Here is a 288,358-nt window from a genome sequence, read left to right on the forward strand (position 1 = left end):
CAGAATGTTGCCTGCATGTGTGCCACCATGTGTAACAACCATAATTTTTTCCTCTAATAATTCCACAGATTCCATCTTGACAAACCAGAAAGAGCTAGAAATTGGTGACAAGTCTGCATTTTGCACAGCTGGAGAAGAAGATTCACAGCCACTCCATTTCCTGCTGGCAACAACTCAAAACTACATGAAAAAGAAAAAGAAAAAGAAAAGAAAAAGAAAAAGAGAAAGAAAAAGAGAAAGAAAAAGAAAAAGAAAAAGAAAAAGAAAAAGAAAAAAAAAAAGAAAAAGAAAAAGAAAAAGAAAAAGAAAAAGAAAAAGAAAAAGAAAAAGAAAAAGAAAAAGAAAAAGAAAAAGAAAAAGAAAAAGAAAAAGAAAAAGAAAAAGAAAAAGAAAAAGAAAAAGAAAAAGAAAAAGAAAAAGAAAAAGAAAAAGAAAAGTAAGAGAAATTGAATATATTTCTTTTTTGGCCTATGTTGGAAATGCAGACTCTTCTTAGCTATCATTTCTTGTGTTGTATTATATTATATCATTTCTCTAGCAGCATTACAGCAGTGATAGTGCAAGAGAGAAAAGTCAAAACCTAGAAAAAGGAGTTTTAGTTAAAAATGGAGGTTTGTATCTGATTTGCATTTCTGAAATATCTTTTCAAAAAGCACACAGGCAAATGGTGCTGAATAAGGGATTTCTATGTCAGAAACACAGTTCTCTTATCTCCCACTGAAGTGTTAAGGGTTCAAAAAAATTACCCCTTCTTTTTCCCCAGTGTTCCTGAAAAAAAAAAAAAAAAGCCATATTTGGAAACCCAAACAGGTTTTCTGAAAGAGGGATAATCATATGAGATTTCATAATATTCCTGCAAGGGCTGTCACATGGAGATTAATAGATTTCTATGCAGTTTCACTTCCAGTGTTTGCAATACACGCACTGAAGCTGTACATTTGGGATAGATATAAGAATGGCTAAATCCGACACTGCAAGATTCTCAACAAAAGGCCAGGCCCCGAATTATTTCTGCGATCTCACACATCCATTTACGTCCATTTTCCCTATGGGCAACTTATGTCTGTGTAGAGGAAGAACAGAAGACACTGGTCTGCCTGAAAACAACACGGACGGCACCAAAACATTTTCTGACGTTTTAGTTTCTCAGGTTAGGGGCTGCCTTGCCTCCGATAGGCAGCATGCTGTGATGGGGCATGCAGCAGCACGCCACTACAGGAGCCGATCCTGAAGCAGATGTTGCTGCCTGGAAAACCTCCTCGTCTGCGTTTTTTTCTTTTCTTTTTTTTTTTTTTTATGGAACCAGATCACTAAACTTGCAAAGAAATTTGCAAGAGATAATTCATGGGATAATAGAGGTAATTGATGGCTGTTCTGGGACCATTAAACCCTTTTCATTTACTACACTATAGGCAAGATTTTTAACTCCTCTTCAGATGTGCAAAGCCAATTCAATGACATACTGAGTCACTAATTGCCTTTAAAGTTTCATTAAAAACAGATGCCTTGCTAAAGAGCAAATATTAGTCACAGTCTGATCAAGGTGCAGCTAGAGTTCTGAGCACGGGCCGATAACACAGCTAATGATGTGGAAAACAGCTGCTAATGCCGGCATGGCATTCTCCTCTGCGCAGCTACAATTAATATTGATAAACGCAAAGTGCCTCGTGGAAATGCATCCTGTTGGCTGCGTAATCAGAATACTGATGAAGAAAAAAAAAAAAACAAAAAAAAACCGTGAACCATTGATACAGTGTTCATTTTCTTCTTTCCTGCTTCTAATATGCAGTGATGAAACTGGTGTAGTGTCTGCCAGGGGCACAGTCTCATGTGCTTGCTTTTTAAAATTTGTAAGGTATTTTAATTTAAGCAATATTCTACAAAACTAATAATGAAAAGTAATAAGATGCCAGACCTGTCATAATCAAAACTTCCCTTGTTATGCTATCGTGTGTTTTTGCGTTTTGCTTTTTCTCTCTTTATGCTCACTCTGTATAATGAAGTACTTCAGGTAATACATTTCCAGCAGTTTAATTGCTTCCACAGAACACAGGCTTTCTAGAATGATTTTATGCAAGAAAGCTCATGGCCTTACCTGTTTGACAGGGGCTTATTTCAGCCTAGTGTGTTCTGGTGCAGCTAGGTAGCACATTCACAAGTTATGTGCAAGTGAGAATATCATCACATCAGATAATGCAAAGTACTGAAAATGTTTTTTTTTGTTTGTTTGTTTGGTTTTTAGGAGGGCTGGGATGGGGAGCCCATGACACGTGCCACAGGGCAGGTGAATTTGAAGTACTTGTATATTCTTGGAAAATGATGCAACTGCTAACTCCAGGTACCTTAATCTACATGGTGCTGGTGTTAGGGGAATGGTTGGACCAGATGATCTTGGAGGTCTTGGTTGGACCAGATGATCTTGGAGGTCTTTTACAGCCTTAATGACTCCATGACTCTATGATTCTGCCATATTCCCATTTTATTCAATCTGCTTTGCAACGGGTTTAGACTAAATCCAGTCTTCTGGAATGAAAGGCAGTGCAAACTAACTAATAAAACACAGTATAAACTGTAACTTCCCAGTATAATAGCTCTCCTGCAGTCACTACCTGTGTTTTCCATCTCAGAGAAACACAGGGAAACTTTCCCCTCCATATTACATTTAGTGAGTACTGAAAGCACACTCACAGCTGATTTTGGAGAAGAGGAGATGTGCTGGATAGTCTCTCTCTGGTATATCAGAGGACAGTTTGTGTGCAGACATATCTGAAGAACACTGCAGAGCAATAATTTAGTAGTAAATTTTGTATATTGTTCAGAGACAAATTGCTGGGAAGGGACCATGTAAGTGTAAGCATCTTCTTTATCCCATCAATCTTTTTTTAATTTATTTATTATTTTTTAATAACATAGAGGATGAATGGCTTGTAAAGAGTTTTGGCGAACTGCAGAGGCAGAATGTGTGATGCATCACTGCTGTCTGCTGCCAAGTGTTGTGCAATGCTACGGTCTGCGGGAAAACCCCTATTTGGTTTCTAAATAAAAATTGTTTTAGTGCAAATTCTAGGCCTGTGAACACACACAGGTTGCTCAAATGTTGCCCGACTCTTTTATGACAGTCTGTAAATAAAATTCAGAAGAACGGATTAGGAGATGCTCTTACAGGAACTCTTCACATGAGTTGAGCTCTCTACACCCAGTATGAGCTACTAGAAGCCAGTGGTTTCTTTAGATCTGCTCTCCATACCTTTTCATGACAGAAATACTTTATGTTCCATGAAAAACTGTTAATTTTTCTGTATCTCTGCATTCCACCACTCTCCTCATAGAGTGAAAACAGAGCCTTTTTTACCCTGAGTGTTGCAATGCTGTAAGTGCTCTGGTGGCTTTCTTGCACGTTTTTCCTCATTTTGTGATTAATCTTCTGAAATAATTTGGGTTTTTATTTTAAGATAGTAAGAACATTTAAAATGTCAATATTTTTAAATTTTTATCTTGCTTTGGGAATTTGACCATGTTATGGTTTACTGAAGACTGATACGTGACAGTCTTTAGTAACAAGTGTTGATGCTATTTGCTGATCATGGAAAACGTGTTGCAACATACAATATTTTGCTTACGCAGCAGTTTGATTTAACTCCCAGATCCTTAGTAAACTTATTTATGGCATTTAGATTTAAGTCAGCAGTATTTATTTCCAAGAATATTTAAAAAAATTATATATTTTTTTTTTTTTTTTTTTTTTTTTTCATTTGGGAAGTTTGCCACAGTCTTTCCCTTTCATTTCCTGTAAGCACTGCTGACACTCACATTGGAGTTTCATGGTGTGCATTCCACTGTGAGACCGACCTGGCTGATGAGACTCATGTCTTTTCAAAGGGTAGCTATTTCTCTTGCTCATGACTGACAAGGTAAAAGTAAAAAAGAAGAAAGAAATATCCTTTTTTTGTGTGTAGCATAAGCATATCCCTGTAAAATTCATAAGGCAATGCACACCATTTTTATATCTTGCGGTCAAAATGTTATTAGCAACTTATGTGTTGTTTTAATAGGCATTCATTTTCTGTGTATCAATATATTCCTTTTTTAGTATAAGGAAACTGCCAGATAATATATATTGTTTATCAACATGAACAGCAATAAAACCCACTTATCCTCAAGAAGCTAATCTTTATTTGAATTTTTGACAATGCAAACCAAACACAAACTCTACAGCTACTGCCTTATGGCCCTTTGTGGTTCACTATTTTTTGTGCAAGTGACTTGTAAGAGAATGTGCACAGAAGAAAAATTACATCTGCTAGAAATCAATTCATAAGCTCGTGGATACTAGCATTTATGTTGGATAGTATAGATATGGGGGAAAAAAAAAAAAAAAAAAAGTTCTTCATCCTGTGCATTTCCACTGAAGTCAAAACCAGGTCAAGGCCAGTCATGAGCTTTCTGCCTTGGAAGCAAAGTGCTTTGAACTTACTGCTTTGGTGGAAAAAAATATCTAACTTTACATGTAGTTTGCTACTTGGAAAATCCCCATCTGCTTTTTCTTTACATCACTGTTCTACACAAATCAGAACTCAGCAATTCAATACAGAAGTTGGTGCAATTTGGATTCAAAAACTTCACACCATTTCGAAATCAGACCGCATCACTGTGCAATGTTACAGGGTTTTCCAAGCAGCATAGCTAGCAGAGGCACTGCCTCATCCCCTCTCTCACCGGAACGAACAGGATTCCCATGTCTTTCTAGGTGCCGTGAAAGAAGTAATCACCCTGGGAATTAGTTCATAGAAAGAAATGTGTGCCATGGTAACACAATACCTGTGCCGGGACTCTCAAGCAGGAAGCAGGGGGGAAGGCCATCCAATAGTGATTTGATGGAAATGAAGTATCTTAATGCAGTTGATTATGATATGAAATGAAAGTCTAAACACTGTATCTTCTCACTGAAATGAAGAGGAGATTAAAAGTTAAAATCCAGAACACATGGTGGTAGTTTAAAGTGTTGTTCAAAATCTTTCCAAACTCTATCACCAACATCTAGAAGAAAGATCAGATTACACCCAGTAATAGGTTGGTGAAAGAAATAATCAGAAATCATATTAAGAAATAATACATAGCATTTACACTTATGTGATGATAAATAAATATGTCTTTCTGTTTAAATATATATATATATATATACTGAGCGCAAGGTTAATATCTTGAAAGTTTCTTGGAGACATTATTTTGAACCTCAATTTAAGAATTTGAGCCATTTAATTTACAAGTTTTTTAAAGAAATCCTTTCTTCATCATGCTCAGTGGAGCTAAATAGATGTTGAAAATATTTCCAAAAAATAAATGAATTTAAAATATTTCTTACGTTGTTCTTTCACAATTTCTCAGCTCTCAGCATCTTCATTCTAATTGTTCTCATCACTCATTGTTCTTCAAGATAGAAAATCTAACCATCTAAATATACACAGGAAAAGGAATCCTAATTTACTCCATTTTTTTTTTTTAAGCTCCATGTCACTGAAGTTACCTTAAAAAAAAAGGAGATTTCCTTGAAAACCACTTTCTTAAAAACACCTCTCCTCGTATTTTGGGGGAGAAGAGGGAGAAAGAAAAGAAAACATCTCCAGAATAGACTATTAAATTGCCAAAATGTTTACATAAAAATGCCAACAAAAGAAAAACACGAGTAAATAAATCAGCTAATTTAATCACAAGATATTTCCTACTTTTACTGGAGAAATCTTCAGTGCCCAGAAAAATAAAATGTTAAATCCTTTCTTCTCATTCAATTTATTCAAGTAAAAAGATAGATACAATAGATCACAGTCCTTAGAAATTCTCTTATTTGCATAATGAATTGAGCAAGGTGAAAATGAAAGATTTACCATTAACTTAGGCATGTTTTATGTGCTGGAGCTGCAGGAATGCTTCTTTTCATCAAGATCTCCTTTGTAACTTGCCTTCTTCACAGAATCAGCCCAAGCTAAACTCTTTCTTCTTTCAAGGAAAATACAGTTGTTCTTTTCTTTGGTTACCAAACATCAAGAAGAAAATAAATAAATAAATAAATAATGAAATAAACCAAACCTGCAAAGCTTGCCAGAACTCCTTGTCTGAGGCACACCAGCTGAGCATTCACTTTGTATATGGATAAATAATGAGGTCTGCATTATCTCTGGGTGGTAACTGATTTTGGAAAGTCAAAAGCCCCCATTTCCAGGTGAGAGTTAAAAAACTACTGCATCATTAGGGCACTATTTCCAAATTCACAAAAACAGAAAAAGGTTCTGGAAGAAGGACTGCCCCTCACATTCCATCAAAGAGGTGGCTTCCTTGGGCATCAGGGTGGGATGTCCCTTCCTCAGTAGGTCAGGGCTTGAGAGGAAGAGTGGTTGTGTAACCAGTATAAGGGAAATTGATGCTCTGGTGTCAGCTCTGAAACACACCACATATTCAGTCTACCACCTTATTTGCTGTCTCACTGACTTAGCTTCCTTGTCTATGAATCAGGATGTTTCTTATTGTGTGCTGCATGTTGCAGAACTGGGGTGAAATTCCTTGGTATTTGTTGTGAGTTCAGATACTCTGGGAAGACGTTTGGAAAATAATTGGGCTGGGATGACCAAGCACTGCCTGGCTAACATCTTGCTGTTGTTTGTTCCTTTTTTGATTTACAGTCTAAATAGATGGGGCATGAGAAGCTTCCTCCATCATACAACCCTCTAAGAGCCTTGTTTCTGTCTCTGGTAAGTGGGGATAAGTCAGCATCCTTTTTTACCCTATAGCAGAAAAAGTATGCACTTAATATTATTTATTATTAGGGAGGTTGTAAGATATTTATTTGGCCTATTTGCAAAATACACAATTTAATAATACAGGAAGGATTGGTGACTGCATACAGGGTGAATAAATGTGAGACCCACCCACCCAGAAGCGATGTGTCCAATTTAAGTGTGTTTCTGTTCATCTTCCTGCACCAGTGTCAGGCACTGTATTGACTGAAGGCACTGCATCATCAAGGACCATGCCCAGAGCTGGAATGCTATCTGCCACTTGTGAAGGCACATACTGTGTGCTGAAAGCCCTACAGACACTTTTCGGAAAGCCCTGCCAGAAGCATACAAAGCCATTTTGTTAACCACAAAACAATTCAACCAAGTTGAATTTAAATGTATAGCATGTACATTGTTTGTTTCCATGGGCTGTATAGGCAGGCATAAGCAACCAACAATAGCTGAATTGTGCTTGGACCTCTGTCTGGGGTGTCTTTTGGTGCAGAGCTACCGCAGAGAGAGGATGTAGCTGCAGGGTGTTGGGAGAGGTGAGTGATTGCCTTAGTGCTTCGCAGTTGAGGTCCCCTCAGGAAGCAGCATTAACCTCTGCACCAAGCTTCAAGCTCTTGCCTTTTACTTCCTCCAGTGGTGAATTTGGTCCAAAGCACAGCTTTTTTTTTTTCTATTACACCAAACCACACTGACGGATCCCCAGCCACGTCTGAAGAAGTGAAGTTACACGGAGGGAACTGCTCTCTTCTCACCTCCTGACATTCCTCTTTCAGTAGACAAATAGTCATTTCACTCCAGAAAATAAAAAATCTGTGAAGATCTTTAAGGAAGAGAAATGAAAGCTTATAACCGGATCACTCTGACTGACACGTACAGGGATAGGTGTTTCAAGCATATGTAATACTGGAAGATATTTATGATGGGGTAAGAGCAAGCCAGCACAGCGTCTGTCCTACAACCATGACAAGCAAAACTGTATTTGCATGAGTGCAGTCTTTTAGGCTATCACTTTGCATGTTGGGAACAAAAAAAAATAAATTAAATCCTTTAGACACTCTTGTACACTGAAGACCAGTAGAGCTGTAGAGTATGTTACTGTAAGACAAGTGTGTGAAGACTTATTTGCAGAGCTAAGTATTTCCCCACTTTGTTCTTCTGTGGAGCCTGTCATTATAACCAGTAATTACAGTAATGAACACTTGGAAGCCAAGAGAGAGATGGTAATTATTTTTCCAGTTGGGGAAACTGAGGCACTGAGGGTCAAATGGACTGCATATTTCAGCAGGACCACATCATAAATAAGTTCAACTTAGAGTCACAATTAGGACAGCATTGTGAGCAAGTCATAGGAAGAGCAAAAAATAGCAACTGGAGTGCCACTGCCATGCTTCATGGCTCAGTGATAGCTTGGCTTCTGAAACAAGAGGGTTTGGAGAAGAAGCCCTCTTCCTAAAGGCCTTATAGGAAGAGCCACAAAAACTTAAAGCTGGTTCTGTGCAATTTGTTTCATATCCCCATGCAGTAATTCAAATCCAAGAACACACTGCATGAACAGAAAGTTGTACACAGTTACACATTTAGAGAGAGATGTTGACAAAAATAATAATAATATAACAAAATGACAATAATAATATAATAATAATAATAAAATGACACCAGTTGTTAGAACTACTCTACAAGAATTCTGTAGCTACAGCAATTGTTCTAAGATCTTAGCATAAACAAAATGCAGAAATTTACAACATAGGTCTTTCTCCCAAAATTCATCCAAAGCTTAAATGAAACCATAGTTTTGAGGTTTGGAAGATCAATTAAAACCTTTTGTTAATTCTTATAATTTTATCCTACTCCATTTTACTCCATGTTGTAAAGAACATTAAAGCCAGAAAAATAAAATCACCTGCTACAAGGCTAGTGGGTGTAAGCCAAAATATACCCAGAATCTCATAAGATCAGGCTTCTACACCACAGAAATCTGGGCAAGCACGTGTTGATTATCACTGATTGCTATCTTCCCTCTAATGAAGGTAGTAGCTGGTGATAATACAGGATGAAACATGTAGAAAAACTCACAGAAAAGCGAAGTACTGTATATGTTATCCTGTAGATCTACTCTGATCTGTAGAAAATAGAATAGAAAACCCTAATAGATTAGGATTTAGTTAAAAGGAGAAAAGTTTTTTATCTCTTCTCATCACCTTAGTGTCTGCATGGCATCATGCACACTATTTTCACCCCCTTATACAAACAAGTATTTAATATGTATGCAGCATGGGGTAGTGATTAAAATAATAATAATAATAATAAAAGTCTGTCATCAGTAAATAGTAATTGCTCCTTGAATGCACACTCTTCTTTTAGTTACTTGGAGAAAGTCTGTTTCTGCAATCTTGGTACAAGGAGACAACTGAGCCTCTTGCATGACTGCCAAGGAATTAATCCAGCTGAGGCTAATAAGTAAATAGGATAGCTTGTACATTAGCGCACATTCTTTGATTTTACTTTTTTGCATTTCCATCCAGTTTGTTGCACAAACCTGCTAATAAAGAGGCAAATACTTTTTCAATTATATCCAACTAAAGTCAGAGTTTAGTGTCACCCAGAGCATAAATTTAAGGATGAATGACTACAAGCAACTAAAAAAGTGCTTTAGTTGCCAGGATTTGGACCTGAAGTTCCTGCTTGTTATTATAAATCAAAGTTAGGGAAGGAGAAAAGGAAGCTCAAGATCAGGCTTTTAACAAGCAGCAGTACTCATTAGCTAGCATGCACACACAAATACTTGTTGCCCAGCACTTACAAGACATTCTGTGGCAGTCTGTACATTCTGTGATGACCTGCTAGTATTAATGAACATGAGCTGAGTATTTAAAGGATTAGAAGGTGTTCTCTTTTTTTTTTTTTTTTTTTTTTTTTTTTTATGAATGGTGACAGCTTAGGCACAGCAGTTCCCTATTTACTAAGGGTCACGAAAAGAATCTCTGTCAGAGATGGGAAGGGAATCCACCCATGACTCTACCTGAGGACCCTGAAAACATAAAATCTACCTAGCTATGGACACCAACTCTACTGGGATGTGCTAGGATGGGACATTATGCTTTGAGGAATGCAAAGATTTGGGGCATTTGGGGAGTTCTAGGACCATGCTGGTACTTGATATTATATCCAAGGGTTCAGCTACAGCTCTTCAGCCATCATTTGTGCAATTTTATTCCCCACCTCATGGTGTGTGATGGCTGAAGTTTTAGTTTTGGCAGCTGAACTGTGATTTTAGTTTTGTTCAACCTTTGCATTTGTGAGACTGAATTTTGAAACTGTACCTGACTCCTCTGCAATGGAAGCACTGTAACTGTCATGCACAGACTAGCTGTAGCACTGCGTTTCTGCACGGTAAGCATGTTTACACATAGCTTTTCAACTGTTCTAGCAACAAATGGTGAATCTCGTGAATCGCTATATATTACTGTTCCACAGACCACCTGGGTGGGGGAAGGCAACATAGTTACTTTGTAGTTTTGAAGCAACCTAAAATTGCTTTTGAAGGAGCCATTCAAAGCTGTGTTGACTTTTCAATCCTCTGCCTGGGGACATTTTTTTTTTTTTTTTTTTTGAGGTAGATTTAATTTCCTGCCCTTCTCTCCCTTTGCTGCACTGGGGGAGGATTGCTGGTGCCTTACAGGAGTCACCAGTAACAAAGAGAGACATGAATGCTAATTTGCCTGTTCTCAGAGTTGGCCAAAGAAGGTATTTTAAATAGGTTGAATGTCACTCTCACGCTGCTACTCAAAGGAACTAATGGTTGGATTAGGTTTGCGAATATAAATTACAGGATTTCTAGCTTCATTTCACCACCATCCCTATCAAATAGCTTTAGGTACAGACTCAATGCCAGATGGCTCCTCAGATGTGTCAGATGTCCATGCAGAAAATTCATTTCATGGTCACTTCTTTGTTTTGTTTCCTTGAAGACCCTATTGATTCCTGCTCCCCATGGAGAAGGATTTTATTGAACTCTTGGGAAAGAGAAAGCTGTTTAGATGAAACTGCTGAAAGATCAAATCCCTGAAGAGCAGGCAGCAAACAGCAAACTCAGCTAAACCAGACGTGGAACATGAGAGAATGGGGGAAAAAAAAAAAAAAAAAAAAAAAATTCCAATTTGCATTCCTTTTGATTGGTTTAATGCTAATGAAACTCAATCAAGACTTAAGAACATGGACCTCAATCTGTTTGTTTGGCATTGACAGAGATGATTAGAAGGGTCGTGAGGCTTTACTTTGATGCTTTAACAAACTAAATTTATTTAGTTAAAACAGATACATTTCAGTGTGAATACGTACGTGTTTAGGCTACAGTTGGCCATGAGAGTTCGGCTTGTTCTTGTAAACAGAAAGAAGTGGTATAAACTAAACTGATAAGGAGGGTTAAACCTCATAGAAAGTCTTCATTCTGGGGCTCTTACAGTTCAACTGAATCACACAGAATGAATGAGCTGTGTGTTTAGGTCAGATGTGATCATAAAGGAATGTCTGGCTGTTGGAAGCATTATGCTGACCCTTTTGACTGTGAGGGTCTCCACCTCGGAGCAAACAGTAAAAGTAGCTCCTGAAACCACCCGCCGCAGTGACCTGCAAACGAGCTGCCTAACTCTGTGGTGATGAAGGTGGGCAGGGATGCTGCACTTCTCCGTCCCACATTGCAGGGACATCAGCTCCTCAGCGTTACAGCAGCATCTCTGTCTGCTTGCAAGAGAGTGTCCACGTGCAAAGTCCTGTGAAAAAACACTTGCTTGTCATTAAAGGATCGTTAGATCAAGAATGCAGAATTTGGAAATTGCCTGGAGCAGACAGATTGAAACAAAAGCTACAGGAGATTAAAGGATCCTGGAGCAATGCCATGCAGTAAATCTTTTCTCTGCATGTCCTGTAGCAAGCTTGGTATTGCCTGGGAAGCACTGGAAGTGAGCTCCAGTGCCTGCTCCAGTGTTAGAGCTCAGGACGAGAGCTGGATGACAGGCTGGAAATGATCCTGATAAATTAGTTTTCATATGAAATTGCATTTACACCTACTAATTCAACTGAATCAGAAGGATCTGCAGATGAACATCATTGCTACAGTTTTGAAAGGTGCAGTCAAACAAGTTTTGTTTGCCTCCTGCTTTATTTTAAAATTACTTTTCCTGAGAAAGGAGACACAGCCCAAGTGAAAATAAGTTGTAGTTACATCTACTATGACATGTGGCTATTATTAAAAAATGTGGCACTAAATACAAATTCAGAAAATATCTGTATATCTATATATGTATACCCACATCCATATCTGTATCTATATAGATATACGGATATATTTATCTATAAGATAAGATGAAGAGATAAAACATATCACCAGTTTACTATTAATATTACCCTACAATTAACTGTATCAATGACTGCCTCAGCATTGCATTATTTTTATTCTTGGTTTACAGGTTAAAAGAAAAAGTGGCTGCATTGAAATTGCTTTACCAAGAATTTAACTATCCACTGATGTCTTTAAAAGCTAGAAATTTTGCTTAAATAAGAAACTTTAAAACAATATGTTAGGAACATAATTTATAATAGTTGAAATGATTTATCCTGATGAGATGACACCAGAATGTGTGCCATGTTAGGAATAATAACATATCCAGGTTTCGGGGGGCATGTCTACAGAAGGGATATTATAAACTAAAATCCTGCTGTCAGCAAGTTTAGGAGCCCTGATACTGGCAGGATGCTGTGACACCAATTTAAACGCCGTGTAATTAGGCTTGTCCTCAGCAGGATTCAGTCAAGGCGGCGCTTCCAGTCTGCCGGCTGTTACTCTGCCTTCTAATATTCACACTAAAAGAGACCAGCTGGTTTGAGTGATAGCAGGCGGGAGCAGGAATTAAGTCACGTCTCTGTGCTCTTCCCCCTCTCAAAGGACCTTTGCTTTGAGCAGAGCACACACGAGGATTCCTTGCAAAAGATTAATTTCCCTGCACAGAAATGGTCTCACGTGGTGCAAGGGAAGTTTTGGGTTGGGTGTTAGGAAGAATTTCTTCACGGAGTGGGTGGACACTGGAACAGGCTGCCCAGGGAAGTGGTAGCATCCCTGTCTCGGGGGGTGTTTAAGAGGAGTGTGGCTGTGGCAGTAGGAGACCTGGCTTAGTCTTGATGGTCTTTTCTAACCTAGATGGTTTTGTGATTATAATAAGGAACTGTCATACACATAGAGAGAAGCTTATTGATACTTGTGCATTATCTGTATTAATCTTTATGGGCAGTATATAGTGCACTGTCTCTTCTGGAACCAGTGTTTTGTGCAGTCAAAGTAGACTAGCAATAACACAGACTGGGCTGTAGACCTATAAAATGGATTGCAAAGCAAAAATCCTTCAGAAAAGTAGACAGAGAGCACACTGTTAACATAATAAATCACAGCGGCTTGTAATACAGATATTTTAGGTGTACAAGTGCAGTCTTTAAAAATAACACTTGCAAGGCCACAAACTTAAGTTTATTTTCTTCTTCTTGCTCCTGACATTATTTCACATGGTTTCCGCTGCTGGATATATGTGATCAAGTACTGGACACCAATGAAGTTACTATGCATTTGGTTTTCTATCTACAGATGGAAGCTGGTGTTGTGCTTACACCAAGGCGGGTAAAAGTGATACTGTCTGCATTTCCACCTAATGGAAATGGCTTACTCTCATTGCAATATTTGAAGCTGGTTAGAGTCCAACTTCTAGAGGATGCATTTTCATTTCTGTTGTTGTTTGGTTCATAACTAGTTTCAGAAAAGTTGCTGGTACAATCTGGAATGGAAGTAATTGTGTAATGTAAACTGAAGTGGAGTGGGAAACCTGAAATAAAAGATGCAGGACAGAGTGCAGAGCTTCATTGTGTTAGCATGCAGTCAGCCCTGAACCAAATGTCAAATTCCTACAGGAGCACATGCAAGTGAGACACCTGAAACGAGGTATGGACAAAAAACATGCTCCTGCCACAGTGCAGTGCCTGAAGACTGATATGAGGCATGTCATGGAGCCTGTAGGGCTGATGCTGAATGGGATGCAGATCAGTGGAGCTGGAGGAGGTCCTCAGCGGGCACAAGCCAGCCTGGCTGGTGTCAGCGTGCATTTTGCATGCACATTGCAGGGTTCAGTCAGGCCAACTCTGTGAGCCTCTGGAGAAAGCTGAAGGACTGCTTTCCATGCCAGTGCTGACACTCTGCTTTGCAGCCCACTGGACGCACCCATTTCTCTCTGTGACCATCAGGAACTCTTACTGCAATGCTCTCTGCTTCCTCGCAGATGCCCTGCAAGAAGGGGGTGTAAAGTCCAGGAAATGTCAAGCCTCATGCTGCTGCTGCCCCAGGGAACAGGAGGAGCAGAGGAGCAGGAGCATTGAGAGAGAAGGAGAAAGTGACTTGGCCCAATCTTCTTGCTACTGCAGAGGAAGCACTCATGGCAACAGCAGGTCCATATTAGCACTTTCCCTCTAAGACATTTCCTGTTAGAAGTTATTGCTCTGGTTTTAAGGACCCATGGAGACCAGACCATGTTAAAATTGAAGGATTCATGGCTGTCTTATGACATAGTTTGTAAACAGTTTATATAAAAAAAATAAATCTCAAGTTCACAGGCTACAAAGCTATTACAATGTTCAGCTTTCTATTTCCCTCTTCACAAGAAGCCAGTCACACAAAGAATAACAAAGAAGCACTTAAGTGAAGGACTTTTCTCCTGAATTAATCCATTTAAGAATAGGGTGAAGCTCTCTCAGCTCCACAGTTGCAAAATGAGGAAAACACTTACAAAATCAGTTAATGCCTATGAGATGCAATGGTGGTGGTCATCTTACTCTGAAATTGGAGAAAGTCAGATTCCAGTTGTATACAACCAAATTCAGAGTCAAGAGAGGTATTGCCGGTACTAAAGGGGGTGGTAGGAATGTAAGCTGAGTATGAAAAAGAACTGGTGGAGATAATAGGCCAAACTGTGAAAACGTGCCTAAATCAGTTTTGAAAATAAAAACTGGAGGTCCTGGAAATTTTAAGTTCAAACTCTGGCAGCTCACGGGGTTCCTTGCCCACAAAACCCTCAGAAACCTCCTCTCAGTCACTGTCAGTGCCCAGGAAGCCCTCTTCCCCTAGATTATGACCCACTGCTCTTGCCAAACCCATCTGGATTTACATCAGATCTGAAAGCTGCTCACTAATTTGACTTGTGCTTTGAGTTGTAGATGTACCTTGAATACCTGTTGACCCAAGACTTCTTCTGGGCACTTCTGCTAGAAAGACACATCTGCTCACAGGTCACTGCAGAGAACCACTCATGCACTTGGGTGAATATATTGAAGAAAATCCCTCTCTCAAAAATATTTGCTTTAAAATGTTAATTAAAAAAAAAAAACAAAAACACAAAGGAAAGCCTCAGCTCAAATTCCTTTTTCTGAAAGGGATAAGTACTTTGCTACAAGATATCCCCACCCACAGAATACATTGTGTGTTAGGTGAAATTGCTTTGCTTGAAGATAAAAACTAGTTTCATGAGCCCCAGAACCGGCATAGCCTGGCTGCCCACAGATTTGCATCTCTTGCTTGATTGACTTTGATGTCAAAAGGAAGCAAGAGCTGCATTTGAAATGTACCCTGTCATTAGAAAATTTGTCCTTTTTAGAAATGAATTCTCTGAGATATTAGAAAATAAAATGTGCTATGACTTTTTCAGTAAATGCAGCTCAGAAAGGCTTCTCTGCTTGGCTGTTCACATGCATCTTGCAGGAGCTTTGCAGCATTAACCTTCCTGTAACTGCAGCTGGCTAAAGGACATGGCAGTTGTGCTGGGATCTTGACATATGTGATCCCTCTCTGCCCATGCATGAGCTTTGTTTCCTGTTGGATAGTTCAGCACCTGCAACTTTTCTGCACTCCTATACAGATACAAACAAGATCGCTACCTTCCTGCGGAGTTCTTCATACAGCTGCCTGTTATCTGACCTATGGGGTGACTTTCCAGTATAACAGGCTCAGTGCTTCTGTGTCTTGTTCGTCAAAGCGCGGAAGAAAAAGCTGAGCTGAGTGTTACCATCCTGACTTCTGCCTGGCCAGGGTTAGGTTTCCTTTTCCTGGGGATTCTGATGTTACTTGGATTACTGCTGGATTAATGCACTCATCCAGCATAAAAGGCAAAGGAGACTGAGGATATCTGGTCCGACTTTCGTGCTGCTCTGTTGCATCCAGTTACTCCTTTGGTGAGAGGGAGAATTATATATAATTATTAAAAAAAAAAAAAAAAAAAGGGAGAGAAAGATCTCAGTTTTTGAGGACTTCAGTGGAATACCTCGTTTTCTGGACATTTTATTTCTGTGATTCTTTGCCTCATCATTTATCTGTCTAGGACATGTAGACTCATGTTATTTTTCTGTTCATCACATTAAAGAATCCTTCAGGACAGTTGTTTTCCTCCTGCATCAGTACTTTCCACTTATACTTGAGGCACCTGTTTATCTCCTCCCTGACAAGCCATTATCACACTGAGCAGAACTCAGGAATGCTGCTGAGTTTCTGGGGCAGACAAATTCTCTCTTCCACTAAGCTCTGGCCAACATGTGGGTGAGCTGTGGACACAAGTTCAGCATGCAGGCACAGACCCTCACCTGCCTGCAGCTCAGCTGACCCTCACTTCATCCATCACACACCTCCACCAGCACACAAAGCAGCTTTGGTGACTTTTGCAACTGCACACACAACCATCAGGGTCTGAGTCTAACATATGCCATATAGAGGAGCAAAACCACTTATCCACTGTATTTTTATCCTTCCTTGGTCTATACTGCTAAGGATCACAGTGCGCCTTGTCTCTACAGCAGTACGCTGTGATACTTCCACCATCACACCCTAAACTCTTCTCTGCTGTTGCTGATATGGCCAGCATCTTCCCCAGCACAGCCTTGTCTGTTCTTGTCGCTCTTCCCAGACCTGAGTATTGCTGACTTGGAATTTTGCATTTCGTATTCCCCCAGTGTCTAGGAAATTTTTAATTATTGATCATTGCTGAGCTTCTGTTCTGCTCTTCCAAGAAAAAATCAAAGTCACTTTAAAGCTTTGTCTTGCCCAGCAAATGATATGAATCCCTTCCAGCAAATTGGTTTTAAACACAACAGTGTTATGGATTCTAGCTTCACTGTATTTATAGGCACTGTTTAAACTTTAAGTGATAAGCCTTGAGATGAAACCTCTGCTTTGTGGATAAATAGTTGAACTCGCATTTGCCTGTTATTCATTTCACTGGGCTTTGCCTCCAGACCTCATCTCTTCCAGACAGTCAACAAGTGCTAGCAAATATCCAGCTGTTACCTAATTACAAGTAATAAAACCGTCTCTTAGCACAAAAATGCTAATACTCCGCTGACCTGACTGAACCTGAATTCCTTGCTGCCAGCCATGAAACACAATGGAAAGGCCGAATACAGACCTCCCGAATTATGTCCCTAGGCACTGCTCAAGCTTTCACAGGACCGAGGCCAACCAAACGTGACCTGAGCAGGGTGATGGGCACACTGCTGGGGAAGGAAGTCTGCTTGCAAGGTTGGGGCAGGAGACTGGCATTCAGGTGGACTTTGTCTCCCACCCCAGTAAAAATCCTTCTCTGGAGGTTTAGAGAGTGCTTATTTGACCTGAGTTCTTGTTAACGGGAGTTAGGCAATGACGAGTGTCGTGACAGCTCACCCAGAGCCTTGTGTGTCGTGCTCCCTGGGCCACTCTCCCTGCATGGACCACTGGGCATGAAACAAGAAACTTTCAAAGAAAAGGAACTCTATCAGAAATACAAATCTTGCCGTCAATCATCGTGGAGATGCATGAGCTTTTCTGGGACCCCGTCTTCCATCTCCTCTTTCTGTTTCTTTCCTTTGGAGTGCTTCCTTTCTCCCTAGATAGCTTTTCAATCCTGATAGCTGAGGATGAAAAATAGGTTTTCAACCTGCATCTTTTTCTGTAAAACTTGGAAGCTTTACTGTAATTTTCTGAGAGTTAAAAGCACCATCCAGTGCTCCGTTCCTCTTCCTGTTAAGAAGCTCTTACACTACAAAGTCCAATACCTCTCAAGACTCTATGAGTTTCTTCTGCTATTTGACTGACCTGGCATTACGTCTAACCAATGTACTTCTCTTCTGTTCATTATTATTTTTTCAGATGTTGCCAGAGAAAGAAATACATGTAATCTCTTCAAGGAATAAGTGAGAGGTACTGAAAAGAATATTCAGCCCAAGGTAGCCACTCCATCGCTTCAAATTGCATTGAAGACAAGGAAAGCAGCTTTTAAGGGTGTCAGAACATAGCTATGATTAACAAAGCACCAGATGAGAGTACTTAAAGAATCAATTGAAAATGGCAGCTTTACAAGTCGATGGCTCAACTATGGGCCAAATGAAAGAAAAGCATGTGGTCTCCACTAATAACCAGAGCAGTTTTCATAATATGTTTCTTTTTCAATCAATAATCCCACTCTCAAACTTTCAAATGTTCTGACTTCAGACCTATTTCTGAATAAAACTGGTTCTAGCTGGAAGTTTATTTTACTCCCTGGACATCCTGCTCCTCTGGGATTTAGAAACAAGAGAACACCTCTCCACCTCCTCATTACCTTCTGTGAGACACAGAGAGCAAAACTCACATCTGTATCAGAGAGAAACTGCACAGGCTACTTGTAATGAAATTACTTGTCTTCTTCATGATGGCACTGTACCGAAACATGTTAGTGCTTCCAGGTAGGACTAGAAGGTGGTGGACAGGGGAGGAAGGGGGGGTTGGCTAAAGAGAAGAAGGTCTGCCAAACAGTGAAGAAGCCAACATTTCATTTTTCAATCGAACTTTGATAAACCCTTGTCCTACAGAAGTCTCTGCCTTAAGGACATCATAGAAGTAAATGCTGCTAGCCTGAATTGAGGCTACTTACATGAAAAGGAACAAACAAACAGCAAAACTCCTAGAAAACTCTATTATAAGATTGTTATCAAGGTAATGTTTATATATGTTAATAATAATAATAATAATAAAAAATAATAAAAAATAACTGATTTATAGGGTACTTACACAACATGAAACTTAAGGTTTGCATACCACTTTTCCTACTTGCTTTTAGCTATACAATCAGTGCTGATATCTACTTCACTCACCCTCGTCTCCTTTTGACATAATACCAACTCCCTTCCCTGGGCCCGATCCTGATCCACATCAGCAGCCCGATGCCCTGGCCCATCTCCAGATCACCTCCATGCCCAGATAGGTGCCTGATGCCCGGGTCTGGGGCTGCCCCTGGCTGCCCCCCTGCTGCTCTGCTTCGTGGCTGGCCCTTGCAGTGTCTTGGCACACTTTGAACTAAAGCTAAATCCGCTTTAGAGATAAACATCGTAGGTGCAAACACAGTTTTTGCTGTAGTAGTTTCCGTTTAGATTGCCCATGAGGAGCTGAAATCATTGAGGAAGAAGGACTGATGCTATGTCGGCAGTGGTGAATCTCCCCACACATCGCGGATGAAGAAATGACACGTTAAATGAGGAGCCTGCCAGTCAGCCAGCTCTTACAGGCAGGAGAAATGTCACGGTACTCTAAGAGCAGGATGCCCTCTAGAGCATTTGGGCTGCAATTGGCATTTGATTCAGATCAACAGCGTCTCTTAGAGATAGATGGTAGGCATCCCTCTGACCACTCCATCATTTTCTTGCGACTTATGATGGAGAAAAGTCAGTGAGACAAAGTGACATTTGCATGCCTTTTGTGCTCTAGCACCTTGTAGCATTTTTTCTCTCTCTCTCTCTTTTTTTTTTTTTTTTTTTTTTTTTTTTTTTTTTTTTTTCCAGGAGAAAAGTTGCAGTATAGCTCTGCAGGCTTTGGAAAGTGCAGCTCAGGGCTACCAAATCTGGGGGGCATTCAGATAGATAGGGCATTTAACTGGATATTCTTGTGTCTGCTGATTGTGGAGAGCATCTTGGAAAGTGTCAAGGTGGCTTCAACTAAGGTTTTATCTAGTGCTTGGTTGGTAGAGACAAGGATTTATATGACATGGCAAAACAAGATCTTGGTTTTCAGAGAGCATGATGGCTTTTGTGTGTGAGCTTTGCTCCAGCATCTTCTCCAAAAGCTGTTGTCTGAAAGGCAGGGAACAGCACACAGAAATTGCAAGCCAGATCCGTCCTATATTCACTTGCTATGAATTCATTATCTCTTATTAAAATCTTAGCTTCTGCATCCTTGACTGTGCTCTAGGAGGAGGGTTATTTTCCTTTTTCTTTCTCTAAATATTTATTATGGTTCAGTTTAAAGGTTCTGTAAAAGCACTATGACAAGTTTAGCTTGACTGTGCCTTAACAATGAGTAGTCACCTGTCTAGAGGACTAGATGATATATTGTCGCCAGTGCAGAGTTTCTTCACTGCAGCCACAGAGCCCCAAAGTCAATATGACTCACCATTAGTTTTGTATTTCTGTCTTGAATATCTACTCAGATATTTATATTTCATTTCACCAGAAGATTCCTTATTTTCTACAGATTTCCAATGTCACACATCCCACATTTCCTGGTGCAAACACAGCACATACATGCACTCTTTTTGCAGGTGTTTTCCCCTGACCTTGAGGAGCACCAACATCATAAGCATTCTTCTTTAGCTTCCCAGACATTTCCAGTGGCAAAGCTCCCAAGTATCTCCCCAGTGCTACTTTCCAGTGGCCACCAACATTGGCTGTTAGCAAAGATGCAGACAGGCTGTGCCAGGGTTGCCACTGCTCCCCAGGACAACAGAAGATGCTTGCCGATGACCGTGTCCTCTGAAGCATGATGCAGTAGATTATACTAGCATATATTACAGCACTGTGATGTATATACTGGAGAGTATTCCATAGCTGACTTGTTAACACTGAACATATTTAAAAGACCTCGGACTGGTGAACATGCATTTTGAAGGACCTGAGAAGCACTTCTTTGTAAAGATGACAAATTCTTGGATATTAAGTGTTTTAATTAAAGAAAGCGATCATTTTAAGTCCAGTTTAAGAGCAGAAAGAATTAACAGACAAACCTTTCTGTGACAACTAAGTCAGAGAGCATGTGAAAGGAATCCTGCCTGTACTGTTGGGCTGCTCCTTTGCCTGAGGGGATTTGAGCCCTTATTCTGCCCAGGGAAGTGGTTGAGTCACCATCCCTGGAGGTCTTTAAAAGACGTTTAGATGTAGAGCTTAGGGATATGGTTTAGTGGAGGACTTGTTAGTGTTAGGTCAGAGGTTGGACTCAGTGATCTTGGAGGTCTCTTGCAATCTAGATGATGCTGTGAAGTGGGTCTACCAGTATCTCCTATGTGGATAGTTAAGACGGATTTAATAGCGTCTGCACTACATTGATCTGCTTTAAGAAACAACACTAAGATGATCAAGGAAAAGCACCCATGTCTCTGATTTACAGATGCTACAGATTTACGTGAGAGGTTTGACAGATCTCAGCATCCCAGGCCAGTGACCACTGCTGGTGGCTGACGTCCACGAGGTGGAGCTCCAAACACTGAAATGAGCCCTGCTAGGACAGTACGTCTTGCATGACGCTCGTTTTTTGGTCCTTCCAGGCACAGGACTGCTGAACTACGGCTCAGTAGTCCATTTTTCTTATGAAATGAGTGCTTATTTAAAGAGTCATCTTGTGATTTTTCTTTTCTATCTGTTTCTCTGACTTTATCTTATAGCTGTTTGCTCTCTTGTTCAATCACAGAACCTCTTAGTACGAAAGGAAAGAACAAGTTTTTTTACTAGGAAAATACAGCATGCTTATGAATAAATCGTTTTAGGTCAGCTTCACTTGACTCTCACACTGAGAGCTCCAGGTGGTAGATAATGACAGTTAATGGCAATTGACAGGGGCAGAACCATGTTTAAGAATTCTAAGTGTTTCATTGAAATTTTTGAAGTAGTTTCAACTAGCCTTTTTTCTGCAACTGTGGGAGGAATTTAAATGCCTTTCCTTCAGTTCTGGCACAAAGAGGTCATGGTAACTTTAGAAGAAAGGGAAAAAAAAATAGCAATTAGGCTAATCTTACCCACCCTTAAAAGGAACTGTTTATTCAGGAGATTTTCGCTTGTTTTTCTCATATGGTCAAAAGAAGCAGTTCTGGTGTCACCTGAGGGAAGCAAAAAAGTATCTTTCTTACTGACAATTACACAAAAATTCAAGTGTTTTCAACAGCAGTATTACGAGTGCTCTCTATCCCTGTTCAACCTTTAAGACTCAGCCCTGACTGAGTCAGATGCGCTGCTTGTGATTTGTTTTCTTACTCCCAGCCAGGCCTGGCAGAGGGGCTTTGAGAGCAGCTCAGTTTGGACAGGAGTCTGTGTCCGCACACTGAGCCCAAAATCAGGGGAGTTTCGGCTCAGATGCTCTACCCCAGCATGCTCTACCCCAAAGAGCAGCATTTTAGTTGCAACATATTTCTCAGTAAACCACCATGGAAGCAAGATCCTCAGCTCTCAGCTCATTGCTTTTTCCGCCTGGTAAGTAGAGATAGCATCAAAGTAGGAGCTAGTTTGACTGGAGCTTGTTTGCAGTGTAGTAGGACACCACTGTCCTGCACAGCACCAGCACCCAAACACACACAGACCCCACTCCTTGGCACGGGGAGAGATGGGGCTCATGCCAGGGACATGTCGAAGCAGGACCTCTGTTTGTTGCACCGACCTGCGCTCTGGCTCTCTGCACATTTAGATGTGCCTAAATTCCTCTGCTGCTGTTTGGACCGGAGTGATGATTTTCCTATTGCTTTTTGATGAGTGAGTCCTTCGGCTAAAACAGGAACTGTGTTTTCGTCATCTGGCTTTGACCTCCCATTATGAGAGCAGTGACTCACTGAAGGGAAGCAGAGCTCTAGTACATGGTGCCTCAGCGTTGTCATCAGGGTAACATCCCCATCACAGCTCATTAATTTGGGTGCTAATTTGCTTCCGTTTTCAATGGCTGAGAAGCATTAAAATTTACTGTAGCTTCTGCAGAAGGGCAGGCTTTGCCCTCTGGACAAGACCTTTCCTACCCTGGCTCCTTGTCCCACCTGATGACCTCTTCCTCTTGACCAGTGCCTCAGCTCTCACCCTGAGTCCTGCTTCATGGCCCAGACAGCCTCACTGCCCACCAGTTACCCCAAATCCAGTCATCTCTCATGGTGGACATTTGGGCTCCATCATCCCTGACCCCAGTGTCTTTGCTCTGGGGTTTGGCTCGTAGCTGCAGAATCATACCTGGCAGCTCCCGTTGAAGCCCACCAGCTGCATGGGTGCACTCCTGCATTGCTGGTCCTCACAGACCAGCTTGGTCCATTGCTGGCCCTTGGTGCACTGCATTTTGCTGGACACCCACGTGGAGCTCTTATGATTTTACTCATCAGAAGATGTTCAGGTAGCCTTGCGGAGAAAGCTTACCCAGTACAGCAGCTGTCATATCGAGTATTTCATGAAGCAAAGCACTGGAAACTTGTTTCTCTGACCTCCTGGAGTTACTGAGGACATGACCACAAAACTTACCTAAGTGCTTAAAAAACACCGCTGAAACTAAGCTCAGTCAGAAATCAAGTACAGAAGGCGAAATATAAAAGCATGAGCACAAAAGATCCCTGTATCTCTTAAACTTAAGCTTGTATCCTGCATTACATAAGGTAAGTATCTCAAGATTAAGACAGACCAAAGATTTTCTAATTAAGCAGCTACATTGTGTGTTTGTAACAGAAAAAAATCCCTTGAATGTCAGGACTAGTAAGTGATTTCTAAGCAATGCAGGTGGCCACACACAGGTGAGGTCAGGAGGCACAAAAGGTCCACCTGAGTCTACTCAGGTCCATGTCTGTGTTGCAAGCCAGAGGGTGCAGCTGACCCCCCAGCAGGGGATTGTGCTAGGCAAAGGCTCTTGCCCTCCCCTCAGAGCCTGGTCCTGGGAAGCCCTGCAGCTCCTGGCTCCCGGGACCCCCAGATGTGTTCCGCTCGGGTGACCATAAGAGCATGGTAGGAACAGCAGCAGTTCTGGGCTGTGAGCCTAATGACAGGGCAGGAGGTTGCCTGCTCTTTGTGGGGAGGGTGGGGGCTTTGCTTATTGCTTTGAAATAACTTGTGTTTTGCCAGGAGGGCTTGTACTCTGGTCTGGGAACTTCTCAGTGCCAAGTCCCGGAGTTTCTGGCCAACATCGTACACCTCCCGCTAGACCAGGATTAAGTGGCTTTGCTCCCAGATGGCAGGATTTACATATAAACCCTCCCCGTGATTTTCTGCTCAGCATGATGACTCTGAGACATCTCACCTCCCTGCCCTGATTCTCCTCCTGTGTCTCATCCAAAGCTATGATTTCTGTGTGATTTCTGCCTTGGGAACTGGCTGATTAAGAGTAAGCTGCTGAGCATGTCAACATGCAGATTCCTAGGATCCAGCCCTAATTAGTCCAATTTATAGCTACCTTGTTTTCATAAGGATTTTTCCTCCTACTTGCTAACTAGGAACAAAACCAATCACTATTTTTCCTACAGAATGTAGGCAGCACAGCCCTCTGGAAAAAGATAGTTTTTTTCTGACATGCTTTTTTTTGTTTGTTTGTTTGTTTTTCCTTGTTTTTTGAAGTATGTGGTCATTGTGATATTCATGCCATGTCATCACTGATATCCAACCTAAAGGTGAGCTGCTACAGACCCGTTAATGCCAATTCACAGACCAATGACTAGGTCTTGCTGTGGAAACAAAATCTCATACATTTTGTATAAAACAGTGGCTATCAATTTTCTGCTTGTTTGTTCCTGGTTGTTTGCAGTTGGTTTCCATAATGGTATTTTTTTTACAAAACAAAAGTTTTGATCCTATAAAAGGAAGTGTTTACTTTGTGTGTTAAGGCAACCAGGGACAAAACCTTTTGCCAATTGTAAAATCCTGCTCACAGGATGAACGTGCTGTGAATGTAACACATGGAGTAGTTCCTTCATTCCCCATTATCTGATCCAAATTTTCCTCTTTCTCATTCAAATACAGTTTTATTGTAACTGCCAGCCCAAACTGTTAAACGATCTGAAAACCCAGAACAACTATAAACTATTTGCAAGTAAGTATGGTATTGAAAAAAATTTAATTTGCTTCAATTTTTCTACAAGGTAATGCCAAAAAGAATAAATAATAATAATAAAAAAAAGCCTGCAAGTTTATGTTTTGCTATAATGTGACACGGGAACCTTAAAGAGTATGTTCTTAGAAATGGATCAGTGCCACTTGAGGAAAAGGGAAAAAAAGTTTCAGCTGTCTGGAGATTTGTTGGTCTTAGATAGTTATGGATGAATTAAACAGGTTATGACAGTCCTACACCTGTGGAAGACAGGAAGAACAGTTCATGTAGCTAATGGCAAGAAGACTGTTATCCTCATCGCAAGGTCATGCATCAATTAGGATCAAAATATCTCAAAACCTGAGGAAAAAACAAGCAATGCTACAGAGAAATCCTTTCCAAAGGTCACAAGAAGATAGGAAAATTTAAAAAGTACATATTGTAATGCTTCATGGTAATATTGCTTTTTCAGCTATTTAACTGATGACAGAATTGGCACTACTGTTGAACTTGCATGATGCAATTATTACATCAATAGATAAGATGATTTGGTAAATAAAATGAGCAAGAGGTTTTCATGTTATTGCTACTTTACCATTGACTATTTCAAGCTTTTATTGAGTAGTGATAATCAACCTTTACTTGTTTAATAAATTCTTATCCCAAAGTGTTGATTTTTATCAAAATTACCTTCTCGGTAAAGGGTGTAATTTTCTAGTGCTAAAATGAAGGATGTTCTCAATACTGGTAATTGTCCAATTATTTAGTACAATTTTTACATTTTAACAAGCTCAGTGAGTTTCAAGGCAGGCTGAACACACTGTGTGGTTTATAAGCATGCTAAATAAGAATGCACCTGCCAGCCTTTTAATTTTACTTGGTCTTCTTGTTAACTAGGAAAATAAGAGTTGGGCACATTTTATCTCGCTGGCTGTAAAAGAGACATCACTGTTTTCATGCACCACAACACAAAACAAACGTTATTCAAGTCACTTTCCACTCAGAAACCATGTGAGTTATTAAGCGCTGATTACAACGCCGGATGAAGCCCAATGAAAGAAGCCCTGCGTGGCTCAGCAGGAACAGCCACCAACAACACCACGGTCACACAAAGCTGGACAAAGCCGAGGTGGACGCACAACACACCCTGCCTGGGCAATGCTTGGCTTGTGTATATATTGTATATACTCAATATACACAATATTGTGAGTATTGTGTACTGCACAATACTCCTGTGCAGTGCAGAAGAAAAGGGACAGACCTCACCACTGGGGGGCCCTGGGAGACCCCCTCTCCTTTCAGACCCACAACCTGGTCTCACAGGTTTGATAACCAATACAATCTCTGTGGAGAGAAGGGCTCTGACCACAAGCCCAAATAGTATGAGAGCTCCGTGTTACCCAGGTTACTGAGGATTTACGGCATGCTGAGTGCAGAAGGAAAACCCTAACTAGCCTGAAAATAAAGCATGAAGTGACCCAAATCTAAATACACAAGGTGGTGGTAGAGACATCTGTGCCTGGGAAGTCTGGTGTTCTTCTGGAGAGGGAGGAGGAAGATTGGCACCCTGCCCACAGCATGGGCACTGCCACTGCATCTGCTGGTCACGGGTACAGCAGCAAAGGAGAGGGCCTGGATGGCAAGGAACATGTTTTAGGGTTTGCAGCTGAACGCGCTGAGAAATGAACAGCCGTTCAAGATGCATGCTGTCCGCTACTGCCATGCAGCTGTGAAAATATTACACCTGTGTCAGGCTGTGGTTAAGCAATAACAGGTTGCACCTGACAGCCTTTGTCACCGGAAAGGCCGGCTGAATCTCAGCACAGAAGTGAAACACAGATTTTGCTCCATGATTTGTACCACCGGTAATTCAGACAGTCAAACCCCTCTCTGAGCAGCGAGAAACAAGTGTTGCCTGACAATATTATTGATTTTCTTATTTTGTGAGAATCACAAAATAAGCACTAGAGGGCAAGGTTGGAAGAGAGCTAAAAACAACCAGATTTGGACTGCAGTAAAACTCTTGTCATACTAATGAAATTTCCTTGTGATAAATTAATGTAAATCGGGCTTGGAAGGAACACTCTCATTTTAAAGTTGGCTGAAAGACCATAAACAGAATTATAAGTGACAATATAGCAAACCGGGGGGGTTTCTTCAATACGATAGCAAAAGTGTAGGTGTCAGGACTTGTTCCGTTTAACACCCTCATTAATGATGCAGAAGAAGAATGAAATGGCGTGTAATGAGGTTTGATACCTGGGAGGATTAGTAAGCACCGGTGAGAGCTGCAAATTGATGCGGAGAAGCAGACGCTAGAATCACGGACAGAAAAGAACAAAAGCCACAACGCACGTGTGCAGGGAATAAATCTAATAAAGAGGAACGTGAGAAAACCAAAGCCAGGGGAAACGTCACTTGAGCAAGGGCAAAGCGAGGTCAGCAGCAGGTGGGCAGCACCCCAGGCACCCCACCACCACCGCCGGACCCGTCCCTCGCATCCCCGCTGCTGCTGGATGGAGGCGGGAGGGAAGGATGCACAGACTGGTCCCGGGGGAAGCCTGGCACTGCTGCAGCTGGGCTGCTGCCGCCACTTGGCACAGCCTAGGCTGCCACTGACATCAGAGCAGGCGTAGGAAGGCGAAGTGCAGCCTGGAGGGCTGAAATCACAGCCTCGGCTGCCAGCCTAGCAAAATGCAGTGTGACTCTCTCCAAATGATTTGGGCTGTACCGTGCATGGAAATTCCTGTGTTCCAGAAAGCAAGAGCAAGTTCGATGAATTCTAATTAAGGCAAAACCCTATAAAATCTCATGTAGTCAATGAGACTTACGCAGGTAAGGCTTATAAGATGTCTGAGCTCAGAAAGGTGGAGCCATATGGTATGGAAGGGGAATTTCTAAGCAATTACAGGTGCTTAGAGTCAGGCTATATAGCTCCAGTAGTGCAAAAGGCATAATAAATGCCTTCAGATGCCTCGCGAGCATTGCCTTAGCTGCTGTTATGAAACAGGGCATGTTAAATCCTTTGAGGAGCTGTGGATTTCAGCGAAGATGTATTTCCTCTCTGTGTGCTGCAGCACACCCAGCCATCCTGCAGCTCTCCATCACTGCCCTGTAAAACCCTACTGGAAGAGTGGTTTTGAAAATGCCACTGAGCAGCACCCACAAACACACGGGACTGCACTGGGAAGAGCAGACTGCAGGCACAGAGCATCTGAGACATCACGGGCAATTTGCTGGTTCAGCAGGGCCAGAATTTGAGCTGAAACAAGAATTAGGTGTTGCTATCCCATTTTATTATTATTATGCCTCTTGTAAAAAATGTAAAAAAAAAAAAAAAAAAAAATCTAGGCAAATTCAGTAATTTCTTCCAGACAGCATTATTAGATAATTAGGGTGTATCACAAGTTCATTTTTCATATGCCCACTTAAATTGACTCAGCTCTTAATTTCTGCAGCATCATAGCAGTACAGCAATGTGAAAGGAGTTTATTTATTCCTCATGCCCACTCACTTGCAAAAAGATATAAAATTCTTCAAATCTCAGAAAAGAAGACAGAAAACCCATGGGGAACTTTTTAACTCAACAAGAAACATGCAGAAATGAAACTAAAGCCTATAGAAAGTAATCCGTTGATGTTCACAGGAAAAAAATAGACAATGCAGAGAGGTAATTCCTCCATACACCCTGGCCAAGGAGGAATACCTCAGTGCGGAGGGTTATTTGCAATGCCAGAGATACACATCTAACAGCTGCCTGTCCCATGGCTCATCTCTAGGCAGGCTCACGTGTGGCACAGTGGCAATCAGGAGGTGTGGGACAAGGAGCCCAACCCTCCCCTTGGTCCCTCTGCGTGGAGCAGGCTGAGCCCCCATCATCAGGCAGAGCAGGCATGGCAGAGCTTCTCCAGCACTCCGGGTCTGGACACCAGAGTGGGCTAAATGTTCTCCTACCTGCCCTGAGCAGAAAGCAGCTGTACAGAGGAAGGTGCTGAGCAGCATCCAGGGAGCAGGAGCAGCTCCCTGCAAACCCCGCAGGCTCTCTGTTCAGGGCAGAAGATAGCAAACCATTTTGGTCAATGAGGTTCCTCAGGCTGACCGTGATTCTTCAGAAAAACATTTTCTTTGCACGTGAAGGATCATGACAAGAGCACCAAATGTGGATGCCATAATCACAGATGCAGTCTTTGCTACTCCAAATTGTAAAGAATAGCTGTTGGGTAATGGGCCAGACATGGCGAGTTGTGGTTGTTGTGATTATTGCCAGGCTGACTGGGACTTATCTGCACAGAGAAATCTACGCCAAAGCATCCCACTGATTTCTGACACCCATATCTTCCCTTCACCCTTCGGCTTGCTGCATTTTGCTTCTGACTGCAATCCATTTGATGATGGACTGTGCTGTGCTACATATCTGCTAGCTGTCTCATGCAATACAGCTTTATCTTCATCACACTGTATTTATCCTGATGAAGCCAGAGTGTTATTAAGCACAGGAAATAACTGCCATGGATTCACATATTAGCTAAACCTAAAAATATCACAGATGCATCATAATCTGGTTGAGGGGCTTCTAGGTGACCCATTTGTTGACAATAATAGTTAGAGCATGTTAAGAATAACCCAGAATCGGAAGGTTTTTGAGCAGTGGTCACACAGATGACACAGCGAGGTACTAAGCATGAGATGTGTATGAAGATGACTCAGCCTTCCCCTCTTGCAGGGTAAACAAAAGGTGATCTTGGCTCTCCTGCATTACTTTTCCAGATAGTTGAAGTGCTAGTAGTGCTCATCTTTCTCCTGGCTATCTGCAGACTTGAAAAAATTAAAACTTAAGATGTCTGGTAGAAAAGGGGAGCTGTAGCACTCTGCTCTCCGGGTGTTGTCTAAAATTAAGTGTGAAGCACTGTCCCTGAAGGAAAACCAATGCCACCCATGAGAGAAGTTAGTGATGCTTAACTTTATAAAGTTATGTATAACTTTTTATGTATAAATACATGTGTGTTTATATATGATCCAATGATTCTAGAAGAGAATGGCCACTACCACAAGTAATTATCTTCCGTGTGGGTAGTTGGGTAGTTCTGTTTCACTTCTCACAGTTCTTGGCTAATTCGTAGCCTTCCAGTTCTAAGGATGCCCTTATTTCAGGCTAGTTACCATCTGGTATCTGCTTTGGTACCCATAAGGGTCTTGTTCTGGAATCAATAAATTCCCACATGTTATGGGACCTGCAAAGCTTCCACACAATGTGTAGATCCAGTTAACAGCAATGGGAGTTACTGCATGAGATGATGATTTTTGTAATTATGTTTACTGCATCAAAAAATATACTAGTATCCAAAATACAACATTTCTGTTTAAATGCATAAGAGATGAGAAATGGTTGAGATGCTAAAATGTCTTGGTGAAAACATAGACCTGTAAATCACAGGCTTTCGTTGTATAATTTGTTCTTTTTGAGGAATCAGTATAAGCCACACTGACTGAATCGCTGTTTCATAACAATAAGTGCGCCTGGAAATGCCATACCATAAAAACACTGTCCAGCACAGGTGAAATCTCAGCTGTTTTATCATAGTGGGTTGGACGGAGAACAGCAGAAATAAATTGTTTTGTCTGGGCAGAAGGCTTTAGTCTGGACAGGGCTGGGCTGGGCCTGTGGCTGGACCCATCTAAAATACCAGCCTGATTCTGTTGACACCACAAGAATCGCTTCAGGTTTCACAGGTTATCCAAGCTTTTCCAGGTTCTTGTACTTCATGTGATTAGCGCCACAGAGGTAGCCTCTAATGAAAAATTTACCTTAAATCAGCTGCTGGGGGCTTGGGGTCAAGGGGGATTCCTCCCTGAAGTGAAAATATGGTTCTTATTTAAAGTTATGAAACCTAAAAGTTTGTTAACCCTTTTCCTTGATTTGGTTCTTTGAACAGACTGCGTGACAACAGTACTGCCTAATGAAAATGAGGAGTATGACCAGATAAGCTTCATTCGTGACTATGGACAAGCTGATCGGTCCCCATGGGGAGACAGAGAGAGCTAAACGTCAGAGTTTTTTATGTGCAAGGTGCAATGCAGTAAATTAAATCTCTTCTTCATGCACTTCCACCCACACACAGAAACTAATTGTGTGACTCTGCATGCTGCAGAAGTAGGTAAATAGAAGATGTTTGCAGGCTGAGCATCATCCTTGTGTTAAAAGAAAAATAATTATGCTCGTATTAGTGCATAATCCCCTAGCCACGCTTCACAATCTGTGCAAGGATATGTTTTTCTAGAGAGATGCAATATGGGCTGGGGTTTGAAAAAAATCCCAAGGCATTTAGGCACCCAGGTGCCATTGAAAGGTGAAGGAAGTTGGGCCCCTACTTCCCTGTGTCTGCTTTTAAAGTTTAAGCCATGACACGCTCCTCCATCAACACACTTTTGAAGAATAGTGTGTTGTGGTCATGCTTCAGATAGGTGTGTTTAGGCCTTTTGAACAGTGCAACATGTAAAGCTGACACACCTGCCATTAGCCTTGCTGAGAAAAGTAAATACCGACCATCTTTAAAGGTAAGAAAATGTTGATGAGTGTTCCTGAAAATGGGTAATGACGTAGACTCTCAGTTGATATGAAATTATAGGCATGAAATCAAGGAACTGAGATGAGTAACACAAACTGCAGAGCTGATGAACCCTGAATATCTGGAGATGCTGTCCTTTGGATTTTATAATTGGAATTCTGGGAGGAAAGGGAGTTATGAGAGATCAAAAAAGCAATGAATTTTGTTACAAAACAAACCAAATCTGACTCATCAGCATGAGCAGCAGAAAGATCTTTATAACTTGTCCTTTTAAGCCAGGGTAATGCAATTGAAAATTGCTTGAGTAAAGAAAATAGAAAAGCACAAAATTCACTCTTTTTTGTCTGGGTCTGTTTTCAATATGCCATCTCTTTCTTTTCTCTTCCTTTCCACTGCTGTGGGATAACACCTGACTCAAGTCATTTTCAGATGGCTTAATTTCTCATGTACGTGAGAACATTTGGAACAAGCCTATAAAGACAGCGGAGTCATTAAACATTTATGTCTCAGTAAGTAACAGTGTCTGTCTTCAGACAGTTCTTCAGCCCCAATGCATTTGAACTGCATCGCAATATGAAACTAATTAATTATTGTAATACGTTATGATCTAGCTTCTTCTTAAAGGGATGGAATTCTCTCAACTTCATAAGAATGCTGAGGTCACATAGGTTCTAAATTTCCAAACACTTGAAATATTTAGTAGCAACATGAAATTAATCTGCATAGAAGTAAGATGTCCAAGTAGACAGCCCTTGCCTGGGGCTTTGTCAATGCAATTTCTCTGACAAAGAAGGACCCACATGCACTTTTCTAATGGAAAGTGATTCACCGTATTAGGTTGCGACACAGTACACTGCAACGCAAGCAACTCATGCAACTCAATTGCATGCTGTATGGAAATCCAGGCATGACTCAGAACACTCAATATAGAATTGCAAGCAGACATTTGCGATAACTAAGCAGAATTTTAAAATCCCCTTGCTCCATGCAAAGGAACCCTGAAGGAGCAATCCTTCTGGATTCAGCCAAGCACTCAACCAAATTCTTAATCCTATGTATATGTTAAAACAGGACAGGCAAGTGATTTAAGGAAGTGAGCAAGATTTAGCATTTCTTCAATGGTTTTACATCACCTGCAGCAAGTATTTAAATGAGTTTCTAAACTGAAGAAACGAAAGGCCATTGTCTTCTCCCCTAAATTTTACTCAAGCCTGAGTGTCACACAGGGTATTTATAGAGAAAAACATTTGGCTGAAATCTGAGATCCTTGTAACATTTTCTGTAGCTCTCACTGGATTGGAGAGCCCTGTTGTCTGAATGGATGCTCAGTCTGGCACAGCTTCAGCCTAGCTTTTCAAAAGCGCTAAGCAGCTGCACAGCGATGTGTTCAGCATGACCCAGAACCAGACTTGGGAGCAAAAGATGGAGAGAGATGAGGACAACATTCACTATGTCTAAGTTTGGATGTGTAACTGCAGGGCCAGAATTAGGCCTGTGAATCAGAAGTGAGCTGCTTACATACTCACAAGACAGTTGGCTCCATGGTGTGATTCAGAGTAAACTCTGAATCTTACAGAAGCTCTAAAGGAGGCTATTTCTATCAGGTTTTAGAGCAAATCTAAAAGAATATTCAGAGTACTATGAATAACTTTCCCTAAACTATTTCTGTTTTAAAAGCCTTGAAGGAATTTTCACTGCAGCTTCTTCATAAGATAGATAAAATTGATAGAAAGGGAATTGAAAGGGCCAGCTGAATCTGGCAAATCAGCAGATGAGTGCCACAGGCAGGGGTTGGGTACTTAGACCATGGGACTCACTTTGAGAAACCTGGTCTGATGGGGGCTTAGGGGGTCCACCTGTCAGAGAAAGGGGAGTACCTCTCCAGCCATGGGCTTGCCAAGTTGGTGAAGAAGGCTTCAAACTGGAGTTGCTGAGGGAGGGGAACCTCAGTCCATCCCGGAGGGAAGCCCTGGAGGGAAGAAAAGCCCAAGAAAGCTGGTGGATATTCAAGGGTTGCCCCCTCCACACTCAGGAGCGATGTATCCCAACACAGAGGAAGTCAGGCAAAAACACCAGGAGGCTTCCTTAGAGGAACAAAGAACTCCTGGCCAAACTCAAGCAGAAAAAGGAGGCCTACAGAGGGTGGAATCAAGGACAGGTAGCCTGGAAGGGATACAGACACACTGTGAGCAGCTAGGAATAAGGTGGGAAAGCCAAAGCACTGACAGAATTAAATCTGGAAAGGGACATCAAGGGCAAGAAAGGCTCCTGTAGGTCCACCAGCGGGTCAGTGGTAAACGGAAAACAAGGGAAAAGCGATCCTTTTGCTAAAGTAAATGGGAGACCTGGTTACCTGGGATATGGCTAAGGCTGAGGTACTCAACGACTTTTTTCCCCTCAGTCTTCACTGACAAGAGCTCCAGCCACATAGTTCAAGTCTCAGAAGGCAAAGGTAGGGATTGGGAAAATGAAGAGCCACAACCTGTAGGAGAAGATCAGGTTCAAGACCAGCTAAAGAAAGAAATCATGTACAATTTATTTATTTATTTTATTTATTGACAAGTGCTGTGATTCTATGATCTACCTGGATTTTTGCAAGGCATTTGATGCTGTACACCATGATATCCTTGTCCCTAAATAGGAGAGACGTAGATTTGACAGATGGACCACTCACTGGCAATTTCAATCTGTATCGTCTTCTTTCTTCCTGTTTCTGCTAAGAGTTGTTATGTTCTGCCACTAATAATTGCTTACACAGAATCATGTGTATGTAAAAATTTATCATGGAAATGAAAAAGCAATGAACTGCATTGATTTCAAAGAGTCTGATGTAGTCACTGGTTAAAAGGTGTTTTCAGTATCTACAGGTATTTTCAGACAAGTTTCATTCAAGGTTGGGGCAGAGTAACTGAAATACAGGGTAAAGGAAGAAAAACTGGTAGCTACATATTTGTTCCTAGATGCCTAGTTTTTAATATGTCCCCTAGAGACTGTGAATTTTCATGCAGGTAACCTATTTGTTGAGTTACCTATTGAACCATGGTATCGAACATTGCCTTTACTTACTGGATGTTTGCGATGCTCTGCACTGCACTATAGCTATTCTTAAATGTAAGACTAATTCACTACATCTAATGGAGCTGATGTATTACTTTGCTATTTGTCTAACCTTTATAGGTACATTTCACATGAGCACTGCATGGATCAGCATATGCAGAGCTGCACGTCCTTAGCTCCAAGTTCATTTCCTTATCAGAATATATGGCACTACATTATGCTGCATGTTTTTGATTTGAAACACTGACTGATAACACAGGCATACTCAAACAAAATGGTACATATATCAGCAACCAATTCATTTGTTTTGGGGAAAGAATACGATATCAGAAAAAAATATATAGCTCAGCTAAGTTTGATTGGAGTAATCAAATAGCCAAAACTGTATAACCCGTAAGATATATTTTCCTGACAACTACCCATATTCAAATATTATCTATTTATTTTTTTTTCTGGTATCTTCATGGAACATGGAATGTATTTGACCTGTTATTTTCCACTGTGCATTTACTATGTTGGTGGAAGCAAAATTTCATGTTCTTTCTGGTTATACATGTATTATCTCCATTAATAGCAAAGAGAGAAACAATATTTTTAATGAGTGTTTGTGTCATTAACTAGAAAAATATTTACTGAGGTTATTTCTGTTAGTGCCTAACAGGGTTGGAGTTTGAACCTTTTCAGTCTGCAGTCAGCAGTGCTAGCTAGCTGAGTAACTGATTCGGAGCAAAATGCTTATTTGTAGAGTTGTCCCCTTCCAAAATGCCGTTGTGAAAGAAAAGATTTAATCAAATAGAAAGGTTTCAGGCTGTGCAGACATTGTATATATCTGCAGGAACACAAAAGTGGTGTTGCCTAATAATGACCAAAAAGGTGTTGTGTTTTTTTGTTTGTTTGTTTGTTTTGTTTTTCCTATAAGTTTTAAACTATGGCTGTTTTCAGAACTGAACTAATTGGAAGCCAACTTCCCTTGTGTTTGTAATATTTGAAAAAGTGCAGTGGTAGAGGTCAGTTTGCTTTTGCAGGTACAGCACTGATCGTTCTGCTACTGTGATGTACTGTGATGATAAACATGGCTGTCACTCCTGTGGGATTAGTTCTGTACGTAAGATGTGTATTAGCTCATCAGCAGTGTTCAGATGTTTCCCTTTCCTGTGAATATACTCTTTTCATAAATAGACTACATCCAATCCTTTCTATTATTAACATAATTCCAAAGTCAGTAATATATTTGTAAAGAAGCCTTTTCTCTTTTAAAATAGTTTTATTTACACTGAAAATGCTTTTGATTGTTTTCAAATGACTTCAGGAGAGGTAAGAAAGAGGATGCAGTCTGACTCCTTATTCTCTGAGTTTGGGGCTATGATCTACCTGCTTTGGTAACTCAAAACAGCTAACGTTGGAAAGTTCAAATGCGACATGACATTTAAAAATCATGCCAAATTAAGAGAAAATACATTGTTTAGTGTAGGAATATGTTAATATTGCATGAATATAGACTTCAGATTTCTTTGTTTTCACTGTCAGTTGGTTGGGCACTCGAAGAAGCTCCCCAGGGCAGTGGTCATGGCACCAAGCCTGCCAGAGTTTAAGAAGCATTTTGTCAACGCTCTCAGAAACATGGTCTGACTTTTTGGGTGGTGATTTGGAGACCCAGGAGTTGGACTAGATGATCCCTGTGGGTCTCTTCCAACTCAGGATATTCTATGATTCCACGATTCTTTAATGCTACCTTACAAATGTATTTTCTATTCACATTTACTAAAAATATTCCTGCTATGCGAACATAGATTATTGAAAGCACAAGTAGTACTTTGACAATCCAAACAAATCAGGTTTTGCTTGGCAAGCAGTAGTTACCCAAGACTTGAGAAGTGAACGCAGTGTGAATATAAGAATGATTCCTAAGTGCCCATGAGGGTAAGGCGTTGGGAGGCAGAGACTCATCCCTCTCTGCACAGTATTCTCCCTGGCACCACACCTAACGGAGGGAGAAGGACATTTTGCACGGGTGGCTTCATCTCTTTGGGCATCATCATCGATGAGAACAGCCCACCCAACACCGCAGGCTGTGCACAGAGGCCAGGTGGTCCCCACAGACCTGTGTGCTGAACATGGCACAGCTTGTCCCTGGACAAGCACCCACCGTGGGGTGCAGAGGGGCAGACAGAGTAAGAGGCACAATGTGGTGTAGAGCAGCTGACAGCTCCCCCTGAAATGCCATTCTCCACAGGCACTGCCAGCACGTGGTGGCTTCCTTTTTATTCTGTTCAAATTCTGTTCAGCAGTGGGGAAAAAATGGCATTTTTAATTAGCAAGACTTCGATGCAAGAAAATGAAGACCCATTTTTAACTTGGCCCCATGACTGATTCTACTCTGCTATGTCATTGTAGTGCTTCAGACATGTCTGTATGTGAAACATGCACAATTCTGTGTTTCAGACCCAGGGAGACAATGATACCACTGGTGTCAGCAGCAAACCTCACTTCAGCTGCAGCTGTGCAAGGTGCAGTGTTCCTCCTTGTGGAGAAATCCCTTGTGGTTCTTCTTATTCAATAATTACACATTTTCTTCACCCAAACCCTCATTACTTTCTCAAGCCCTTGCTTTCAATTTTCAACTGTATTTCCCTGTTGTTTTAAGGCAATGGATTGACGTTATCTTATTGTTTTCTTTACAAATGTTAAGACCACACACTCTGAGCTCTGCTAACACACTGTATTATGCTACTAGTAGACAAATTTTAACATCACATCACATACATATTGCAGTTGCTGTTGGAACATGCCTTTTAAAAAATACTTTTATTGGATGAAATTGTCTCTTCCCCAAGAAAAATCAGGTTCTTCAATATAATTTATTATACCTTTTAAAATTCTGTCTGTTCAGTAAAATCTTTGCTACATTATAAATACCTGTAAAGAAAATATAATTTAAAATTCTGAGAGAAAACATTATTTTCCTTTTACATTTTTCACAAAACCCACACAGGCACCAAGGAAAGACTAACAATAAAAATAATTTACTCCTGTACAGTCTACTCTGGGTTGGAAACATTCAAAAGAGGGACTTTAAAGTTGTCCTCTTATGAAACTTTGGCTACAACATAGGAACCGATCTTAAAACAAAGTCCTATGTATTCCACCCATCTATAGCCGAAAACTTCTTTCAAAGGCTGATTTGAGTGTTTGTAGTACTTTCCTCACTTTAACGTACTGGATTGACAACTAGCAAAAAACACTGCTATCTGGCAGAACCAGCCCCTGAATTTCACTGCACAGGACTAAGAGTGGTCCTTTCTCACCAAATGGGAATATTTATTGTAGAGATAAACTCCCAATTCTGACAATTACATTTTATTATTTAATTACAATAACATTCTGCTTGTTCACTAGTTATGTGTTGCCAGAAAGCTTGTGTGTTGAAGGGACAACATAAAAAAAAAAAGTTTTCTGATTTCAATAACTTTTTTTTTCCACTTCTTGTTCTAAGCAAATTTCTTAGCAGAGAGCAAGCAATATAAGTGTAAGAGACATTTACTCTTGCAGTTGTTATCATTGTAGTATGGAGTATAAATATGGAAGAATTCTTCAAATCAACTAAGCCATATCTATCTAAAGCTGGCAAAAAACACAGACTGATCCCCAGGTAGACATGAACCTACTAAAATCAAATGAAAATGCAAAGATTTTTAAATCTTAAGTTTGGTAAGATAATTTTCAAAGTTGCCTTCAAGCAGAAATTACAGAATTTAGTGTGAAGTTTTAAAAATCTCTATCCAAACTAATGAGTTATGAACAAAATATTCCTTTTTAAGAGAAAGTTGGTTCATTTTAAGGAATAGACACTAAAGAAGGAACATTTTTTTCTAGATAGTCTGGAAAATATTTCTAGTCTACATTTCTACATTTGAACGGTAGATGAGAAAGAGAGAAAAGTAAAACCTAGTCAGCACTTGCTTGGATTATCTTTAGCACTGCAATGAGACACTAGGAATCTTCATTTCCTTGTAGTAGATCCTCTCCTATTTCTGAGCACCCAGCCATGCATTGCTGTTTTTGTTTGTTTTCAATTATGAACAGCAAAACAATAAGTCAATCGTGACTCCAACTTTAAAGAGGTATGTGTGGAAAATCGTCATTAGATGCCATATGATGCCATTCTATTGTATATGATGCCATGTATAATTTTTTCCACTTGGGATAGGGTGATAGACCTTTCTGGCCACTCTGCTTCTCCCTTCACTACTTTTATTATATTCTGAAGGAGTCTCACCATTTTCTCACCACTTTGCATTTTCCTCTGTCATCTCACTTTTCATCTTTAGTCTCTTATGACTGCTAAAGGTAGGCAGCAACCTGCCATTCCTGCTCTCTGAAGCTACTCTGTTTCCTCCTCTTTCACTTTCCCCTTCCTTCTTTTCCTTTTCCCCCTCCACAACCCATGCAGTTTTTTCCTCCATTTCTGACTCCCTTCTCCTGGGTATTTTTTCATTCATATACCTCCTTCCTCCTCCCCTCATTCATTTTGCCTTACCTTCCTAGATATTTGGGAAATGTTGCAATTCACCACAGATACTCCAAAATGCACTCGTTAGATGTTCTGTGCTGGTATAATTTCCCTTTCTACACCTCTTTGGTCACAGTTTAAGGAACAGGCAAAATGATCCTAGCTTTGATTGCTGCGGATGTAGACATCTTAGGAGGCATTTATGTTACTCAACTTTAGAAATCTAACTGAGGCTCCAAAGGTAAGAGATTGTTTCCCCAAAGTTCATCCAGTCAATAAAAATAAATAAGTACTCCATCAGGTAATTCAGAACCAGTGCAAAAACTAGTCAAGTGCTCTTAAGTGCTATCTGTCTTCATTAGCTACATACAGCCTAGAAAAACTAAGCTCATAATTCAGGCACTTCATTTAGGCAGTTTAAGTTCGGTGGTGAGAATCCCCATGGTCTGGAATGTGTTGTTTGGAGCTCTTTTATACTAGAATATGTCTGTCTGTAGTCTAAATCATTAATAACTTCATCAGTGTTCACTGATGCTCCAATCCAATTCCAGTTTCCCAGCTGCTCCTTTGCAGGAGAACAGAAGGGTAAGAGTGCATTGTTGTTTGGAAAAGGAACAAAAAATGAAATAAAAAATAAAAACAACTGTGAGGGAAGAGGTACTCGCTGCAAGTATTAAATCTTGAATAAATGCCAAATATAAGAAAGACTACACTATTCATTACAAATCCAGGGATGAGAGTATATCCCCAAAGCTTTGGCAATGCAGTTCAAAACTGCTTAGTAATTCAGGTTTTGAATCCTACTTCATGCTAAGGGAATAGGGTGGAAGAATAAGTAACGTGAAAATTGTTTAAAATAGAGCATTAGTATTTTCAGGGGAATACTGCTGCATTTCATGCCTGAGGGGGCAAATCTACTCTGATGGTAATGAAGAAAGTCTTTGAAAAAAGCTATTACTAAAAAGCATCAGTTTACTGCCTTATCCTCCCACACCTGTTTTTTTCCTTCCTTGATATTTGTGTTAAATATGAAGCAATCAAAGCAGCAATTACACAACTAGAGCATACAATAGACTTCTGAAAAAAAATAAAAATGAAGGTGGGGTGGGGAGAATGAATATTTCCAACTCAGTGCCATACCCTACAGTTTAGTTTCCCTCATTTATGATATCAACCAAGGCTTGCAGCAGTCTATCATCTCTATGCTTGTATGGTTTGGCATTGTAAAAAAGATCAACGTAGTCACTGTACAGGCTTTCTTCTGAGTCTTTTAGCTGGGAGGGCTTGTTTAATTTTTCGAGGGCCTGATAGAAGTGTTCAAATGGAATATTTAACTTCTCACTTGCAGTCTTCTTTGGCAGTCGCTTCTCAGCCATCTGTCTGCTAAAAGCACTTTGCAGTAAGTGTAGCATAGCCTCTGATGGGATTTTATCTTCTGCTTTGTCACTGCTACTACTAGTATCTTCTGTGACTTTGTTTTTTTCACTCAGGTTCTCCTGTGTGGTGTGGTCCTAGAATGCAGATTGGCATAAGAGAGGTTAAGTGTCAAAGCAAAACTGTCTGGATTCAGATTTGCTCTGATTAGTGATTTTCATGTATGTGTGTGTAGATACAATTTTTTCACTTAGGAGCCACTAACATCTGGAAAAGAACTAGATCATTCTATTCCAAAGCAGACTGTTATTATTCGTTCAGACTGTCATTATTCATATTAAAACAGACTGCATTGCATATAGTATGAAATCTCCCTGAGAAAGATTAGGAAGTTAAGTTAGGATAAGCTAACTCAGGAAGATAACTTAGGAAGTTACAAATTCAGAACCTACAGTGGCAGGATACAACTTGTCATTTTACAGCAAGATGTGTCCCAGTCTCAGAAATACTCCTGGCTGTACTGTGGGATACAGCTCCTCAGCTGTCTGTCTGGAGCAAGTACCTGCAAGTACCTGCAACTCTGAATGTGCCACACACCCTTGTGGAAAGGACTGAACTAACGCTTCCGTATTACCTGCTCTGTAGTAATCATTTTACCTGGGAAATGACAGTATGGCTAACCCATGGATATGACATGTATCTCAGCAAACTCTGGAAGACTATTGCCAAATACAGACGTCCAGAGAAATTGCTGAGGCACAACCTCATTTCAACACTGTTTGTTATGCTTCCCATGCAGCAATATATGGCTGCGTATCATCTTCAATTACACTGGGTCTGTCTTTCTAATGGAACTTCAGCTGTTTCTTAGTATGTGTCTACCAACCTTTTCCTATAGCACCTCCTGAATCCAATTTTATTTTCTTCCGAGTTTATTTTACTGTACATAGCTGCCACAACTGTGGACACTCAATTTTATGTATGTGAAAACCATAATTATGTCTCCCTTGGTATTCTCCTCTGTAACCTTGCTGAAGAAGGTTAGTATCTCTATTATTTACAGACATCCTAATTACCTAATGGGGAGATGAATAGATGTGATGTGATTAAGTATGCTGAGTATATAACATAATAAAGCATTTTGAAAATATACAATATTATCATCATGAGCACCCAGAAAATCACTGCTATTCTCAGAAGCCTAGAATACATTTGTTTTCCATACAGCACTCTACCTTAAAGGTAAGGAAAGGATGAAAAAGGGGGTGGCAGCAACAGGTCCACGTAACTGAACTATCTCAGTAAGTGAGTTCCTGACTTTTGTGATGCTTCTTTGTTACAAACCTTCTTCCAAACTCCCTTGAAGCACTCCAGCAGGCTCCTTTGGTATTGAACACTTGTTCTTACTAGAATTACATAAATTTAGTGTGTCTGTCAGTGGTGCATTTCTCCCTCCTTGCATTAGCTGTTGAGTTCATAGCATTAGTATCAATATCTTCTTTCAATCCTAAAACTGTTAGGTGTTGGCATGTGAAAGCAGAAGCTAAGAAAAATATCAGTTGCTGACTCTGAAAAAATTAGAACACTTGCAAAACTCACAAGTGTTCAGAGGCTACAGGAAATGAATACAAAATGAGTATGTATCTTCTTATTAGGGAAAAAGACACAATTCTCCAAGAAATTTAAAAATATATATAGAAAACAATTACTGTGACGCTACCTCTACAAGGTCTGTCATCTTCTCCACTCCTCTTCTGTCATTTTGCACAGCATTGTAGGATGTGTATACACGTGGCTGCTTCATATGTTCAGGCTGGGTAGCAGTGCCATGCAAAATCAATTTCCAATTTACAATCCTTCCTTCATTTTGTATTCTTCTGGACTAAAGGACAAGCACAGCATTAGCATAGGTTCTCAGGATGTAAGAAGAAAAAACAGAGGATACTTGCTCAAAAAGCAGAGAGAATTCACTAAAATAAACAATAAAGATTTCAATATCTAAATTTAGAGCATGATTTGTAAGCACCAATAGACTAATACATTAGAGACAGAACATATCAGAAGGTGGGATTTAATCCAATGGCTTGACTACTCCAAGTATTCATCTTTTGAGTTAACGTAATTATTAATTGATCATGTAATCATCAACGGAATTTCAAAACACAACACAAAATTACTGAAGTATAAGTTTGTGTTATTGGTATTAGATCACTAAGCCACTCCTTGGCAATTTTCTCACAAGAGCAACCATTGAAACAGTAGCTCAGAATAACATTCTGTGGTAGTGTACAATAGCAGTCTGTGGAGGTGAGCTACAAATGTTTTGTCCATTCGTTTTGTCAATGGTATTTAAATAGAAGAAAGTGAAAGAGAAGGGTACATAGAACAGTGTGAAACTTTATTTTTCCAAAGCTTCTTTCAGAATTTTAACTTGGTCATTTATTGACTGAAGAGAGCTGCTGAAGCTCTTTTTTACTAAGTTTATGCCATGCAATTTATGTGGCAACTAAATTATCAGTAACTCTGCATGGCGATCTCTGATTTCAGGTGAAGACATTAATGTGAAAACTTATTTCTGGAATCACAAAACCCTATAAACTGAGGAAAAAATCCATTGTTTCTTGCAGACAAAAACTCAGCTTATTGTAAATTTCAGGAACCACTTGCTTGAAATTGAAAACAAAAAGATAGTTACATACAAAATGCCCTTCTTAGCTTCCTTCCTTCCAAAAAAAAAAAAAAAAAAAAAAAAAAAAAAGGCATTATTTTAGCTACAAAGAGCAGGATATCTGTAACCATGGGGTTATCTATAAGCCTACAGTATTAACACTACGCTGTTGATAATAATATTTACTTCTACTGCCTTGTCCATCTGCTCAGTATTCAGTATCATCCTCCTGATTACAATTCAAGGCCAGTAAGGGTTGGAGACTCAGTGTCTGCTAGGAAGCACTTGGTTTCTTGCAGGATCTGATCCTTAATGACAAGCTGATTAACAGACAACTTCAATGAAATTCTCCAGAGATGACTGAGTCTGATCACTCTCACTTCGAAGAGAATGATTTTTCAGTTGCCTATCAAACAGCCTTCTTCTGTCTCACTGTCACAATCTGTATTCCCAAGCGCTTTTAGTAAACTTATTTATTTTATATCTGTAGATTTCTTGGCTTTAATTCTTAAAGGTTGTTCAGCAGTAATTACTCTGAGAAAGAGGTTAGGGAAAGATATATATCAGCATAGCTCTCTAAGGCCACCAGAAATTCATTAATTCCAAGGGGTTTGAGTTAATGAAAATTATGCACATGTACCAAGAGGAGACTATTGTCTATCATGTGCTCTTTTCTGCATGGAAAAAAAAAAATTGCAGTTAATCATATGTAAATTTGATTACATACTTCATGAATCACAAAAAATTATATTAAGAAGTGACTTCTTCCAGTGACATATTATGTGAGAAAAACATAGGCATGAAACTCCTTTTGACAGGTACATGTCACTGGAATGAGTACAGTTCTTTGCATTTATGTTAGAAGAAAATCTGACTTTATCTTTTTTTTTAATGCTGTTTCTTCAGATGAGCCAGTCTTTAATCTTTAAGCCAGATGGATGCTCTGTTTAAATAAACTCTTGCTGTAGCTTCCTTCATGAGAAGATTCACTGTTCAACATACTTGATAGTGGCTAGTGATCACATTCAAGCTCTCAAACTTATCAGACATACTTACCACATCAGTAATTCTTAACACCCAGGTGCCTCTTGGATTCTCTCCCCATGTGTGAACAGACATGAAGTCCCAGTTCTTAAAGCCATTGGGAGATTTATCTCTCTCTCTCTCAGCCAGTAAGACAGTGCTGGTCCCTGTGTTAGTGCAAGATCAACAGTAGTGACTGTTCATGTGTGTACACTTCTGCTTGTCACTTGGCTTGGTTTGCAAACTATGTAGTGCAAAGGTACCCTGGAAAAACACCATTTAGCCATGGCTTGGGGAATGGGAAACATGCTATCTCTGGTCACTGGGTACTTTATCAAAACCAGCTCACACAGAATTGAAAATCAAAGCCTTATCCTGAATTCATTGTTGTATTTCTGGCAGGAGAGTGAATGTAAAATGTTACAGCCCAGAACTCCAACAGGGCAAAAACTATTTGTATTGTTATTATTATTACAAAAATGCTACAGTTCAAAAAGCATTTTTGCAGCAGAAGAGACTCTAATGCAGAGCAGAAAATTTTTTTTTAGTTGCATATAAGGAGAGAGCGTGGAAGCTCTATTTACGTAATATGGAGCAAGAGAAGCCCCAGGGAGACTGATCACAAGCTATAAATATGTTTAAAGGTAACACTGTAAATAAAGAAAAGGGATGACATATTTAGTAGGAATGTTTTACAGGAAAGTGAAAAAAAAAAAAAGCAGCAAGAACTAAAGGATAGTTCAGTCATAATAGCAACATGATAGTATTGTGGGGGCAGCAATACTTGACTATTGCTACCTCAACTAAACCCACAGATATACATATGCAGATGAGGAACATATTACTATCATTGGTTTTTCAAAAAGGGGTGTTTTACTGAGATGAAACCAGGCTTCCTATGTATTAGCAACACAAGGAGGAAACTATCTCTATAGAAGTAGAAAGAGCTCCACGAAGTGCCATAGTCCATCTATATGCTTACATCCCAAAACTTATCTAAGATGGAATTAAATTAGAAAATACCACCAATAATCAAGGGTGAAACAGATTACAGCAACATTGGACCCGTAAGACAAAAGCTAAACTCAGAAAATGAAGAATTAATGCTAGGGTTAAAAGGAATCCCAGACAAGGTAGGCTTTGGAAGAATACTGTGTGTACAGTATCTAAGCCTGCTTTGAAGTGAGGTCATGCAACAATCACATCAACAAGGCATTAGTAGTTTATTATATGCAAATTATTAGATCACCCTTTAATATCAGTAAATTAGATTAGACCAACGTTTAAATTCTAATCTGAAAGTTTATCTGTTTTTTGTTTTGTTTTGCTTCTTAATAATATCAGCAGATCTGACAGAAGATCTTACTCTCTACAAAGTTATTTATGCTCTTTCTCCTTTCTTTTCATTCTCCTTATTTCAGGGCACTGTCAAGATCACTTGTTATGTTGTAGCATACCTAATACAGTTGTACTATGGTGCCAAATAGAGACTTTTTTTACATTCACCAATGGGGAAACACTTGGGTAAAATCTAGGGAGTCAGACTTCTTGAGTTTTCCATTAGGTCATTAAATCACAGGAAGGCTGATAGGCATTACAATTTGATACCGCCAGGAACTCTCAGTTTTCACAGGTCCAGGTGCTAGAATGTGACACATTAGAAACAGCGCCTTCATTTCTGAAGTAAACATCTTATTACAAAAATAATCCAAAATGCAAGAAGAGTGAAAAAGGCACTCAAAGAACTAGTTCTCGTTCCCAGGATGCTTTGTCCTCACATTCACCTGTTGGTTGTGCCCAGATTTGTTATTTTTTTTTATTTGCTATTTATTTATTTTTTATTTGCTATTTTTTAATCCTCTGAGGAACATACAAGTAGTTTTAATGAAATATTACACACTACAGCAACAGAAAGTAATGTCTTAGCTTCCCATACCTGATGGAGACACCAAGGTGACATGAAGATCACCTCTACGGGAATATTCAATTGTTGCCTCAAGCTGCACATGCTCCAGAGATGCAATTGAGTTTTCTTGACCCTCACAGGCTTTTGTGGGAATTTCAATGATGACTTCCTCATTTGCTCTCAATAATCTGTCAAAATTACAGTAAATATTACTGACAGAAACTTTTGATTCTGGATCATTATGTGAAGCATAGAAACAATAACAATCATTTCAGAATGATGGGAAGAGAAGTAAAGAAAAAAAAAATTTAAATGTCCCCATGAAAACCCTGGGAGTCCTGAATGCACAGGAAATACTGAAGTGGATCAAGTTGTGTACACTGTATAAGTTACAGTTATGCAACCCGCCCTGGAAGCAAGCAAGTCTGGGTTATTTAGTTTCTGTCAGCACTTCGCTGTTCCACAGAAGCTACAAAAAAAAAAAGTCTTTGCAGTCAGCTACATCACATGACTCTATCAGACTTAGCTGCCTCGTAGAAATACGCAATAGAGCTGTTACCATAAAGTTATAACATTGCATCAGGCACAGCATTTTTTTTTTTTTTGTGGTTAATGCCATCTCTACAAAAAAAAAGGCTTACATCATCCATACGTGTTCATGCATAGCTTTCTCTGCACAATTTCCATTACTTCTAATGAGAAGGGTAAATCACCACAGAAATCATTCAGAATTCAAAACATTGGGATCTTTGTTTTTATAATGTCACACAGAAGACTGCAATAAAAATGCATAAACAGCAAGTATTGCATACACCAGAACTAGATCAACACTCTGTGGAAAGGAGAAGGCTCATAAAAACAAATCGATAGTAAAACAGCATAAATTGTAAGGTTACCAAGCAGTGACACTCCAAAACACCATAATATGTTTTTACAGACAGATTTTTAGTGCACTCACATGGTATAATTTCTATCTTTGAAATATCTGTATTTATTCTAAAGAACAAACACATAAATGAACAAGTAGAGACAAAAACATTCTAGATATCCTTACTCATTAATCAGGTTAGTGATTTGTGATTAAAGCTTGTATGCTGAGCTCAGTTTAGGCTCACTGTGCTATGAGCACTTGTGAATATGGCTTGTAACTCTTTCCAGTGAACCTCTGAAACATGCATGTTTCATAAGAGCAGTGCTATGGATGTGACTAAAGCTTAGTATATCACCCTGATTTCAACATACCCTATGCATGTCACAGGACAAGAGTTGCTAAGACTACTACAGATGTTCCTTTAAAAAAAATCTCTGAAAAAAATTGGTATCTTTTTGCTCATCTGCTGATAGCAGTCTAAACACTCTTATCTGATGAGGTTCAGTTTCACAGTATCATTCATACATGCATTGTCTGTAAAAGCAGAGATAATGATCTCATTTTTGTGAGAGTTCGTGCTAGTGATGTTCATCAGTCTTACACTAAAAAATAGCAAGCAAGCAAATGCTGCTTGCCTGTTCCTGGGGGAATATAGTAGGGCAAAACCAAATGAATCAAAAGAAATCTCTTAGTCTGCTTTTGAGTGATCCGTGCACAATACTATCCTTCAGGCATTACTAAAATAGATGTAAGCCTAGCTACTACTAACACACATTCTTACCTTGGTTCAAAGCTTTTGTCCTTCACAATACACTCTCTCTTTTCTGGTACACCTTTCCATCTTTTGGGATCAGCTAAATCCACCAGCGCATTGGCATTGAGTAGTCCAAACCCAAATCGGCTGTTTACCATCAGTCCCGCTCCATTCTTTTTCCATCCTGGATTGCCAGCCAGTGGATCATATTCTGAGGTCCATACTACCAGGTGCTGCATATCCCTCCATGTTAGATTTGGACTGTTGAGAGAATGTGCTCGGTTAATTGTTTCAAGACTACCTATAATTTTTCTCTTTAGTTTGCAACATTAGTTTGCAACAGAAAGTGTTTTCAATGTACATGGTACCCTATTATTTTAAAATATAGAGCACGTTGCATCCGTATACTTCCAATACTTCTTCAGGTAAACAAGATTGCTATGTAAATGCTATCTAGCAAGATTAGAGTCCAATAGTTTAGGCATTTAAATTTATCTATCAAAAATATCATTTCCCACCACTCTTTATGGAAACTGGTGAGAACTTTGAAAATTCACTTGGCATTTGAGTCATCTATGATCAACTCTACCCTTTAAGATATGGCCCTTGGCTTATGTCATTAAAGGAGTACGCAATAGAATAGGAAGCTGAACACACAACATTCAAGTGCTAAGCCTACACCCTGATGTCTAAGTGAAAAGGCCATTGTCTTGTCATCAATGTGCCAACATTGTCTTGTCCTACCCTGTTCTTTACCCCCACCTCTAACTCATAGTTCTGGCTACCAGCCCTGCAGGGTGTGAACCTGTCTGCTCCCTGCCTGCTCTGAAAGCTGAGCTTCGGTACCTTCCAATTTATGTCTCATCACCAACAGGAAAGGTTCCGCAAATTGACTAAGCACTTCACCTAAACTCCCGCAACCTATTGTCTTCAAATTGAGCTCTCTTGACAGAAGCGAACCCTCACTGCCTTTAAGTGCAATTGACCAGCTCAGCAAACAATTGTTGCCAGCACACTAAATGGACTAAAATTACTTGGTCATCACGTTTTACTTGCGTTGGTTCTGACTTGCTAGGACAGTGTTGAGGCAAGTAGCTGCTTATTTCTGTCATCAGGCTGAGTAAGTCTGACTGACAAGTGGAGCAGCAGCATGAGATAGTGTAACTTTCAGGAAGGCAATGCTTGAGGCAAGATAGTGGGGCATCTGAAAAACAGGAGTTTCAACAGTAATTTTGTGACATCTTACTTTGCCTCCAGAGCCAGAGCAAAAATTCCTGCTGCCAGTGGTGCAGAAGCAGAGGTCCCAGTGTGAGTCTCTGTACACTCGTTGTGAAGATCAGCACTTGTCTGACAGAAAAACAACAAAAAATTGTCTGAAAATATTCAGATTGCATGAATAAACAGTTGTAAATACAGTCAATCCATTCTCACAAACATAACTATGTATCCTTTACTTGATGCGTATTAATACATTCCTCACCAGCAAAGTGATGGATGTTTAAATCCGTTCATATTTCAATCCTCTCTTCTTACTTCAACTATAATTTTTGTATCAAAATGCTTTGTGTTGGAACAAAATACTCCCACACTGAATATCTTATTTTATTCTAAGGTTTCACAATAAGTGTTTCAGGCTTACTGGTGAATCATAAAAACAGATCATTGTGTTGGGCCTAGAACATTTAAAATTACTGCTTGCTGGAAAATTACTCATAGGATTAGTATTAGTGTTCTGCTCCCTCTTCAGCAAAAGAACTATAATTTGCAATGAAACATGCTTTATTTGGCAATTAAATACCAAACGCATCTCTAGATATGCAAAGAGGCAACACCAAGACCTTCACATCTCGGTTATGAAAACTAGTCAGTTAGGAAGTACTGACCCATGGCTAATTTGGAATGGCATTGTTTTAATCCCCATCCACGTAGTTTGCTGTAAAAATACCATCAACCAGAGCTGAACAGAAATTATAAGTCCTTCAATATTACTTTATCACAGAAAAGTTCTTTAGTACAAGTCATATCTTGCACCATTAACGAAGGCACAGACTGATCTGTCCACTTGCTGAGTACCTTTCACAGGTTTCAAAGCTCCATTGTTACTGTCACCAGTGGGAACCGAGGGGCTAAAAATCTTACAAAAGGTAAGTGTTGGAGCAACAATGTATACCAGAGGTGCTGACTGATATGGGTACACTAACTCCACAAGTTTTTTGCTTATAGTCTCAATCTCTCCTCATGAAGAATGGGACCATCTCCATTGAGAGGCCTCCATCATACACAGATACCAGAAGATTTCAAGCAAGTGGATTTAATTTCTTTGATACAACAATATTGTTTAGCCATCGCTCTACGGTAGATGTTCTGAGAATACAACCATATCCTGGAGTACAAATCCCTCACTGCTTCAAAATGAAAGCACTAAGCATGTAAAACAGGTGGTCAACACTAAGCATTTAAGACCTGTCATTTGTTATTTGCATATATAACACATTTCTATGTTTTGTTCTGAATCTGGTAAAAACAACCTACAATTCTTTGGTCAGTATAATCCCCACTGCTGTATGCTGTGGCCAGAGTTGAAGAGCACTTCTCTGCATACCAGGGAGAAAGGCCTTGCTGAGAAGCACTGCTAATGGAGATAGTGTAGATACTATCAGTATAACCATCACAGTCACAGTTGTCACCCTGACGACCTCCGTTCCCAGAAGCCCATACGAAAATGGAGCCTTTTCCATTTCGGCCCTAGAGGAAATGAAATGGGTTGTTATAAAAGAGATTTTGTAATATATTCTTAGCAACTCCTCCTGTCCCCTCCTCTCCCCCCAACATGAAAGTCCTAATATATTAGGTTATATATGTAAGTCCTAATATATTAGGTTTTCAGGTAGAAAAGGATAATTTTCCACTATAGAAGACAGAGACAGAAGAAAACAGCTACTTGTGATTTTCTACCTCAGACTCTATAGTACAATCTTTTAGCTTGTCTGTATATTTTAGCTTGACTAATCTACATTTACTGTCCATGGACAGTAAGTTTCCTTAAAATAGGTTTTAGTGTTAAAAACAGAGTCTGTGATCAGCAGGAAAGTTTTCCCACATAAGAGTGTTTCAGTCCTGAACACTTCTAGGAAAAATGCTTTTTTTATTTAAAGAAATAGCTAGTTCATCACTTGCATTTCTTGTAATCAGAGGCATGGTAAACAGTATAAATGATGTACACAATATGACTTTTGCACCAATTTATTTTTTTGTAATGAAGCCTTTCACTGTTGGCACTCGCTGAAAAACAGCAACAGTAAGCACATCTGGTTGAAAAGCCTCCCTTCTCTTACAAATCTGTGGGCCAGCACCAGCAGGCTCAGGACATAACCATTTTAATTCCCTGCTCTGGCCCCCAGAGAGTAATGAGGTAGCAGCAGCTAACAACTGATGCTGACAGCTGACAACAGAGTGCTGCAGCAGCACGTCAACCATCACAGCTATCACAGAGGAAGCATATAGCAGCTATTCAGCCTTCAGCTGTGCTCGTTCTTCAGAGAAGAAAATACGTTTCATGTGAAAAGCAAAAGTTCATTTTTTATTCTTTATTAACATATGTATATTCACTGGAAACTGCAGTTGAAATACAGGTTTTTATCACCCTCACCCCTCAGATAAGGTTTAAAGTTTTTCATGCATGGCCTAAGCAACATTTGCAGCACTTAAAGCATTAGAAATAAAGAAAACAGAAAAATAAGCTGTCCTCTTTGAGATAGAATTGCTAAAATGGGAAGGACAACCCACATGAATTACAGAAAATGAGATAATATCTTCTTTTGAAAATAAAGGCTGCAGTCCAGAAAAGCAACGGTATATGTAAACAGATGATTTGATTTCTCTTGGAGTGCTACCAATGCCTCTCAGATGCTTAAGGCTAAGCATATGCTTAAGTGTTTTACTGGGCCAGCAATAAACGAGCCAGGGATGAGACTCATTGGCAGCTCCATCTCTGACTGACTAAGGGGGATGGAGAGCATCCAGATCCATGCATGAGGAAGCCTGACAAATTAGTGAGTAAATTCATTCCCCTCAGTAAATAAAACAAGTTGTAAAAACAGGTACATTCCTCACCAAATAACCTGATTTTTCAGAGTATGACCACCAAACATTGGTTCCTAGTTAGTGCCTTTAATTATCCCTTTTCACTAACTGCCTACCTAAGGACTTAGATCCCTGTTTATCACCAACCCATCCCTTCCCAGCCTCCATTCTTTCCTCAGAGTATGCTTGTCAGTTGTCAGACTCCTCTCTTCTTCTCTCTTATCTGCTAATGTTAACTGCTCTGTTTTCAATACCCTCCCTTGATTTGCTCCTGTCCTTCAAGCTTTCTGTCTTTCTCTCCTTTCTTGTCTCTGACTAATACAGACTTCCTCTCTGTATTACTACCTGTCCTTCTTTAGATATCTTTTCACTGGCAATAGCATAAGCAGCTTTTTAATACATCTCCAGCATCTTTCTCTTTGTACACTACTGATCATCCAACCACATCAAAAGAGGATAACATAAAACAGAACTGTAAAACCACTGTTTCCAATACTCTTCATCATGCGTTTTTACTGTCTTGAATTTATTGGGATCATGACATGCACCAATTTATAAACACAATAGAAGCCCATCCACGGGGTGCTAAAATGCATAGCTATTTCACACAGCAAAATATTCACAAAGCAGAAATTTTGTATTAAATTTTTATAGGCTTTCAGTGCAGAAATCCAATTACTGTTCAGTGCAAAACAAGCAGCAGAGGAGAGTGGGGGTAGGGCAAGACAAAGGCAGCTAAAGTAGCAACAGAAAAAGAAAGCTTATCTGTAGAGAATAACAGCTAAAACCAGCTTAGAAGGCTCTGGTAGTGCTTTTTTAAAAGTCCTGTTCTAGCTAGTAATTTCTCTGATCAGTACTATTAAAATTTCTCTTTTCCTTTTTAAATATGTTTAAATGAATAGAGTGCAAACCATTTTCTTTTCCTGCCTGATATGAACCATTTTAAAATCCTGTTCTCTGCCACATTTCATTGCATTTTTTTCTATCATATCATATCTATCATATAGCATCATACCTGTTTTATCCCATACTCAAAAGCTTTCTGTGCCAGTCTCCCAGGTCCCTCAACAGTTTTACCATCATCATTAGGTCCCCAGCTTGCACTGTAAATATCCACGTGTTCTGGATTGAAACCAATTGAACTGGCTTCAATAGCATCAGTGACTATTCCATCCAGCATACGTATACCTTAACAGAGAAAAACAAGCAGACTGTATTTACTGTCTGTTTCTTCTTCGTCTTCTTCATCTTTGTTACCTGATTGTAAATTTTCCAGCAAAATTAATCTATAACTATTGTACCACAGACAACTGCTGTTCATTTAAATAATACTCAGGATAGTTAATGTCAATGTAAAATAGTACACTTACCCTTTATTTGTAGAGCTTGGTGCTCTCTACAAACGTGAAAAAAAAAATCCTAAAATTTTGTTGCACCTTATTTACCTCTTTCTCTGTTTTTGCACAAAGCCAGGAAGATGATGTTCTGTTTACTGTTCCTGCTTTCTTTTCATTACAATGAGCCCTCATTGTAATGACCTTCTTCTTCTTCTTTTAAAATAATAACAAAATTCTTTTCTCAAGTTGCTATCATATCACTAAAATTAAATAGGTTTTGTCAACATTATTTTTAAGAGTTTTAGTTCAAGGATGTAATTCTGACTGTTCTGACTAAAGCACCGTCCTCTCTGTCATTAAGCCATTTTACTGTCTTTGTGATGCTATTTCACAAGCTCTTCAGCCTTCACCACAAAAAATGTTCACTGTTGCTTTACTACCGTATTCTTCCTACTGTGAGAAATCCAGGGATGCTAGTGATATCTAGCCATTAATGTTTTATTAGTAACTGCATGATCTAATCTTCTCCAGATCAAGCCTAATCACAGTGGTACTTAAAATTCAGTGGCAGGCAGTGGCTCGCCTGCACTGGACCCCCTGCTCTGCAAGCCCCTAGCTCTGCAGTGGGATTACTACCACCATCCAGCACTAGGTGAGGACAGAAACCCCCACTACGGCATGGCTCTCCCAGCAAGAGCAGCAATCTGATGGTTAGTGCAGTCGGGATTCAGTCTGTGTTTTCAAGCGATGAAAATGTCAGGGTTCTCCCAAACTTGGCAAGTGTGTATGACAGCAGCTGCACCGTTATAGGCAGCTGGTGAATTATGATGACTGATTTTCTGGCATTTTCCACCAAATGGGGATTTTTCCAAAGCATGCCAGGAAGAATGTGACAGTGCTTAAAAATAAATAAATAAATAAATAGAAAAGAGCATAATTCCATAATTCTTTCCCCAAACGGCTGCCCTCTAAGACTCACCACCTCTGAAAGAAAACTGAGCTTTATTATTTCATATTAATTAGTGGCAAAAAAGAGACAAAGGAGTTAATCTGTTCAACCACAGCTAGTCCACTATTGCTTATGAAGCTGGGAAAAGAATCAAGGTACTTCAGGTTCTACAAATACCTCTTGCCCTGGATAGGTTTAAACTTGTAACGTGAAATTTTGAATATTCCTTTTTCAACTAGCTCAGAATTGTGAGAATCTGTTATACATGTGTGCTGTGAGCAAAGATCTGTCTGTGTGGAAATGACTGCAACACTCTGGACACTGGGTTGTAATGTATCATGAGATACTGGAAATGCAGAGAAACATTTCTCAAACAAGAAGACAAAGCCAATTCCACTGATAAATAATGTAGTAAGGAAGAAAACATGCACACTGGCAATGCATTGATTAAAAACAAACAAACAAACAAAAAAAAAGCTCAGTGGAAAAACAAACAAACAAAATAAAAATAAAAAAATAAAAAAACAATACTGTCATGTCTTTATGACCTCCAAAAATACTGCTTGTTTAAGTCAGCTTGGGATTTGATGACTGCAGTGATATTTCCCTAAGCAGATTCCAATTATCTGCTCTTGCATAAATTCTTCCACATGCTTTCTCTCACCATCAGCCCCACAAATTCAAAAGCAGACAAAGCCCAAGGTAATTTCAGACACATACATGTATCTGCATGGCAGAAGGCTATTTTTAGCAGCACATCACTATGTGGGAACTCTCAGCCCAGTCCTTTGTGAAATGAAACTTCTTAATCATTTGATTTCCATGGCAGCACCAGAGAAATATCGTAGCATAGTGCTGTGGTTAGATATGCACAAAGATATACACACTCTGCTTTACTCCAAAGGTGATAAATACACAATTTCTTAGCTCTATACCAAACAAGAGGCTAACGTTCTATGAAACTGAAAGGTGTCACTTTTAAAATTGACATTAAGAAGTATTTGTTTCACACAGCACATAAGGATGGCCTGTGGGATTCATGGCCTCAAGCTGTTTAAAAGATTTACACAGATTTCAGAACAGGGCCAGACATTAACGTACTAATAGGAATGCTTGAGGTTATTAAAGTTACTATTTTCATGGAAAATGAAAAATTTTGAATTGAATGTTTGACTTCAAGGCAAAGTTAAACCAGTCTCTAATGTTGAAGGTCAGAGAACAGCATATTCCAAAAGCCAGGGTTTCTTTCCCTTTTTCTCAAAGCATATATTGCTGACTATCAGAGACAATGCATTGGCTACGGACCACTGGATTTATCCAGCATGGCAATTGATACAAGCAAACAGCCGCTTAAAGAAGTCACCCTGAACTAATGTCAAATAGAAGTGTGTAATGCATCATTCCAAGGATTTAACGAAAAAAAAAAGAAAAAGAAAAAAAGAAAAAGAAAAAATGCCTGTGAAGGAATGAATCCTCCATAGCCTTGCACAGAAAAACAAACAAACAAACAAAAAATACCTTCCAGTGTCTACCCAGACCAAATTTAGCTAAATCTTTTGAAGAATTCTCCTATTTTTCTGTTGCTCTTTGGACATGTTTTTGTTATTCCTCTATCTCAATCACCCTGGTCATATATACTGGCTTACAATTTATTTCAACTCTTGTGTATTTTTCTTATTTGCCACCCAGTTATTAGGAGTTTTCTGGGTAATCTGAAGCACTGGATTGCTTTTCCTCCTGTCATTTTCCTTTTCTAGACAAGTCACACAGTACAGATTTCTAGTTTGCATTTGCAAATGAAATCTGTGGAAGAACCTTCTATATAGATGCAAGTGCCTTAAAATATGGGCACAGCAGGAGTTCAGACATCATTGCAGCTTCATCCACTTTGCCCTGCTTTGAAAATTTGGCATCTTCATCTCACGAGTGAGATATTTTATTTAAACAGAGCATGACAGCATAATGCATTATGGCGAAGGCAGACTGCAAAGCTGACATCTATGACAGCTGAGTAGAGTAAACGGGAACCTACAAACGTAAGACCAAAATGGTGGGAACGGCAGTTATGGGTGTCAACTGCCACTCATCATCCTTTTGTTTAAAAGGAAAAAAGAAGTAATGGAAAAACTAGACTGCAACAAGTATCTTCCTCTGAGCCAAATAACCATTTGCAGCTAATACTTTAATCATAACTATTTCATAAACTTCTAATGGATTAATTTGGATATTCTTTCTTCTAATCTGCTCAATCCCCTCTCCTCCTCCATGCCATCTCCTTCCAAGATAACCAGCTACAAATGAATCCATCATTCCTTAAAAGATCTCTGTTTACAAAATAGATCATTATTAATCCATATTATTACTTTGTTGTTACATATTACACCATCTACTTCTATTCAAGTGACAAATTCCAGAGAACACAATGGCATTTAAGAAATGGTGTCACATAGATCTATCACTCTGCCCTGTGGCCAGTCAGGATTTTGTACACTAATACTGCAAGAGTGATGATTCCTGTGAAGGAATGGTAATTTATATTTTGGATTAATGGTATCTGAAAACATTCAGCATTTCACAGAATTTTTCTAGTTTCCCTTCACATCAGACATCTAACTATTTTCATTCTCTTACCTCCAACTTTGGAATTGTAGGCTACTCCAACTCCACATTTTCTATTGTTGGCTTGCATTGCAATTTCTCCTGCACACCGTGTTCCATGCCTGAATAAATAGAGTAAGAATGATGTCTCATAACCTACACAATTCTGTGTAATGTACACAAAGACTCATCAGTGACTTTCTGGATTTGGTGGATGTCTTGAACTGAGTGTAATGCAGTTGTTGAATAATTCTGAGCTGTATCTACGTGACACAAAAATACTCATTTCCCTTAGGCTTCAGTCAATATAATTTTACCTTTTTAGTGATCAAATGATCATCAAGATGAGATGGTAAATACATAATCCAAGCCACACTGAGGTCCATAAAACTATCCGTTACCTGTATTTTAGCGGAGTGCGTCTGTATTTTACAGAGTAGTGTAAAATTTTAAGGCTAAGCTACTAAACTTCTTCAGAAAGAAATACAAACAAGTCTTTTTCTAATCGCACATTCAGTTTGTTTGTTTGTTTTTAAATGATTGCCTTTATTAGGATTTCAGATAGTTAACCTTTAAAGTATCTTCATCATTGCTTATTTTTTCTTGTAACTAGCTACTTTCTATGCAATTTTTTTTGCCATGGGTGATTCTTTACTCTTCAATAAAGAAAACCTTCAAGCAACTGTAATTGTAGACGAGTTGTATTATTTAATACTATAGATTGTTATTCAATGAAGTGTTTTAATGCTTCTGGGCTGAATTGCATTTACTTATTAATAAAGATTAGAAATAATACAGGTAAATTTAAGAGATAATGTCATCAGAACAAGAGGATAATGGACTCTTGCTCTTAAATAATGCGGTAGTAATGTAGAAATGTCATTTTTCAAATGTCTTATTCGTGGGATATTTATCTGTTGATTGACTGCTGTGTTCCCCCCCCCCCGCCCCACCGATTTATGTTGTGAATGCTGCCATATGGTTTGATAGACAATAGGGAACCAGTGCATCAATATCTTCCTGTATATTTATTGAGTAGTGACATCCTAATTGGTTTAAGAAATTGACTTCTGTGCACCAGCTTTTAAAGAGGTCCACTCTCTTCTCTCGTGCCAGACAAAATCCCTCACTGAACTACGTGAATACTGCCAGGTGTGACAGATCCATCCTGATGTTCCCCTGAGTACCTGACTGGCAGCTCTAGGGAGGGCATTGGGGAAAATTCCCCAATCTGTCCACGACACATAAGTCCACTAAGCAAACTGGCTGGTAGTCTGTGTTCAAGCCTGTTGAAACTTCCTGTGTTTCTACTTTGAAGATGTCCGGGCCAAATCTGGTCTATATAATGTTTCCAGACACCTTCTTCCTCAGAAGAGACAGAAAAGTTTTCCAGAAAAGGAATGTAACCTCCTCCAGTGTCACAGCCATATCAGAGGAAGAGGTGAGAAGCATTGCTTCACCTGTACTTACCTGTACTAGAACACATTTGTCCAAAATATTCTATTGGTCTAGAAGGTACTGCCAAAACCAGAATACAGTGTCCTTAAATACAAAAGTTGGTCTAAAGGGATGTTTTTTGCTTGCTTTTTGTTTTGCTTTGTTTTTGGTAGGTTATTAGGTTTCTCTAAAAAACAGGCTGTTTCAAAGCCCTTCACAAAAGATGCATTCTTTTAAAATTCCCAGGGCAAAGCAGAGAACTTAAAATTTGCTTAGGTAGGTATTGTTCTACAAATGCATATGGTGACATGAACAGACTGTTCCATTCAGTTTACAGAAATGTGTACACATACTAAGATATGGAGAAACTCAAGACATCAAAATTTAATTTCCCTAATATCCAGTGTCTGTGTAAGTGTTTCTGCCAAAGAAAACATAAGAGACTCTGCCTGAACATCAGGAAACACTTCTTTTACTGGGAGGCTTACCTGAACATTGGTGCAGGCTGCCCAGAGAGGCTGTGGAGTCTCCTCCTTTGAGATATTCAAAAGCCCTCTGGACATGGTCCTGTGCACCCTGCTCTGGGAGGCCCTGCTTGAGCAGGGGTTTGGGCCAGAAGAGCACCTGAGGTCCCTTCCAACCTCAACCTTTCTGTGGTTTTGTGACACAAATTTTTCCTTTCATACATAATTACCATAGGGGATATGGGTATTTCCTCATTTCCATGTTGTAACACACAAAGTAATAGAGTACAATTTTACTTTCTTCACATAATTGGGAGGCTACTCACTTGTTTTCATTTGTTGGGTCGTATCTAGGAAAGGGATCGTGATCGTTGTCATTGAAGTCATAACTTGCCTTTGGGTCCTACATTTAAAAGAACAAAAATAATTGGGACAACTAGGAAATGCATTTTAAAATGTGCAACAAAATGGGTTCTAGAGTCTGTATTTATTGATTTAGTGTGCCTCATGTTGACAGTAATCAAGTGCATAGAATTTGACAGGTATTAACAATTCCATAAATTTTTCACGGAGTGTTAATAATTCAGCATTAAACCATGGTATACAAACATGCTGTGGTACTAAATCCACTGAGATTAAAAAAAAAAAAGTTTCCTTTGCTAAGTAACATTCAACTTCCTGTGACATAGACCAGGTTCCAAATTAGGTCTGAGGCAAATATTTCAGTCTCTGCAATGTAGGAGCTGCCTTATGGAACTGACATTATATCTGTATATGAAATTTACATTTGATTAATTTATTCCACAGCAATCTAATGCACAAACTTACATAGTTAGTGTAGATGTCAGTGTGATTCCACTCCAGGCCATCATCTAATACTGTGATGACAACACCCTTGCCTGTAATCCCTTTTTGCCATACAGGAATAACATGGAGATCCAGTTTGGGAAGGGATGGAGTTATCCTTGTATCTTGCTGAGGGACAGAAAGGATTAGAAACGTGTCAGTATTTTGTATCCATTTATACCACACAGATCCAAATTCACATTTTAGAAACACTCTAAATCATCCCTGCCTGAATTAGTATATTTCTCTCAAACTTTACAAACATATAACAAAAATGAATTTGTTCAAATAGTTGTAGCACTGAAAGATTTCCCCCATCACTTGAAGCTTCCAGAAAACCACCTCTGAATAAGGACCATCTTTGATTTATTAGAGCTAGGCAACAGAAATAAATGCAAGAGGGGTAGGAACATACCAATGAACCTTGCAAAGTTGAGTTAATAACCAGACCTATTAATGTCTGTAATTATCACCTTTTGAGGAGCCAAGACGGTAAGTAGCCCACAGTACAGTAAGCTGTGTTTTCTCCAAACTTGTATTCTCCTTTGACATTCAAGTTAGCCATAACAGAATAATTAATGGCTAAAACAATTACGGTAGTTGTTTGGCTAGGAACAACTGTGCTGAATCACAACTTTCTGTTTGCTACCCTCATTACTTTTCCTGTGGTAAATCAACTGGAAGTATGAGTCATTTATAGCCTTCTCTTCCACAGCAAGTTCTTTGAAAAGTAACTTCTAAGTGGGTCATTTTTCCTCTCTAGTATTAAATATGCAGCACATACATCTATTTTAGAATCCTTGCTTACTACTCCATAAAAACCCCAGCATGTTGTTTGTGTTTCTCAGTGCATAATTACATTTGGTGATCACAGGTTTTTTATTTATTTGTTTCCAAAACAATGTCAGACAGCATATGAGGATTAGATACAGAAGTATGTTATAGGAATAACATTTATTTCACTTTTTGCTTTCTTTTCTGACAGCTGCAGATCAGGAAGGTTTTGAGGTTTCCACTTTTATTTTCTAGAATCCATTACTTTTTCTTTTTTTTTGTGATTTGTGAAGGCACACTGAACAAAAGTTAAAAACTGTTGATACTAAATCAGATAACAGGTTATTTACTACAAGGCAAGGATAACATTTTGAAAGAAACTATTTAACACATATTTAATTAACATATATATATATATAATCAATGTGCACTGGAAACAAGAGTAAGCATCATGTTTTCTGTTTCTCATGTGTGTAAACTGGAGGCAAAAGGAGTGAGAAATCACAGGAGGGGGGAAAGAGGAACAGTGTCTGCTGGAGAACATGGCATTGCTTTACACACACACACAAACAAACAAAAAAAAAACTTTTGTTTTGAACTGTGTTTATGTATTTGTCCAAAGCAAAGACCTTACATATTTTGTGCTTTCTACTGAAAGCAGGCAAACAAGTAAACACACACAGCTTCAAAGCAATGTTAATTTCTCAAAGATAACTATTTTTATGTTGATAAATAATCTGCAGGAATTTTTGTAGAAATATTTTATGCTATGTGTTTTGCAATTTAGTTTTTCTAGATGAAAGAGAAGCAAAAGCACTGTACAAACAGCCTACAATTTGGTCTGTTTTCTCTAAGCTGAACTGAAGAAAAGGAAGTATCTCTAGCCACTGGGATCGCGTTTATACTTGACCATTTTTCTTGTTACACCATTTTTAATCCCACTCCTCTTCTGATGGAAATCCATGACAGCTAGGCTGAAGGTAAACCCAGATGCATGGTGGAAATACAGATGAAACATAGGTGATGAACTGTATTTCTGACGTGTCATATTCAGACAAAAAATAGAGAGGCCAGGAAAACTTCTTTTCCTTGAGGTTTTCAACATCTGAGCTGTAAAGAATCTCTTCTACTTGCACCCTAGACCAAGACGCCAAAGGTGACTGCCTATATACGTGCATATGCTTTTGTGTTCTTCTTGAGAATGCACTCCACACAACCAATTTTAATGAAGAAACAGCCAGCTTCAGACATGTTAAAGGAATTCTTACCTGGTGACAGCAAATATTTTAAAGTTATAATGCAGGTAGGTATTATCTATTGTAGCATGTTCTACTATCACCCCCCAGCCAGAGCAGCAGCCTAGATAGGCTTTTGGAATTTCTGCATGAACAACACATCACAAAAGACAGACGGTTGCCTGGAAATATTATGCACAGAGATTTTTATAACCTATGTTAATGAGAGGGACTCCTCATTTTTTCCCTCCAGTGCAATCGCTGTGATACTGCAAGCGAAATTCATCATCACTGGTCCCACAATGAGACAAATTCTTACCAGATACCACTGCTGATTCCACATAGGATCGTTGAAAAGATTCTCTGCTGATTCTCTCATGGTAGCACGCTTAGTTCGCTTTTTCTCGTATTGCTGCTCTGCCCATGACACCTACAATTATTTGTAAAAATGTGATATGTAAGCCAGTATACATTGAGACTCTATTAGCCTAGAGGACAAGGGTTTTCCTCACCCAGCTAGACTTTCATGCTTAGGGCTAGACGAGCAACATTTGATGCAGAGAGGAGGATTATTTATTCTGTACTACAGTGTATTTTAGGAGAGAGGACTCAGTGAAATCACTATGCCATACAATTAATTCATGTAAAGTACAAGTTACCAGTGGAAATCCTGTGAATGCCACACAATGCAGACTTCTATATCAAATGTGTAGTATGGCTAGAAGGTTATTGAAGTAGTGATGTTTACTGAACCAAACAAAACTACACTTTGCTTCTTTTTCATACATTAATTTTAATGCCTATTGATTTATACTTGGAGTTACAAGAAAAGAAGAAAGACTATCTCTGGCTTTATCTCTGACTAGCAGTCATAATGATGATGTTACTCATAGCCCAGCTGGACCTTCAAGTCTCCTTCCCACTACTGTTTTGAGTGTGATCTGTTAGTAAACCAGGAATATTGGACTAAATTCCTCACTGGCATAATTCCACTTGAGGCTACTGAGAGCCAAAATGCTTCAGTGTGTTTTGATAATGCATCTGTACACTGAATTGCCTGGCATTTGTGCATAAACACAGCATTCCCTAAGTCAGAGGATTATGTTTTAACAATACTTCCCACCCTTGGTCCTTGGAATACTTTCTTAAATCCACTTTAAATCCAGTCCTGACTCTGCTGTGCGACACCCATCTGTGCTGTGTGCTCCTTTTGGAAATTGGAAAAAAATGGTACTGCAGGCACCTGGGCAGTCATTCTGACCCAGACCAAGGTGCTGCTTTTGATTCCAATTTCCAAACAGGCAATCTAGGTTAAAAAGCTTAGCTTCAGGAGGTTGCCACAGTCCTGCTTTGAGGACATTTTAAGAATCCATTTAAGAATGCCTTGGATTTAAACCTTTTGCTTTATGCATCTGAACAGACTTTAGTACTTTTCCCTACTGTCGTTTGATGACCTTATGGTCCTTGCATATATCACTATATATGAAATAATTATAAGACTGAGTTAGAAATTATTATAATGAATAAATGCACTAATTTGATTAAAATACATCTTTTCTAAGGAGAACTTAATTAATATTCACTGCAAGAACATTAACCCTGAAAGATGGAAGCTACAGCAAGCACATATACTGAGAGCTAATGCTGCTCACTTTGCTACCTATTTAGTACTGAAGCCCCTACAAAGCACAATTAGTCTCGGGAGATGAATATACCCATGAAGTACAAGTATTTTAAACTGCACTACTGAAATCCGAGGCCATATATACTTCTGCACAGGTTAGAGCAATTACCATGATTCTATTCCCTGCCCACAGCAAAGCTTGGCCTCTGCATCACCCAATGGTAATTAAGAATTGACAGTTTCCACGCTTGTTGTTTTCTGATGCGGACAACTGCTCTGAGGGAAATGAGCTGAAACTACCAAGCACATATGTCAGACAAACAAGCCAAATGTTTGTCACTCAGCAGCTGGGTAAGGTTCACGCTATCCATCTACAGCAAAAGCTAACGGCCCTATGCCAGATCTATAGAGCACTGGAAATTATTTTGATTCAGGTCCCTTGCAAGAAAGTGGACTCAGAAGCAAGTGCAAATACTGGAAGATGTTGTGGAGCCAAATATTTGTGGCCTTTCAAAACGTTCACAGGCGTTACCCATTTTACTACTAACACTTGGACAGCCACAGGAAGGAGATAAATATTCGGAGTAGAGCCAAGTTTTGCGCCAGCTTTCATGGCTAAAGTATTGTAAAATTCATCAAGGCAATACACAAACCAAGGATTCTCTTCTCTTTTTTTTTTTTTTTTATATAAGAATGAATTTAAACCCTTTTAAATAGGTTGTTGCTTAACAGAATTAGCTCGTTGGAGTAAAGGTCCATGCATAACCACACAGCCTTACATGATTGCCTCTTGTTTGTATACTTACCTAATGGCATAATTACACCTCGTTAATTCACATAGTTAATTTGCATACGAGAGGGTAAACAAAAGGGAAATTGGAGCAGATTTAGCAAATCACCTGCAGCACTTTGAAACTGGTTTGGGGGTCTAAGTACATGAATATGCAGCAATGTTTAGTGGTAATGCACGTAATGCAATGACTTCCACTCTGCTCACAACACAAGAATCTGGTATGTTAAACATGGTTGTGTTTTCCTGTGTAACAGACATTTGAGGTATTAAGTACTAAAAAAGAATCACAGAATATCGCAGGTTGGAAGGGACCTACAAGGATCAGACTCCAACTCCTGGGTCTACACAGGACCACCCAAAAACCAGACCATGTGTCTGACAGCGTTGTCCAAACTCTTCCTAAACTCCAACAGGCTCGATGCCATGACCACATCCCTGGGCAGCCTGGGTGCAGAACCCTTCCCTAACCCCCAGCCTGACCCTCCCCTGTCCCAGCTCCATGCTGTTCCCTCAGGTCCTGTCACTGTCCCCAGAGAAGAAGGGAGAGAAAAGCGAGGAACTGCAGCCAGATCTCTGCTCCTGAACGCTGTACTATGACAACACAGGTATGGGCATAAATTATAGCATTAAACCTTTATTTGTGGTGGTTTTTACACTAAAGCTGTGGCTTTGAGCAACCCCAGTTTAGAAAGGTTTCACCCAGAAGACTTGAACCACTAATCTGATGCTTGCAAGGAGACAGACGGGAATGAACAGCTTTGAAACAGAACATGCAAAACAAATACGCTGTCTCACCCCCTCCTTTAATTCTTCATAGAATGTTTCCTCCTAACTGATGTTTGCATCCAAAAACTTCACTCAGATAACCAATTACTTCTTCTCAAGTGATTCATCCTTACATGACAAAACGTTGGTTTTCACAATGAAGTTACTTGACGTTTTGGACTGCTGCTGCAATAATGCTGATTTGAAATTCAAATGTCATCATTCTGATGTGTGTCAGATGCTGTTTTTAAGAGGGGCTGACAGCATTCCGCTCTGTTCCTTAAATTTGCCACCCACCACATTTCCTCAGCATGTTTACAAATAGGGATGCTTCTCTCTTAAGTAAAGTCAAATAAATGCAGAGTCTGCCTTGCTACAGGATTGTGCCTTAGACTGTATAATCCATGGCTCTGAACACTGCCCATCCCTGATTTCTGGGGGACCCCAACATACCAAAAGACTGTAAGTCTAGGTCATGTGATGAATCCCTTAAGCTGGGGTCTTCTCTTGCCATAGAAAAAATAAATCTAGCAAAACCTCAGTCTTTTTTTTTTTTTTTTTTAAGATTGAATCACTTTAAATAGAACCTAATTTCCATGGCCATCACATACACATGGCCTGATTAAACATATTGGATCTATGGATTTTTGCTTTGAATCGAGCTCTGTTTTTCGTCATTCATGTTTTCACCAGCAGCACATCAGCATCTGAAATTCCAAACCTCTGCAATGCTGCATATTTTAAATCTTAATTTGGAAAGCTCTTGCAAGAAATAGGGTAAGAGAGGGTCAGAGTCTGCCTGTTAATGATGGAATTATAAAGTATTACTCAACACAAGTATGGATAGCTGAATACATTAGACTTGCAAAACAAGCAAAGTCTGCCTGTGACCTCGTTAGGAGGCTGGCAATCAATGAACAGTCAGAATAAACAGAGGGCATAAAAAAAAATAAAATAAAAAAATAACACTCACCCGCTCATCATCAGAAAGTCTTTTAGTGATATGAATGGCACTTCTTCGAGACCGTCTGGGATGGCTTTTATGTCTGAATAGGTAGTGATTTTTGAGTGATCCAATCTATAAGACAGAGGTGTGCTGTAAGCATGGAGAGGTATCTCCCTACCGCAAACAAATATCCACAGTCACAACCCGACAGAATGCTTTCTGCTTGAAAGAGAAGAGCAGGAAACTACGTTTAAATATGTTAATCCGAACAGGAACACTCTTCAAGTAAGAAGTGCTTGTCACAGCCTGCGTGCTGCTAAAAGGGCTGGGGGGAATAATTTCATTGAACCTCATCAAGTCGCACTCATTACTACGACAGTACTCAGCAAAGTAGCGCTACTCCTGTAGTAGCGACCGGAGCAACCAGAAGTGCCCTGGCAGAGACACGTCCCAGCGGGAGGTCAGGTTATGCATTTGGCCGCATTCCCCGATTTTGGCCCCTTGGCTGTGCCCGGGGGCTTTGTGCCTCGGGGTCGGCACCGGGGAACCCGAGGGCTTGGGGAGCCCGGACCGGGGGTCTCCCGGCGAGGGGCCACTAGTGGGTGAAGAGTGGGCGAGGACTGAGCGAAGAGGGGAGGTTGGGAGGGGGTCGCCGGCGCCCCCGGCCCCAGGACGCCGCGGTGGGAACGGAGGCTGCCTGCGGACCCCCGCCCGGCGCCGGGACGGAGCCGCCACCTCTACGCGGTTACTCATCCCTGACAACGCTGACGTCACGGCATCCCAAAAAAAAAAATACAAAAATACAAGCGATGGGGAGGAGGGGGGGGGGTGTGTGGAACAAGGAGCCCCGCGCCCGGAGCCCCCCGTGCTGGGCTGGGGCGGGGGGAGCCGCCCGCAGCCCCGCTCCGTGCGTGGGGCGGGGGTCTTCGGCGGGGCAGCTCCCTGAAATGGGGTAAAGGGGGCGTGTGTATGGGGTTAAAGGGGTATGGGGGTGCGTATGGGGTAAAAGGGTGTAGGTGTGTGTATATGGGGTAAAGGGGCGCGTGTGCATGCAAAGGGATGCGTGCGCATGGGCTGTGCGCCCCGCGCCCGCTCCGCCGCCCGTACCTGCCCCACGAGGTCGTAGCCCAGCTCCTCGGCGATGTCCCTGGCGGCGTCGGGGCCCGCGGGGACCTCGGCCGCCCACTCGTTGAGGAATTGCCGCCCGGCACCGCCGCCGCGGGGCAGGCAGCAGGCGGCCAGCAGCGCCAGGGCCGCGCAGCGCCCGCACCAGCGGAGCCCGTCCATGGCCGCAGCGGGCCGGCGTTGCTAAGCGAGCGCGGAGGGGCTTGGCACGGCTCGGCAAGGCTTGGCACGGATCAGCACAGCACGGCTCGGCTCGGCAGGGCTCGGTGCTGCGCGGCTGCCCGTCTCCGCGCGGCCGCCCAGACCCCTCGGTCTCCGGAATGGAAATGAGCGTTTTGCACGTCAAAACGACGACAGACATCCTGACGTCAAAGTCTACCTGGCCCCCGGGCCGGGAGGGTGCTTCCCCCGGGGTAGGGGAGGGAGGGATGGAGAGGGGGGCGGGCGGCTCCGTCGGGGCTCCCGCCCCCTCCCGCGGAGGGAGGCGAGGGGCGCGGGGCCGCTGCCGGCGTCGTGCCCGCGCACCGTGCCCGCGGCTCGCCCCCGCGGCTCGCCCCCGGTGCGGTGGGAGCGGAGGTCGCGCCGTCCGTCCCCCCCCGTCGGCGACACCCCTCCGCCAGGCCCTCGGGTGTCGCTGGGAGGAGCCGCGGCGCCGGTGTAATTTGGGAGGGTAAAACGTTTCTCGTCCTTTTTCTTCTTGCAATTCACTAAATTAGCCGAACCTGAGTTACCCGCACCGTCGACCGACACCTCCAGCCGGGCGCCGCCGCCCGCTGCCCTGATGTAGCAGGTGCCCTCACCCCAAAACGCTGTTGCTCGAAAATAATGATTAACCAAACTTTTTGTTGCACCCGGAGGTCTTCGTGTTGCAGTTTCTCAGCAAATTACAGGCTTTGCTAAATACTCATTTAATTCTGTAATTTCATTTTCCATGGGTGACTGCCCAGCTCCTTCTGTTTTATTTAGCTTTCCTACTGCCTTCTCTTTGCCTTTTCTCTCCTCACGTCAGAAAAGTTCTCTAAAGATTTCCTAGTATTCCCTGGACATTCTTGCTTCTACCTGTGAAACTGAACCTTTTAGCAGTTTCAGTTTATATTTAACTCAATTTAAATGCTTCCTTATTCCAGCTTTTAAACTGGACATTTAAAATGTCAGCATTGTGCTCTCTCTTTATTATAGTGTGGCCAATATGCCTGCCTACTCTTCATTCGCTTTTAAAATAGGAAGATGATGGAAAGCATAAATGCAAAACAACGAGGAGCGGAAAATATGGAAATTGTAGAAAGCCAGCATTTGAGGAAATAGATGAAAGCTCAGCCTTGGAAATCGTTGTACCAGGACAGGTACAGATCTCAGAGCATCGTGAGGACTCCTGTGTTCCCATAGGGATCAGGGGGTTGTTACCATTGCAGCTCGAGTATTGGGCATTACATTTACAGGGGCTCAAAAGAACAAGAGTTTGAATGGATCAGGGGAGGTGGGGAGGATGAATGTCTTAGGTATACCAGAAGCACCTGTAATATTTTGATAAATATCAGTATACAACCTAGCTTATCAATTAAATGAAACTACAATACTATCCTGACACTCACCAACGCTCACTTGGTGAGGACACTCCAGGGTTTGCCAAAGTCAAGCCAAGGGCTAGGATGTGTTTTCTGTTCAATTTAATTTATTGTATTCGATGCATCATTTCCTCAGTGTTTACTGGCAAAAAATGTATTTTCTTCACTTTCCTGGACAGATGCCTTAAAGATCCCTCTGTTCCATTTTTAGCACTGTGTTTCTGAGGCTTCCTTTCAATGCGGCTGTTTTGGCAAGCAGTTTCTGGGTCCAGATACAGATTTTTCCTCTGCTGGTTTTATCAGTACTGTTCTGCTCAGAACACAAAGGGCTTTTTACCTCTCAATTCATGTCATGGATATTGTACTTTGGCTTACATTTTACATTCAGTATTGAGTAACTCTGTAGAAACATCTCCATGCAGAAATGAAACAAAAGACATCTATATGTATAGTGATAGTTTATATTCCCAAGTCTTAAGAGGTGCATAGAACATTTACATCCCTAAGACTGTCTTGCACATCTCCATTCTCTTTTCTAAAGCCTTAGTTTATTCCAACGTGTTTATTTATGGGGATAACATTTTGTTCAGGACATAAGTTAGATGGCCTGTGTACAAGGTCCTGAGCTCTGATAGAAAATGATCTATGTGCTATACAGACTTGGTTATCCTATCCATTAATGAAGGATGCTGTCCAACCCACTGCATTCCTGTCTAATAATAGCACAATGGAAAAGAACAGCTTGCTCAGCAGCATCAGGTGGAGTCAATGATAATTGTTTCATGGTCCATAAGCACTTCACATTTGTTGTTTATCAGTGAAAGATTTATTTAGTGCACCTAATGGTATTCTGCCTAAGTGTAAGCTTGGAAACAAACACAAGACCAACTATAAAAAGATGATTTCTATTGTATAACTTCAGTTTAGCATGGTATTCAACACAGACTTGCTCCTAACTAGGGGAAATAGGTTCTGAGATGGATTTATATTCTTCTTGTGGAGAAACATTGGTAATGAAATGTTTGGTTTGTTTTTAGTGTGTGATATTTGAGTGGGAATCATTAAATTTCCCAACTGGAAGTGTCTTGTTATGGCCCAAGTGCAAAATGTTCACCTGAGCAAAGATATAATGTCTGTATTGGGCTAGCTCATAAAGAGTTGTATCTAATAGTTGAAGTACAAGCAATAAATCCCCCCAGTCCCAGTCCTGATTTTCATATAACATAAGTGTAAATCAGCAGTTATTCTATTTTTTTTTTTTTTTAATTATATGACAGCAGTGAAAATTAACTCAAAATCAGGACCCAAGGACAAGTGTTCTGAAGTCTTGAATTGCTTCAGCAATTATAAATACAAATCTTCATCTGTTTATGTTCTGGATTCCTTCCCTTCAGCACACTTACCTCACAGGGATATTTTGAAGAGGTATTATTGAGGTTTTATAGCTTCCTCTAGGATGTTTGGAGAAGGTGTTATTGAAAGTGTCCTCATACAGCCCACATGAAAATTTAGCCTCGTTATAGCCACAGACACTATTTCAACTCTCTTGTGCCTAGGAACTTAGCTGTTTGTTTGTTTGTTTTCTTCCTCCTTGTCAAGATGCTTGTATAGGTTTTAATTTATAGCTGTATTTTTTGTACTCAGATTTCTGATCCTTCAAATATATGTGCCCAAAAAAAAAGGGAGACAGACTGGTTTTGAAAAGCCAAACGCTTACACACAACATCCTATTCCCTTGCTCTTTAGTAGGGCTGAAATATTTAAAACTGGTAGTTCATATTCAAGCTTCAGGACTATGTTTTTGAGCCCATCTTGTTGCTTAACTGTCGTGGCATAATTCAGGATGCCCATTTGCATTTGCTGCAGCACATGCTGTGGAGAAAGGGCTAGTGCTGGAAACTGGAGGAGCAGGGGCAGGGGAGGAGGAGCAGGGGATGGGCAGGTGTGGGATTTGCTCTCTCTGCTCCAGACGGCACTGCTTGGCTTTACTATTTTCACACTGGCAACAAATCCACTCCATCAACTTTTCAGCATGAGAGATCAGTCAGAACCATGCAGACAGGCAGATTCTGCCCCATGGGGCAAGGTTGGAAAGCTCAATCACCATCTCTGAATGGCAACTAGTATCCAAATAAATATATTTATTACGAGGTAGAAAGCACAGGCATGAAGCTCTGAAACTCATGAAATGATAAAGCTGTCAATGAAACAAAAGCACTCCAGGAAACTTTAAAGACATTAAGATGTAGCCTCCATTTTTGTGCCCCTTGTAGAAGAGGGGCAATTATCTTTCTTGGTGAGACAAAGATATTGAATTGAATAGCAAAGATAAAAAGGAACAGACCATAATGAAAACTAAAGGTGGGTAGAACACCTTTAGTTTTCTGTTTTTTCTGCAGAAAAAAAAAAAATAATTACCATGAAGCTTCAGGGGAATTGCATCATTCTATAATATTAATATTTCAAAAGAATATTTTTGATGAAGAATTGTATTATGCAATCACTTTTGATTTTGAATCAGTTACATGATAAAGCCAGAAAGCAAAGTCATTTCTGATGTCACTTCACAAAGCTGACCCATTTGATTTTGTAGGATGAAGCTAAGAACTATGACATGCTGGGAGCCACCCAGCTGGAGAGCAGCCTGGCAGAAAACGACCTGGGTTCCTGGTGGACACCAAGTTGAACATGAGCCAGGGGTGGGACCAGATAGACCCAGAGGGCATTGGCAGCCTCAGCCATTCTAGTATTCTGGGAGATTTTGTCTACTTGTATAATTTTCTTTTGACATGTAAACGTAACTAGGTTAAAATATTGGTAGTAGGAAATTGTGATGAAAATGCAGAGACACTTGTTTGGAGGGAAGAGGTTAATGCACAAGGATCAAAGATCATCCCAATTTGAGTTAAAGTGTTTTGACTGCTCCATGTATTACAAGCTTTCGTCATCTAAAGGTGGCTTTTCAGGCTGCCATTGAGCAGCTCCAGGGCCAGGCTTGCTGCCAAATTTGCAGAATTCCTCTGACTTTCACCCTGACAGCTGAGGAACTGCTCTGTGATATCATCCATTAGGAACAATGCCTTCTACCTCCTTCTCTCATTCAAGTGCATTAACCTAGAAGAACAATCGCTTGTGAAATGTGTTCCATGGAAAGTGGCTGCCGGTATTTCTACCTCCATCTCATTACAAAATCCTGCCTGTTGTTAATGCAAGATCACTAGACCTCGGACAGCTATCGGGAGCTGAACAGTTCTGCAAAATAAATCTTCAGGCTGAAAAGTGTAAAAACAATCTGTCATGTGGGTGTCCATTTTATTCTATTGAATATTTGAAGGATCCAACTTGAGGAGGTTAATAACATTTAGTGGCATTTTGTGTTATATTTAGTTTTAACTTGCTAAGTCAGAGGACGACATTTGAAAATGACAATTGCTGGAAACACGGTTTGATGGCTAAAGAGGATGTAGTAGCTGGCGTAGCTTAATTATTTAAATACTAAAGAGGGCTGTGCCACTCACAGTCAATTTGGCTCTAGACCAAAGAATACTCTTGACCAAACTCTTTTTCGGTAACTATTTCTTTTTCTGCAGGAGCCAATGCTACGAAGTAATTGAAGGATAACATAAAAGAAGCCATATGTGTAGGCAATGGCAAAGAATATGGGAAACACCTGTTTTTCCTTCAATTACTGCCTGCAAACTAGTGGGGCATGTTTATTTTGGGGGCATTACATTTGCTTGGGTAATAGCGCATGACACATTTTCAGTTTTACTGCAGACGAACACTGAGAACAGCTAATCATATCTGTTCAAATGAAATGCAAACATGCCCTCCCAGCCATACGTGCAGTTAAACAGGGGACTAATGACACCACGCATTACCCGCTGCGTGCACTTCTGCAAGCAGGAAGCAGTTGGTGAACAACCGTCCATTTGTAGAAACCTGGCTAATTTTGTTTACTCTATGTCTCTAACTAATCCAAGCAAAAAGCCTGGAAAATGCACAGGCAGACCTGTAGGAGACACAGAAAAGCCCAGAAAAACAGCAATAATATGAATATTTGGAACAGACAAAGAAAACCCCCAAATTATTCTTCTGGCAATAGAAAGAAGAAGTTGCAAGTTCATACCCTGTTAGTAATCCGGATAACAGAGGTGACCAAAAATAGGGAAATATTTTAGGGAAATATTTTATTAATTTAACCTAAATGGATATAAATCCCTTCATTTTTAAATTCTACTATTTGGGGGGTTATACCTTTAACAATGTTTTACTTCCAGTAAGGGGTTTAGTTGTCCTCACTTGCAAGCTCTGCAATAAATCCCTAAGTGAAGGCCAACACATTCACACGTTGTTGACATGTTTTAGTAACAGTATAAATAATATTCAGTGTTGATAAAAACATTGCTGAGAACTCTAAATTATTATTCTCACTGCACATTTAATTTAAAGGGGCCAATTCTGTAGAGTCTTGTTGGAAGACTAACTACATTGATTAATTAATTTAAAATGTCTGTTATACAGGGTTCTTCATGTTCCGTTTCAAATGTGTTGCAAAAAGGGAAAAGACAGGAAAGAACAGAGCATGAAAGCATGAGATAAGAGAACAAATACGTAGGTAAGCTGATTAAAGCACATTCAGGATTTAGAAGCTACCTAGAGAAAAAGCCTATCAGTTTCTTCTCTTTATTTATTTATTTTGGTAATGTAATTTGTAAGCTATTTCATATATGACATTTGAGTTAAGTATCAATAAGTGACAATAAACAACGATTTTAGGTTTAAAATTCAAAAAAGTTTTCTTTCGTGAGAAAAGAACTACGTGTGAAGAACTATGGTGTGAAACGAACTATGAGAAACTATCTTACGAGTTCTTCTTGCCAAAATCAGTACCAGGCCCAGAGTGTACCCAACAAAGGGAAAAGAAGAAAAGACATCTTTTAGACACACTTCCTAGAATGTTTCGGTGGCAAGTAAGAGCTGCTGTTAGATGGCCAGCCTATTCCAGAGAGGGAGGGCAGTGCCCATCACCTACCTGCTCGTGCCTGTTTGTCATTAACATGGGGCAGGTGAACACCAGGGATGTAGGAGCAAAGACACTCTCACCACTTTCTTCTCACCATATGGCTGAGTGTCCCACCCACCCAGAACCTGATGCCAGCCCTGCTTCTTGTGGCACCTGACTGCCCTGTGGAGGCCACACCAGTGCCCGAAGTCAATTAACAGGAGAGGCACCTGGCTGTCCAGAAAACTTGTGAGGAATCAGGCTGGTTTGTTCAAACAGGGCAAATTCCTCTCTGGCCTTTCTCGTTTCCACTTAAAACACTTAACTCAGGCTTGCATTAGGTCAGTGAAGAATAAATCTCAATCTAAGCATTCTTAAAATGAAATCAAAATGCTCATGTGTTGGTTTGGCCAACTTAGCCAAAGCAGCACCAGACTGCGGACAGGCGAGGCTTGTGCCTGCCCTCTGCTCCTCCTCAGGGCAGCCTTCAGATGCCTGTGCTATCTGACCATAGTGCTGAGTGACATGGAGCCACACGGACTGCTTTGGGATGCTTTCAAAGGCTACCTGCCTAACAGGTCAAGTGCAGATTTGTATGAAAGGAATGAAATGCAGCTGGAAAGGTACTGAAGTTTGAGTTACTAGAACATCACTCGCAGCTGGAGAAGTGTTTTGGAACACGCTTTGAGCTGAGGTTCTGCTATGATAAAGCAATGGCATTTCAAAGCACATTGATCACCCGTGACCAAAGGGACAGTGGGGGCCAGCAGGATAAGGGAGGGAAGGCAGCAGCATGCACGGGGCTGTGCCTGCTCTGCTTTGAATCACACCGAGACTTTTTCTGTGCTATATTCAACCTGTTTTATTGTTCTTTATTTCACCATCCGCAGGAGCCCTGCTAGAGGTGCTGCCCATCCTGCAGAGTGGGCAGCTCGCCTTCAGCTTCTCCCAGCACTGGCCCCAGCCCCAGGGCACGTCACAGTGCCCTGGTGCCTGAGCCAGGCAGGGCCGGGGAAACGCAGGCACTGGCTGCGGGGACGGGCACCGAGAGCAGCTGCCAACGGCCCCACAGCACAGCTCCAACAAATCTCCCGAGAGATCCTTGCTCGGCACTCCAAGCCTCGCACAAACGCTCAGCGGGAGTCCAGGCACGAGCCAGGCTGGGCCAGGCTCTGACGGCGCCCCAATATAAGCAGCGAGGGCCGTGAGATCAAAACAAAACAAAAAAACACTAAAGAGGTAAAAAGCAAACAAACAAACAAACAAAAAACTATGTTGGTCAAATAAAGCAAAACTGTACATACAGGGCATATTAACAAGCATCGGGTAGGGACAGCCACCATTGCAAACACGAATAAAAAATGCTTCGTCTCTGAGATCCTCTGTATTTATCCAGCAATTAACACAGGTGATGTTTTTGGCAGATCATGCCTGATAAATCTGGTGGATAAAGCAACCCTAAAATGGGGTTACAGCACTGGTGGATAGGGAAGAGCAACTGTCATCCACCTGGAGTTTTGGAAGGCATTTGACACTGTCTTGCACTATATCCATGTCTCTAAGTTGGAGATTAGGTGAGCTAGAAAGAAGAAATTCTTTACTGTGATGGGGGGTGAGGCCCAGACCCAGGCTGCCTCACCTGGAAATATGTTAAATATATATTTAAATAATAAATTATTTCCAAAATATCATTAGGAGATATGTTTCACTTACACTTTTTTTTTTTTTTTTTTAATCAGAAATCTCACTTCACCTTTCTTGTTCTCTTCAGTAGCAATTTTATTTTTCCACACCTAACACAGTCTGAATTAGCTAGCATCTGTAATTTTCTAATGCCACCTTCATTCATAATAGAGCTTTGAAGTGACCTGTTCACCCACAGGAATCTGGAGATGAAATTCCAAACATCTGAAGACTAGTGCTTCAGTGTATGCTGAGTGCAGAGCAGCTGACATTTCCCTAAAAGTTACTTACAAGCAGCACTAATTACCATTTTTTCTGAAATTGTATGAGTGGCGTCAACGCAAAAAAAAAAAAAAAAAAAAAAAAAAAAGACGATCTGGATAAGAAGGTTTTGCTGGAAATATCAAATGGAGCTAAGAGCTGTAGAAGTTAAGGTCACAGAAAAAAAGGAGCATATAAGCTAAATTCCTTCTGACAGCCTTCCTGGTGCAACAATGCTAAGTATCATAGAAGAGAAGAGGTTTCCAACTCTAAAAATAAATTCAAAGCAGTACATGATGAGCACACAGTTCAGCAGCAGCCATGGCACTTTCCTTGATCTCCCTAAAACTTCAACTGGAAAGATTCAGGCCACTGCCTTTCATATATTGTTTAAATTGAAAGCCTCAAAACAAGCAGCCAACAAGTGTTTTGACATAAAAATCTTGCCTTAAGGGGTTCTGCTTCTTCACTTTTTTTTTTTTTTTTATCTTCTTTCCTGCTTCTGTGTTGTTTTCAAGCTCTTATAAATATAGAAGTGTTGAGTCCTCTCAGAAAGAACCAGAGTGCAATCTTGATTCTCATCCATTTCAGATCAAAGGAAAGAGAAAAAGAAGGAATAGGAGAACAGCTCAGAGAGAGCACAACGGAGAGTTTAAAATGAAAAACAAGCAGTGGGATCAAGCACCTCCTTTTGTTAGAGGAGTGCAGCAGATAAAAAACAGGCTGGCAATTATGCAACTGCCTCAAGAAGGAACTGCAGGAGACCTCTAACCTGGAATTGTCCTAGCGCCACAACACCGATGCTGGTCATGAGTAACAAATAACTCCACGGCAGCCCCTGCAGCATAGCCCAGAAAGGAGAAACAAGCACAGCTCAGCGAGGCAAAGGACCACACATCCCCCTCAAAACCTGCCCACCTCCCTGATGCACCAGAGCCAGCCATGTCCCCCAGAAGCTGTGGGGGGGTAGGGGTCTGGCTCGGGTTCTGTTCTCTCCTCTGGGGCACAGACCCATACAAGCAGCTGCTCCTGAGGCCACCTGAGAAATAAAGGAGCATGACTGCTATCAAAGTGACACAACTGCAAATTTCCCTGGTTTTAGATTACCATTTTACTTTGTTTAGGGCACATATACGTTTAGAAGAGCAAATCAAAACCACATTCATCTTTTTCCATGAAATGAAGCCTACGTGATCAAAGACAGAGATGACACTCAACCTCTGTAAAACATTTTTTCTCTTGTCTTCATTAAAGCTTAAAGAAGACTTTTAAAGGATCCTACACGTCACAATGGACATGTACTTAAATAGGATCAAAACTATTTTCTGTGGTTCTTCTGTGCATCTGTTTATTGTGACACAAGGAAGAAGGAGCTTAGTGACCTAGGTTATCATGGTCATCTCAAAAGCAAGATCTCTGACTCGCTCTCCCTTTGCAAAGAGCTGTAGCAGCAAGATGTACTAACAGATTTAGAACACGTTATCATGCCTCTTCTCCATGGCTTTGACGGCATAATCAGCAGCAGAAATTTACAGGGATCTTTGTCCATGTGCATGCAAAGTCCAGCATTTCACTGAGACACAATTTTACTGGACATTTAATCCAAGACATTCAGCCTGGCCCTGGAGCAACACACATTCCCTGGTGCCGGCTCTGTGACGGGGAGACTGGGGCAGATAGATAGCAAACCACAGTGCCTAAAACTGCAGCAGCAAGGTTTGCAAGGTCTCTGCCAATTATTTACCTCAGTCAGAAGTGAATCTCAGGGTAAATGCAATGGAGTGGTGGAATTTATGCTAATGACATGTCCATGCCTTTCTGCAAACAAAATTGTTCCTTAGCACTTTTAGCAGGTACCAATCTTTTTTTTTTTTTTTTTTTCCAAACCCCAAATGGAATTTACTGCTGCTACTTCACAGACGTATGTTCACTTTTGTTCAGTATTGGTAAAGTACACTGTGGAGAACGAAATTTAAAAGCTCTCAACAATGGTGACTGTCCTTATCAGTTTATATCTCATCCGCCTTGTCCTCCTGTTGGAGGGCAGAGATAGCTTGCTTTAAGAGGAAACAGTAAAAACCATTTAAGTAAGCTATTTCAGTGCTTGAAAGCTGACTTAAAATGGATAAGAGGAATGCAAACCACTCTTAATTTTCATTTTAACTCATTGTCTGAATAGAAGCAAGGCCCGAATTTTGGGATGCCTACACATTGTCCATCTTGCTACATGGTCTTTGGTAAGTCTCCTTGTCTTTGACAAGATCTCCTTGTCTCTCCCTGTTAAGAGTGAATAGCAATTGTGGATCTTTATTGTAAAGAGTAAGCTGATGTATCATGCTGCATATTAACGCTAGATCTTTCAACTTATCATTCTCCCTAAGGAAATCGTGTGAGAGTGTCACAGTACTTTCTTAAAATAGTTGGAATTTCTTCTCATGGTTTTCTTTGCATCTGTAAAATCAGAACATGTGTATATTTTCTTAGCATTATTTAGATCCAGGTTTTTTTTGCCTTTTTTTTTTTTTTCAAAAATTTTTTTTGAAATCTAGTTGGTGACAAACTGGTTTCGTGAATGAGGTTGGAATCTCAATTCCAACTGAATTCTGAATTCTTATTTATTTATATATATATATATTTTAACCTGTACAACACTGGAGACTTCTTATCCCCACTGGAGGGGAGGGGAGGGAAGGAGAGGGGAGGAGAGGGAGCACAAATGAGCTGCACAAGTGCCCCAAAAGCTAGAAGGGGAAGTAAGCAGCAGGAGGACAACAAGGCTGGGGAATTTCAGCAGAGACACCTCCAAGCTGCTAAAGCAGCAGTGCAGAGTGTCCCACAGAGCTCATTAGAAAATTCCAGGTGGCTGACACCCTGCTCAGTTGCCTGAATGTCTCTAACACTATAGCCTGCTGTTGGAGATAATCAGATGCTTTTTCTTTTTAGCTCAGAGAAAGGTGTCAGACCAGAATCTTTGTCTCTGAGAGATGTCTTAAAGGTTGTCTTCTGTCTCTCACCTGAATTTTGTTTTGAAATTTTATCCAAGAACTGTTCATCCTGAGAAGTGCAATAGTAAAACAAATGATACGGTCACTTTGAATTCAGCAGCATCTTGTACCCACCCCCTCACGTCTCTGAAGTCAGTTGGGTAGGTGACACACGCACTGCGACAGTGCAAACAAACATCTGTTTCACTGGGTGTGTGCTTACTCACTCCAGCATGCTCTTGAATCTAATTGGGAATTTCCAGGCATATATTGCTCAAGCTTTCTCCAAAATAACTTTTAAGTATAATGTGTATGAATTAATCATCCTTTTAATCCTGCAAAAGCTGTGCTATATCTGCTCAATCACGAGATACTTATTTCTATCCTGGGTATTCAGGATGCTGAGTAGAACAGAATATTTTTGAATTTTCCTTTTTTGTCAAGAGGAGTTTCCAGCTTTAAGAAGTAAAGCTGCAGAGTTTTGTGGAGATTTGGCAGGGAGCGCCACAGAGGAGGCTTAGCAGAATAGTTGTCCACACTATGGAGTGGGGAGAGTGGGGCTGTTTCTGTTTGGATGGCCTATTCCAGACCTTAACACAACCAGGACATGCAAGCACAACAGCATGAGTACCCCACAGTTCAGAGCCTGGATGTGCACACCAGATAGGAAGATTGCTCCATTATGGGTACCTTCTTCTTGGTACTGCTGAAGGCAACCACCACAGCCACAAAGGCACCATCCCAGGCGCCAGGATGCCTTTGACTCCTCTGGTCATGCCACTGGCCATGCTAGTCCATTAGCCATTCTACTATTAAATTTGCCAGGTCATTTAAGACAGGGTCTACAATATAGAGTATGGTGCAGAGTTCTGTGTGTAGATATGACCCATGCAAGCACACATGTTGCTGTTCAGTGCCATCTGATCATCCCATCCCTAACCACGAGTAGTTGTAGCATCCATTCTCAACAGGCTTTCTGAGCACAGTGTGAACATGCCCCTTTGGTTCCCACTCCTGAGCATCATCTGAGAGGGCTAAAGTCTGCCCAGGTCATTGCTGTGTACTTGTAAATGGGGAAACAGCACATCCCCACTTAATGGGTGAATGGAAATACATTTAAAAAGCTGAGAGACAGTGGCAAGAGAGAACACACACTCCACTCCCCTTCCATAAGCCAGCTGCACCTTGGGGCTGCCTGGGAGCAGGCACTTCTCTGTGCTGGGAAGTTCACGTGGCTTGCCTTGGTGCCAAAGAGGAGTCAGCGATGCCATCTGGATGTTAGCAGATCTCAAAAAAATAAGGTTTCATTGTTGTGATTTGAGTGGAAGAGAAAGACGCGTACATGTGCTGGCAGATAGTGAAAGGAATCTCTACATTAAATTCATCTTACTTCATTCAGAAGTGGTCACTTAATATTGGATGCTGTTTTAGTATTTTCACCACAATAGCACCTTTTATTCAAATAGCATGATATTTTATGCATTACAGTCTAGAAATATGTTGAAATACAAAATACCAGTCACAAAGTCATGTCAGAAATTAACTGAAAAAAAGCTGATAAATGAAAAGAGAAAAGTGAAAAGTGTACTGCAATTCAAAGGTGAGCTGGTGTGGCATGCTTTCTATATTGATTTTGTTTCCTGCTTAGCAACAGGCCTTCATGGCAGCTATATATAAAATAAATAAATAAATAAATAAACTGAGAAACCTCCTGCTGTTGTAAAAAGGAAAAAGAAAAAAGAAAAAAAAAAAAAAAAAAAAAAAAACAACTAAAGAGGTAAAAAAAAAAAAAAAAAAAAGGAAAATTATTTGGGATAACTGATAACTTCATTCAGAAAGAACATTAATATCAATCTTAGGTGGAAGGGGTTTTCTCAGCAGGTTTTCAGCTCCCATTGTGGCCCTGGATCAAATGCGTTTATCTTTTCTCTGTAATCATTGCATTAATGTTTATTCCATGTTTAATCCCTTGTTTCATTTGCTTAAGCAGGCAAGTTGCTTCTGGCATGCAATTTATGCCACTGGCCACTGAGGATGATAACTGATATACAAGCAGTGTATAAGCCAAAAACATCATTGGTGTAAATTGCTGGATAAGTACAGAGCCTCTCAGAGAAGAAGCATTTTTTACTTGTGTTGGCAATGGTGGCTGTGCCTACCCAACGCTTGTTATTATCCCCCGTATGTACAGTTTTGCTTTATAGTACCAACTATAGACCAACATAGTTTTTTTTTGTTGTTGTTGTTGTTCTTTTTCGTTTTCGTTTTCAGACAGAAGGGCCCGTGATTTCGTAGAATCCTCTTCTTGATGATTCTGCGATTGTTTGTTTTTCATGGCCACCCTCATTATTTTGGGACTGGGGGATCTTCCCCTGTGCCCTTATCTGTGTAACATCTACTTTTCCTGGTGCTGTCCCCATGCCATGCTGGCCCCCACTGTCCCTTTGGTCACGGGTGATCAATGTGCTTTGAAATGCCATTGCTTTATCATAGCAGAACCTCAGCTCAAAGCGTGTTCCAAAACGCTTCTCCAGCTGCGAGTGATGTTCTAGTAACTCAAACTTCAGTACCTTTCCAGCTGCATTTCAGTCATTTCATACAAATCTGTATTTGACCTGTTAGGCAGGTAGCCTTTGAAAGCATCCTGAAGCAGTCCGTGTGGCTTCATGTCACTCGGCACAATGGTCAGATAGCACAGGCATCTGAAGGCTGCCCTGAGGAGGAGCAGAGGGCAGGCACAAGCCTCGCCTGTCCGCAGTCTGGTGCTGCTTTGGCTAAGTTGGCCAAACCAACACATGGGCATTTTGATTTCATTTTAAGAATGCTTAGATTTAGATTTATTCTTCACTGACCTAATCCAAGCCAGAGTTAAGTGTTTTAAGTGGAAACGAGAAAGGCCAGAGAGGAATTTGCCCTGTTTGAACAAACCAGCCTGATTCCTCACAAGTTTTCTGGACAGCCAGGTGCCTCTGCTGTTGAGGTAACCTACAATCTAAAAATATGTTGAATTACAAAATACCAGTCACAAAGTCATATCAGAAATTAGCTGAAGAAAACTGTTAAATAAAAAGAGAAAAGTGAAAAATGTACAGCAATTCAAAGTGAGCTGGTATAGCTTGCCTTCTATATTGATTCTGTTTCCTGCTTAGCAACAGGACTTAATGGCAGTTATATAACAAAAAATGCAGAGAAACCTCTTGCTGTTGTTAAAAAACAAAACAAAACAAACAAAAAACCACTAAAGAGGTAAAAAAAAATAATTATTTGGGATAACTTCATCCAGAAAGAACACTATTATCAATCTTAGGTGGAAGTGTAACTAAATAGAAAGATGCACGTGACAGAATCCAAAACCAAAGCAATTCAGTAGGAATCTAAGTGGAAACACACTCCTTCATTTGAAAAGTCTTTGTCTATAGATTGTTTAAATAAACCTTCATACAGAGTCCAGTTCAAATACATCACAGACAACAGAAGACAGAAGAAAAAGAAGATGGGGAGATGGGAAACAGCTTAGAAAAATGGGCAATCCCTAATGGTGTATTTCAGAGAAGAGGGTTAATAAACATTCTCTAATTTTTGAGAATGAAACAAGTATTTATTTTATTTTATTTTGGTAACCTTTTTTATCTCCCTTTCCAATGATACTCTCTTGAGTGTGCTCCCCAGAAAGCATGATTTTACCTGTGGATAGACACCATCATCCTGGAAGATGCTTAATGTTTTCAGCTGTCACTGGAATTAAGTTTAGCTTGTTGGGAGTTAAATACCCTTTGAAAATATGATCAGCCTCTTTTGCCCTGCACGGCTCTCTCTCCTGTCTCAACAAAACCATCCCATCACATTCTGCTCAGCCTGAATTTTGTTTTTTTGTTGTGTTTTCTTGGGGAACAGCCTCAAACACTGCTCTTCTCTGGAATGATCAGTGGCAGCTAAGGAAATCATGTCTTTTTGAACAAAGGAGAAATAATTTAAGAAATATAGAATCACAGAGTGGTTTGGGTTGGAAGGGACCTTACAGACTGTGCAGTCCCAACCCCCTGCCATGGATAGGGATGTCTCCCCCCAGCCCAGGCTGCCTCCAGCCCCATCCAGCCTGGCCTTGGGCACTGCCAGGGATGGAGCAGCCACAGCTCCTCTGGGCAGCCTGGGCATGGGCTGCGCCTTCCATCAGAGTAGAGAAGTTCTTCTTTCTATCTCACTTAATCTCCAAATTAGAAAACTAGCATCCTGACAGTGGCTCTTCCCCTATCCACCAGCGCTGTAACCCCATTGTAGAAGGCCAGCAGGTTTGTCAGGCATTATCTGCCCTTAGTGAAGCTGTGTTATCTGTCACCACTCACATCCTTATTTTCCATGTGCCTTAGAATAGTTTCCAGGAGGATCTGCTTCATGATCTTGTTGGGTGCAGATGTGAGACGGACTGGCCTGTAGTTCTCTGGGTCTTTTTGAAAATTTGGGGCTATGCTTCTCCTCTTCCAAATGGTGGGAACTTCACCAGACTGCCACAACCTCTCAAATATGATGGACAGTGGATTACCAACTACATCTACCCGTTCCCTCAGGACCACAGATGTATCTCATGATGTCTCATGGATTTGTGAACCTTCAAATTCCTGAGCTGGTCTACAGCCTTATCTTCTCTTCCAGTGGGCATTTCTTCATTCTCCCAGTCCCAGTCTTTGCCTTCTGGAGTCTGGGCCATGTGGCTGGAGCTCTCGCCAGTGAAGACTGAGGCAAAGAAAGTCATTTAGTCATTTGCCTTGACTAAATAGTTAGTGCTTGTCCTCTTCCCCCACTACTAGCTAAGAACATGTGAGTGGTCAGATCTTTGAGCCCTTTTTCAGTTCCAAGCTTAGTGGGCTGCTATTTGAGAAGAAAGGTAGGAGCGAAGCAACCCAGCCAGTGATGGCAATCGTCTGCACCACACGGAGTCACTGCCAACTTCTGGGAGAACAGCTGGCTGAAGGACTACTAAATTTTTTGTTGCCTGGATTTTTAAGTATTGTCTCATCTTTCTCAAATATCATAGCAGTCCTGTCTTCCTCTGTGAACCCTGGAGTAAGGTTTCCTCATATAAGAGTAGTCTTATATGTTGTTCCCATGACGAGGATGAGTGTATTATTGCTAACCAAGATGCCGGATTGGTAATATTAATTTATTTTTTCAGTGAAGCACTGATTCCATTGAAATCAGTTGCAAGCGTAGAGGAGATTTTTCTCTGCTGAGTTTTCTGTTCAATTTATACAGCCAGTCTATTTCTAGCAGGCTACCTTCCCCCACCCCCTCCCCATGCCACATGTTCCCGTAGAGAGAAGCACCAGCTTGTTCTTATGAAGAAGTATTTCTCTTGATCTCTGTAGTGCCTCTCATCCTAATTGCAGCTATCTTGTTTCAAATGTCTCATTGTCTTCCTAATTAGAAATCAGCCCCAGGGTTTGATTCCTATCCTCCTTGCTCCCTGGCAGGAGCTGGAAGGCTTGCAATCATGGCTTGAATTTTGTTTCCTTTCTCCTGAGCTGGCAGGCTGGTTCAGAGGGCCTGATTAACACTGGAGATATTCTTTGTGCAAGGCTCCTATCAGCAAACCAAAGGCACAACCCGCAGACACCCACCTGCCAACATTACAGCTGACAGGCTGTGGCATAATAGCTTCTCAGTGTTACCGTTCTCTCCGACTCTCCAATTAAAAAAAAAAAAATAATAAATAAATAATAAAAAAGAAGGAGGAGAAGGGAAGCTTTCTGCATACTAAACACTCTCCATTTCTCAGCATTTCCAGCTGTTTCCCAGGAGTGGTGAGGCAGAACTGCAGCGGGATGCAGCTACGGGAGCAGAGCCTCCCCAAACTCACCAAGAGGCTGTGCTGCTAGCGCCCGCAGAGCACAGGGCTGTCCCTGCGGTGACTCCGGCACAACTGCAGGTGCAAGCGGGACAGCAAGAGGCTGTCCCCAAACAGGGATGTCAGGCTGGGGCCTTGGAGGAAGGTTGAGCCAAAGGTGTCCAGTGCAATGATACAAACCCAAGGGGGATGGTCCCAGAAGGAAGTCAGAAAGAGAATAAGCTGAAATAAAGATGAAGGCTCATATAAAAATATTATTGGCTTTTTGCTTCTAACTCTCCCATCATTCCTTAGGTTTGCTGGTGATTTATAGTAGTGGGAGTGGAAGGAGCCCTTGTATTAGTGGGAATACCACTGCTGATGGTTGACAGGGCTTGATGTCAGTGATAGCATCTTGGCACTGATGAAAATGGCTTGAATATTCGGGCTCCAAATGCTGGTGGGACAGGACACACAGACAACATTTCTTTGGGCCTTCAGGCAAGACGTAATACTATCATTTCAGTCCAGAGCTGCCTTTTTAGTCCCTCTCACATTTCCCCTTGGAGCCTGACTTGCCAGGCCAGCTGTCTCATGGCATGTCTGGCTAAATAATTTATTTATTGATTGATTTAAAAACACCAGTTTATTTGAAATGTATGCATAAGTGCAAAATTTACATATAACCCCAACTGCCAAGAGAAAAAAAAAAAAAAAAAGCAACACAACATTCACAATCAGGCATTTCCACTGATGAGAGCACAATGCTTAGTATTCAGGGCACTACATCTGAATACATTGAGAAAATTATATGTGCCAAACTGTTCATGCATTGCCTGACTACAAGATTTACTTACACAAACAGCCAGAGAAACAACATAATAAGAAATCTTCGGCCTATTTTCAGAATACAGATGTCTTAGCTGGGGAGTGAGCCTGAGGACTGGGTTTGTCTCCAGGAGAGGAGGAGCCCACTGCTTGTTTAGCTGCCAGGTGGACTCTGGCAGCTGGGGACCAGGGCAGCTCTGGAGCACTTCAGTCCTGCAGGGATGCAAATAAAAACACTCCTTGAGGTAGCTGCTAAACAGGTAAGGAAGAGCAGTGTTTTCAAGCAGCTTTCACTAAAACTAGCCACAAAAACCCCACCTGAAAAGTACATTTACATTCATGGTCAGAATTCATACCCTGTTTTCAAGTGTTTTACAAGCTCATAGGCTTGCTGAGGAGCTACAGGGTGTCTGAGGATTTGCTGTTGCTGGTCAATGTCCTGCTCAAGTGACCCAAAGCAGAGATTGGGGCTCACTTTGAAGTGGCAAGTCTCTTTAGACTGAAGTCCACCTCAGTGAGGGGGCATAATCTCCTTCCACTCTGATTCATCACAGCGGTGAACTGAGCCAGCATCAAAGTAAGCACTGCCTAGTCAGAGACGTGATGGGAAAGATGTGATTCTACCAGAAGCTCCAAAAAGCTGGAAGCTGTTTTTTTTTTATTATTATTATTATTTATTTTTTTATTTTAATTATTATATTTTTTTAATAGCCCATACTCTGATACACTTTTTATTATTTTTTTATATATTTTTTTATTTTTATTTTTTCATTTTTACCAGTTTACCAAGGCTCAAAAACCAGCACACAAGGACAAATGGAAGCAGATTGGCTAAGCAAGTCCCAGCCAACTGGAACCAGGGAGCTTGCAAGGAGCCTGCGGTCCGTCCATGAGCACCAGGTGTATGCCAGAGAGATCAAAGGAGTAGGCAGACAGGACCACAGCACATCCCAGTCTTTTATAATTCAGAAGCGAGGCCCAAGCACAGACAGATGGTAAGAGTCCAAGGTGTGAGAAACACTACAGCCTTGCCAAAAAAAGCATGACAGAGCAGCGTCAACAGGGAAGCATAGGTGAGGAGCCCATTTTGTGGTGGGGCTCAGGTGTACAGGAAACACTGTGTCACCCATAAGAAAAAGATGAGGTGGATGGTGAGAGAGAGGCGGTGAGGACGGTGTGAAAGAAGGGAATAAACACCTCTGGGGAGCACACAGTGAGGTCTGTATCACAGTGGTCAGTAAATCTGCATCTTAGGTGGGTGCTCAGGTGGGTGAAACTGCAGACCATTTAAGCCATGTCCTGTGTCAGATAATGGGACAAGAAGGATAAGAACCTTCTTTCTATGCATACATTCTACATCTGCTATGTATCATATTTTTTGCATTTATTGAAGCATGATTTTGGTGAATTTGCTACCCTGTGGGGAAGTAAGTACTAAGAGTTCAGATCATTAATCCTTAATACTGAGTAGATGCAGCTTGTTAGTTTATGCTCTACCATGTAATTATAGCTGCTGTAAAACGTTCTTAGAAGCACACCCAACCAAGAAGCCTTTGAGAAGACACCCTGGAGTGGCCATTTGTCACTGCCATGCGATGCTGGGAGCAGGACCCCCTGGTCTGCGGCGGGGACAGCTCATCCATAGAGATTTCCTTTAAAAACCTCCTACACATCTGTGTCCAGGTGGGTGAAGATACATTTTCAGCAAGTCTGACAACTGACACCAGACTTTGGCAATCAATTTGAATTTATAGATAGTATTTTCAGTATTTCACAGGTAATGTAAGATCAGAAATCTGATCTTCCCAAAAGAAATCCCAGCCAATCCCTTTCGTATCTCCAACCACAGTCTCTTTTTGCTGGGTCCCTGAATTTGGCACCTGGACCTGACTCTTGGTATTTTCCTGCAAAATCATTTGTTCCTGGACTCATCACACCGACTCTGGGAACTGTCATTGGGCATGTTATATGCAGGCTACCCTCCCTCAATTTCATCTTCCTAGTTGCTGTATTTAAAACGGTACCTTAATTTAGAGTTAACAACTTGCTTTGTGCAGATGTTTATTAAAATCTGGGTCTCAAAAGGCAGTGACAGTCTCATGCAAGAGGTCAAATTCCCCTACCGCAAGACACATATCCTTGACAACTTGTGCTGTCTGCACAGAGAAGTGTTCAGACGTGTTTACGGTGATTTGAATGTAACAGTCACCTGGTTGAGTGGATTACACAGTCCTTATGCCATTAATTAAGCAGCAACCAAACTCGTTTTTAGCAGCCAATGTCCTTGCTAAACTACCAAAGTACTCTGTAGGGGATCGGCAGAAGCTTTTGGAAAAATTAGTTGCTTGTCTCTCCGCAGTCAGAAATCAGAGAGCAGAGGCTTGTGCTGACGTGCACAGCCACACAGCCCAGAAAAACAGGACTGGGGGATGGGTGTTGCAATAATCATCGGTGGACACAGAATAGGAAGGTGTCTGAACAGAATTCTCCTAACAAAGGAGACAATTTTGTAACGAGAAAATGCATATTAGGGAAGTGTAGAGGATTCAGAGAAGAAAGTGAAGGCTGACGTGACTACTAACTCACCTTGTGGACTGGTCAGATCGTAAATGACCTAACCCCACCTTGTGGTAGCTCTGGATTAGTTTGTTTGCTTTGCACCTCCTCATTTGTTCAGACTATCCTCGTGTTTCAAAAGTTGCATTAGAGACATACATTCCATAAATTCAGGCTTGTAGATGACAGTGATTAACAGGCATCACCATGCAGGCTTCCATTTAACAGTACATTCTGTTACTGAAAAAGGACATATACAATGCTGCACTTAGTTAACAAAAAATGTAACAGAAACTGGATGGAAATGATCTCTTTTTGAGAGATATGGCTGTTTTCCCTGCATTTGTGAAATGAAAACATCAAAGGAAGAAACCCGTTGAATGACTCACGGGCAATCTATTAGCATATTTGCCTATCTCTGCAAGCCATTCTTAGACCAACACTTTCACAAAAGCTACCTACTACAGAATGGTGTCTGTTCTGGCTAGCTTGCTGGTCACCATCGTGATATAATCTCCTTCCAAAGCAATTTAATTAGCACAGTGAAAGAACTGACCTTTCTCAAGATTTTATTTTTTTTCCACTAGGCTAAAAATATCTCACTGAATATGTCAATAGTATCCTTGATGCACACAGCACTCTAATACCCTGTTGAAAGGAAAGAAGCATTTTAAAATAATAATTTTATACGCAACGAGGAAAATAAGCTTTAAATTAGGCAAAATTATTTGGCATGCAAAACTATGGAGAATGTCCTAGGTAAAAAAAAAAAAAAAAAAAAAAAAAGGACTATAGATAGCAATGCACCATGCTTCTCATAGAGCATTTTGTAGTAAGCTATTACTAGTAATGGTTATTACAATGCTTATTACAAAAGAACTCCATTTTATTTTATTTTTCTACCATTCTTGGATCAAGAGGCACAGAAAATTGAACCAATTTACCCAAGTCCATCTCACAAGCAGTCCATCTTGCAGATTTTGCCCACCGGGATGCACCTGAAATTTGCTTCTTCATCATTTATTAATTCCATCCTTGCCTGGACTGCAAAAGCATCAGTGGATTGTGCACAGCGTGCTCAGTGTCTTTGCAGAGCAGCTATAAGCACACATCTGTACCTAGCGCAGCACTCAATAGCTCCTTGCCAGAGCCCAGTGGGTGCTCTGCATTATTCCCACCCACCTATACCTCCTTTTTTAGAAAAATAAAAACTGAGGTTCTGAGAGACCCCTTACTGCTGCTGCTAGTATGGGCCAAGGATTCCTCCAACAGCTGCAAATGGCTGTCCTGTCTTCTTCTGTCTTTCCAGTCCATGTCTAACAATAGAAAGAGCACAGAGGGTAAGGCTCTCAAGAAGGAAATGAAACGGCTTGATAGGTACACAGGATGCATTTCTCTCAGTGAGAACACCCCTTCCTCAAGAGATTAAGAAATGAAAGGTTAGCAATTATTTAGGGCAATACACAGTCTAGGCACGAGCTACATACATGTGATTTGTTGGCGATCAAGCGCTGCCTCATGACCAATAATGTTTTCTTGTTGGATTGCTTAGTCTTCAAGGCTGACAAGACAAATGAAATATTCTGTTTTTCTCTGTGCAGTAAAAAATAGTTATCCTCTTCAGTTGCCTCCTTTTTTTTACTATTACCTTGTGAAAGACAGCAGCAGCTACATGTTCTGGCATGGTAAAGATACCTTTCATCTCTCAAAACAGGCAGTAGGAAAAACAACATTGGGCTCAGAAAGGTTGAATCTTCATGGAAACACTAAACATATTTTATATATGTTTAAATGCAAATATTTTTCATAGAAGTTTTTCTAAAAAGCAAGGTAAGGTGAAAAAAAAAAAAGGGGGGGAGGGGATGAAAAATATTTTTTAACTTGCACTTTGATTTGTTTGAACTGGCCATTATAAGAGAATGAGGTAGTGTTGTTTCTAAGACACAACATCCTGCTTAAAAATGTTAGCCAGCAATAGACACTGGATGGGATTCACTTTATGCATAAAGTTAGCCTGGCTTTTCTCCTCCATGCAATTTTTCAGACCTCTTAAACATCACGTCTTTCCAAACAGTCCAGACTAAAAAGGAATTTGAGCTTAAGCACAGACCAGATCCCATAACTGAAATACAATGTGCACCTAAACTAGCCCTGTTCCTTGTTGTGCCATACAATGTCTGTGTGACTGTGACCTGCTGCAATGACTCCACGGGTCTCTAATTGCCATGTACAATATGAGATAAATGCCATGAAAAATTGCCATGAAATAAAATCTATAAATCCTTTAAGCACTTAGCTACTGCAGCACTAAGGGCCAGAAAAGTACCCAGATGGAATATGTACATTGGAAAAATGGCAAAATGCCAAGCATAAAGGGACTAAATGTTAGGAAAATAAAGCGGATCCAAGCTTTCAAGAGGTAATTATAACTTTTGGTAAGTAAAAAAGAAAATATTAAATGTCAAAAGTCTGTGTCATGCCCATGTAAGTTATAGGAGTGAGTCATATTAACTTCACCTCAGCATCATAAAACTAGCATTGAACACAACAGCCTGCTCTTCTGCTTGCAGCAATTTATAATGCCTTTTTTCCCCTTTAGCATGACACAGGGAATAAAACAGCAGTATCTTGCCTTTATATTTTACTTTCTTGCTTTGGATCTTGCAGAGCTTTGAAAACTGGTATATGTGTGAGGCAGAGAAACACATAGCGTTTCTTGCAGAGAGACAATAAAAGCCACTTCAGTGCCTTGGACAGAAGCAAAGTGTGGGTGGACAAGGAGGGTGGCATGTCTTCTGTGCAAGAAAGGCTCTTTCAGGTTTCAGGCCACATGGGAGCAGAGTCACCGGTCCAACTCAACCTGCCCTCTTGGGGCTTCCATTTTACCTTACAGCACCAAGCATGAATTTCACAGATGGGATGCAGACCTCCCATCCTTCCTGGTCCTGGTGTCAGTAGCCCTCTGTGCAGAAGCTAATGCACTGATCTGCCTTCAGAGTTGCCACAAATCTGGCTAGTAAAACAGCTCAGGCAATCATGTTTTTTTGTTTTGTTTTGTTTTGTTTTGTTTTGTTTTGCCACTCAGTTTCCTTTGCCTACAGAAAAATCAAATGTTTATATTTTCTGTACATCCCAAACTGACAATGTTCTTTTGATTTCTGTGTCTATTTCATCAAGGTTACATAGCAGTATATAACAAGTCTTGGTGAAACTACAGCACTGAGCTAAATGAGGGTTTTAGTAGACATAAAACATGAAGGATTAATTCATGTCGAAGGGTTTCCACTTCTTCTTATGTACCATAGGAGTTGTTATGATAGCCTGAAGACGCATTAGTCATAAAAGTTAATGGGAGGGTCGTAACATATTTGTTACATGCATAAATCATAACACCACATCTTTAGACATGTTTTGGTGGGGAGACGAAAGCTCATTAGTGGCCTGGTGGGGCTGAAAAAAAATAAAGGGGGGAGAGGGAAAGGGCTACCAGTGAGCTTACCCCAACAGAAACACTGTAAGTGTAAAATAAGAGGCTTCCTCCTTAAAATGCTGGAGGATTTCCAGGTTAATGGTGCCATTGAAGTACAGGGCTGCATCATTACCAGAAGAGCCTGGTGAGGCACGCAAGGAGCCTTTCTGCGAAGGGTAGGAACCACCAAGGCAGGACTGCCTGCTCTGTTCACCTGGAGCCCTGGACGCACCTTGTTCAGCATTTGCATCACACCAAGCTGCATGCAGCAGATCTCGCAGGGAACATATCAAATATTTGGCACTGAACGTGGCTATCACTTGATTCAGATGCAGGACAAGTGATGGTAGGCATGGATAAAATAAATTTCTAGTGGCAGGTGACCCTGCCCGTGCCAGGAGGGCTGGAGTAGGTGATCATTAAGGTCTCTTCCAATCCAAACCATTCTATGACTCTATGAAAAGAGAAGAAGAAACAAAAAGATTTTTAATATGAAATTATGGAGGCTTGTTTGTGTACCATTCAGGATAATGAAGACATATTTAATTTAAACTGTCAGTGCAAAGTAATTTTGAATCTAAACTTCAGCACTTTCCCTGATGATTGATGGGATCCTGCAGTCCTGAAAGATCAGAGAAAGCATTTCATAGCAGTAACTATCACTGAATAGCCATAGTGTCCAGGGCAGTGTTGCAACTCAAAATGTAGCTTTATCCCAAATAGAAGTATATGTTTGATTTAGTAAGGTACGTGTGACCATAGCTGCATTCATTTCCAAGGTTTTTGCTCAAACATTTGCTTGAAGACAGAACATAATACAAAAGAGTAAATAGAATTATCTACATATCCAGAAAAGAAAGGGTCATGTAGTAAGGATAAGTCAGTGAAACTGACATAATGGTGATTGGTTGCTTTTCAGCTATCCTTTGCACTGCCATTTTTTTCAGTAAAATCTTGTATTGTGTCACACAGCAGAAACTTCCATAAACTGTGGAAGTTCAGATGGCCAAAAGCCTCTTTAAGCCATTTCAAACAAAGATTCATGAGACAGAGACTTGAACAGGGGTGGCTGGCTGTCACTGCAGCAGCAGACCATCTCCTGCAGCACTTCCTGACCTGCTGCCATTTGCAGAGCCAGACTTCAAGACAAAAATAAATAAGTAAATAAATGGATTTCATGTGTGAAAAAGAATGGACGCAGTTGATGTCAGTGAAGGAGTGGATGCACCATCATTGTAGGCTAACGCCAGCTGCAGCTCAGCTCACTTTTTGCCTGGTAGGAACAAACCAGTCTGTATGTCTGGACAGACGGAGAAAGAGCAGGATAAAAATGGTCCTGTAACACCCATGTGCACAGCCAATCTCTGGATGAGCTGGCTTCCTTTAGGCTGGGAGGCAGTGGTGGAGACCTAGACTGCAAAGGAGCTGTCACTGAAAATGTCATTGCACAAATTCAGGAAAATGTCATTTCCCCAATATTTCTTGCAGGATCCCCAGAGCTGTTAGTGTACCCGCTCTCATTTAACCGGGTAAGATCAAACGGTAAGACTAATGCTTGATGTTATTTTAAAACCTTCCTGCAATTAGGCACATATGATGAATTTACTGTAGGCTACCAAATCAATAAAATATATATATGTATCTATATCCAGAAAATGTGAGCATAAACAAAAGTCAATTAAATTATACCAGAAGAATATAGGAACTGCTATACCTCACACAGTATTTAATGACCAATAAATTATTTTAATGTGTGATCACTTTTTCTTTCTTATTTCCATCCATAATATCATGATAAAAACTCCTGAGAGTGGAAATAAGTTAATATTATTTATTTTTACCATTATTTTACTGCTAGAGTGGTGTGTACTAGTTTAAAGTATACAATTTTCTTTTACAGAAATTATTCTTGTTTTCTCACAAAGACTTCATCCAACAGCATAAGAAGTACTTTTTTTTTCTAACCCACAAGGCTTTTTAAATTAAAAAGACGTCTGTCTCCTGAATGGATATGAGCACACTCTCTGTCCAGCACGGATGAGGATTCTAGTTTAAATCCGTAGATTACACTTGGTTTCCCAAATTAGGTTGTCTAATGCTTGAGCATATACTGCAAAGTGTCTAACAGAGCCATACATCAATTATAAAGGCCTATTTAATCCATGTTGCTCTGAACTACGTGCATTTATATAACACAAATTAAACACTAGAAAGAAGTCACACCTTCTTGCTGTTCATCTGTGTCAGAATTGATTTTTTTTTTTTCTGTTGCTGTGGAGGGAAAAGTTTTAATAATCACGAAGCCCCGTGTGCCAAGGACAGCACTGTTATTCTGCATTTTGCCGCAGAACTGCAGCAGAACAGCAGATCCTCAGTGCACACTGCCTCGGCATGGCTTGCCACCTGCTCAAGCCAGGATTTGGCCCACAACTGCAGATGGGATTCATTCTCAGATGATTTAATCAACACCAATAACCTGCTCCCACTGCGACATCAGAGCTGCCTAGTCACTCATCTCTGATTAAGAAACTGTGAGTCACTTTCTGACTCTTCTCTGGTGCTTTTGTCTGCAGAATAATTTGGATTAAATATTTATGAAGAGCTCTGCATAGTCGCAAAGTTATTATAAAGATTAAATATGTTGGAAAAAGTGCTAAGCTTAGGACACTCTGCTGTGGTTATGTAATGCCAGAAAAAGCATTACTCTTAAAGGATAAATTGATGTAATTCCCTGTATCCAGGAGGATGATCAATAAGTAGTTCATTTAGACGGTCATTGCATTCCCTGGCTACCCAAAAAAAATAAAAGATCAATACATAAGTTTTCACACGTGATATGTAATAAGGAATTGTTTTCTCTTATAAGCCAAAGTTGTATATGACTTGACTCCCCACAAAACCCACCTGTGAATATTGCTTTCACCTGAGGATTGCTGATGTAGAGCTCATGTCTGGTACTGCACACACACACAAAGCCTGGGGACGGGTTGCCAAATGAAACTACTCAGAATACTTGCAAACTTCGAAGGTCAATTGTGGACTTTTGTAGTGTTTTCTTTGTAACCCTTTTCTGTTTCTGAATTATAAATTTTATTTGCCAAGATGTCTTAGAGTATGGAGTTTTTTTATGCCTCTTAAAGCCTATGCTCCTGTTTGTCATTCATCTTTCCAATATGTAAGATTAGTTTTCTCTGTCAGCATGGCTATCTGATATACCCTGTACTTTTGGGGGCGGGGGGAGTAGTTTTTGCCTAGTAACTTTTTTATTATTTTAGTATGGACTACTGAGACTTCTACCTCTCATGAGGCATAAGTGAAAGAATTTAGCAACTTCTAGGAACACTTTTTTTTTTTTCCCCAACTATTTAGAACTATTAAAAACAAACAAAACAAACAAACAAACAAACAAAAGCAAATAAACCCTGAGGTCAATATATTTCTTTTACTTTGTACTCTGGAGGAAAAAAAAAAATGAAGAAAAGTGAAAGGCAAGTTGTGCTTTCTGTTAAAGTGCTTTTGCTATATGTACACTTGAAATTAATACCATGTTTTAAAGCATTACTCATTCTTCTCTACAGTTTAATTTTGCCTTGATACAAGATTTTATTAGAATAAATCTAAATCTCCTCTTTTTCCTGGTGGACACAAATTCAGTAACACTCAACAAACATAGAGTTCCTTGGTGAGCAGGAAATCAAACAAGTGAATCAATCTCATTATGTACACCCAATAAGTGATGCAGAATCTACTTTGTTGTCCTAATCATTTTTAATAGAGTATACAACAGAATTAGGCTTTTTCCCAAAGCAGAATGCTATGAACCCAAATCACACATTTGCAAGATTTAGCAGCTGAATGTGGAGAATTAACATTCCTTTAACTGCCCTCAGATTATAAATCTCTATCACCAGGCATAAGCATACTGAGTCATGAGAGGCCATAATCAACATTGGAAGTCTTTTTGGTTTGTTTGTTTTTGTTTTTGTTTATCATGACTATTCTTTGGCAGCCTCGTGGGACCATCTGAAAGTGTCTGCTACATGGCCCACCAGGAAGGCTGGCTGCCCTCACAGTAACGTGTTTGGAGCCATCACATCCAACCAGTAACCATTTCTATATGAAATCGTTTTTATTTCATTGAGGACTGGATTTATCTTTCATAAAAATGATTTTTTTTCTCTTATCCCATGATCTGAAAATAAGTTGGTAGTAGGATTGCAGATGTATGGCTGTGGATCCTCCCCAGCTATCGAGTTTTGCTTCCGTTGATGCTTCTTGGATCTTGTGTTTTATAACTGGCTCAAAGGCAAGTGCTCTTCTTCAGTACATGGTCTTGACTGACCGGATTATTCACAGTAAATTTGCTTATACTAAAGCAAGAATTGCTGTGCCTTGGGCATGTAGGACCAGAAGAGAGCCTTGTATGCCCTGAGTGCCTAATTGGTATGTGCGTGAAATGAAGGCACAGTGTGACTGGGAACAGAGGAGGCTAAGGCTGGCTGCCAGTCCTAAGAAAATAAGGTGCAATGAAAACCTTTAGAATCCCTACACTGATGTGTTTTAGTTTTCATTAATAAGAATAGAAGTCAAGGTATGTGTATGGTTACCTTCATTAATATTAACAGCAATGGAGGGTTTACTGGATATCTTATCTTCCCTTTAAATAGCAAATAAAACAGCTTTTCTACTCCTCTGAAGCCCCCAGGTAAATTCAGGCAGGAGGACAGTGACACTGCTCTCAGATAAATGTAAAGAACAGTAACGTTTTAGCTTGCTAAGCACATCTCTTGTTTTCCCAGTATTACACCAATGAAATTCCCATTTGCCCAATGTAGAACATTCATTTCCTCATGGGTTGTTGCCAATTATTGGAAAGAACTGATCAATAAAATAAAATTATGGGATTCATGAATGTTAAAAAGTCATGCATAATTTACAGAGCATTTTTAATTCCAACATGCTGGAAGTAGTCTGGTATACACGTAAAAGACCATAGCTACTATGCACTGCAGATGTTAAGAAAAACAAGTTGAATTACTGCATTTGTTTAAGGTATAGAAAGTATTGTCCTGATATTTTTGAAACAATCAGGAGATACAGACATGGACAAAGATTTATGACTGTGATTATCTTTCTGCTTGCTGACGTAAATTAGCCTTCTGGGAAACCTAAGTTATTTCTCAATATGCTTTTAATGGTCTGAGTCAGAACTGCAGATGATCTCTCTCCTACAAGGGATTTATAGTAAAAACAAAGGTGAGAGCTTCCGTTGCAAAGGACAATAGAAGTGGGAACAGAAATACTTCGTGGGTGTTAGCTCATCCTTCAGTGTGTCACAGGTGCTACTGCTAAGCAAACATGACTCTAGCATGAAAATAAAGTGTTTACTTTTCCATCTGGATCAGGCTGATGATTATTCCAATCATTGACATTATCTCTGCAAACAAGGAATTATGCCTCAAACTGACAATGCAGGGTTTTCAAGGCAATGGAAGTTTTTTTTTGCCTGAGATCATCCGTATGTTCCAAACCCCATGTCAAGTGGGTTGAATGACCCACGTACTTCCGCATCTCTTTTTCCTATTAATGCTATTATACCTCCAAATTTGTGTATGATATCTGCCCAGAGTCCCACCACACACAACCCAGCATTGCAGCAGATGCTGCTTTGTACAAGGTTAGCAATTCTGGCAGTCACGACAAAGATAGGAGTGGAGGGAGCCATAAAGCCTGAGCAGTTTGTGTTCTGGAAAATTCATTTCTGTCCAGATGGTAGACCAAGAGGTTTCCCCACTTTTTCTATTCCTTCCTGCTGTAACTATTGTCCATATAAGCATGGTAAGCATGGCTGCAGCTGTGAGTGCATGAATGGGCTTGTAAGACCACCCCTAAATGCAATGAATAAGAAGAAAGCTGATAGAAAATATTTAGATATGCTTATCTTTCTAACAGTGGACATCTGCTCTTATGACAAACTTCCTGGATAATTTGCATAGTATATAGCCTCGACACAAAAGGAATCACAAACGTCATAATCAGATGCTAAAGCAAGGATGATAAAATAGCATGGGGCAGCTGGAAACATCAGTAATTTATATCTTGGCCCTAGACGTTGCTGTTATTTGCCTGCTCAAGGGCAAAATGTTTTAAGAAATGGTGCTGGGACATTTTTGCAAAGTGCTTCTGTTCCATTACAACATCATAGGTGGACTAGAAAAGAAAATTAACTTCAGATTTTCAGGTTTTGGCTTAAAACCAGGTGATTGGAGAGCCTTATATGCTTTCTTTTTGCAAGTAGGTAGGCTTTGGCTTTGGTTCAAGAGACCCTTACAGGCAATCCATTTCCAGCACTTTATCTTTTCCTCACATCTGATCTCAGAAATCCTGGTGATGTTGCACTGGTAACACACCAAATAACTTGTGCACAGCTGCTGAGTATGTAGCTTTTGTGCTGAATGAATGGTATTCACCCTAGTAGAGGTGCTCCTGGTGATTTGAAGTCAGACCTTTTGCTGGTCAGACCTCTGCCCTCTGCTCCTCCTGTTTGTGCCCTGCCTTGCAGAGGCTTCCCTGTCCTAATGCAGGGAAGGAGCCTTCACTGCCAAGGGAGACATGGGGGTTCCTGCACTGCCTACAGGCACTGCACTTGCAGTGATGCCCAGGGGCAGTGCCACATGTGTTCTCAGATTGAATTAGTCAGTTTTAATTTGTGCACTAATTCAGTGAGGTCTGTTCTGCTCTTCTGTAGTTTAGCTTGTTAATGACTCTGATCAAAGTTGTTTCCATGTGAAGAAATTCTGTTTGGACTAGAAAGAAATTTGCTTGGACCCTTAGTATGTTTTCCTTCACTTATACAACAAGTTTCCATCTGGTCCTAGAAGAATCATAGAACCATAAAGGTTGGAAAAGACCTCCACGATCATGTGGTCCAACCATCACCCTACTAGCAATGTCACCCACTAAACCATGTCCCCAAGCACCATGTCCAACCTCTCCTTGAACACCCCTAGGGACGGTAACTCCACCGCTTCCCTGGGCAACCCATTCCAATGCCTGACTGCTCATTCTGAGAAGAAACATCTCCTCATTTCCAATCTAAACCTCCCCTGGCACAACTTGAGGCCATTCCCTCTAGTCCTATCACTTATTACCAGTGAGGAGAGGTTGACTCCCAGCTCCCCACACCTTCCTTTCAGGTAGTTGCAGAGAGCACTAAGGTCTCCCCTGAGCCTCCTCTTCTCCAGACCAAACAACCCCAGGTCCCTCAGCCGCTCCTCACAGGACTTGTGTCCCAGGCCCTTCCCCACCTTCATAGCCCTTCTCTGGACATGTTCCAGGGCCTCGATGTCCATCTGGTAGTGAGGGCCCCAAAACTGAACACAGCACTTGAGGTGCAGCCTCACCATAGCAGAGTACAGGGGGACAATCGCTTCCCTGCTCCTTCTGGCTGCACTGCTCCTGACACAAGCCAGGATGCCACTGGCCTTCTTGGCCCCCTGGGCACACTGCTGGCACATGTTCAGGTGAGCATCAGTCAGCACATCCAGATCCTTTTCCTCTGCGCAGCTTTCCAGCCACTCTGCTCCCAGCCTGTAGCACTGCATGGGGTTGTTGTGCCCCAAGTGCAGGACCCAGCACTTAGCCATGTTGAACCTCATCTCATTGACCCAACCTGCCCAGGTCCCTCTGCAGGGCCTTCCTACCCTCTGGCAGATCAACACTTCCCCCAGCTTGGTGCCATTTGCTAATTTACTGAAGGTGCACTCAATTCCCTCATCCAAATCATCGATAAAGATATTAAAGAGGATGGGCCCCAACACAGACCCCTGGGGAACACCACTGGTGACCAGTCGCCAGCTGGATTTCACTCCATTCACCACCACTCTCTGGGCCCAGCCATCCAGCCAGTTTCTAACCCAGCAAAGAATGTACCTGTCCAAGCCACGGTCTGCCAGCATCTCCAGGAGGATACAATGGGAGACCATGTCAAAGGCATTGCTGAAATCTAGGTAAACTACATCAGCAGCCTTTCTCTCTTCCACCAGGAGGGTCACCTGGTCACAGAAGAAGATGATGTTGGTCAGGCAGGACTAGACTTTCATGAGGCCATGCTGTCTGGGCCTCATCCCCTGGTTGTCCCACATAAGCTGTGTGATAGCAGTCAAGATGACCTGTTCCACCACCTTTCCTGGCACTGAGGTCAGGCTGACAGGCCTGTAGTTCCCCAGGTCCTCCTTAAGACCCTTCTTATAGATGTCTGTTACATTGGCAAGCCTCCAGTCATCTGGGACCTCTCCAGATGACTAAGGCCACTGATAGATGATGGAAAGCGGCCCAGCAATTACATCCACAAACTTCTTCAGCACCCTCAGGTGAATTCCATTTAGCCCCATGGACATGTGACAGTCCAGGTGGAGCAGCAGGCCTCTGACGGTTTCCATCCGAAGTTTGTGGGAAGGAGGTTGTTCTTCTGCTCCCTGTCCTAGACTTCCATGTCAGGAGATTGAGTACCTCAAGGACAAGTGGCCTGACTAGAAAAGATGGATGTAAATAAGGCATTAAGAAATTCAGCCCTTTCCTTATCCTCAGTAGTCATGTTCTCCTCTGTGTCCAGGAAAGGATAGAGATTGTCCTTTGTTCTCCTCTTGCCATTACTATATATATATATAAATGTTTTTTGTTATCTTTAACCATAGTGGCCAGGTTGAGCTCGCGCTGGGCTTTAGCCTTCCTGATTTTCTCTCTCATATGTTGGCAACTTCCTTGTACTCTCTCCAAGTTGCTTGCCCCTTCTTCCACTGGACATAAAATGTTTTTCTCCCACATACTCAGCAAAAGATCCTGGTTCATCCCTGCTGGTCTTCTTCCCTGCCAGCTCATCTTAAGGCACACAAGAACTGCTCCTGCACCTTGAAGACTTCTTGAGGATCATCCAGACTTCCTGGGCCTTTCTGCCCTTCAGGACTGACTCCCAAAGGACCCTCCCTACCAGTGACCTGAACAATTCAAAGTCTGCCCTCCAGAAGTCCAAGGTAGCAGTTTTACTGATGCCCCTCCTGACTTCACCAAAGTACTACACATTTTAAAAACTTGTCCTAAAGGGAATGGTGAGGAATTTAACTCAGTCTCTAAAGTTTGCTTTTGGTGAATTATTTATTTATTTCTCAGGAAAAAAAAATAGAGACGTGTTCTCCCTGTCACTTACAGGGTCCATTCTGATGGAGCTCCTTGTCTTCTCCTGTTCTGCTGAAGCATGTTAATGCAGAACAAAGACACAAAGCAGTCCATGACTGCCAGACATTTCCTGATAACATCTGCCTGGCCTGCTTGAGGGTAATGAAGATAATACTTCTTTTGGCTTACCTGAGTCTTTGTGCAATAAGCTCAGCGCTTCTTGTTATAGAGCACTGCTCTGCCACAATGCTGTGTGGTACTAGATGAGAAGACTAGGCCAAAGTTAGTTCTTACTGGTCATGGTATTTGTTGCTGTTCTGGAAAATAAAAATAAATAAATAAATAAATCCTTTCCCCGTCTTGGTTATCTTTTATAACTTACGCCTCCTACTGATACTTGTAAAGCATGTGTCAAAGCACTCAAGACTTTTATGTACATTAAGCAATTTTAAGCACAGAACCCATCATTAACCCATTATTCAGATGAGACAGGAATGCTTGCACTGCAGTCAGGAGCACAGTGACATTGCTGGGTGCTGCCAGAAGCAGGATTTGCTGCCTCCTTCCCTATGGCTGAGACAAAAAGGGCCAGGGCTATGACGGGCAGAGCCATCACACAGCTTCTTGGCTGCTGCTCTTCCCGCTCCAGACAGGCTGGGGGAAGGCAGATGGCTCACGCAGTTTGTCCTTGCTCCTGGCACAAATGAGGGAAAAATTGTGACTGTAAAACATTCCACGCCTTTTTACCTACGGTTTCCAAATCACTGCAGCTGTAGCTTCACAAGCAGAGTGTATAGAGAACAAATCATGTCATATGAGAGGGAAACTTCTCCCAAACCGAATTTCTACAGACGTTTTTATAAAACACTAAAAATTGTCTTTCAGTAACATGCCCCAAAGGTATATTGAGAAAACATAAGCAGAGATGCAGCAAAGATTACTTTGGGGTCCCTCCAGTCACAGAATCACAGAATCACAGAATCATAGAATTTCTAGGTTGGAAGAGACCTCAAGATCATCAAGTCCAACCTCTGACCTAACGCTAACAGTCCTCCGCTAAACCATATCCCTAAGCTCTACATCTAAACGTCTTTTACTAAATGCAATGGGATATACATGTATGTTACAGATTGTGGAGAACCAGTTTCACTTAAGGTTTGGAGTAAGCACTGCACAGCTTTTTCATGGCACAAGTACAATTTTACTGTACTATTGAAGACTGCATAGCTCTGTCTGAACTGTGCCTGGAAAGGGTAGAAAAGGCCACAGGTGTTTTTTAGATGTTTGCAGCTTGACAGAACACAGAAACTGGACAAACAGGCATAAAGAATTCTTAAATGAAACCGGTGCAAAAGGCATGTTAACAGACTGGCAGCAGAGATGATGGGCAGTGCAGGAAGAAACGTGGCAGGAAGGTGGCATGAAAGACAAATTTGAAACCCTGTCTCCACAAAAATCAGAAGAAAGTATTTTGCTGACTTTTGTCAAGCAGGACTTCATTTTTGAACCAGACTTTTCCTGAAGTGAACCAGGCTTGCTATGTTATGTTCAGTCTGAGAAACCACATTTTGTACCGTTTTTGTCAAGGCTGGATGCAACTGTAACCAGCACGACTGCTTGGTGCTCGTGTGCACACACACACAAGATGGCAGGATCAAAACTTCTGTACACTGCACTGCTCCAAGTCAATCTGTGGTGCCACTGATCCCTACTGACTGTCAGTAGCACTGTGCCCACTACACACCCAGGTGAGCCTGTCCCTTAGGGTTTGACTACAACAGCAGGGAGATAATAGCTTCACTCGTCCAAAATAACATTTTTATATAAAACAAAATGAAACCAAACCAAACCAAACCAAAACAAACAACATTCCCCCTCCCACCACCACCAACACCACCAGCACAAACCCACATGAATAGTTATAGGCGTATTTCCACCAACAGGCTGGAGTGTTTGCAAAGATCCAGAAAAAAAAAAAATAGCTTGGTATCAGCCACTCAAAATATCAATATATAATGTGAGATTTTAAAAGTGGAAAAGTTGGAAAGGAAATACATTGTAAGATCAGCTGTTATTGTTCATTATTTTTTTTTTTTTGGTGCAGAAAGAGATACAGGTACCATTAACAGCGGAGATTCCTGAGGAAAGATTTTCAGAATAAAATTTGTTCTGGAATATAGTCCCCATGCCTGAAAAACGCAGATCACTTGCAGATATAGTAGTTAAATTCCTTTGCTCTCTAGTTTTGTTGCTTCTGTAGGATGCAAATGATAAATGAAGCTTCACAATAGAACCTGTAGTGGTAAATAATGCAAAGCAGATGCAAAGTAAAGATGCAGTAGGTATTTATGTAATTGGTGTTAATGTCACATTACATGGGAAAACCTCTGCTTTTGACAGGAAGGCATAATGAGAACTGATATGAGGTTTCTCATCTTAATTTGAGGAACATCTCTCAAAAAGTAGTTTATTCAAGAGAAGTACTTCCCACATTGGTATGTCCTTTTTCTTTTCTTTTCTTTTCTTTTCTTTTCTTTTCTTTTCTTTTCTTTTCTTTTCTTTTCTTTTCTTTTCTTTTCTTTTCTTTTCTTTTCTTTTCTTTTCTTTTCTTTTCTTTTCTTTTCTTTTCTTTTCTTTTCTTTTCTTTTCTTTTCTTTTCTTTTCTTTTCTCTCTTCTCTTCTTTTTCTTTGTCAGAAACACTTGTATTACTGCAAGTGTTAGAAACCAAGGAATGCCATTAAACTGTAGTTCCAGGACGAAGGTCAGACTCGTGTGCTTCTGAGAGATGAACAGCTCTACTTCATCATTGTCAAGCACCTTGGAGGCTCTTCCTCAGCAAGTATACTACTCCAACAGTATACTACTCCGAAAGACCTACCAAAAGTAGGTCTTTTGGTAGCGTGTCCTCTTTGAGGATGGCATAGGCTGTCTGTACTCTGAATCATCAGGTTAATAGCAACAACTTTCCTTCACAGAAGCCACAGTTCATGACCCGCTAAGGGTTCACATATGACAGAAATGCAAGATTAAGCCTCGTCTAAAAGGCAGCCAAAACCCAAAGCAAAACTAGGGAACAGGAAATCTTGTCTAACATGCTAACTATTGCTAAATGTATTTATTTTTCTGAATAGTGTTTTCATAAAGCAAACTCTATCTCATTATTTTAGCCTGGTTTCTGAAAGACCTTTGAAGCTTTTGAAAATCTGTTTTCAAAGTCTGTTTTCATCTTTTTGTCTAGGTATATGAGAAGGACAACAGACTGAAAGAAAGAAAGCCATATGAACTACCCATAATAGGTATATCTCCTAACTGTTATCAGTTGCCATTATAACTGGTATTAGTTTAAAGTAAAACTTTCAGGGATCATGTTTTATTAGGTTCCAGAGAATGTCCTGTTAAGTTTCTCTCCTATGTGTATGTTTTGACGTCAAGAAGGGCATTTTGACATATAAAAGGCTGAATCTTCTCCAGATGTCTCTCATGATATCTTGCTTCAACCTTAATGTAAGTCAATAAAAAAGAATCAAACAAAAGGCACAACACTATCAAAAAATAATCCCTAGGATAATGGAGCAACTTGTTTTACTGGATTTAACCTGTGACTTTTTTTTAACTTTTTTTTTTTTTTTCTTAAATTTTAGAATTGCTTTTTTTGTTCCCTAAGAGAGCACAAAGTCTTGTTGAGATGAACAGAGCTTGTGTGTCAGATAGCTCATTCTCTCCCCATTTTCCATTTGCTGGAACTCCAGCAGCTTGTTCCTGATGAAATGCTGTCACTGGATAGTCACATATACTGTGGAAGAGCACATTCACGTGGCCTTAACTCGCAATGAGAAAAATTCATTTATCGTGGATCTGTGATGATTCTGACCAACTAGGAGATAACATCCAATTGAAAAAATGAAAATAAAATAAAATAAAATAAAGAATCCTGTATTTCTCTTAGATTATCACAGTGTGTCGCCCTTGCTCCATGTGTTACTCTTCTAGGTAGCACCTGTAAGAAGCTGGAAAGGTGAATAAACCATCTGCACAGCAGAATAGTTTTCATTTTGGAATTTGACCTTCTTTATCAGCGGCTTGTTTGCTTTTGTTTGTCTATTCTTCTCTACAGGAGAATATGCAAACACTGGAAATGTGCTCAAAATCCTTACATATGTATATTGACAATTCCTTGTTCTCTAAGCATACAAATAGCTGCAATAAAGGTCTGAAGCATGTATTAAAAATACAATATTGTTACAGATTCCAAGAAAGGTAAATACACTGAAAATACTGACATATAGCCATGATCCAGTACGGCTACCATGCATCTATCAGATTCCATGCTTCTTACTTGCAGGACATATGAGCTTCTGGTGTAACCATGAAAACAAACAAACAAAATCTGAGCAGAATTAATCAGATTCTTCATTACATGCAAATGGTTCCATGCAAGCTAAATGCAAATTTAGTCTCAATGCATTTGCAAGTGCAATGAGGAGCAATTGTAATGACAGCCAGAGTTAGAATCATTCTGGGGGAACAACCTGTGTGGTACAAATGTGTTATTTTCACTTGGTACTGACACTATATATAGCTCTCCCTCACTGCAGACGTTTTCTTTTTCATTCACAAAGAAGAAATTGCTTGGAAATAGTCCCATCTGAATTATTTTGAACTGTTTGCAAAATAGGCATCTTGTTACATTTTGCTTTAGGAGATAATTCAATTTTTATTTTAAGGAACAATGTTGGTTGGCATAGTGCTTTTACCCACTGAATTCAGGCTCGTTTGAGAGAAAATGACAGTTTTACTTCGAGTTTTGAAAACTGGTCTATGAAATTAATCAATAAATTTGCGCTGGATATGTGGTGGTGATTTCCTCCCTGTTGTTATTGCATAGCAGTGAACAGATGCATCTCTTAACTAAATAGAAATAATGCCACAGAAAGGCTAGGAGTCTAAAGGAAATTGCTGATAATATATGACAAGGATCCTGGTTGTTGATTTTTCTAAAAAACACATTTTTCTACACAAAGTCAAGACTAAACTTAGTTTCCTGGTGAGATATAGTTACAACATATTTTCACTTTACTGCATGGCTCTGGTGACTACAGCTACAGATATATGAAGTTCATTTGTCCACCTCCACAAGAGACAAACAGAGCTACGGCAGAAAGTACAAGCCTCTGCTGCTCCACATGGCAGCATCAACAATCTGCCCACAGACCTCTCTCTTTGGATGATATAAAGTTATTCTATGGATTACTCTGTGTCACCAGTGTCATCACCTTTTCAGCCAGTCCAGCCTCATTTTCCCATCTAGACCGCAGTAATGGTTATGTGAACCTGGAGAACTGTTGTTTTACTGGAATGTCATTATATCTGTGGAAATGCTCGGTATGCCAGCCAAAGATAGGTACTTAAGCACATAAAGTACTACAGACACTGAGGCCAGGGAGATATGAGATGCTTGTGAAGACTTTTAGCCAGCCTTTGGAAATTGTTGATCTGCGGGTGTAGTAATGTCTCTTTCAGCAAAGCTAAACTGGCTCCCCAGGGAGCCCAGAGACTACTATATGTGCAAATGAATAGGAACCTACCGAAAGTCATAACTAACAATTTTCATTCAGAAATCATCATTATGGAATTTTCAGTGAGGTAGGCTAGTAAGACAGCAGGAAAACATATTAAAGAACAACCTGACTAGTGCAGACAAATGACTGTAATAACCAACAACTGCAAAAAGCCTAGGAACAAAATCCCAGGCTGTGCAAGTCCCTTCTTATAATGTCTTCAAACCTTATGTTGCAGCAGGATTAAATCCCTTTTTCTCCCCAGCGTATACATCTTAACGGAAGACTAATTAAGACAGAATACGTACTGTGGCAGAAGGCTCTGTGTGACAGCAGCAAAACCAAGTTTTGCTAATCGCCCTTCCGAGCAGAATGGTACCTTTTCTATGCCCAGACATAATCAGGTGTCTCCTCCAGCCTCTCTGCCCACCCCATGGCCTGGGCACCAGCACCAGGCAGCAGCCTGCAAGGGGATGCTGCAGCTCGCAGCGGTTGGCAAGAGCCAGCACAGGGTCTGCCCGCACCCAGCAGTGAGTTGCCATGGCTACAAGGTGAGCACTTTGGGGAGAAAATGGAAAGATGAACACTGGCTGGGCTGCCAGTCAGCGACCCACCCTTATTACAAACCAAAGCTGCGGTGTGGCCTTGCACAGGGCAGGCAAGGGAAGGAGATGCTCCAGCCCCTTTGGAAGCTGCTGAGCACTGTAGGGTGTCCAGCTTTTGCTGAGCCCATGTCTGTTTCTGCATGCAGATGAAGCTCTAGGAAAAACGATTGATTTATAGCTGATGTGTTCATTTTCTCTTTCCCTCACGCACACTGTTTAGCCTTTGGAACTTGGTTAAAAATAGAGGAAGAAAGGTTACAGTGCCAAGGAGAGACCAGAGTTTTTTCACAGTAAACATTACAGAATCTAATGTTACAAATGCAGCCCCTCTGTCTCTCCCAGTAAGGCAGCAAAGAGCCTCTTTCTTCCCTAAGTTGGATTTCCAAGCCTTGTTTGCTGCTGGCTCTTCAGCAACAGATATGTTTGACATTGTCATGCTTGCTTTCTTTTTTAATACTGATTTTTATAACCGGTTTGAAGGCCACAAAAACCACCATTGCACTCATATGGAGTCTTTCAGTATAGGATGGGGAAATCTAGTGTGTGAGACTGGGGCTGAATGCAAAACACCACTGGTGCCAACAAACAGCAGATGAAAAATGCCACATTTCTTACTCTGAAAGAGGATCACTCTGCATTAAAAAAAAAAAAAAAAAAAAAAAAAAAAAAAGTAAAATCACTCTGGGTTACCTGGACTGAAAATCATGCAGTATTTCTCTGTTGGACCCTTTCTGGTACAATCCAATTTCTCACATTGAGCCCTTTTTGCTACAGGGCTGAAGTGGGAGTGCCCTGCGCCCCTGAGAAGCAGCACAAATTGACCCAGGACTTCTGGCAGGAATTTCAACCCCTGACTGAGTGCAGCAATGGTAGAGCTGTGCTACTGGCAAGTGACAGAATTTGGAGGAGCATGAAGGTCCCAAGATTACCCATATTTTATGCCAGAGTGTCAGTGGCAGCAGTGGAGATTCGAGTGTTTGTGCGAAAGATTTCAAAACTAACATCTGTCCATAAGAAATAACAGAAGGGGCAAAACTTCAGGAAATCTTTTGTCAGAAGAAGGAAAATGCAGGGAAAAAATCCATGAGCTCTTTAATCTATTTATCCATTTCCTCTCTTCTTTTTCTTTTTTTGTCTAACCAGAAGTTAACTGGACCTTGGTTCTCTGAGAGCATCCACCTCCCTTCAGGCTGGCAGCAAAGATCCCTAATAAGTGCACAGCTACATATTTTCTTGCCCTATTTCTCTTCCTTCATGAGTGAGAGGCACAGGATGCACTGACTTGCCCAGCAGCCATGTCACTTTTAAATTGTCTCCTTGCAAACTTTTAGTTTGCCTCTGAAAACCCCTCTCAAAGCTTTTGTTTGCTGGGGCCGCTGTCTCCCAGAATATCTCACAAGGACTGAGATGGATTACTTCATATCACCCAGGAATAAACCTTAGCTTTGTCACTGTCTTATTCATATTTGATAGCATGAATTGCTAACAGGCTTAAATTTGCATACCAGATTAATCACATGCTGTCTTCCTGGTCTTGCCTGAAAAATTTTACAATGTGTCAAATTACAGTCTATGTGGATTAATTTCACACTCACGTTTTTCCTTAATGTATGTTTAATTTTCATTTTAATGGGAATTAATGCTGAGTACAGAAAGGTCAGATGATGGGCACATTGCTGCATTGGAAGGGAGAATGGGAAACAACACAAAACTCGCATTTCTCACACAAGCACACAGTTTCTGCAGGCTGCAAGGCACGCTGTCCAGTTGGATGCCAATCTACAAGTGAAACCTGTAGGAAGGTCTTTGGGCTGAAATCGCAGAGATCCTCAGCAATACACAGGGAGCACTGCCCAGGATGAAGACGGCTTTGCCACAGCTGGCCCTCTCCTGCCCTGGACGCCTGTTCCCCTGGGGCCAGAGTTGCTGGGAATTGATGCACCTCTGTCTCTCATTCTGTGCTTCCCCACGCTTCTCTTCCTCTAGACCTGCTGACTTCACAGCATCGATGCCAGTGCAATAATTAACCCAGGGTAGATGTTTCCCTGAGTATCAAAAAACAGAAAAAGTCCCAAAAATGCAAAAGGTGGGTGAAGCATAGAGATCTGACAGTAAGCTAGGACAAGAAGATTTTTCTGCTAAATCAAGCAGACATTTTTCTACAGGCTTTTTTTCTGATATGAACTTGTACTTATGTCGTGTATGCAGTCTCTGTCACATTTCCTGTAATAGTCAGGCTGAGGAAGGTTAGGACTGCAGCAGTCTGCAGCTGTTGACAGAACATCTCAACAAACTACAAAGGCTTTGTGTGGCATCTTGTTTTTCTGTTGTTTGTTTGTTTGTTCTGTTTTGTTTTGTTTTGTTGCTTTGGCTTGCATTAGATGGCAAAAAATATAGCTGCATGCAATCTTGTTTGCTTCTAAAAAAATTTTGACAATGCCTTCATTGCGGTTTATGCAGTTTATCCCTGTTTATCCCTGAAAATCCTACCTGGGGAAGGAAGATCCTGGCCAGTTTTCCCCAGTCTGTCGATAAAGAACTACAAAGGAACTCTGCTTGTTGCATTGCAAGTGCAGTACATTGGATTCCCTGGGGAATGTAACACCAAAAGACCTCAAGACATGCAGACAGAAAGGACAACATATTCAGAGGAGGTTTTCCAGTGCTTTAAGTAAACTTGGACAAACACTCAAGCTGAGCAGCAAATCATACCTGAAGGAATACAGCTAATTTATTATTATTATTATTATTATTATTATTATTATTATTATTGTTGTTGTTGTTGTTGTTGTTGTTGTTGTTGTTGTTGTTGTTGTTGTTATTAATTATTGGACTTCCCTGTACAGCAGTGGGTATGCCCTCCTCCTGCAATTGCCCCTGGGGGTTACTGTTCCTTCACCTGGACAGCTCCCACAAAAAAAGGGAGGTACTGCCTTCAAGCAGGTACCCCTGGAAATCCCTCCTGGGGAAAGGATGTATCACAGTGCATTCTAAGAACAGCACAGTAAGGAATCTGAGTCTGACTAGGAGTCAAAACTTTCTTTTAGAGAGAGAACAGCTGGAGAGAAATTTGGTGGAGCAGCCTTTTCCCCAACTCAGTTGTAGTTCACCAGGAACTCCTCAGACATCAGTCCTCCCTTGTCAATCAGTAGCAGCCCTAAAGGGTGAGTGTCAATAGAGATACACCCACATTGTCCTTGACCCTGCAGTCTGGGCTCTGTCTCTAGGGCAGACCAGAAATTTACATTCAGGAAGGTAAAAATGGCAGGTTAGGTGGAAAATAACAAATTCCCTGCTCTGAAACACAGTCCAGAGAGAAAAGTACTACGCAATCAGAGAATCCAAGAATCAGAGGAGGCATCAGGGAGAGGTTTGGGTCTCTTGTGCCCTTTGCATGGGATCCTCCAAGACTTGCCATCTGATGTCCTGGGGCTTGCCTCAAGCCAGCCCATCCCATGGCCATGGCCAGCAGGCTGGCAGGGGGCACGGGAGCCTGCCCCCTTTTTTCTGCCCTGAGCGATAGTGACTGGGCCTCGTTGACTGGTGGCATGGTGACACGTGTGTTCTGGGGTGCTGCTACAGCCCCACCAGCACTTGTGGGCGCAGTGGTGTCCTGAGGAGGACCAAGGCCACTGGGACTTTTTGCATTAAAGGTTTAAGTAATTGGAATTGATGCCCAATTAACTCTTATAATCCAGTCATGTTTGGGGTACTGAACTAATCCCAATGAGGAGAAAGAGGGGATCAGCCCGTCAACTGATTGCACAAGTCAGAAGATACCTTATGCGATGATATCTGTCCATATATCATGGCATCTTTCCTAACCTCTTCAAGGGAGAGAAGAGAAGAGAAGAGAAGAGAAGAGAAGAGAAGAGAAGAGAAGAGAAGAGAAGAGAAGAGAAGAGAAGAGAAGAGAAGAGAAGAGAAGAGAAGAGAAGAGAAGAGAAGAGAAGAGAAGAGAAGAGAAGAGAAGAGAAGAGAAGAGAAGAGAAGAGAAGAGAAGAGAAGAGATAAAGAAAAAGAGTAAAAACAACCATGACCTCATCAGATGGCACATGTTTCAGCACTTCAGGAGAATATATGGGTTGAATGAACAGATTGTGCCAGAATCTCTCTCTTGCCAGTTTGTGTCCTGTTTATAAATAATACTAAATACATTTTAAAATATTAAATGGGCTGTGCATTACTGGTATTTCAGTTATTGTCGTATGGTCTTTTTTGTATACTGGGAGAGTGCCTCTCTCTGCATCAGATTTCAAGTGCAATCAGTGCTGAAGTTAGAGCCCTGCAGATAAATATGCTAGCACAAAACATCCTCTCAAAGGAGTTTTCAACCTTGGAAACTACTCCTCTGGTTGTTGATCAGATTTTATTTATTTATTTTTTTATTTCTGAGGCACCCTGCAAGTCTGATCAGTTCATCTGGACTATTTCTAAAGAAATGAGGTACACAGTGCCCTGTTTTCTATTTGAAAAGTTATATTTCTCCCAGGCAGCACAAAAATTCACAAATGCACAAGAGACTTTTATGAAGTATTTTTCTAAAAGCACACACATTGAAGGACAACGTGGAAGCTCATATTTCAGTTTAACTTCTGATCGCATCTGTGGCATGAATCATCATTGTTACATTGCTATGTTTTGTCTATTAAAAATTAATTGAAGACTGTGTGTAATTGGGATGCATTTGTCAGAGTCAGATTGCTGTTTCTTGGTTCCAAGGACTGCAGATCTTTAGGACAGGTAGTTTCCAGACATGTCTCTCTCCTCATGAGTTGAGATTGGCCTGCACACTGACTTTCCAGTCTGTCTTCATCTGCTGTTCCTTTTCACAATAGTACTGTACTGTGCCTTAAGCATAAAATCATGTAATTCCCTCTACTTTCAGCCTCAGTATCCAGGACTGCACATCATTGCATATAGCACATATAGCAAGATCTCATAACTTTTCAGAGATGCACAAAAACTTTTTGGCACTTGATGAGCAGGCTGTTCAAATAGATGGGAAAAAAAAAAAAAAAAAAAAAAAAAAGACACCCTCAAATCCTTATTTTCCCCTATAGTGGTAGGAAGCCAGGTGCCAGTGTTTAGTTATGCCAAATGAAGACAACAGAGCATAATTTTAAGATTCCTACCATTCATTTTTCATTGCCTTTTGTCTTAAAATTGATATAAATAATGACACACACTGTATCTGAGTGACGGGTGCAAACTCATTTAAGAAGAGCAGGTACAATAATTAAAATTTTATCGCTGTCAAACACAGAAAGGATCGGCTTCCTTGGCAAGAAAGAATCACATACCTTGGAAAGGATAAAGACGGAATTTCTGCTGTACGACACACGTGCAGCGAACAGCTTCGCACGGAGCAGGAAAATGCACGCACCCATTTCCGTGCTATTTTCTAGGAAAAGTGCCTCTCGCCATGCCGTCCCCATGCCGTCCCCAGCAGGTGGCAGTGCAACCCCAGCGACCTTTCGCCTTCACTTCGTTTTAATTTATACTAACTAATTTCAGGAGATTGAAGTTTAAGACTACTTTTCTTTTAGAGTGACTGTCGCTGGTGCCTCTTTGCATGCTCGCACTACGGTAACATTAAACGGGACTGTATGGATATAACAGGATTTTTTCCCAATTTTTCCTTATTTACCAATCTATTTATGAAGCTTCACTGAGGTACTTACAGAGGGCTGATGACGTGCTGAGGAAAAAAAAAAAAAAAAAAAGAAATTTTCCTACAACGTGATAGCTTCACTTGTTTTTCTACCAAGTTTTGCTGCTGTGGAGGGGAACAGCAAAGCATAAGTTCAGGCAGCAGACAGGATGAGATGAGCAGTACAAGGAAATGAGTCACAGCCCCAAAGGGAGGAGGAGGGAGTTCCCGAGAGAAGAGGCAGCAAAAATCAAAGCCTGTGCACTGATTGGGGCATCCTAAAGAGATGGAAATAGGAGCTGAGGCCAAATGGACAAGTAAAACCCAGTATCACCTTGCAGCTGATGTGCAAAGCCATTTTTGAGCACTGGAAAGGACTGTGTAGATCTTACAGCTTAAATACCTCAGAGTTCATCATTCTTCCCATCTTTGAATATTTCTCACTACAAGGGGTGCTTGAGACTTCCAGATAGCATCATGACATCAGAAAAAACAAACAAACAAACAAAAAACAAACAAAAAAAAAAAAAAAAAAAAAAAACAACAACAAACAACAACAACAACAAAAAAACACTGAATAATATTATTTAACCAAACTACTGCATGACAACTAGTTCATACTGTTCTGATTCCTAGTGGGTTTCAACTGGGAGCAGCTGAGACCAGGCTACTGATCAGGGGCTATTCACAAAGCATTTAGGAGATGAGGAAAAGCAAGCCCATATGTGCCTTGGAAGGGCCTTGGAAGGGCCTGCATTACTTGCAGGACATTTCTAAGCACCCTATAAGCCAAAAAGAGAAGAAAAGCACTGCAGTGAAGTATATCTGGCAAAATCTAGAAGGGGCTTGGCTGCAATCATGACAGCCAAGGGCAATAAAGGCTGGTACCTCTGGTTAGGATTTGCTGGACGAGCTGTGGTGCAGCCAGTAGCTTTTCGGGTGTCTGGGTGCATGTGGTGGGGAGGAGAGTGGGAGGCAGAACAACCCCAAACTTTCCCAGACATACTGTGGTGTTTTGCTTAGGGTTTCCCACCAACCTGATTCTCTAAGGAGGGGGGATAATCAGGACTTGGATGTCTTGACTTACACTGCTCCTTTGCATTTCTTCACCTACCTGAGGCCTTCTCCCTTGGAACATTTACTTGTGCTGGTATCTGGAACTAGCTCACTAAAAGCACCATTGTTGCATAAATAATGTTTTTCTGAGCTTCATCTAAAACTCACCAGGGGCAGTTGGAAACTGTTATTGCAACAAGCTTTGAAGCAGGTTCCTGGCAATAAAAAGTGACTGCACTTCCTCTGGTTATGCCAAATTTTAAGTGGCAGAGGAAAATTTTCATTTTCCCCTGAGCCTGGAATAGGACATGTGCACTTGCCCTCAAGAAGTATGTTTGTTTGTTTTTTAAAGTGCAAAACTATTGTCAGTTTTAAGGGTCTTTTGTCAGGGAACATTTATTTTCTCACTCGAGGCCATTGTTTTTGCCACATCTGCTAATCACGGAGCTTATTGCTCCACCCCCTGTGCTGCTCTGCAGTTGGCCTACTGCCTCACCAGCACAGAGCAGAGCAGATTTGTCACCCGACATCTGCAGACTCTGAATCACAGCAGAGGTATGAAGCCAGTGGAGAACTTCCTGCTCTGCCATCCAGCAGAGACAAGGCTGAGGGAGAGATTTGCTTCCCAAGCCCGCAGTCTGGCACAGCTCCGCTGCGAGGGGGTTTCTCTGCTGCTTGCTCTGGAAATTGGGATGTAACCCGGACACCCTGGGATGTGGAAAGGCACAGGAATGGATGGACCACTTGTGCCAGGGAGGTGGCTGGGGCAGCCAGGCAGGTTTCTGCAGAACAAGCCTGGGCAGGGTGCAGCTGTCCTGGGCCAAGTAGTCTCAAGTAGTGCAGGATGAAACAAATGCATTTCCTCAAGCAGAGTGCTTTGCTCAGATTTTACTGCTCTTCTACCCTGCAGCTAATTGAAACAGCTTTCTTTTTGCAGCTCTGGGGCTATCTGTGTCCCAGATGTGCCAGCACTGATGAGTACAAAACATAAGTTCCTGCCTACCTCGTATCAGAAACCCAGTGCCGGTGCCAGCCACCACATTGCTGCAGTTGCTGTGTATTTGCAAGTGGAGCTCATGTCACATGCAAGTGGGAGGCTTGGGGCAGCCTGTGCTGTGCAGCAAAGGGCATCTGAATATCTATATACAGCTTTCTGGATGGATACTGCTTGGAGGGAATCACGGTGGCAGCTTGGGCAGCTGGGCTGCTGGTCTCCTGCAGCCTGGCTCAGAGGTGCAGCACGTTATTCTGGATAGAAAAGGTGGATTTGTGGTTCTGTGATGTGCTCAGGGCTCGGTTACTTCTGTAATGTTTTGCAGATCAGCTGGAATTAATTCATACTGGACTTCTGCCCTAAGCAGTTTCATGGCAGAACAAGTCTTTGCACTCCTGTACTGCAGCCTGGTCCTGAGCACACATGGCAACAGGTCTCACTGCAAGAGACAGCCACCCACAGCACACTGCAGCACAAATGTGAAACTAATGCATGGCTTAGAAAGGAGAAGTACTCCCGGGAGGGAGGGGTGCAGTCTGTGAGGAAGTTTTCTGTGCTCCAGCACCATTAGTGCCACATTTGCTCTCAGGAGCATGAGCTGGAAGGGTTGCCACTGCGAGCAACATGCTGCAGAGGCTCTTCTCCAGTCATCGCTGCTTGGCCACTCGGGGGAATCAATGATTTGTTGTTGTGCTATTCTACAGCTACACAACATCTGTCATCAGTTACCAAGGGGGCAGTGACTTCTTTAGTGACTGAAACACAGTGAAACTAGACTTAGGGATGCAGCAAACAGTGAGGGCTTCTTTTCCCTGCACTGAGCGCCGTAGTCCCATTTCCAGGTGCTCACTTACCTCTTATTGTCTTCAGCATTAGTGCTTTCCTTCTTTTTCCTTTTCTTTTTCTTTTTCTTTTTCTTTTTCTTTTTCTTTTTCTTTTTCTTTTTCTTTTTCTTTTTCTTTTTCTTTTTCTTTTTCTTTTTCCTTTCCTTTCCTTTCCTTTCCTTTCCTTTCCTTTCCTTTCCTTTCCTTTCCTTTCCTTTCCTTTCCTTTCCTTTCCTTTCCTTTCCTTTCCTTTCCTTTCCTTTCCTTTCCTTTCCTTTCCTTTCCTTTTCCTTTTCCTTTTCCTTTTCCTTTTCCTTTTCCTTTTCCTTTTCTTTTCTTTTTCTTTTCTTTTTCTTTTTCTTTTTCTTTTTCTTTTTCTTTTTCTTTTTCTTTTTCTTTTCCTTTTCCTTTTCCTTTTCCTTTTCCTTTTCCTTTTCCTTTTCCTTTTCCTTTTCCTTTTCCTTTTCCTTTTCCTTTTCCTTTTCCTTTTCCTTTTCCTTTTCCTTTCTCTCTCTCTCTCTTTTTTTTTTTCCTATTGTGAAAGGTGTTTACCACCTTCAAAACAGCACACAACTGTGAAATATTTGTCACGTTACCCATATTTCTGTTCAGACCGATACCATTTTCTTGTTTCCCACGCTTTTGAAACAGGAAAAAAAAAATCCTACAAAACATTGTTGCAGTTTTCTATAAAATGTATTTTTTTACTTTGACTTCCTATCTTCCTATCTGTGGTTTTGACTGGAAGCTATGTAGGTTTTTTTGTTGTTGTTGTTTTGTTTTGTTTTGTTTTTTGAAAGACACAAAGAAGAAAAGACTGGGACAGGAGAGATTCAGTCCTGTACAGAGTGTAGAGTCTCCAGTGAAGAAGAGCTTAAACTGTGCAACCCAGCAAACATTGGAGCAGGGCAGTAATGGCAAAGTGTCAGATGGCCATAATTGATTCAGGAATGTCATGCTGCAAGCAGACCTCTGCTTCAGAGACATGATGATTAATATTAATTAATTGATTAAGCAGCTTGTATCATGTTAATCTCACTTCCAGATCCCAGTTTGTGCAAGACAAACCAGAGAGTAACAAGGCTGTTAAATGCATGACAACACGCACTAACCCCAATGCAGCCAGCAGGAGGTGATTCAGCAGTGCGGTGCTCACCTGAGGGGTGGCGTTGTCTTCTCTCATTCCTGTTTTCAGGAGTACAGTCCAAATCTGATCAGAAATGTAATTGACAAGATTGTTTTTTCTTACTCTCGAATGTAACACGTAGATTATTTGTGCGTGTGTGTAAAATGTGTATATGTTTGCATGAATGTGTGTCTGCATACTAATTCATTTTGCACAGATAACTGTGCCCATATGAAAGAGCATACACTTAGATGAAAATGACAGGTTTCTCATGGTCTGCATGCCAGAGAGGGCAACTTATGCAACAACATTTTTCTTCGTTGTTGATATAACCCTGTTTTTAAGCTTGATAATCAGAACAGAAACGTGGTGTGATGGAAAGTGCTGTGCATAAACAAAATTTAGGGTCACTGCCTTTGTCCACTACAAGCACCCTGTGTGACCTTAGACTTTCTCACTGAGCCTCTGTTTAACAATAGCAAAGGCAAAAGCCCCCCCCCCTTCCTCAGAAAGGCTTGTGAACAGACGAAAACCTGTGGGATTCACAAGCTGCCATGGCAGGTGCGGCATCCCTGCAAGAAGGACAGGTGTGCTGCAACTCACAAGAACAGACAGAGCACAGCATTATAATTTCCTTCCCTGTCAACAGGAATTTCTCGTTTGCCCAAGGTTTTTATATAGCCTGCCGCAAGTGCAGAAAGAAGCATTATGGAAGTACTTTTGCAATTACTAACATCTTGTTTCACAGTCAGCTGCAGAAAATAAGTAAGAATGAGCATCAGCTCCCAGCCATCACAGCACTGAGGAAGCGTTTTTAAAATGCTAGTAGGAAGAATATATATGTATATATATATTTTCAGCAGGGTTTGAAAAAGAGAATTTTGTGTTTTCTAACCGATGGTAGTTTGTGCAGTGCATGCAGGGCTGCCCTCCTACCAGCATGCTCCTGCAAGGCCCCAAGGACCAGCCACAAAAATGACCACCTTTTGTGGTGCGGAAAGAGTCAGGGCCACCTTGAACTGCTGCTATCCCTGGTAGCTACAAGTCAACACCAGAGCAAGGGCTCAGGCTGTGGCTGTCCATTGTGAAGACAGAGCAGAGGTAGGTGGAAAAGCTGTTTTTCTCCCTTTTCTGATCACTGCCTGGCCTTAGAGATTCTCTAAGATTTCTGTCAAAATTCCATATCAAGGTTAATATTCTGTTATATAAGTTAGTGTAAATTAATTATAACTTTCACTGCTGTTTTGCTGTGAATGATTATTATTTGATATTCAGTCATTAGTCTTTTATTTTACCTGGGATTCATGTTTAGTGTTCTAGTGCATTATATCATAGAATTGTGTAAAATCATTGCAAGGCAGACACACATACATACATACACACACACATATATAAAAATATACCATAGATATAAAAACATATATGTTATATATAAATACACTATTTATAAATTCAACATATAAAATATTCCAGTGTTGGTTTTGTTTTTGCTTTTGGATTAGTTATAAACTCTACTTGCATCTGTCTTGGGCTTCTTGAGCAGTAATTGCAGATGGATCTGTGCATAGGCAGGTGAGAAAGGGAAAACATAAAACAAAATAGATAGAAAAAAGACAAAATATATCATGATGTGGTGGCACTTAAAAGCTTATCTTTGTTACCCTGGGATGGCCCAAGGCTAGTCACTCACAGAAATGATTTACTGCATCATTACAAACCAATGCAAACAACGTTTCAACTTGTTTTACAGGATGTGTTTTCAGAAAACTGCTGTTTTTCATAACCCTGCCTCTGTTAAGTCTCTAATAATACCGAGAACCTCAGGATGAATTTCATCTAGAAGTGGGTATTTTTTTTTTTTTCTTAGAAAGATGGAAACACTGTGTCCAGAGTGGAATTAAACGTCAGTTCCTTTCCTTCCAAGACATTGTTCCAATGTCAAATGGAGATTAAGACAGAAAATGTCCAGGAAGTAAATGAAAGCTTTAAACTCTCACCTGGATTTTATGATTTGCAAGATAAGGCATTGGCACAAATAAAAACAGTTTGTTAAATTCTGCATGGTGAAAATGTACACTGTGCTTAAAAGGCATGTATTTGATTTCACTAGCATGGTTTTATACTGATTTTAAGACTCACTGGTCTACAAATACCTTAAAAGGTAGTTCTAAACACGTGGAATTTTTTCATCTCAGATTACATGGTACTCTCAGACTTCCTTATGAGTAGTTTCTAGTTATAAAGTAATCTCAGATTTGAGAATCTGAGACTGTGGTCATTTTGATATGTACAAATACAGCATTCAGCCAACTTCCTCTAGGATTATAGAAGATCAGAAACATCAAAGACATACATTTTGCAATAATTTTATAATTTGCTTTACACTTGAGAGAATATAATTCATCTCAGGAAAGGTCTTTTTAAATAAAATCAGCAGACAAATGAGCTGCAGGTTAACCACTCCTGCATAGTTGCAATGTTTGACATTCATTAGGGTAACGCCTTGCTCGTCATACTTCCTTTTGGACCTCACTTTAGAGTCATAACCTTGTACAGTTCATATCTATATCAAACCCAGAGAAAGGCCTGCATTTCAGTAATTTATATTGAAACGAATAAATGGCTTGAAACATGCATTCCCAAACTGTTTCCCATTCAATGGCTAGGAGTATTTGGGGAATATGGTGGTCTTACCTTAGTTGCCTGGAACCTCTGCTGACTCCCAGAACTGACTGCACTCTTTGGTTTGTGCACCAGAGAGTGGCTGTGGTAAAAAGAAAGTACCTAACACATGGCAGTGGAATAAAATCTTATGTAAAATCTTATGTCATGAAGCTTACAACATATATATATATATTTATTTATTTATTTATTTTCATTGACAATGTGATGCATTCTGCTTAAGCTTTGGGATTTTCTCATTTCAGTGTAATGTGCTTCAAGCCACTGAATAAATAAAAGCATTTGTACCTATCAAACAAACTCAGTTCTAATGATTATTGAAGGTTAATTTCAAAGTTTTTTGCTTGTTTGTTTGTTTTAAATTAAAGACCAGATTAGCATTTTGTGATTTAAAATAATAATAATAATAATAATAATAATAATAATAATAATAATAATAATAATAATAATAATAATAATAATAATAATAATAAATCAAGGGAAGCTATGGAATTAATAGTTATTTTGGTTGGTGTAAGATTTAAGATTTCTGCCTGTGCAAAGCAATTTTCTATTCAGCAGAGGGATGGAGTCCAGCAGGAAATCTTCAAGCCAAACTAAATGAACAGAAGGCAATAGAATTTATATGACAAAAGAGAACATTTGTGAATGTGTAGAAAAATATGAGCATCGATATATACAAAAAATAAATGCATATTTTTCAGCAATAAATGTTTGAAATATTGCTTTACGATGCAAGGATTGCTTTACAGTGCAAACTATTTGCCTGTATCAACAGATAAGATGTCTGTAACTGAAAAATCCAATTTCCATATACCAAACATTTTGTGAACAAAAGCAGTAGAAGAAGAAATGAAATGTACGTTGTCCATCCTTGTTACTGTTAGTGTGTGAGGACAGGGTGGGACTACATGTATCCAGTGGAAAAAGAAAAAAAAAAAAAAAGAAAGAAAAAAAATAAATAAAGAAAATCCTGCAATGGCCATAAGAAAGAGATGTTATGTTTTTTGGAAGAAGAGAACAGAAAGAGAACTTGTGAGAAGAGTTGCTTGGTCAACCAGAAGAAGAGGAGGAAAGTGGGTAAGTGAATAACTTGTCTGTTTTTTATACTGATTTCTGTACCTTTTTTAAACTGTCACAAATTAATATCCAATTATATGAGAGATTATGTATTTCACTTGTAAATTTGTTGAATGACTAGTAAACTTGCAGCAATTATGCAAGTTACATTATATTATACAAGTTACATTAATATTATACATATAATTGGCCAAAAAAAATCATTGGATCCTCAGAAGTTTGAGAACCTTTCTATTCATAGGCATTTGCCATTAACTGCAGCCCTTTCTTTGAGTATTGTAGGGAAACATGAATCTGTGATTCTGATTTCCAGTTTTAGTCTGCCAATACCTTGAATTTAATGTAAATGTGTCCGTGCAATGCATATCCCAATGACTGCTAAAGACATAAAACTAATGGTTTTTAAACACGTTTTCATTACATATTGTCACAGTAAAGAACTTGTGCTCCTGACGGGGCTGCCTGCTCTTGCTCTGGCTAAGATACATTGAACAAACCCTATTCCTGGGCTACCCATCATCTCTTTTATCTGTTTCTGATCAGTCCTGTGCAGAACTACCAGTGCCATGTAAAATCTTGGCAGGCATCCATGAGTTTTCTCACTTGCACATGGCAAGTGGCGATGCTGTGAAGGAATAATTAGAAAATGCAACAGGAAAACAAACGAACAAACATAACTTTCAAATTGCACACTGGTACAATACTGAAAGCCTCATTTTTTCATGACTAAAGGTAACGAGTATCAGAGTGATTTGGATCATTACTAGCAACACCTCCACCCAAATACCCAGACTGTACCCAAACAAGTAAACTTTTTGACTGGTGCTTAGGATCAGCAGAACCTTCAGCACCTAGTACGATGCCAGACAATGTCACCAAGTTTTTTACCATTACTGCCTCGTTACCATAACACTCCACAACTTCAGTCACTGACAGCTTTGCCTGCTGCCACAAGGCACGTAGCAAGAGAAGGGGTGAAGCAGACAAAATGCTTCCCAGAGCACTGTGTCAGCAGGGAGGGACCTCTGCCTGCAGCTGTGGAATGCAGTACTCTCTGTCAGACCTGTTGCAGTGACCACAGGTAAAGCAGCACACAAAAGGCTCGTGCAAAAATAATGCAGCGAATATGTCTCTTGCCCTCGTCTCTTCTGGAGCACCTTGTCTAGATGTGGAACCCTGTGAGGCGCTCCTGTGAAGGGATGAAAGACACGGACTCCTGATGGCTCCTGAACAGGAGACTTTTATTGCCCTTTTTCACTACTACATATACTTTCCCAGTAGCACCATGTGCACCTGAATCTGTCATACAGTCGGCTGTATGACCCTCAGATACATGCCTTGAGACTCTCAGACACATGCCTTGAGCCAGCCAGCAATTGCCCATTGCCCAAAGCTCACCCTTAACACTGTAGCCAAGTTACTTTATCTCAACCTTGCTCAAGTTTTTTGTTTCTACCGCTTGTTTCCTCATCACCTCTAATTTAGGGACGCGGGAAACAGCGCAAAGCCACCTGCAAATTGCTTTCCCACACCCCTGTGTAATTGCTTTACATGTCTATGGTCAGATGCAAGACAGAGTTCAATCAAGTGCTATGTGCTTAAAATTTTAGGCAGGTGACCTGCAGAGTGGAAAGCAAAATGCGTACGTGCTATAGCCCATCACTTCAAAGGCCAGCTGTGAGTCTGCACTGAGTACAGAGGTAAACAAAAAGGAACAGCAGGGATTGCTTTAGGCAGGCGATGTCTTTGAACCATCCTGGAGGTTCAAACCTACATTCTGGAGGTTGAAGCCATTCTGCAAAGGCCTTGAGAGACCCGCCTGCATCCACGTGCCTCCTCCTCTCTGACTGTGCAGGGCCTGAGCACTGACTGGGGCTGCTCCCCGCTGGGTGACTTTGTCCTGCTGCCTCCTTCAGGTGTCAGGGCACAGCTGCTGAGGGGGTGAGAAGTCCCCCCAAACCCATTGGCTTCCTGCTGTTGGCACACACGGCCTCCTCACACACGTATGTGTCTAGGAACTGCTGATAATGCTTCTTTGGAGCAGTTCGTCCAGGCCCATTGCTGTTCTACCCAACCAGCTTACATCTGGGAAACCTGGCAAAGAATACCTTATCTTCCCGTTTCCTCTACCCCAGCTGTGCACAGACGAGACCTGGGAAGCCCAGGCAGGCCAGACATGCTGGTTCACGTACACGACCCGTGTGTGAGCACGCATGGCCCCACACACAGCTAGGCACACCAGCTCACAGGCAGCTATTGTGTTTTGAACCCCCGCTTGCTGGAGGTTGACTTTATCGTATTATTTACACCATTCTTGCCATAACATTTCAAGAAATGTTTTCCTCCAGGCGCAGGATCACGCTGTTCCTTATCACTTTTTATCACTGTCACTTGGACACGATCCCAGTCTTCCGGGCGCAGTATCACACGCACAGAGGATTTATCACCCTTTCATCAGCGCCGCTTGGTCATGGCCAACCTTCCAGCAGCTTTGCGTGACCATGAGCAATCCCTGACGGATTTGGGCACCGTGTTTCTGGGCACTCTGAGATTATTCCTGTCAGGCTGGTGGCCGGGGGGAGAGGGGCTCCGAGCCTCGAGTGTCGGTGACTCAAGCCCCCGGGGCGGGCGTTAACGGCGCCCAGGAGGGCTCTCAGCGCTCCCTCCCCAAAAACCACCCCCGGGGCCTGTCCACACCGCCCCGTCCCGCCCCGGGGCGGCCGGAGCCCCCCGCCGCCACCGCCCAAAGGGGGAGGAAGAGGCGGGCCGGGCTTCGCCGAGCGCCGACATGTCGCAGCCGGGGCCTAAGGGCGCCGCGGCGGTGAGTGGGGAGGGGGCGGCGGGGTAAGGGGGCAGCCGCAGGGGCCAGACCCCGACTCGCCCGCTGCCCCCCCCGGGGCTCCCCGCCTGCTGCCCGCGGCCGCTCCCCAGCCCCGCGGCCGCCGCCCTGCCCCGGGGCCCGGCGGCGGGCGGGGCGCGGGCGGCTCCGGGCTCCGGGCTCCGAGCTCCGGGCTGGGGGCGGCGGGCGGGGCGCGGAGCCCGGGCGAGGCGAGGCGAGGAGCAGAGCAGCGGCAGCGCCATGGCTTTCGCTCGGTGGTGGTACGCCATGGTAAATGCGGGGCAGCGGGATCGGGGCCGCCGGGCTGGGCTGGGAGGAGCAGGGGGCGGCGAGGGGAGTGCGTTTTTTTTCATTATTTTTATTTATTTTTTTTTGGAAATGTGCTCCTGAACTGCAGGTACCCGACGGAGGTGTGCCAGGAATAATTGAGCCGCAGCTCTCTGATGGCTCCGTGTGGCAGAGCTCAGCTCGGGTCACTGTTTGTTAGCGTTATGGGTCCTGTAGTTGCTTTAAAAAGTCTTCCAGCTTATTGCTCCGATGAGGAAGCAGTCGGTCGTTCAGTGGAGTGGTGAACAAAAAAAACAGCGCTCTGCTAAAGTTTTAAAGAAAGTATGTGTCGTGTAAGCTAACTTCTACAGAAAACACCAGTTTAGAAACAGAAAACACCAGTTTAGTTTATTTCCTGAACATTTAAAGAGGTAAAAGGAATCAATTTAGTTTCTGATTGTACTTTATACTCGGTTACGTGGTCAGTAATGTTTTCAAGTGTCACTCATCGCATTAAGTCAGATCGGGACAGTGTGGTGACGCTAACGGAGGGTCAGAAATAGGAAAGTTTGGGAGTGGCTGCACTAAGGGACATTAAAGCTGTTGAATCCAGGGTACAGAAAGATACGAGGACAACCTTGCTACCAACCTTGCTTCCCAGGCTTGTTCAGGTAGGGAAGCCGCTCCCCCACGTGCTGTGTGGGAAGTCAGCACTCATAGCTACTGGCACCAGAATGTCGCTGGCTGTCCTCTGCGTGAGACTGCTGTTCACCCGTGTCCGCTGTACACCTGTCACACAGGGCAGTTTCTGCCTGCAAGTCTAACATCTGAAAGATGGTCTAAAAGATGAGGAAGTGGAGCAGAAATGAAAGAGACAAAAAGACACATACGAAATTCAGCGCCTGTTTTACCTTTTTTTTTTTTTTTCTGGTTGGTGTGTATAAAGCAGAATGTGATGACTGTAAGGAGCATATATCTTTCACCTGTCCATTCCGTTCATTTCTCAATGCTTGAATGTAGCTCCCTGATACGCCCCTTTCCAACTGGCAGTTTTCTTAACAGTGTCAGAGATATGTCTATTTCCCAATTTTAATTGAAACCGAGGGTCGGATTCCTATCAGCATAAAGCGATTGTCTTCTTTAATACCCACAAGGCAAAATTAGTTGACTTCAGCTGAGAATGTTGCAAGTAGACTTCCCTTCTTACCCAGTTATTGCATGCGTCGTCACTGCAGACCTCTGAGATGCTGTGCAACATCTTTGAACCGAAGGGACTCGTGGGGTTTGGAAGGAATGTCTTGAAGCAAGACCTTTAGCTGAGTTCTGATTTTTGCAAGTGCAGGCTGAGAATGCAGTTACGCCTTCAGTTTTTTGCTTGGTGCTTAGGTCAGTTACTTTATAGCTTATGACTGCCCTTTGAGTTGGAAGATGAAGGTGTGTCTATGAAACAATAGTGTTCTGATGTTTTTGTGCACTGTAGAGCGTGGTGAAGATCTCAGGGTAAACTTTGTTGCTTATGTTACTTCTTCATTTATTTTGGCATAGATTTTTTTTAAAGATGTTGTGATTATGAATGTTGTCCTCAGGCAGTAAAGTTGCAAAATATTTTGGACCAATTTAATTTTCCAACAACTATAAGGAAGTGTTATGAAGTCATCTGGTTAAATTTAAAATCTAACTTAGGTTATATCTTAGCTGTTTTCTTACTGTGGTTATATCTTAGCTATTTTCTTACTGTGGAGCAGGAGCTGCTGCTGCCTACCAGATTGGTTATGGATTTTTTTTTGCCATGTACATACAATTCTTTGGCATTGTAACAAAAGATGGGCAGGGAAAAAAGGACAAAAAGCTCAAAGAAAAAGCAATCTCTCTCACCTATGTGGGGATGTAAAGGAGCAAGTCATGCATACCTTCCCAGAACAACTTAGCTCGCTAAGCAAATTGTTTTATTTATTAATTTATTTGTATAGGCTAGAAGATCTAAAGCTTGGAAGTACAGACAGACAGGAGCTGTTGAAGGGAATTTTTAAAATAGGGTCCCTTCTCATATCTTAAGCATGAGCTCTTTAAGGAACCGGTGTGATCTTCCTAGAAAGTATATGAGATAATTGTGTGTAACTAGGCTACCTCCTCAGGATGGCAGGTGAAAGTGAAGTAATAATTCCATACATTGTTTGATTATCAGAGGGCGGAGAGCATCAGCCCTTCATATGTACACAGTGCATGACTCCAAGTGACTGCATAAAAATTACTTTGGTTGGCTTATGTCCATATGTGCTTTGTTCCAAGTGTTAAACTAAACAGTATTCAGATTATAAGTCAAAACCTCAGTATTGTAGATGTTGTTAGACATAGCCTTCTGGTGTCCCTCATGGATGTGGAGCTGATCTGTGTGAGGGGTGGCTGAGGGAATCCTGCCGGTCCCCTTGTCCTGTCCTCTACCACTGTACATGACAGCCTGGTCAGGGGGTGGGAAAACAGCTCTGACAGCTGAGAGGGGATGCTCTGAGCTCTAGCCAGCTGCTGGGACACACTGTAGCAGTGCAGGGACTGGTGCCTTATTGATGCTGTGTTCCCATCTGGCACAGGTTTCCTTGGTGTGAAGATGAGGAAATGGAGTTAGGGAGGAATTTGTCACTGCCCAGAGTCTGCTGTACTCGGTAGGAATTAGATAAGGTTCCTGCTTTCTGTGACTTGAAAAGTTTAAAATAGATTTAAAAAAAAAAAAAAGAAAATTATTCTCGACTTGAGTCGGTGTTACTGTTTTTATAGCTGTGCCCAAATCTGAGGAAACAAACCAATGGAAACAACAAAATACATGCAATGTACAGGAAGGCGTGCTTGCTTTCTTGGCCAACCTCCATGAAAATAGTTACGATCCCCCTGAGATGCCAGCGAAGTTTAGCATTCCATGCAATATGCTTTCGCAATCGTGTGCAAGCTGGATGTTGTCTATGTTGGTAAGGGCTGCAGGTAGACTCAGCTTCTAATGTGCTGTGGCGAAGGGTCTGGAGGGGAAGATGAGGAGCAGCTGAGGTCCCTGGGTTTGCTCAGCTCCAAGCAGAGCAGGCTGAGGGGAGGCCTCATGGTGGCCTGCAGCTCCTTCAGGAGGGGAGCAGGCGCTGAGCTCTGCTCTCTGGGGACAGCGACAGGACCCGAGGGGACAGCATGGAGCTGGGACAGGGGAGGGTCAGGCTGGGGGTTTCATGGGTGTGCACGTTGCGTGTGTGTCGCATGCTTTTGCTGTAGCAATAAAAAGCGCAGATAACTAGGTTAATTGTGCCTGTACTGAAAGCACTATTATAGGGCTGTGAATCAATTCACCTGTAACCCGAAAAGACAGCCTAAGTGGTTTGTTTTTCCACTGACAAGGCAAAATTGGAGTGTGAGAGTAGTACATCCAATTTTAAAAACTTGTCAAGCGAAGCCCAAACTTATTTTAAAATCTTGAATTATTAGGGGTTGTCTAAAACAATTCATGAAATTTTTGTTTTGTGCTATCAAAATAGAAACAGTTAAGAGACATGGTGCTTTTTTCCTTAGTTTTATTTGTTTGTTCAGCTCTAGTGTTTCCCAAACCTTTTTGCTGATGTGCTTGAATAGATTCCAGTTGAAGATAGTGCAGTGATACACGATCATTACTTTCTCTCTATAGCCATGTGAAGAAAATGGTGTAGGAACTCATTACTTCAGTGGCTTGACTTTGTTACTTTTCACTGTTTACTTACTATTTACTTTGTTATTTTACATAACAAAACCAAACAGCTGTGAATTGTCATTCTCAGATGTCTGAGTTGCTGCGGGAAGCTATACTAACAGAGATACTAGATAATAGCTTTATTATCTTGCTTCTTACATTCAAGGGAAAAGATCTTGCTTTTTACATTGATTTTATTCTGAGATTAAGCAAAGAATTTTTTTGAGGAGCCATACTCATCATTTTCAGAGATGCACACAGTAAAGCTTGTTCTGAATACAATGTGCTTGCTGAATAAAATATTTTGTCTATTGCCACATGTTGGGAACAAATGGGATCACATGTCAAGTTAGATGAAAACAAGAAGTTTAATGTCTTGGATGGAATGTAAGATACAGTAGGATTCAGAAGGAACTAACGTGCACCTGTGCCTGAACTGTAGCAGAGTTTTTATATACCAACATATGAATCCTAGAAGTTGAAGTAACAGATTTCTCCCATGTAAGGAGGTCTGGGCATCATGAGTATTTGAGTGGTTCTCAGGAAAGTTCGGGTGTTGGAGTGGATGGTGATGATGGGACGTGCAGTGTTGGTCTACTGAAGCCAGTGGGACTCGACAGCATTACTGAAGCAAGTGTCAGAGAGCGCTGTGCTAATCAAGAATGAGTGATTCCATGAATGGTGGTATCTTCCTGAACGTTCCACAGGAGCAGTCTTGTTAATTGTTCTGCCATGAAGGTCATTTCTTTTCAACTGATTTTACTTGAAGTTATACAGCATGTCATTTAGAAATCCTGTCCATTAGCAAGAAGGGAAAGGGAAACTGTGTTCCATTCTGTCATATCATGGTGGGTGAAAGTGATCATACGTGCACTAAGATATTTGGGACTTTCTCTGCATAGAAAATATAATTTAAGATCTTAATTTTTACACATCTGTTTTCTCTATTTACAGCAAGGTGACAAAAAGGCAAGTGAAGCTTCTTCCAAATCAGGAGAGAAAAAGGCAGAAACAGAGGTAAATTCAACTGTTCAAATATATTGACAAGAAAAGTTTGGTAATGCAATTCTTCTGGTACAGATTTATAGTGAAGTGGTAGTTTTCAGATAAATAACTGGTGACCGTAGTCACACGTAATTAACTCCATGAATGTGTAGTTTTTTCTTGTCCTGATAAGCAGCCTAATAGAAATACTTCTTTGCTGTTCTTCTCCTTTCATAAATACTTCATGCTAATATCAGTGGAAATTATCTCTGGATTTGTCTGTTTTGCAGTGTAGGTACACTTTGGTATGTATCTGATGGTTTTGGCTTTTTCATTGTCCAGAAGCAGGGATGAAGTAGGGTGCACTGTGGCTCTTCCAGCCTTGTCCGTATACTGGATTATCTTCAAAGGGAAGATGCATACACAAATTTTGCACATCCCCTTGATGTTATGTGCAAAATCAAGAGATTTTGACGTTGATGCAAATACGTGCTCAGTGCTGTATTTTCCAAAAATACTTGTTTTTGGAGATGGTGCTTCTTCAGGAATGAATATTTAGTGGTCAAGAGTCTATGACAGGCTGTAAGGTTGAGTTTACAGCAGGCGATTTTATAGTCTGATCAACCAGTGTTAAAAAGCAGAACCCGTGTGGGTTGCAGACAGTGTTAGGAACAAGGTCACCCTTCTTGCAGCCTCCAAAGCTGTTAGCCATGCAGAGAGAGTGTGCTACAGTGAGTCATGCTGGTAATGCAGTTGAAGTAGCAATTCAGAACCTTTGTGCTATTTTTCCAAGAGTTTGCAATGCAATGCTTTTGTTTAAAAGATGGAGAATATTCCTGTAGTCTTCAGTTTTTGAAGCAGAGACTTGTAATGTGTCTGTAGATAGCTGTGGATGTCCATAATTAGAATAATGAGTTTGTTCGTCTTGCTCCTAGAAGAGCTTGTGTAAATGATGCACAGGATAAAAATGGTAAGGAACTGATATGATATTTGAAAAGCTCGTATTCTTCATATTAAAGGGAAACTTTTAAAAGCCCATCTAGTCATTGCTTAGCTGAAATTAATAAAAAAATGACCTTGTTTTTCACATTTTTAAAGTATGCAGACCTCAAGAAGTAAGAGATAATGCGTAAGGCTTTGAAAATGAAGTCTTCAAAGGTCTGACGCTGGTTTGAATAGGAGACGCTAGTTAGCCATAACATCAAGGAGAATTCATAATGAGTACTGTCAAGGTGTAGAATAGCCTTTCTTCTGAAGCCTACTGAAGCCCTTCCTTCTTGGTGGCTTAAAAGTAGACTGAGAAAAGCTCAGCAGATTTACTGTGCATAGAAACCTACTTCGGTAAAACGTGTTCTTGCACAGAGAGGTGGTGTTAAGACACAGGGTTAGAATTGCCTTACTTAAGACTATCCTACTGTTCGGTAGGAGAGAAGAGAAACCAAGTAACCAAGTGGGAAGTAGCTAAGCATGGTCCTTCCCAAGGGTCCATGTTAAATGTAGCCTGTTTCATTTCTGAAAATAAAAACTAAGATGTGGCCTTAGAGCAACATGCCCATTTTACTTGAAACTCCTTCATGGCAGCCAATGATGGTTACTTGGAAGTATGTTGTTTGCACTAATATTCAGTGCTATTTTGTCTAGCAGGTAGAGAAATATGATGGAACTATTTGGTAAGGATAAGACTATGATTTCCTGCTCTACAGGGCCATGTTCCACTTGGAAGGATTGATCTTGTCTGTCTCTTTATTCTGTGTACGTTATCAAAGGAAAGACACCTTCTTACTGACGTTCAGTTGCCTTGTTTAAGTAGTGCTACTCAAGCTTCAGGTCAAGATGAAGGGAATCTGCTTACTGTGGAACTGGTCAGGTTTAGGTTGAAATACGCATAATTTGTCAGTCTAACAATGAAGTATAGAACGCGTAGCTGTATACAGTGTCTTGTACAAATACACAAAAGACTTGCTGAAGGGACAGAACTGGAAAGTTCAGGTGTGTTAGAATAAGTAAGGGAAAGGAGATATAGGTATCTCTTTATCAACGTAGTCCAAAGTCAGTGTATTCATGTGTAGTGGTTGTATTGGGCACTGTTCACGGACAACGATTCAAGTCACCGGGCATATTCCTGAACTCTTTATATCTTGCTTTTTGGAACCTTTAATTTGTGAAATTTGCATTCTGAGAGAGTCAGCCACTTGAGAATCTAAATCAGCTTTAATGAAATGTTTTCATTGCTTGCAGTGGTAGAAATTGGCGTAAAAGAAATTGTCATTATAATTTGCATCATGCCATTGCAAAGTTATAGCAACTTTCCTTTCTTCTCCTCTCCTCTTGATGTTTCAAGCCGTTTGCAGTTTTGGATGTGACGTTTTAGCATGTGAAAGGCGACTGGTGTAGTTTTCCTTTACCTCTTGATATCATCTTCACTTTGCATGTGCTTTTCCACCAGTTTCACATCACTTTGGATCTTGTATGCAGTCAGGGTATTAGTGCTGTAGCAGTTTTTGGATGCTAGAAGATACAGTTCAAGGGAAGACTGGACAAATTCACTGCAGAGAAGCCCAGGAAAGTTTATAAAATACACTGCAGTTAAAATCACTGGGACATACATTGATTCTGTTGTTCTCTGAGAATGCATTTATAAGGTCTATCTGCATATGTCTGACCTATTTTTACATCACTGTTTTTGTTTTCTTTTGTACGCACTGTTGGCTACTGCTAGAGAGAGGGAAATGGGTTGTGTGAAGCTTTGGCCAAACTCAGCAAGGCAGGTCTTGTGACCATGCAACTCCCTGTAACACGCTGTCATGCTGCTGAACACTATGTTCAGTATTGCCAGGGCTGCTAGTGGGGGTGAAGGGTTAGCAAAAGAGGGAAACTCTTTTTATGGGAAGCTGGGCTAATCTGATTCCAGCACAAGTCCTAATCCTGTCCTAAACTGCTACAAAGCATTCCAAAGTGATGTGCAGTTTGGTTACATTTGCAGGGTTCATGGTGAGACAATTTGTGTTAGATACTGTATGGAGCTTTTCTTTTAAATATACTTGGACATAAGGCATGATAGATAACTTTGAAGTGTGGGCATTAAGTACAGCAATACTTGTAGAAAGAATAAAGGCAGTAAGTTTAAATTCAGCTGCCCGTGATTCAGATTAGCTAACTTTGGAAAAATTAAGTTCTGTTATTTTAAAAATATTTAGGCTGAAGTGTACTTCACTACATAACTTACAACTTTGATGTAAACCAACCACTACCATTGTGTGAGATTGTGGTTGAAATGCTCTGTTTTGAATGTGCTCGTGCTTGTGTTATGTGCTTTTGTGTTTAACTGCACAAAACCTGGAAAGAGCTGTTGTCTTGCTGTTGTAGAGTGAAATACCACGGAGAGCTTCTCTATCAGTCTAAATATCTAGTCTGTGCAGCACTGCTGTCTCAATGTAAAAATGAAGTATTAAAAGGAAAAAAGTCATATGTTTTAGGAATTTGAGGCCCCAGCTTAGAGTGTGGGAATATTTTAACAGAGAGGGTGTGAGATGATCCCTTCCTAACACATCCTGCCATCTCAAGCAATGCTTTCAACAGCGTAGACAAAACATACGCCACTTGTTTAATTTCATTTTTCTTCACTTAGGACAAAATACATTTTTTTTTAAAGTTACATTTATGTACTGTTACAGATGTGTTCATATTTTGGAAGCCACTGTAGATGAGATCTCTCTGTTCCTTGAGTAATGGTTAATGGGAGAAGGTGATCTCTCCATGGGGAGGTGTGGCTCTTCAGTGGATCCCAGAGGGAAGCTAGGTGCCACCACCTCCTTTTGGTGAGGGGAGTGCCTGCCTTTAGGTGCCCTCAGAAGGCTGGCACTCTGCCCAGTGCTGAACCTCAGGGCTGTCTGGTGGCCCGAGGGGAATAAGGTATTTCTGATCAATCCTATGCAGAGAAGTGGAGTGATCTGGGGGAATAAAGAACTGATTTGTTTGCCTGTTTTTCTTTTCTGCTCTTTTTTTCTTTTCTTCTCTTCTCTTTTTTTTTTTTTTTTTTTTTTTTTCCCTGTGGTTAATATGCAAGAAGTGGTTAAAAAAATCAGATTATTCCAGTTAAGTTTTGGTATTACTTTAGAGCTGTTATGATGCGAGACTCCTCTCACCCTAGGAAGAAATATAGTGGTTTTTGCTCATGTAAGTTGTGAATCAAAGATTGAAAGTTGTAGGCTGAATTGTAGGCTCAGGGTCGTTAAAAGCATTTCCTGGACAGAGATTGCATATTCTTTCCTCCTGTGATGATTTTGTCATAAAAGAAAACTACACTAGTATGGGAAAATTTGCATATCAAAGGGATATGTATTTAATCTCTGCTTTATTAAACATGGGGCGATTAAGATTGTTTCAGAACAGAATCAGTGTTACGGTTTTTTTTTTGAATCTGCTGCAAATAATGAAGAATACGTATCTGTAAGTATCTGTATGCCATGGCTTCATTCCTTCATACACAGCCCTGTACAGGCTGCTGATTCTTCTAATTTGTTTTGGAAAGAAGGTGTGCTTTGATAATTTGCTAGGTGTGTTGTTGCCGTGTTGGAAATGAGGCCTGAGTACACCTGCAAGGTGATTCCGTAGCTGACTGGGTCTGAGACTGCCACAGGAAAAAAAAAAAATACCCTCCTGCCTCAAGGAGGGGGAGAGGATGGGAAAAGCGTTGATGGATTTGGCGATAAAGGGCATAGGAGCTGGTGTGCCTGGAGGGAGCGTTGTGCTTCCCGGTATCCTTCCCACGTACAGTCATTATTTTAATAAGCCTAGAAGGATAAACCTACTAGTTTGATGTTGCCATTTTTGTCTCCTTTTAGAAATGTCTTAAGGGGTAGATAGGAAAGAGGTTGGTTTTGAAAGATGACCTTGGGAACTAACAAGTATTACTCAACCTTTCATGTTCAGTATTCAGCAGAGGATAGAAATCTGGTGGTGTGGTATATATTCCATGTAGCTTATCGCCAGGTAGCCTTTCTTATTCAACAGCAGAAAATATATCTTATTTTCCTGTTCTGAACACCACAAACCATGAAGTCCCAAGGCAAGGACTGCAATTTCAGGTGAGTTTCAGGAGCGAATAGAGAACTGTGGTTCTGAAGACATACCCAGAATCCTGGTTGCTCTTTAGGTGTCTGCTCTTCTTCAGAAGACGTTTTTGAGAGCATCTGTAGGTATGCCTGGTCTGTGGAGTCATCTACTGGAGTGAAGGGCGGGACCACCCACTGGTCTGTACTGGGCGCCTGCAGCTGGGCAGGCAAGGTCCTGGCCAGAGCTGCTGGGCGAGGCAGCCACGTCCTTGCACCCTTTTAAGGGGGGAAGTCACTGTTGCTCTTGTTTTTTTTTGTGACACACTATGAAGTCCTACTTGAGTGTTGTTTTCAGCATGACCAGTACTATGCATGGGATCTTTAAGGTAAATATCCTCCTGCACGTCAGGGTCTGTAGAATTGATCCAGATTTTTGTGATGTTAGTCTATGTAAATGGCCACAAAATACAGCCCTCTGCCCCAGCCTCTGACTGGAGGTTGACAGAGGAATGTGCAGCTTTATTTATGTGAGATGCTTTCCTGGTTTTTTGGAGCTAAATTGCAAGGAGAACGTGACATGGAAATGACCTTAGTACAAAAGACTCTGAGACTACAGTCTGTTGCAGTAGCTATTGTAGGATCATTTGGAAAGTGTGTTTCTGAATTTGAATGCAAGTTTGCCAGTAGGATCTCTGAGCCATCGTTCTGCAGACTTCTCTCCTGTAGAGAATAATCAGTGTGATCTTGAGTTTCCACTTGTCAGAGAAAATGGCAAAGTCTTACCCATCTGCTGCCTCCAAAGACCTTATGTTTTTTGCTGTGTTAATTACTAATGACCGATTCTTCCAGTCTTTTCTATGTATGACGTAGGCAGTTGCTGAGTTGTTCCAGCAGTACTTAGGGCTCCTTGCTAAATAACAGTCCTGCATTAATGCAAAAATGGAGGTTCAAAGGGGATGTCCTATTTTGTTTCTGTTGCAAGTTTATTAATTAGCTAGGAAAGCCATTGTTTTGCTCTCACGTATCTCTACTTCCCTGCCTGAGGTATAATATCAACCTTCAGTGTTGCTGTTCAAGTTATTTCTGTACAGTGGTAGCATACTCATCTTATTTTAATTGAAACTTGTCATTAAAGTCTTACTCATAAGTTGCCCTGGCTTGTATATATGGCTACTGTTGGTTTAACTCTTTGTTAAAATGAGTTGCTCTGCCACAGGAAATAGCACAGACTTAGGTTTATTCTATGAAACAGTACTAGAATACTCAGCCTATTCTGTGCTGGTCAAAGCCATCTGAAATAAGTCTATATGAATTAAAGATACATAACTTACTGTTTGGATGACTTACCTTTTTAAAATGTAGTGATGGACATTTTTTTAGTATTTAATTTTTAATACTATTTTTGAGTCTACAGTTTTACTTGGCTTTCCTTTTTCTTCATCAACATTTCTGTTGTTTATTATGTTCCTTTCATTTATTTTGCAGAAGAGTTCAACTAGTGCTAATGTCACTCAGCCCCCCAAAACACAGACAAGCGGAGCACCTTCTACTGTCAAGGTAATGCATAGTGACTAAATGGTCTATTTGAAAAATGAAGAGAGTATGATGTTAGTTCATCCCCTGCACTGGGATGGAAAACGGTTTGTGTTTGCCAGCATTTAGCATCACTAAGAGATGATTTTTGTGTCTTGCTAGAAATTGTAGTGAATGAAAATAAAAGAGGAATGCAAGTCAGCAAAAGGCAGGTATTAGATGTTTGAGAAAATAGACTTGGAAAGTGCTTTCCCTTTCAAGTATGCTTAGCTAGTTTTGTTGTTACTTAAAAAATCCAGTCCTGTTGATATCAGTGGCAAACTTCATTTGACCATGGGGCTAGGATTCTTTTTTCCCACTCCTAAGTACTGTTCATGTGTTTGGATTCTGTTTATTCAGCAGGAATAGAAAAAATCAAAAAACTGATAATTTTCTTTGCTTTCAGAGCCCGTGGAGCAGTTCAGTTGTTCAGGAATTTAATGTAAGGAACATTATAAAGATGAGTGACATATTGGAGTGCAGTTGGTACTCCATGAAGAGAAGCAGGCTTTCTTAAACATGATGAGGTCTTGCAAAATGTTCAAACAGGGAGTTGAGAAAACATTTTTTGATGGTGGTCACACGTGAACTGATGGCTGTAGTTGATGTTGTCACAGTTAGGTGCATATTCCATACCTGCAGCTGTCCCATCTTTTGATTTATATCAGCAGCAGCAAGTATTTCTGCAGCAAGTATTTGAACAGCATTTTCCATTTTCTTAATCAATACTTTTTAAAAAAAAATAATACAAAAAACACTGCTATGCTACCTAAATAATTATTTCCCTCTATTCAATAAGCAGCAACATAAGAAAGGGACAGCAGCATTTATATTCTTTCAGCACTTTTGTCCATCACTTAAGGTAGCCAGGCATGTTTGCTGATTTTCTTTCTGTTCATCTTAGCTTGCCAGTGCCTTTTTCAGTGTAGTAGTTCATGTGATAGCTCTACAGAGAGGGACTGTTTCTGGGTTGTTTAGCCTGGAGAAGAGGAATCTATGAGGAGATCGTATATACCAGCCTGCCAGTACCCAACGGGGGTACAGCAAAGCTGGGGAGGGACTATTTGTCAGGGAGTGTGGGGATAGGACAAGGGGTAATGGCTTTAAACTAAAAGAGGATGGGTTTAAATTAGATATGAGGAGGAAAATCTTCCCTCTGATGATGGTGAGGCACCGCCATAGGCTGCCCCATCCCTGGAAGTGCTCAAGGGCAGGGAGGTGTCCTTGCCCATGGTGGGGGGGTGGGACTTGGGGGTTGGACTTGGAAGATCCCTTCCAACCCAAACCATTGCAGGATTCTGCAAAACGTAATCTTTCTGAATAACAGTTGCTGCTGCATAATTTCATGAAAGCTCACGTCTGATTTGCTAACTAGCATTTATGTATTTGTTTCTCTTTTTGTTTTATTTCTGTTGTAAGCATATCTTCTACAGCAACTGTGTATGGTACAATTCCTGTGATCCTATTGAGAGAAACAACTGGAAAACAGTATACTGAAAATAAGTGGCTAAAAGCAATTGCCAGATATTGCTTTATGTTATTAGCTTATGACATCTTAGGCTATGTATTTTCTTCAGTACTGTATGCTCCTCTGGTTTTTGAGATGTTCCAAAGTATTCATTTGTGAAGATTATGTACTGGTAAAATATTTATCTCATGCTATCGTGATTGACAATCAATGGCTATTTTAAATTTAAGCTTTTAACTTCACAGTGGGCCATGGCTACCTTTCTTCAGTTAGACTACACTTTATTTTAACTGTATCTTTTAATTTTTATAGCTTTCTGACATCCTACAGTATTATTTAATATAGAACATGACCAATTTATTGTTCTGTTCATGTAGTTTATGTGACTTCTTTATGTATTTTTTTTGTTAAATATCATTTGGCTAGATGTATTCTTTTCCACGCTTTGTCTTTAAAAATACCTATTCAAAAGAAACATTGTGTAGGGATTTTTTACATGGATTTTACAGAAAAGGAAATATTCATTTCGAAGGCAAGGCAACCTTTTCTATTTTGCTACAAAACTAGATCAACTCCTTTAATGAAATCAAGAGCACTCCAGCATATTTTCTGACAACTTTGTGATTGCTGCTGCTTCTTTTCCCTTCCTACCTCCCCCCCAGCTGTAGCTTAAATGCGTCCTAAGTGTGAAATCTCTTGGGATTTCTTAATTATCCTAATTGTTTTGTTGGTCAGTAATACTTTTCAGTACTGTACGTTGTCCAAGATGAATTAGGGAGGGGATGAGGGAGATGGGGAGAGTGAGTGAGAGCTGCTGCAGCTGTTCAGCCTTTCAATCTACTCTTACCCTATGGTGGAATTATTTACTGTAAACAGAACAGATTGTTTTTTTTTTGTTTGTTTGTTTTTTGTTTCTATATTATGGCCTGATTCCTTGCCTGTTAGTAAGTAGTAGTTACTGCTGGCTTTTGTTCTGCTTGGGTTTTATGTTTCCAAGTTTAAAGACACAGGAGCTTGTACTTGTTTAATGCCTGGCTAATACCCGGATAGTTTAATTTTCCTGTGTCTGCACCTTGTAATGCAAACCACTCCTAAGCGTAAGTGTTCATCTATCTGGATTCATTTTCTGTGTATCTAACCTGCCATTCTTAGTGCTATGCATTTATCCCTGCGTTCTTTATCGTTCTGCTCTTAAGCTGCTGTAATTGCAGCCAGTATTTACTCAACGGCATATGCTCAGTGTCTTCTTACTCAGGTTGTGGTTGGTTGCCTGTGCCTTCATGTGGCGGAACGAAGAAGTGCTGCCTCTCTACTCCTTTCTCTTGTATCTGTGTGGACTTGCTGTTCTCTATGACATTTTGAAGCTCTTCACTCTTTGCTTAGGAACAAACTATAGCAAGCCTTTCTTCTGGTTTTGATGTAAAGTTCTGTTTGGCTGCTGTATTGTACCAAGGTATCTTCAGTAAGCATATGCTTTCTGCAGAACCCTGTCAGATAATTTGAGGGGAAAAATAAAGACTCAGTTAAGGCTGTTAATACTTGCTGGTTGCTGGTGAGCAGCTTCTTCCATATATTCCTTTGCTGCAAAGGTGTGCAAACCAGGAGGTCACTGCAAAATTATTAACAGGCGATAGCAAAGAGGAAAAACTCAACTAACATCCTTCCAGTTCCAAAGGTGCCTTACCAGCACTGGTGTATTTTCTTTTATGGTCTTTCACATTTGCTTTTAAAAATTCCATCACCATCAGGAATGCCAAATTCTAGCTTAGCATTCAGTCATAGCCAGAAGACCCTAATATTTGAGTACAGCTCGATCAAGCTATCCTTCTTGGATCTTTGTGTTCTTGTGAGATAACTATACTGATATCAAGTAGGCTTTACAGCTTTTTTTTTTGTGTAAGAAATTTTTGGTATTGCTCTTAGTGAACTCAGTGAAACTTTTCTTTTTGTTGCTGGCATCAGTAGCTTAGTGAAGTGTGCATCATTGTCCATGTTAGTTCCATGGACAGTTTATTAAAGCAATGCTGGCAGAATTCAACAACATTGGACATGCATCATGTATTATTTTTATTTCAGACTTGGCTGATCTTGAATATATTCAGAGGAAGCCTCTTGATCTTAACAATGTAAGAAATTTAAGCTGACTTACTTCCAGTTGTCATCCAAATTAACACTGTTTTGTAAGGGATTCAATCTTATTTTTTGTGCAACATACAGGAGAGCAAGAAAAAGAATAGTATCTAAACATCATTGAACAAAGGCTGTGCTATTGCTGCAGTAGACTGGAAATTCTCTCAGAAGTCTGAATATCAAGACTATAGTGAAAGGTGATTCCTACTGCTGTTGTATTTGCTGAGATTATTTTTATTATTATTATTATTTGCTATGTACCTTATTTAATTGTCACTAAATTCCTATTTCTGGGAACTTTGCACAAACCCATTGTTGTGAAGAAAGACATTTCGGAGTAGTGGACATTTGAAGTTGCAGTACTGATACGGCAGGTCCAAAGAAATGTGCAAAGTTATTCCTGACTGTGTTGCCAGTAAAATGGTGAAAAAGGGTCAGATGGTCATCTCTAAATTTTGGGGTTATTCCAAAAAAGATCTACAATCTTTAGTTTCATATTGCCCTTAGAGCAGCTGATTGCAGAGATACTCAAATTATGAGTGCTTTGCAACACTGGGGTGTCTTCTACAAGTTGCTCTCATGGTTGTTACCAATGGTTACCTTGTATTTGAAAAGCATGAGAACTGTGTCAGTGTGGATGACAGCGCTGGTTTTCTCAGTAGCAGAGGCATGCTGAAAATGGACCACAACATTAAAAAATGGAAAACGTGTGAATACAAACTGTGTGGAAGAGCTGGCTTCATGTAAAGCTATGGCATGAAGCTTTGGTCAGCAAAGGTAATTGTCACTTTTGAAAAGTAGGACCATAAAAGAAGCCTCTGATCTGGACAGTTACACCTACAAAAACTACAACTTGTAATGCTCTGCAAGGATATAAAATTAATAATATGAGCAAAAGCAAAAATGTCTATACTTAACTGAGCAAAACAGTGTATTTTCCTCATCAGCCTGTGTCATATCCTTGGATGTTCTTCCTCTACTTCCCTTCTTGAGATGGGTTTTGTTTTTTGTTCCATTGAGGTAAAAGGCATCGAAGCTATTATGAAAAAATGATATTAGTAGTGTGAAGTATTTTTCTTTAAATACATGCAAATAAGACTTCCAGATCATGCGTGTTGAGAATTTGATTCTATACCAAAAAAAATAGTTTAAGAGCAGGTCACTTTTGGTATTTCAAAAAGCTACAAGTACTGCCTTTTAACTTCTGAATTAATGTAAATGTTCTGGATTTTTTTGGTCAAAATAGTGGTCTTAATCAGTCCAGTTCCAGTGGCTTTTAGCTGGTGCAGCCATCTGATTTCATCTGAGTGATACTAGTTATTTACCCTGGCTCCCCGTGTAGCCAGGCGCAGTGCAGGGAGGTGCTGGCCCCCAAACCCACAGTAAGTTTCGGTCTCATTTAGGGGGGTGGGTGGGTTTCTTCCCTCAGCACCCGTGCCACGTCTCAGCAGGCGCAGGATGAAGGCTTCTCTCAGGGAGCTGACGGTGACCCCACCGAGAGCTGCACCCTTCACACAGGCCTCAGGCCTCTGGCCTGGCCATGCCTGCTGGGGAGATGGCTCCTGCCACCTCCAGGAGTTCCTCTGCAGCCAGAGCAGGGCTGGGGTGGCCCTCCCTGTGCCACGGGCACCGGTGCTGCAGCGGCGTGTCTGCCTTGCTATCTGATCGCTTGCTGGGTAGCAAGGCAGTGCCTGCCTTGCCCGCCCTGCACGCCGACGGCAGCAGGCGCGGCCCTGCCAGCCAGCACACGGCCTCTGCGAGGGCTTGGCTGGTGCTGTGAAAACTGAAACCACAGCCTGCCGGGCACTGGTGAGAGAACAGCCTCACTGGGACGCTCGTGCTGGGAGCAGAAGGCCCACCCGTACCAAGTAAGCTAGCTGTTCTTACTGGCTTTTACTTCATGTTACCCCCCTGCTCTGGGTTAAGTCGCATTCTCCTTGCACTTCCCCTTTTTTCCGTCTCTCTCTTCCGTGAATTTTGTGGGCTCGAATTAGATTTGCTGCTGACTTACAGGGCTTCTGACGTGATCCTTTCATCTGCAGGCTTGAAGAGCTGTCTGTCTGTAGAGAACTGACTTTTTAAAATAATTTTACGTGTTGCCAGCAGTCTTTTTAGATGCTAACTCTTTAAGAATGCGTGTGTTGTGAGTGATACAAGAAGTGGTTTACATGACATAGCAGAATCTGGAACAGGAGCGAGATGAGAGAGAGCTGACTCTTTAAGTACTATTTGAGTTGTCCTGTATTTACTATGTTGGGGCTGTGTTGTTGTTGTTGGTTTTAGTTTTTTGTTGTTGTTATTTTGCATTGCTTTCAGCCTATGCTGTCCTCACCTCAGAACCCCATATAATTTTTTTGGCACATAAATGTAGAGCTATGCCCACAGCACATACAGAACGTTGCATAGTCAGGGTGTGGTGACCTGTAAGAGCTATTTCTTGGGCAAAGTATGTTTAGGTGTCAACACCACCTTGACAACAAGTGATCGTTATACCTAAATCATGCTAAAATTTCAGATATATAAAACCATATGGGGAAACAAAAATGCCTTTTACTAAATTGTATGTTACTGTTGTTTCTGTACTAGTAGAAATTAGGTAGGTGTTGCTTCTGTTATGCCAGTGCTTGATCAGACCTACTGTAAAATGAATCTTCTGATCCATAGTCATGAATGTTTTATGTTTGGTCTGAAAACAAATACAGAAAACAGGATCTAGTTTCTAATGTGAAACCTGAGTATTAGTATCATCCCTCCTTCTCATTTTTGCCTTTGGAGAAAGCGAAAACAATGTAAATGACACAAAGTTCTCAAACATTGCAGAGACCCTCCAGTCTTTAAATTATCTTTTTTTCATGAGTAGTTTTGTCATTCTTGCGTTTTTATTTAATTAAGATAAAACATAGCTTTTTTTATAAGATGTTTTCTTTTCCAGAGTAGTTGTTACTGTCAGCCTGTTAAATAAAATGCTGCCTGTATTGTTTCTGTTTTTAAGGGAGTGGTTAAGTATGACAGACACAGAGAACTAGCCAGAAAAGCCTTGTCCTGATCTTAGACTTCCAGAAGGGTTTGTCTCACAGATGATTCGTTCTGCTAGTGTTGTCTTGCAGAGCTATTGCTGTAACTTTGCTCCCCAGGTGGACACTCCCAGTTTGAAATCTGGGAGCAAAGCTGTGTTGCATTTAGGTGGTGGATCTTGAAGGACTGGAAATGGGTGTGGAGGAGAAACACAGATGGAAACCCCCATCTCCAGAAAGTAAAGGAACCACTTTTGTCAGTAAGCCAATCCTCAGTGTGTCATCTTCATTTCTGTTCTTGTTTTCTTGAGTGAGAAGAACCTGGACTTGAAAAAGGTTGTAACTTTGTCCATATTGTCTTCTGCAAAAGGAAAAATCTAATAGGAAGGCAGGGAAGTTTGTAGCCTTGTGAACTAATTCCTCAGGAGCTCTTCAAGGCTCAGAAGCCTTACTGACCCTGGAAGAAATAATCTTTATGCATTGCTTCTTAGAAGTGCTAAAATTTTTAATCCCCAGGAACGTAACCTGTGTGACATATGACAGGATGACACGGAGATTGAAATTTTAGATTTTTCAATTGAGCAGTAATGTTCTTATTCCTACAGAGCATGCACAGGACCATTATGAAGCAGTTTTTTATGTGCTTGAATTCAGAGCCCATTCTGGAACAAGAAATACCTCAGTATGGCTACTTTTAAGTAGGAATAGTGAATCAATGTTGAGTTTTTACTTTTTTTTTTTTTTTTTTTTTTTGGAACAATGTCTACATGAAGGTTAGGCAGTGTTACTTTTATATGATATTTTGAGAGCAAAAAATCTATAGTTTCTTGTTCAGGTGATTTTTGTTTGTTCTACTGTCTTATTTTTCCAATCATGTGGGCAGCAAATACCCTTGTGGCAATGCATGTATCACTTCATATAGCTTTGTTAGTAATATTTTTGTTCTGCATCCTGAGGGTGAAAAAAAATAAATCTCTAATTCAGTAGCTCTCACTAGTTCTTGTGACCACTAGCTGGCCATTATGAGTATTGTCTAGTCTGATTATTGTAATAAAACTAGTCACACTCGTAATCTTGGAGATCTGTAGTTGTATGATGAAGTCCTCTTTTAGATAAAAATATTAACTTTTTAACCCCAACACTTTAAAGACTGCTGTCTCAGTTTGTAATTCAGTTTCTATTCCTGCCCTCCTGAGGCAACGCTTTGCATACAATCCCTGGGTCATACTGCACACCAAGTGACACAAATCCTAGCTGAACTCAGCAGCTCTGTGTGGCATGTGGCTGGCACCACATAGCTTGTTTTCCTAGTGTTTTCTTATCAGCCTTCCATTTGCTGCTGCAGATAGCTGTGGAACATTCTGCTGTTTAAAACCATTTACAGAAACTGCCACAATGTTTACAGCTAACTATTAACTCTTTGCAGGACAACACTGTATATTAAAGCATAGAGCTGAGAAGAGGGATTTTGAGCAACCTATGAAAAAGGAGAGCTCTGCTACCGTGATGAATATGTACTTTACTGTAACGAAGTACCCCCTTGTGCAGAGTGGGAACCTGAGAAGAGTGCTGACAGTATTGACACACTGCTTCTCATACTTGAATATGACTGAATGGAAATAAAATTCCTGTATGTGCCAACTTGTAGAAGTTACTGTGATGGAAACAGGAGTTATCCAAAGGCAGATAACCGAGGAGCACATTTTAAGAAATTGAAATGGGGAGTATAAAAACAAATTTTTGATGTCAAATCTCTTTTCATGACGCTTCTATATGTCCAATGGGGAGTTTCATGTGGAATTCAAAAAAGCGGCTTTTTGATTATTTCTACATGCATAGCCGATGGCACTTTCATGTCAGGTAACCCATTCTGGGATCGAGTGAAACTACCAAGTTCACTATCAAAATTGCAACAAAATGAACATCTTCAGCAGTGAACAGTAAGCATGAAAGCAGAATGCTTTTTACTTGCCTCATGCTTTGACTGGGAGAACCTTTCCAATGAAACAAAGCCTGGCGATGGGGGGGTATGATCTAGATTCAAAAGATGAACTGTGTTGCAGTCTGTGCTTTTAACTCCATTTAAAGGTTTTTTTAAACATTAATATTTAATATCACAGGCTGTGATATTAAAGCTGTGTTCTGCATTCAGAACACTAGGTACATACTGGCTTTCTTTCCAGATCAGGAATCTTTTGCCCACGGATCAAACTGTGTGCATGTTAAGATTCTTCATGTTTAGGTACCTTGCATGTTCTATGACTGATTAGCAAACTATTTTCTTCTACTTCCAAAACAGGTAAACAACAACAACAACAAAATGTGGAAAATATTAGACATAGTAGGAGATATTAACAAATAAGTGGTCATTTCCTCTTACCTGTGGGGTAGTTCTGAATTTTTCTATATATTAACTTCCTGCATATGAGTAAGTATAAAATGAGGTGTAGGAAGCTTAAGAAGAGTCAAATGGCACAAGAATGTTCTAAAGTTGGTTGGCATTCACTTCTTTGGGTTGTTTTTTGTTGAAGCATTAGCTGTTTTGGAGTCTTAAGAGTGACATTAAAATAATAAAAAATCATACCAGTATGAAGCTTTGGGTTTGACATAGGTTGCTGAAATCTCATAACAGTCACCTAACTCAAAGATGGTTTGACTGATCAGTGTCTAGGTGATACAAAGCCTTGTACTTCACTTTGGTGTAAATACATTTCTGACTTCATTCAGAGATTGTCCTTGATAACACTTTATTTTGTGTGACCAAACTCAAATGTGAGTAGATTATCTCAAAAAACACTGCTTACATGGAACCTGTTACCCTAGGTTAGAGTAGTATGGTTAATCAGCTTTAGCTGATGCATCAAAATATAGTGGTTAAGCATTGCCAAGTTTCTTTTCTGTGCTAAAATGGCCTAAATATTGTTCCAGTATGCAAGAAAACAAGAGGTGTCAGTCTGTGTTATGAAACTTGACTGACCAAATGCCCTGTGTTCCTCAATAAATTTAGCACCACTTGAGGCTCTGGGAAAAGAAAAAACAAACAAACAAACATAACAACCATGAGCTATTCAGTTCTTCCATTTCTTCGTTCAGACAAGTGTCTTTAAACATTTTTCATGTCTTTGTTTCATGAGAAAATGGATTTATTCATTTTCTCTATGCTCTTTTAACATTTCTATGGTTGCTTTTGCTCTATTCATATTTGCTGCAAACATGCACCCAGAGAAGACCAGAGAAGACCAGATGTGTCTTTGCCAATGGCTTCACCTGTCACCTCCTTGCACATGAGGTCTTCCCCTGGCAGTGTGCTTGTGCTCCCTTCACCTCCAGCAAGCTGTAGTGCTGTTTCAGCTCAATGCCCAGCAGTTGTACCTGCTGAGGTTTCTTCATGATTCTGCAGATAAATGTATTTTAGCTGTACTTCAGTTTATTCTTCATGTTTGCTCTGAACTGTGAGTGCACATTTGAAAAGAGCAAATCTATTTCAGTGGTCTTTAGCAGTGTGGGCTTTTCCTGACTTTTTTTTTTTTTTTCTTTTAATGGGGCCTTCATCTTTAAAAATATTTTTCCTGTTCTCTTTGTCAGGTTTTGTAAACGAAGGTGTTTACTGGTAATAGTTTTTACAGACTTTTAGATTGTATTCACATGTACTGACTTTATGAATGTTAAAAGCACAGGACGCATCCCTAGAAATGGTGGTTATTTCCTAAGATGAGTATTTAAAACAATGCATATTGTGGAATTCATGCTTTCCTGTTTGAGTTCTTCAAACTGCCTATTCAAATGAATCATAATGCTTGCAAGCTTGAATCCTGTTTTGCTTGCTTTGCACTTGATACCGTAAAGCAAAGGTGGAGGGGCTTTGCTGAGTCAGGGCTTTAATGAATTTAGTATTGTCTACCAACATTAGTAAATAACTTTACATTACATTAAAATATGGCAACAGGAAAAAGAAAAAAAAGTACAAACAACTGTCTTTAAGGACTGGACTTTTTTTTTTATTCCCTTTTGAAATGTCATGGAGAGTAGACATTGTTTACTAAAACTGCATGTTAGACATTTCAGCAGTGATAATAGGCTTTGTAAGTGAAAGAGCCATGCTGTTAGTTACACATAATAATGTAAGTCCTTAGAAGTTCCAATGCAAATTGTTTAGAAAGGAAAGTATGCTGATTACTTCAATGAAGAAACTCATCACAACGGGACAGCATAGTTTGTATATATATCATATATAGTAGGCGTGTTTTGTGTAAACATACTGTAGACTTGGTAATATGCAGGTACTAACTGGAAGCCTATATCCTGCTATTCCATATTATTATTAAGTTTTTAATATTAAACTTCCGCAATATTAACTGAGAGCCTGAGATCTGAGAAGGAAATACCGGTCTCAGGTGTGTTTTTTTTTTTTTTTTTTCCTTCTATTGAACAGATGTTGTTTTTCATAGTAACTTAGTAGTGAAACTGTTTCTCTGTAAGAACGGTAATTACAAAATAATTGGATATTTTCAGAATTACTTGGGATGGGAAATGCCACAGAAGCATTCAAGTTTGTAACTTTTAAATCAGCTATTGTATCAATTACATTCTTAACAGTATCTAGAAAGAGGCCATCTCAGTGCTACATTTTTCTCCAATGTTAAATCATTGCCTGTATTAGCTACAGTGTAGTTTTAATAACTCACACATATGAGACAGAAATACGCACACAGAAATATGCAGATTTTAGCTCAGATCACATCTTGCAGCTCCCCTTGGTATATGGAAAATGAATGGAATTGTGTTCATGCCACAGACTGTAATACTGATTCTTTGGCATGAAAGTATGTGGAAGATTGTATGTTGTCTTGCTTGCATTGTTATGAAATGCATTGTTAAATGCACTAATGGCCTATAAATGCCACTCATGGCCTACCTCCTGTCTGCTAAAAGGCTTCTGGTACATCTCAGGGTGGAAAGAGTTAACCTGTAACTACTCAAATGGCATTTTACATTTCAGTGAAATAACTCATTACTTTTTTGCAGTTCTTCAAACAGCATTTGTTGCATGTCTCACACATGCTGTGAGTTGGAAACAGAACTGTTCACATAAACAAAAAATCTTAATCAGACCAAATTTTTGCGTGTATTGCACAGCTTTAATTAAAGTAACCAAAGCCAGTTTACATTTACACATTCAGTTGAAACATATTTATGTATTACTGTTCTGTTGCGTAGGCTGGTTTTTCCCCCCATGATATATCCTGTAAGTTAATAACATCGAAATAATGAAAATTTTGTTACCTCTAAGCCCAAGAAATAATCCCAATTCATATGTATGAGAGGCGTGTAAGTCCAAGAGGGTACTCAAGTAGCTATTCAGCCTTCTATCCTAGGCCAAGCACAGCTGGATGACCAAGCAAACATGGACATAAGCTGGTCCAAAGGGTTCAGGGCTGGAAATGACAGGTCTGTCTTGGTACCCATTGCTGTGCAGTGACTGTTTGCGGAAGAAAAGTCTTTGATCTTTAACTTGAGACATTCTTTTCTCTAACAATAAGTCAGGTTCTTGCTTTCCCATTTACTTGGCTCTTACCAGAGGACAAAATGTCAGATTCCATCATCCCCATCATCCTATTCCTGTGACATGCACAGCCCTCACACTCAGTTTTTCAGTTTTTCCTCCAAAACTTGTCCTCAAATCTATTTGTTTCATTTGTGCTGGAGTGTGTCAATCAAGCTGATCCTATTACTTGTCTCAGAGAGGTTTAAGCTGAAAAGATGGAACCTTATTCCTGTATTTTACATTTGTGTTTGTAATATAATGGTTACAGATTTTGTCTTGATTCTCCTTAGTTTCTTCAGGCAGTAGTCTCTCAAATTGTGGCACTGTAAAATTGAAAGTTTTTCTTATTAGTGCTGCCTGCATATCCTTTGTTGTTCAATTCCTTTTCTTTTTTGTTGTTGCATCTGATCTTCAACCTGAGAGCAGCCTATCAGAGATACTCCAGGAGCTGCGCTGGGGCCTCCTTCCTCCCCTCCCCGCCTTCTCCCTGGCTGAGTGCACGTTTGTTAGCTAGCCCTGCACACTTACCTCCCTGTTTCAACCAAGAAAATAACATCCAGGGTACTGTGAAAAGTAGTAGTCAGCATGTCCAATGGAGATTTTCTTATTCATTACGCTTTTTTCCATGTTTGAATGTATGTAGTGTTAGATAGGTTTTGCATGCGTTCTTTTTTGATTCTTTTTCTCATTTTGTCTAGGTGTTTGTGTATTGGTTGTTTGGTAAATATTTTCAGCATCTCTTCCGTTTCTGAATTAGCTGGCTCGTAAGTTGTGACTTGATGGTTCCTTTTAAGGGCTAAGCAACAGCTGTTTGCAGTCTGAGGAGTCTTCTGTGTGTTTTTCCGAAATTAATAGCTTCAGCTGACAGTAGCTGTTGCTCCATTGTGTGTGGTGTAGTTTCAATGATTTCTAGCTTGTAGTACCTGAGACCTGTCATGGGTTTTTTCACCTGCTGTTTTGTTTTTCCAAAAGACATCTGCATGCAATTCCCTGAATAGTTATTTTCTTCTGATGTTTGTCACCATTCCTCTCCTTGCCTTCACTTTGTACTTCCGTGTCTCTGGAACATGGACAGTGACACGAGATAAGTTTTTGACAGGCTTTTTTCTTCTGGGTTTACCACCTGCTTTCTCACTTTCGACACTGTTCTCTTTCAACAGCAGCATAAAGTCTGTCCTGTTAATTTGGCGGGTTGGTTTTGGAGCTCCAGTGATAGTGGCTGCTGGGCTCTTTGGCGGCCGGCTGGCTGCAGGGGGAACCATCTCCATCCACTCCCTGCTGGTGACATCCCTGCATTTGCTGTGGACTTCACGTCCTCCCCCAACCCACTCTGGGTGCTTTGGGAGCCATGCAGCAGCCATCCCCCAAGCAGGGAGCACCTGGCAGCCCCCCTCACCCCAGGTACTGGGGCAGGACCCACACGGGTGCAGCCACAGGAAAATCCATTGTCAGTGCTGATGGCTGATGCTCATTTTCCATCTGCTGCAGGCTCTGTGTCTGCAACAGCGCAAGAAAAAATGCTTTTTCTGACAGGGCGTGTGTGCGCCTTTCCTGCTGTTGCCCCCCAGCCCTGAGGGCAGCTCCAGCTCTTCTGGCTCGTGCCTTTCTATTGGGCTGTTCAACCTTTCCTGTTTGTTTTGGACAGGGCTCTTCTGGCACCAGTGGTGGCAGGCGCTCGCCATCCTTTCGCATGAGCAGGGCGTGCCGTGCTGAGGTGTCCGGGAGCTGTGCATCAGGCAGTTTTTGTGCCAGTTGCTAGGCAGCACGTTAATATTTACCTCCCGGCCTGGCCTGGCCTGCCTTCATGTGCTGCTTTGGCAGACAGCTTCACCCGCTCCGCAGCCCCACCGTCAGCCCGCAGCTCTTGCAGCACTTCCCGGTTGCCTGTTGTGGGCTGAGGCAGGCAGCCCTCAGCAGAGGAAAACCAGCACATGCCACCGTGAGGAGTCATCACCCAGAAAGGACTTGTGGGAGTCAGGCTGCTCTTTTAAAGGCTGCGCAGTGGTTATGAAACAAGCATTTAGGCCGTGGCAGCTCGCTCTCGCTGCAAGGCTCAGTGCGCTCACAGCGAGCACCGAAGGGCTTGGAAGGACAAAAGACCCTTTTCTCCTTCTAGTGGCTCTGCTGGCAGAGGGCCTGTGGGTGGAGAGGGAAGATTTAAAAGGCATGAGTATGGAGGAACACAGGTGAAAAGCGCTGTGTAGATGAAACGAGGCGTGCCGTACCCTGGGTAGCCGTAGGACCTGGCAGTATGGTGTTGTCCTGCAGGCAGAGCTGGTATGTCGCAGGAAAGGCCCTGTGCTCCCCTCAGCCTCCCCAGGAAGTGATTTTATTTCCCCATGCCAACCCCACGTGTTTACAGGGGAGGACAGCTTGGCCTACACCATGATCAGCAGCCATGTATATAAACTCCTTTCTGTCCCCCAGCTTGGGGAAGTTTTTCAGTGTATTGCAAGGAAAAGGCTCTGTGTGGGAGTTTCTGGAGGGGAGGAAGGGAGAAGTTTCAGATATCTAATAAATAAGTCATACTGTGTGGGAAACAGAAATGTATCTTTACAAAATGAATAGGGACCAGGATGACTAATATGAAGGTATACAACATACACATTTTTCAGTCATGAAGAAGGAATTTGTGTTTCATGAAGAAGTAAGAAAAGAAAGAAAAATCTGTTATAGGGCAAAATAAGAAATATGATGTTGCCTACAGATTACTTGATAATAGATAGTGATAAAGTTGTTTACAAACATTTGTTCTCTGTCCTGATGTAGGCGGCTTTATACATTCTCATGTATGTCTCCACCCATACAAAAGTTCTTACCTATTATGTGATCAATCCATGTGATATACATATATAAAAAATAAATTATTATTTGCTTACATTTCTGTAGGGTGGCAACTGCAGATTCTCTCTAGTATATATTTAGAGTTGTTATACCTCTTAGCAAGTTATGCAAGATCCTAAGTGCCTTGGAAGGGAGAGCACAGTATAGTTGTCACACCTTGGGAAATTAGAAAAATTTCTGTGTGGAAATACAAGGTCACACCAGGTATGGAATAATTTGCAGCATCTAAGTTCTTTCAGACTATATATGCTTTAATACAGCAAATAGGGAGGCAAGCATCTAACCAAAAAAAAAAAAGCCTAGAAGGAAATGTAATTTGGGCTGTTCATTTAAATGCAAACTGTGAATCTGTTGCTACAGTTGAGCTTGCAAATACAGCTTTAAGCAGAGCAACAATAAGCAAGATAGGGAGGTAGTGTTACATCTGTATAAAGTATTGATGAGAATTAAAATATTTATTTCTGGATTATGAAGTTTGATACAGTCACAGCAGAAGTAAAACGTCTGCTGTTCTCAGGTTAACATCCCTGAAACTAGGAAGCTGGACTGTTGGCAGCCCTTCTGAAAGGCTTGCATGACATGCACAAACACTTCTTGGTGTGTGTTACATGGAAAGTAACTACTCCTTCTCGTCGCAACGTGTTTCAGCTTCCAATTTAATATTAAATATTTTGTGTGACAAAGTAATAAATCCAAAGGTATATCTTTATAAAGAAATAGTTTTATAGTTTAACTTAGATTGTAGTTTTATACTAAAACTTTTATAGTTCTTTATAAAGAAATTTGAAATGTGAAAGAATCCTGCACAGTGGGTATGCATAATGCAGAACAAGAACAGGATTAGAGTTTGTTTTGATCCTTGGCATCAAATTTGCTTTTGGTACATGTCAGAGGGGGGAAAAAAAATGTTCTGAGAAGATCTACAGTCAAGATCTCACATGATCATATAGTAGAAATACAACTAAGACATAAGATACAAAATGTGAACTTCAGTATGATTTTATTCTTTATTCTTGGTTGTTTATCTAAAGGATTCAGGCTGTTTATGTTTGCTTTATATATGTATGTATACCAAAGTTAAATTCGTTTGTTTTTTTTTTTGTTGTTTTTTCCTCAGAAGCAGTCCCCCTCTGCTGATGCATCAAAAACACTCACTATGAAGCCATCTGAAGTAAAGGTAAACTCATGCTTGCAGCTAAGCACAAATATATAAAAACAATGAAACTTCTTTTTCTATACTTTGATACCGATGAACTTTACTTTGTGTATTTCTCATCTACAGCTTAGTTTCTTCATCAAAAGCTAACTAAAAACGGCTGTAGAAAGTACTGAGGATTTTAGGAAAACAATAGCAGCTTTTTAGTCATGCTTTGTGACATGCATATTGCTCCCCCTGGTGTTATTACAGGGTTATTCACCTAATCATAGTTACATCTCCAAAGAATTGAGGTCTAGTTTCAGCCTTTAGTGTTTGCACAGCTGCATTTTCTCCTAAATCACATGTCTATGGCTGCCTGGCAGCATCCTTGCCTTTGTTCTTTACACTTGTTTTCTGTCTTAAATTATGATGACCACTTCTTCAGTGTAGAAGCTATGCTTTGCTGGTTAGAAGAGTCATCCTTTAGTTTTTAGAAGACAGCCTCTTATGCCTCTGCCTAACAAAATTTATGAATATTTCAGCAAACGATTGATTCTCTTCTTCCATTTCCCATAATCACAATACTGAAACCATCAAAAATATTGAATACCAACCTGGGCCAGCAGCAAACTGTGCAATAGTAAAACTTAGGATTGTCTGCACCTTTTGTAAATACAAGTTAAGAAACACTTAGAGTAGTGAGGTTAAAAGGGGCATCTGGATGTCATCTGGTTTAGCCTCCCCTGTCAAAGCAGGGACAGCTCTGAAGTTAAGTGAGACTGTTCAAGGCCTTGCCAGTTAAACCCTAAATACCTACAATAGTGCAGATTGCACAGCATCTCTGGGTAGCCGGTATTGATGTTCTGTGACATTTTAATGATAATACTTTTTCCTTTTATCAAATTGGAAGTTGTTTTGCTGTCATCATAGTGTCTACCTCTTAGGATGGTCTAGCCCCGTCTTCTCTATATTTGAATTTAGCCATTAGATCACCCTCAGCCTTTTAAAGCCCTTTTCCTGCACAGACATATGTGACTTAGGCTTGTAGCAGCGAGCTGGATGAAGATCATCATTACTAGTTGTTGTGTTTGCAAGCAAACTCACTTGTATTGTTTGCAGCTGATGCCGTTCAATGTACTGTTGAACCCAGAAAACTGTCTAAATGTAGTTACAGTCTTTTACCTACTTAGGATTTCAAATAACTCACAGAAGAATGTAGTAAATCTTTGGTCAGTTCTTTAGAACTATTGTTTGCAAGACGAAACAGAACTACAGTAGCAGAGGCATACATTTCAGGGCTGTGAGACTGGCAAACACAAACCCCTTTTTGAAACACTGTCCTGCACTCACATGTGTGAGGCAGCAAATGTTTTCTTTTAATGCCTGTTGTGTTATCAATGTCTTTTGTTCTGCTGGATTTTGCAAGCTATCTGCATTCTGACAGTAGGCTTTTCTGCACAGACGTAGTGAAAGCTACAAGACCTTGCAACATTTCTTACTGTGAACTGTCAAACTAACAATTCTTTCCTAATTGCCTGCTGCAATCAGGTCTCACTTCTCTTTCTTAGAGTCTCTCTAGTGTGCCACAATTCTTAAAGATGCCCTGGACCTCTCTCTGACCTCTGAGCTTCCAGTTTTGTATATAAATATTTTGTCTTGAATTAGCTCTGATTTTTTTTGCCATTCTGAGAAAGCTGTGAGTTACTACAGCTGAGCAAGGAATGTGGGATTGTTTTGTAGGCAAAACCCAAGGGGTTAGGTGGAAAGGTCTGAAGAATGGGGTGGACAGAAGGTACCTTGTGGCTTTTGCTGGAGGAGAAGAGGAAGTAAGGTGCTGGTACTGCCACAGAGAAAAATATTTCCTGTTCAACTTTCTGCCTTTTCCTGGTACACACACTTGTGCAACTGCAATGTAAACTAAGTAGCAGAACTGAATTAGCTTAAGAAAAATTGTTGTTGTTGTTGTTTGAGGCTATTTTTCAGTTTCCCAAGCCAGTATGGAATGAGGTGTCTCAGGTACTGAGACAGTACAGGTGGAAACAGGCAACAGAAGAGGAAGTAAGACATCTTTTCTCTGTAGGATTTTTGTGTACACTGTAGACTGATGCTGTGGCTTCAAATTGACTGCTCATGATTGATGGTCTTTAAAGGATGACTGGCAAAGGATGACTAAAGCATTGAGAGTAGCCTCTGAATATGTAGTCTCATTCTACAAGGACATCTCATGTCTGACTCCTAGCTTTAGCTTTAACATAAATGCATCCAACCTTCTTGAGCTAAAAGCTGAGAAAAGCTAGGATTACCTTTTCAATATAGGATTGTAATCAACTGGGTGTCTGTGTCTTTGAGTTAACCATATGGTAGTCATATAACAAGGACATATGAGTGAGAGCACATAGAGTGTGGCCAAACCTGATAAGTACTGTGTTTTAAAAAGGGTAGACATCAAGAAAAAATCCAAGGGGAAAATCAGGGAGGTTAAGTGATTGTTATTGTTGTTTTTTAAAATTTCTTCTTATTTTTTCCCAACTTTGTCCCTCTTCTCTGTCAGTATTTTGCTTTTCGTGACTTGCTCTTTCTGGTATCAAACATCCTGTGGCAGTGTGTTCTCTTCTGTGGTCTGTAGCCTCCAGACCTCTGCCCGCTTATGCCTGTACGTGTTCACAATTTTACAACCAAGTGTCTGTGGTTTAGTGTGTGGGTGTGAATATATATGATAAAAAATGATAAACAGGTTAGGCAAATTCTTTCATGTATTCAGTAGCTTGAAGCTGGATGTATTGAAATGGCAAGTTGGCAGCTGAAACAGGAAAAAATTACAGAACTATGAACAAATGTAAATTGAAGTCATTGAAGTCTAATCAAATGTTGTTTGGTTGCTCACTGACTTTCAATAGGCTTCTGGGAAAAAAAAAAAAATCTATTGTTTTTCTCTTAATAACTTCAAATGTGCTCAGAGTATTAGTCAGATAGAGGGGATAGGGAGGTTTTCCATCTGTGGCCACGCATTTCCAGCGTTCAAAAGTTCCATGGCTGAATGTGGACACCATGCCATGACCCAGAGTGCAGGTGTCCCTGGTAAGCTGTGGAGCAAATGGTTTGGGTCTGAAGGGACCTTAAAGATCACCTAATTCCAACCCCTTCTGCCGTGAGCAGGGACACTTTCCCCTAGACCAGGCTGCCCACAGCCCCATCCAGCCTGGCCTTGGGCACTGCCAGGGATGGGGCAGCCACAGCTCCTCTGGGCAGCCTATGCTGGTGCCTCACCCCTCTCAGAGTAGAGAAGTTGTTCCTAATATTTAATCTAAATCTACACTCTTTCAGTTTAAAACTATTACTCCGTGTTCTGTCCCTACACACGCTGACATAGAGTCCCTCCCCAGCTTTCCTGCAGCCCCCTTTAGGCACTGGAAGGCCTCTAAGTTCTCCCCAGAGCCTTCTCTTCTCCAGGATGAAGATCTTCCCCAGCTCATTCAGCCTGTCTCCACAGGAGAGATGCTCCAGCCCTCTGTTCATCCTTGTGGCCTCCTTTGGACTTGTTCTAACACTTCTGTGTTCTTGTGGAGGGGCCCCAGAGCTGAGCACAGGGCTCCAGGTGGGGTCTCATGAGAGCAGAGCAGAGGGGGACAATCCCCTCCCTCACCCTGCTGCCCATGCTGCTGTTGGTGCAGCTCAGGGTACGGGTGGCTTTCTGGGCTGCAGCACACATTGCTGGCTCGTGGTGAGCTCCTCATCAACCAAGAGCCCAGGTCCTTCTCCTCAGGGCTGCTCTCAATCCATTCTCTGCCCAGCCTGTAGTTGTGCTTGGGATTGCTCTAATTCAGATGCAGGACCTTGCACTTGGCCTTGTTGAACCCCATGAGGTTCTCACAGGCCCACCTCTCAGGCCTCTGGCTGGCATCCCTTCCCTCCAGCATGTGGTCAGTGCCACACACCTTGGTGTTGTTTGCAGACTTGCTGAGGGTGCACTTGGTCCCGCTGCCCATGTCACTGACAGGGATGTTATACTTCCTTTTTTCTTATTTTTATTTCATATATAACTATAATTTAAGTTTTCAATGTTTGTTCTTATATGTTTCTATTACTACTAATTTAGTGCTTACTGTACTTTGACTTGGGGTAAATGGCAAGAAACAATTTTCTGTCATGGCAGTGGAAAGCATAAATCAATCTGTTTATTAGGTTCATTTAATGGCATCTTTCCCTCTTTTTTCAGCGCTCCATATAAGAAGTGTTTGTTTTGTATCTGTTTGCATTGACTGCTCATAGTTTGCTGGAATGGGGTCTATGCCAGGTTTTTGTTAAATTGCAACATCGAAGCACTATGTACTAGTTATATAGCACGTGTGGTAATGAGTGCGAACCTGTCTGGTATTTTTTTGGTTATTTCTAACGGTCAGCTTATTTAAGTGCATTAATCTCTGTCTGAATGTATGTTGTTTATATTTCAGTCCACACCAACAACCAAAGAAGAACCTGGAAAAAATGCACAGTCATCCAAGGTACGTACTTAACTTACAGCTTTGGTGATCTTTTGCACTTTGTTCTTTGACCAACTTTGAAGTAATAGGTTAAAGTCTTTGCTTCTGCTGTGCTGCATAAGGCTGCTGCATGAGTAGTAACATATCCATGCGCAAAAAAGCTATGAGCCAACAGGTATGGAAATACAGTCTTTGGGGAAACAGTATGCATTATTGTTTCAGAAAAACTTAACTTTTGGGGTAACTATCTTTAAATATATATTGTACTTATTTAGGTGAAGGGTGGCAGGAAGACACAGAGAAGGCTAGTGTTTTTGTTTTTCCAGACAGTGGTCTTGGGACACAGTGTTGAATTTGCATAGACTTCAGTCCTGAACTCTGGACTTTTCCCATCATTTGCTTTTATGCAACTTTATATGAAAAGAAATAAGCAGTAGTTTAAACTGACTTTGACATTGTAGGGACGATTTAACTTCCTTTCTTTTTCTTCTCCGTTCACTCTCCATATTTACCATGCCCACTTTCCAAAAAAAGGAGGAAAACCTGACTTACAACAAAATAAAAACATCCCAAGTGTAAAAAAAATAAATAAAAAATAATAACAAAAAAAATCCCTTCCCCCAAAAAACAAAAGCCCCAACCCAAAAGGTCAAAGTTACTGCAGTCTTAATTTGGAAAAAAAAAAGGGGGGAAGGGTAATTGGCCAAGGAGACATAGTTTAGCAAGAATAGGTAAGAAAAGTTAATTTGCTTTTCAGTTTTGACTAGCTGAAAACATAATTTTAAATAACATCTTTTAAAGGATAAATGGCTGATAGAGAATGGAGTAAGCATGTTTTTCTCCTCATACAGTACCTAGATATGGCTGGACCTGTGACTTTTTCCTCTAGTTAAATGTGAACTATGCATTCCCTGTGAATGCAGTTTGAAAGATAAATTGTCTGCCCCCTCTAAAGCTGGATGTGCATGTGTCTGTGTGTAGCTGGTTAAAAATAAGAACTTCCTAAAAGATGGTAATTTTCTAAATGTGGGTGTTGTGTGTCTTGAGTCTTATTTTTTTCCTGTTAAAATAAACTCTAGGAAGGTAAGCGTTCAAAGGATTGTCACTTCAGAGTGTATATTCTGGGCAAGAAATGCATCCTCATTTATACAGCCCAAATTTCTGAATTTTGGTCAATAAGAGGAATAGTTTTTTTCCTATCTACTGATTTCCAGTCCATAAAAATGTTTATTTTTTGGTATATTGATTGCACAAGTGTAGATCATGTTCTCTAGCATTGAATCATGGTAACAATAAATAATCTTAACTTCCTGTTTTATGACAGCCAACAAACTCTCAAAATAACCAGCCATCTGAAGAGAGACAAAAAGAATCCAGTGGTGTAAGTTGTACATTTTTTCTCTCTCTTTTCTTTCTCTTGAGGGCTTCTTGTGATATTTTTCATCTTTAACATAAAAAAGAAAAAAAAAAAAAAAAAAAGAAAACAAAAACAAACAAACAAAAAAAAACAATGGCCCCAAATTATTTCCCTATCTAATATTAAAAGGTATTTCTCTACAGGCAAAAGGACAAATTACACCTTCTGCTTCTAAACCAACTAATACAGGAAAGGTAGCTACAAGTCAAGCTGAGCAGCCTCCACAAACAGCCTCCAGAGAGCCAGCACAGGTATAGTAAAAGTAGCAATCCAATTTTTATTATTTATGTTACTGTAAAGGTTAGAAATGCACATCAAGATGCACATCTTATGCTGAATATTGTCAGGCAAGACTGAACCCCCAAAAGTCAAAATGTAGAAGAACTGAGAACCTGTCTTGTGTTTGAAAGTGCACATAACAAACCTCTTCTTGTGCTGGCCTAAAACCTGGAATTTCTGAAACTTTAAATTCTACACACAAATTAACACCCTGAATATACTGAATCCAGCTAACACGTGGTAGTGGTAATTGATAAGGATTGGCTGCAAAGCTAGATAGTGTTGGTAGTTTGTGCTAGTTGTTTGGTGAGCCTGACATGCACCTGGCTTCACATTGCCTAATACACTGTGGCTTTTATTCAAGCAAGCAACGCGAAGATTATTACAGCTGTGGCCCTGTTTTAGACCTTTTCCTGTATGTTAACATACTTAGGGCTCCTATATCATTCATGCTAGCTTTTCGCAGATTCCTTGCGGCTCCATGGGGGTGATTGGTTCCTCATGATTTTTTTCCCCACCCTTTCACTACTGAAGGTGAGCAGAAGGGACTGGTCAGTCACACGAATGCTTTGTTTATTTTAGCACTGCCAGCATGGAAATGCTTTACCCGTGCAGTTTCAGACATGTTTGTAGCAGTAGCTTTTGCTACGCACAGGTCAGCAGGTTATCTGTTTGCAGTAGGACAGCCCATACCACACGACTGCAAGGTTGGGAGGAGGGTAGGAAGACAAAGTTTGGGGAAAAAGTTTGGGAGGGATCACCTCTAGGTGCAGTCTCTGAATTTCACATTGTAGGCTAGGTTCAGTATTGTCATGCAGACTGCAGTTACGTAGCTTGCCCTCAGCCAGTAGGTAGAACTAGCTTATGTTTTTTATTCAAAGTGTAGATGAAGAGGAACCACAGATCTTCATGACTGAGTAGAACAACTCTGTTTTACTTTGTGTTGTCTCCAGAATTTTTAATGAAAGTTCACATATATTATCACAAAAAAAGTGATTTCTTACATTTTCTCTTATTTCTCCAGCCGAAATCTGAAAAGACATCCACCAGAGGTGGTGCAGCTGATGCACGTGCTGTTGGCGCAGGTGCTGTTGCAAGTGCAGTTACTGCAGCTGATAAGCCAAGCACTGAGGTTGGTAAATACAATTCCAGATAAATGCTTCACCTGTATTGACCTCAGAGAATGTTTCAGAAAAGAAACGTTCGTGTTTCAGGGAAAAAAAAAAAAGGTAACTGCTGAAGTATTTATGGACAGATGGTAGTAAAAGGACTACCTGAAAAAATTGGCAACCAACTAGTGGCATGTTATTTCCTTTTTATCAGATAGCATTTCTTCAGAATCATTTTTAATACAGGTAGTATAAAACTAATTCCATCTTGAGTTATATTTCTGCATCAGCTGCCACATAAATACGAATGATCTTGTTACTGGCACTGGGAAATGAGTTTAAGAACAGTTCTTGCTGAAAAATTTTGCAATTGCTGAACCTGCTCAAATCTTTTTGTCTAGTTTCCAGGAATTTTTGGTAGATTCACCAGATGATTCAGGTTTTGTTTTTCTTTCCACAGAATGATACTTTTTATAACACTCTGCTTATTTTTCAGACTGGTATGGATGAGTCAGCACTAGACAGTCTAATAGATACACTAGGTGGACCTGAAGAAGATGAGCCTACTAGCCCAGTTTACACTGGTCCAGAAGTTACGGTATTTTCCTTTTTTATTTTTTAGAAGATTCATCTCTCAGATACGTCTGTAGTTGTTCGCTATTACATTGACCCAGTAATTGTCTCTTTGATCTGCTAAGAAGTAAAATAAAGCTTGAACAGTTGCGTTTTAGTGGTTTTCAGTAATACAGAAATGGTGTGATTATGTATATATCACAGTAGGAAATGGTTAAGTGTCAGCAAAGTTGCTTTTTGAATTTACTTCCAAGCATGGTCTCTAGCAGATTTACAGAAGGCAGTAATGGAGGTGTAGGAGAGCATTAAAGAACCTAGGAGCTTTCATATGTACTTGCAAAAGAGTAAAACATTGAGAATTTAGGCAAGAATGCATACTTTTCTGAGTTAGAATGGGGAAGTAACAAAAGGGGGATTAGGGTTACTTGCTTTATACCGTACTCAGACATAGCTCTACGTTAGAAATTATTTTCTATAAACAGGAGTACAAAAACATTGATGTGTGCATTCTTTTCAAAGGAAGATATTTCTTCACGATACTTAGAAGAAATGGGAAAACGAGAAGGTAGTCTCCCTCCAAAGTATGTTGAACTGCTGAAGGTTAGTGAATTAATAAAATAAAATAATTCTTTGTCCTTGCTTTCTTTCTTTTCATATGTTTTTGTTTCCCATTAATTACGAAAGTAATTATCCTTTTAGAGCAAAGGAGATGGAAAAGATGGAGGCCCACCAAAAGCAGATGACCAATCTGAAGTAAGACTTTTTTTATTTTTATTTTTTATTGCAGGGAGAAAATAACCCAGTTATCATTGGATTCCTTGGAAAATCAAAGTGTTGCACGTCTTCCAAAAATTCCATGAAGTAGGAGAGGGTTGTGAGCTGCCAGATAACACAGATATTGATAAAACTAATAGAACCGGGCATAAGATGGTGATGTGTGGTTTTTTGTTTTTCTTTTTTTTAAATAAAGAGGTAGGAACTCTAATGATACTGACAGAAACAGAAACAAGTCAAATAAATAAATGCTTATAGAGCTATTCGGCATAATAATAACAAAGGGAGGAGATAGTGGGCATAATAATAACATAGGCAGGAAATAGTAGCTGTGCATACAGGAATCTCCTAGTAATCTTTTTAGCAAAAAGTACTTCAATTTCTGCACTTAGCAAGATTATTCTGTTAGCCAGTTTAATTTGCCTGTATGTTCAACATATAAAAATAAGAGCGTGTCTGAAAAATGAGTGAACAGCTGAGGGAAAATATTATCTGATTAACCATGGAACATATTCAGATTTTTAAACTGAGTTTGACAACTTTAATATTTGAACTTCAATAATCATAACCTAGCTTGCAATTTCTTCTTCAGAAACCAATGACAGATGATGAGCTTGCAGATGCCCTGTCATCTGACTTTACTTGTAGTATTCCTTCTGCTGAGGAAAAGAAGACAAGTCTGACAGAGGTATTGATTCCTTTTTTTTTTTTTTTGGCCATGAAAGCTTTTATTGCAATGAAGTATTTCTGTTACTATTTTAACACCTTACTTGACTTTAAAAGACTGTTGACAGTTTTCCCTTCCTTTTGTTTTTGCAAATATGCCTGTAGTTAAATTTGTCTCATTTTGTTCTTATGTAAAAGAAACAGAGTAAGGATGGTGAAACCATACAAGCACAAGCAGCAAGCTCAGTCAAGACTTCAGTTCCTCCTGAGAAGAAAACAAAATCAAAAGAGGTATAGAGGTCTATCTTTTGACCAGTTACCTTCTAATTAAAATTTCAGTTTGCAAACATGTCATATGTATGTGTGTCTGATCTTAGAAAAATGATTATCGTCTTCATTTTCAGTTCAAAATCTCAACTAGCCCAGAATGTACGGGAATAATAGGAAATGTGATTGCTCAAACTGTACAGCATTTTGAAGATCAAATCTTGATGGGTCAGATAATTCTCCTTCTCCATTCCTCTGCAGAGTAACTGTTCTTTCATCTGGAGACAGCAGAGGAGTAAAATGTGTTTTTGTGAAGTTGTTTAAAACCTGAACATGGTTTCATTTTCTTGTATTTTACAAACCACTCATTTTACCACTCTTTCTAGAGTTATACTGCCCCATCCCCAAGGGAAAATGTTTTGATTTGACTGTGCTGAGCTTATCACAAAATACACCATATGCCACCAAGTAGAGAAGACCAGTGTTGTGCTTGCTGTTTCTTTCATACACACCATGAAAAATATATGTATATTAAGGTCTGTGTCAATTTAAAGAAATAACAACACGATTCTCATTCTATTTTCTTAATGCAGGAAATGAAAGAGGATGCAATGGAAGCACTTATGGATACTATTGGTGGACCTGAACCTGAACCTGAACCTGAAGATATTACCACTATAGTAGAAGTGTCAGAGGTATAATCTTTCTTTTTTCTTCTCTCTCTCTCTTTTTTTTTTTTTTTTTTTTTTTTTTTTTTTTTTTGGTCCAACAGCTTTCAGAATCTCCCATGGAATCATAGTTCCTTTTTGTTGGGTACTGTACAAATGTGTAAAATAATGGCAAAGCAACTTCCATATCAAAAGCCTAAGGAATGTCTGAGTCCAGTATGATAAGGAAAATAAGAAATTACAAAATCCCAAGTGGATACAGGTAGAATAGAATATAATAAGACAGTCTGCAGTATTAGAGTATTTCATTTTTTGGCTATATAGGCACCTTTCACACGGGGTACAATTTACATTAATCTTTTTTTTTTCCCCGCACATTTTTTTTTTATGACGGATGTTCTACTTTTGAAACTAAATATTGTTGCCTTTGTAACTTGGGCCTTGCCTTTTGCTGTGTCTTCTCAGTCTTTTGTTTTTCTTCCACAATAAGATTTCAACAGTAGCATTATGTTTGCACATTAAATTGCCTTTTAATTTAGTTTTTCAGACTCTGCTTGTAACCCTACTAATCTCGCTTACATTCTCCTGTGTTCACTTACAACTCAAAGCAGGCAAATGACAAGGAAATAGTAGAGAATCAGTTGTTGCTTTAAAAAAAAAAAAAAGGTATAGTTGAAATTTGACACAAAAGTTCGTGTTGTGTTGCAGATTTGGTCAGTTTGGGCCTTCAGATATCTTATTGAATGCACTGCTTAATGATGGGAAAATACAGAATTACATCTTGTATAGTCAGAGTGATATAATCCAGGGAAACCTAAGAACTTTGAACATCCTGAGAAGTCTAAAAGTACTGGCCATGAAGTGACAGTTCTGAGCAGAGCTTTATGGATTTAAAAACAAAACAAAACAAACGACCTTTATTTATGGCATTAATTCTTAAGCCATAATTATTTTACCACAGAAGTTTGATAGGAGTAAATTAAGGAATTTGAATGTCTTCATATATGGAATAGTTTTATCTTGCTAATACTTCTTTAAACATTAGGCTGAGCAATCTTGATAGTGATGTTGAGTGAATTGTGATTTTTCATTTCACTAAATAATATTTTTGTTCTTTTTTTTGTTCTTTTTTTTATTTTTTTCAGGCAAAAGCTAAAGAGAAAAAAGAAAAAAAGGCAGGAGAACGTGATGATACAATACCTCCAGAATACAGGCTAACACCGGAGTTGGTATGTTTTTCTAAACTCCATTGCTTTGTAAATAGTGCAGCTACCTCTGACACTTTCCTTGGTCACAGACAGGGAAAAAAACACGGGGAAAACAAGCAGTAGTAGTATTCAACCAAGATGGCTTTACCATCCTCACAAAAGAAGGGTATGAAACTAGATACAAGAATCACCAAGATGGTAAAGCCAAGGCATATAAACTGTGCCTGGTGGAGCTGTGTGAATGGAGTAGTTTTACCCCTCAATTAGAGGTTTCACAACTGCCCAACTATAGACATTAAGATTTAACCCACTATTAGTACAAGCATGAAAGATTTTCTCTTGTATTCAGAGCGTGCTTTTCTACTGGATTAAATTCTGCTGTTTTGCTATGGAGTTAATTTCTGCTGCATGGTGATACTGATAAGAATTAACAACTTTTTTCAGTTTCTTGGCCCATTTGTACTCTTTTAGCATTATTTTTTTCTTTTGGTTTGTTTTTAAATCTGCTCACCTGGTGATGTAGCAATTCCATTTGTTTAGATGAATGCCTGTTACTATGTCACTGATGCCATCTGGTGTCTCTCATTTATATTATTATTTTGTTCCTGATTATGGAGTATGACACCTTATAACAATGGAAAAATGTCAGTAATACATACTTTCTTCACTTTTAGGATAAAGATGGAAAACCAATATTGCCAAAGCCTGAAGAAAAACCTAAGGTTAGAAAACTGACAATACTTTAGGAGTGTGAATAGATACCCTGTTTTCTCCCCCCTCTGTCATCACTTCTCTGTGCCATTATGTAAGTCTCTTAATCTGCGTGTTTACTTCATTGCACAAAACATGCTAATCTGAAGGGTGAAGTGGAAGCTATTTTTACTGAAATTCATGGACTGTTAATGAAGAGATCATAGTAAGAAATGGATTTAGAGATTGCTAAGGCATTAGAATTATCGAAATGACTGCTAACACAAAGAAAAGCTGTATCAAAGGGTTTGTTTAGGGTATCCTGTAGAAGTACACTGAAGCTGCTGAAGGACACAGAGAGAGTTGAGGCAGGCTTTTCTGTTTTCTTGACAAGTAATCATCAGATGTAAAGTAATACAATTGGAAAAAAAGAATAAAATTTGCAGTCATTTTCCTAATCACAGGGAGCAGCTTGGATTTCATAAAAATTATCTCCGTTGTGGCCTAGAAAGTGCAAAATAGATTGAACAGATTAAAAAGAAAGCTTAAAGGTTACTTGAAAACACACAGGAAGAAAGCAAAAAAAAATAGGAAAAGGAAAGGAACTGAATAGAAATGAAATGAAATATTGTGAATTAAGGAGTGCTGCCAAAATATCAGGGCTAGAATTGGAAAAGTACAGTTAGCAAAAATGAGTGTGAAGGTCAGGACCAATCTGAGTAAGAATGTAACAGTGCATTTGTAACAGAAATGTGTTATTCAAGCTTGAAGTATGGAGGAATGCAAAGGTGGTGACACAAAGACTGTCTCTATAAATTTGTGTCTGTCGCATTATAGACATTCAGCAGTCTGAGTGGGTGATGTTTGAGAGCTGCTCAGAGGGCCACCTGCCAAACATATCATAAGGAAAAAAAAAGAGCAGCTATGCATTGAGGGAACCAGATAGTAATGTAAGGAGACAAGTCCTCTTGTTTCACAGGGAGCATAAGACAAAAGATGTCCAGAAAGAAGTTACAAAAGAGGATGGTAGGAATTAAAGAAGGTTGGTTGATAGTTTGACTGAGATTCAGAGCCAAAGCAAAACAGGAGGTAAGCTCAGAATCATGAGGTCTTATGGCAAAAGAATGAAGGAGTTAGCAGAAGAATAAGTATTCCTTTGCTCTTCTACCCCTGTCAGTCTGAGACACAAGTATCATTGAGTATTTGATGTGTAAGTGAATGCCAGGAGTATCTATCTTGCACTATTGTTCTCTGTAACTAATGTAACGTTCTCTACATTATATGTAACTCTACATTATATGTAATGAATGTAACGTTCTCTACATTATATTCTCTGTTGGCTTTTTATTCTATATTGGCTTTTAATAACAAAGCAACTGACTCATTTTGGAAAAAAAAAAGGTATATACATTTAGTTCCGTGCACTGTGAAATTCATGTTGTTGGATGTGACTGTGAAAGGTTATTTTAGTGCAGGCTACAAAAGTTTGTTTGCTTTCCAAAAAGTTGAAGTATAATTCTTGGAAAAATGCATTAAAAATAGACAGTGAGTCACCCGTAACACGTATGTCCTTTTTTGCAGCCTTTGAGTGAATCTGACCTTGTTGATGAATTTTCAAAAGACTTTGCCTCCCCTGCACAGCCTGCAGAACAATCCAAACCACCGAAGTCCAGCAGCACATCCAAAGTATGTCTCTCTAGTTCACATAAAATCCTGACTGTCAGTTTATTTACAACTGGATGATGCTACTGTTCATTCAAGAAAAAATGTTTCCTTTCCTGTTGCTTTCAGTGCGTTATATCAACTCTGCTTGTAATTTAGTTCTTAATAGAATGATAACTACCTTTAAATTCAGATTTTTTTTCATTATTTTGTACTGTACTTAAAACAAACAAATAAAAAACAGGTATATTTGGGGTTTCTGAGCATATTCAGTAAAATGCAGTGCAACTGTTATCTTTCAGAAATCATCAGCTCCTGAGTCTGCAAAGACTACAAAGGATGAGGTAGTCCCTCGTGCCACAGCCTGCACTGTGCAGTCTTCAGCTCCAGCATCTGTGTCATCAGTGAGTAGTTAGTCTCAGCGGGAGCTAAAGGAAAACTCAGTGCTTTGTTTATGCAACGGTATAGCATATTGTCAAGATAGTTATTTCAGGATGATATACACGTACTCTTCCTCAGTAGAGTTGAGTTATGAAGGATGGGTGCTTGCAAAAAATACAATAGAATCATAGAATAACAGAATGGTTTGGGTTGGAAGGGAGCTGACAGAGCACGCAGTTCCAACCCCCTGCCATGGGAAGGGAAACTTCCCACCAAACCAGGTTGCCCAAAACCCCATCCAGCCTGGCACTGCCAGTGATAGGGCATCCACAGCTTCTCTGGGCAGCCTGGGCCAGTGCCTCACCACCCTCAGAGTCAAGAATTTATTCCTTATACCTAATCTAAACCTACCCTCTTTCAGTTTGTCACTCCATGATAAGGAATCCCTCTTTCCTGCCTTTTCTATAGCCCCCTTTTAGGTACCAGAAGGCTATCTATAAGGTCTCCCTGGATTCTTCTTTTCTCCAGGCTGACCAACCCCAACTATCTCAGCCTGTCTTTGTAGGAGAGATGCCCCAGCCCTTGATCATCCTCATGGCCTCCTCTGGACTCATTCTAATACTTCTGTGTCCTCCTTGTGCTGGGGCCCAGAGCTCCAGGTGGGGTCTCACGAGAGCAGAGCAGAGGGGGACAATCCCCACCATCACCCTGCTGGCCATGCTGCTGTTGGTGCAGCCCAGGATACGGGTGGCTTTCTGGGCTGCAAGCACACTTTTCTGGCTCATGGTGAGCTTCTCATCACCAAACACCCTCAGGTCCTTCTCCTCAGGGCTGCTCTCGATCCATCTTCTGCCCAGCCTGTAGTTGTGCTTGGGATTGCCCCAGCCCAGATGCAGGACCTTGCAGTTGATCTTGTTGAACCCTGTGAGATTCACACAAGCCCACCTCCCAGGCTTGTCAAGGTTCTCCTGGATGGTATCCCTTCCCTCCAGCATGTTGGCAGTGCCACACACACACACAAAGTCTGTAAACTTTATGAGAGTCTCCAACAAAGTTGTTAAGTAGTGCTAGTCCCAATACTGAGCCCTCAGGAACACCACTTGTCACCGGTCTCCAGCTGTACATTGAACCATTGACAACAACTTGAGTGCCACCATCCAGCCAATTCTTTACCCACTGAGTGGTCCATCTACCAAATCCATGTCTCTCCAGCTGAGAGACGAGGACATTGTGCAGGACAGTGTCAAATGCTTTGCACAAGTCCAGGTAGATGATGTCACTTGGTTTTCCCCTATCCACCAATTACGTAACCCCATCGTAGAAAGCCACCAGGTTTGTCAGGCATGATCTGCCTTTAGTGAAGCCATGTTGACTATCATCCCTCACCTCCTTGTTGTCCATGTGCCTTAGCAGAGTTTCCAGGAGGATTTGCTCCATGATCTTGCTTGGCTCAGAGATGTCTGACTGCCCTGTAGCTCCCCAGCTCTTCCTCTTTCCTTTTTTTAAAAAATTGGGGTTATGTTTCCCCTTCAGTCCTGATCTTTTCCTACAGTGGGCAGTTCTTTGTTCCCTCAGTCCCTGCCTTCTGTTACTTGGCTGTGTGACTGGAGCTCTTGCCAGTGAAGACTGAGGGGAAAAAAGTCTTTGAGTACCTCAGCTTTCTCCATATCATGGGTAACCAGGTCCTCTGTTCCCTTCAGCAGAGGGCTCACTTTTTCCCCTTTTTTCTTTTCATCACTACTGTACCTATAGAAGCCTTTCTTGCCCTTGATGTCACTTCCCAAATTTAATTCTGTCAGTGCTTTTGCTCTCCTAACCTGATTCCCAGCTATTTGGACAGTGTCTATGTCCCTCCCAGGCTACCTGTCCTTTCTTCCACCCTCTGTAGGTCTCCTTTTTCTGCTTGAGTTTGTCCAGGAGCTCCTTGTTCATCTATGGAGGCATCCTGGCATTGTTGCCTGACTTCCCCTATGTTGGGATGCATCACTCCTGATCTTGGAGGAGGTGAATATCCTTGAATATCTAACGGCTTTCTTGGGCGGGCCCCTCTGTCCTCCAAGATTTGTCCCATGGTACTCTACTGAGCAGATCCCTGACAAGGGGATTAAAAGCAGGACAGAAAAAAAAAAAAAAAAAAAAGACCCTTTGGAACATTTCAACTGCCTGTGGATCTCTGCAAAGGAGAACTCTATTTACAGAGCAGACACTGATTTGTGTTCCTTTACACAGAATCATAGAATCATTAAGGTTGGAAAAGACCTCCAAGATAATCTGGTCCAACCATCCTCCTATTTACAAATATCATCCACTGAACCATGTTCCTAAGCACCAGGTCCAGCCTTTCCTTAAACACCTCCCAGGGATGGTGACTCTGCCACTTCCCTGGGCAACCCATCATCCCATTCCAATGCCTGACTACTCTTCCTGAGAAGTGATGACTTTACACTGATGCATAGTGTAACTTTTTACCTAAGTTTCAATATGTTTAATACTTGAATAAATTAAGGCAATTGAAATCGGAATCTGGAATGAAAACCAGAATTAGCCGCTACTGAGCAGCTATTAAGCCACACCACAGCAGTCTCAAAAGACATAGTAAGTATACAGCACATATGTATCTGAGATATAAAAATGGTAGAAAAAGTGGAAACATTAAACAGAACACAAGAAAGATAACTCAGAGGACGTTCCCTGCTTAATGGAGTTGTTTCTAATGTTCTTCCTCAGGGAAAAAATGATGTGACATTTATGAATTACAAGACTTTTCAGCCAGACATTTACAGAACACAATTCTAACCTAAAACATGCAATTTTTAATTATTAAAAGGAAAGCCAGAAAAACTGCTTAAAGCATCTTTAAGACAAATGCAGACAAAGCAGATACTGAGAAAGCTGGGCATAAAGCACAATTTAACAAGCTTACCAGCATTCTGTCCTTCAAAGCTTTACATATCAAGTCGAAGCACTGATAATAATTCTTATTGTCCCAAACTTGCCATTAGAAAACAGAAAACTGACATCAGAATAACTTTTCTAAACTTTTTTTTTTTTTGCCTGTCCTCTGCCAACTTCTTTAGAATCCGCATCCTTATCTAGCTGATTTGGTAACTGATGGTATGGTAACCAAATTTTAGCTCTCAGAAGAATATGGGGAAGTGTGATGACTTGAATATAGTACAGCATTTCTGAGGGGAGGCAAGTGTGGAAGCTAGCCAGAGGACTTACAGACCAGCAAAGCAGGATGGAAATTAAGATTTTTCTTGCAGTTTCAAAGCCAGAAGACAAAACAATTTCTTCATAGATTTGGACTGCAAAGTAGGCATGGGAATCAGAGAAACTCTTAATGCCTTCTCTAACAGTATTAGTATGTTTCAACAACTTGTCATAGACTCTGAAAACCCTGAAACAAAATAATGATGGTATTTAAAGATCAGGATTTATATTTATCAACAGGGATGTTTGGAGAAGCCAATTAACAAAGTACATCTTAAAACCCAGCACACTGCTATTAGTCTTTATTTTAATAAAGTTAATCATGGGTACAAATAAAATGATCTAATACAATCTCTAATACAATAAATTGAATAAAGGCATAAAAATCCAATAGTTCAAAGACAATTCATGTTCTTGTACTAAATCCAGCGACTGAGTAATAAACACCTTGAACTCAGCAGGTCCCATGTATGTGGACACAACTGGGAAGGGAAACGTTATAGATTTTTATTTTACTTATCAGATTTTATCTCTAGTAATGCGTGGCTGTCAGTTGTAATGTATAAACAAGTTTCTTCATTTGCTGGTGAATTCCAGGCTAAGAATTATATTTACTATATTGATACTCTTGTAGGTTGGTAACGTGACAGATGAAGCACTGGAAGCCTTGTCCAGTAGCCTAGAAAAGAAGAAACCTGATCCAGAAGAAAAGAAACCTGCTGTGGACAAAGTTAAGGTAGGAAATAATCATGTCTCAAAAATACCCGGTTGATGTACTTATCTTCAGTGTTACTGTATTTCCACAGGCTAAAGAAGTTGGAGATAACATTGTCACTTTTTAAAACAAAATTTACTTGTGAAACCAGTTGCATTCTATTTAGGAAATACTAGTAGGATTTGAATAGTGAGTACATTTTCTTAATCTTTGTGTCTATAACAGTACTCTACTACATTATCTTCCCTCAGCTTCTGGAAACCAAATTTGCTTAGCGTCCTACTGCTGAAACAATACAGAGTTAACATGTGCATCGGAGGTAGTGTGTAATTTAGTCCATTTTCAACAGGAAACATGTTTATGATAAGTTCTTTAAATTAAGGAGAGCATATACAACTTGTTTTTTTTTGTCACTGGTCTTGTTATTTTACCATGGAGCCTAAAGTACATCACTGGAATATGCATACTCCGTCTAAGGGAATGCTGTTTATAGCCACAATCTATTATTTTATTTTTTCATCTTTTACTCAAGTTATTGAGTGTAGCCGCAGAGAAAGGATTTTATAATATGCTGGAACTGTGTCAATAAGAAGTTGTCAAAGTTAGCTTCACTACCTTTTTTTTCCTGCTCATATTCCAATGTAACTTGTATGGGGAGGAGTCCTTTATCAATCTGGCTACTGCATTCTTTATGTAGGCTTCCTTTGAATGCCAATTCAGGTAGCTGTTGAATGCATTTGAAATAAAATCAGGAATTATGACTCAGAAGTACACTGCTATTGCCTGTGCCATTGGCCCGTGCTTGTCTTAACTCTGTTGGTCTTTGTTGTAATAGCTGGATGTAATTCCTCCCACCAGATGCAGGAAGAAACAGGAAGACAAATGAAGCCTTTTTCAAGAAGGCTCTCTGAATTTCCATGATTTTTTTTCATTTGGCGGTGGAATTGAATTAGATTAATTGGAATCAGTAGAATGAAGACACTGAAAGCTTGCTTATGCGTTTCTGTTGAGATGTGGTTATTAAGTTTTTATTCATACTATTTTATTTTGCCTTAAAAGGAGAAAAACAAGCAGGAAGAACACAAAAAACTGGGGGAAGATGAAGAAACAATTCCTCCAGAGTACAGGTTAACAGATGTAAAGGTAATTCACTTACTATGCTATTTTAGTCTTTAGACACCTTTCTTTCTTCAGTGTACATGGTTGATACTGGAACTCTTTCATTTTGAAATGTTTATGTTTACTTCAGGCATTTTTATAATATATAAAAATGGTGTTTTGTAGTTCCTGAATATCTGACATATTTCATTAAATGCCTACATAGGCACAGAAATGGTTCAAATGCAAGTACCTACATATGAGTAATTTTGTCTGAGATTAGTTCCCTGAGTCTTTCATTATTTTTTTGTGCTGTAGAATTTAATAAATTGTGATTAGTTACAGCTGCTGTTCAAAAAAAAAAAAAAAAAGGCAAACCAACAAGCTTCAAGTTGGTATTTTTACAGACATCGCCATATAACTCACTTGACATAAATGGGTTACTTAGTTATAGCCAGGACTTGCACAACACCTGCCACAAATGCCAGTGTGAGAAGACATGGCCTTCCTGGACTCTGCGTCCAGCAATATTGCTATAAATCTGGAAGGTGGGGTTTTTACTTAATTCTGTTACTTCCATGGCAATTGAAGCACAAAACAGGGAGGCTCAGTATCCAACACACATCACTTTTAAGCAGTCATTATGTTTTTAAGTTACAGGAGTTTTTTTGTGTTTTTTTTTTTTTTTTTTTAAATGACACTTCGGATAACAGTAGAAAATGCTAGAGGTTACTGGTTAGATCATTTCTTATTCCTTGTATATAGTGCTATCTGTCATTAAGTCGGTTCTCTCAGAGTACTTACATTGCATTGTCATTTAAGGACTACTTGGATTAATGCAAGAGCATTTTTCTTTTGTAGGGTAAAGATGGAAAACCACTGCCACTGAAACCTGAAAAAGAGTTCCAGGTAAAAAAAAAAAAAGTGAATATATATGTATTTGGAATGCTGCACTAATTAATTAATTTTAAAATGGAGATATACTGTTACCTGATGACATTTTTTTTCTCTTTTCAATGATAGCCGATGAGTGAAAATGATTTGTTAGAGGGTTTGACGCAAGGTTTTTCCTGTTCTCCAGCACAATCTGCACCACTACCTACACCAAGTGTAAAAAAGGCGAGTATATTTGTTTTCTGAATATGTTCTATTTTCATGTAATTTCAGTAACCCTGAGGTTTTTGAGTTCCCTTAAATTTTACATAAACATTCTTGAATAAATATTTTAATTTTGTTGCAATAAAATAATAGAACAGAGAGCAGGACTGTAATAATAACAATTTAAAAAACAAAACAACAAAAACACACCTAGGTAAATTAGCTACTATGTAGTGCTATGTACTATGTAGTGCTTGAACTTTTAAAAATGTTACTTAGAGATGTAGATGGTCTTGGTGAAATCTTAGTTCCTCTGAAGTTCTACACAACTTGCCTTTGACTTAGCTGTGCCAGCTGTGTCAAGCTGTGGGTTTGACTCGGTAGTTGAGATGCAAGACTGAACACGAACAAACTGAGATGCAAAACGCCTGCACTGTGCTTCTCAGGAAGGGGTTTCAATCTGAAATAAGTTGAGCTTCAAAGTAAAATAAAGTCCTTGAAATAAACTGGAGGCACTGCATTTCAAATGCATGGATTTTGATTATTTTTCTCTTAATTTCTCTCTATTAGTAACAATGCTGTGTCTTGTTTCAGAAAACCAAGGAGGGTAAAAAGCCTGGTGATTCCTCAGATGTTATCTCTGCTGCTACAGTTCCCTCAGTGCACTCAACAGCTTCTCTACCTTCAACATCAGTAAGCAGCATTTTCTCTAGATACTTATTTCAAAGAAAGGAAAGTCTGAAGAGAGAGTGTGATGAGGACAGTTGCACAAATATAGACTGTTGCAAAGTTAAATGATTTATTGTAAATACTGGTTATTGAGGGGAAGGAAGATGTTTCCTCTGGAGAAAAAGTTTGAGGTTTTATTGATTCTTCATCTTCAACGGAATGTGAAGACTGTTCTGTCAATTTCGTCTTAATATCGCTTAATGTTGTATTTCAGGCTGCTTTTGAAAACTCCTTGCCTGCACTTGGAAAAGGAGGTGCCCAATCCTGTGCTGATTCCTCCAGAATTACAGAGGACATTAGCGGATTTGTGCATTTCATTTCTATGGGTAGATGCAGATAGTTAGCTATGTGCAAGTGGTTCCATTTTTAGTCTTGGGCTTTTAAGTGAGCCACATCGTTCTTTTTCTAGTTAGATAATAACAACATTGCAAATATTAATAGTGTGGTCATCATCATAGTGGCAAAGTCATCTTTTAGGCCTGAAAATAAAGGAATTCAAGGTCACTGAAACCACAAGCAGTTCTATGGCCTCCTCTGAATACCGTTTTTATGTAGTTCCATTGAGCAGTAATGTTGCACGTCTCTACCTTTTTCCATCTTGATTCGTGCAATGAGAGCTCCCTCTACTGTTCTGAAAATTAAATTTAAAGCTCTTCCTACCTGCGACATTAAAGATTTTTTTTTCTGGGCAGTGTTTGAACAAAAGTCCTATGAATTAGCAAAAGACCATATATATTGTGACGATAAAATGTTAATAAGTTTTAATTCAGATTTACACTTGCAGATTTACAACTAATCTGCAGTGATAATGATGTTTGCAAAATGAGTAACAGCTACAAAACCAAAACAAACAAAAAAAAACACAAAACAGTATTTTAACTGTTCTCATTAGGTCAGTTTTGTAACAAAACAAAGCCATTCAAATCAGTTCTGTAACCCCTACTTCAAATTGTGTGCTCGTAGGTCTAAATATTCAGGTATCTTTTGTTATTACTACATTGCAATTAGAAAGGAAGAGCTAACCATTGTTCACTGAAGTTGTTGGTTCGTTAGTTAGTATTTATATTAGTTTGAAAAAATCTTTTTACAGCAGATTTGCTTTCACAAACATATTTATATTTTATTAGGCAGGAAAAGAGATGGATGAAGCCTTGGATCTCCTGTCTGATTCCTTGGGACAGAGAGAACCTGACCCTGATGAGAACAAACCAGTTGTGGATAAAGTAAAGGTAACAAAAAACATTCTGAAATTTTGCTGGCTGAAAACAGTTGAGAAATTTACCTTATTTCTTAAAGATTTTTTAAGAATATAGAATATTGAAATGCTTCTTATATACTCATATGGGTATATGGCTTATGATTTTCAGATGCAGGAGGAAGGTTACTAGGGAAAAAAAAAACACACTGATGTTGTCATTTAGGCAAATTAACCATTCGTGTTTTTTTTTTTTTTGATTTTTGTGAAAAAATGTTGAATTGTACACTTCAGTGTACAGTTCAGTGTAATTAACTCCAAACTTTGGAGTTAATTGCTGAAATATTACAGGAAATTTGCAGTAATTTGACTTCAGTGCCTTTTACTGTCGTTATTTATTTTTCAAGTTTTTCCTCTGACATTTGTTTCTAAAATTAATTTTGTGGCTTTCTTTTTGTCAAACTTGATTGTCTTTTATAACCCAACAGGCATCAAGTTCATCAATGGACATGTTCGTTTAATCAGTTTTGTTTTTCTGCTTGTTTGTTTCTGATTGATTTGACTTCATTTGGTCTCCCTTCTGTCTTTTTTCATTTAATTGTGTAAAAGCCTTTCTGCTAATAAGGAAATCCCATGCATCTCTGCATAATAATGACAGTCACAGTAAACTGAAATACTTAAAGGATTGTTACTGGGGTAAAATCACCATATGCTGCCAATGAATAAATTTAGCAGGAAATTAGGTTTCTAATCTAAGTTGAGGCCCCAGTGTGGTGGTGATTGGCTGCCTAATGGAGGTTACAGTCTGGTTAGTGTTGTCCCTTGTCATAGGAAGGTGGTGAGTGCCTGATATTTGAGACTTCTGCAACTCCTGTGCTTCAGTGGTAACAGAGGTGTAAAAGCTCAGCTTTCATGTGGTGGTGGTTTTTTTGTTTGTTTTTTTTTTTAAGGCATAGAAAATGTTCATACCAGATTGTACTTCTTCAAAAAAAAAAAAAAAAAAAAAAAGAGGAGTTCCTTAATATTTTCATTTACAAATACAAAAAAAAAATTCTTCATCCCTGTGCTTAAAAGCTATTTGCGTCTAAACCAACTGTTGTACTTGGCATGGTATACTTAACAGGGCTTGAAGAATTATAGATGGAAAAATAACCTTAGTGGAACTGCTTCCAACCTTGATGTGTTTTTTTGGAGCTTGTGGTGTCGTGTCTTGTAGTTATGTTGTATTCAAAAATGACTCTGGCTCCTAAGCCTGATAAGAAGCATAGGCCAGGTGTTGTGTGGGCAAGTGCTCTGGGTTATGCTATAAAGGTACACAGAGGCATGGCTCAGGTATTATAAGAATATAAGAATATATTACAAGCTGCGCCAGCAGGGGGTTCAGACCAGACATCAAGAAAAATTTCTTTATTGTGAGGGTGGTCAGACACTGAAACAGGCTTCCTAGAGAGGTCGTTGCTGCCCCATGCCTGTCAGTGTTCAAGAAGTGTTTAGGCAATGAACTCATATATATGCCTTAACTTTTGGCTAGCCCTGAAGTGGTCAGGCAGTTGGACTTGATCTTTGAAGGTCCCTTCCAACTAAACTATTACGTTCAATGCTGTAATTTGGCATAACTCTTTTCTTTATGTTGGGATGCTGCTGCATATATGCATGTTTAACTTGCTAAATGTCTGCACCTCTTGAGAGCTGGTAATCTTAAACTTTCAGGCATGAAACACGCTTCTTGGTGAAATGAACATATTGGTCTCTTTCCAGTAGTTCTGAAATTTTAAATTCGAAAAAGGCAACTGTCCTCATAATTTTTTATAATGAAAACTCCAACGTACTGTTTTCTAATGTTTCTAATATTTGTCAAGCTAATTGGGCAAATACCATATTGGTCAAACTGTTAAATGATGCACAATATACAACTAACTATGCATTAAGTATGCAGTTGCATATTAAAACCTCAAAGTAGCAACAAAAGAGCTAAATATTAAAGTTGTTTAAAATTAAATGCTTTCAGGAAAAGTCTAAATCTGAACACAGAGACAAACTTGGAGAAAGAGATGATACTATCCCACCTGACTACCGAGAACTTCTGGAGTCAGGTGACCAGGTAAGGAAAAACTCCATTAATTTTTATTTAATTACCTCACTGCAACACTAGAAATTTGTGCATACGTGCCAGTCTCCCTGTGAAATTACAGGGAGAACAGTGAAACTGGGTAAGGGAGTGTGTGCGCTATATTTATTAAGGTCCAATACATAAATACTCTCTTCTTAGAGAAGCTGTATATATCTGTGCGTGCATTTGATTAAAAACAAACAAACAAACAAAAACCAAACAAGTAAACAAAAACAACCTAAGGTGTGTACGTGTTTTTTTTTTTTAACTTTTTAGAATTGGACACTGAACAAATAACAAATAAGTCATTTTAACCACCTAATAGCAGTCAACATCATGGAGGTATGGCAGTACAGGTTTCAGTTATCCTGTCTCATTTTCTTAGGTATTCCAGAAAACTAGGCAACCAAAAAAAAGGTGTCACCTTTTAAGAAGCTTGGTTTATATTCTCCCACAAACAGGAGCTACTTACAAACCATAGGTAAAAATGCCTATTCCTTCCGAGCAGCTTCATGTTTAAGGACAAAGAATATATACAAGTATAACCTTCATGGTATACATGTATACCTGAAGCCCTGTGGAACTGACATTCACTGACCACTCTAACAGGCATTCGGTCATTTCTAGATCAAAAAACTATTTTTCCAGTAGACTACAAAGACAGACAAAATTGCAGACATAGTCAAGTAACAGAGCATGAAAATACATTGTGAACTGGATTGAACACACAGCTTAAGTAATAAAGAAATCAGTACGGAATGGTTCAACTTTCATGGTGATCTGAAAGTTCCCTATTTAATATGTGTAAAAACACGTGATATATCATTAAACTAATCTGACCAGATCAAAATGAGAATAAATTTTTTATTATTTCCAAGGGTAAACCTGTAAAGCCAACTCCAAAGGATGCTTTGAAACACAAAAAAGAAAAGGTAAAATTTGTTCTCTTTTTGTTCTTAGTTTGTTTTGTGCTCTGATTTTTTTTTTTTGAAGCAGTGTCAATTGAAGGCTTGAAGTTTGCATTATTGCAAACTCCATAAATGCTATTGAATGCAGTAGGTAATAATAAAGCTTTTTTACCTACTCAAATGGGTAATAGTAATTTTTTTTACCTATTTAAAATAGGTGTACACAGTAAAACTTTTCTTAAAAGTAACTATTCGTAATAAATGGGCAACTGTGCTATTAATGCTAATGTCCAATATTCAAAGACTTTGTGTAGTTTGGAAAGATCAAATACAGATGTCTCTGTTCTGACATATGTTTAGAGTTAAGATATATAGATATTTAAATAAAAGGATAGTTAAGCCAGTCTTAAATGCCCGAAACATTAATTTGGCTGTCAGAAAGTAGTGCATATTGTATGACTTCAGAATTAACGTTATTGCAGAAGCCTACAGATGAGTCTGCAGCTATCGATGCTCTATCAGGTGACTTTGATACTTCTGCAAATGCTCCTGCCACACCACAGCACTCAAAGGTAGGACATTTACTGCTAATAACTTGCAAAATAAATAGTTTTCCACTACTTAGTAAAAGTTTTATTTGCCGTAGCTCAGGTTTGGAGTTATCCTCTTTGGAATGTGCTGTCAAAATTTAATGATCGTCTTACTATTATAAGGAAGTTTGATGTGTCTTCCTGAGTACTAAAGGAAGGAGGCAGGCTTGGGGTACTTGGTGTCTTTTAGAGAAGTAAGACATGCTTGGAGAAGTGATTTAAGCAAAGAATTCTGTTTTGTATAAATTCAAGTGTCAAAAAAAATATGTAGAGAAATCTGTGTTTAATATGGCATGCACTATCTATAAATGGTTGTAGGCTGGAAATGAGAGAACAGTTCAAGATGGTTTTCAGAGAAATACTAGGATTAGAAAAGAGTTTTAGGTATGTTAGGGAAAATTGTATCACCAAGAAGAAAGAAGAAGGAATGGACTGAAGAGGTTTTGTAATGATAAACGTAGTATTTGTCATAGAATCATTTTAAATACCTGTCAGACTTTTCCCAGAGAAGTGCTGCAAATGTGAGCCTATATGAAGTGAGGTAGCAGTGGTAGTGGCATGAATTTGGAGGTCCACCAACATGAGGATGGTGCTATAGTTGGTAGAGATGAGTGAGAAAGGATGGTTGTGCTGGTAAAGAGTATGAAGAAGGAGACAGATTTGATTGATAAGAAGCAAGACTGAGGCTTATTTTCTGCTTGCTCTCCATCATCCTTAACCTGGCATTTGCTACCTTGAGCTTGGACAGAGGAAGATGACTTGAATGGCTGTGAGACATCCACTGTGCCTGCTGTCACAGGGGAGGAATCTACAATTATCTTACAAGATTCCTTGGTAGGGGAGTTACTGGGGCAATTGGCAGGATGTTGGAGCTGAAGTCCTGGACTCCTTGTTTTCCACAAGTGCTCAAACTGTAGTTAAGAATCAGTAACCAACTCTTTTTAGCCATTTGTTCTCTTACATTGTATGTGACATGCATGTTCTATCATAGGCACTGGTCCCTCGCCTCCTGACAGAGGCAATGGTGAACAATTTTTTGAATGGTGAAATTTTGTACCCAGATGGTTAAACCAGCTGCAGTTGTCTCTAATCTGCTGCTAACCTCTGCCTCTCTGTCCCTGCCTTTTTCCTGCAGTAGTGACTTGCCTGCTTCCAGCAAGGAAAAGGAAAAAATAAAATAAATCACAAGATAAATGAAGCTTGAATTTAATACATCTTTGAGCAAGCCAGTCTATTAGTAGTGAAAAATTAAATCTCTTGGACAGATAGAGCTGTGGAAGCATAACCAATTCCCAAGGGAAATTCTGCACCAGCACCCTAAGCTTACACTAGTTGCTAGTGTACCTACATGTACTTACTAAGAGTGTATTTTAAGTTTGTTCATACTTAAAATGTTGCTTACATTCATCTGTGCTTCTATGCTTGAGTTTGTTTCCCCAGGGTGGGATTAAGGGGAGGAAGAAGCCTTGAAAGGAAAAGTTCAAATCAGATTTAACTCCTGGGAGAAGGTAGCTGTTTCTAAATCTCTCTCCTGATCGTTGCAGAGTGGCAAAAGTTTGCATAGTCATCCAGTCCCCATAGAAAAATGTATGTCTTTTATCTTCTGGTTGGCGGGGATTCCAGCCTTTCCCAGGGTGCCCACGTATTACAAGGAATGTAATTAAAGGACTTACTACAAGTGTTGAAGTGTTGCTGCCTGGGAGTATTTGAAGACTGTATAAGAAATTGATTTGTCCATATCAACTCTCCCGCAACGTGTTCTGTTAACCTTCTCCTCAAGAGGGGGACAAATTCTGAAGAGTTTACCTTGACACTGCATCCTGAGACAGCTTATTGAGGACTAACTCCCAGATTCCCCATGGGAAGGTAGTTCTGAAAGGCAGTGGAGTCCAGGAAGGATGGACCTTTTTTGAGAACAAAGCAAAATACATGGGAACTGGCCATCCCAGTGTGCCAACAGCTGAGCCAGCAGGGGAGAAGACCAGCCTGGCTGAACAGAGCTTCCTAACAAGCTCAGGAAGAAAAAAGTTTGTGGACTCTGAAAGAAGTGGCAGGCAACTTCAGAGAGTTATAGAGCTGATGCTAAATTGTGCAGGGACATACAGAAGAGTTAAAGCTCACCTAGAATTCAGGTTGGCTAGTGCAGTAAAAGACATCCAAAATGCTTTTATAAATACATTACCAGAAAAAGGAAGACTGAGTAGAATCTCCATCCTTTGTTGGATGTGAGGGGAAACATAGTGACGAAAGATGAAGAAAATGATAATATAATTAATGCCTTTTTTTGCCTCAGTCTGTATTAGTAAAGCCAATGATTCTCAGGGTACCAACCCTGGGAGTGGGAAGGTTGTGATGGGGAGTGAGATGGAGCCCCTGTAATCCCATGGGAAACTGCAAGGTGCCTCCTACATGTTCTGGACAATTCACCCAAAGGTACTGAACGAGATGGTTGAAGTGCACACCAAGTCACTTTCAATAATTTACCAGCAACTCTGGCTAGCCAGGGAGGCCCTAGTTGACTGGAGGCTGGCAGACATGCCTCCAGGTGATAGGAAGGGCTGGAAGGACTTTCCAGGGAGTTACAGGCCTGACCTTGGTATCAGGACAGGTTACGGAGCAGGTAATCCTGAGTGCTGTGACACGGCACCTGTGGGACAGCATTCAACACGGATCTGAATTCCAGCTTTATGTGGATTAAGACAGTAGTTGTATGTATGCATCTTGTATCCATACACTAAAAATAATGTGTTATGACAAATGTCCAAGTAGGAGTCATCAATTATCTGATCTGTTTGTAATTGTAATTTTTTTTTTCTTTGGAGTGTAGGACAAAAGTGGAAAGGAAACCATCACCACTAAACCAGCACCAAAGGAAGAAAGAAAACCCAAGGATCCTAAAACGGTAGAAATATATTAAAATATGAACAGTCAATGTTAACAGACACTGTAGTTGAGAAAGACAAACAGATGAAATTTAGATTTATATGACATAATAGCACTCTGGGGAGAATTATGAGCACTATGTCCAATTTGGGACATTTATGTTAGTGTGCACATATAAGAGAGAAGCACCTGCCTATTTCAAGGGAGGTTTTGGATAAATGGGGACTAAAACCATCATTATTTTGAACTGAATACATTCTTGTACAGTGGGGTCAGTGTATGTTCCACAGTATGCTTATTCCCATATTTGCTATCTAAAACTCGGACTTCACTGTAACTGCCTCTGGATCCCTATCACTTCTCTCATTTACCTCTTTATTCTGCAGTGGTTTCTCACCTCTTTCCATTTCTTCATCTTTTTGATTTCTAAAACCCAATGTTCTGCACTCAGCATAAGAGGTGCTCCCCAATGAGCATAAACAAAAAATGCTAATACTGGAGTATCGTGTCAATTTCAAATAACAGAATTCTGAAAGTTATTAGAATGTATTCTTTCAACTACATGTCCTTTACTCAAATTTTTATAATTTATTTTAAAAAATGAATGAAATTAAAGCTTACATATATTTGTAATTATGCAGAATGAATCTGTGGAAAAAGGAAAGCAGTTGTTTCTATAATTTAAAAAAAAAGGGAAGGGATTTAGGTAATGATCAAACTTCTTACATCAAGTTGTTCTTTCATAGAATATGTGCGCATAGATGTCTGAATCAGATAGTAACATCTATCCTGGAAATTTTGTTTTATAAACTTTAAGTGATGGGATTTTTGTTTACTGTGGAGTGGCTATTACTTACTTTTGTGTAGTAACATAAAAGTTTTCAGTTTAAAATTGGAAGGACTTTAACTCCTCTTCAGAAGGATGTGTTGTTTTTTTAAGGTTCTTTATAGTGACTGGATTACTTAAATTCATTTAAAAAGAAGTTGAGAAATAAGGAATGAAGATGTCAGCCATGGATCTTGTTATCTGAAATAAAGGGACAGAAGAAAAATGGATATATACCATAGAATATACAAATATTCTTTTTGAAAAATCTGAATTTCAAATGCAGATTGTATTTACATCTGAACTATAATTTCTGATGATATCTGTCACTGCTTTATTTCAATTTTAGCTTAGTTTAGTTTCTTACTATCTCTTACTTCTCTTGCTCTTATGTAGGCAAAGGGACGGTCCTCCAGCAGCAAATCTGAGAAGCAGAAAACAAGCTAAACGTTAACGTTACTGGGTGAGATTTCTTATCTGTTCTCTGAGCTACCATAAAGATAACTCTCGCTAGTGTTACTAAAGCTAAATTCTATAACAGTCTTAACTAAAACCAAGATGTGTGTAGAGAAACTCTTACAGAAAACACTTGGAATAACTTTGAACTTCAATACATAATCCTATGCAGAAAAGGCGTAACTATTTTTTTCATCCTTTGTCCCTACCATTTGTACAAAATTACCTTCTGTAGCTAAATTTATCTAAATAGAGGTAATTTTAAGAATTACAAAGCATTGCATACTGCTTCCCTACTAAGACCTTTTACATAGAATTTATATAGACCAAGCTCATTTCAACTGGTTGTTTTTGTCTTTAGGACAGTGAGGTTATGTCTCCACCAGGCTAATTTTGGAACAGCATCCAGAACACATTAAAAAAAAAAAAAGCTCACAGCTATGCTGACAGGTATAGCAGGTCTCAGTGTTCTGTTCTTGATTTTCCTGGCACAAATACAGCCTCGTTCAGTGCACATGTTCCACTGCCACTGTGTACTTCTTTTTGTTCAGCTTGATCACACCTATCATGCAAATAATTAGTCTTTCCTCATCACCTTTAGTTCGTGAAAGTATCATAACCACACTGATGCCTGATACAAGTCCTTTAGGCAAGAGAGTTTAATGGGGTGTGCAGGAGAAAGCTAAAGGCGCACCTAAAGTATGTCTCCATTCATCTGAATACTAGCCAGGAGGGCTCTAATTCCAGCCTTCTGAGTCACGTGCAGAGGAGCTGCTGCCCCCTGTCTTGAGAGGCAGATTTGGTTCATAAGAGAGCATCGGTAATTAGATGGAGCTAAATCCAGTCGGAAGGTTTAGGGAAGACCAAGATGCATCATTGCTTCGTATCAGCAGTGAACTGCCAATCTTACTGCAGTATCACTTTTGGAAAAATTATCTCCTCTCTTTTGATATTTCTTCTTCCTGGATTTATTTCTGTCACTAGATATTTGTTTCTCATTATCCTTCGCAGATTTAATTTGCATTTTTTCCCAAGTTAATATTCTTAACTCTTTCATTTCTTTTTTTCCTCCCCCTCAGGATCTTGACACTTGATGTGAAAAGACTTCTTTTTATTGGGGATAATTATTGCTGAAGAACAAAGCTGATGCAAAAAGCATGTAGCTATTCTAGATGTTTTTTGTACAGTGGTATTTTCTGGACTTCTTTCATGTTTTCTGTTTTTCCAGCAGTAGATTAAGATTTTTTTTCCTAGCTTTTCACTTTACTGTATTGATATACTTTTTTTTTTTGTAATTTTCTTCACATCTCAGTGGGAAAGGATGCTTTATATTTGTAAGAAATATATTTCAGAACCTAATAGCAAAGCCAAAAAAAATGCAGACTTTTGCACATAATCTCCACATAGTGCCTCTAAATCTCCCAAGAAGTCTCATGTGCTAGCATTTTTAGCATTGCAGTGAATATATTAAGCATTCTGGAATATAATGAGCTTTAGTTATCATCAACCCACCTCAGCATGGCTGTATACAGTCTTTCCTAAGTTCTTGGTAAGAAACCAGAGGTAAGCTGTGGTTATCCAAAGGACAAAAAAAACCTGGGGATTAACTGCTTCATCTAGTGCATTCTAATAATAAAGCAGGTATTTTTGATGATGCCTTAGCTGCTGTTAAAACAACTGCAAAACGACACCGATAAGGATTTTTTTTTTATTTCCAACTGCATCTGTACTGCTCTTGTATAATTTCAGAAGTCTCCTGGACTGAAAAGATAAAAATTTGCTGTGTACCACTGACACCATTATCATCACAGAACAGAAAAATAAAGTACATAAGCCTTAGCAGATATTAAGAGAAATTCAGGTTGGAAGACGGATGTTTTTGTGTTTGCTTTTTTTTCATTATTTCTAGTCCTTACTTCTGTTCCTCATACTCCAGAAGGGACTGCAGAAATAAAACAAAAAATTAATGCAGTAAGGAGCATTGTATTCACCTGGTCTTCAAGATAACAGGCAAGAGCGGGCCTCTAGTATGTCTGTTACAGGTAGAGCTTTTGGGACCTAGGTGTGCCAAGTTCTTCCATTTGTTTTCCTCTGTCTTCATAATAATTAAAACATCTTTTACACATCCTACACACATACTGCTTCACCATTAGTTTACAGAGGAAGATCATACTAGGGCCAATATTTGTAATGATTCCAATAGCTGATTCTAGAATGTAGTGTGGCAGACAGGTGGCCTTGAGATTTATGTTGGAGGATAAACAATTTTGACTCTACTTAACAATCTGTACTGAGAACCTGTGTCACACTAATAAAGTTTTTAAGAATGCACTCTGATGTTTGTAACTTTTTTGTTTACTACAGCTGTTAATGTGAACAGATACAGGAAGGCGAAAGAAAGCTCAGAAATTGGCCTGTTAAAACTGAATCTACTGTGTTTAAAAAACATTGGCAAAATACTTGTCAGAGGTGCTTTATGAATCCCCCCAACAATCTGATCAAGATCTACCTGCAGTTTTCCTCACCCTTCCCTCTGATTTCTAATGCTATTTAGAAGCTAAATAGGGCCAAATGGGGCTTCAGGCCTGGAAGAGCTAAATGGGTATGCACGAGTATTTTAAGAAACAAGATGAAGTGACTATTTTGCTGAAAAAAATCCAGTTAAAAATTGAGATGTAATACATACAAGTGGTTAACAGTCATTCTCAAGTGACAGAAAGTATATTTTCTTTCAATTAAGTTTTTGAACTCTGCAGGCATCCCTGTAAGTTAAGATTCTCTTGTTGGTGTACATAATAATTTGAGTATTATGTGATTCTAGCTTTGTTTGCAAGCTTTCTTCTTGATGCAAACATCTACATGTCTAAGATGTTTGTTAATGATTGATCTGTATGAAGTGACACAATGAAATCTACTGATGTACTGTGGGAGAAATACCATGTCACCATACCTGTCTGTGAATAACTGTCTTTGTCCCATAGAGAGGGGTGCAGTGTATCCAAATATATGCTTGAAACTCCAGACTGATTAATTGATTTAAAAAAAAAAGGGGGGGGAGGAGGGAGGCTGTGTTATGGGGAAGTCTCAGAAATATATTTCTTCTCCCACAGTTGAGAAACAAAAGTAAATCCCTGTAGCTCAAATGAAGCAGTTAAAGCAGAAACCAGTAATGTTAGTTACTGCTTACAATAGCAAAAGAAAAGAACATACACACAGAAATGAAGCACTCTATGTAGAAACATATAAATATTGCTTTTTATTAATTTGCCTTCTCAGTTTGCTCTGAAACCTTTTTAAAGCAAGTAGCAGTCATCAATATCTGAAATAGTCGGTCTCAACACCTCCTACTTGTTTTGCAGTAACTGAAGACTAGATGGTTATCCAGACATCCCACCACAAAAGAAATTACATTTTAGTCAAGCTGTGTACCTGTCTACTACATCATACAACAGTGCAGTACTATAGTAGCTTTGCAAAGTTTCACTGGCATTGTAAGACAAGAACTAAACATCAGCTGTTCATTAGAATGCAAAACTTGAAAGTCAATCTGAAAAATTCCTAAATTTTGGTAAACAGGGTACACAGCCTTTTCAGAATGCATTTCCTTCATGTGCTATGAGGTACAAGATTCCTTATATGTAAATGGCTAGAGAAAGCAGAGGGAAACTTTTTTTCCTACAATGCTGTGACAGAACTCTTGTCCTTCAATAGTAGAATTCAAAAGCCTTTCTGAGCTCTCAGAATGTAGGTATTATTTCCAGCAGAGAGAAAAGGGAACAAGGCACAATTGAAAGGTTATGATTATTCCACCTCATGCATTTTTTTTTTTTCCTTAAGTCTCAGTCTTTGTTACAGTTGCTGGCTGCTTCAGCCAGTAAGGAAACAGCAGAGAAAATAAAAACTAATAAATCACATCAAGGCTATGTTTGTCAAGGCAAAGAAATCAAGTGTTTTAGGCAACTACAGTAATAGTTGGATTTGTTTTTTTTTTAATACTAGTACTGGAATTGAGGAATTTTCACAGGTAAGCAGAGAAGAAATTCATTCACTAGTGGATCTTTAAAATAAAAAAAAAAAAACAAAAACCAAAAAATAGACTCCAAAACTTCAGCTCATTTCTTAAGTAACATAAGCACATAATAACATCTTCTTAGCATATAACATTCATCGGTTCTCGCAGTAATTAGCTTACAATCATTAGAGATAAGAAATAAAGCTCATTACAAATAACTATCTTTCCTCTTAAACATCATTGAGTAACTATAGTAGCTGTTGCGCTTCAAATCAGGTGTAAAAGGAATAATTAAAAGCAAAATTTTCAGCTAAAATTAACTGATTAATCGTCTAAAATAAGATTCAGACTTTTTCTGCACACAAAATGTAAAATTACAAGAAAAAATACAAGAATAAAAATACATATAAAAATTACTAAAAATACAAGAATATTTTCAGTCAGCAGCAAGAATAGTGCAGACTTAGCGTGCTTCTAGAGAAACTAACTTAAAATTGTTCTGCTGCTACTCCTATGAATTTTCAGTGCCTTACAATTGTTTTTGACAAAAATAAGTTATCCTAATTCATAGGTGATTCTTTTGCAGCCATGTTTTGATATCATTCAAATTTGTATCCATCCATTGTATATTGTCCTCAATGGTTTCAATAGCTTGTTGGATGCAACGAAGCTGTGCACTTTTTTCCTCCAGAGAACTGAAGAATTCTTTCACCTGTTGAATAAAAAAATGCGAAGGACAGCTGATGAAGAGGCAGCAGTGTCTCTTAAAGAGAAGCACAATAAATGACCTGACATCACCACCTGACATGAGAAATTATCTTAAAAATTTCAAAACCTTCAAAAAGATACTGACTCAATCTCACAAACTGATGAAGATTACATTTAACATCAGATTACAAAGAAGCAGCTGCAGGAAGTGACAAACTGTTGTGCAGGGGAATCTCTCTGGTTCTTGCTCATTCAACAACCACTTGGACAGCAGTGTCTGTCTGCGTATAGACTTCCCCAGAGAAGAAAATGCTTCCCCTACTCTGCCTCTTGGCTGCTCAGTTGGTAACACACCTTCACTGGCACTTCAAGTAACGTCTCAGGCTGTGAACTGAAACTGTCCCTGCTGATATACACGGGATGCAAGATGCAAATAGTTGTACAAGTACACAAAAGGTACAAGTAGGATACATGGAAAAGAATTGCTGGATTGTCTCTCTCCTTATACTTGCTGTTTGTCTGCCAGTGTGTTTGCAGAGACTCTTATGTCATAAGTCCTGCAGATCCCCCAGAGAGATGCACAGATATTCTAGGTAGGGCACAGAAATGTCCCTGCAGCCTGTGGCACTGCTATAGCATTCTATTGGCATACTGTCAGAGTCCATTTGGATTTAAAACAAGTGGTGAGAATGAAGGACAAAAGAATGAACTGCTCCCTATATTTCATTTTGTACTTAATGTGGTCATATAATTTCTGCCTGTGTTTTGACCCAAACCAGGAAATCTGGATTTCAGCTTCCAAAAAAATGGTCAGGGATCCTGTTTTAGGACTTTGAATCTGAGTCTTGGTTTTGTTTGTTTGTTTGACACTGACAGAAGTGGAATAGGTGGACAAAATGATTATCGTATGTTGACATCCAGAAGCATGGAGAATTCTCCCTGGTGTAGCAGACATAGAGCACACTATACTTATCACTGCCTTTCAGACCGCTTGGTGAGAAGACCTGCTTTTGCTCTTATTTTTCCTCAGTACACTCCAGAAGAGAGCCACGAACATTACATACACATACATACATGAATACTCTGCGTCCAAGTCCACTGCTTAAAAAAATTCCATCTTTCTCCTTTCCACTGGCTTAATGCTCTGCCTCAAGGAGTTAAGCTCAAGGAAAACGCAGGATATTATTCTTATACTTCATAACTAGTCATGCTTTTAAGATGTTAAAATTTAAACCAGAGTTTTGTTTCAGTTAAACTACAACTACTTTTTAAAACCAGAACAGCTAATCTGAATGGCTTACCTGTGCAAGCTGTAGCCTAGTTGAGTACTTATTCGTCACTCCAGTGACAATGGTTGCTATGGAATTCGAACCAAGTTCAAATCTGTCAAAAAGAATAACCTACACTCAGAAAACGTACAGTTTGGTAGAAAATAGCATTTAAAAGTATAATTGGGTACAGGCAGCAGTGAAACAATGCATGCTCCTTACTTTTCTACTAATTTCTCCCAGTTTTCCTTTAAAAACGTCCATGCAAGTTGATAGCCAGATGGGTTTCTGGCAACGTACATAATAATGTGTGGAAGATCCTGAGTTTTTATGATGTCGCCACGGAGACCTTGATCCAGTAACCTAAGAATTAATAATACATATGGAAGTTGTATAGACCAGTAGATAAAGATAAAAATGACAAATGATTACTTGCTTAGTATTTTCTACTGTTTTATAAAGTTTGCATTTCTAACGGTCCCAACACTGTTGGGTTACTTCCAATTTTTTACAATGTATATCCATCCTTCCCATTACTATTACTTTCATAATTACAACTATTTAATAGACCTGCATGCTGAATATAAATTATAAGAACAGTCTACATTTTGGTTCTATTCAAAAGTTTCCAACGTAATAGGAACCTCCCTAATCCCTTGTAGGAAACAAATTTGTTCTACACTGTCAGTGGAATATTCAGGCCTTGTAAACTCCTGAGTAACATGTCCAAAGAGCAGCAAATACAAAAAATAACATTATGAAACAGCTACATAGCTACAAGCTAAATGAGAGTGAGTTCCATAGAGAGAGTAGTTCCATAACCCCCACCAGAAGGCAGAAAGCAGGTTTACAGAATGCAAGCTTTGAAGGTTTGAATATCTGAAAACTTCAGTAGCACTCAATTTTCTCAGAAGTGGGAAAACACTTTTTTGTAAGAAAGAGTATATACACCTATAACCAAAAATAACTAAAAAGGTAAACAACGAAATATCTGTCAAGCAAAGACAAGGTATCTGAGTAGGTTTATATTTCATCCTAATTTGCTGCTGCAATGCTGAGCACATTAACTCCTGGCACTAAAACCCTTAAATGAAATGCTGCAGCCACTTGCTCTTCGTGTATAAAATCTGTAATGCATTTTATAAATCCTGAAATTCAGCAGCTATGTAACAAGACCGAATGATACTAGTTCCTGTGTCAGTATGTGGTTATTCACCCCAAAACACAATTCTCTTCTTGTGTAACACACTACTCACCACTGAAGTTTATCCTTGTTTCTGGTGAAGCTGAGAGCTAATTCAATTCTACTTTTATCTATGCTGAATGAGTGCTGTCTGTATTTACTAAGGAGGAAATCCCAACCTTCAGATGTTTGTGCTCCAACAGCATACACTGCTGTCTTCACATCAGCTGGCAAACTACAACAAATTGAACACCAAGTTACTCTCCATGTCATATTTAGGAATGTTTGCAGAAATATAACCTCGACACCATCATACATCAACTCATATAACAGACAGTTTCTTAAGAAATACTAGTCCTTCGTGGGTATTAGTGATCCTTATTGCTGGGAAACAGTTAAATATACCAGGCTGTATCACAACAGTGTTCCTGCCCTGGAAATGATTTCCAGAAATATTTCACTCATTCCTTTATTTTTTTTTCCTCACTTATTTTGTATATTTCTTTCCTATCTATCTTGTATTTAAGATAGACGATGGATACCAACATAGTCTTCTATGGCCTGCCCAGAACAGTCTCTCAGAGATGTTTTGGAGGGTGTTTTAGAGAGAGTTCTTATGTCATGGTGAGAATCACAAATTACACAGATGTCATGAACAGCAGCTACCTATTTTTATAGAGCAGTCTCCAGACAGATACAGAAAGGAATGTATTTATATGTAATTTTCACTTTTCTAAAAAGAATTTTTCTAAGAATTTTTTCACGTATCTGAGAAGACAAGCTGGGGAGTACTACATGACATACGTGCTAGTTTGGGTATATAATGTTCACCAGCACGTGAAGGAAGTGATGAGTTAAAGTATGGGATACGGAACTAAAAAGACTAAACTTCAGATTGCTAAGAGGATTCCATTTCATCTCTTTCTCTAAATTAACTTTCCTATAATTAAAGTATCAGAAAAGACACTATAAGAAAAAACAGTTATTTCCAAAACAGACCTCAAGGTTCCATTGGATTTCTGCCATTTCAGAAAATACTCCTCTGCTTTGTCCACACATGGCTGGTATCTGCGCACACATGCGAAGAGCAGCAGGGACTGCCGAAGCATTCTTTCAGACACTGAGCCATCATCACTCCAAAGCTGCTTGTCAATTAGGTCTTTAAATAAATTGACTATATATTCCTAAAATAAGACAATAAAAATTATATATAAAGCGCTTTTTACAAGGTGCAGGCAGAGTTACGAAACTCGAGATACTTAAAATGTTACCTTTAACTGTTTTTCTGTATCATCCATATCCCGCTTCTCCATCAGCTTGTATATAGGAACCAACTCATTCATACCTTGGAGTACAGGCATGATTTCTGTTTCCCGTTTCAGGTATAAAGTCAAATCTAAAGCTTTAGAAATTGGAATTTTTTTTATTCTAAAGAGAAGAAGGAAAGGGATAAAAGAAGTTGCAATTAAGCTTACAAAACAAAAGCAAAATCCAAGACACAATTTTTTAACTTTGTTTTTAGAAGTCAAATGCAGCTGAGCAAATAACATAATATCTAGTCTTTGAACTAAGAAATGGACTGTAAGGGAATGTTACCAGTAAGACACACTTTCTCCCCTGTCCCATGGTCATCAAAGCACTGTCTCTCTCTTGCTGTCTGCTCACTTTTCTCTATTTAGCACATACAGAAGAAATCCAATCACTGAACATATTTCCCTTGTAACACCTTTCTAGCTTGATGTGCAGGTACTTAATCTCTTGTAGTAAAACCTCACAGCTATAATCCCAGCTAGTTCTTCACTTTAACTAACAGCTCAAGCCTTCTGTGTCTGCCAGGATATACCTCAATTATTTATTACAAGAAAAAATAGAGAAAATGCAAGAGGACTTATTTCACTTCATCCTGGTAAATTTTTAATCTTTCTGTGAAACGTTTTTTCAGCTTCTTTTTGCCCATGCTATCTCCCCATATGCATTCTTATTTTGTCCTTATTCACCTTTCTTTTCTTCAAAATACAAGTCACCCATCTTAAAAGGAACCAAGTTTAATGCAATTTGCATCTCTAATTGTCCCTTCTTCCTTTCTTCTCTAAGCTTCTTGAACACAATATGCAATCTTTCTTCAGGCTCCCCTTTTCTCTTCAAACTTTGAACTATAAAAACCTTTCTTCTGCTGTCCAGATAAAAAAGCTGACTAGCCCTGCTGGCATCTCTTTTTGAGCTGCCACCTCAGATTCATGTGATCATCTTCCAGCTCTCCTTACCACCTTTTTTTCTGGAATGCTGTAAGATCAGCAATTAATGCATTCAGTTCTTTGGTTCTCTTTGCTTCTCTGAGTATACACACCTGTTCCAGTTTTGTTTGCAAAACACCTCTAAGACCCATTTTTTTGTAATAACATCCACAGAACTAAGACTAATCATAGCTATAATCATATCACATTTTTATTACTGTAAAAGCCTTGTTTCTAATTGACAAATAGAAACAGTGTCTTCCCAGGAGCAAAAACACTACCCTACTCCATCACTTTACACCAGCATCTTTCCACTAGCATGTCTGCATTGAGCATGACCTATTTTTACTCCCCTTTCAAATCTGTTCTGTTTTTCATCTGTGAAATGTCGTGCTAAGAATTTAGCTTCTGATCATCCTCTGGTGTTTTCTGCCATCTTCCATCTCTGACTTTCAGGTTTCTAAGTGAGTATGTTTCTCCCTGCTCCTCACATTAAAAGGAAGCTCTTCAGTCAAAGCTACTAGTCAAAGCTTCACTGGTCTTCTTCCTCTGGTCCCTGCTTAAAGGTTGGCTTTGCTGTATTGTCCACATCAGAAATTAGGCATGTATTGAGTGCCACATCTCTGTGTTGTACGCTGAACTGAGCTCACTGAGCAACCCTACCTGTCTGTAATTTTGCCACCTTTGCCTGTAACCTTTATCAGAGGCAAGTGCAAGGGACATCTTGTTTTTTTTTTTTTTTGTTTGTTTTTTTTTTTGTTTTGTTTTTTTTTTTTTGTTTTGTTTTGTTTTGTTTTGTTTTTTGGTTGTTTTTTTTTTTTTCAGTTCAACAAGATACAGTTCAACTGAGATATATGTCATATATATATTCAACACTGAATATAGCAGGTCTTTTCGCAACATCTCATCCTGGAATGCCTACTGAAAAACAGTCTAAAAACCTCTGCTGAATTACAGAGTAAGAGGTTGTATGCCCTACCACCTACTCAGTTGCCTTTTTGCTCACCAGCTGGACCAGGGAAGTCATAATATTGCTTCCATGCTCCCCTTTCTTGAACTTGAGAGAGAAAGCACAGCTACCTGTGATGCAGGACAGGACAAAGATTTGACAGTACTAGAGAACATCAGTATTTCCACATAAACGCTCTCCTAGCATTAGCTCATTTGCAAAATCTTGACTGAGAGATTTAATAGGTTGCGTGAAGATGTGCTGATGACCATTTCGGGTACTTAGAATAACAGTTGTAATCCAGACACTAAGTGTCTGCATCGACTGAGCTTCCTCAGAAGCTAAAATTTTAGCAGAAAATTATATGAAGAAAACTTTCAAAGAAAAATAAAGTTTTATCAAAAACAGATATATGCTCCATTTTGTATGCTTTCATTAGCCCAATGTTAGCAGCAGAAAAAATACCTTACAAAAAAAATACAGTAATGCTATAAGCTCCATCTGTTAACCCATATTTTTCACTTAACCAAAGGTGTGCCATGTTTACTCTCAATGTCTTCATGGTGTAAAAGTGTTACTAGTTAAATACACGCTACTGAGAATTAGTGACAACACATTAAGAAGAATTACCTTATCTTAAAGAAAACCTTAACTTGCAAATAGGATGTGGACTCAGTTTCTTAGTATTTCTTGTAATTCTAATAATCTCGTGTGAAAGACCTCATTACCACAGTAAACAGGTCATTATCATTAATAGTACACATGTATTTGCCACTTCCCTGTGAAAGTTGAACTCAGAAGTTACAATTAAAAACCATGTGACACTAAGCTAACACAGCAAATGCAGAATTTCACTGAGAACTTCACTCCAAATTTCACTTTTAAAAACAAGACCCAAACAGTGAGTTACATCCTGTTTCAAACACTTCACAGACCATGAGGCTTATTATGTCTTCTTGTCTGTTTCATTAAATATACTTGGATAAGGCCACTGCAAATGAGAAATCCCGGGTTTACATTGCTGTAAGCAAGAGAAGACCATGCTCCTATTTGAATGATATAATGAAAAATGTATATGTAATCAACTTTAGTGGTATAAACTCATGAATGCAGTTTGTATTGTTTTTGACTTGCACAGAATGCCTTACCTTACAAGCTGGAATATGTTGTTAATGAGACTTGCTCTGTCATTGTTGCTAATCGCTGTATGGTTCTCTTTCAAAAGGTTGATCAGATGATCCCATCCATCATCTTCATAGTGCACAATGTAATAACCATTCATGTACACATTGAATTTGATCCATTCAACCTCTTCCGGAAGGATAATGACATCTACAAACAAAAATATAATTCCTTTTTATTAGTGGTTCAAAATCACTCTAATATTATACCCAATAATAGTCTCATTTCAGAGATTTAAATAAAACTATAACATGAATCCTGAATATACTAAGAGATTATTATAGCAATGCAATTGAGATGACAAAAAATCATTTATCTTGTACTAGTAGCTGCAGTTGTCAATTCAGCAAAAAAACACCTGGAAAGCTAAAAAGCTTACAGAAAAACTTTGAATACATTCATCACCTATAATTAATCAAATAAATTACCTGTTTTAGTTGTCATCAAAAATCTTTGCACAGTGTCAGCCTTACTCGTAATGTAGGTTAGTGGAATGTGCCACAAGTACCTAATGCAAAACAGAAATTTAATGAAAGAACTCTGCAAAAGCTTCTCCAACCTGGCCCAGTATAACAGCTGATGAGTATCTTTTACCTGCAGGATGACAGCAATGACCTTCACTCACGTCTCTATTTTGGTGCAGAACCACATGCACCTAACTAGCCCTAATTTAATTTGCCTGGGAGGTCATTAACAGCAAAGCTACAACAATATGGACTTTCCAGCCTATTTCCACTGGCGTGTCCCAGTGCGAGTTCACACAGCTCGCCTAGGTGCCCAGCCACCGTAGCTGTGCAGCTACCGGTAACTCGGTCAGGCACGCCAGGTGTAGCCACCTGTAACTACTGCAGTAGTAGTACTGTCTTGAGCTGCACAGGGAAAGACTCACATCCAATCAGTTCAAGGAGCATTCCTTAAGAAACAACAGCAAAAGCTATTATTGTATATCTGTGTTTGCCATATGTGAGTATTATGGTTTGTGTGCTGAGATTTTCCCATTTTCTTTACCCGGTGGATGAATGGGAATCTGTTCCCGTCATGTAGTGCTCCTGCTGCAGGTGGACATTCTTTCCTCTCACTGTGACAGTTACCAGGGGAAAACCTTTTTGCAGTGTCCAAGTGTTCATCATTGCCTTCACATCAAGAGTCTCTCCTTTAGTCCAGTGCTGTTTGTTGGTGAGGGAAAAAGAAGATATGTAAGAAGAGGAGGAAGATGGAGTGCATAGACAATGAATTTAGTAGCTAAGAACTTCATAAAAACTGCTGTAAATTTGTAAGCTCAGCGTAGTTAAGTTTAGATTGGAACATGGGATATCAATGACAACTCTGGCTGTTCTTTTTCGGGACACTTTTACATAGTTAATGACATCTCTTTAAATAGTGCTGTTTTCCGGTCAGCCCTAGGCACAGAGGTAGGATTTCTGTCTGTACACATACTGATCCCACAGCACAGTATAGTAACATGAGAGGACTCAGATAAATACCAAACTCTCAAATACTGATGAGTAAAAAACTAGATGCTTACTGCATTTGAAGATGACTGTTGGTTCCTTCTGCAAAAGCCATCACCTTGTTGTTCACTTTTATCAGTACCTACTGTGAGACAAATCTGTAAAAGAAAGTTTTGGTCATCTGTTTTTGATATCATTACCATAAGTATTGGTCACAGTCCTCATTAATATACTACAAAAACACACTATTCACAAAAAGCTATTAAATATGGGGGGGAAAAAAAAAGTAAAAAAAAAAAAAAAGAGAGAATAAGAAATACTTGCATTTGTCATACTGTTCCACAAATCTTCATTTTTTGTGTTCTGATAGCTGTACTTCTGCAGGTACTGCACAAGTCCAGCTTTAAAAACATCATCAGTCAGGTAGTCCTTCAACATATTTAATATACAGGATCCCTGAAAAAAAGTGTGACAAAATGTTTACAAAACCACTCCCTAGATAGCAAGATGCTTCTTTCAGAAAATTTTCAGCAGGCTAGCCTAAACAGCAGTTCAATTTTGTATGTCTGTCTGATGAGAAATAATTGGGTTTTATATATATTTAAACAGTAATTTGGCTTTCATTATTTCCTTAAATATATTTTGGATTGAGTAAAATATGCTATTATTTTTTCAATTACTATATAGAGCAGGCTCCAATGAAAAATGCTGGTTGGTTTAAGCACCTAAAATAATGTTTTAATGTTTAAATTGATACACAATAGATAAGAAGAGGCAAAAACCTCCTCTTTTTATAGATGGAACAGGAAACCACAATTTGAACTACATTCAGGAGTTTTGGACTAGGATTTAGATAGAATATAAAGATAAAAACAACATTAAAAAGTATATTAACACCATGGTTCAGGGACGTTTTGTATAAAGGACTGACTGAAATCAGTACAATGCAGATGTATAGTACAATCAGTACAACTGAGAATGAAATCAGTTACAGATTTTACCTTCACATAAGAAACATCATCAAACATTTCTAAAATTTGAGCAGGATCTTCCACAGGAGTAGACACAGGATGTGATGAATTTAATGCATCCACTTCCATGGCATCAAAACAGTTTGATAAGAAATAATCTTCCTAATAGGAGACAAAAATGATTATTACTACCAAATTTTGCTTAGTGACTACTGAATTCCTATTAGTTCATATTTCAGTCCATTCTACATGATGTTGAAATCCCATAAGGAAAGCCAAACATGTCTTTGGTTTCATTACAGAGCTTTATAGGGAAGGGAAGGGGAAGGGGAAGGGGAAGGGGAAGGGGAAGGGGAAGGGGAAGGGGAAGGGGAAGGGGAAGGGGAAGGGGAAGGGGAAGGGGAAGGGGAAGGGGAAGGGGAAGGGGAAGGGGAAGGGGAAGGGGAAGGGGAAAGAATATAGAGAGGCAAACTGCCTCTACCCTTCTAAACCAACTTTAATACTCCAGCTAGTGAAACTTAAAAATAACTCCAAAAAGACATGCACACATTCCAACAGTTTGATGACAAAATGAATGGTTAGTAACCACAAAACAAACCGAAGGGGGAAAAAAAAAAAAAGATGAATTCCTTCATTATTATTCCACTGCAGTTTTATGGCAAGTTTCTGCATAGATCTTCCCAGTGCACTGTTCGTTTCACTACTTTGAACTAGGCATACTTGTAAAGTTTCATATATTGAACCTGTGCTAAAGCTAGCGGAAGGATTTGGGGATCTTCATTAGGATTTAAGTCTGACTATACATGATGGAAAAAAGAATATAATTTCATAGAATCATAGAATACCCCGAGTTGGAAGGGACCCGTAAGGATCATCAAGTCCAACTCCTGGCACCGCACAGGTCTACCCAAAAATTCAGACCACATGACTAAGAGCACAGTCCAATCACTTCTTCAACTCCAACAGGCTTGGTGCTGTGACTACTTCCCTGGGGAGCCTGTTCAAGTGTGTGACTACTCTCTCGGTGAAGAACCTCTTCCTGATGTCCAGCCTGAACCTCTCCTGCCACAGCTTGACACCATTTCTGCAGGTCCTATCACTGGTGATTACAGAGAATAGGTCAGTGCCTGCCTCTCCACTCCCCCTCATGAGGAAGCTGTAGACCGCAATGAGGTCCCCCCTCAGCCTCCTCTTCTCCAGCTGAACAGGCCCAGTGCCCTCAGCCTCTCCTCATACGTCTTCCCCTCTAGGCCCTTCACCATCTTCGTAGCCCTCCTCTGGACACTCTCCAACAGTTTCATGTCCTTTTTATACTGTGGTGCCCAGAACTGCACACAGTACTCGAGGTGAGGCCACACCAGCGCAGAGTAGAGCAGGACAATCACCTCCCTTGACTAACTAGCAATGCCTTTATACTTTTGGAAGTCTAAATAGCTTTTGAAAAGAGAATATACTTTGATTGCAATCATTAACTTCCATCACCAGTTTTTGAAATAATTAGATACAATAAAATCAATATTCTTACCCTTCGAGTTAAGATCAGACAGTTCTTTCAAAGAGAAATCAAAAACTTTCACAGCACAAACATGCTTGGTCTTCACCCTTACAAATTAGTGGACTTAGAATGCAAACATAAAATAAAAATACAGTAAATGCTGCTTACAACTTTCAGTTCTGGATGGGTAATGTTGACTGACACAAACTCCATGAATTTTGCAAACCCTTCATTTAACCACAGGTCATTCCACCACTCCATGGTAACTAGGTTGCCAAACCACTGAAACAACAGCAACAACAATTTTAATTTAAATATACAGTTTTTCACAAAAGCTGCTACTGACTGATATGAAATTGAATTTATAGCATGTCACTAACATTTAAGGCACATTTATGTAGTAATGCAGCTTACTCTGGCCTCTTTCTATTTCATTTCTTATTTTAATGGTAATACTCTACAGCATGGGTTTCCACTACAATTCCATGAAACTTTATAAATAAATCAGGTTTGATAGGAGAGCCACACATAAACCTGTAACAATTCTTAACTTTTTTACCTATACTCATGCCTTGCAATTAATTTCAAGGGTTAGCAATGGTGCAAAGTCCCCAGAGCACTACAGCTACTGAACTATACAGATTTTGGTTACAGCCCTTCATGCCTATGAAGCCCAACGAGACTTTATTGGGAACAGTCTCATGATTCACGTATGAACACCCTCAAACCGAAACAGCTATTTTCAGTCTATATTCTCAAATATCTCTCCATCCACACAGCTGTGACCACTCTGTGGGTCCCTTCTGATCCTTTATTGTTGCTCCTAAATCTCACCTGATGAGCCAGTTCGTGGGCTATTATCATAGTAATCCAAAGTCTAGAAGATGCTGAGGATTTATCAGGGTCATACAACAATGCGGATTCCCGATATGTGGTCAATCCCCAGTTTTCCATAGCACCAGACTGGAAATCAGGAATAGCTGCTAAATCTGGTGGAGGGGGGAGGAAGAAGGAGGGGGGGAGGGAAGCATCAATAAACTGCTAGGATTGTTTTACCCAATAAAGAACCCAGTCACCTGCTCATCCCACTTCACAACAGCTCCCACATCACACATTCTTTAAGGGTTCTCCTAAATGTAACAGCAAAAACATACCTTTAAAAAGTTCTATATAGAAGGATTTGCCGTCCTCAGTGAAGCTTTTCAACATACTCTTAAGTTACACGAAGCAGACAGTTTAAAAACATGTGAGCCAAAATTGTCCCAGTCTTACCTAACTTATTGATTTTATGCAATTTTACTCTCTATTCTTAATGCTATTCTTGAATACATTAAATTATGTAACACTTACCTTGTTTAGGTAAGGGATATGAAATGCTGAAGTAATCCTCATAAAAGTCTAAAAGTTTTACTGCCGCATCCAGTGCATAATCAGCTTGGTCGATCTTCTCTGGTACCGTGTATACAGAAATCTACAGTAAACAAGCAGGCAGTATTTAAATGCCAGCATCAAAAGTTTACAGAATTTGTTCTTTAACATAGGTACGTGAGTGGTCATGAAAAGTGACAGTAGAGCACATACCTAACAGCTTTCATACAAATGTTACTTTTAAAAAATCCAGATACATATATGTTCAAAATTAGAAATGAGAATTTTACTTTATCCTCCAGAACCACTATGCCTGTAAAAGGACATCTATACCTTCCATCCCCTACCAAGCCAGAGCTGTTTAACTACCACTGTTCTATTTTATTCCTGATTCTCCAATAAAACTATATTTAATTTCCTTTTAATCAAAGTCTTACATGAAACAACATTACCAATGCATGTAAGTATATAAAAAGAAAGCATATTACCAAAAACTTTTGGAATTAGTAAAAGTCTTAATGCAAACTAATAATCCAATTACAAAGCCAACTTTTTTCTGTCCTCTCGTTCATGTAAAACTTCACAATGTATAAATCCAACAATTTAGCTTGAAAGTACAGTATATGTTTCCATATAGATTTTGTTATAAAATAAGCTCTTAGAAAATCAGAATAGTTACATTAACTCCATGACTGGATATTTTGCTGATGGACTTGAAATCTGAAACAATAAAGGCCACGAGGTAGGTACTCATCTTGACACTGGTATCAAAATGGTCTTCAACAAGCCATGAATTTATATTCACAGTCTTCATCTAAAAAAAGACAAGCACAGCTCATCATCCGGTAGTACCTATAAGGACTTTGGCACCAAAAATCAATGTGTTTCTTTTCAGTGAAAGAAGTCAACCCTATGCCAGCCCGTCCCCACACAAAGAAAACAGAAACATACAGGTAGTTTCACTCATAAGTGTTACTTCAACATTGCTAAAACTAGATAAAGGTACTCATTCAAAAGCTTTAATTTTCCTCAGTGTCTGCCAGCACATCGATCTAATTAAGATCACACTTGAGTTGATCAGAAGTTGTCTAAATCTAAACATCACTTGTTACACATGAGAGAAACAAACTACTCCAAACAATGACTCAGCTCTCTCAGATATCTATTTCAAGACAAAATGAGTCACCTGTTAGAGTTTTCCCTTTTGATTTGCCTTAGGTAACTAATTTAGACTTGGAGTATATTTAGCCACATTGGAATACTAATGCTGGCACCCACCATTCATTCATTATTTTATCCACTTTTCAATGCAAGAACTGTTTTGTTTGTTTGTTAGTTTGTTTTTAACCAACTTCCAAAAGACTTCATTTTTTTGAAATGTACTTGGTGTATGGGGAGGCGTTGTTCCCTCATTTATAAGGGTTAGTTTCCTGGCAAATCACAAATCAATAATGCAGAAGAATTTGTGAAGAATCTCTTATGCACAGAGTAAGACCAAATGTATGACATGTGACCCACCCTACATATGCCTACATATTTGTAACTGCAAACCATATTTGTAGGTATTACACATACTCCACTTTCACAGACATTTTTTGAAGGCCAAATTAACCTTTTTTTTTTTTGTTGTTTTATATATATATATATATATACATATATATATATATATACATATATATATATATATATATATATATATATATATATATATAAGGTCCTGAATAATAGGATAATGAAGTTAATACACATGAATTATATTGTGTCTGTATTGAGATACATTTTAATATTAATTCTTAAAATCTATGACAAACACTGAAAGCGTTTTATGAGTAAAAGAAAGGTTAGTGAGATTACATTGTTCTCAAACCACTGCAGAGAACAGGAACCCATAGGATGCAACATCTGTTGCATTCCTTTATAACTGCGTATCAACACTACCAGCAATCATTTACTCTCAGAAAAGAACTGACATAATCTTTAGGTCAATATGCCCATGAACAGCAACTTCCTAGATATTCTGTTCTCCTTTTACTTTCTTTTTTAAAAGTCATCAAGCAACAGCACAACATTAAATATATGCACCTACAAGGGGCATATTGGACAGCGCAAGGTGCTTCGGTTCCCTCCTAATCTTAACTGAAAATCTGGCTTTGAAAGCTGGTTCATCGAAACACGGGAAGGCTGTTCTTGCAAATGTTGGCTCAAATTGCGTTGCTGCGAGCACTCTAAGGAAAAAAGAGAAACCTTTAGTCCACATATCTTCATATGCACAGTGTTCACCACCTTGTGTGAAAATCAAGTAATTTCACATTTATGAAATAATTTAAGTACTTTCAAAAACTTTTGTATGCTAAGAAATTACCATTTCTCAATCTGTGGTGGGGAACAGAAGTGGATACATAAAGCTTCTGGACCAACCTCCCTGATAAGGGGTTCTGGAATAAGAGACAACTTGCCAGAGCCCAGCGAGTCCCCAGACTCTTCCTCTCACATCACTGCAGGACGGGTGGATGTGTTGGTGGATTAAGGCCTGCTAAGGCTACAGCCAAGAACCCCATGGCTACCTGAAAGAACGGCAATCTCTGCGATATCCCATTATATATACAGTCTGGTGTGGTTTTGTGTGTGAAAGGAACCTCAGCAACAGATAGTTTCAAAGAGAAATTACAAAGCAGCCGACAACAAATTCTAAAACATGTAATATCTACCATGACATATCTATTAATGAAAAAGAAGAGGATTACCGGAGTTCTCCTTCCTGGGTCCTGTAGGTGCTTTTGTAGAAGCCATGGAAGGAGTCAGAGAGGTTGGCAGTGTACTGGATGGTGACGGTGTAGTTGTGGCCGGCCCGCAGCGGCTCGGCGGCGAGCAGTGCCACCTGCTCCAGTGCCTGCTGCTCCAGCACCCTCGCCTCCTGCGCCCCGACGGCCGCCCAGGCCACGTGCAGACGCTTGCTATGCAGGATTACGGCGCTGGTTTGACGGGTGACGGTCAGGTCTATGGCAGCTGTCCCCGTGAAGGTCTGCGTGGTGAGGTTCGGGTGGATGAGGAGGTGGTAGTGCAGCGGGACGACGTGCTCTGGTAGCCTCACCTTGTCCCAGGGAAACGGTGCGCCGCTGTCCCCGCCAAGGCCACCGCCGATGGAAGAGGCCACCACGGCCAAGCCCAGCACCACGGACACCATGGGGGCAGGCAGGCCCCGCAACAAGGCGGCTGGGTGAGGCGCTGCCATTTTGCACCTAGCGCAGGGAGGAGGCAACGAGGCCGCCCTGCGCCCGCCGCCTCATAGCAGCCCCGGGACCCCAGCCCCCGCTCCGCGCTGCCGGGACCGAGGCAGGAGACGGGGGCACCGAGAGAGCCTGAGGGAGGACGGGGACACCGAGAGGGAGCAGGACCCAGTCGGGAGCGAAAGTGAAAGAGAAAGAAGCGAAGCCGAGCGGGATGCGGGCGGAGCGAAAGCCGCGGGGGGGGCGGAGAGGCCCGGCCCCAAAGCAGGGGCTTAGGGTGTGAGCACTGCCCTAAGGAAGGCGTGGGGCAGCACAGCAGCTGCTCGCTGAGCACCCGTTGTCAGGACTGAGTCCCTGTCTCAGCAGGGTTTCCCAGAGGAAGCCCAGAGCACGGTACGGCCGCGCCTCTGGCCAGGCTGCGGCTGGAAGCACCTCAGGAGGCCACCTGCTTCAGCTGCTTTGGGAGATCTCCAAAGAGATCTCCGCCACCTCTCTGGGCAGCCTGTGCCTGTGTTCTGTCTCCCACGCAGCACAGAAGTGCTGCCTTGTGATCAGGGGGAGCCTCCCATGCTCCAGTTTGTGCCCATTGCCTCTTGTGACACCACTGAGAAGAGCCTGGCTCTTGTCTTCTCTTCACACTCCCTTCAGGTGTTTACAGGCATTGATGAGATCTCCCTGATCTTCCTCTTCTCCAGGCTGAACAGCCTGGGCACTCTCAGCCTTTCTTCAGATAAATAGCAGAGATCATCTTGGTTGGACTCTCTCCGCTACGCTCACATCTGTCTAGTACATGGAAGCCCAGAAAAGGACCCAGCTTCACACAGGGCTTCACCAGCCATCAGCCTTCCTTGCTGCATGGGCACATTGCTGGCTTATGTTCAACGTGGTGTCTACCAGGAACCTCAGGTCATTTTCTGCCAGGCTGCTCTCCCGCAGGGTGCCCATAGCATGTCCAGGTGCCTGGGGTTGTTATTCCACAGGTACAGGACTTGCCACAACTCCATGAGATTCCTGCCAGCCTTAAAGGAGTCCTTGCAAAGGAGTTCAAATGAAAATACGCTCTGTCATCACGGTGGTCTGGTCCATTCCAAGTGTTTCTAACCACTCCTGTGGCACAGAAATAAGTTCCTGGGTCTGTGTGTACCACTGCTGAAGGACAAAACCACCCAAGGAATGCTGGAAACTCTAGGATGACCAAGGCAGATGACCAGAGCAGAACAACTACCAAAACAGTTTCTCACCCTGCAGAAAGAGCAGATCTCTAGTAAAGGACAACAGGGTCAGATATCTCTGCAATAAGAACTGCAAATGGAAAAGAAGGTCCTCAGTGTTGGTGCTGGTAACCTCTCCCCAGAAGCATCACCAACATCAGGATGAAGGTACAATTTGAGATCTCAGATACAGACTTGCTAGCCTGGTAGCCTGATCTTATTCTTCTCACAGAATCACAGAATTGAAGGGGTTGGAAGGGACCTCAAGAGATCATTGGGTCCAACCCCTCTGCCAAAGCAGGTTCCTTAGAGCAGGCTGCCCAGGGAGGCATCCAGATGGGCCTTGAATATCTCCAGAAAAGGAGACTCCACAACCTCCCTGGGCAGCCTGTCCCACCCGCACCATGAAGAAGTTCTTTCACGTGTTGGTGCGGAACTGCCTGTGCTCTTTCTTATGGCCCTTGTCCTGTCCCTGCTAACCACTGAAAAGAGGTTGGACAAATCCCACTGTTTCCCACACTTACGATATTTGTAAATATTGGTAATATCCCCTCTCAGTCTTCTTTTCTCCAGGCTGACCAGACCCAGGTCTCTCAGCCTTTCCTCACAGGGAAGATGCTCCAGGCCCCGTATCATCTTTGTGGCCCTCCGCTGGACTCTTTCCAGGAGCTCCCTGTCTTTTTTGTACCGGGGAGCCCAGAACTGGGCACAGTACTCCAGGTGAGGCCTGACACAGTAGAGGGGGAGGATCACCTCCTCTGACCTGCTGGCCACTCTCCTTGTAATGCACCCCAGAATCGCATTGGCCCTCTTGGCCATGAGGGCACAGTGCTGGCTCACGGCCAACCTGTTGTCCACTAGGACCCCCAGGTCCTTCTCCTCAGAGCTCCTCTCCAGCAGGTCATTCCCCAGCCTGTACTGATACATATGGTTGTTCCTTCCCAGGTGCAGGACTCTACACTTGCTCTTGTTAAACCTTGTTAGGAATGTTTTAACAATTCGTGTCAATAAAGAACAGTCCTGTCTGCCTCTGGGTCCTGCACTGGCAATTTAATTCTTGAACTACAGATGCAGTGTGTCTCAGTCTCCCCCTCATTCTAGTCAATTTATCATGTCTTCAGAAAATACTCCTCAAATTTATGAACCTGTTTGTCTTTGTTATTCCAGACTTTTATTTCTAACAGTTACAGCCTATTTTTTGTCTTCTTCGAGATTAACTTAATGCTGCTATAGGTGTGACTGTCCCCATGAATGGCTGGTGAGGAACGTTTTAATTACTCGTGAAGTGTCAATAAGAAAGCTATTTATGTTTGTATGAAGTCTTTCATGTCTGGGGGTTTCAGAACAACTGATAACAATTAGTGACTGTTATGGGATACTATGCAGGCCTCTGATATCTGGCCAGGTGGCCAAGAGATTAAGAAATAAAAAAAGAAGCTGAAGGACGGCTAGGAGACAAGACCTGCAGGGGATGCTGTATAAACTTGACATGGTGCCAAGGAGTACAAAGGGGAAGGACAAGAAAAAAACTTGGAGAGGAAGACTACAAGTCTTCAGCATGAAAGACCCCTAGAGACCCCCAGAGGGACCACCGGAGACTGATGTGCATGCTCCAGTAGGAGGGACTGGACCCCAAAATTGTAATTATTAATAACCTATTTTTAATAGGTTATTATAATTAATAACATAATTAATTAATAATTTTAATTAATTAATACTAACTATAATAACATATTTTATTAGAAGTAGCAATGAATATGTATTAGTCTAGGAGCATAAAAATCAGCTACTTGATGTAACTGGTGTGCGTCCTGGTGGAGCGGAGACTCCTGGTGCACCCAGCGCATCAGGTGCGATGGAATGTACCTTTGGTTGTTTTTTTTTTGGTTGTTTTTTTTTGGGGCAACCCTGGCTGTATGGACAGGCGGGGGGACGAGAGGCTGGAGCACAGCCCTGCAGAGAGGGATCTGGGGGTTTTGGTCGATGGCAAGTTGAACATGATTCAAGCACGGGCCCTGGCAGCCAGGAGGGGCAACAGCATCCTGGGGTGCCTCCAGCACGGCATCGCCAGCCGCTCAGGGGCAGGGATTGCTGTGCTCTGCTCTGCGCTCTTGCAGCATCACCTCAAGTCCTGGGTGCACTTTTGGGCAGCACACTAACAGAAGGACATCAGGTTATGGGAGAGTGTCCAAAGGAGGGCTTGGAAGTGGTGGAGGATGTGGAGAGTAAGACGGATGAGGAGCACATGAGGTGCGCGTGTTTGTTCAGCCTGCATGAGACTGAGGGGAGGCCTCCTGGCGGCCGGCAGCTTCCTCACGAGGGCAGCAGAGGGGCCGGCGCTGAGCTCTGCTCTCTGGGGCCACTGCCAAAACTCGAGGGAATGGCAAGGAGATGGGCCACTGGAGGCTCTGGCTGCAGGTGAGGAAAAGATTGGACACCACCACGGGGCTTGGCCACTGAAACAGGCCTCCCAGGGAAGTGGTCATGGCAGCCAAGCTGCCGGGCTTCACCAAATGTCTGGCAAGTGCTTTCAGACACATGCTTTGGTTTTTGGGGGTCACCCAGAGCGCTGGGCTCTGAGGTCACCCAGCGGTGGGCTCTGAGGTCACCCAGCAATGGGCTGTGACCTCACGGCCCTCGCTGCTTATCTTGGGGCGCCGTCAGAGCCTGGCCCAGCCTGGCTCGTGCCTGGACTCCCGCTGAGCGTTTGTGCGAGGCTTGGAGTGCCGAGCAAGGATCTCTTGGGAGATTTGTTGGAGCTGTGCTGTGGGGCCGTTGGCAGCTGCTCTCGGTGCCCGTCCCCGCAGCCAGTGCCTGCGTTTCCCCGGCCCTGCCTGGCTCAGGCAGCCGGGGCTGTGGAAGGAGTGCTCGCAGCAGTGCAGGTGAGCTGTGAGGCGACACGTGCCCCGGGGCTGGGCTTGGGGTTTTGTCCTGCTGAGGGGCCGGGGCACTGCCGCTGCCTGCCCTGGCTCAGCCACTGACCCTGGCCTCTCTCCTTCTTGCAGCGCACAGCAGCTGTGGCAGCGGTGCCAGCCAGGGGAAGCAGCTCCCCATCTGCAGCTCTCCCCAGCCCGCTGCAGCGAGCCGACACCATGGGCGGTGAGGCCCAGGACATCACCTGCCCTGTGTGCCAGGGGGTGTGCAAGGAGCCCAGCTACATCCTCCCCTGCCTGCACCAGTTCTGCTTCGGGTGCGTCATGCGCTGGGTCCAGAGAAGCAGCACCTGCCCCCTCTGCAGGCAGCGCATCACCTCCATCCGCTACTCCATCTGGGCGGAAGACGACTTCCTGGAGGTGCAGGTGGCCCCCGATGCAGAGGCGCAAGACGACAGCCCCCAGGACGAGCAGGGGGCTGCAGAGCCCATGCCCCAGCCTGCCGTGAGAGGCCTCCCGCCCGAGGAATGGGCAGCCCTCTTCAGGGAACACCTCGAAGTCCTGGGTCCGCTGCGCTCCTGGGTGCGCCAGCAAGCCAGGGAGCTCTTCGATGCTGCCTGGTGGGACCAGGACATGCTGGAGGCCACCGTCGTCGCTTGGCTGTGCCGCTGTGGGCTGGATGAGCACGCCTTGGTGCGGGAGCTGCGGCCCTTGCTGCAGGGCCACACGGTGAGCATTGTGCAGCGGCTCATCTCCATCATGGGGGAGATCTGCAGCGAGGAGTACCTCGAGGAGCTGGGCTTCCTGGAACCGCGTCCTGCCAGCCAGCTCTCCATGGACAACGGCCCTGAGGTGGACCTCGAGGGCTCCCAAGACACCTGGGAGCCAGAGCTCGAGGGCTCCGAAGACACCTGGGAGCCAGAGCTCGAAGACTCCCAAGACACCTGGGAGCCAGAGCTCGAGGGCTCCGAAGACACCTGGGAGCCAGAAGACAGCCTGGAGGCCACCCCCAGCCCTGCTGCCTCCCCCCGGGACACTCCTGTCACCAGCCTGCTCTCCTCCAGCAGCGCGGAGGGTTCAGACATCGAGGAGCTGCCCAGCACCTCCAGTGCCACCCTGCCTGCGGGTCCAGCACCCATCCCTGAAGAGCAGGAGGAGCTCTTCTCAGAGCCTGAAGAGGAGGAAGCAGAACACGCTGCAGTGCCGGGCTGCAGCCACGGGCCCACTCCTCCTGGCCAGGGCAGGGACAGCTCACCGGGGGGGCCCCGGCGCCCCCCGAAGAGGAGGGCCGACAGCAACCCGGACTCTCCCCAGCCCTGCAAGAGGCCCCGGCGCCTTTAGCAGGGCACATCTGGTTGTCATCAAAATAAAGAGTTGTGACCCTGCCACAGACAGTGTCTTGGGCTTCTTCGTCGAATCCCAGAATCCTACAGTCATAGAAATGTCGAGTGGCTCAGGTTGGAAGGGGCCTTAAAGACCACCTAGTTCCACTCCCCCTGCCATGGCCAGGGATGCAACTCACTGGCCTCACCCAACCTGGTGATGGGCAATGTCTGCCCACTTGCTCAGGACCCACAGGACCCAATTATAATTATTAATAACCTACTTTTAATAGGTTATTATAATTATTAATTAATTAATTATTTAATAATACTAATTATAATAACCTATTTTTTTAGAAGTAGTAATGAATATGTATTAGTCTAGGAGCATAAAAATCAGCTACTTGATGTAACTGGTGTGCGTCCTGGTGGAGCGGAGACTCCCGGTGCACCCAGCGCTGTTTGCTTACCTCTATTCTTTTAATAAATCCTATTTTTTTATTTAATCCTATTTTGAAGACTGAGCCATTTCTCACAACCTCATTTGGTTTCTTCCTGCCCAGCTCTCCAGCCTGTCCAGGTCTCATTGTACTCAAAATTCTCATTTGTACTTTCTGTAGGACTAGTGTTATGCTTGTGCCATTTGGTTGGAAAGGTGAAATTGAGAATTTTCTTGATACTAGTAGGGACTCTATGTTCAGAATATACCCCTGGCCATTCCTGGGTAGCTTCTTAGCACAATAATCAGTACAACTGCCAGCAATTGCAAACAGTTGTCAGAGTGGCTAACAGATATGAGCACTGCTGGCATATGTCTGTCTATGGGGAAGCCCATTCCTTCTTGTACTTGCTGCTCATCACTGTCCCCACTCGATATCTACATATTGAATTGATGTGATTCCAGCAGGTAGCCTTTCTTCTTCTAATGTCTTAGCCAATTCAGCATGTGTTGGTGCAAGTCTGTGCTTAACCCTCTGGGGTAAATGAGCAAAAAAGGCTGTATTATTTCCAAAGTAAAAGCAAATTTGTCTTGTTCCTGCCGTGGTAATGTGACCAAAAGATATCTCTAACACCAACGACAGCCATCATTTAAATCCTGCTGTCTTAAGCAGATTAGGTATGTCAGACAGACTGGGTGCTGTGGCAGTCAATGGTTTAGTAGCTGCATTCAACTTTCTGTAGTCTACTGTAAGCCACCATGTCCTTAATATTCGTAAGTGGCCATACTGGAGAAGTTCTTTCCTCTTCCTAGGCTGCCTGCTAGCAAGTTGATTGGGAGTACAACAAGAAAAATTTTTTTAATCAACATTTGGTGTGATTTTCAGCAACACAACTGCTATGAGGACTGCAAGAAAAGTGCTTGCCAGGTCTGCAGCATAATACAATTAGCCTGAATAAGTTATAAGGCAATAGAAGTCCCCTAGTAAAGGACGGTGTAAATGCCAAAACTTAATTGGACAAGCTGTTTCCTCCTGTAAGTAGATTATTCAGATTATTTCCTGTATTTCCTGTAACTGAAAAAACAAACAAACAAACAAACAAACAAACAAAAAAACAACCAACAATATTTATTCCAAAATTTATCCACTTTAAATAGAACACATATTTTAAAAGTCTGTTTCTGCTACAGTTATGTGAAAGATTTTATCCCAAGTCTTCGTTCTATACAGTAGAATAAAAAAATAAATAAATTTCAAAGGACAATTTTCAGATTCACATTAAGGCCGGAGTCCACCTCATGTTGTAAGTCTCTTCTACCAGGTTAGAATATCACCACTAACACCTTGGTAGAATTCCTCTACAGGTAGTCAGCTCAGCTTTTGTCATTTATATTCCAATGGGACAGGAACTGATTCACTTCTTCCAAAGTTTGTGAAAAGCAATTCCCCCACGCTTATTTTATAGCCTGGCTGAGCGATGCACTGGAAGTTTTCTCTCCGGTATCAGAACATTTCAAAGCACGGAGTTCAGCCAGTGCAAGAAATCGGTTGTTCATCCAGACATCTTTAGGTTGAGTCTATTTTGCCTTTCAGAAATTCATAAGGATATTAGCATGGTAGAAAATATCAATAATATCAATCGCTTCTCGGCCTTTTGGCTAAGATCATGTGTAGTATCTGTTCTTATCAGTTTAATATCTGATTTTTTGGTTGCCATCACGGAAACGTGGTGGGACCAGTCTCATGACTGGAGTGCTGCAATGCCTGGCTATAGGCTCTTCAGAAGGGACAGGCAGCACAGAAGGGGTGGCGGTGTGGCTCTCTATATTAGAGAGTCTTTCGATGTTGTAGAACTCGAGGCTAGGAATGACAAGATCGAGTCCCTTTGGGTTAGGATCGGCAGGGACAACAAGGCTAGTGTCCTGGTCGGGGTCTGCTATAGACCGCCGAACCAGGATGAGGAGACGGATGAGGAGTTCTACAGGCAGCTGACAGAAGTTGCGAAATCTTCAGCGCTTGTACTCGTGGGGGACTTCAACTTCCCTGACATATCCTGGAAGCACAACACAGCCCAGAGAAAGCAGTCTAGGAGGTTTCTGGAGGAAGTGGAAGATCGCTTCCTGACACAGCTGGTTAGTGAGCCTACCAGGGGTGGTGCCCCGCTAGACCTTCTCTTCACAAACAGAGAAGGACTGGTGGAGGATGTGATTGTCGGGAACAGTCTTGGGCAGAGTGACCACGAAATGGTGGAGTTCTCCATTCTTGGCGAGGCCAGGAAGGGGACCAGTAAAACCTCTGTATTGGACTTTCGGAGGGCTGACTTTAGGCTGCTCAGGACACTAGTTGGTGGAATCCCTTGGGAGGCGGTTCTGAAGGGCAGAGGGGTCCAGGAAGGCTGGGCGCTCTTCAAGAGGCAAATCCTAATGGCGCAGGAGCGGTCTGTTCCCAATTGCCCAAAGATGAGCCAGCGGGGAAGAAGACCAGCCTGGCTCAACAGAGAACTGTGGCTTGAGCTTAGGAGAAAAAAGAGGGTTTATAATCTTTGGAAAAGTGGACAGGCCACTAGGGAGGACTATAAGGATGTAACGAGGCTGTGCAGGGACAAAATTAGGAAGGCCAAAGCTCATCTGGAGCTCAATCTGGCTACTGCCGTTAAAGATAACAAAAAACGCTTTTATAAATACATCAACACAAAAAGGAGGACTAGGGAGAATCTCCATCCTTTACTGGATGCGGGGGGAAACGTAGTTACAAGAGATGAGGAAAAGGCGGAGGTGCTCAATGCCTTCTTCGCCTCAGTCTTTAGCGGCAATACCGGTTGTTCTCTGGATACCCAGTACCCTGAGCTGGTGGAAGGGGATGGGGAGCAGGATGTGGCCCTCACCATCCACGAAGAACTGGTTGGTGACCTGCTACGGCACTTGGATGTGCACAAGTCGATGGGGCCGGATGGGATCTACCCAAGAGTACTGAGAGAACTGGCAGAGGAGCTGGCCAAGCCCCTATCCATCATTTATCAGCAGTCCTGGCTATCGGGGGAGGTCCCAGCTGACTGGCGGCTAGCGAATGTGACGCCCATCTACAAGAAGGGCCGGAGGGCTGAGCCGAGGAACTACAGGCCTGTCAGTTTGACCTCAGTACCAGGGAAGCTCATGGAGCAGATCCTCTTGAGAGTCATCATGCGGCACTTGCAGGGCAAGCAGGCGATCAGGCCCAGTCAGCATGGGTTTATGGAAGGCAGATCCTGCTTGATGAACCTGATCTCCTTCTATGACAAAGTGACGCGCTGGGTGGACGAGGGAAAGGCTGTGGATGTGGTCTACCTTGACTTCAGCAAGGCTTTTGACACCGTCTCCCACAGCATTTTCCTCAAGAAACTGGCTGCTCTTGGCTTGGACTGGCGCACGCTTCCTTGGGTTAGAAACTGGCTGGATAGCCGGGCCCAAAGAGTCGTGGTAAATGGAGTCAAGTCCAGTCAGAGGCCAGTCACTAGTGGCGTTCCCCAGGGCTCGGTGCTGGGGCCGGTCCTCTTTAACATCTTCATCAATGATCTGGACGAGGACATTGAGTGCACCCTCAGTAAGTTTGCAGATGACACCAAGTTAGGTGCGTGTGTCGATCTGCTCAAGGGTAGGAAGGCTCTGCAGGAGGATCTGGATAGGCTGCACCGATGGGCTGAGGTCAACTGCATGAAGTTCAACAAGGCCAAGTGCCGGGTCCTGCACCTGGGGCGCAATAACCCCAAGCAGAGCTACAGGCTGGGAGACGAGTGGTTGGAGAGCTGCCTGGCAGAGAAGGACCTGGGAGTGATGGTGGACAGTCGGCTGAATATGAGCCAGCAGTGTGCTCAGGTGGCCAAGAAGGCCAACGGCATCCTGGCTTGTATCAGAAACAGCATGACCAGCAGGGCTAGGGAGGTGATCGTCCCCCTGTACTCGGCTCTGGTGAGGCCGCACCTCGAGTACTGTGCTCAGTTTTGGGCCCCTCGCTACAAGAAGGACATGGAGGTGCTTGAGCGGGTCCAGAGAAGGGCGACGAAGCTGGTGAGGGGCCTGGAGAACAAGTCCTACGAGGAGCGGCTGAAGGAGCTGGGCTTGTTCAGCCTGGAGAAAAGGAGGCTCAGGGGCGACCTTATCGCTCTCTACAGATACCTTAAAGGAGGCTGTAGAGAGGTGGGGGTTGGCCTGTTCTCCCACGTGCCTGGTGACAGAACGAGGGGGAATGGGCTAAAGTTGCGCCAGGGAAGTTTTAGGTTAGATGTTAGGAAGAGCTTCTTTACTGAAAGGGTTGTGAGGCATTGGAACGGGCTGCCCAGGGAGGTGGTGGAGTCACCATCCCTGGAAGTCTTCAAAAGACGTTTAGATGTAGAGCTTAGGGATATGGTTTAGTGGGGACTGTTAGCGTTAGGTTAGAGGTTGGACTCGATGATCTTGAGGTCTCTTCCAACCTAGAAATTCTGTGATTTTGTGATTCTGTGAATAAAGTTTGGGAAACACAATGAAAGGAGAAAAAAAGAAAAGGCAAAATTGAGCTTCAGAGCTGTACTGACAGATCTGAAATTCTGTGGGGATTCCGTAGGTTGGAAAAGCACAGCAAAACTCACGCCTGAGAATAAGGCACCATGAGGCTGCCAATACGCTCAGGTTACTTACTCTATTAGCATGCTTAATTACAACAAATTAACAACATGTAGTTCTTACCTCTGATATTAATTCCAATATACTCTCCCTGCTCTGGTTGTGAAACACGGAAAGCTCTGTCACGCAGTCCTCATCAAGGTGTCCCTGCTGCAAGAACACGGACTACATTCAAGCATGAAGCTTTCAGGTTGTCTCATCGAGACACATCTGACCATGACACTGCTGTGCTATGCAGCAGGCGGAGTCCCTCATTATCCAACATTTCAAATTTTGTATTTTAGTTAGCATCATGGCTAGATGTTGCCGTGAGTAAACGGAGAAAGTCACACAACTTCAGCAACTTCAGCGTCTCGGCCCTCCCTGGTGAGAGGATCTGAACTCACATGGGAAAGGCTGTCTGCAGATAAGATTTTTCACTTGAGTGGAAGCTACACTTTTATCTCTTCTTAAATATGCAAAGCTCCATCAGGCATGCACGTCTTTGCCAGAGCTGCTTAAAACTGACAGCGCACGTGCAACAAGCTGTTCTTTACCTAGACAAACAGCAGCAGCCAGTGGCCAGCAGGAGGCATTGGCAAACAATGGAGAGACGGTCAGGACAAAGGCTTTCAAAGAGGCCAAATCGTTAGCCGAACAAGCAATTCTCTGAGACGTAGAAATGAGAAAAACCATAAGCACGTCCAATATGCTTGTATGAAAATTTGAGTTTTGCTCCATCACGGGTTCCTTTCCACGGAGGAAGAATTTCAATCATGTCTTCAAAAACCCATTAGTGAGATCTTTAGAAATGGATTGTAGGCAATTTCACAATGCTCAGGGGTTGGGGCCCTTGCTCAGTGAGGAGGGGCTGAGGCAAAGATGTTTGGTCAGACTGCAGAGGAACCTCAGGGCAGCCTTCTCATAACTACAAGGAGGGCAGCAAGACAAAGCCAAGCTATCTCAGCAGGGCATGGTGCGATGATGACAAACAGCAGGCATGGGGGTACAAATCACCAAAGGGAGATGGCAGTTATTTGGGTGTTATATAAGGGTGTTCTGGTGTCCCACAGACCTTGCTGATGCTGTTTGAAAATAATTAAAAAAGTGAGGTAGGAGTTAAAATTATTTCACTTATTGCGAACACAGAAGAGTGGCTATTAAATTGGGGGAGAAAATATAGCACAAAGAAGCTGGAGATGAGAATGGTTTACTTAAAGGGCAGGGGAATGGGGAGAAAAAGAAACAAAAGAAACAGTAAAGCCACGGGGAAGCGCAGAGAGAAGGAAAAAGAAATATTCTCTACTTCCCATCAACGAGCAATGTTCAGCCATGTCCTGGGAAGCAGGGCATCAAAACAGGCAGTGGTTGTTCAGGAGGAACAGCCCCCTTCCCCACGGCAACCCCCTGTTTATTGCTGAGTGTGGCATCAGGTGCTATGGAATGTCCCTTTGGTTGGTTTAGGTCAGCTGCCCTATCGATGTCCCCTCCCCATCACCGCCCACCCCCATTGATTTCCTTTGATGAAGTGGCCAACCATCTGGTTGCCCAGGGGAAGCCAGCTGATGGCACCTGTTTGGATTTCAGCACAGCTTCAAGACAGCTTCTCACTGTCTCCTTCTGGACAAATTGGGCAGCACACAGCTAGAGCAATGCATAATGCGATGGGTGAACAAGGGGCTGACGGGTCGGGCTCCAAGGGTTATTGTAAATGGGGTCGCATCAGGGTGGCGGCCAGTCATAGGGGCTTCCGCAGGCCTCCATTTTAGGGCCTGTTCTCTTCAGTGTTGTCCCGACTGACTCGCATGTAGGACTTGAGGGCATCTGGAGTCCATTTATGCATGATGCTAAACAGGAAGGAGTGGCTGACTCCATCGAGGGGAGGAAGGCTTTGCAGAGAGATCTTGACAAAGCAGAGAGCTGGTCAATCCCCAGCAATATGAGGTTTAGCAAGAGCGAGTGAGGGATTCCCCGCCTGGCAAGGGGCAACCCTGGCTGTATGGACAGCACAGCCCTGCAGACAGGGATCTGGGGGTTTTGGTCGATGGCAAGTTGAATGTGATTCAAGCACGGGCCCTGGCAGCCAGGAGGGGCAACAGCATCCTGGGGTGCCTCCAGCACGGCATCGCCAGCCGCTCAGGGGCAGGGATTGCTGTGCTCTGCTCTGCGCTCTTGCAGCATCACCTCAAGTCCTGGGTGCACTTTTGGGCAGCACACTAACAGAAGGACATCAGGTTATGGGAGAGTGTCCAAAGGAGGGCTTGGAAGTGGTGGAGGATGTGGAGAGTAAGACGGATGAGGAGCACATGAGGTGCGCGTGTTTGTTCAGCCTGCATGAGACTGAGGGGAGGCCTCATGGCGGCCGGCAGCTTCCTCACGAGGGCAGCAGAGGGGCCGGCGCTGAGCTCTGCTCTCTGGGGCCACTGCCAAAACTCGAGGGAATGGCAAGGAGATGGGCCACTGGAGGCTCTGGCTGCAGGTGAGGAAAAGATTGTACACCACCACGGGGCTTGGCCACTGAAACAGGCCTCCCAGGGAAGTGGTCATGGCAGCCAAGCTGCTGGGGTTCACCAAATGTCTGGCAAGTGCTTTCAGACACATGCTTTGGTTTTTGGGGGTCACCCAGAGCGCTGGGCTCTGAGGTCAGCCAGCGGTGGGCTGTGAGGTCACCCAGCAATGGGCTGTGACCTCACGGCCCTCGCTGCTTATCTTGGGGCGCCGTCAGAGCCTGGCCCAGCCTGGCTCGTGCCTGGACTCCCGCTGAGCGTTTGTGCGAGGCTTGGAGTGCCGAGCAAGGATCTCTTGGGAGATTTGTTGGAGCTGTGCTGTGGGGCCGTTGGCAGCTGCTCTCGGTGCCCGTCCCCGCAGCCAGTGCCTGCGTTTCCCCGGCCCTGCCTGGCTCAGGCAGCCGGGGCTGTGGAAGGAGTGCTCGCAGCAGTGCAGGTGAGCTGTGAGGCGACACGTGCCCCGGGGCTGGGCTTGGGGTTTTGTCCTGCTGAGGGGCCGGGGCACTGCCGCTGCCTGCCCTGGCTCAGCCACTGACCCTGGCCTCTCTCCTTCTTGCAGCGCACAGCAGCTGTGGCAGCGGTGCCAGCCAGGGGAAGCAGCTCCCCATCTGCAGCTCTCCCCAGCCCGCTGCAGCGAGCCGACACCATGGGCGCTGAGGCCCAGGACATCACCTGCCCTGTGTGCCAGGGGGTGTGCAAGGAGCCCAGCTACATCCTCCCCTGCCTGCACCAGTTCTGCTTCGGGTGCGTCATGCGCTGGGTGCAGAGAAGCAGCACCTGCCCCCTCTGCAGGCAGCGCATCACCTCCATCCGCTACTCCATCTGGGCGGAAGACGACTTCCTGGAGGTGCAGGTGGCCCCCGATGCAGAGGCGCAAGACGACAGCCCCCAGGACGAGCAGGGGGCTGCAGAGCCCATGCCCCAGCCTGCCGTGAGAGGCCTCCCGCCCGAGGAATGGGCAGCCCTCTTCAGGGAACACCTCGAAGTCCTGGGTCCGCTGCGCTCCTGGGTGCGCCAGCAAGCCAGGGAGCTCTTCGATGCTGCCTGGTGGGACCAGGACATGCTGGAGGCCACCGTCGTCGCTTGGCTGTGCCGCTGTGGGCTGGATGAGCACGCCTTGGTGCGGGAGCTGCGGCCCTTGCTGCAGGGCCACACGGTGAGCATTGTGCAGCGGCTCATCTCCATCATGGGGGAGATCTGCAGCGAGGAGTACCTCGAGGAGCTGGGCTTCCTGGAACCGCGTCCTGCCAGCCAGCTCTCCATGGACAACGGCCCTGAGGTGGACCTCGAGGGCTCCGAAGACACCTGGGAGCCAGAGCTCGAGGGCTCCGAAGACACCTGGGAGCCAGAGCTCGAGGGCTCCCAAGACACCTGGGAGCCAGAGCTCGAAGACTCCCAAGACACCTGGGAGCCAGAGCTCGAGGGCTCCCAAGACACCTGGGAGCCAGAAGACAGCCTGGAGGCCACCCCCAGCCCTGCCGCCTCCCCCCGGGACACTCCTGTCACCAGCCTGCTCTCCTACAGCAGCGCGGAGGATTCTGACATCGAGGAGCTGCCCAGCACCTCCAGTGCCACCCTGCCTGCGGGTCCAGCACCCATCCCTGAGGAGCAGGAGGAGCTCTTCTCAGAGCCTGAAGAGGAGGAAGCAGAACACGCTGCAGTGCCGGGCTGCAGCCACGGGGCCTCTCCTCCTGGCCAGGGCAGGGACAGCTCACCGGGGGGGCCCCGGCGCCCCCCGAAGAGGAGGGCCGACAGCAACCCGGACTCTCCCCAGCCCTGCAAGAGGCCCCGGTGCCTTTAGCAGGGCACATCTGGTTGTCATCAAAATAAAGAGTTGTGACCCTGCCACAGACAGTGTCTTGGGCTTCTTCGTCGAATCCCAGAATCCTACAGTCATAGAAATGTCGAGTGGCTCAGGTTGGAAGGGGCCTTAAAGACCACCTAGTTCCACTCCCCCTGCCATGGCCAGGGATGCAACTCACTGGCCTCACCCAACCTGGTGATGGGCAATGTCTGCCCACTCGCTCAGGACCCACAGGACCCAATTATAATTATTAATAACCTATTTTAATAGGTTATTATAATTAATAAGGTAATTAATTAATTAATTAGTACTAATTATAATAATCTATTTTTTAGAAGTAGCAATGAATATGTATTAGTCTTGGAGCATAAAAATCAGCTACTTGATGTAACTGGTGTGCGTCCTGGTGGAGCGGAGACTCCCAGTGCACCCAGCGCTGTTTGCTTACCTCTATTCTTTTAATAAATCCTATTTTTTTATTTAATCCTATTTTGAAGACTGAGCCATTTCTAACAACCTCATTTGGTTTCTTCCTGCCCAGCTCTCCAGCCTGTCCAGGTCTCATTGTACTCAAAATTCTCATTTGTACTTTCTGTAGTACTAGTGTTATGCTTGTGCCATTTGGTTGGAAAGGTGAAATTGAGAATTTTCTTGATACTAGTAGGGACTCTATGTTCAGAATATACCCCTGGCCATTCATGGGTAGCTTCTTAGCACAATAATCAGTACAACTGCCAGCAATTGCAAACAGTTGTCAGAGTGGCTAACAGATATGAGCACTGCTGGCATATGTCTGTCTATGAGGAAGCCCATTCCTTCTTGTACTTGCTGCTCATCACTGTCCCCACTCAATATCTACATACTGAATTAATGTGATTCCAGCAGGTAACCTTACTTCTTCTAATGTCTTAGCCAATTCAGCATGTGTTGGTGCAAGTCTGTGCTTAACCCTCTGGGGTAAATGAGCAAAAAAGGCTGTATTATTTCCAAAGTAAAAGCAAATTTGTCTTGTTCCTGCCGTGGTAATGTGACCAAAAGATATCTCTAACACCAACGACAGCCATCATTTAAATCCTGCTGTCTTAAGCAGATTAGGTATGTCAGACAGACTGGGTGCTGTGGCAGTCAATGGTTTAGTAGCTGCATTCAACTTTCTGTAGTCTACTGTAAGCCACCATGTCCTTAATATTTGTAACTGGCCATACTGGAGAAGTTCTTTCCTCTTCCTAGGCTGCCTGCTAGCAAGTTGATTGGGAGTACAACAAGAAAAATTTTTTTAATCAACATTTGGTGTGATTTTCAGCAACACAACTGCTATGAGGACTGCAAGAAAAGTGCTTGCCAGGTCTGCAGCATAATACAATTAGCCTGAATAAGTTATAAGGCAATAGAAGTCCTCTAGTAAAGGACGGTGTAAATGCCAAAACTTAATTGGACAAGCTGTTTCCCCCTGTAAGTAGATTATTCAGATTATTTCCTGTATTTCCTGTAACTGAAAAAACAAACAAACAAACAAACAAAAAAACAACCAACAATATTTACTCCAAAATTTATCCACTTTAAATAGAACACATATTTTAAAAGTCTGTTTCTGCTACAGTTATGTGAAAGATTTTATCCCAAGTCTTCGTTCTATACAGTAGAATAAAAAAATAAATAAATTTCAAAGGACAATTTTCAGATTCACATTAAGGCCGGAGTCCACCTCATGTTGTAAGCCTCTTCTACCAGGTTAGAATATCACCACTAACACCTTGGTACAATTCCTCTACAGGTAGTCAGCTCAGCTTTTGTCATTTATATTCCAATGGGACAGGAACTGATTCACTTCTTCCAAAGTTTGTGAAAAGCAATTCCCCCACGCTTATTTTATAGCCTGGCTGAGCGATGCACTGCAAGTTTTCTCTCCGGTATCAGAACATTTCAAAGCACGGAGTTCAGCCAGTGCAAGAAATCGGTTGTTCATCCAGACATCTTTAGCTTGAGTCTACTTTGCCTTTCAGAAATTCATAAGGATATGAGCATGGTAGAAAATATCAATAAAGGTTAGGAAACACAATGAAAGGAGGAAAAAGAAAAGGCAAAATTGAGCTTCAGAGCTGTACTGACAGATCTGAAATTCTGTGGGGATTCCCTAGGTTGGAAAAGCACAGCAAAACTCACGCCTGAGAATAAGGCACCATGAGGCTGCCAATACGCTCAGGTTACTTACTGTATTAGCATGCTTAATTACAACAAATTAACAACATGTAGTTCTTACCTCTGATATTAATTCCAATATACTCTCCCTGCTCTGGTTGTGAAACACGGAAAGCTCTGTCACGCAGTCCTCATCAAGGTGTCCCTGCTGCAAGAACACGGACTACATTCAAGCATGAAGCTTTCAGGTTGCCTCATCGAGACACATCTGACCATGACACTGCTGTGATATGCAGCAGGCAGAGTCCCTCATTATCCAACATTTCAGATTTTGTATTTTAGTTAGCATCATGGCTAGATGTTGCCGTGAGTAAACGGAGAAAGTCACACAACTTCAGCGTCTCGGCCCTCCCTGGTGAGAGGTTCTGAACTCACATAGGAAAGGCTGTCTGCAGATAAGATTTTTCACTTGAGTGGAAGCTACACTTTTATCTCTTCTTAAATATGCAAAGCTGCATCAGGCATGCACGTCTTTGCCAGAGCTGCTTAAAACTGACAGCGCACGTGCAACAAGCTGTTCTTTACCTAGACAAACAGCAGCACCCAGTGGCCAGCAGGAGGCATTGGCTGCAAATGAGCATCAGCTGCTCATCAGCACTTGGTGACAGCTGGAATTTCCCCCAAGCCCCCACACTATCCTCAACTCACACACATCAAAAGAGTTGAAGTACAGAGTGGACAAACATGCTGTCAAAGAGGTCAGCTTGTTGGCCAAACGAGCAATTCTCAGTGAGAACTAGAATTAAGATAAACCATAAGCATGTCCAAGAAAAATAATAATACTTGTTTTTTACCCCCTAAACAAAAGTATTGACCAAGGAGCCTGGAGAATCAACTGGTTGCTCACATACAGAAGTTCTGCACATTTTGGTGAGAAGCTAGCTGTTTTGCTAATTAAGCATCAACGACAGAATACAATGACAACGTACCTTGAAATGCCTCCTCAAAAGAAATGGCAAAGAACCAGTACCGTTGTGACAGCAAATAAGATTACACGAAATGCCAAGGAACCTTCTTGGCAAGTGTACTTACTGGATATTTACTTTGCCAGTGGACAGCATCTGAATAACCTTCCATGAGCCACGGGTGACTTAACAGATGCTTAACTGTAATCCGCTTCTTTGGGTCCACCTAGTGGGCAGGAAGAATCAAGTTGTTACACAAATCTGTGAGAATAGAAGAAAAAACTTATCTTTTATTCAGACCTTCTGGGTGCATAGAACGGATAGAATAGAAACCAACAATGTTTCAGAACCCCAGCAAAAGGAAGGTTAAATGTCTGAGCTGTGAATAACAGTTACAGCACCTATGGTTACAGTACATGTTCCAGTAACATTCTGCAGTGACTAGACTGCCTAGATGTAGCCCGAAGGCATATTTCATATGCTCAGCTTCATTAATAAAACGTCTCATTTATAAACACTTCTTAATTGTGCTGTATCAATAGAACACCCAAATGCAAGGTGCTTCAAGACTTCATTTAATTATTTACATTTTAATTTCTATCTCCATGAACTATTATTACATTCTTGCATGAGAATTTTCTGCAGAAGACAAGGCTAACCTTTCCTTCAAGGATTCAGACATATAAGAGTTAATCTTCAAACACCAAATATTTTCTAAGTACTTCATAGATGTAGTATTCCGACCTAATGAAATAGCATTTTGTAGACCTATCTGAGTAGAAGCAGCACCTTTACCTGTAGCATTTGGCTAAGCAGCAGCGTACTGCTAGGAGAGAGCCACTTTGGAATAGTATATTTTCCTCTCTGTGGAAAAAAAAAATAAAGAGGGTGTAGAATGAACCTTGAATAGTTAGGTCAAACAGGATTATTAAATTACTTAGGTGATAGTGACATCTCTCTTCAGCCAAAAAGGAAGAACAGCCACATGCAAAAAATGTTTGAGAGTTGAGATAAGGACAGGGAGATCACTCACCACATACCGTTATAAGGAAAACAGACTCGGCGTAATGAAGATCAATGTAATGTATTGACAAATGGTAATAAACTAGAGCAGTGAGAACTAAAAACCTCCTCCCTCTGAGCAATGCAAGGGAACAGGGCAGTCCATAATGCTTTGTCCCTGCTGCTCCCTACACCTCCCTCTCTGTCCCTGCTCCCCATGGGGTCCCTTGCAGGGGATGCCGTACTTCCCAAACGGAGCCTGCGGGGGCTGCCCACAGGCAGCAGCTCTTCAGGAACTGCTCCAATATGGGTCTGCACCATGCGGTCCATCCATCGGGAGCACGCTACTCCTGCAGATGCTCTCACCAGACCTCCTGTTCCATCCTCACAAACATGGTTAGTGATATCATTAGAAACAGATGGGGGGCAGATTTCAGATTTCACAGTGCAGCTTTACTGGGAAAGTAAGGCATCAAATCCACATGATCTGCATGTGGGTCCAAGGAGCCCCATTACCCATTTTGCTTTTAAAACATCACTACAGATCAGGAGACAAGGTAAAACAAGTAGCATCTCCTTGACTGAGGACAGTGCTGGAAGGCAAATACCTCGCAAGAGCTACCAGAAGCATAAGATCACTCCACAAGTATTTTCTTCTTGCAGGAGCTATAGAACAAACTTGGTTGACTTAAGTATTCCCAAATGAAGAGATGTGGAACATTCCAGGGAAAGAAACAAGGTGTGCAAGCACTGTGATCCTACTTCCAACCACAGGACCATGTGGGTTGGGAAAGACGTCTAAGATCAGCTGGTCCATCCTTTAACCTCACACTGCCAAGCCCACCATTAAACCATGTCACCAAGCACCTCATCTACATGGTTTTTGAATGCCTCCTGAGTGGTGACTCAACCACTTCCCTGGGCTGCCTGTTCCAATACCTCTCAACTCTTTCAATAAGGAAATTTTTCCTAACAGTCAAGCCAAACCTCCTCCAGAGCAACGTGAGGCCATTTCCTCTTGTCTTATCACTCGGTGCTTGGGGACACCCGTCCCCATCTCGCTAGAGCCTCCTTTAAGGTAATTGTAGAGCTTAGATTCAAGCAGCAGCCTTCCAACAGCCTTGAGCTGAGATTACAGTACATTTCAGCATCTGTAACCTGTGAAATTCAATTCCACAAGCATATCTAAGTGTCTCCATTTCAAGCAATTTTCATCTCGCAGCCACACAGAATTAAAACAAATTCAGAGCAGAAATAGCAAGCCTGCATCTTAACACCTGTGAGACTTCCCTCTTCCACTGCACTCAGACTGAGTTTTAAAACTTGCTCATCTCTGTTCACCTCAACAAGTTCCACTGGCCAATGTTTCACCTCTCCAAAGAATGCAGCTCCTGGTTCTCGTGAAGTGAGGCCTCAACTCTGCAGAAACCATCCTTGAAGACTCCAAAAGATCTCCTGTCCCCCCTCCTACCACCACAGTCCTTGAATCCTCTTCAGGATGCTCTACTTTCCAGTCATACCAATCTCTTGGTCAGGGAAGGAGAAGCAGGTAGAGGAAGCCAAAGACCTCAGCCAACACAGCTGTTCCACGCTCCGCTGGCTTACTGGAGGCTTTGTGAACAGAAATTTGCTGGCAGCCTGCAAGTGGTTTGTGGAGGTGTCTACAGGATGCCAAACAGCAGCTGTTCAGCTGTACTGGGAGGAATTTACAGGGAAACAGAACCAACGACTCAATGCTGTTACTTACTACCTATTCAGCCTTTTCTCTTGGAGGCAACTTATCGGGTCTTGCATTTCCTCCTCATTCTGGACAGAGAAGTGCTGACAGACAGCACACTGAATGTAAGCCAGGGGTGTCTTCTGGCAGAAAAGATGCCCAACACTACCGTGGGCTGAATTAGGAAGCAGCACCAACACACCAGGGGGCTGAGCCCTCTGCTCAGCTCTTGTTGGATGACATCTACAATGCTGCACCTAGGTTTCAGCCCCCTTCAGGAAAAGCATCGAATGGAAGAAAGCTCTTTGCATGCTCATTCTGGAGGAGGAAATCTCAATAGCGGTAGCAGAATCCTGCCTTTCCCAGAGAGGAGAATAGCTGGTATTCAAGAACAGTCAGTCTTGGAAAATCCAATGGCAGATGTACGGTTCTGTCACAGCATATGGAGAAGGCAGATGAAGGATCCCCCCCCAAAAATCCAGCCCATTGACAAGAAAATTCTTCTTCTGAAACTCCACTTGCTATCATCCACCAGTTGCACCAGGCTAGTGTACCAGGAAGGCCAATGGAAGAAATGCACAAAATGCTAGGAAGAGCAGCAGAAAGGGACAAAATTCAGCACAAAGTCCTTTTTGCCTTAGGCAAAGCCTAGCAGGTTCTGTCACCAGAAAAGCAAACCTCTTGCAACACTCAGCCATGTCCCTCCTAGCACAACCAATACCTACCATTATCCTCCTGTAGACTGCCATGACGTTGTCATCATCAAAAGGGAGAAAGCCACACAGCAGAGCATACAGCAGTACACCCATGCTCCAAAGATCTGCCTAAAAAATAAAAGTGCGTAGATGTTCACAAAGCAGATGTATCCAAAAGGGCTTCATGACAGACCATATTGTCCGCCCTTGGCAAAGTCCCCACACACTTCATGAAGAGTAGGCTCATCTTGTTTAAAAAAAAAAAAATAAAAAGAATCAGAGGCCAACAACAGCAGTGCAAAGCTGTGAGAGCAAACAAAAGACTGACTCCACCCTAATAGCAAAGCAACTTAAGAAGCTTGAAGGGATTCCCATTACAGCATTTTGGATAGATTAACAAATGCAAATTGCAAGTAGGCCCAGAGTTTCAGGTATGAAATCAAAGCTGAGAAACCTCTTCACATTTTCTGCGCTCTGTTTTTTATAACATTGTGCAACAAAAAGGGACCAAGTCTTCATGCACAACTTGCAAGCTAAAGAAAAGCCTGACGAATCATTAAAACTTTGAGATTGCACAAAAATTTGTGACAAGTGAGGAGTAATTGACAGAGGACAGTGCTCTTTCAAAGATTTTGTAGTAGAAGAACGTTACTGTTTTGTAGGGCACTAAAAGATGGAGCAACTGGTAGACGTAGGTAAGGATTAACCAGAGATAAACCAGCCAGCTACCTGACCTGTGGCCAACAGTACTGTTTGAGTCTGCGACTGCTAAGGCTAGTTGAGGCAGCTGTGGGAAGTACCAAAGCAATGCTGTCCACGGGCATTCAGGAGGGAAACCAAGTGAGCATACCCCAACTTCACTGCCTTTACAAACAGGGCATGAGAGGAGAAAAAAAAATTTAAAAAAAAATCACACACTACAACTCTGCTACATACCTCTGATCCAATATATGCTTTGCCCTGAATCAGCTCCGGCGCTGCATACGCTGGGCTTCCACAGCAGGTGTTCAGGTGGTAATCAAGGCCTCCCTAGAATAACACAGAAATTGGAATAATCACACTGAAGCCTTGGCTCTAACACGCTTTATGTCATCTAGTAATGACATAGTAGAAGCCTCAGAGGCTCCCTCTTTTTCTGCAATGCATCTATGTTCACCTTTTATTTTGCTTTGTTGTAACTTATGAATTTACTAAGCAAATAGTCTAAGACCATAAACATCTAAAACCACAAACATGTTCTGATCCCAAACTGCTCCTTTATCTATGTTCCTTGGCAAGATGCATTCTTTTCCTTAGCTCCTCATCTATTAAGATGAATTCCTTGTGCAAACATGCAGATAAGAGATACAAACCTGTGACGAAGTGATCTAAGAGCTACTGAGCATGAGGCTAGATGGTTATTTATGACAATATTTAATGCAATAACTTTTCAAAGACCCACTGATAAAACACTTCCTTATCAAAACCGTGTTATTATTTCACATGCACTGTCTTCTACACAGATCACAATAAGATGATGTTATTCCACTGAACTGATGCTCTGTTGGTCCTGATTACCAGCATGATGCTCTAACTTGCTCTATTGAGTCAAACAAAACAATCTGAGGGTGAATAACTCCCTTGAAATCCCTAAAACTGTCTCCTTGTTACATTGATCCTCACCAGCACCCACCTTGCATGTTAAAAAGGCAAACAGAAAAGGCTCCTCAAAACTCTTTCTAGGATCAAGAAACAATTCAGGACAAACACACAGAAACAGAGGATCTGCATCTGTCACCTGTATAAACTTGTTGGTTCTATCCACAATATCCATCTCCACAAAAATCTTTTGAAGAAAGACATACACAGGTGAAAAACGCATGAAGGAAAAGTGCATGCCAACCTGATATTACGGGCCCTTGTATGAGACAGAAGGTGCTGTACATACCAGATGATCTCTGCCTTAGATTACAAAAATATCAAGTCTACATGGAGAAAACGATTTAACAGGCTGCTCAGAGCCACAGCTGTTAACTGTTCTCTTGCGCAGTTCAGTCCCTTCCAAGGAAGCAGTAATTGCATCCCAACCACATCAATGGCTTTACTTTAGGGTGTTTGGGCAAGTCACTGCATTGCATTCTGTGGTCAAACATGCATTTCTTGGGTGCACATAGTATTGGATCGAGCAGATACTCTTACCTTTGGCTTTGCACAGAGCCCAAAGTCTATCAGCTTCAGATTATGTTCCTCGTCAATCAGCAGATTTTCCTGGTGAAAGAGAAAGCAGCAAGTAATGCTTTTCAGCTGAGCATCCGAGGAACCCCCTTTTCTTGTACTAGGGCTTGGAGATGGCACAGGATAAAGCCTTCAGACACTGCGTCTGACTCTGCTTTGAGCAGCAGGTTCAAGCAGAAACTGCTGCAGTCGCTTCCAAGCCAAGTTACCGTATCCTCCTCCGGATTCACCAGCTCATTGTCTAGAAGCCAATTCCTTGCAAAAGGCACAAACAGAGCTTTCTTTTTTTTGGAGAAAAGCTCTTTGGAGACAAAGATCTCATCAGCTGTCTGGGAAATTGCCTGAGCTCCAAGGGTTTGTTTTTCTCAGAGATATCAGCATCTCTAAAAAAATGTAAAGTTCTAACCAATTTGTGGAGAAACACTCAAATCTTCCAACCACTAAAACAATGCTTAATCTGCAAAGACAGAGAAGCTATAGGATGGGGCCAGTAGCGTGCATCTTATTCTGCACCCTCTCTATACGTATCCTTCATTTAAGCTATCTGACTCTGTTCCTTGAGGTACAAAACCATAAGTGTGCACAACAGATTGACACCATCAAGGCTCTCTCCAGGTGCATACTGGAACAAAGAGTGTAACAGAAACACCTAACCAACATCCAAATTAGTTCCATGTCTCTGCTCTGCTCCCTTTTAGAGCATGAGCAGAGAATCACAGAACGGTTTGCATTGGAAGGGACCTTAAAGATCCTCTTATTCCACTCCCCCTGCCACAGGCAGGGACACCTCCTGCTAGACCAGGCTGCCCAGAGCCCCATTCCGCCTGGTCTTAATCCACAGCTTCTCTTGGCAACCTCTTCCAGTGTGTCACACTCCTCAGAGTAAAGAATTTCTTCCTTATAGATAATCTAAATCTACACTCTCAGTTTAAAACCACTACTCCTTGTCCTATCCCTACATCCGCAACGAAGAGTCCCTCCCCAGACTTCCTTTGGCCCCCTTTAGGTATTGGAAAGTTGTTATAAGGTCTCCCTGGAGCCTTCTCTTCGCCAGGCTGAACAACCCCAACTCCCTCAGCCTGACTTCATAGGAGAGGTGCTCCAGCCCTTCATCATCTCTGTGGCCTCCTCTGGACTTGTTCTAATACTTCCATGTCCTTGTGCTGGAGGCCTCAGAGCTGAATGCAGTACTCTCAGTACTATGTTCTATTTCAGAGGAAAATCCCTTCTCAGGGTCAGCCACATCCAGCTCAGCTGAGGCACACAGTAGCAAGCAGAAACAATACATTTCCAGAAGGCATCAGATCATTTGTTCTTTACAGAAATGTGACTACTATTCAGGCTTACTGGTTTGAGGTCCCTGTGGGCATATCCCTTACTGTGAACATAAGCAATTGCTGAAACAATCTGCCGAAAAAATACACGAGCTTCTTCTTCTGAAAGACGGTCCTTGGAAATAATGTAATCAAACAGCTCTCCTCCAGGACAATACTGCAATAAGAAGGTAAAGCGCAAAAGAGAATATGTTTAGAGCATAACCAGGAAGTCTAAGTACCAACGAGAGCACCGAAAGCACTGGACAGCAGCTATAGGACTCTCTGCGTATTCCCTTTGCTTTATCAGTACCCAAAACTTTGGCATGGGTCACCACTGCAGCAAACCACACAAGCCAAGAAGTCTGACCCTTGCCTCAAATTTTGTCCAAGACATTACACTCTTGTCATGGGTGGTGCAAATCACCCAGGAGATGACAATGACTTGGGAGTTCTGGTGTCTTACAGACCTTGCTGGTGCTATTTTAAAATAATTGAAATGCAAGGTAGGAATTAAACTTATTTCACTTTTTGTGAACACCAAAGAGTGGCTTTTACGAGAAGATATATAGAATATAGAATACGTATTTTCAGCTTAATGTTTAAAGTAATGAATCTTGAACAAACTCATCAATTAGATAACCTCTTAAGAAATGCATCATTTCAACTTTACTGTTATATTATTGCCTACTGCTAAAGCGGACAGATCGTGTACTGTAACCTCAAGCGTGGCAGAAACACCATTTCTTACCTCTAGGACCATGAATATTTTCTTGGATGTCTCTATTACGTGATACAACCGGCAAATATGTTGGTGACTTAAATTTTTCATGGCATCAATTTCTGTTTTAACACGAGGCAAGTCATCCTAAGAGACCATGAACATAAGGTATGAATTTGGTGACTACTTTGACACAACAATAAACCGCAAACTATTGCAGAAGTCAAAATTTCACAGCACGTTTCTGACAGCATACGATTCAACATCAACTCATCTACAGCTCTTCCATTCCCCCCATATAATTCTGATCAGCAAAACCTGAAGACATAAAATATCTGTGTTTTCATCAGCATTTTGTTTGAATTATTGTAATAATTTTCAACTTCCTCCATTTTACAGCGAGTGAATGCTGCCCACTTCACAAGAAGGCACAACGTTTCCGGTGCTTTGTAAACATTCCTTGAACTCTGCAGCATCCTTTAAAAGGCAGCAGGGCTAGTAGGCAGCATCTTTATGTACCGCACCCCTTTGCTCTTGAGAACTGCACAAGAAACAGATGATGCTATCAAATGTTACATGTTTTTGACTTACCCCTAGAGCAAGCTTGTCCATGATTTTTATTGCAACTTTTTCACCGGTAAGAAGATGTCGTCCAAGCTTTACCTTCGCAAACCCACCTAAAAGGGAAAACACAGACGTTTAACACTCAGCATGATAACATGCGTTCATCCTTTTAATCCCGCTTGTAGAGCAGAGTACGCAGCACGACTTGTGTGCAATGCCTTCATCAGAGGAAGAGGCGATTTGAGTTAAGGGCTGCCAACTAGCTTCAGAATTGTGCTCCAAACTTCACGGGCTTGAAGTCACTCTGTACTCAGGCAGACAGCAGGCAGGCGCCTTTGTTCAGAGATCGCTCCTACCCGTCCCAATCGTTTCGCGCAACTCGTAGTACTTCAGAATCTCCTCATCGCTGCTGACAGACATCCTGAGGCCAGCAGGCGCCTGCCCTTCTGCCCAGCACCTGCAACGACAAAGCGCCACCCGTGGCTGCGCTGCCCTCAGAGCACGGCCCGAGGCGCGGAGGGGCCGCTTGCAGCACCGGGACGCACCGGGACCCACCGGGACCCACCGGGACCCCTGCTCAGCGCCTGGGCGCTGCTGCCCGGCCCCCCCCCCACCCCCGCCGGGCCCTGCCCGGCCCCAGCCTCACCGCTCCGCCACAGCGCCCGGCGCGGCCGTTGCCGTTTGAACCGCCCGCCCCGCCCGCCCGCCGGCAGCACGGGGCCAATGGCGGCCGCCGCGCGGCGCCCAACGGGAGGGAGGGAGGGAAGGAGGGAGGCGCGGCAGGGCGGCCATGTTGGGAGGGTCGGCGCTGCTGCTCCGCGCCCTGCAGGGTCTGGGGGAGGCTGGGGAAGAAGGAACATGGTGATGCGCAAGTCCAGGGGACCTGAGGAGATGGATCTGCGGGTCCTGAGCGAGTGGGCAGACATTGCCCATCACCAGGTTGGGTGAGGCCAGTGAGTTGCATCCCTGGCCATGGCAGGGGGAGTGGAACTAGGTGGTCTTTAAGGCCCCTTCCAACCTGAGCCACTCGACATTTCTATGACTGTAGGATTCTGGGATTCGACCAAGAAGCCCAAGACACTGTCTGTGGCAGGGTCACAACTCTTTATTTTGATGACAACCAGATGTGCCCTGCTAAAGGCGCCGGGGCCTCTTGCAGGGCTGGGGAGAGTCCGGGTTGCTGTCGGCCCTCCTCTTCGGGGGGCGCCGGGGCCCCCCCGGTGAGCTGTCCCTGCCCTGGCCAGGAGGAGAGGCCCCGTGGCTGCAGCCCGGCACTGCAGCGTGTTCTGCTTCCTCCTCTTCAGGCTCTGAGAAGAGCTCCTCCTGCTCCTCAGGGATGGGTGCTGGACCCGCAGGCAGGGTGGCACTGGAGGCACTGGGCAGCTCCTCGATGTCAGAATCCTCCGCGCTGCTGGAGGAGAGCAGGCTGGTGACAGGAGTGTCCCGGGGGGAGGCAGCAGGGCTGGGGGTGGCCTCCAGGCTGTCTTCTGGCTCCCAGGTGTCTTGGGAGCCCTCAAGCTCTGGCTCCCAGGTGTCTTGGGAGCCCTCGAGCTCTGGCTCCCAGGTGTCTTGGGAGCCCTCGAGCTCTGGCTCCCAGGTGTCTTGGGAGCCCTCGAGCTCTGGCTCCCAGGTGTCTTGGGAGCCCTCGAGGTCCACCTCAGGGCCGTTGTCCATGGAGAGCTGGCTGGCAGGACGCGGTTCCAGGAAGCCCAGCTCCTCGAGGTACTCCTCGCTGCATATCTCCCCCATGATGGAGATGAGCCGCTGCACAATGCTCACCGTGTGGCCCTGCAGCAAGGGCCGCAGCTCCCGCACCAAGGCGTGCTCATCCAGCCCACAGCGGCACAGCCAAGCGACGACGGTGGCCTCCAGCATGTCCTGGTCCCACCAGGCAGCATCGAAGAGCTCCCTGGCTTGCTGGCGCACCCAGGAGCGCAGCGGACCCAGGACTTCGAGGTGTTCCCTGAAGAGGGCTGCCCATTCCTCGGGCGGGAGGCCTCTCACGGCAGGCTGGGGCATGGGCTCTGCAGCCCCCTGCTCGTCCTGGGGGCTGTCGTCTTGCGCCTCTGCATCGGGGGCCACCTGCACCTCCAGGAAGTCGTCTTCCGCCCAGATGGAGTAGCGGATGGAGGTGATGCGCTGCCTGCAGAGGGGGCAGGTGCTGCTTCTCTGCACCCAGCGCATGACGCACCCGAAGCAGAACTGGTGCAGGCAGGGGAGGATGTAGCTGGGCTCCTTGCACACCCCCTGGCACACAGGGCAGGTGATGTCCTGGGCCTCACCGCCCATGGTGTCGGCTCGCTGCAGCGGGCTGGGGAGAGCTGCAGATGGGGAGCTGCTTCCCCTGGCTGGCACCGCTGCCACAGCTGCTGTGCGCTGCAAGAAGGAGAGAGGCCAGGGTCAGTGGCTGAGCCAGGGCAGGCAGCGGCAGTGCCCCGGCCCCTCAGCAGGACAAAACCCCAAGCCCAGCCCCGGGGCACGTGTCGCCTCACAGCTCACCTGCACTGCTGCGAGCACTCCTTCCACAGCCCCGGCTGCCTGAGCCAGGCAGGGCCGGGGAAACGCAGGCACTGGCTGCGGGGACGGGCACCGAGAGCAGCTGCCAACGGCCCCACAGCACAGCTCCAACAAATCTCCCGAGAGATCCTTGCTCGGCACTCCAAGCCTCGCACAAACGCTCAGCGGGAGTCCAGGCACGAGCCAGGCTGGGCCAGGCTCTGACGGCACCCCAAGATAAGCAGCGAGGGCTGTGAGGTCACAGCCCATTGCTGGGTGACCTCACAGCCCACCGCTGGGTGACCTCAGAGCCCAGCGCTCTGGGTGACCCCCAAAAACCAAAGCATGTGTCTGAAAGCACTTGCCAGACATTTGGTGAAGCCCAGCAGCTTGGCTGCCATGACCACTTCCCTGGGAGGCCTGTTTCAGTGGCCAAGCCCCGTGGTGGTGTACAATCTTTTCCTCAGCTGCAGCCAGAGCCTCCAGTGGCCCATCTCCTTGCCATTCCCTCGAGTTTTGTCAGTGGCCCCAGAGAGCAGAGCTCAGCGCCGGCCCCTCTGCTGCCCTCGTGAGGAAGCTGCCGGCCGCCATGAGGCCTCCCCTCAGTCTCATGCAGGCTGAACAAACACGCGCACCTCATGTGCTCCTCATCCGTCTTACTCTCCAGATCCTCCACCACTTCCAAGCCCTCCTTTGGACACTCTCCCATAACCTGATGTCCTTCTGTTAGTGTGCTGCCCAAAAGTGCACCCAGGACTTGAGGTGATGCTGCAAGAGCGCAGAGCAGAGCACAGCAATCCCTGCCCCTGAGCGGCTGGCGATGCCGTGCTGGAGGCACCCCAGGATGCTGTTGCCCCTCCTGGCTGCCAGGGCCCGTGCTTGAATCACATTCAACTTGCCATCGACCAAAACCCCCAGATCCCTCTCTGCAGGGCTGTGCTGTCCATACAGCCAGGGTTGCCCCTTGCCAGGCGGGGAATCCCTCACTCGCTCTTGCTAAACCTCATATTGCTGGGGATTGCCCAGCTCTCTGCTTTGTCAAGATCTCTCTGCAAAGCCTTCCTCCCCTCGATGGAGTCAGCCACTCCTTCCTGTTTAGCATCATGCATAAATGGACTCCATATGCCCTCAAGTCCTACATGCGAGTCAGTCGGGACAACACCGAAGAGAACAGGCCCTAAAATGGAGGCCTGCGGAAGCCCCTATGACTGGCCGCCACCCTGATGCGACCCCATTTACAATAACCCTTGGAGCGCGACCCGTCAGCCCCTTGTTCACCCATCGCATTATGCATTGCCCTAGCTGTGTGCTGCCCAATTTGTCCAGAAGGAGACAGTGAGAAGCTGTCTTGAAGCTGTGCTGAAATCCAAACAGGTGCCATCAGCTGGCTTCCCCTGGGCAACCAGATGGTTGGCCACTTCATCAAAGGAAATCAATGGGGGTGGGCGGTGATGGGGAGGGGACATCGATAGGGCAGCTGACCTAAACCAACCAAAGGGACATTCCATAGCACCTGATGCCACACTCAGCAATAAACAGGGGGTTGCCGTGGGGAAGGGGGCTGTTCCTCCTGAACAACCACTGCATGTTTTGATGCCCTGCTTCCCAGGACATGGCTGAACATCGCTCGTTGATGGGAAGTAGAGAATATTTCTTTTTCCTTCTCTCTGCACTTCCCCGCGGCTTTACTGTTTCTTTTGTTTCTTTTTCTCCCCATTCCCCTGCCCTTTAAGTAAACCATTCTCATCTCCAGCCTCTTTGTGCTCTATTTTCTCCCCCAATTTAATAGCCACTCTTCTGTGTTCGCAATAAGTGAAATAATTTTAATTCCTACCTCGCTTTTTTAATTATTTTAAAACAGCATCAGCAAGGTCAGTGGGACACCAGAACACCCTTATATAACACCCAAATAATTGCCATCTCCCTTTGGTGATTTGTACCCCCATGCCTGCTGTTTGTGGTCATCGCACCATGCCCTGCTGAGATAGCTTGGCTTTGTCTTGCTGCCCTCCTTGTAGTTATGAGAAGGCTGCCCTGAGGTTCCTCTGCAGTCTGACCAAACATCTTTGCCTCAGCCCCTCCTCACTGAGCAAGGGCCCCAACCCCTGAGCACTGTGAAATTGCCTACAATCCATTTCTAAAGATCTCACAAATGGGTTTTTGAAGACGTGGTGGTTTTACTGAGGTGGGCAGCCAAGCTCCACGACAACCGCTCTCTCCCTCCCCCTCTCCTCAGAAGGAAGGGGGAGAAAATACAACACAGAGAACTCGAGGTTTGAGATGAGAAAGGCTTAATTAAAGGGAAAGGGAATGGGAAGGAAAAACAGATACAAAAGAAACAATCAGTCCACGCGGAAGCACAGAGAGAGAGAAAAATTATTCTCTACTTCCCATCAGCGAGCGGTGTTCGGCCACGTCCTGGGAAGCAGGGCCTCAAACGCGTAGTGCTTGTTCAGGAGGAACAGCCCCCTCCCCCACGAGAGCCCCCCCTTTTATTGCTGAGTGTGACATCAGGTGTTATGGAATATCCCTTTGGTTGGGTTAGGTCAACTGCCCCGGCAATGTCCCCTCCCCATCACTTGCCCACCCCCAGCCTGCTGGCTCTTGGGGGCTTGGAAGGAGTCCTGCTGCTGTGCCAGCACTACGCAGCAATAGACACAACACTGGAGTGCTATCAGTGCTGTTCCAGCTACGAGTGCAGAGCACAGCACTGTGCGGGCTGCTGCAGGGAAAAGGTGACTCCAGCTCAGACAGACCCAAGACAACTTCCACCCCTTATTCCATAACATTTGTGTCACAATCAGGTACAGTTTAGTATATAGATGTTCTCATCACCATTGGTTTCTGTCCATTGAAGCATTTTTATGTCTGTACTTCTCTTTATTCTATAGGTCTTTTCCCAAAATGCTCATAAAAACTGTTGATGGTTTCAGCTTCATCTGTCAAAGTGGTCACTCAGGGCAGGCGAAGTTGGTTTTCTTGACACCAGCACCAGCTTAGCTCACATCACTGTTGCACTTGCCCGGTTCCTTGCCAAGTTGACCTGTCCTTGGTTCTGCAGTGTCCTCCTACAACACATAACTTGGATAACAGATTAATTTTCTCCCAGTGTTAAATCTCCTTGTGGCACACACTTGATATCCCCATCTTTCTGCATTACCCACCAGGTATACCCTGGTCCTTGGGCAAAGACAATCCCACGAGTGGGTTTGCCTTTTCCCATGGCAGGGGCAACCCACACTGCCTTCCCCATCCACTTCCCCACATGCACTCCAGGGACTTTAGCTTCTCCCACAGTGTGTAGGGGTTTTGTTTTAGCAGGACCAGGACGGCTTTCAGACCCCCTGTTGTTAACTAGCCAAGTGGCCTCTGGTAGATTTATAGCCCAATGTTTCCATGTCCCAGCACCCAATGCTCGCAGCATAGTTTTTAACAGTCCATTGTACCTCTCAACCTTCCCAGAGGCTTGTGGGTGATAAGGGATGTGGTACACCCATTCAGTGCCATGTCTCTTGGCCCAGGAAGTGATCAAATTATTTCGGAAGTGACTCCCATTGTCGGACTCAATTCTTTCTGGTGTACCATGTCGCCACAGCACTTGTCTTTCCAGGCCCAAGATAGTGTTTCGGGCCGTGGCATGCTTTACTGGATATGTTTCCAGCCACCCAGTAGTTGCTTCTACCATGGTGAGTATGTAACGTTTGCCTTGGCGGGTTTGTGGAAGTGGTGCGATGTAGTCAATCTGCCAGGCCTCACCATACCGAAATCCAAGCCATCTCCCCCTATTCCAGGGAGACTTTACCCTCATGGCTCGTTTGATTGCAGCACAGGTCTCACACTCATGGGTAACCTGTGTGATGGCCTCAATGGTCAGGTCCAGCCCTCGATCACGAGCCCATCTGTAAGTGGCATCCCTCCCCAGATGTCCTGATGTTTCACGGGCCCATCGAGCTACAAACAGCTCACCCTTACGTCCCCAGTCCAGGTCCACCTGAGCCACTTCAATTTTTGAAGCTCGAGCCACTTCTTCATTGTTCTGATGTTCTTCGGTAGCACGATTCTTAGGCATGTGGGCATCTACATGACGTACCTTTACAGCCAGGTTTCCTACCCGGGCAGCAATATCTTGCCACAGGGTAGCAGCCCAGATAGCTTTACCTCTGCGCTGCCAGTTGTTCTGTTTCCATCGTTGCAGCCACCCCCACAGAGCATTTGCCACCATCCATGAGTCAGTGTAGAGATACAGTACCGGCCACTTTTCTCTTTCAGCAATTTCTAGGGACAGTTGTATAGCTTTCACTTCTGCATACTGACTCGACCCACCTTCCCCTTCCATGGCCTCCACAACTTGTCGTGTGGGACTCCACACAGCAGCTTTCCACCTCCGATGGCTCCCTACCACACGGCAGGATCCGTCAGTAAACAACACACACTTCTTTGTGTCTTCTGGCAACTCATTGTATGGTGGTGCCTCTTCAGCACGAGTTACTTCTTCTGTTGGTGCTCCGAAATCCCTGCCCTCTGGCCAGTCCATGATCTCTTCCAGGATTCCCGGGCGGTTGGGTTTTCCCATTCGAGCCCGCTGTGTAATTAACGCTACCCATTTACTCCACGCAGCATCAGTTGCATGATGTGTAGTGGGGATTTTCTCTTTGAACATCCAATGGAACACAGGTAGCCGTGGGGCCAAGAGAAGTTGTGCTTCTGTACCAACAACTTCTGAAGCGGCTCGAATCCCCTCATATGCTGTTAATATTTCCTTTTCAGTTGGGGTGTAATTGGCTTCTGATCCTCGATAGCCCCGGCTCCAGAAGCCCAGAGGTCGGCCTCGAGTTTCTCCTGGGGTCTTCTGCCAGAGGCTCCAGGTGAGCCCATGCTCCCCAGCTGCAGTGTACAGTATGTTTTGCACAGCTGGTCCAGTACGGACAGGCCCAAGGGCTACTGCACGAGCTATTTCTTGTTTGAGTTGTTCAAAGGCCTCTTGTTGCTCAGGGCCCCACTCGAACGAGTTCCTCTTCCGAGTCACTCGATATAGAGGACTCACAAGCTGACTATAGCCGGGCACATGCATTCTCCAAAATCCCACAAGACCTAGGAAAGCTTGTGTTTCTTTTTTGCTACTTGGCGGAGACATAACTGTTATTTTGTTGATCACATCCGTCGGAATGTGGCGACGTCCATCCTGCCATTTTAACCCCAAGAACTGGATTTCCTGTGCAGGTCCTTTGACCTTATTCTGTTTAATGGCAAAGCCAGCTTTCAAGAGAATTGGAATTATTTTCTTCCCTTTCTCAAAAACTTCTTCTGCTGTGTTACCCCATCCAATGATATCATCGATGTATTGCAGGTGTTCAGGAGCGTTCCCCTGTTCCAGTGTCGTCTGGATCAGCCCATGGCAAATGGTAGGGCTGTGTTTCCACCCCTGGGGCAGTCGATTCCAAGTATACTGAATGCCCCTCCAAGTGAAAGCAAATTGTGGCCTGCATGCTGCTGCTAGAGGGATAGAGAAAAATGCATTAGCAATATCGATTGTAGCATACCACTTGGCTGCCTTTGACTCTAGTTCGTACTGGAGTTCTAGCATGTCTGGCACTGCTGCACTTAGTGGTGGTGTGACTTCATTCAGGCCCCGATAGTCCACTGTTAGCCTCCAGTCGCCATTGGACTTTCGCACTGGCCATATAGGACTGTTAAAAGGTGAATGAGTCTTGCTGATCACTCCTTGGCTCTCCAGATGGTGAACTAACTCATGGATAGGAATCAGGGAGTCTCGGTTGGTGCGATATTGCCGCCGGTGCACAGTTGTAGTGGCAATTGGCACTTGCTGTTCTTCAATCCTCAGCAGTCCTACAGCAGAAGGGTCTTGTGAGAGACCAGGCAGGGTAGACAGCTGCTTAATCTTCTCTGTGCTCAAGGCAGCTATGCCAAAAGCCCACCGGTACCCTTTTGGATCCTTGAAGTACCCTTTCCTGAGGTAGTCTATGCCGAGGATGCACGGAGCCTCTGGGCCAGTCACGATGGGGTGCTTTTGCCACTCCTTCCCAGTTAGACTCACTTCAGCTTCCAATATGGTTAGCTCTTGGGATCCCCCCTTCACTCCAGAGATAGAGATGGCTTCTGCCCCTTGGTGGCCTGACGGCATTAGGGTACACTGTGCGCCTGTGTCCACTAAAGCTTTCTATTTTTGCGGTTCCGGTGTGCCAGGCCATCGAATCCACACAGCCCAGTAAATCCGGTTGTCCCTCTCCTCTACCTGGCCAGAGGCAGGAACCCACTAGTCTTGGTCGGAGTATCTATCAATTACTTCTTCCAAATGTGAAGCAGAAGTCTCTTCGTCAGGGTCAGGAGTAATACTATTCCTTCTACTGCCTCTGGGGGACTGTTCAACAGAAACTGGAGCAGCAATCCTCTTAGGGGCCCTCTTTGTTGCTGCTCTATCTTTCCATAGCTCACGTACCCGAGCAGCTAGGGCCGAGGTCGCTTCACCATCCCACTTCCTCATATCTTCCCCATGGTCACGTAAATAAAACCACAAGGTGCCTCGCGCTGTGCGTCCCGGATTCTCCCTTGTTTGAGCCGGGGACTGCTGGCGCTTGATGGCCGAAAGATTTTTTCGTTTAGGTGAGGACGAAGCTATGTGTTCATCTAGCCGTTGGGACAGTCTCTCCACAGCTGAAATGCAGCCCCGTACTGGGGCAGAGAGATTTTCTTCCTGTTTATGAAGTTGATTGGACACGGTGTCCACAGTTGGCCCCATCCCCTCCTCCCAACCCATTACTGCCAGTGTGCTGGCATGTGTTAGGGGTGCCGCCCGTACAAACTTCCGCCGCATGGATGTTGTGCATTGAACTTCATCGGGGTCTTTAGGTACCTGGGCGTTGTTTAAATCACCATAAAGCATCTCCAGCACAGCTAATTCCCGCAGCTGCGGGAGGCCCTGATCCATAGTGGTCCATTTGTTTACTTGGTAGACAATAGCCTCTTGATGGGGATACCTTTCTTTCACAGCTGTTAGGATTCGCCTCCAGAGGCTGATAACTTGTGCCTCTCTTCCAATTACTCTATCAATGGGCCGTTCTCTGGAAAGGGATCCCAGCTGCTTGGCTTCATTGCCTTCTAGCTGTTGGGTATTGGCCCCACTATCCCAGTACCGAAGCAGCCAGGTGAGGATGTGCTCACCTGGATGGTGACTGAAGTCTTTTCGTAGTTCTCGCAGCTCACTCAAGGACAGAGACCGAGTAGTTTCTGATTCATCTGTGATTTCAGTCTCTTTGTGATGTTGCTGTGATAACGCTGCTTTAGAGCTGCTTGCCTTTTCTTCTTCTCCCTCATCTGTAGGAGGAGCTTCTTCCCGTACTAAACGACCTGATCTCCGTTTCCACTCTTTCGTCTTTACTACAGGGGCGACTGATACCATAGATGGTCGGTCCTCTGGGGTGGTCACAGTGTGTGCTGTCTCATCATCAAATTCAAGAACCTCCCTATCCTCTTGAGGGTGCTGGGCAATGTTAATTGACATCTGATAGGCGTAAGCCAGACCCCAGCAGAGTGCAGCAAGCTGGTGGAGTTCTCTAGTATTGCCAGGGTCAGGGCATACGTCTTTCAAACATTGTACCAGTTTTCTTGGATTTTGTACTTGTTCAGGGGTGAAATTTAGAACCATTGGAGGAGAAAACCGTGATAGGTACCTGCCCAAATCCCCCCACACACCTTGCCACCCACAACTTTGTCTGGAGACAGGTCCTTGGATAATATTATATAATATAATAATATTATATAATAATATTATAACATATAATATATTAGTTATATTGTAATATAATATAATATAATATTACTACTATTATTAGTAGTAATAATAGTAATATAAATAATAAAAATATTATATAGTATATAATTATATTTGTATAATATACTGTATAGTATATTAGTATATATATATATATAAACTATATATATATATATAGTATATATAGTATTATACTTATATATGTATATATATGTATTAGTATAATATACTAATAATTATATTATTATAGAAATAATAGTAATATATATAATATTGCTAATAATTATTATAATATAATAATATAATATAATAATATTATAATATATAATATTATTACATATTAATATAATAATAAATTGCTTTACCTTGGGGAAGAAGACAAACACAAGACCTAGTAATAGGAGGATAATATCTGACCTAGGGTATCCAATATACTGAAAGGATGCTGGAATTAGCCCACAGGGAGAAAAGTAGAAGGCACCACACCCGATATTATCCACTGATTGACTGCTAGGGGCAAAAAAGAAGGCGCTGTAATTCTTAATATTTTCAATAAGATAATCTCCAGGAGACCAGAAGGATAACCATGCCGGGCCTGAATACCAAACAAAACGGAAGGCCAGTATGTTACAGCACGACACGATAAAAAAAACAAGCACAGACTTCAACACTTTCTCCGATCGGATGTAAAGGAAAAAAGAAAACAGAGAGTAGGCTACATACAACATATCCACACAGAAAAGTATTGCCAGAAAACCGAGCATTATGACTATCAAGATGTTAGTTGTAAATACTTCAATCAATGCTATTGTTATCTCAACCCTTGAGCCCCACGTTGGGCGCCAAAAAGGACTGTGGCCAGTTACAAATATTAAGGACATGGTGGCTTACAGTAGACTACAGAAAGTTGAATGCAGCTGCTAAACCATTGACTGCCACAGCACCCAGTCTGTCTGACATACCTAATCTGCTTAAGACAGCAGGATTTAAATGATGGCTGTCGTTGGTGTTAGAGACATCTTTTGGTCACATTACCACGGCAGGAACAAGACAAATTTGCTTTTACTTTGGAAGTAATACAGCCTTTTTTGCTCATTTACCCCAGAGGTTTAACACAGACTTGTACCAACACATGCTGAATTGGCTAAGACATTAGAAGAAGTAAGGTTACCTGCTGGAATCACATTAATTCAGTATGTAGATATTGAGTGGGGACAGTGATGAGCAGCAAGTACAAGAAGGAATGGGCTTCCTCATAGACAGACATATGCCAGCAGTGCTCATATCTGTTAGCCACTCTGACAACTGTTTGCAATTGCTGGCAGTTGTACTGATTATTGTGCTAAGAAGCTACCCATGAATGGCCAGGGGTATATTCTGAACACAGAGTCCCTACTAGTATCAAGAAAATTCTCAATTTCACCTTTCCAACCAAATGGCACAAGCATAACACTAGTACTACAGAAAGTACAAATGAGAATTTTGAGTACAATGAGACCTGGACAGGCTGGAGAGCTGGGCAGGAAGAAACCAAATGAGGTTGTTAGAAATGGCTCAGTCTTCAAAATAGGATTAAATAAAAAAATAGGATTTATTAAAAGAATAGAGGTAAGCAAACAGCGCTGGGTGCACCGGGAGTCTCCGCTCCACCAGGACGCACACCAGTTACATCAAGTAGCTGATTTTTATGCATCTAGACTAATACATATTCATTGCTACTTCTAAAAAATAGGTTATTATCATTAGTATTAATTAATTAATTAATTAATTACCTTATTAATTATGTGAGGAATGTGTTAACAATTCGTGTCCATAAAGAACAATGCTGTTTGAATCCTGTCTGCCTCTGGGCCCTGCACTGGCAATTTAGTTCTTGAACCACAGATGCAGTGTGTCCCAGTCTCCCCCTCATTCTAGTCAATTTATCACGTCTTCAGAAAGCACTCCTTAAATTTATGAACCTGTTTGCTTTTGTTATTCCGGACTTCTATTTCTAACAGTTACAGCTTTTTTTTCCTGTCTTCTTCGAGATTGATTTAACACTGCTATAGATGTTATGTAGATGACTGTGAATACCTGGGAAAGGAATGTTTTAATTGCTCGTGAGTCGTCAACCTGTTTGGGAGTTTCAGAACAACTGATAATAACTGGTGACTGCTGGTGACTGTTATGAGATCCTTGGTATCTGGCCAGGGGGGGCCAAGAGATTAAGAGGAAGAAAAAAGAAGCTGAAGGATGGTTGGGAGACAAGACCTGCAGAAAGTGTTCCATAAACTTGGAATGGTGCCAAGTGAGTACAAAGGGGGAGAGGAAGACTACGAGCCTTCAGCATGAAAGACCCCTAGAGACCCCCAGAGGAGACTGATGCGCATGCTCCAGTAGGAGGAACTGGATCCCGGAAGCTAATTATAATAATCTATTTTGTTAGAAGTAGTAATGAATATGGATTAGTCTAGGAGCATAAAAATCAGCTGCTTGATGTAACTGGTGTGCGTCCTGGTGGAGCGGAGACTCCTGGTGCACCCAGCGCTGTTTGCTTAACTCTATTCCTTTATATTCTTTTAATAAATCCTATTTTTTTATTTAATCCTAATTTGAATCCTGAGCCATTTATAACATTGTGAACACAGAAGAGTGGCTATTAAATTGGGGGAGAAAATACAGCACAAAGAGGCTGGAGATGAGAATGGTTTACTTAAAGGGCAGGGGAATGGGGAGAAAAAGAAACAAAAGAAACAATAAGGCCGCGGGGAAGCGCAGAGAGAAGGAAAAAGAAATATTCTCTACTTCCCATCAACGAGCAATGTTCAGCCATGTCCTGGGAAGCAGGGCATCAAAACATGCAGTGGTTGTTCAGGAGGAACAGCCCCCTTGCCCACGGCAACCCCCTGTTTATTGCTGAGTGTGGCATCAGGTGCTATGGAATGTCCCTTTGGTTGGTTTAGGTCAGCTGCCCTATCGATGTCCCCTCCCCATCACCGCCCACCCCCATTGATTTCCTTTGATGAAGTGGCCAACCATCTGGTTGCCCAGGGGAAGCCAGCTGATGGCACCTGTTTGGATTTCAGCACAGCTTCAAGACAGCTTCTCACTGTCTCCTTCTGGACAAATTGGGCAGCACACAGCTAGAGCAATGCATAATGCGATGGGTGAACAAGGGGCTGACGGGTCGCGCTCCAAGGGTTATTGTAAATGGGGTCGCATCAGGGTGGCGGCCAGTCATAGGGGCTTGTGCAGGCCTCCATTTTAGGGCCTGTTCTCTTCAGTGTTGTCCCGACTGACTCGCATGTAGGACTTGAGGGCATCTGGAGTCCATTTATGCATGATGCTAAACAGGAAGGAGTGGCTGACTCCATCGAGGGGAGGAAGGCTTTGCAGAGAGATCTTGACAAAGCAGAGAGCTGGGCAATCCCCAGCAATATGAGGTTTAGCAAGAGCGAGTGAGGGATTCCCCGCCTGGCAAGGGGCAACCCTGGCTGTATGGACAGCACAGCCCTGCAGAGAGGGATCTGGGGGTTTTGGTCGATGGCAAGTTGAATGTGATTCAAGCACGGGCCCTGGCAGCCAGGAGGGGCAACAGCATCCTGGGGTGCCTCCAGCACGGCATCGCCAGCCGCTCAGGGGCAGGGATTGCTGTGCTCTGCTCTGCGCTCTTGCAGCATCACCTCAAGTCCTGGGTGCACTTTTGGGCAGCACACTAACAGAAGGACATCAGGTTATGGGAGAGTGTCCAAAGGAGGGCTTGGAAGTGGTGGAGGATGTGGAGAGTAAGACGGATGAGGAGCACATGAGGTGCGCGTGTTTGTTCAGCCTGCATGAGACTGAGGGGAGGCCTCATGGCGGCCGGCAGCTTCCTCACGAGGGCAGCAGAGGGGCCGGCGCTGAGCTCTGCTCTCTGGGGCCACTGCCAAAACTCGAGGGAATGGCAAGGAGATGGGCCACTGGAGGCTCTGGCTGCAGGTGAGGAAAAGATTGTACACCACCACGGGGCTTGGCCACTGAAACAGGCCTCCCAGGGAAGTGGTCATGGCAGCCAAGCTGCTGGGGTTCACCAAATGTCTGGCAAGTGCTTTCAGACACATGCTTTGGTTTTTGGGGGTCACCCAGAGCGCTGGGCTCTGAGGTCACCCAGCGGTGGGCTGTGAGGTCACCCAGCAATGGGCTGTGACCTCACGGCCCTCGCTGCTTATCTTGGGGCGCCGTCAGAGCCTGGCCCAGCCTGGCTCGTGCCTGGACTCCCGCTGAGCGTTTGTGCGAGGCTTGGAGTGCCGAGCAAGGATCTCTTGGGAGATTTGTTGGAGCTGTGCTGTGGGGCCGTTGGCAGCTGCTCTCGGTGCCCGTCCCCGCAGCCAGTGCCTGCGTTTCCCCGGCCCTGCCTGGCTCAGGCAGCCGGGGCTGTGGAAGGAGTGCTCGCAGCAGTGCAGGTGAGCTGTGAGGCGACACGTGCCCCGGGGCTGGGCTTGGGGTTTTGTCCTGCTGAGGGGCCGGGGCACTGCCGCTGCCTGCCCTGGCTCAGCCACTGACCCTGGCCTCTCTCCTTCTTGCAGCGCACAGCAGCTGTGGCAGTGGTGCCAGCCAGGGGAAGCAGCTCCCCATCTGCAGCTCTCCCCAGCCCGCTGCAGCGAGCCGACACCATGGGCGCTGAGGCCCAGGACATCACCTGCCCTGTGTGCCAGGGGGTGTGCAAGGAGCCCAGCTACATCCTCCCCTGCCTGCACCAGTTCTGCTTCGGGTGCGTCATGCGCTGGGTCCAGAGAAGCAGCACCTGCCCCCTCTGCAGGCAGCGCATCACCTCCATCCGCTACTCCATCTGGGCGGAAGACGACTTCCTGGAGGTGCAGGTGGCCCCCGATGCAGAGGCGCAAGACGACAGCCCCCAGGACGAGCAGGGGGCTGCAGAGCCCATGCCCCAGCCTGCCGTGAGAGGCCTCCCGCCCGAGGAATGGGCAGCCCTCTTCAGGGAACACCTCGAAGTCCTGGGTCCGCTGCGCTCCTGGGTGCGCCAGCAAGCCAGGGAGCTCTTCGATGCTGCCTGGTGGGACCAGGACATGCTGGAGGCCACCGTCGTCGCTTGGCTGTGCCGCTGTGGGCTGGATGAGCACGCCTTGGTGCGGGAGCTGCGGCCCTTGCTGCAGGGCCACACGGTGAGCATTGTGCAGCGGCTCATCTCCATCATGGGGGAGATATGCAGCGAGGAGTACCTCGAGGAGCTGGGCTTCCTGGAACCGCGTCCTGCCAGCCAGCTCTCCATGGACAACGGCCCTGAGGTGGACCTCGAGGGCTCCCAAGACACCTGGGAGCCAGATCTCGAGGGCTCCGAAGACACCTGGGAGCCAGAGCTCGAAGACTCCCAAGACACCTGGGAGCCAGAGCTCGAGGGCTCCCAAGACACCTGGGAGCCAGAGCTTGAGGGCTCCCAAGACACCTGGGAGCCAGAAGACAGCCTGGAGGCCACCCCCAGCCCTGCTGCCTCCCCCCGGGACACTCCTGTCACCAGCCTGCTCTCCTCCAGCAGCGCGGAGGATTCTGACATCGAGGAGCTGCCCAGCGCCTCCAGTGCCACCCTGCCTGCGGGTCCAGCACCCATCCCTGAGGAGCAGGAGGAGCTCTTCTCAGAGCCTGAAGAGGAGGAAGCAGAACACGCTGCAGTGCCGGGCTGCAGCCACGGGCCCTCTTCTCCTGGCCAGGGCAGGGACAGCTCACCTGGGGGGCCCCGGCGCCCCCCGAAGAGGAGGGCCGACAGCAACCCGGACTCTCCCCAGCCCTGCAAGAGGCCCCGGCGCCTTTAGCAGGGCACATCTGGTTGTCATCAAAATAAAGAGTTGTGACCCTGCCACAGACAGTGTCTTGGGCTTCTTGGTCGAATCCCAGAATCCTACAGTCATAGAAATGTCGAGTGGCTCAGGTTGGAAGGGGCCTTAAAGACCACCTAGTTCCACTCCCCCTGCCATGGCCAGGGATGCAACTCACTGGCCTCACCCAACCTGGTGATGGGCAATGTCTGCCCACTCGCTCAGGACCCACAGGACCCAATTATAATTATTAAGAACCTATTTTAATAGGTTATTATAATTAATAAGGTAATTAATTAATTAATTAATACTAATGATAATAACCTATTTTTTAGAAGTAGTAATGAATATGTATTAGTCTAGGAGCATAAAAATCAGCTACTTGATGTAACTGGTATGCGTCCTGGTGGAGCGGAGACTCCCGGTGCACCCAGCGCTGTTTGCTTACCTCTATTCTTTTAATAAATCCTATTTTTTTATTTAATCCTATTTTGAAGACTGAGCCATTTCTAACAACCTCATTTGGTTTCTTCCTGCCCAGCTCACCAGCCTGTCCAGGTCTCATTGTACTCAAAATTCTCATTTGTACTTTCTGTAGTACTAGTGTTATGCTTGTGCCATTTGGTTGGAAAGGTGAAATTGAGAATTTTCTTGATATTAGTAGGGACTCTATGTTCAGAATATACCCCTGGCCATTCCTGGGTAGCTTCTTAGCACAATAATCAGTACAACTGCCAGCAATTGCAAACAGTTGTCAGAGTGGCTAACAGATATGAGCACTGCTGGCATATGTCTGTCTATGAGGAAGCCCATTCCTTCTTGTACTTGCTGCTCATCACTGTCCCCACTCGATATCTACATATTGAATTGATGTGATTCCAGCAGGTAACCTTACTTCTTCTAATGTCTTAGCCAGTTCAGCATGTGTTGGTGCAAGTCTGTGCTTAACCCTCTGGGGTAAATGAGCAAAAAAGGCTGTATTACTTCCAAAGTAAAAGCAAATTTGTCTTGTTCCTGCCGTGGTAATGTGACCAAAAGATATCTCTAACACCAACGACAGCCATCATTTCAATCCTGCTGTATTAAGCAGACTAGGTATGTCGGACAGACTGGGTGCTGTGGCAGTCAATGGTTTAGTAGCTGCATTCAACTTTCTGTAGTCTACTGTAAGCCACCATGTCCTTAATATTTGTAACTGGCCATACTGGAGAAGTTCTTTCCTCTTCCTAGGCTGCCTGCTAGCAAGTTGATTGGGAGTACAACAAGAAAAATGTTTTTAATCAACATTTGGTGTGATTTTCAGCAACACAACTGCTATGAGGACTGCAAGAAAAATGCTTGCCAGGTTTGCAGCATAATACCAGTAGCCTGAATAAGTTATAAGGCAATAGAAGTCCCCTAGTAAAGGACGGTGTAAATGCCAAAACTTAATTGGACAAGCTGTTTCCTCCTGTAAGTAGATTATTCAGGTTATTTCCTGTATTTCCTGTAACTGAAAAAACAAACAAACAAACAAACACAAAACAAACAAACAAAAAAACAACCAACAATATTTACTCCAAAATTTATCCATTTTAAATAGAACATATATTTTAAAAGTCTGTTTCTGCTACAGTTATGTGAAAGATTTTATCCCAAGTCTTCATTCTATACAGTAGAATAAAAAAAAATAAATTTCAAAGCACAATTTTCAGATTCACATTAAGGCCGGAGCCCACCTCATGTTGTAAGTCTCTTCTACCAGGTTAGAATATCACCACTAACACCTTGGTACAATTCCTCTACAGGTAGTCAGCTCAGCTTTTGTCATTTATATTCCAATGGGACAGGAACTGATTCACTTCTTCCAAAGTTTGTGAAAAGCAATTCCCCCATGCTTATTTTATAGCCTGGCTGAGCGATGCACTGGAAGTTTTCTCTCCGGTATCAGAACATTTCAAAGCACGGAGTTCAGCCAGTGCAAGAAATCGGTTGTTCATCCAGACATCTTTAGGTTGAGTCTATTTTGCCTTTCAGAAATTCATAAGGATATGAGCATGGTAGAAAATATCAATAAAGGTTAGGAAACACAATGACAAGAGGAAAAAGAAAAGGCAAAATTGAGCTTCAGAGCTGTACTGACAGATCTGAAATTCTGTGGGGATTCCCTAGGTTGGAAAAGCACAGCAAAACTCACGCCTGAGAATAAGGCACCATGAGGCTGCCAACACGCTCAGGTTACTTACTGTATTAGCATGCTTAATTACAACAAATTAACAACATGTAGTTCTTACCTCTGACATTAATTCCAATATACTCTCCCTGCTCTGGTTGTGAAACACGGAAAGCTCTGTCACGCAGTCCTCGTCAAGGTGTCCCTGCTGCAAGAACATGGACTACATTCAAGCACGAAGCTTTCAGGTTGTCTCCTCGAGACACATCTGACCATGACACTGCTGTGATATGCAGCAGGCGGAGTCCCTCATTATGCAACATTTCAGATTTTGTATTTTAGTTAGCATCATGGCTAGATGTTGCCGTGAGTAAACGGAGAAAGTCACACAACTTCAGCAACTTCAGCATCTCGGCCCTCCCTGGTGAGAGGATCTGAACTCACGTAGGAAAGGCTGTCTGCAGATAAGATTTTTCACTTGAGTGGAAGCTACACTTTTATCTCTTCTTAAATATGCAAAGCTGTATCAGGCATGCACGTCTTTGCCAGAGCTGCTTAAAACTGACAGCGCACGTGCAACAAGCTGTTCTTTACCTAGACAAACAGCAGCACCCAGTGGCCAGCAGGAGGCATTGGCTGCAAATGAGCATCAGCTGCTCATCAGCACTTGGTGACAGCTGGAATTTCCCCCAAGCCCCCACACTATCCTCAACTCACACACATCAAAAGAGTTGAAGTACAGAGAGGACAAACATGCTTTCAAAGAGGTCAGCTTGTTGGCCAAACGAGCAATTCTCAGTGAGAACTAGAATTAAGATAAACCATAAGCATTTCCATGAAAAATAATAATAACTGTTTTTTACCCCCTAAACAAAAGTATTGACCAAGGAGCCTGGAGAATCAAGTCGTTGCTCATATATAGAAGTTCTGCACATTTTGATGAGAAGCTAGCTGTTTTGCTAATTAAGCATCAACGACAGAATACAATGACAACGTACCTTGAAATGCTTCCTCAAAAGAAATGGCAAAGAAACAGTACCGTTGTGACAGCAAATAAGATTACATGAAATGCCAAGGAACCTTCTTGGCAAGTGTACTTACTGGATATTTACTTTGCCAGTGGACAGCATCTGAATAACCTTCCATGAGCCACGGGTGACTTAACAGATGCTTAACTGTAATCTGCTTCTTTGGGTCCACCTAGTGGGCAGGAAGAATCAAGTTGTTCCACAAATCTGTGAGAATAGAAGAAAAAACTTATCTTTTATTCAGACCTTCTGGGTGCTTAGAACGGATAAAATAGAAACCAACAACAATGTTTCAGAACCCCACCAAAAGGAAGGTTAAATGTCTGAGCTGTGAATAACAGTTACAGCACCGATGGTTACAGTACATGTTCCAGTAACATTCTGCAGTGACTAGACTGCCTAGATGTAGCCCGAAGGCATATTTCATATGCTCAGCTTCATTAATAAAACATCTCATTTATAAACACTTCTTAATTGTGCTGGATCAATAGAACACCCAAATGCAAGGTGCTTCAAGACTTCATTTAATTATTTACATTTTAATTTCTATATCCATGAACTATTATTACATTCTTGCATGAGAATTTTCTGCAGAAGACAAGGCTAACCTTTCCTTCAAGGATTCAGACATATAAGAGTTAATCTTCAAACACCAAATATTTTCTAAGTACTTCATAGATGTAGTATTCCGACCTAATGAAATAGCATTTTGTGGACCTATCTGAGTAGAAGCAGCACCTTTACCTGTAGCATTTGGCTAAGCAGCAGCGTACTGCTAGGAGAGAGCCACTTTGGAATAGTCTATTTTCCTCTCTGTGGAAAAAAAAAAAAAAACAAAGAGGGTGTAGAATGAACCTTGAATAGTTAGGTCAAACAGGATTATTAAATTACTTAGGTGATAGTGACATCTCTCTTCAGCCAAAAAGGAAGAACAGCCACATGCAAAAAATGTTTGAGAGTTGAGATAAGGACAGGGAGATCACTCACCACATACCGTTATAAGGAAAACAGACTCGGCGTAATGAAGATCAATGTAATGTATTGACAAATGGTAATAAACTAGAGCAGTGAGAACTAAAAACCTCCTCCCTCTGAGCAATGCAAGGGAACAGGGCAGTCCATAATGCTTTGTCCCTGCTGCTCCCTACACCTCCCTCTCTGTCCCTGCTCCCCATGGGGTCCCTTGCAGGGGATGCCGTACTTCCCAAACTGAGCCTGCGGGGGCTGCCCACAGGCAGCAGCTCTTCAGGAACTGCTCCAATATGGGTCTGCACCATGCGGTCCATCCATCGGGAGCACGCTACTCCTGCAGATGCTCTCACCAGACCTCCTGTTCCATCCTCACAAACATGGTTAGTGATATCTGAAATCTGCCCCCATCTGTTTCTAATGATTTCACAGTGCAGCTTTACTGGGAAAGTAAGGCATCAAATCCACATGATCTGCATTGGATCCAAGGAGCCCCATTACCCATTTTGCTTTTAATGTATCACTACAGATCAGGAGACAAGGTAAAACAAGTAGCATCTCCTTGACTGAGGACAGGGCTGGAAGGCAAAGACCTCGCAAGAGCTACCAGAAGCATAAGATCACTCCAGAAGTATTTTCTTCTTGCAGGACCTATAGCACATACTTGGTTGACTTAAGTATTCCCAAATGAAGAGATGTGGAACATTCCAGGGAAAGAAACAATGCGTGCAAGCACTGTGATCCTACTTCCAACCACAGGACCATGTGGGTTGGGAAAGACCTCTAAGATCAGCTGGTCCATCCTTTAACCTCACACTGCCAAGCCCACCATTAAACCATGTCACCAAGCACCTCGTCTACATGGTTTTTGAATGCCTCCTGAGTGGTGACTCAACCACTTCCCTGGGCTGCCTGTTCCAATACCTCTCAACTCTTTCAATAAGGAAATTTTTCCTAACAGCCAAGCCAAACCTCCTCCAGAGCAACTTGAGGCCATTTCCTCTTGTCTTATCACTCAGTGCTTGGGGACACCCGTCCCCATCTCGCTAGAGCCTCCTTTAAGGTAGTTGTAGAGCTTAGATTCAAGCAGCAGCCTTCCAACAGCCTTGAGCTGAGATTACAGTACATTTCAGCATCTGTAACCTGTGAAATTCAATTCCACAAGCATATCTAAGTGTCTCCATTTCAAGCAATTTTCATCTCGCAGACACACAGAATTAAAACAAATTCAGAGCAGAAATAGCAAGCCTGCATCTTAACACCTGTGAGACTTCACTCTTCCACTGCACTCAGACTGAGTTTTAAAACTTGCTCATCTCTGTTCACCTCAACAAGTTCCACTGGCCAATGTTTCACCTCTCCAAAGAATGCAGCTCCTGCTTCTCGTGAAGTGAGGCCTCAACTCTGCAGAAACCATCCTTGAAGACTCCAAAAGATCTCCTGTCCCCTCCTACCACCACAGTCTCTGAATCCTCTTCAGGATGCTCTACTTTCCAGTCATACCAATCTCTTGGTCAGGGAAGGAGAAGCAGGTAGAGGAAGCCAAAGACCTCAGCCAACACAGCTGTTCCACACTCCGCTGGCTTACTGGAGGCTTTGTGAACAGAAATTTGCTGGCAGCCTGAAAGTGGTTTGTGGAGGTGTCTACAGAATGCCAAACAGCAGCTGTTCAGCTGTACTGGGAGGAATTTACAGGGAAACAGAACCAACGACTCAATGCTGTTACTTACTACCTATTCAGCCTTTTCTGTTGGAGGCAACTTATGGGGTCTTGCATTTCCTCCTCATTCTGGACAGAGAAGTGCTGACAGACAGCACACTGAACGTAAGCCAGGGGTGTCTTCTGGCAGAAAAGATGCCCAACACTACCGTGGGCTGAATTAGGAAGCAGCACCAACACACCAGGGGGCTGAGCCCTCTGCTCAGCTCTTGTTGGATGACATCTACAATGCTGCACCTAGGTTTCAGCCCCCTTCAGGAAAAGCATCGAATGGAAGAAAGCTCTTTGCATGCTCATTCTGGAGGAGAAAATCTCAATAGCGGTGGCAGAATCCTGCCTTTCCCAGAGAGGAGAATAGCTGGTATTCAAGAACAGTCAGTCTTGGAAAATCCAATGGCAGATGTACGGTTCTGTCACAGCATATGGAGAAGGCAGATGAAGGATCCCCCCCAAAAATCCAGCCCATTGACAAGAAAATTCTTCTTCTGAAACTCCACTTGCTATCATCCACCAGTTGCACCAGGCTAGTGTACCGGGAAGGCCAATGGAAGAAATGCACAAAATGCTAGGAAGAGCAGCAGAAAGGGACAAAATTCAACACAAAGTCCTTTTTGCCTTAGGCAAAGCCTAGCAGGTTCTGTCACCAGAAAAGCAAACCTCTTGCAACACTCAGCCATGTCCCTCCTAGCACAACCAGTACCTACCATTATCCTCCTGTAGACTGCCATGACGTTGTCATCATCAAAAGGGAGAAAGCCACACAGCAGAGCATACAGCAGTACACCCATGCTCCAAAGATCTGCCTAAAAAATAAAAGTGCATAGATGTTCACAAAGCAGATGTATCCAAAAGGGCTTCATGACAGACCATATTGTCCGCCCTTGGCAAAGTCCCCACACACTTCATGAAGAGTAGGCTCATCTTGTTTAAAAAAAAAAAAAAAAAAGCAGCAAGAATCAGAGGCCAACAACAGCAGTGCAAAGCTGTGAGAGCAAACAAAAGACTGACTCCATCCTAATAGCAAAGCAACTTAAGAAGCTTGAAGGGATTCCCATTACAGCATTTTGGATAGATTAACAAATGCAAATTGCAAGTAGGCCCAGAGTTTCAGGTATGAAATCAAAGCTGAGAAACCTCTTCACATTTTCTGCGCTCTGTTTTTTATAACATTGTGCAACAAAAAGGGACCAAGTCTTCATGCACAACTTGCAAGCTAAAGAAAAGCCTGACGAATCATTAAAACTTTGAGATTGCACAAAAATTTGTGACAAGTGAGGAGTAATTGACAGAGGACATTGCTCTTTCAAAGATTTTGTAGTAGAAGAACGTCACTGTTTTGTAGGGCACTAAAAGATGGAGCAACTGGTGGAGGTAGGTAAGGATTAGCCAGAGATAAACCAGCCAGCTACCTGACCTGTGGCCAACAGTACTGTTTGAGTCTGCGACTGCTAAGGCTAGTTGAGGCAGCTGTGGGAAGTACCAAAGTAATGCTGTCCAGGGGCATTCAGGAGGGAAACCAAGTGAGCATACCCCAACTTCACTGCCTTTACAAACAGGGCACCAGAGGAGAAAAAAAAATTAAAAAAAAATCACACACTACAACTCTGCTACATACCTCTGATCCAATATATGCTTTGCCCTGAATCAGCTCCGGCGCTGCATACGCTGGGCTTCCACAGCAGGTGTTCAGATGGTAATCAAGGCCTCCCTAGAATAACACAGAAATCGGAATAATCACACTGAAGCCTTGGCTCTAACACGCTTTATGTCATCTAGTAATGACATAGTAGAAGCCTCAGAGGCTCCCTCTTTTTCTGCAATGCATCTATGTTCACCTTTTATTTTGCTTTGTTGTAACTTATGAATTTACTAAGCAAATAGTCTAAGACCATAAACATCTAAAACCACAAATACGTTCTGATCCCAAACTGCTCCTTTATCTATGTTCCTTGGCAAGATGCATTCTTTTCCTTAGCTCCTCATCTATTAAGATGAATTCCTTGTGCAAACATGCAGATAAGAGATACAAACCTGTGACGAAGTGATCTAAGAGCTACTGAGCATGAGGCTAGATGGTTATTTATGACAATATTTAATGCAATAACTTTTCAAAGACCCACTGATAAAACACTTCCTTATCAAAACCGTGTTATTATTTCACATGCACTGTCTTCTACACAGATCACAATAAGATGATGTTATTCCACTGAACTGATGCTCTGTTGGTCCTGATTACCAGCATGATGCTCTAACTTGCTCTATTGAGTCAAACAAAACAATCTGAGGGTGAATAACTCCCTTGGAATCCCTAAAACTGTCTCCTTGTTACATTGATCCTCACCAGCACCCACCTTGCATGTTAAAAAGGCAAACAGAAAAGGCTCCCCAAAACTGTTTCTAGGATCAAGAAACAATTCAGGACAAACACACAGAAACAGAGGATCTGCATCTGTCACCTGTATAAACTTGTTGGTTCTATCCACAATATCCATCTCCACAAAAATCTTTTGAAGAAAGACATACACAGGTGAAAAACGCATGAAGGAAAAGTGCATGCCAACCTGATATTACGGGCCCTTGCATGAGACAGAAGGTGCTGTACATACCAGATGATCTCTGCCTTAGATTACAAAAATATCAAGTCTACATGGAGAAAACGATTTAACAGGCTGCTCAGAGCCACAGCTGTTAACTGTTCTCTTGCGCAGTTCAGTCCCTTCCAAGGAAGCAGTAATTGCATCCCAACCACATCAATGGCTTTACTTTAGGGTGTTTGGGCAAGTCACTGCATTGCATTCTGTGGTCAAACATGCATTTCTTGGGTGCACATAGTATTGGATCGAGCAGATACTCTTACCTTTGGTTTTGCACAGAGCCCAAAGTCTATCAGCTTCAGATTATGTTCCTCGTCAATCAGCAGATTTTCCTGGTGAAAGAGAAAGCAGCAAGTAATGCTTTTCAGCTGAGCATCCGAGGAACCACCTTTTCTTGTACTAGGGCTTGGAGATGGCACAGGATAAAGCCTTCAGACACTGCGTCTGACTCTGCTTTGAGCAGCAGGTTCTAGCAGAAACTGCTGCAGTTGCTTCCAAGCCAAGTTACCGTATCCTCCTCCGGATTCACCAGCTCATTGTCTAGAAGCCAATTCCTTGCAAAAGGCACAAACAGAGCTTTCTTTTTTTTGGAGAAAAGCTCTTTGGAGACAAAGATCTCATCAGCTGTCTGGGAAATTGCCTGAGCTCCAAGGGTTTGCTTTTCTCAGAGATATCAGCATCTCTAAAAAATGTAAAGTTCTAACCAATTTGTGGAGAAACACTCACATCTTCCAACCACTAAAACAATGCTTAATCTGCAAAGACAGAGAAGCTATAGGATGGGGCCAGTAGCGTGCATCTTATTCTGCACCCTCTCTATACGTATCCTTCATTTAAGCTATCTGACTCTGTTTCTTGAGGCACAAAACCATAAGTGTGCACAACAGATTGACACCATCAAGGCTCTCTCCAGGTGCATACTGGAACAAAGAGTGTAACAGAAATGCCTAACCAAAATCCAAATTAGTTCCATGTCTCTGCTCTGCTCCCACTTAGAGCATGAGCAGAGAATCACAGAACGGTTTGCATTGGAAAGGACCTTAAAGATCCTCTTATTCCACTCCCCCTGCCACAGGCAGGGACACCTCCTGCTAGACCAGGCTGCCCAAAGCCCCCTCCAGCCTGGTCTTAATCCACAGCTTCTCTTGGCAACCTCTTCCAGTGTGTCACACTCCTCAGAGTAAAGAATTTCTTCCTTATAGCTAATCTAAATGTACACTCTCAGTTTAAAACCACTACTCCTTGTCCTATCCCTACATCCGCAACAAAGAGTCCCTCCCCAGACTTCCTTTGGCCCCCTTTAGGTATTGGAAAGTTGTTATAAGGTCTCCCTGGAGCCTTCTCTTCGCCAGGCTGAACAACCCCAACTCCCTCAGCCTGACTTCATAGGAGAGGTGCTCCAGCCCTTCATCATCTCTGTGGCCTCCTCTGGACTTGTTCTAATACTTCCATGTCCTTGTGCTGGAGGCCTCAGAGCTGAATGCAGTACTCTCAGTACTATGTTCTATTTCAGAGGAAAATCCCTTCTCAGGGTCAGCCACATCCAGCTCAGCTGAGGCACACAGTAGCAAGCAGAAACAATACATTTCCAGAAGGCATCAGATCATTTGTTATTTACAGAAATGTGACTACTATTCAGGCTTACTGGTTTGAGGTCCCTGTGGGCATATCCCTCACTGTGAACATAAGCAATTGCTGAAACAATCTGCCGAAAAAATACACGAGCTTCTTCTTCTGAAAGACGGTCCTTGGAAATAATGTAATCAAACAGCTCTCCTCCAGGACAATACTGCAATAAGAAGGTAAAGCACAAAAGAGAATATGTTTAGAGCATAACCAGGAAGTCTAAGTACCAACGAGAGCACAGAAAGCACTGGACAGCAGCTATAGGACTCTCTGCATATTCCCTTTGCTTTATCAGTACCCAAAAGTTTGGCATGGGTCACCACTGCAGCAAACCACACAAGCCAAGAAGTCTGACCCTTGCCTCAAATTTTGTATCCAAGACATTACACTCTTGTCATGGCTGGTGCAAATCACCCAGGAGACGACAATCACTTGGGAGTTCTGGTGTCTCACAGACCTTGCTGGTGCGATTTTAAAATAATTGAAATGCAAGGTAGGAATTAAACTTATTTCACTTTTTGTGAACACCAAAGAGTGGCTTTTACGAGAAGACAGAATACGTATTTTCAGCTTAATGTTTAAAGTAATGAATCTTGAACAAACTCATCAATTAGATAACCTCTTAAGAAATGCATCATTTCAACTTTACTGTTATATTATCGCATACTGCTAAAGCGGACAGATCGTGTACTGTAACCTCAAGCGTGGCAGAAACACCATTTCTTACCTCTAGGACCATGAATATTTTCTTGGATGTCTCTATTACGTGATACAACCGGCAAATATGTTGGTGACTTAAATTCTTCATGGCATCAATTTCTGTTTTAACACGAGGCAAGTCATCCTAAGAGACCATGAACATAAGGTATGAATTTGGTGACTACTTACAACAGTAAACTGCAAACTGTTGCAGAAGTCAAAATTTCACAGCACGTTTCTGACAGCATACGATTCAACATCAACTCATCTACAGCTCTTCCATTCCCCCCATATAATTCTGATCAGCAAAACCTGAAGACATAAAATATCTAGTGTTTTCATCAGCATTTTGTTTGAATTATTGTAATAATTTTCAACTTCCTCCATTTTACAGCGAGTGAATGCTGCCCACTTCACAAGAAGGCACAACGTTTCCGGTGCTTTGTTAGCATTCCTTGAACTCTACAGCATCCTTTAAAAGGCAGCAGGGCTAGTAGGCAGCATCTTTATGTACCGCACCCCTTTGGTCTTGAGAACTGCACAAGAAACAGACGATGCTATCAAATGTTACATGTTTTTGACTTACCCCTAGAGCAAGCTTGTCCATGATTTTTATTGCAACTTTTTCACCGGTAAGAAGATGTCGTCCAAGCTTTACCTTCGCAAACCCACCTAAAAGTGAAAACACAGCCGTTTAACGCTCAGCATGATAACACGCGTTCATCCTTTTAATCCCGCTTGTAGAGCAGAGTACGCAGCACGACTTGTGTGCAATGCCTTCATCAGAGGAAGAGGCGATTTGAGTTACGGGCTGCCAACTAGCTTCAGAATTGTGCTCCAAAATTCACGGGCTTGAAGTCACTCTGTACTCAGGCAGACAGCAGGCAGGCGCCTTTGTTCAGAGATCGCTCCTACCCGTCCCAATCGTTTCGCGCAACTCGTAGTACTTCAGAATCTCCTCATCGCTGCTGACAGACATCCTGAGGCCAGCAGGCGCCTGCCCTTCTGCCCAGCACCTGCAACGACAAAGCGCCACCCGTGGCTGCGCTGCCCTCAGAGCACGGCCCGAGGCGCGGAGGGGCCGCTTGCAGCACCGGGACCCACCGGGACCCACCGGGACCCCTGCTCAGCGCCTGGGCGCTGCTGCCCGGCCCCCCCCAGGCCCGGCCCGGCCCCCGCCTCACCGCTCCGCCACAGCGCCCGGCGCGGCCGTTGCCGTTTGAACCGCCCGCCCCGCCCGCCCGCCGGCAGCACGGGGCCAATGGCGGCCGCCGCGCGGCGCCCAACGGGAGGGAGGGAGGGAAGGAGGGAGGGAGGGAGGCGCGGCAGGGCGGCCATGTTGGGAGGGTCGGCGCTGCTGCTCCGCGCCCTGCAGGGTCTGGGGGAGGCTGGGGAAGAAGGAACACGGTGATGCGCAAGGCCAGGGGACCTGAGGAGATGGATCTGCGGGTCCTGAGCGAGTGGGCAGACATTGCCCATCACCAGGTTGGGTGAGGCCAGTGAGTTGCATCCCTGGCCATGGCAGGGGGAGTGGAACTAGGTGGTCTTTAAGGCCCCTTCCAACCTGAGCCACTCGACATTTCTATGACTGTAGGATTCTGGGATTCGACGAAGAAGCCCAAGACACTGTCTGTGGCAGGGTCACAACTCTTTATTTTGATGACAACCAGATGTGCCCTGCTAAAGGCGCCGGGGCCTCTTGCAGGGCTGGGGAGAGTCCGGGTTGCTGTCGGCCCTCCTCTTCGGGGGGCGCCGGGGCCCCCCCGGTGAGCTGTCCCTGCCCTGGCCAGGAGGAGAGGCCCCGTGGCTGCAGCCCGGCACTGCAGCGTGTTCTGCTTCCTCCTCTTCAGGCTCTGAGAAGAGCTCCTCCTGCTCCTCAGGGATGGGTGCTGGACCCGCAGGCAGGGTGGCACTGGAGGCACTGGGCAGCTCCTCGATGTCAGAATCCTCCGCGCTGCTGGAGGAGAGCAGGCTGGTGACAGGAGTGTCCCGGGGGGAGGCAGCAGGGCTGGGGGTGGCCTCCAGGCTGTCTTCTGGCTCCCAGGTGTCTTGGGAGCCCTCAAGCTCTGGCTCCCAGGTGTCTTGGGAGCCCTCGAGCTCTGGCTCCCAGGTGTCTTGGGAGCCCTCGAGCTCTGGCTCCCAGGTGTCTTGGGAGCCCTCGAGCTCTGGCTCCCAGGTGTCTTGGGAGCCCTCGAGGTCCACCTCAGGGCCGTTGTCCATGGAGAGCTGGCTGGCAGGACGCGGTTCCAGGAAGCCCAGCTCCTCGAGGTACTCCTCGCTGCATATCTCCCCCATGATGGAGATGAGCCGCTGCACAATGCTCACCGTGTGGCCCTGCAGCAAGGGCCGCAGCTCCCGCACCAAGGCGTGCTCATCCAGCCCACAGCGGCACAGCCAAGCGACGACGGTGGCCTCCAGCATGTCCTGGTCCCACCAGGCAGCATCGAAGAGCTCCCTGGCTTGCTGGCGCACCCAGGAGCGCAGCGGACCCAGGACTTCGAGGTGTTCCCTGAAGAGGGCTGCCCATTCCTCGGGCGGGAGGCCTCTCACGGCAGGCTGGGGCATGGGCTCTGCAGCCCCCTGCTCGTCCTGGGGGCTGTCGTCTTGCGCCTCTGCATCGGGGGCCACCTGCACCTCCAGGAAGTCGTCTTCCGCCCAGATGGAGTAGCGGATGGAGGTGATGCGCTGCCTGCAGAGGGGGCAGGTGCTGCTTCTCTGGACCCAGCGCATGACGCACCCGAAGCAGAACTGGTGCAGGCAGGGGAGGATGTAGCTGGGCTCCTTGCACACCCCCTGGCACACAGGGCAGGTGATGTCCTGGGCCTCACCGCCCATGGTGTCGGCTCGCTGCAGCGGGCTGGGGAGAGCTGCAGATGGGGAGCTGCTTCCCCTGGCTGGCACCGCTGCCACAGCTGCTGTGCGCTGCAAGAAGGAGAGAGGCCAGGGTCAGTGGCTGAGCCAGGGCAGGCAGCGGCAGTGCCCCGGCCCCTCAGCAGGACAAAACCCCAAGCCCAGCCCCGGGGCACGTGTCGCCTCACAGCTCACCTGCACTGCTGCGAGCACTCCTTCCACAGCCCCGGCTGCCTGAGCCAGGCAGGGCCGGGGAAACGCAGGCACTGGCTGCGGGGACGGGCACCGAGAGCAGCTGCCAACGGCCCCACAGCACAGCTCCAACAAATCTCCCGAGAGATCCTTGCTCGGCACTCCAAGCCTCGCACAAACGCTCAGCGGGAGTCCAGGCACGAGCCAGGCTGGGCCAGGCTCTGACGGCACCCCAAGATAAGCAGCGAGGGCTGTGAGGTCACAGCCCATTGCTGGGTGACCTCACAGCCCACCGCTGGGTGACCTCAGAGCCCAGCGCTCTGGGTGACCCCCAAAAACCAAAGCATGTGTCTGAAAGCACTTGCCAGACATTTGGTGAAGCCCAGCAGCTTGGCTGCCATGACCACTTCCCTGGGAGGCCTGTTTCAGTGGCCAAGCCCCGTGGTGGTGTACAATCTTTTCCTCAGCTGCAGCCAGAGCCTCCAGTGGCCCATCTCCTTGCCATTCCCTCGAGTTTTGTCAGTGGCCCCAGAGAGCAGAGCTCAGCGCCGGCCCCTCTGCTGCCCTCGTGAGGAAGCTGCCGGCCGCCATGAGGCCTCCCCTCAGTCTCATGCAGGCTGAACAAACACGCGCACCTCATGTGCTCCTCATCCGTCTTACTCTCCAGATCCTCCACCACTTCCAAGCCCTCCTTTGGACACTCTCCCATAACCTGATGTCCTTCTGTTAGTGTGCTGCCCAAAAGTGCACCCAGGACTTGAGGTGATGCTGCAAGAGCGCAGAGCAGAGCACAGCAATCCCTGCCCCTGAGCGGCTGGCGATGCCGTGCTGGAGGCACCCCAGGATGCTGTTGCCCCTCCTGGCTGCCAGGGCCCGTGCTTGAATCACATTCAACTTGCCATCGACCAAAACCCCCAGATCCCTCTCTGCAGGGCTGTGCTGTCCATACAGCCAGGGTTGCCCCTTGCCAGGCGGGGAATCCCTCACTCGCTCTTGCTAAACCTCATATTGCTGGGGATTGCCCAGCTCTCTGCTTTGTCAAGATCTCTCTGCAAAGCCTTCCTCCCCTCGATGGAGTCAGCCACTCCTTCCTGTTTAGCATCATGCATAAATGGACTCCATATGCCCTCAAGTCCTACATGCGAGTCAGTCGGGACAACACCGAAGAGAACAGGCCCTAAAATGGAGGCCTGCGGAAGCCCCTATGACTGGCCGCCACCCTGATGCGACCCCATTTACAATAACCCTTGGAGCGCGACCCGTCAGCCCCTTGTTCACCCATCGCATTATGCATTGCCCTAGCTGTGTGCTGCCCAATTTGTCCAGAAGGAGACAGTGAGAAGCTGTCTTGAAGCTGTGCTGAAATCCAAACAGGTGCCATCAGCTGGCTTCCCCTGGGCAACCAGATGGTTGGCCACTTCATCAAAGGAAATCAATGGGGGTGGGCGGTGATGGGGAGGGGACATCGATAGGGCAGCTGACCTAAACCAACCAAAGGGACATTCCATAGCACCTGATGCCACACTCAGCAATAAACAGGGGGTTGCCGTGGGGAAGGGGGCTGTTCCTCCTGAACAACCACTGCATGTTTTGATGCCCTGCTTCCCAGGACATGGCTGAACATCGCTCGTTGATGGGAAGTAGAGAATATTTCTTTTTCCTTCTCTCTGCACTTCCCCGCGGCTTTACTGTTTCTTTTGTTTCTTTTTCTCCCCATTCCCCTGCCCTTTAAGTAAACCATTCTCATCTCCAGCCTCTTTGTGCTCTATTTTCTCCCCCAATTTAATAGCCACTCTTCTGTGTTCGCAATAAGTGAAATAATTTTAATTCCTACCTCGCTTTTTTAATTATTTTAAAACAGCATCAGCAAGGTCAGTGGGACACCAGAACACCCTTATATAACACCCAAATAATTGCCATCTCCCTTTGGTGATTTGTACCCCCATGCCTGCTGTTTGTGGTCATCGCACCATGCCCTGCTGAGATAGCTTGGCTTTGTCTTGCTGCCCTCCTTGTAGTTATGAGAAGGCTGCCCTGAGGTTCCTCTGCAGTCTGACCAAACATCTTTGCCTCAGCCCCTCCTCACTGAGCAAGGGCCCCAACCCCTGAGCACTGTGAAATTGCCTACAATCCATTTCTAAAGATCTCACAAATGGGTTTTTGAAGACGTGGTGGTTTTACTGAGGTGGGCAGCCAAGCTCCACGACAACCGCTCTCTCCCTCCCCCTCTCCTCAGAAGGAAGGGGGAGAAAATACAACACAGAGAACTCGAGGTTTGAGATGAGAAAGGCTTAATTAAAGGGAAAGGGAATGGGAAGGAAAAACAGATACAAAAGAAACAATCAGTCCACGCGGAAGCACAGAGAGAGAGAAAAATTATTCTCTACTTCCCATCAGCGAGCGGTGTTCGGCCACGTCCTGGGAAGCAGGGCCTCAAACGCGTAGTGCTTGTTCAGGAGGAACAGCCCCCTCCCCCACGAGAGCCCCCCCTTTTATTGCTGAGTGTGACATCAGGTGTTATGGAATATCCCTTTGGTTGGGTTAGGTCAACTGCCCCGGCAATGTCCCCTCCCCATCACTTGCCCACCCCCAGCCTGCTGGCTCTTGGGGGCTTGGAAGGAGTCCTGCTGCTGTGCCAGCACTACGCAGCAATAGACACAACACTGGAGTGCTATCAGTGCTGTTCCAGCTACGAGTGCAGAGCACAGCACTGTGCGGGCTGCTGCAGGGAAAAGGTGACTCCAGCTCAGACAGACCCAAGACAACTTCCACCCCTTATTCCATAACATTTGTGTCACAATCAGGTACAGTTTAGTATATAGATGTTCTCATCACCATTGTTTTCTGTCCATTGAAGCATTTTTATGTCTGTACTTCTCTTTATTCTATAGGTCTTTTCCCAAAATGCTCATAAAAACTGTTGATGGTTTCAGCTTCATCTGTCAAAGTGGTCACTCAGGGCAGGCGAAGTTGGTTTTCTTGACACCAGCACCAGCTTAGCTCACATCACTGTTGCACTTGCCCGGTTCCTTGCCAAGTTGACCTGTCCTTGGTTCTGCAGTGTCCTCCTACAACACATAACTTGGATAACAGATTAATTTTCTCCCAGTGTTAAATCTCCTTGTGGCACACACTTGATATCCCCATCTTTCTGCATTACCCACCAGGTATACCCTGGTCCTTGGGCAAAGACAATCCCACGAGTGGGTTTGCCTTTTCCCATGGCAGGGGCAACCCACACTGCCTTCCCCATCCACTTCCCCACATGCACTCCAGGGACTTTAGCTTCTCCCACAGTGTGTAGGGGTTTTGTTTTAGCAGGACCAGGACGGCTTTCAGACCCCCTGTTGTTAACTAGCCAAGTGGCCTCTGGTAGATTTATAGCCCAATGTTTCCATGTCCCAGCACCCAATGCTCGCAGCATAGTTTTTAACAGTCCATTGTACCTCTCAACCTTCCCAGAGGCTTGTGGGTGATAAGGGATGTGGTACACCCATTCAGTGCCATGTCTCTTGGCCCAGGAAGTGATCAAATTATTTCGGAAGTGACTCCCATTGTCGGACTCAATTCTTTCTGGTGTACCATGTCGCCACAGCACTTGTCTTTCCAGGCCCAAGATAGTGTTTCGGGCCGTGGCATGCTTTACTGGATATGTTTCCAGCCACCCAGTAGTTGCTTCTACCATGGTGAGTATGTAACGTTTGCCTTGGCGGGTTTGTGGAAGTGGTGCGATGTAGTCAATCTGCCAGGCCTCACCATACCGAAATCCAAGCCATCTCCCCCTATTCCAGGGAGACTTTACCCTCATGGCTCGTTTGATTGCAGCACAGGTCTCACACTCATGGGTAACCTGTGTGATGGCCTCAATGGTCAGGTCCAGCCCTCGATCACGAGCCCATCTGTAAGTGGCATCCCTCCCCAGATGTCCTGATGTTTCACGGGCCCATCGAGCTACAAACAGCTCACCCTTACGTCCCCAGTCCAGGTCCACCTGAGCCACTTCAATTTTTGAAGCTCGAGCCACTTCTTCATTGTTCTGATGTTCTTCGGTAGCACGATTCTTAGGCATGTGGGCATCTACATGACGTACCTTTACAGCCAGGTTTCCTACCCGGGCAGCAATATCTTGCCACAGGGTAGCAGCCCAGATAGCTTTACCTCTGCGCTGCCAGTTGTTCTGTTTCCATCGTTGCAGCCACCCCCACAGAGCATTTGCCACCATCCATGAGTCAGTGTAGAGATACAGTACCGGCCACTTTTCTCTTTCAGCAATTTCTAGGGACAGTTGTATAGCTTTCACTTCTGCATACTGACTCGACCCACCTTCCCCTTCCATGGCCTCCACAACTTGTCGTGTGGGACTCCACACAGCAGCTTTCCACCTCCGATGGCTCCCTACCACACGGCAGGATCCGTCAGTAAACAACACACACTTCTTTGTGTCTTCTGGCAACTCATTGTATGGTGGTGCCTCTTCAGCACGAGTTACTTCTTCTGTTGGTGCTCCGAAATCCCTGCCCTCTGGCCAGTCCATGATCTCTTCCAGGATTCCCGGGCGGTTGGGTTTTCCCATTCGAGCCCGCTGTGTAATTAACGCTACCCATTTACTCCACGCAGCATCAGTTGCATGATGTGTAGTGGGGATTTTCTCTTTGAACATCCAATGGAACACAGGTAGCCGTGGGGCCAAGAGAAGTTGTGCTTCTGTACCAACAACTTCTGAAGCGGCTCGAATCCCCTCATATGCTGTTAATATTTCCTTTTCAGTTGGGGTGTAATTGGCTTCTGATCCTCGATAGCCCCGGCTCCAGAAGCCCAGAGGTCGGCCTCGAGTTTCTCCTGGGGTCTTCTGCCAGAGGCTCCAGGTGAGCCCATGCTCCCCAGCTGCAGTGTACAGTATGTTTTGCACAGCTGGTCCAGTACGGACAGGCCCAAGGGCTACTGCACGAGCTATTTCTTGTTTGAGTTGTTCAAAGGCCTCTTGTTGCTCAGGGCCCCACTCGAACGAGTTCCTCTTCCGAGTCACTCGATATAGAGGACTCACAAGCTGACTATAGCCGGGCACATGCATTCTCCAAAATCCCACAAGACCTAGGAAAGCTTGTGTTTCTTTTTTGCTACTTGGCGGAGACATAACTGTTATTTTGTTGATCACATCCGTCGGAATGTGGCGACGTCCATCCTGCCATTTTAACCCCAAGAACTGGATTTCCTGTGCAGGTCCTTTGACCTTATTCTGTTTAATGGCAAAGCCAGCTTTCAAGAGAATTGGAATTATTTTCTTCCCTTTCTCAAAAACTTCTTCTGCTGTGTTACCCCATCCAATGATATCATCGATGTATTGCAGGTGTTCAGGAGCGTTCCCCTGTTCCAGTGTCGTCTGGATCAGCCCATGGCAAATGGTAGGGCTGTGTTTCCACCCCTGGGGCAGTCGATTCCAAGTATACTGAATGCCCCTCCAAGTGAAAGCAAATTGTGGCCTGCATGCTGCTGCTAGAGGGATAGAGAAAAATGCATTAGCAATATCGATTGTAGCATACCACTTGGCTGCCTTTGACTCTAGTTCGTACTGGAGTTCTAGCATGTCTGGCACTGCTGCACTTAGTGGTGGTGTGACTTCATTCAGGCCCCGATAGTCCACTGTTAGCCTCCAGTCGCCATTGGACTTTCGCACTGGCCATATAGGACTGTTAAAAGGTGAATGAGTCTTGCTGATCACTCCTTGGCTCTCCAGATGGTGAACTAACTCATGGATAGGAATCAGGGAGTCTCGGTTGGTGCGATATTGCCGCCGGTGCACAGTTGTAGTGGCAATTGGCACTTGCTGTTCTTCAATCCTCAGCAGTCCTACAGCAGAAGGGTCTTGTGAGAGACCAGGCAGGGTAGACAGCTGCTTAATCTTCTCTGTGCTCAAGGCAGCTATGCCAAAAGCCCACCGGTACCCTTTTGGATCCTTGAAGTACCCTTTCCTGAGGTAGTCTATGCCGAGGATGCACGGAGCCTCTGGGCCAGTCACGATGGGGTGCTTTTGCCACTCCTTCCCAGTTAGACTCACTTCAGCTTCCAATATGGTTAGCTCTTGGGATCCCCCCTTCACTCCAGAGATAGAGATGGCTTCTGCCCCTTGGTGGCCTGACGGCATTAGGGTACACTGTGCGCCTGTGTCCACTAAAGCTTTCTATTTTTGCGGTTCCGGTGTGCCAGGCCATCGAATCCACACAGCCCAGTAAATCCGGTTGTCCCTCTCCTCTACCTGGCCAGAGGCAGGAACCCACTAGTCTTGGTCGGAGTATCTATCAATTACTTCTTCCAAATGTGAAGCAGAAGTCTCTTCGTCAGGGTCAGGAGTAATACTATTCCTTCTACTGCCTCTGGGGGACTGTTCAACAGAAACTGGAGCAGCAATCCTCTTAGGGGCCCTCTTTGTTGCTGCTCTATCTTTCCATAGCTCACGTACCCGAGCAGCTAGGGCCGAGGTCGCTTCACCATCCCACTTCCTCATATCTTCCCCATGGTCACGTAAATAAAACCACAAGGTGCCTCGCGCTGTGCGTCCCGGATTCTCCCTTGTTTGAGCCGGGGACTGCTGGCGCTTGATGGCCGAAAGATTTTTTCGTTTAGGTGAGGACGAAGCTATGTGTTCATCTAGCCGTTGGGACAGTCTCTCCACAGCTGAAATGCAGCCCCGTACTGGGGCAGAGAGATTTTCTTCCTGTTTATGAAGTTGATTGGACACGGTGTCCACAGTTGGCCCCATCCCCTCCTCCCAACCCATTACTGCCAGTGTGCTGGCATGTGTTAGGGGTGCCGCCCGTACAAACTTCCGCCGCATGGATGTTGTGCATTGAACTTCATCGGGGTCTTTAGGTACCTGGGCGTTGTTTAAATCACCATAAAGCATCTCCAGCACAGCTAATTCCCGCAGCTGCGGGAGGCCCTGATCCATAGTGGTCCATTTGTTTACTTGGTAGACAATAGCCTCTTGATGGGGATACCTTTCTTTCACAGCTGTTAGGATTCGCCTCCAGAGGCTGATAACTTGTGCCTCTCTTCCAATTACTCTATCAATGGGCCGTTCTCTGGAAAGGGATCCCAGCTGCTTGGCTTCATTGCCTTCTAGCTGTTGGGTATTGGCCCCACTATCCCAGTACCGAAGCAGCCAGGTGAGGATGTGCTCACCTGGATGGTGACTGAAGTCTTTTCGTAGTTCTCGCAGCTCACTCAAGGACAGAGACCGAGTAGTTTCTGATTCATCTGTGATTTCAGTCTCTTTGTGATGTTGCTGTGATAACGCTGCTTTAGAGCTGCTTGCCTTTTCTTCTTCTCCCTCATCTGTAGGAGGAGCTTCTTCCCGTACTAAACGACCTGATCTCCGTTTCCACTCTTTCGTCTTTACTACAGGGGCGACTGATACCATAGATGGTCGGTCCTCTGGGGTGGTCACAGTGTGTGCTGTCTCATCATCAAATTCAAGAACCTCCCTATCCTCTTGAGGGTGCTGGGCAATGTTAATTGACATCTGATAGGCGTAAGCCAGACCCCAGCAGAGTGCAGCAAGCTGGTGGAGTTCTCTAGTATTGCCAGGGTCAGGGCATACGTCTTTCAAACATTGTACCAGTTTTCTTGGATTTTGTACTTGTTCAGGGGTGAAATTTAGAACCATTGGAGGAGAAAACCGTGATAGGTACCTGCCCAAATCCCCCCACACACCTTGCCACCCACAACTTTGTCTGGAGACAGGTCCTTGGATAATATTATATAATATAATAATATTATATAATAATATTATAACATATAATATATTAGTTATATTGTAATATAATATAATATAATATTACTACTATTATTAGTAGTAATAATAGTAATATAAATAATAAAAATATTATATAGTATATAATTATATTTGTATAATATACTGTATAGTATATTAGTATATATATATATATAAACTATATATATATATATAGTATATATAGTATTATACTTATATATGTATATATATGTATTAGTATAATATACTAATAATTATATTATTATAGAAATAATAGTAATATATATAATATTGCTAATAATTATTATAATATAATAATATAATATAATAATATTATAATATATAATATTATTACATATTAATATAATAATAAATTGCTTTACCTTGGGGAAGAAGACAAACACAAGACCTAGTAATAGGAGGATAATATCTGACCTAGGGTATCCAATATACTGAAAGGATGCTGGAATTAGCCCACAGGGAGAAAAGTAGAAGGCACCACACCCGATATTATCCACTGATTGACTGCTAGGGGCAAAAAAGAAGGCGCTGTAATTCTTAATATTTTCAATAAGATAATCTCCAGGAGACCAGAAGGATAACCATGCCGGGCCTGAATACCAAACAAAACGGAAGGCCAGTATGTTACAGCACGACACGATAAAAAAAACAAGCACAGACTTCAACACTTTCTCCGATCGGATGTAAAGGAAAAAAGAAAACAGAGAGTAGGCTACATACAACATATCCACACAGAAAAGTATTGCCAGAAAACCGAGCATTATGACTATCAAGATGTTAGTTGTAAATACTTCAATCAATGCTATTGTTATCTCAACCCTTGAGCCCCACGTTGGGCGCCAAAAAGGACTGTGGCCAGTTACAAATATTAAGGACATGGTGGCTTACAGTAGACTACAGAAAGTTGAATGCAGCTGCTAAACCATTGACTGCCACAGCACCCAGTCTGTCTGACATACCTAATCTGCTTAAGACAGCAGGATTTAAATGATGGCTGTCGTTGGTGTTAGAGACATCTTTTGGTCACATTACCACGGCAGGAACAAGACAAATTTGCTTTTACTTTGGAAGTAATACAGCCTTTTTTGCTCATTTACCCCAGAGGTTTAACACAGACTTGTACCAACACATGCTGAATTGGCTAAGACATTAGAAGAAGTAAGGTTACCTGCTGGAATCACATTAATTCAGTATGTAGATATTGAGTGGGGACAGTGATGAGCAGCAAGTACAAGAAGGAATGGGCTTCCTCATAGACAGACATATGCCAGCAGTGCTCATATCTGTTAGCCACTCTGACAACTGTTTGCAATTGCTGGCAGTTGTACTGATTATTGTGCTAAGAAGCTACCCATGAATGGCCAGGGGTATATTCTGAACACAGAGTCCCTACTAGTATCAAGAAAATTCTCAATTTCACCTTTCCAACCAAATGGCACAAGCATAACACTAGTACTACAGAAAGTACAAATGAGAATTTTGAGTACAATGAGACCTGGACAGGCTGGAGAGCTGGGCAGGAAGAAACCAAATGAGGTTGTTAGAAATGGCTCAGTCTTCAAAATAGGATTAAATAAAAAAATAGGATTTATTAAAAGAATAGAGGTAAGCAAACAGCGCTGGGTGCACCGGGAGTCTCCGCTCCACCAGGACGCACACCAGTTACATCAAGTAGCTGATTTTTATGCATCTAGACTAATACATATTCATTGCTACTTCTAAAAAATAGGTTATTATCATTAGTATTAATTAATTAATTAATTAATTACCTTATTAATTATGTGAGGAATGTGTTAACAATTCGTGTCCATAAAGAACAATGCTGTTTGAATCCTGTCTGCCTCTGGGCCCTGCACTGGCAATTTAGTTCTTGAACCACAGATGCAGTGTGTCCCAGTCTCCCCCTCATTCTAGTCAATTTATCACGTCTTCAGAAAGCACTCCTTAAATTTATGAACCTGTTTGCTTTTGTTATTCCGGACTTCTATTTCTAACAGTTACAGCTTTTTTTTCCTGTCTTCTTCGAGATTGATTTAACACTGCTATAGATGTTATGTAGATGACTGTGAATACCTGGGAAAGGAATGTTTTAATTGCTCGTGAGTCGTCAACCTGTTTGGGAGTTTCAGAACAACTGATAATAACTGGTGACTGCTGGTGACTGTTATGAGATCCTTGGTATCTGGCCAGGGGGGGCCAAGAGATTAAGAGGAAGAAAAAAGAAGCTGAAGGATGGTTGGGAGACAAGACCTGCAGAAAGTGTTCCATAAACTTGGAATGGTGCCAAGTGAGTACAAAGGGGGAGAGGAAGACTACGAGCCTTCAGCATGAAAGACCCCTAGAGACCCCCAGAGGAGACTGATGCGCATGCTCCAGTAGGAGGAACTGGATCCCGGAAGCTAATTATAATAATCTATTTTGTTAGAAGTAGTAATGAATATGGATTAGTCTAGGAGCATAAAAATCAGCTGCTTGATGTAACTGGTGTGCGTCCTGGTGGAGCGGAGACTCCTGGTGCACCCAGCGCTGTTTGCTTAACTCTATTCCTTTATATTCTTTTAATAAATCCTATTTTTTTATTTAATCCTAATTTGAATCCTGAGCCATTTATAACATTGTGAACACAGAAGAGTGGCTATTAAATTGGGGGAGAAAATACAGCACAAAGAGGCTGGAGATGAGAATGGTTTACTTAAAGGGCAGGGGAATGGGGAGAAAAAGAAACAAAAGAAACAATAAGGCCGCGGGGAAGCGCAGAGAGAAGGAAAAAGAAATATTCTCTACTTCCCATCAACGAGCAATGTTCAGCCATGTCCTGGGAAGCAGGGCATCAAAACATGCAGTGGTTGTTCAGGAGGAACAGCCCCCTTCCCCACGGCAACCCCCTGTTTATTGCTGAGTGTGGCATCAGGTGCTATGGAATGTCTCTTTGGTTGGTTTAGGTCAGCTGCCCTATCGATGTCCCCTCCCCATCACCGCCCACCCCCATTGATTTCCTTTGATGAAGTGGCCAACCATCTGGTTGCCCAGGGGAAGCCAGCTGATGGCACCTGTTTGGATTTCAGCACAGCTTCAAGACAGCTTCTCACTGTCTCCTTCTGGACAAATTGGGCAGCACACAGCTAGAGCAATGCATAATGCGATGGGTGAACAAGGGGCTGACGGGTCGCGCTCCAAGGGTTATTGTAAATGGGGTCGCATCAGGGTGGCGGCCAGTCCTAGGGGCTTGCGCAGGCCTCCATTTTAGGGCCTGTTCTCTTCAGTGTTGTCCCGACTGACTCGCATGTAGGACTTGAGGGCATATGGAGTCCATTTATGCATGATGCTAAACAGGAAGGAGTGGCTGACTCCATCGAGGGGAGGAAGGCTTTGCAGAGAGATCTCGACAAAGCAGAGAGCTGGGCAATCCCCAGCAATATGAGGTTTAGCAAGAGCGAGTGAGGGATTCCCCGCCTGGCAAGGGGCAACCCTGGCTGTATGGACAGCACAGCCCTGCAGAGAGGGATCTGGGGGTTTTGGGCGATGGCAAGTTGAATGTGATTCAAGCACGGGCCCTGGCAGCCAGGAGGGGCAACAGCATCCTGGGGTGCCTCCAGCACGGCATCGCCAGCCGCTCAGGGGCAGGGATTGCTGTGCTCTGCTCTGCGCTCTTGCAGCATCACCTCAAGTCCTGGGTGCACTTTTGGGCAGCACACTAACAGAAGGACATCAGGTTATGGGAGAGTGTCCAAAGGAGGGCTTGGAAGTGGTGGAGGATGTGGAGAGTAAGACGGATGAGGAGCACATGAGGTGCGCGTGTTTGTTCAGCCTGCATGAGACTGAGGGGAGGCCTCATGGCGGCCGGCAGCTTCCTCACGAGGGCAGCAGAGGGGCCGGCGCTGAGCTCTGCTCTCTGGGGCCACTGCCAAAACTCGAGGGAATGGCAAGGAGATGGGCCACTGGAGGCTCTGGCTGCAGGTGAGGAAAAGATTGTACACCGCCACGGGGCTTGGCCACTGAAACAGGCCTCCCAGGGAAGTGGTCATGGCAGCCAAGCTGCTGGGCTTCACCAAATGTCTGGCAAGTGCTTTCAGACACATGCTTTGGTTTTTGGGGGTCACCCAGAGCGCTGGGCTCTGAGGTCACCCAGCGGTGGGCTGTGAGGTCACCCAGCAATGGGCTGTGACCTCACGGCCCTCGCTGCTTATCTTGGGGCACCGTCAGAGCCTGGCCCAGCCTGGCTCGTGCCTGGACTCCCGCTGAGCGTTTGTGCGAGGCTTGGAGTGCCGAGCAAGGATCTCTCGGGAGATTTGTTGGAGCTGTGCTGTGGGGCCGTTGGCAGCTGCTCTCGGTGCCCGTCCCCGCAGCCAGTGCCTGCGTTTCCCCGGCCCTGCCTGGCTCAGGCAGCCGGGGCTGTGGAAGGAGTGCTCGCAGCAGTGCAGGTGAGCTGTGAGGCGACACGTGCCCCGGGGCTGGGCTTGGGGTTTTGTCCTGCTGAGGGGCCGGGGCACTGCCGCTGCCTGCCCTGGCTCAGCCACTGACCCTGGCCTCTCTCCTTCTTGCAGCGCACAGCAGCTGTGGCAGCGGTGCCAGCCAGGGGAAGCAGCTCCCCATCTGCAGCTCTCCCCAGCCCACTGCAGCGAGCCGACACCATGGGCGGTGAGGCCCAGGACATCACCTGCCCTGTGTGCCAGGGGGTGTGCAAGGAGCCCAGCTACATCCTCCCCTGCCTGCACCAGTTCTGCTTCGGGTGCGTCATGCGCTGGGTCCAGAGAAGCAGCACCTGCCCCCTCTGCAGGCAGCGCATCACCTCCATCCGCTACTCCATCTGGGCGGAAGACGACTTCCTGGAGGTGCAGGTGGCCCCCGATGCAGAGGCGCAAGACGACAGCCCCCAGGACGAGCAGGGGGCTGCAGAGCCCATGCCCCAGCCTGCCGTGAGAGGCCTCCCGCCCGAGGAATGGGCAGCCCTCTTCAGGGAACACCTCGAAGTCCTGGGTCCGCTGCGCTCCTGGGTGCGCCAGCAAGCCAGGGAGCTCTTCGATGCTGCCTGGTGGGACCAGGACATGCTGGAGGCCACCGTCGTCGCTTGGCTGTGCCGCTGTGGGCTGGATGAGCACGCCTTGGTGCGGGAGCTGCGGCCCTTGCTGCAGGGCCACACGGTGAGCATTGTGCAGCGGCTCATCTCCATCATGGGGGAGATCTGCAGCGAGGAGTACCTCGAGGAGCTGGGCTTCCTGGAACCGCGTCCTGCCAGCCAGCTCTCCATGGACAACGGCCCTGAGGTGGACCTCGAGGGCTCCCAAGACACCTGGGAGCCAGAGCTCGAGGGCTCCGAAGACACCTGGGAGCCAGAGCTCGAGGGCTCCCAAGACACCTGGGAGCCAGAGCTCGAGGGCTCCCAAGACACCTGGGAGCCAGAGCTCGAAGACTCCCAAGACACCTGGGAGCCAGAAGACAGCCTGGAGGCCACCCCCAGCCCTGCTGCCTCCCCCCGGGACACTCCTGTCACCAGCCTGCTCTCCTCCAGCAGCGCGGATGGGTCTGACATCGAGGAGCTGCCCAGCGCCTCCAGTGCCACCCTGCCTGTGGGTCCAGCACCCATCCCTGAGGAGCAGGAGGAGCTCTTCTCAGAGCCTGAAGAGGAGGAAGCAGAACACGCTGCAGTGCCGGGCTGCAGCCACAGGGCCTCTCCTCCTGGCCAGGGCAGGGACAGCTCACCTGGGGGGCCCCGGCGCCCCCCGAAGAGGAGGGCCGACAGCAACCCGGACTCTCCCCAGCCCTGCAAGAGGCCCCGGCGCCTTTAGCAGGGCACATCTGGTTGTCATCAAAATAAAGAGTTGTGACCCTGCCACAGACAGTGTCTTGGGCTTCTTCGTCGAATCCCAGAATCCTACAGTCATAGAAATGTCGAGTGGCTCAGGTTGGAAGGGGCCTTAAAGACCACCTAGTTCCACTCCCCCTGCCATGGCCAGGGATGCAACTCACTGGCCTCACCCAACCTGGTGATGGGCAATGTCTGCCCACTCGCTCAGGACCCACAGGACCCAATTATAATTATTAATAACCTATTTTAATAGGTTATTATAATTAATAAGGTAATTAATTAATTAATTAATACTAATTATAATAATCTATTTTTTAGAAGTAGTAATGAATATGGATTAGTCTAGGAGCATAAAAATCAGCTACTTGATGTAACTGGTGTGCGTCCTGGTGGAGCGGAGACTGCCGGTGCACCCAGCGCTGTTTGCTTACCTCTATTCTTTTAATAAATCCTATTTTTTTATTTAATCCTATTTTGAAGACTGAGCCATTTCTAACAACCTCATTTGGTTTCTTCCTGCCCAGCTCTCCAGCCTGTCCAGGTCTCATTGTACTCAAAATTCTCATTTGTACTTTCTGTAGTACTAGTGTTATGCTTGTGCCATTTGGTTGGAAAGGTGAAATTGAGAATTTTCTTGATACTAGTAGGGACTCTATGTTCAGAATATACCCCTGGCCATTCATGGGTAGCTTCTTAGCACAATAATCAGTACAACTGCCAGCAATTGCAAACAGTTGTGAGAGTGGCTAACAGATATGAGCACTGCTGGCATATGTCTGTCTATGAGGAAGCCCATTCCTTCTTGTACTTGCTGCTCATCACTGTCCCCACTCAGTATCTACATACTGAATTAATGTGATTCCAGCAGGTAACCTTACTTCTTCTAATGTCTTAGCCAATTCAGCATGTGTTGGTGCAAGTCTGTGCTTAACCCCCTGGGGTAAATGAGCAAAAAATGCTGTATTACTTCCAAAGTAAAAGCACATTTGTCTTGTTCCTGCCGTGGTAATGTGACCAAAAGATGTCTCTAACACCAACGACAGCCATCATTTAAATCCTGCTGTCTTAAGCAGATTAGGTATGTCAGACAGACTGGGTGCTGTGGCAGTCAATGGTTTAGTAGCTGCATTCAACTTTCTGTAGTCTACTGTAAGCCACCATGTCCTTAATATTTGTAACTGGCCATACTGGAGAAGTTCTTTCCTCTTCCTAGGCTGCCTGCTAGCAAGTTGATTGGGAGTACAACAAGAAAAATTTTTTTAATCAACATTTGGTGTGATTTTCAGCAACACAACTGCTATGAGGACTGCAAGAAAAATGCTTGCCATGTTTGCAGCATAATACAATTAGCCTGAATAAGTTATAAGGCAATAGAAGTCCCCTAGTAAAGGATGGTGTAAATGCCAAAACTTAACTGGACAAGCTGTTTCCTCCTGTAAGTAGATTATTCAGGTTATTTCCTGTATTTCCTGTAACTGAAAAAACAAGCAAACAAACAAACAAACACAAAACAAACAAACAAAAAAACAACCTACAATATTTAGTCCAAAATTTATCCATTTTAAATAGAACACATATTTTAAAAGTCTGTTTCTGCTACAGTTATGTGAAAGATTTTATCCCAAGTCTTCATTCTATACAGTAGAATAAAAAAAAATAAATTTCAAAGCACAATTTTCAGATTCACCTTAAGGCCGGAGTCCACCTCATGTTGTAAGTCTCTTCTACCAGGTTAGAATATCACCACTAACACCTTGGTACAATTCCTCTACAGGTAGTCAGCTCAGCTTTTGTCATTTATATTCCAATGGGACAGGAACTGATTCACTTCTTCCAAAGTTTGTGAAAAGCAATTCCCCCACGCTTATTTTATAGCCTGGCTGAGCGATGCACTGGAAGTTTTCTCTCCGGTATCAGAACATTTCAAAGCACGGAGTTCAGCCAGTGCAAGAAATCGGTTGTTCATCCAGACATCTTTAGGTTGAGTCTATTTGGCCTTTCAGAAATTCATAAGGATATGAGCATGGTAGAAAATATCAATAAAGTTTGGGAAACACAATGAAAGGAGGAAAAAGAAAAGGCAAAATTGAGCTTCAGAGCTGTACTGACAGATCTGAAATTCTGTGGGGATTCCCTAGGTTGGAAAAGCACAGCAAAACTCACGCCTGAGAATAAGGCACCATGAGGCTGCCAACACGCTCAGGTTACTTACTGTATTAGCATGCTTAATTACAACAAATTAACAACATGTAGTTCTTACCTCTGATATTAATTCCAATATTCTCTCCCTGCTCTGGTTGTGAAACACGGAACGCTCTGTCACGCAGTCCTCATCAAGGTGTCCCTGCTGCAAGAACATGGACTACATTCAAGCATGAATGAACACCTAGAGTTGAAGCTGGCTGTGTCTGTGAGAGAAAATAAAAAGGGTTTTTTTAGATATGTGAATGGAAAAAGGAGAACTAAAGAATACATAGGGCCGCTCCTTGACAGGGAAGGTCTTCTCACAGACGATGACATAGGCAAAGCAGAGACGCTTAACGCCTTCTTTGCCTCTGTCTTCAATGCCGATGATGGGCTACGGGACCCAGGGTGCCCTGAGCTGGAGGACCGGGACGGTGGGGATGACAAACTCCCAACCGACCCTGAACGTGTGCGGGATCTGCTACTCCACCTGGATCCCTACAAGTCCATGGGTCCGGATGGGATTCATCCCCGGGTGCTGAAGGAGCTGGCGGACGTCATCGCGGAACCTCTCTCAATTATTTTTCAACGATCCTGGGAGTCTGGAGAGGTCCCGGTAGACTGGAAGCTGGCAAATGTTGTGCCGATTTTCAAGAAGGGTCAGAAAGAAGACCCTAGCAATTACAGGCCTGTCAGTCTCACATCAGTGCCTGGTAAAATCATGGAGAAGATGGTTCTCGAACGTATTGAGGCGCACCTGGGGGACAAAGCAGTCATTGGTCCCAGCCAGCATGGGTTTGTGAAGGGTAGGTCCTGCCTAACTAACCTGATTTCCTTTTATGATAAGATCACCCGTATGGTGGACCAAGGGAAACCAGCTGATGTGATTTTTTTGGACTTCAGCAAGGCTTTTGACACGCTTTCCCATAGGATCCTACTGGACAAAATGTCCACCATACAGCTAAATAAAAACATCATACGATGGGTGAGCAATTGGCTAACGGGCAGGGCCCAAAGGGTTATGGTGAATGGGGCTGCGTCAGGCTGGCGGGCGGTCACCAGTGGGGTCCCTCAAGGCTCCATTTTAGGGCCGGTACTTTTCAATATTTTTATAAACGATCTGGATGTAGGAATAGAAGGTATTTTGAGCAAGTTTGCTGATGACACCAAACGTGGAGGAGTTGTGGACTCTGTTGAGGGTGGAAAGGCCTTGCAGAGGGATCTGGATAGGTTGGAGAGCTGGGCGATCGCCAACTGCATGAAGTTCAATAAGAGCAAGTGCCGGGTCCTGCACCTGGGACGGGGAAACCCTGGCTGCACGTACAGACTGGGCGATGAGACGCTGGAGAGCAGCCTAGAAGAGAGGGATCTGGGGGTCGTGGTAGACAGCAAGTTGAATATGAGCCAGCAGCGTGCCCTGGAAGCCAGGAGGGCCAACCGTGTCCTGGGGTGCATCAAGCACGGCATCGCTAGTAGGTCAAGGGAGGTGATTGTCCCGCTCTACTCTGCGCTGGTGCGGCCTCACCTCGAGTACTGTGTGCAGTTCTGGGCACCACAGTATAAAAAGGACATGAAACTGTTGGAGAGTGTCCAGAGGAGGGCTACGAAGATGGTGAAAGGCCTGGAGGGGAAGACGTACGAGGAACGGCTGAGGGCACTGGGCCTGTTCAGCCTGGAGGAGAGGACGCTGAGGGGAGACCTCATCGCAGTCTACAACTTCCTCGTAAGGGGGTGTCAAGAGGCAGGAGACCTTTTCTCCATTAACACCAGCGACAGGACCCGCAGGAATAGGGTTAAGCTGAGGCAGGGGAAATTTAGGCTTGATATCAGGAGGGGGTTCTTCACAGAGAGGGTGGTTGCACACTGGAACAGGCTCCCCAGGGAAGTGGTCACTGCACCAAGCCTGTCTAAATTTAAGAAAAGATTGGACTGTGCACTTAGTCACATGGTCTGAACTTTTGGGTAGACCTGTGCGGTGTCAAGAGTTGGACTTGATGATCCTTAAGGGTCCCTTCCAACTCAGGATATTCTATGAAATGAGGTTTAGGAAGAGCGAGTGAGGGATTCCCCGCCTGGCAAGGGGCAACCCTGGCTGTATGGACAGCACAGCCCTGCAGAGAGGGATCTGGGGGTTTTGGGCGATGGCAAGTTGAATGTGATTCAAGCACGGGCCCTGGCAGCCAGGAGGGGCAACAGCATCCTGGGGTGCCTCCAGCACGGCATCGCCAGCCGCTCAGGGGCAGGGATTGCTGTGCTCTGCTCTGCGCTCTTGCAGCATCACCTCAAGTCCTGGGTGCACTTTTGGGCAGCACACTAACAGAAGGACATCAGGTTATGGGAGAGTGTCCAAAGGAGGGCTTGGAAGTGGTGGAGGATGTGGAGAGTAAGACGGATGAGGAGCACATGAGGTGCGCGTGTTTGTTCAGCCTGCATGAGACTGAGGGGAGGCCTCATGGCGGCCGGCAGCTTCCTCACGAGGGCAGCAGAGGGGCCGGCGCTGAGCTCTGCTCTCTGGGGCCACTGCCAAAACTCGAGGGAATGGCAAGGAGATGGGCCACTGGAGGCTCTGGCTGCAGGTGAGGAAAAGATTGTACACCACCACGGGGCTTGGCCACTGAAACAGGCCTCCCAGGGAAGTGGTCATGGCAGCCAAGCTGCTGGGGTTCACCAAATGTCTGGCAAGTGCTTTCAGACACATGCTTTGGTTTTTGGGGGTCACCCAGAGCGCTGGGCTCTGAGGTCAGCCAGCGGTGGGCTGTGAGGTCACCCAGCAATGGGCTGTGACCTCACGGCCCTCGCTGCTTATATTGGGGCGCCGTCAGAGCCTGGCCCAGCCTGGCTCGTGCCTGGACTCCCGCTGAGCGTTTGTGCGAGGCTTGGAGTGCCGAGCAAGGATCTCTTGGGAGATTTGTTGGAGCTGTGCTGTGGGGCCGTTGGCAGCTGCTCTCGGTGCCCGTCCCCGCAGCCAGTGCCTGCGTTTCCCCGGCCCTGCCTGGCTCAGGCAGCCGGGGCTGTGGAAGGAGTGCTCGCAGCAGTGCAGGTGAGCTGTGAGGCGACACGTGCCCCGGGGCTGGGCTTGGGGTTTTGTCCTGCTGAGGGGCCGGGGCACTGCCGCTGCCTGCCCTGGCTCAGCCACTGACCCTGGCCTCTCTCCTTCTTGCAGCGCACAGCAGCTGTGGCAGCGGTGCCAGCCAGGGGAAGCAGCTCCCCATCTGCAGCTCTCCCCAGCCCGCTGCAGCGAGCCGACACCATGGGCGGTGAGGCCCAGGACATCACCTGCCCTGTGTGCCAGGGGGTGTGCAAGGAGCCCAGCTACATCCTCCCCTGCCTGCACCAGTTCTGCTTCGGGTGCGTCATGCGCTGGGTGCAGAGAAGCAGCACCTGCCCCCTCTGCAGGCAGCGCATCACCTCCATCCGCTACTCCATCTGGGCGGAAGACGACTTCCTGGAGGTGCAGGTGGCCCCCGATGCAGAGGCGCAAGACGACAGCCCCCAGGACGAGCAGGGGGCTGCAGAGCCCATGCCCCAGCCTGCCGTGAGAGGCCTCCCGCCCGAGGAATGGGCAGCCCTCTTCAGGGAACACCTCGAAGTCCTGGGTCCGCTGCGCTCCTGGGTGCGCCAGCAAGCCAGGGAGCTCTTCGATGCTGCCTGGTGGGACCAGGACATGCTGGAGGCCACCGTCGTCGCTTGGCTGTGCCGCTGTGGGCTGGATGAGCACGCCTTGGTGCGGGAGCTGCGGCCCTTGCTGCAGGGCCACACGGTGAGCATTGTGCAGCGGCTCATCTCCATCATGGGGGAGATCTGCAGCGAGGAGTACCTCGAGGAGCTGGGCTTCCTGGAACCGCGTCCTGCCAGCCAGCTCTCCATGGACAACGGCCCTGAGGTGGACCTCGAGGGCTCCCAAGACACCTGGGAGCCAGAGCTCGAGGGCTCCGAAGACACCTGGGAGCCAGAGCTCGAGGGCTCCCAAGACACCTGGGAGCCAGAAGACAGCCTGGAGGCCACCCCCAGCCCTGCTGCCTCCCCCCGGGACACTCCTGTCACCAGCCTGCTCTCCTCCAGCAGCGCGGATGGGTCTGACATCGAGGAGCTGCCCAGCGCCTCCAGTGCCACCCTGCCTGCGGGTCCAGCACCCATCCCTGAGGAGCAGGAGGAGCTCTTCTCAGAGCCTGAAGAGGAGGAAGCAGAACACGCTGCAGTGCCGGGCTGCAGCCACGGGCCCTCTTCTCCTGGCCAGGGCAGGGACAGCTCACCGGGGGGGCCCCGGCGCCCCCCGAAGAGGACGGCCGACAGCAACCCGGACTCTCCCCAGCCCTGCAAGAGGCCCCGGCGCCTTTAGCAGGGCACATCTGGTTGTCATCAAAATAAAGAGTTGTGACCCTGCCACAGACAGTGTCTTGGGCTTCTTCGTCGAATCCCAGAATCCTACAGTCATAGAAATGTCGAGTGGCTCAGGTTGGAAGGGGCCTTAAAGACCACCTAGTTCCACTCCCCCTGCCATGGCCAGGGATGCAACTCACTGGCCTCACCCAACCTGGTGATGGGCAATGTCTGCCCACTCGCTCAGGACCCACAGGACCCAATTATAATTATTAATAACCTATTTTAATAGGTTATTATAATTAATAAGGTAATTAATTAATTAATTAATACTAATGATAATAACCTATTTTTTTAGAAGTAGTAATGAATATGGATTAGTCTAGGAGCATAAAAATCAGCTACTTGATGTAACTGGTGTGCGTCCTGGTAGAGCGGAGACTCCTGGTGCACCCAGCGCTGTTTGCTTACCTGTATTCTTTTAATAAATCCTATTTTTTGTATTTAATCCTATTTTGAAGACTGAGCCATTTCTAACAACCTCATTTGGTTTCTTCCTGCCCAGCTCTCCAGCCTGTCCAGGTCTCATTGTACTCAAAATTCTCATTTGTACTTTCTGTAGTACTAGTGTTATGCTTGTGCCATTTGGTTGGAAAGGTGAAATTGAGAATTTTCTTGATACTAGTAGGGACTCTAGGTTCAGAATATACCCCTGGCCATTCATGGGTAGCTTCTTAGCACAATAATCAGTACAACTGCCAGCAATTGCAAACAGTTGTGAGAGTGGCTAACAGATATGAGCACTGCTGGCATATGTCTGTCTATGAGGAAGCCCATTCCTTCTTGTACTTGCTGCTCATCACTGTCCCCACTCGATATCTACATATTGAATTGATGTGATTCCAGCAGGTAACCTTACTTCTTCTAATGGCTTAGCCAATTCAGCATGTGTTGGTGCAAGTCTGTGCTTAACCCTCTGGGGTAAATGAGCAAAAAAGGCTGTATTATTTCCAAAGTAAAAGCAAATTTGTCTTGTTCCTGCCGTGGTAATGTGACCAAAAGATATCTCTAACACCAACGACAGCCATCATTTAAATCCTGCTGTATTAAGCAGATTAGGTATGTCAGACAGACTGGGTGCTGTGGCAGTCAATGGTTTAGTAGCTGCATTCAACTTTCTGTAGTCTACTGTAAGCCACCATGTCCTTAATATTTGTAACTGGCCATACTGGAGAATTAAAAGGAGAATGGATTTTTTTTAACAGTTCCCCTCTCCGCCAAATATTTTGTTAATTCATTGCCTGGCTTTCATGTCTCTGGTGGAATCCTTTACTGCAGGGTATTTGTTTCTTTGCTGCTGGGCAGCAGTTTAGTCATTTGTAAGAAAAACAGTTGTAATGGGGAATGACCCATGAGGTCAAATCTCTGCAGGACAGCAATTTTTCATTCCCAAACAAAACTAGCCATCACTGTCCCTGAAAAACCTCCACCCCAAGGATATTCATTTTTTTCCCCTAATAACAAGAGGGATTGTATCTCGTGACAATCAGCTAATTCCAATTCAGCTTTATCTTTGGGTATCTATTGTTACCTTTCCATTAATTCCCACAATGGATTATGGTTACCTTTTTAATGGAGCAGTTCCACTATACTGTTCTTCATCAACTATGTGCACTTAGGCTTCTGTATTGATTAGAAAAGTTAACTGGAGCCTGTCTTTCACTGTCATTGCTAATTCTGGGGACAATCCCTTATTATACCCATACCAGAGGCTCAAACAGGTGCAGGAATCACCTCATCACCTAGTTTTTTAAATCATTACCCTCATGGTCAACTCAGGGCCAGGAAGGTTTGACAGACCACCATTGTTCCTGTATGTGCTGTATTGGTTATGATAGATTTAATTTTGTCCATAGTAGCTCATGTGGAGCTATGTTTAGATTTGTAATGGAAGTAGTGCTGATAACAGACCAATGTTTTAGTTGTTTCTGCATAGTGTGTACACGGAGTCGAGTTCTTTCCTCTTCCTAGGCTGCCTGCTAGCAAGTTCATTGGGAGTACAATACGAAAATTTTTTTTAATCAACATTTGGTGTGATTTTCAGCAACACAACTGCTATGAGGACTGCAAGAAAAATGCTTGCCAGGTCTGCAGCATAATACCATTAGCCTGAATAAGTTATAAGGCAATAGAAGTCCCCTAGTAAAGGACGGTGTAAATGCCAAAACTTAATTGGACAAGCTGTTTCCTCCTGTAAGTAGATTATTCAGATTATTTCCTGTATTTCCTGTAACTGAAAAAACAAACAAACAAACAAACACAAAACAAACGAACAAAAAAACAACCAACAATATTTACTCCAAAATTTATCCATTTTAAATAGAACACATATTTTAAAAGTCTGTTTCTGCTACAGTTATGTGAAAGATTTTATCCCAAGTCTTCATTCTATACAGTAGAATAAAAAAAAATAAATTTCAAAGGACAATTTTCAGATTCACATTAAGGCCGGAGTCCACCTCATGTTGTAAGTCTCTTCTACCAGGTTAGAATATCACCACTAACACCTTGGTACAATTCCTCTACAGGTAGCCAGCTCAGCTTTTGTCATTTATATTCCAATGGGACAGGAACTGATTCACTTCTTCCAAAGTTTGTGAAAAGCAATTCCCCCACGCTTAGTTTATAGCCTGGCTGAGCGATGCACTGCAAGTTTTCTCTCCGGTATCAGAACGTTTCAAAGCACGGAGTTCAGCCAGTGCAAGAAATCGGTTGTTCATTCAGACATCTTTAGGTTGAGTCTATTTTGCTTTTCAGAAATTCATAAGGATATTAGCATGGTAGAAAATATCAATAAAGGTTAGGAAACACAATGAAAGGAGGAAAAAGAAAAGACAAAATTGAGCTACAGAGCTGTACTGACAGGTCTGAAATTCTGTGGGGATTCCCTAGGTTGGAAAAGCACAGCAAAACTCACGCCTGAGAATAAGGCGCCATGAGGCTGCCAATACGCTCTGGTTACTTACTGTATTAGCATGCTTAATTACAACAAATTAACAACATGTAGTTCTTACCTCTGATATTAATTCCAATATACTCTCCCTGCTCTGGTTGTGAAACACGGAAAGCTCTGTCACGCAGTCCTCATCAAGGTGTCCCTGCTGCAAGAACACGGACTACATTCAAGCATGAAGCTTTCAGGTTGTCTCATCGAGACACATCTGACCTTGACACTGCTGTGCTATGCAGCAGGCGGAGTCCCTCATTATCCAACATTTCAAATTTTGTATTTTAGTTAGCATCATGGCTAGACGTTGCCGTGAGTAAACGGAGAAAGTCACACAACTTCAGCAACTTGAGCGTCTCGGCCCTCCCTGGTGAGAGGATCTGAACTCACATAGGAAAGGCTGTCTGCAGATAAGATTTTTCACTTGAGTGGAAGCTACACTTTTATCTCTTCTTAAATATGCAAAGCTCCATCAGGCATGCACGTCTTTGCCAGAGCTGCTTAAAACTGACAGCGCACGTGCAACAAGCTGTTCTTTACCTAGACAAACAGCAGCAGCCAGTGGCCAGCAGGAGGCATTGGCAAACAATGGAGAGACGGTCAGGACAAACGCTTTCAAAGAGGCCAAATCGTTAGCCGAACAAGCAATTCTCTGAGACGTAGAAATGAGAAAAACCATAAGCACGTCCAATATGCTTGTATGAAAACTTGTGTTTTGCTCCATCACGGGTTCCTTTCCACGGAGGAAGAATTTCAATCATGTCTTCAAAAACAAGGACCTGTCCCAAGACAAAGTTGTGGGTGGCAAGGTGTGTGGGGGGATTTGGGCAGGTACCTATCACGGTTTTCTCCTCCAATGGTTCTAAATTTCACCCCTGAACAACTACAAAATCCAAGAAAACTGCTACAATGTTTGAAAGACGTATGCCCTGACCCTGGCAATACTAGAGAACTCCACCAGCTTGCTGCACTCTGCTGGGGTCTGGCTTACGCCTATCAGATGTCAATTAACATTGCCCAGCACCCTCAAGGGGATAGGGAGGTTCTTGAATTTGATGATGAGACAGCACACACTGTGACCACCCCAGAGGACCGACCATCTATGGTATCAGTCGCCCCTGTAGTAAAGACGAAAGAGTGGAAACGGAGATCAGGTCGTTTAGTACGGGAAGAAGCTCCTCCTACAGATGAGGGAGAAGAAGAAAAGGCAAGCAGCTCTAAAGCAGCGTTATCACGGCAACATCACAAAGAAGAGACTGAAATCATAGATGAATCAGAAACTACTCGGTCTCTATCCTTGAGTGAGCTGCGAGAACTACGAAAAGACTTCAGTCGCCATCCAGGTGAGCACATCCTCACCTGGCTGCTTCGGTACTGGGATAGTGGGGCCAATACCCAACAGCTAGAAGGCAACGAAGACAAGCAGCTGGGATCCCTTTCCAGAGAACGGCTCATTGATAGAGTAATTGGAAGAGAGGCACAAGTTATCAGCCTCTGGAGGCGAATCCTAACAGCTGTGAAAGAAAGGTATCCCCATCAAGAGGCTATTGTCTACCAAGTAAACAAATGGATCAGGGCCTCCCGCAGCTGCGGGAATTAGCTGTGCTGGAGATGCTTTATGGTGATTTAAACAACGCCCAGGTACCTAAAGACCCCGATGAAGTTCAATGCACAACATCCATGTGGCGGAAGTTTGTACGGGCGGCACCCCTAACACATGCCAGCACACTGGCAGTAATGGGTTGGGAGGAGGGGATGGGGCCAACTGTGGACACCGTGTCCAATCAACTTCATAAATAGGAAGAAAATCTCTCTGCCCCAGTACGGGGCTGCATTTCAGCTGTGGACAGACTGTCCCAACGGCTAGATGAACACGTAGCTTCGTCCTCACCTAAACGAAAAAATCTTTCGGCCATCAAGCGCCAGCAGTCCCCGGCTCAAACAAGGGAGAATCCGGGACGCATACCGCAAGGCACCTTGTGGTTTTATTTACGTGACCATGGGGAAGATATGAGGAAGTGGGATGGTGAAGCGACCTCGGCCCTAGCTGCTCGGGTACGTGAGCTACGGAAAGACACAGCAGCAACAAAGAGGGCCCCTAAGAGGATTGCTGCTCCAGTTTCTGTTGAACAGTCCCCCAGAGGCAGTAGAAGGAATAGTATTACTCCTGACCCTGACGAAGAGACTTCTGCTTCACATTTGGAAGAAGTAATTGATAGATACTTCGACCAAGACTAGTGGGTTCCTGCCTCTGGCCAGGTAGAGGAGAGGGACAACCGGATTTACTGGACTGTGTGGATTCGATGGCCTGGCACACCGGAACCGCAAAAATAGAAAGCTTTAGTGGACACAGGCGCACAGTGTACCCTAATGCCGTCAGGCCACCAAGGGGCAGAAGCCATCTCTATCTCTGGAGTGACGGGGGGATCCCAAGAGCTAACCATATTGGAAGCTGAAGTGAGTCTAACTGGGAAGGAGTGGCAAAAGCACCCCATTGTGACTGGCCCAGAGGCTCCGTGCATCCTCGGCATAGACTACCTCAGGAAAGGGTACTTCAAGGATCCAAAAGGGTACCGGTGGGCTTTTGGCATAGCTGCCTTGAGCACAGAGAAGATTAAGCAGCTGTCTACCCTGCCTGGTCTCTCACAAGACCCTTCTGCTGTAGGACTGCTGAGGATTGAAGAACAGCAAGTGCCAATTGCGACTACAACTGTGCACCGGCGGCAATATCGCACCAACCGAGACTCCCTGATTCCTATCCATGAGTTAGTTCACCATCTGGAGAGCCAAGGAGTCATCAGCAAGACTCATTCACCTTTTAACAGTCCTATATGGCCAGTGCGAAAGTCCAATGGCGACTGGAGGCTAACAGTGGACTATCGGGGCCTGAATGAAGTCACACCACCACTAAGTGCAGCAGTGCCAGACATGCTAGAACTCCAGTACGAACTAGAGTCAAAGGCAGCCAAGTGGTATGCTACAATCAATATTGCTAATGCATTTTTCTCTATCCCTCTAGCAGCAGCATGCAGGCCACAATTTGCTTTCACTTGGAGGGGCATTCAGTATACTTGGAATCGACTGCCCCAGGGGTGGAAACACAGCCCTACCATTTGCCATGGGCTGATCCAGACGACACTGGAATAGGGGAACGCTCCTGAACACCTGCAGTACATCGATGATATCATTGGATGGGGTAACATAGCAGAAGAAGTTTTTGAGAAAGGGAAGAAAATAATTCCAATTCTCTTGAAAGCTGGCTTTGCCATTAAACAGAATAAGGTCAAAGGACCTGCACAGGAAATCCAGTTCTTGGGGTTAAAATGGCAGGATGGACGTCGCCACATTCCGACGGATGTGATCAACAAAATAACAGTTATGTCTCCGCCAAGTAGCAAAAAAGAAACACAAGCTTTCCTAGGTCTTGTGGGATTTTGGAGAATGCATGTGCCCGGCTATAGTCAGCTTGTGAGTCCTCTATATCGAGTGACTCGGAAGAGGAACTCGTTCGAGTGGGGCCCTGAGCAACAAGAGGCCTTTGAACAACTCAAACAAGAAATAGCTCGTGCAGTAGCCCTTGGGCCTGTCCGTACTGGACCAGCTGTGCAAAACATACTGTACACTGCAGCTGGGGAGCATGGGCTCACCTGGAGCCTCTGGCAGAAGACCCCAGGAGAAACTCGAGGCCGACCTTTGGGGTTCTGGAGCCGGGGCTATCGAGGATCAGAAGCCAATTACACCCCAACTGAAAAGGAAATATTAACAGCATATGAGGGGATTCGAGCCGCTTCAGAAGTTGTTGGTACAGAAGCACAACTTCTCTTGGCCCCACGGCTACCTGTGTTACATTGGATGTTCAAAGAGAAAATCCCCACTACACATCATGCAACTGATGCTGCGTGGAGTAAATGGGTAGCGTTAATTATACAGCGGGCTCGAATGGGAAAACCCAACCGCCCGGGAATCCTGGAAGAGATCATGGACTGGCCAGAGGGCAGGGATTTCGGAGCACCAACAGAAGAAGTAACTCGTGCTGAAGAGGCACCACCATACAATGAGTTGCCAGAAGACAGAAAGCAGTGTGTGTTGTTTACTGACGGATCCTGCCGTGTGGTAGGGAGCCATCGGAAGTGGAAAGCTGCTGTGTGGAGTCCCACACGACAAGTTGTGGAGGCCATGGAAGGGGAAGGTGGGTCGAGTCAGTATGCAGAAGTGAAAGCTATACAACTGGCCCTAGAAATTGCTGAAAGAGAAAAGTGGCCGGTACTGTATCTCTACACTGACTCATGGATGGTGGCAAATGCGCTGTGGGGGTGGCTGCAACAATGGAAACAGAACAACTGGCAGCGCAGAGGTAAAGCTATCTGGGCTGCTACCCTGTGGCAAGATATTGCTGCCCGGGTAGAAAACCTGGCTGTAAAGGTACGTCATGTAGATGCCCACATGCCTAAGAATCGTGCTACCGAAGAACATCAGAACAATGAAGAAGTAGACAGAGCTTCAAAAATTGAAATAGCTCAGGTGGACCTGGACTGGGGACGTAAGGGTGAGCTGTTTGTAGCTCGATGGGCCCGTGAAACATCAGGACATCTGGGGAGGGATGCCACTTACAGATGGGCTCGTGATCGAGGGGTGGACCTGACCATTGAGGCCATCACACAGGTTACCCATGAGTGTGAGACCTGTGCTGCAATCAAACGAGCCATGAGGGTAAAGTCTCCCTGGAATAGGGGGAGATGGCTTGGATTTCGGTATGGTGAGGCCTGGCAGATTGACTACATCGCACCACTTCCACAAACCCGCCAAGGCAAATGTTCCATACTCACCATGGTAGAAGCAACTACTGGGTGGCTGGAAACATATCCAGTAAAGCATGCCACGGCCCGAAACACTATCTAGGGCCTGGAAAGACAAGTGCTGTGGCGACATGGTACACCAGAAAGAATTGAGTCCGACAATGGGAGTCACTTCCGAAATAATTTGATCACTTCCTGGGCCAAGAGACATGGCACTGAATGGGTGTACCACATCCCTTATCACCCACAAGCCTCTGGGAAGGTTGAGAGGTACAATGGACTGTTAAAAACTATGCTGCGAGCATTGGGTGCTGGGACATGGAAACATTGGGCTATAAATCTACCAGAGGCCACTTGGCTAGTTAACAACAGGGGGTCTGAAAGCCGTCCTGGTCCTGCTAAAACAAAACCCCTACACACTGTGGGAGAAGCTAAAGTCCCTGGAGTGCATGTGGGGAAGTGGATGGGGAAGGCAGTGTGGGTTGCCCCTGCCATGGGAAAAGGCAAACCCACTCGTGGGATTGTCTTTGCCCAAGGACCAGGGTATACCTGGTGGGTAATGCAGAAAGATGGGGATATCAAGTGTGTGCCACAAGGAGATTTAACACTGGGAGAAAATTAATCTGTTATCCAAGTTATGTGTTGTAGGAGGACACTGCAGAACCAACGACAGGTCAACTTGGCAAGGAACCGGGCAAGTGCAACAGTGATGTGAGCTAAGCTGGTGCTGGTGTCAAGAAAACCAACTTCGCCTGCCCTGAGTGACCACTTTGACAGATGAAGCTGAAACCATCAACAGTTTTTATGAGCATTTTGGGAAAAGACCTATAGAATAAAGAGAAGTACAGACATAAAAATGTTTCAATGGACAGAAAACAATGGTGATGAGAACATCTATATACTAAACTGTACCTGATTGTGACACAAATGTTATGGAATAAGGGGTGGAAGTTGTCTTGGGTCTGTCTGAGCTGGAGTCACCTTTTCCCTGCAGCAGCCCGCACAGTGCTGTGCTCTGCACTCGTAGCTGGAACAGCACTGATAGCACTCCAGTGTTGTGTCTATTGCTGCGCAGTGCTGGCACAGCATCAGGACTCCTAAGCCCCCAAGAGCCAGCAGGCTGGGGGTGGGCAAGTGATGGGGAGGGGACATTGCTGGGGCAGTTGACCTAAACCAACCAAAGGGATATTCCATAACACCTGATGTCACACTCAGCAATAAAAGGGGGGGCTCTTGTGGGGGAGGGGGCTGTTCCTCCTGAACAACCACTACGCGTTTGAGGCCCTGCTTCCCAGGACGTGGCCGAACACCGCTCGCTGATGGGAAGTAGAGAATAATTTTTCTCTCTCTCTGTGCTTCCGCACGGACTGATTGTTTCTTTTGTATCTGTTTTTCCTTCCCATTCCCTTTCCCTTTAATTAAACCTTTCTCATCTCAAACCTCGAGTTCTCTGTGTTGTATTTTCTCCCCCTTCCTTCTGAGGAGAGGGGGAGTGAGAGAGCGGTTGTGGTGGAGCTTGGCTGCCCACCTCAGTAAAACCACCACGTCTTCAAAAACCCATTAGTGAGATCTTTAGAAATGGATTGTAGGCAATTTCACAATGCTCAGGGGTTGGGGCCCTTGCTCAGTGAGGAGGGGCTGAGGCAAAGATGTTTGGTCAGACTGCAGAGGAACCTCAGGGCAGCCTTCTCATAACTACAAGGAGGGCAGCAAGACAAAGCCAAGCTATCTCAGTAGGGCATGGTACGATGACGACAAACAGCAGGCATGGGGGTACAAATCACCAAAGGGAGATGGCAATTATTTGGGTGTTATATAAGGGTGTTCTGGTGTCCCACAGACCTTGCTGATGCTGTTTTAAAAGAATTAAAAAAGCGAGGTAGGAATTAAAATTATTTCACTTATTGCGAACACAGAAGAGTGGCTATTAAATTGGGGGAGAAAATACAGCACAAAGAGGCTGGAGATGAGAATGGTTTAATTAAAGGGCAGGGGAATGGGGAGAAAAAGAAACAAAAGAAACAATAAGGCCGCGGGGAAGCGCAGAGAGAAGGAAAAAGAAATATTCTCTACTTCCCATCAACGAGCAATGTTCAGCCATGTCCTGGAAGCAGGGCATCAAAACATGCAGTGGTTGTTCAGGAGGAACAGCCCCCTTCCCCACGGCAACCCCCTGTTTATTGCTGAGTGTGGCATCAGGTGCTATGGAATGTCCCTTTGGTTGGTTTAGGTCAGCTGCCCTATCCATGTCCCCTCCCCATCACCGCCCACCCCCATTGATTTCCTTTGATGAAGTGGCCAACCATCTGGTTGCCCAGGGGAAGCCAGCTGATGGCACCTGTTTGGATTTCAGCACAGCTTCAAGACAGCTTCTCACTGTCTCCTTCTGGACAAATTGGGCAGCACACAGCTGGAGCAATGCATAATGCGATGGGTGAACAAGGGGCTGACGGGTCGGGCTCCAAGGGTTATTGTAAATGGGCTCGCATCAGGGTGGCGGCCAGTCATAGGGGCTTGTGCAGGCCTCCATTTTAGGGCCTGTTCTCTTCAGTGTTGTCCCGACTGACTCGCATGTAGGACTTGAGGGCATCTGGAGTCCATTTATGCATGATGCTAAACAGGAAGGAGTGGCTGACTCCATCGAGGGGAGGAAGGCTTTGCAGAGAGATCTCGACAAAGCAGAGAGCTGGGCAATCCCCAGCAATATGAGGTTTAGCAAGAGCGAGTGAGGGATTCCCCGCCTGGCAAGGGGCAACCCTGGCTGTATGGACAGCACAGCCCTGCAGAGAGGGATCTGGGGGTTTTGGTCGATGGCAAGTTGAATGTGATTCAAGCACGGGCCCTGGCAGCCAGGAGGGGCAACAGCATCCTGGGGTGCCTCCAGCACGGCATCGCCAGCCGCTCAGGGGCAGGGATTGCTGTGCTCTGCTCTGCGCTCTTGCAGCATCACCTCAAGTCCTGGGTGCACTTTTGGGCAGCACACTAACAGAAGGACATCAGGTTATGGGAGAGTGTCCAAAGGAGGGCTTGGAAGTGGTGGAGGATGTGGAGAGTAAGACGGATGAGGAGCACATGAGGTGCGCGTGTTTGTTCAGCCTGCATGAGACTGAGGGGAGGCCTCCTGGCGGCCGGCAGCTTCCTCACGAGGGCAGCAGAGGGGCCGGCGCTGAGCTCTGCTCTCTGGGGCCACTGCCAAAACTCGAGGGAATGGCAAGGAGATGGGCCAGTGGAGGCTCTGGCTGCAGGTGAGGAAAAGATTGTACACCACCACGGGGCTTGGCCACTGAAACAGGCCTCCCAGGGAAGTGGTCATGGCAGCCAAGCTGCTGGGGTTCACCAAATGTCTGGCAAGTGCTTTCAGACACATGCTTTGGTTTTTGGGGGTCACCCAGAGCGCTGGGCTCTGAGGTCAGCCAGCGGTGGGCTGTGAGGTCACCCAGCAATGGGCTGTGACCTCACGGCCCTCGCTGCTTATCTTGGGGCGCCGTCAGAGCCTGGCCCAGCCTGGCTCGTGCCTGGACTCCCGCTGAGCGTTTGTGCGAGGCTTGGAGTGCCGAGCAAGGATCTCTTGGGAGATTTGTTGGAGCTGTGCTGTGGGGCCGTTGGCAGCTGCTCTCGGTGCCCGTCCCCGCAGCCAGTGCCTGCGTTTCCCCGGCCCTGCCTGGCTCAGGCAGCCGGGGCTGTGGAAGGAGTGCTCGCAGCAGTGCAGGTGAGCTGTGAGGCGACACGTGCCCCGGGGCTGGGCTTGGGGTTTTGTCCTGCTGAGGGGCCGGGGCACTGCCGCTGCCTGCCCTGGCTCAGCCACTGACCCTGGCCTCTCTCCTTCTTGCAGCGCACAGCAGCTGTGGCAGCGGTGCCAGCCAGGGGAAGCAGCTCCCCATCTGCAGCTCTCCCCAGCCCGCTGCAGCGAGCCGACACCATGGGCGCTGAGGCCCAGGACATCACCTGCCCTGTGTGCCAGGGGGTGTGCAAGGAGCCCAGCTACATCCTCCCCTGCCTGCACCAGTTCTGCTTCGGGTGCGTCATGCGCTGGGTCCAGAGAAGCAGCACCTGCCCCCTCTGCAGGCAGCGCATCACCTCCATCCGCTACTCCATCTGGGCGGAAGACGACTTCCTGGAGGTGCAGGTGGCCCCCGATGCAGAGGCGCAAGACGACAGCCCCCAGGACGAGCAGGGGGCTGCAGAGCCCATGCCCCAGCCTGCCGTGAGAGGCCTCCCGCCCGAGGAATGGGCAGCCCTCTTCAGGGAACACCTCGAAGTCCTGGGTCCGCTGCGCTCCTGGGTGCGCCAGCAAGCCAGGGAGCTCTTCGATGCTGCCTGGTGGGA

At 43.1% G+C, this 288,358-nt stretch overlaps 5 protein-coding genes, 1 long non-coding RNA gene and 1 pseudogene across 23 annotated transcripts; 2 read left to right on the top strand and 5 right to left on the bottom strand.

Annotated features, from left to right (window-relative positions):
- Window positions 1-37,219: 37,219 nt before the first annotated feature.
- Window positions 37,220-67,255, bottom strand: PCSK1 (proprotein convertase subtilisin/kexin type 1). Its single transcript, XM_068667194.1, has 14 exons — window positions 66,579-67,255; window positions 65,499-65,603; window positions 61,663-61,773; window positions 59,317-59,463; window positions 58,815-58,891; window positions 56,621-56,709; window positions 52,719-52,891; window positions 50,153-50,365; window positions 48,867-48,967; window positions 47,648-47,881; window positions 46,026-46,183; window positions 44,123-44,256; window positions 42,119-42,280; window positions 37,220-40,535 (listed from the first exon to the last, which is right to left on the bottom strand). The coding sequence occupies exons 1-14, from the start codon at window positions 66,756-66,758 to the stop codon at window positions 40,173-40,175; spliced, it is 2,247 nt and encodes a 748-aa protein (XP_068523295.1). The 5' UTR covers window positions 66,759-67,255; the 3' UTR covers window positions 37,220-40,172.
- A 17,310-nt stretch (window positions 67,256-84,565) lies between these two features.
- Window positions 84,566-111,806, bottom strand: LOC137848467 (uncharacterized). The gene is made up of 6 exons (XR_011091370.1): window positions 111,410-111,806; window positions 100,132-100,259; window positions 91,001-91,222; window positions 88,787-88,860; window positions 87,330-87,539; window positions 84,566-84,956 (listed from the first exon to the last, which is right to left on the bottom strand). It is a non-coding gene; the product is annotated as an uncharacterized lncRNA (long non-coding RNA).
- Window positions 111,807-122,098: 10,292 nt separating this feature from the next.
- CAST (calpastatin) lies at window positions 122,099-182,400 on the top strand. 15 transcript variants are annotated; one of them, XM_068667829.1, is made up of 30 exons: window positions 122,099-122,342; window positions 127,279-127,341; window positions 133,848-133,919; window positions 150,056-150,112; window positions 154,525-154,575; window positions 155,879-155,935; window positions 156,115-156,222; window positions 157,275-157,382; window positions 157,856-157,957; window positions 158,452-158,532; window positions 158,632-158,685; window positions 159,299-159,394; window positions 159,571-159,663; window positions 160,233-160,334; window positions 161,453-161,536; window positions 162,190-162,237; window positions 163,787-163,891; window positions 164,170-164,271; window positions 168,096-168,197; window positions 169,236-169,319; window positions 170,136-170,183; window positions 170,298-170,393; window positions 170,967-171,065; window positions 172,229-172,330; window positions 174,305-174,397; window positions 175,285-175,338; window positions 175,797-175,886; window positions 178,727-178,806; window positions 180,010-180,076; window positions 181,149-182,400. In XM_068667829.1, exons 1-29 carry the CDS (start codon window positions 122,310-122,312, stop codon window positions 180,065-180,067), a joined length of 2,322 nt encoding a protein of 773 aa, XP_068523930.1. In that variant the 5' UTR covers window positions 122,099-122,309; the 3' UTR covers window positions 180,068-180,076; window positions 181,149-182,400. The 15 variants fall into 15 exon arrangements, with proteins under 15 accessions (XP_068523930.1, XP_068523932.1, XP_068523939.1 ...); XM_068667828.1 differs by having other exon boundaries at window positions 122,102-122,342; window positions 150,053-150,112; XM_068667830.1 differs by having other exon boundaries at window positions 122,104-122,342; window positions 150,053-150,112; window positions 178,732-178,806.
- A 902-nt stretch (window positions 182,401-183,302) lies between these two features.
- ERAP1 (endoplasmic reticulum aminopeptidase 1) lies at window positions 183,303-200,341 on the bottom strand. Its single transcript, XM_068667858.1, has 18 exons — window positions 199,635-200,341; window positions 198,977-199,115; window positions 197,570-197,704; window positions 196,873-196,993; window positions 196,357-196,511; window positions 195,691-195,804; window positions 194,058-194,189; window positions 193,381-193,512; window positions 193,131-193,214; window positions 192,614-192,771; window positions 192,034-192,113; window positions 191,572-191,755; window positions 188,512-188,668; window positions 188,240-188,424; window positions 187,314-187,475; window positions 186,280-186,420; window positions 186,091-186,172; window positions 183,303-184,793 (listed from the first exon to the last, which is right to left on the bottom strand). Exons 1-18 carry the CDS (start codon window positions 200,120-200,122, stop codon window positions 184,647-184,649), a joined length of 2,796 nt encoding a protein of 931 aa, XP_068523959.1. The 5' UTR covers window positions 200,123-200,341; the 3' UTR covers window positions 183,303-184,646.
- Window positions 200,342-207,601: 7,260 nt separating this feature from the next.
- LOC137848720 (U2 spliceosomal RNA) lies at window positions 207,602-207,704 on the top strand (annotated as a pseudogene).
- An 8,931-nt stretch (window positions 207,705-216,635) lies between these two features.
- On the bottom strand, window positions 216,636-226,951 carry LOC137848367 (maternal embryonic leucine zipper kinase-like). Of its 4 annotated transcripts, none has more exons than XM_068667423.1 (11): window positions 226,766-226,867; window positions 226,577-226,677; window positions 226,248-226,333; window positions 225,687-225,803; window positions 224,970-225,113; window positions 223,587-223,655; window positions 222,345-222,437; window positions 221,439-221,537; window positions 218,790-218,858; window positions 218,122-218,220; window positions 216,641-217,237 (listed from the first exon to the last, which is right to left on the bottom strand). In XM_068667423.1, exons 2-11 carry the CDS (start codon window positions 226,638-226,640, stop codon window positions 217,130-217,132), a joined length of 948 nt encoding a protein of 315 aa, XP_068523524.1. In that variant the 5' UTR covers window positions 226,641-226,677; window positions 226,766-226,867; the 3' UTR covers window positions 216,641-217,129. The 4 variants fall into 4 exon arrangements, with proteins under 4 accessions (XP_068523527.1, XP_068523524.1, XP_068523526.1 ...); XM_068667425.1 differs by having other exon boundaries at window positions 226,786-226,833; XM_068667422.1 differs by having other exon boundaries at window positions 216,642-217,237; window positions 226,867-226,951.
- Window positions 226,952-248,307: 21,356 nt separating this feature from the next.
- LOC137848402 (maternal embryonic leucine zipper kinase-like) lies at window positions 248,308-254,360 on the bottom strand. Its single transcript, XM_068667500.1, has 9 exons — window positions 254,270-254,360; window positions 254,001-254,101; window positions 253,672-253,757; window positions 253,114-253,230; window positions 252,406-252,549; window positions 251,024-251,092; window positions 249,782-249,874; window positions 248,871-248,969; window positions 248,308-248,731 (listed from the first exon to the last, which is right to left on the bottom strand). The coding sequence occupies exons 2-9, from the start codon at window positions 254,062-254,064 to the stop codon at window positions 248,480-248,482; spliced, it is 924 nt and encodes a 307-aa protein (XP_068523601.1). The 5' UTR covers window positions 254,065-254,101; window positions 254,270-254,360; the 3' UTR covers window positions 248,308-248,479.
- Between the last annotated feature and the right edge of the window lie 33,998 nt (window positions 254,361-288,358).

The sequence above is a fragment of the Anas acuta genome, chromosome Z, assembly GCF_963932015.1.
Source record: "Anas acuta chromosome Z, bAnaAcu1.1, whole genome shotgun sequence".
Lineage (NCBI taxonomy): Eukaryota > Metazoa > Chordata > Aves > Anseriformes > Anatidae > Anas > Anas acuta.

What these genes read in the sequence shown, in the direction of transcription:
- PCSK1 (XM_068667194.1), bottom strand. Translation starts at nt 66,758, where the DNA reads ATGGACGGGCTCCGCTGGTGCGGGCGCTGCGCGGCCCTGGCGCTGCTG. An exon ending in GACTTTCTGATGATGAGCGG is followed by an intron (nt 61,774 to 65,498) that starts GTGAGTGTTATT and finishes AAATAATTGTAG; the next exon opens with GTGTCATGGGCAGAGCAGCA. An exon ending in CACCTTGGTGTCTCCATCAG is followed by an intron (nt 44,257 to 46,025) that starts GTATGGGAAGCT and finishes GCACTAACACAG; the next exon opens with GGACCAGCACTGTCTTACTG.
- ERAP1 (XM_068667858.1), bottom strand. Translation starts at nt 200,122, where the DNA reads ATGGCAGCGCCTCACCCAGCCGCCTTGTTGCGGGGCCTGCCTGCCCCC. An exon ending in ATACAGAAAAACAGTTAAAG is followed by an intron (nt 188,425 to 188,511) that starts GTAACATTTTAA and finishes GTCTTATTTTAG; the next exon opens with GAATATATAGTCAATTTATT. An exon ending in AACAAGGATAAACTTCAGTG is followed by an intron (nt 186,421 to 187,313) that starts GTGAGTAGTGTG and finishes ATTAATTCTTAG; the next exon opens with GTTACTGGATCAAGGTCTCC.
- CAST (XM_068667828.1), top strand. Translation starts at nt 122,310, where the DNA reads ATGTCGCAGCCGGGGCCTAAGGGCGCCGCGGCG. An exon ending in ACAGGTTAACAGATGTAAAG is followed by an intron (nt 169,320 to 170,135) that starts GTAATTCACTTA and finishes TTTCTTTTGTAG; the next exon opens with GGTAAAGATGGAAAACCACT. An exon ending in AACCTGAAAAAGAGTTCCAG is followed by an intron (nt 170,184 to 170,297) that starts GTAAAAAAAAAA and finishes TTTCAATGATAG; the next exon opens with CCGATGAGTGAAAATGATTT.
- LOC137848367 (XM_068667423.1), bottom strand. Translation starts at nt 226,640, where the DNA reads ATGTCTGTCAGCAGCGATGAGGAGATTCTGAAGTACTACGAGTTGCGC. An exon ending in GGCTCTGTGCAAAGCCAAAG is followed by an intron (nt 222,438 to 223,586) that starts GTAAGAGTATCT and finishes GTGTTATTCTAG; the next exon opens with GGAGGCCTTGATTACCACCT. An exon ending in TGCTTAGCCAAATGCTACAG is followed by an intron (nt 218,221 to 218,789) that starts GTAAAGGTGCTG and finishes CCTGCCCACTAG; the next exon opens with GTGGACCCAAAGAAGCGGAT.
- LOC137848402 (XM_068667500.1), bottom strand. Translation starts at nt 254,064, where the DNA reads ATGTCTGTCAGCAGCGATGAGGAGATTCTGAAGTACTACGAGTTGCGC. An exon ending in CCCACAGGGACCTCAAACCA is followed by an intron (nt 251,093 to 252,405) that starts GTAAGCCTGAAT and finishes CTCTTTCACCAG; the next exon opens with GAAAATCTGCTGATTGACGA. An exon ending in CAGTCTACAGGAGGATAATG is followed by an intron (nt 248,732 to 248,870) that starts GTAGGTACTGGT and finishes TGCTCTTCCTAG; the next exon opens with CATTTTGTGCATTTCTTCCA.